Source organism: Equus caballus, chromosome 20 (assembly GCF_041296265.1).
Source record: "Equus caballus isolate H_3958 breed thoroughbred chromosome 20, TB-T2T, whole genome shotgun sequence".
NCBI lineage: Eukaryota > Metazoa > Chordata > Mammalia > Perissodactyla > Equidae > Equus > Equus caballus.
Genome location: NC_091703.1, coordinates 12274951 through 12539259, shown reverse-complemented (window position 1 = coordinate 12539259; position 264309 = coordinate 12274951). Strand labels below are relative to the sequence as shown.

At 40.0% G+C, this 264309-nt stretch overlaps 4 protein-coding genes and 1 long non-coding RNA gene across 8 annotated transcripts; 2 read left to right on the top strand and 3 right to left on the bottom strand.

Moving 5' to 3' along the window:
* Nucleotides 1-9916: 9916 nt before the first annotated feature.
* On the bottom strand, nucleotides 9917-36602 carry SMIM13 (small integral membrane protein 13). The gene is made up of 2 exons (XM_003363740.5): nucleotides 36406-36602; nucleotides 9917-14229 (listed from the first exon to the last, which is right to left on the bottom strand). Exons 1-2 carry the CDS (start codon nucleotides 36479-36481, stop codon nucleotides 14042-14044), a joined length of 264 nt encoding a protein of 87 aa, XP_003363788.1. The 5' UTR covers nucleotides 36482-36602; the 3' UTR covers nucleotides 9917-14041.
* A 32489-nt stretch (nucleotides 36603-69091) lies between these two features.
* On the top strand, nucleotides 69092-129271 carry ELOVL2 (ELOVL fatty acid elongase 2). Of its 4 annotated transcripts, none has more exons than XM_023624457.2 (9): nucleotides 69165-69338; nucleotides 101281-101344; nucleotides 111419-111512; nucleotides 111895-112082; nucleotides 116264-116341; nucleotides 120150-120321; nucleotides 122982-123106; nucleotides 123831-123965; nucleotides 126090-129271. In XM_023624457.2, exons 4-9 carry the CDS (start codon nucleotides 111918-111920, stop codon nucleotides 126213-126215), a joined length of 801 nt encoding a protein of 266 aa, XP_023480225.1. In that variant the 5' UTR covers nucleotides 69165-69338; nucleotides 101281-101344; nucleotides 111419-111512; nucleotides 111895-111917; the 3' UTR covers nucleotides 126216-129271. The 4 variants fall into 4 exon arrangements, with proteins under 4 accessions (XP_023480223.1, XP_023480225.1, XP_023480224.1 ...); XM_070244083.1 differs by lacking the exon at nucleotides 69165-69338 and adding an exon at nucleotides 69650-69898; XM_023624455.2 differs by lacking the exon at nucleotides 111419-111512 and having other exon boundaries at nucleotides 69092-69338.
* An 11165-nt stretch (nucleotides 129272-140436) lies between these two features.
* SYCP2L (synaptonemal complex protein 2 like) lies at nucleotides 140437-238118 on the bottom strand. Its single transcript, XM_023624503.2, is given in 32 exon segments — nucleotides 140437-140997; nucleotides 147479-147541; nucleotides 150034-150092; nucleotides 150188-150287; nucleotides 152062-152153; nucleotides 153033-153139; nucleotides 154171-154272; nucleotides 168333-168402; nucleotides 168636-168709; nucleotides 169744-169872; nucleotides 171639-171692; nucleotides 172303-172453; nucleotides 174510-174558; nucleotides 193807-193888; nucleotides 193991-194048; nucleotides 194924-195018; nucleotides 195511-195601; nucleotides 211991-212133; nucleotides 218343-218403; nucleotides 218503-218595; nucleotides 220251-220296; nucleotides 220870-220922; nucleotides 223007-223149; nucleotides 224027-224061; nucleotides 225917-226005; nucleotides 226117-226202; nucleotides 231555-231579; nucleotides 232000-232104; nucleotides 235213-235332; nucleotides 235418-235555; nucleotides 236722-236790; nucleotides 238110-238118. Coding segments are annotated over 31 exon segments (2553 nt in total). The 3' UTR covers nucleotides 140437-140997; nucleotides 147479-147516.
* A 1376-nt stretch (nucleotides 238119-239494) lies between these two features.
* Nucleotides 239495-251961, bottom strand: LOC138919347 (uncharacterized). The gene is made up of 2 exons (XR_011429495.1): nucleotides 251868-251961; nucleotides 239495-241438 (listed from the first exon to the last, which is right to left on the bottom strand). It is a non-coding gene; the product is annotated as an uncharacterized lncRNA (long non-coding RNA).
* GCM2 (glial cells missing transcription factor 2) lies at nucleotides 241016-247712 on the top strand. Its single transcript, XM_070244082.1, has 5 exons — nucleotides 241016-241105; nucleotides 244809-245061; nucleotides 245188-245300; nucleotides 245708-245833; nucleotides 246777-247712. The coding sequence occupies exons 1-5, from the start codon at nucleotides 241016-241018 to the stop codon at nucleotides 247710-247712; spliced, it is 1518 nt and encodes a 505-aa protein (XP_070100183.1).
* Nucleotides 251962-264309: the final 12348 nt, after the last annotated feature.

Here is a 264309-nt window from a genome sequence, read left to right as displayed (position 1 = left end):
GATGTCCATGGCTGCTTGGGGGCAAGGGCAGAGGCATGTGAAGACCGTGTGACCCACCAGGCCCAGCAAGTTCACTATCTGGCCCTTTTAGGGAAAGTTTGCTGGCCCCTGATCCATCCCAAGGAAATAAAAGCACAAGGCTATTTGTACAAGAATGGTGATTGGAACATTGCTTATATTGGACAACAAAATGAAAGTCCAGTGTTAGAATGTGTTTGAATAAATTATAATATGTCCACACCATGGAATTAGCAAGCAAGTCTTAAAAGCAATGAATTAACATTCTACCACTTGATTTGGAAGGATTTTCATGAAGTATTTTTGAGTGATATATCAAGAAGCATGTCTATGATTCTATTTTTGTCAAACAAGAGGCAAAACCATATGTCATATATATTTTTACATAAAGCTTTAGTCTTACATGACCAAGGCAAAAACATGAGAGAATATACACTGCATTGTTAACATGAGTTATGTAGGGTAGGGAGAGGATGAAGTGAGCAGAGAACTGGAAGAAAGAGTCAAGATAAAAGGAAGAGAAAAAAAGATTACACACACACACACACAAGTACATTTGACAAGGTCATATTTATGTATTTATATAAAAATATAATTGTGTGTATGCATATAAACATAATGAAATGAAAAATTAAATGGAATTCAATTGAAGGGTGAAACCAACTGGATGTAGGTGAAGAGAGAATTAATAAACTGAAAGATAAACATGAAGAAATCCAGTAAAAATTAGCATAGGTAGATAAACAGTTGAAAAATATGAAGGATCCAACATTAGTCTACTCAGAGGCCCAGGAAAGACTAGAGAGAATGGAAGAGAAATAATTTCAAGACAATGACAGAATTTTTCAGAAATAAGAAAGACCTAAGAAGCACCTCAACTCCCAAGCAGCATTAATAAAACAAATCTGCCCCTAGAAACACAGTGACAAAACTGTAGGACAGCAAAGTAACCACTGTGTCTGTTGGGGGAGGTGGGGACAAATAGTTGACAAAGAAATGACTATTTATAGCACTCCTATTTTCTCATCAGCAACAATACAGAACAGAAGACAATGGAATAACAACTTCTAAAACCCTTATCCAGCTCATCTCATGAGGGAGGGCAAGAGAAAGACATGTTGGGACAAAGATGAAAGTGTACCATGTGAAGACCTTTGCCAAACGAATTACTAAAGGATGTACTTCATGAAAAGGAAATTGAAGCCAGAAGGAAGAAGTGGATTGCAAGAAACAATGGAGAGCAAAGAAATCCAGTGTTGGTATAACTAAAGAAGCTTAACTCCTGGAACTAAAATAATAATGATGATGACTAATAATAATTACCTAAAATTAAGGTGGAACAAAAATACTCAACCCCAATAACATGAAAGATGAATAGGATGGAACACTAACTACCTCAAAAGGTCTTGTTCTTGAGGAGGGAACCTTATTGTCTACCTTTAGACTTTGTTGAATAAGCATCCTTGTGTTAAAAAAAAGAAAATCAAAAAGAATATGAATGCCCACCCATGACACTCAGGCTTTTTAGTCGCTGGGCAACAGAAACCAACTGGGGCTGATAAAGCAGGAGGGAGATTTATTAAAGAACATCAAGTAGCTCACAGGATCTCAGGAAGGGCTAGCCCCAAGCTTGAGGGCTGTGTGGGCAGGGCGAATGCCCCCAGTCAGTCTGCAGAGCTGGCCCCGTGCAGACATGCTGCCCATGCAGCCTGCTCCACCCCCATCACAGCATCAGACACACTGCCCCATAACCCTGCCAGAGCTGCCTGGGGAATCAAACCACAGCAGCAAACGCTGCTGACCCACAGCAAGCACTCCCTGGGGCACACTCCTTGGGGCCTCGAGCTCCCACCCTGGGTGACAGCGTGTCACAGGAAAGCTGCATGACAGGTGGGGTGTTTTTTCACTTTTACAGAGAGGCAGGCTCAGCCTCCCAAAGACACACGCAGCCCGGAGCATCCCCAAAGAGATCATCCACTGGACCACTAAAAAAGAAAATTACATATGTGCACCAGAGCACTAAAACAATTTGAATAGGAAGTATAACTTCCTGAAGAGGGAAAGAGGAAATAAAGACGACTCAACCAAGACAATAGAAGGTAGGAAAAGGGAGGGGCAAGTTGTTATTAGTTTCCCAGGGCTGGAGGGACAGAGCACCACAAAACTGAGGGGCTTAAAACAACAGAAATGTATTCTCTCCCAGTCTGGAGGCTGCAAGTCCGAAAGCACAGTGTCGGCAGCCTTGATTCTTTCCTTTTTTGGAGGCTCTGAGGGAGAATCTGTTCCCTGCCTCTCTCTTAGCTTCGGGTGGCTCCTGGGGATCCTCAGCATCCTTCAGCTTATAGATGCATCGCTCCAGTCTCTGCCTCCACCTTCACATGGTGTTGCCTGTGTGACTCTGTGTGTCTGAACTTCCCTCTACTTACAAGGACGCCAGTCATTGGATTAGGGTCCAACTTAATCCACTATGACCTCATCTTAACGTGATTACATCTGCGAAGATCCTATTTATAAAAAAGGCCTCATTCATACGTTCCAGGTGAACAGGAATTTTGAGGGACACTATTCAACCCAGCACAGGGGGTTAAAAAAGGATAGTAATCCCCTGGGGGAAAACATGCTAAAAATGCCGATTCTTATTTCCGACCTCCCGGAGATTCTGATTCAGTGGACTTCAATAAAGAGCCAAGAATCCGCACCAGCAAGCATCCAGCTGATTGTGTGTGTTGAGAACACTGGTTTAGCAGGAAAGACAAACGGGAAGTGCTCTACGAGATACAAACACAAGGCCACAGTAGCACGGGGGCACAGGGAGGGCTGCCGGAAGAGGTGGCTCTTGAGGGGGGAACTGAAGGTGAGAGAAGGTCACCAGGCAAGGTGCTGCCTCAGTAAGGCACGGTGCTCAGCAACACTAAAGGACCGATGGTGCGGGACAGGGAGGAAGGCGGTGAGAGAGGCCAGGGCCCTGGGTTCCTTTCTGTTTGTTTTTTGCTCTGGGGAGGAGGGCTAAGAACTTGTTTTCACATGTAATCATCATTGAGCATGAATTAACTTGACAACACTCAGTGCAAGACTTGTAATGTATTTTGTTTTGAATTGCTTGGTGCCTAAATCAAATTAACTGTGATCTGAATCTATTCACCAGGGTTGGTGAGATATTCAACATGAGTCATTATTGGCAAACACATCTCCCTCCCTAAAAGCCCGAATGGTCCTACACAATCCAGAAAACTTAACACAAGTCTTGGCCTTTCAGTCCCTCGAGGCTGCCTTTGAGACGCTCACATTCGGCCCCTGTGAGATCCAATCACAGCACCACCCCCCCCCCCCCCCCCCCCCACCCCGGGGCCCAACGCGGCCACAGAAAAGCTGGCTGCAGTTTCCAAGGCTGGAGCTTAGCATTCAGATGCCAACTATCTGCAAGCCAGGCCCACCGCAGGCCTGCCATGTCCCTGGGTGCAAGAACAGGGTGCAAGTTTCTGCTTTCAGTCCTTGGGAATCCAACTGCATTCACCATAGACTTTCCCGAAACGTCCCTTCCCTCTCAACCCTTTGCAAGTCCTTCTCCCTCTTGGGCAATCCAGATTTAGAGCCCCAGCGAACCCAAACCCATTGAGTCCCTCTTGAAATGAGGGAAAGCCAGCGCTACAGGACAGCAAGGCTGGTTCTCTATCGGGGGAGTAGGGAGGAAACAAAAGAAAACAAACACCCTGACTTTGTCAACTTAACCTGCCGTGTGCGCTCATATAAATTAGGGCTTCATCTTGTGTTTGCGTTTAGACATGTATTTATTTTCCTTTGTGCTGAGGTGATTTGTATGTCTTCAGTAAAAAAAAGAAACTGTTTCCCTTCTCTCAGCAACAAGGCAGAAGCCCAGGGTCCTGGCACTTACCGTGGCCATGGCCAAGATCCTTTACCTCTTTGAACCTCAATTTCTTTACCTGTAAAGTAAGGATAACATTTTCCTTGCCTTCCTCACACCTCACAAAGCTGTGGGGTGTGAGGAAGGCCATACATGAGAAAAAGATCTCGCAAATCAAAGGCACTATTCAACACCAAGCCGTGCTATTTCCAGTAACATCGCACCAAAGGGAGGGTCTTCTGACTTCCCTAAGCAAACATGTGGGCCTTTGGATCAATCACTCTTTCAGCACTCATTTTCTGAAATTGTCTGATTTCTGGAGTCGTACACTTGGAGTTGAAGTTCAAATGCTATTTGTGACTGCTCCTTTTTCTCTGACTTTAAGCGTTCATCAGCAGGAATCAGAGGGACTATAAATGCTGTCATCTGGCTCACCTCAGCTTTAGATCGAGTGAAAAGATGTCCCTGTGTGGCCAGAACAGCCCTGGTTTATATCTGTCATCCGGGCCCAATGACGAATAATCCACCCTCCCTTCACTCTCAAGTGTTCCAGGTCAATCGCTGATTTACATGCTCACTCTACTGCTGTAGGGAAAGAGCATTAAGTAAAATACCTACGCTGCAAAACAGGATGCCAGATAATTACCAAACCCGTCACCACTCTTAAAGGAACACACCCGTGACAGGAATGGAAGCCACACTCACCTGCTAATTCTTGAAATCTGTCGCCATCTTGTGGTCAAAAGCTGATGTTCTGACAGGATCTTTGGACCTTTTCAGAAGGGATGGAGGAGTAGCAGACACAGAAAACACAAAAAGAATTAGGTGCTCGCAAAATAAGCATCTCATTCATACACACTTTTGTGTTTGCTGATCGAAGAAAAGAGTAACCATTTTCAGGAGAGGCTGATAAGACAGGAAGTAGGCCTCTCTGATCTTAGACTCACATTCTGACTAAAAGATTGAATATATGCAGCTTACAGGTTAGAATATATTGATGTAAGTCCTACCTTATATTGGAACATTAACTAATTAATTCAACATGGTGGGGACGATGGTGTTTAATCAAATAAATGCATCAACAAATGTTTAATTCTTGTCTGTGGTCGCCACTGAAGGAGAAGACCATTCTAATAATGACAAAGGAACTGCCTGGAAAGCGGTGGGGGTGGTGTTCAGAGACACCTCTCTGAGAAAGTGACTCCTGAGCTGCAGTCTTTCGGTAAACACAATCTTTCGGCAGGCATGTCACTGGGCGTCTTCAGGTCTCTTTAACCCTTGTTCTAGGAGCAATGGTAAACCATTCATATGTTATAAGCAAGGAGACAACAAGGTCATATTTGAATTTCAAAAAGATCATTCTGGTGACAACGAGGAGGAGGAACTGGAGAGGGGTTGTAATGGATTTGAGACAACCACCACTGCAGGAATCCACGTGAGCATTGTAACGGTAGGGAACACTCAATATATACCGAGCACTATTCTAAATGCTCTGTGTGTATTCACTCATTTAATCCTTACAAAAACCCTATGAGATAGGTACTATTATTATACCCATTTTACAGATGAAAAATGAGGCACGCAGACGTCCAATTCCAGAGGCCACCCTCGTGAGCAATATACTACACTGCCTACAGAGGGTAATAAGAAAATGGGGAAAAATAAATGGCTTCATGAGCAATTTCAGAAGTAAAATCATCAAGATGATGTGTCGACTATGGGGCCCAAAAGAGGGGTCAAAGATGACACCCAGGTTGTCAACTCTGGCAGCTGTATAGGCACACTGGAAGAACACCAGGTTCGGAGAGGGTTATAAATAGGACCTTGCAGGTGTTGCGTTTGACCAGCGTTTAAGACAACCAAGAAGAGATCCTGAGAAGGCAGCTGGCCCAAGAGACAGGAATGTGGCCCGACTGGTGAAGAGATGGCAGCCGAAGTCACAGATAGGACTGCCTCAGGACACAGCACAGGGTGAGGGAAAAGGGGCTAGGACCTGGCCCTGGGAACTCTGACATTTAATTGCAGGCTTAGGGGTTGGCCAGACAGACAGGAGAATTTTAGTAATTATGCTGCAAAGCTAGGAGAATTCAGCATCATTAAAGCCAAAGGAAAAGAATGTTTCAAGGAGGGGAGGAGCAAGCAGGACAAACACTGTTGGGAGGTCAAAGCTGAGAACTGCAAAATGTCCTTCAGATTTCACGTCAGGGGTCAGAGAGAGAACAAGTTGCAGGAGTCTATAGCGGAAAGGGAAGGGTGGCTGGCGGCTGAGGGAAAAGAGTAGAAGGAGGGCTTTCCTTCTTTCTTTCAAGATAGAATATGCTTAAATGTTGACAAGAATGATCCAGCTGACAGACAATGACTGAATATATACAAGAAATAACTGACAGTGACAATTTGCTGAAAAGGTAGGAGGCAAACAGGATGCAAAGCACAGGAGGAGGTATTGGTTTCAGACAGGCAGAAGGGTCTATAAAGCACCGGGAGGGAATAGACAGAGACTGGTATGAGAGTTCTGTGGAAGGGTACGGAGATTCCACATGAGGCTTCAATGTGTGCTCTGCAAGACGCACAGCACCTGCCTGGCTCGGGAGCACCATCAAGGACAGGCGAGCTGTATCCTGCACATCCACACATTTCTGTCCTCACCAAATCACTTCTGTTCAACCAAAACGGTCCCAAACCTGCTTATTTCAGTTGTCTATGATATTATAATTACATAAATACTACAATGAAATAGTGTAAAATAGGCGGTGCTGTTTCTATGAAAACAGTTGAATGTTTTGGGAAAATTTGATAAAGGCAAGATACTAAAAATCCTGTCCATCTAGGGACAAGTGAGGCAAGTGTAAAAGATGAAAAAAATACAGTAAAAATCTTTGTCTTGCAAGGTTCTGTTGTTGTTCCAATTTTAAGAGACCAAAACTGGAAATCACAGAATGATTAAGTCTGACTCTTCAAAGAAAATGAGATTGAAATCTAGGGGATCTATATTCGGTGAAAAAAGTCTTGGTCTTACTTCAAGATAGTGTAGGATGAATGTATATGTTTTTGTGACTCTCCATTTCAACTTTTTCAATGAACTGGCCAACTCCTGGACCCAGCTGTCATTAAGAAGACTCCTACAGTTGCAAAGGTGAATAAGGAGTAAGGAAAGAAGAATGGGAGGTTAAGTTACAGGTTGCCTACTATGTATTAAAGGGTATGCTAAACAGGAGTTTTTAAAAATTGTCTTCTTACAACAATCCCAGACATTATCATTCGCAGGGAGCAGACCAGGAAACAGGTTGAATCAATTGCCAACTACCAAGTTCTAGCATTTGGGTAGGAACTCAGTTCTCCTGACCTTCATCCTAAGATCCAGATGGGCCGTTTCCACTGGTCTTGCACAGCCCTGGACTTATCCCCAAATTGTCCCCTCAAACACGTTCCAGCAACATCCATCAGCCATCTATCAACAATTCATCTTTTTCCTACACCTCCCATATCTAACCAGTCACCAAACCCTGACAAATCAACTCCCATCAATATCTATTTAATTTGGCCCCACTGCCACAGCCTTGCACAGATTCACGTATCTTTTGCATGGACTACTGCAATAGTTTCCTGTTGCCATTTCTTCATAGTAAGATCTGAGCAACATCATCCTGCAAATACATCACTTAAACACTTGCTCTTCCTTCAAATTCTTTCTTTGTTTTGCTTCCAGCACATTACTTGCTTCCAGCACATTACTTGCTTCCAGGTACATTCTCAGTTATCTTAAGTCTTTCTCAATGTCCTTAGAGGCCTCTTTTTCTTTTAACAGCCTCTTAAATATTGATACTCTTTAGGGGCCACTCCTCGGGTCACTTATTCTAGCCTCTGCCCTGGACCCTATTTTTGCCTACAGCTTCAAATGCATTCACATACTGATCAACTGAGTCTGTGTTTTCAACCATGGCCCTCATTCTATTTTTACAACTGGTTAGTATTTCTGTCCACCAAATGGCCTTTAAGCACCTAAATTCAAATATGCATGCCCGAAACTGGACTCTCAGTTTCCACCTCCCTCCAGCCAACCTCAAAGCTACTCCTTCCATACGCACCCCTCAACATTAGCAATATCAAACAATGTTGAAATCTCTTACACTTCTCCTTCACCTGCCTTCACAAATCCTGTCTCAAGTCCTGTTGATTCTTCATGTCCTCAAACTTCCCAGTCGTCACTTCTTTCCAGAAGCCACTAGCTTTCTATTTTCTTACTTGGACTACAGTGAGAGACACCCTGTCTCCATTGTGTATCCAAATCACTGCTCCTTGCTGCAGTTAGCATCAGCTTTCTTTTTTTTTTTTTGAGGAAGATCAGCCCTGAGCTAACTACTGCCAATCCTCCTCTTTTAGCTGAGGAAGACTGGCCCTGAGCTAACATCCGTGCCCATCTTCCTCTACTTTATACATGGGACGCCTACCACAGCGTGGCTTTTGCCAAGTGGTGCCGTGTCCGCACCCGGGATCCGAACCGGCGAACCCGGGGCCGCCGAGAAGCGAACCGTGCAAACTTAACCGGGCCACCGGGCCAGCCCCAGCATAAGTTTTCCAAGTACTTAGTCCAGATGCCTGCAAGAGTAGCCACTCAACACGTTAAACAAGTGAATCAATGCTCTCCATCACACATGCATGCACTTCAAAGCCTTTGCCATTGCATAACAAGGTTTTGTGACCTAGATCTGTCCTTCTTCTCCAGCTTCAAACCAGTGTCCCCCATCACTCTCTATTCCAGGAATAACCAACTATCTAGTTCTCCAAGCAAGGCATCTTCCCACAACTCTCATTTTGCACATGCTTTCTTCATCTGGAATCCTCTTCTCGTCCTCTACCTGGAAAACTCCTACTCTTCGCTTTAAGATTCCTAGAGAAGCTTTTGCTGTCCTTCCCTCCTCTCCTCCCTCAACCCCCCAACAAAGTTCTCCATAAACTGCATCACTTTTATAACGGAAGTACTTACTGGTGCATAACAATCATATATTGGCCTGTAGAGATGCCAGGGGGTCCACAATGAAGAGAAAGCATTCTCACAGCTCCCCAAGAACATTTCTCTTTCATTTTCAGGAAACTCCTTCCTTTTAAGGACCACTTGACATTCCAGACCTTAAGATCAGTCTTCCAAGTGCCTGACTCGGTCCCCAGATCACGGTCATCTCCATCCCAACTTCAGCCACCATGCAAAAGCAACAGTGGCCACGCCGATAGTTCACGACACCCTAGATTGAATCAAAGTTCTCAGACTCCTCCTTTCCATGGTTGTAATCAGTGTCACTGCTCAGACCTGCTTCACCTCTGAAATCCTAGTCTACCCCAAACTTCACATTCTATCCATTATACACGTCATATCCATTTTATCTTCAATCTCTACCCCTTCTCATTCATCCAATTTATTAGTGCCTTACCTGATCTGACTTCTCTTACAACCCAGCTCAAATCCCAAGGCCAATCTCCAGCAATCTTGAACAACGTTGCCCCTTAGACACTCCTACCTCACAAAGCCTGACCTTGGCACAATCCCCTTTTTCCTACTTTACATTGCTGGCAGCTGAGCACTGCCGAAGAAAAATCAAAACTTGGCCCCCAGCCACTGCAATTAATGGTTTCCTATCTCAAATGGGTTTTCAAGGGCATTCCTCCATCTTTCTACACGGCTTTGGTCAGTTTCCTCACTCAGTCCTCCTGGTGGTTAATACTAACAAAAATGTGAGACATGATCTATGGTAAACAGATTATCAAAACAGTCTTGAGGGCACTGGATACAGTATGAGAAGAAAACAAAAGGCTAACCATGGTAAATGTAATTTAGCTCTAATGCTATACGTCCTCAGGTTCTAAGTCAATTACTTTCACAGCATTAGGAATACTACTGCTATCCTGTGTAAATTCTTATAGATTTTTAGAGTTTGAAAAATAAGGTGAAGGAAGGACTATTGGTAAAAATGGCTTTCAAATCCCTCAGGTCCAAGATACCCTTCATACTTTTTACACTTCATCAACGACACATACACAACGTTTGTTTTCATTTTAATTTATTCTGTGCAGTTTAAAGTGAAAGGTAAAACATCATACAAACCACAGCTTTACAGTACTGACCAGTTTTAAAACAAAAACAGTGAATGATCATTTACACACATTCCTCATCTCTAATTTTACATCTTGTTAGACAAAGGTACTAGTAACACACACAATTCTAACTCCTTATAAGCCTATTTGCCAAGCAGCAAGATTTTAATGCATCATATAGCACAGCACAGGATGTTTCCTGTAAGAAACCACAGCAGCAGTATTTGTGAATGGTTATGCATAGAACTGACTTGGGGGCTAACGATAAACATTGGTTATAAGACAGCAGCACCCACACATTAACAAACAGAAAATGTAACTTTTACCAATATAAGATAAAATGTTATTACTCTTTATGTTTTAAGTTAAAAACTATAGGATACTTTAAAAGCAGACAGTATAAGGTGCTTTAATTCTAGACTCCGTAACAAAATACTATTCCACCAGTTGCTTGAGGGTCTATCACCTTTGAGTGCTGCTCATTGGCTTTTTAAAGTCAACTTGAAACATAAAAGCACTTGAAGTTTACCATCAAAAGCTAGTTACATTGGTTGCATGTTACATTAAAACATACCTTTTAAGAAAAAGTGACTTAAAAAAATACCACACTGTTGACTTAAAATAATTTCAAAAATTGTTGCTCTTAAAAGTAAAAATGAACTACTTTCAAATCTTTCAACACATTTTGGTTTAAAATGCCGTAGTTCGTGAAACCATTGTTTAAAGTACTCTCAACTTTCAGCAAAATAACGGTGTGAAGGTGTTTTTAAACCTAATAACATCTAAAGAAATGGGTCAGCACATGTGTAAATTGGCTATCCACCAAATAACAAAGTATTTATGTTTCCATGATGAAAACAGTACTACTAAATCCATCGGATGAATCTTTTAGTTTGATGAAAATATTAAAAACCTCATTTAACAGTGCCACACAAACATTTAGTGTTTTTGGCATTTAAAATCAGAGCAATGCTACCAATACACTGACACAGGCAATTTTCACAGAAGTTTCAGAGGCAAAAGAGAAAGATCTGGAAATGGTTGGTTGGGAAGGAAACGAAACAACCTACCAGAATCCTCAATTTTAGAATTAATCCTCAAAGGTGGCATACTTGATCACCATTATTGTTTGTGAGCATTCAGACAAGACTAATACTTGTATGTGTTTTTCATGCTCAGGACCTTCTAAACCAAATTAACCACAAGCTAGTCTGTCTCCTACTGAGAAACTGAAAATGCACTTACAACGAAGTTCTGGTAATTTCAGCTACAAAAGCACTAAAACAGGAAAAGAACAGAAACACTATACCACACAGATAATTCTGTGTTAACAACGATTTCTTGTCTTTTTAGTGGCCTCAGAAATATGTACTATGTGGGGGAAGAGGGGTGCAGGGGGGAAAAAAAAGATTTTAAACAAAGGAATTAGTTTGTAGAATTTTCATATTGGCATCAGTGATTTCTTTTGACTCTTAGGATTTAAAACATGGCAGGATGTGAACTATGAATATGCTTTCAGGTATACTTCCCAAGTAAGCTAACCGAAAATTTCTCAAAATTCTATTAAGAAAGACATCCTTGAGGCATAAATATTAATAAATAATACCAACCTGAAGACTTTACATGGATTAATTTGTAGAGACCCTTGGAGAGGTGGGTAGGTTACATCAGCCATCACTCTTTAATACTGACACAATATGGAAGCTCATCAGCTACTTAAAGTTTGTCAGCAACTATTATTATCTAAACCTAAGATATTCACCATAAAGCAGAACCCACAGCTCAAAATGTTAGACTATGAAAGATCTACTTTAAATATCCTCCCAGTATCAAGAAGCCTTTTAATCATTAATTTTTTTTTCTGATGATCATTTTAATATATTTAGCTAGTATGAAGCACTAAAATTAATGCTTGAAACTTGTGTCACTGTTTCGTTAATGCCTACAGTCACATAAAAATAAAAAACTGCATCCAACAAGGAAATGAAGACAGAAAGATTGCGCCCCACTCTCAGCTGCTGGGGTTTTCCCCAGCAAATGCTTAAAATTAAAGTTACATTCTGTAAATTCCCTTTTAGTATATCCAAAGGGCTACAGTGACAGCAGAGGTGTTCATCAGGAATAAAACTTGGGGCAGAACAAGCAAGCTGTTAACAAACAAAACTATCTATCGGCATCAAGTATGAGGTATCAAACACAAAATTACACACCATCATAAAATAGAGGTGATACGCTGTGATGACTAGTTCTTGAGAAAACAGGTTAAAAACATAAAAAGAACTTAGATTAATAAGTTGGCTTTGCAGTTCACTCTTGCACAAAGCAGGTAACACTAAGCAGGAAGGTTCTTTGATCCATCTCTCTTCCCCAGTAAACACACAGCCCAAAGTCCAGTGAAGACAAACACAGGAACCTGGCAAGACTCATTTTACAGTGAAGCAGGCATTTTCAGCCACTCTCTCTTCCTCAATACCCTGCATCTCTGAGGTCTTGTCACGGAATTATTGTTTGTGAAGAAGTAATTTCTCCACCACACACGGCTTGAGCATGAAGTCCTCCCATACAAAGGAGTAACTAATCCTACTCTTCCTAAAGTAGAAGCCAGCACTCAGGTTCCTAAGTTACTACTCTAAGATCCGGAATAAGTTGCCAAAAAGAAATCACAGAGGATAACTATCTTAACAAGAGGCAGAATTAAGTTCCCAATAAATAAGTGCTATCCAAGAAAAAATAAATTTACAAACTACTTTTTATCTAATCTAAGATACCATCAATTGTAGGATGCACCATATGTATCACTAAGAAAAAACACAGGCAATTAAACTACGATGCAATGCTTTTGTATCATGTAGAAGGTTTATATTTATTGAAACAGCTTTTAGAGTCAAACAGATTTTTTACCATATCCATCTTGTGCAAAAGTAAAGAGAGTCTATGAAATAAACTGGTTAAGTTACAACTAGAACTTCAAACTCTGAGACCGACTCTTCGGGACCACTTCCCAGACCACAGCGGCCGAGGTGTGCACTCTTCCACACGACAGCACCCTTGGTGTCGGTGAGAGTGCTGGTGACACAGCATTTCTGGAAAGAGTGCTCCACCGCTGTCTTCCGTTTAACGTCAGCAGGAAGCTTTGGACAAAACGATGTTGGCCGCCTTAATGACAGTCCTGCTCGACGCATGAATCGATCGCACCAGCCTCGTGTTGCTTTGAATTTTGTTTCATCTATTCCAAGCGTTTTGGCAATTTCTCCCGCCTTCAACTGCATCGCCTGGCGTGTGACAGGCAATCCTTTTGCACACGTCTCACTGACAAAATGTAGCACAGCTTCGTCTACCTGTGGGTATCTTCCTTTCTTAGGTCCCGTAAAGCACTTTGTTGTTGCTTTACAAGAAAATATGGAATTTCGGTCATTCCTCCAGCGACGGATATTTGCTTCACTGATATCAAAAGTGCGCCCTGCTGCTCTGTTCCCATGCATTTCTGCATACACAATAACTTTCCGTTTCAATGCTGAATCATAGTGTAATCTTTTTGAAGACATTTTAAATGCCAATTAAAACTGACACATCGGATACCCACAATACAGTGATGACGCTATGACAAGCTGAGAGTTCACACAGGCAGGCTGGATAATCACACCATGACTACTGCCCGGTTGACAGCAATCTCGAGATGCATTCCAATTTCAGACAAGGTAAAATGTGAAAACAAAAACCACAGAAACAAAAAACATACATTATGGAACTAATAAAATACGGTTTTTCAAGCCTATAATATTTACCGGATTCACAGCAGTGCAAGAAAATAAGCCCAGGAGCCAAAGAACAAGCATATAAGTAAAAGCTGGTGAAGCAAAAGATTATCTTTAAGATGAAATTTGCAAATGGTCCAATTTGGTTTTAATTCCCTTTATTTTCATATGGCTTTACATGTAAATCGTTGTTTGAATTGGATTTAAAATCCAAGTGCAAATGTTCCTCAATCTTTTAAGCAAACTGCAAAGCCACGTCCTTAAAGACAGATGCTCCCACCTGCCTTCCATCCTCCACTAGGGCGGGACTGCGGCTGCGTCAGCGGCCTTCTTCAGCAGCTGCCCTCCTTTGGCGAGTGGACCTGATCCTGTGCGGAGACGATGAAGGGTCTTCTTCTGTTTCAGATCCTGAAGGCTCATGATCTCCCTCCTGGGATCCTGTGTCTCCCACCAGTTCCCGCAGAAACTTGAATTTCGACAAAAAGAGGTGCCATACAAAATACCAACCTAAAGAGAGACAAAAACATTGAAGAAAAATCATCACACACAATGTTATCAACTGACAACATTCCAGTTAGTGGGGGGAGGTATACTACAAATAATATACATAATATAAATAAATACATATTTGACCACAAATATATATTTACATTATAAACACTTATTAAGCATTTACTATGGATAAGGCATAAGGATAAACTCTGGGATTATACAGGAATGGCAAAAACAGTTTCTGCCTTTACAAAATTTGCAATCCAAGCCTGGTCCATCCACATTAAAATTCTAATGAGATTATGATACCTAAGTAGAAGTGTTTATTATATTAAAATCAAATTTTTCAGAGCATTTTTCTGGGGAAGAAAGAATATACTATGCTAATATTTACTCAAAGCAACTTTTCTTCAATTAGAATGCTAAAGACACTAAATGGCAAGAATCAACTGCACCACCCTGAGAACTTCTCAGTCAGGATCAAGCTATTCAAAAGTTTCCAGAAATAACAAATTTTCACAGAAAAGTAATAAATTTTCTTCAATTACATGATGAAAGAATAAAGCCAGAGCACCAGTATCTTCAGTTCAAGATTTAAAAAAATACAATATTCTTGGGGGCTGGCCCGATGGCGTAGCAGTTAAGTCCACATGTTCGGCTTCAGCAGCCCAGGCTTCACTGGTTCGGATCCCAGGTGGGGACCTAGACACCACTCATCAAGCCATGCTGTGGCAGGCGTCCCACATATAAAGTGGAGGAAGATGGGCACAGATCTTAGCTCAGGGCCAACTTTCCTCAGCAAAAAGAGGATTGGCAGCAGATGTTAGCTCGGAGCTAATCTCCCTCAAAAAAAAAAAAATACAATATTCTCATGTTAAAGTGATTAAAAAGTTTGAATAACTCTCCTTAAAAAAAAAATTTACTAATCAAGTTTCCATTATTTTTACAAGAAGTTTTACATGTACTAAGTTGTCAATGCCCACAAATAAGGAACGAACAATCAAGGAGTGTACAGGACAAACCTCTGGGCCCATGACTGACTGCTCTGAAACGCTAAGAGCACAAAATAAACAAAATCAACCACTGTAACAAAGGTTCTCACGCTGGCATGTTTTCTTGATGCCTTCTACTTTAAACTCTCTAGTCTCATAGAAAAGCAATGGACCACAGCATATTCTGATGACATTTATGAAAACAAAATCCAATCAGCTTTTCTAACCCCAGCATCACACCATTCCAAGATGAATGGCCACTTTAAGGAAGTTCCTAATTTTATGTGTTTCTTTCTTACAATCTCTGAAAAAAAAAAGATTAACATAAACCCCTTTGTACTAAAAGACTAACTTCAGAGATTTAATCCATTTCTCAGGTTTTTGCTCTCCTTTAAGCTTGAGCACTGAGTGCTCAATGAACCACTTAACTCTGTGAAATAGTACTTTAATGATGTTCCAAATTAGCAAGCTCTCTTTTCACCCAAATTTCTTTGTAAAAACAGGCACAGCAAATTAGTAGAAAGAACGCTGGAGAAGAAGTCAGGGGCCCCAGTTCTGATGGAAGATTCAGAAAGCTATTCTGAGGAAAAAATGAGAAGGGAGCTAAAGGGCTCAGGAGCCTGGCACTGAGTTCAGATTCTGTAAAACGCTCAACTGACACGAGCTGTGGTTGTCCCTGTGCAGTGGAATCTGAGGTGACCTCTATTTTGCTGTTTAATCATCTTTTTTTATTGAGTTACAATTTACCTACCATAAAATTCACCCTTGTAAAGTGTACGATTCAGTGGTTTTTAGCTTATTCACAAGCTTGTGCAACCATCACCATTATCGGACTCCAGAACATTTTCATCCACCCCCAAAGAAACCAGACCCATTAGCAGTCACTTGCCATTTGCTCCTTCCCCCCGCCCCTGGCAACGGCTAAGCTACTTTTCTGTCTCTATGGATTTGTCTATTCTGAAGATTTCATATAAATGGAATCACAATATGTAGTCTGGGTGTGGCTTCTTCCACTTGGCATATATTTTCAAGGTTCATCAGCCATGTTGTTGCATGTATTACTTCATCCCTTTTTAGTGTTGAATAGTAATACTCCATTGTATGGATACATCATATTTTCTTTAACCATTCACGAATTAAAGGACATGTGAGTAGTTTCTACTTTTTGGCTATTATCAAAAACAAGGTTTCCGTTTTTGGGTTGCAATAACCATTTGGGTACAAGTTTTTGCATGGGCATGTTTTCATTTCTCTTGGGTATATATCTAGGAGTTTAATTGCTGAATCAGATAGTAACTTTACACTTTGTCATTTGTGAAATTGCTAAATTGTTTTCCAAAGCAGCTGCACCATTTTATACTCCCACCAGCAATGTATGAGATTCCAATTTCTCTACATCCTCACAAAGACTTCACTGCTCACCATTTTTGTTACAGTCATCCTAGCAGGTGTGAAGTGGCATATCATTGTGGCTTTTATTTGCATCTCCCTAATGACTAAAGATGTTGAAAGTATTTGCATGTGTTTATTGATCATTTGTATATCTTCTCTGGAGAAATGTCTATTCAATTCCTTTGCTCATTTTTTAATCAGTTTGTATGTCTTATTATTGAGTTGTAAAAGTTCTTTACATATTCTTGACACTAGACCCTTTTCAGATATATAATTTGCAAATATTTTCGGCTAGTCTGTGAGTTGTCTTTTTACTGTACTGATAATGTTCCTTGAAGTACAAAAGTTCTTTATTATGATGAAGCCTAATTTATCATTTTTTCTTTGTGAAATCCAATTTATCTATTTTTCTTTGATTTCTTGCACTTTTGGTGTCATAGCTAGGAAACTACTGACTGACCCAAGGTCATCAAGATTTATACCTATGTATTCTTTGAAGAGTTTTAATTTTAGTTCTTACACTTAGGTCTTTGATCCATTTTTACTTAATTTTAATGTGAGAAAGGGGTGAGAATTCATTCTTTTGCATGCGGATATCAAGTTGTTCCAAAATTATTTGTTGAAAAGACTGTTCTTCCCTTCATTAGCCTTGGCACCTTTGTCAAAAGTCAAATGACCATAAATGTCACAGTTTATTTCTGGACTTGCAATTTTATCCCATTGATCTGTATGTCTATCCTTATGCCAGTACCACACCATCTTGATTATAGTAGCTTTGTATTAAGTTTCAAAATAGAGAGTATAAGTCCACCAAATTTGTTGTTTTTTTTCAAGATTGTTTTGGCTATTCTGAGTCTCTTGCATTTCCATGTGAATTTTAGAATTATCTTATCAATTTCTGCCAAAAAAGGCAGAATTTTGATGGGGATTGCACAGAATCTGATGCGGGGATCTATACTGTTTTTTAAATAGTTCTTCGTACTTACCAAATTTTTCCATGATGGACACATATGATTTTGATAATCATGAAAATCAGGAGAAAAACAAGTCAGAAACTGATAAGTAAATCATGAATACACTCTAGATTTCTATGTTTTAAATACTCCAATGCTATTATTAGCCCAAACTAATAAGGCCAGTTGATTTCAACAGATACTAAGGAAGATCACTAACTCTTAGGTTAATTTCGAGAATACAACCTAAAAGTTAAAAGAACTCATTTGCCCAAGGTACTGTGCTAAATAGAGATTATAGAGGTGAATTTACCACCAGGGAAATTATAATCAAGCTCAAAGATCTAGTCTTGACTTCACAAAAGCCAAAGATTCCAAAAGTAGCTACAAGGGATAAAATAACCATACAGAAAAGTAACGATGGTTACTGGAAGTCTTTTGACTGAAAGGAGACTATGCTGAAGGGCTGTCACCACTGGGGTTCCCACCATCAAATACTATAGTGCCTTTGGGATGGTTAAGAAAAGCAAAGTCTCCCAGTACAGAAATCTACAAAATATGGAACTGAGGATAGCTGTAGCAGTCATAAGAGCATTCAGCTAGATCACAAACTCTTTCCCAATTTTAATAAAGAAAAAAAATTTTTTAAATCACTGCCAGCAACCAAACAATGTAAAGGATTCAATGTTAAGTGAAAATTCAGAATGTGGTGGCCAATGAGAGGAACTCCAGAGTTTGGAGCAGCAAGATACAGCCACTACCTCCACACTCACCATTCCCCTCTCGACCCACACCAGCTAGACCACCAGACTTCACATCTCTTTAGTTTTTACCCCTAAATCTAGAGATAAGCAAACTTGAAAAGTATGCTAACTTTTCCCTACTCTGCCTGGGCGTAAGGGATGCGAGGGTTGGCGGTAGAGGGGGAGTTGTGGTTAGTGACACTGCTTCCCACCAAAAGTCAAGAGGTAGAGAATTCCCCTAACAGAGATACGGAGTTCATCTGCTGGGCAGCCAAAAAAGAACAAATATCCACTGTGCTTGGTTTTTTACAATGACGACTGTAATGACAGGGTGGGAATGCAAAGTTAAGAGATAAATTGTAGTGTTGATAAGAACTGCAGGGGTATTCACGAAATTGAGGGAAGTTCAACAAGCTGCTCTCCAAGGAAAATGACTAAGTTCTTACACAGCTGTAATTCTGGGGAGAGAGATGGCAGGAGGAGGCGGACGGGGGATTTCCAGATCGTGATACCTAGGATTGGTAAAATCTCACGCTTCTACAACGGATCGTTTATCAAAGAAGGTTAATAGTCCAAACAAAGGATGACACTAAAAATTCCAGGCAGTTTGATGAGAAAAACAACTATACACAACATATTTATTTTGGAAAAAGAACCATTATTAAAACCCCAATGGGTGTATATCAGGAAAAACATGACTTAGCAAAGAAGAAACTAAGAGAGGTACTATAGTGCCAGATAAAACTGCCAATATCTGGCTATGTTAATTAGATACGGAAATATATAATAGCTAACCTTCTTTTGTTTAACTTTGGGACAGGTACTATGAGGAAATGCTTTGCCCATATCATTTATTGGCTAAATTGTTATTCAATTTAACTGAAGTGTCTACTCACATACTTCTGGTATGTCACACTCCCTGTAGCTGATTAATAGGGCCCTGTCCTATTCAACCAGTTTTTCATTTGTCTGTTTTGCTGAGGAAGACTCACCCTGAGCTAACATCTGTTGCCAATCTTCCTCTTTTTGTTGCTTGAGGAAGATCAGCCCTGAGCCAATACCTGTGCCAATCTTCCTCCACTTATATACATGGGTTGCTGCCAGAGCATGGCTGACAAGTGGTGCAGGTGTGTGCCAGGGATCTGAACCCGTGAACCCCGGCCACCGAAGCGGAGTGTGCCGAACTCAACCACTACACCACGAGGCCAGCCCCCATCCATAGCATTTTGCTTGTACTGATCTTACAATAAATACAAAGTAGAAAGTCATATACATAGTTCATCTCCTCTTATCCTAATAAAGCAGCTTTTAGTTCAAGTAACAAAAACCCTGACTTAGCTTAATCAAAAAGGGGGAATTTGTTATTAGCTTACAGGAATGTCTCATCGAGGGCATGGGAGGAAGCACCCTTACAGGGACTAGAACTAGAAGAAGACTCTTGTGAACTGGTCATTTTCTCAGCATACATACTTGCTTCACTTTCTTCTAGGCTTCTCTTACACATAGCTGCTGCTTCTTCACAGCTTTATATGACTTCTTGGTTCATAGCCTCAAAACAAAGCAGCCTAGAATCTTTGTCCCAACTTGGGTCAAGTGTCAAGCCCCAGGACCAGTGCTTGTTACCTGGGTCAGGCATTGTGAACATGGCTGTCGGGCCACCTCCAAGAGTCAAGGGTGACTTTAGAGATTGGAGGGGGGGGGATGGGATAGCCTGGAGAAAGAACTCCAGTAAAGATGTCTCCTCTACTTTTATTAAGCAATAGCCTCCTGAAGGATGGTCTCCTCTAAAGAAGTCATCCAAACAAACCATCCCTGAGCTGGGCAGGCAATTCTTTTGTTGGATAAAGTCTAACCAAAACCTTCAATCTTCTTGGGAGCTGCCTCGATTCCTTCAACACCTCAACACAATGTGACCTCTGACCAACATCCACAGTGCAAGAGGTCCTCAACCACTTAAGCAGAGGAACTACTTGGGGTAGGGGTAAGGAGGAATCAGATGAGGCTGGGAGTCATATTCTCCCTTTTAGGAAAAAGAAGATATGTAAATATAAGGTAAGTTCAAAAGCATTTATTATCCAACGTAATGGCCCTAGTTAAGATATGTGATTACGACACTGCAGGCATTCAGAAGCAGCAGCACTCAAACCGGTTACTCACCATACTCTGCTAGGGAACATGTAGAAACTACAGACTCCCAATGACTCATCCCAGATATCCCAAATCAATCTCCAAGGATTGTGCTTATTCATTTTTTTAAAGCTCCCTAGATGATTCTGATGCACACACAAGTTTGGAAAAGAGAAATTGAGTGAAGAAGAAACAGGAGTGTTGTCGCAGATCAATTATGGAGATTGGCCAGGGAAAAGGAAAAAGAGATTAGCAATGGAGCACCAGTGGGAAAAGACGGAACAACAGTTGATCAGATCACCTATTTGAGAAGATCCCACTTGAGAAAAAGCAACAAAAGCCTTATTAGTATTTACTAATTGGACAAAGTGAGTATGTAAGAGGGAGCTATAAAGAAACTCCTCTGACATCACTGACCTGGGGCGATGCTGCAGGAGGACAAGAGATGTGTGATGAATGAGGAAATGGATGCTCAGAAGTTGGACATAAAGAATGATTATATCTTTGCTCCAAGTAGAACTGTATTGTGTCTGGTTATCAAAATGATTTAATATAACACTTATGTATTCAGAGTTCGTTCCCTTGTATCCAGTGAACGTAAGAGAAAACAAGTGGAAAGTTATGTAATACAAAATACAGCGTCACACTACCTACTTGTTACTGGTTGTAAGAGAACGTCAGATAGGGGAGTGGAGTGCGTGTTGGGAGGGGCAGAGGCACCACAGAAACAAAGGATAGAATCACCAGTTCAGATTTACAATTCTTGACTTAACATTAGATCAGCTTAATTTAGACTCTGGGCCCTAGTGACCAACTTCTCCCACGTGTGTGTATGTATCTTTGGGGGAAAGCAGGAGAGGAGGACGAATAGCCACCAGACCCCAGGCTACCTCTTACCAAAAGGGCCTTACCCTTGGACCCTGCATGCCTACAGCAAACAGGACCTCTAAACACAAGTGTGGCTCGACAGTCCTCTCACCCAGACCTGCGGGACACACACCAGAAACTCTCTGCCTACCCTTACTCTATAGGGCGTGTGTCTTGTACCCTGTCCAGGGATTTAACAAGAGACATGGGAAGGAGGAAGGAGAGAAGAAAGGAGAGGTGGGGGAAAAGACTGTCCACAATTCCATGCACTTATAATCAGAAATTTGTCTGTTAAAGCAAGTACTGCAGTTTTTCATAGTTTAAAAGGCAAGTCTGTGCCTTGCTGCAGCCTCACGCTGGTGAGCACTCTATGTCAGAAAACTGGCTGGCAACAGAGGGTATGTATTCTGGGATAAGCAAAAGAGCACTTGCTTGTGTGTGCCAATAACCAAGCGTTAGTTGAAAGGATGAATTTCATGAAACACTCTGTACACTGTTTTTCTATGCAAGATAAATGTACTGGCAGCAGAAGGGCAGTGATGCCAGATGAACTTGAGAGATGAAGCATCACCATCAACACACCACAGACCCAGGGGAGAGCTGTAATTATAGAGCTCTCCATTCACAGAGCGCTTTTACATTCAACATCTCATTCAATCCTCCCAATAGCCCTCTGAATTTATTAGAGTAGGAATATTATCCCCATTTTCTAGATAAGAAAATAAAGGTTCAAAGTGACTTACAACCATGGAAGAGGGCGGTTAGGCAAAACAGAACAATGAATTTAAAAGTGTATCAAGTTTCTCAGATTTTCAAAGTATGGCTAAAACACAAAACGGTAATTAGGGAACCAAAATTTGATTTCACTGAGCAAGATCTTTTTAGGTCAAAAGCCCAGGTGCAGTATAACCACAAATTCCTAGCAAATCTTTGTGAAATCATTCCAGCAGAGTTACATCATCTCACCTTCACAAGGTATCTAAGTGGTTAACTAACCAGCTCAGCAGTAATCTCAGTTTGTAGAAAGCTCTTTTCTGTCTTCAATCCTCTTACCTTATTTTCATTTTCCTCTGAAAGCAGCTAAGGCTCCCTTCTAAGATCACATGTCCAAGGCCACAGACACAGGCTCAGCAGAAACAGAGCCACGCTCTTCCAACTGCTTCCACAATGCTCCCTCCACTGCCCAGCCCTTTCAGAACCACATACCAGGCAACACCGGAAGCCAAGCCCCTGGAGAGACCCTTAGTGATCGACACAGGATGGAACCGTAATACCTCCACACACCCAAAACTCTTTTATCCAATAAATGTAAGACATTTTTAAAGCTGCCTTTTAAAACCTCTCCTCTTTCTATTTTCTCCTCCCTTTGGTGATCACAACACTCTCATGCATCCAAATATTACCTCTATTACAAATCATGGCCAAATTTTTCATCCATACCTTCTACTTTTCTTGAACTCCAGAAAGGAATCTCTACCTGGTTGGCTTGAAACACCTTAAAAAAGTACATACAGGGGCCGGCCCCGTGGTGCAGTGGTTAAGTTTGGTGCGCTCTGCCTTCGGTGGCCCGGGTTTGCAGGTTAGGATCCCTGGTATGGACATGCACCACTCATCAGCCATGCTGTGGTGGTGTCCCACATACAGAATAGAGGAAGAATGGCACAGATGTTAGCTCAGGGACAATCTTGCTCAAGCAGGAAAAGAGGAAGATTAGCAACAGATGTTAGCTCAGGGCAAATCTTCCTTAGTAAAAAATAAATAAATAAAAGTATATACATAAAGAGCTCCTTCTTCTGATTGTCATGTTTGTGATGGGTATTCTGTCATCTCCCCATCTCTCTGGTGGAAAAGGTTCCTTTTCGGCACATTGCCTCTCCCCTACTTTACCTCAGTGCTATAGATTCTACCTTAATAACCCACTCCCGTGTGTTTCCTTCTGTACATTCCCAGTGCCACTCTTTATCCAAGATCAAATACTTATTATCTGTCAACTGGATTATCACTATAATCTCCTATCTCAGAGACATGTTGGAGCCACACTGCTTGGTTGAATCCTAACTCAACAACTTAGATGCAACTTGGGCAAGTTAACTTCTATGTGTCTCAGTTTCCTCTTCTATAAAATGGAGATAACAGTACCCACGCTCAAAGAGTCAACGTGGTAATAAAAAGAATACATGTAACATGCTAAAAAGAATGTCTGGCCCATAATAAACACTCATGAGACATTAGCCACTGTTATTATCTCCTAGGCTCTGGTCTCTTCCTTTCTAGGGCAAACTCCACAGACACAAAGTTACTACCACTATTACTGAGAATTTTTAAGCATCATTAATACATGATTTTCCATCATTCTAGTACATTTATCTCTTAAGTATAGTGCTCTCTTGGATGATTTATCTAGCACTTCATGCTCACTTCTATCCCTCACTGTATTTTTGTTTGTTTGTTTTTTGGTGAGGAAGACTGGCCCTGAGCTAACATCTGTTGCCAATCTTCCTCTTCCCTCCCCCCCCCCCAAAGCCCCAGTACATAGTTGTATATCCTAGTTGTAAGTCCTTCTAGTTCTTTTATGTGGGAGATGGCCACAGCATGACTTGATGAGCAGTGTGTAGGTCCATGCCCAGGATCCGAACTGGCGAACCCAGGGCCACCGAAGTGGAGAACACAAACTTAACCACTACAAAACTAGGCTGGCCCCCTTCATTGTATGAATAACTAATTGTCTGTCATCCCCTCAAGAAAGAAGTTTCTTAAGGAAGAGAAATGTATGGTTTATTAATGTTGTCCACTGTGCTCTCTCTTCCTTAGAACAGCATCTGGCAGAGTAGATACTCAAAACAAATCAACCAACCTCCATCCTCTCCCCACCCACCCACACACAAACTACCCATGAATTTAAAGGTTTAATGATTTTCACTAATTAACCCATTTCAGAGCTCTGGTGACGCCCAGTATATAATATAGTAGCTGATAAATGTAACTGCTGGGTGACCTTTCACAAAGATAGTGAACAACCTTATCAACCAAGTTGACCTGACATGTACAGAACATTCCACTCAATAACAGCAGAAAGCACAACATTCTTTTCAAGTGTATACAGAACTTTCACCAAGACAGATCATTAATTAGTCCCATTAAATTTAAGGGTAAACTCTCTTAAATTTTATTACACAAAATACATTTTCTGACCATAACAAAATTAAACTAGAAATTGATTAAGAAAATGATATATGGGAAATAATCAAATATTCAAAATTTAAACAACGCACTTCTACATAATCCATGGTTCAAAGGAGAAATCATAAGAAACTAGAAAGTATTTTGAACTGAGTAACTTTTTTTTAAAAATTCAAAGCAATACCTGGAAAGAAATTTCTATCAATAAATATCTATTTTTTTAAGAATAAGAAAGGTCTAAAATCAATAATCTAAGCTTCTACCGTAAGAAACTAGAAAAAAGTGCAAATTAAGCTCAAAATAAGTAGAATAAAATAAAGATATAAGCATAAAGCAATGAAATAGAATATGGACAAATAATAGAGGGAAAAAAATAATCAATGAAACCAAAGCTGATTCCTTAAAAAGACGATTAAAATTTATAAACCTCTAGCCAGACTGATAATGAAAAAAAGAGAAAGAAGACAAATAACCAATATCAGCAATGAAAGAGAAGACATCACCACAGATCCTACAGATATTAAAAGCATGATATAAACTTTATCCCTGTAAATTATACAATTCAGATTAAATAGACATAGTGCTTAAAAGACACAAACTATCAAAGTTCATTCAATAAGCAACAGTTATCTAGAATAGCCCAGTATCAATCAAAGAATTTGTAGTTAAAAACCCTCCCCAAAAGAAAAGTCCTGGCCCAGATTAACTCTACCCAACCTTTAAGAAAGAGAATATGAATTGTAGCAGACACATTTTCATAATCTCAATGAGTCAAGACTTTACCTTCGTGTGACCTGTTCCCTTGAGTGTGGGCAGAACCTGTGACCTACTTCCAACCAAGAGAATATGGCAAAGGTGATGGGACAGCCACTCCCATTATAAGGTTATGTTATATGGTAAAGGTAAAGGGATTTTGCGGATGTAATTAAAGTCTCAATCAGTTGACTTTGAGTTACTCAAAAGGGAAATTATCCCAGGCGGACCTAACTCAATTTTAAGTGAAAATCTTTAGAAGAGAGACTGAGACCTTCTCCGGTATCAGAGATTCTCATGCTTGAAGAAGCCACCATAAGTCCTACAGTCACGAGAAAGTGAATTCTGCTAACCACCACATGAGCCAGGCCAATACCGCAACTACAGACTTGTGAGATGAGGAGCAAAGGACCCAGCTAAGCCATACCGACTCCTGACTCATAGAAACTGTGAGCTAATAATCACATGTGAAAATGCTAAGTTTGTGGTAATTTGTCACACAGCAATAGCAAACTAATATAGCAATTCTACACAAACTCTTCCAAAAAACAAGAGAGAAAGAATGTTTCCCAACTCATTTGATGAGCTCTGCATGACTCTTAGGGCAAACCAGACAAAGGCATTTAAGAAAACTACAAATACTCCTATGAATGTAAATAGGAAAACCTTAAATATTTGGTAAATCAAATCGTGCAATATATAAAAAAGATAATACAGGAGCTGGCCTGGTGGCGCAGCAGTTAAGTTTGCACATTCTGGTTCGGCGGCCTGGAGTTCACTGGTTCGGATCCCGGGTGTGGACATGGCACTGCTTGGCACACCATGCTGTGGTAGGCATCCCACATATAAAGTAGAGGAAGATGGGCACGGATGTTAGCTCAGGGTCAGCCTTCCTCAGCAGAAAAAGAAGAGGACTGGCAGTAATTAGGTCAGGGCTAATCTTCCTCAAAAAAAAGAAAAAGATAATACATTAAAACAAGAGGGGTTTATTTGAGGAATGTAGAGTTGGTTTAACATTCAAAACTGAATCAATGTAATTCACCATATTAACAAAGAAAAACCACATGATCATCTCAAAAGATACAGAAAAAGCATTTGGGAAAAAATCCATCTATTTCTAATTTTTTTAAAAAATCTCAACAAAGTTGGAAAAGAAGGAAACTTTTCTTCATCAACCTGATAAAGAATATCTACAAAAACCCCACAGCTGACATTATATTCCATGGTAAAAGATTAAATGTCCCTTTTCAAAAGATCAGGAGGAAAGTCTGCTCTCAGCGCTCTCTTCCAACACTGTCCTGGTGGTACAGTGAGGCAAAAACTAAAAGGCATACACACTGGAAAGAACAGGTAAAACAAACTTCATGTGCAGTTAACACGAGCCTCTGGATAGGAAAGCTTATGGAATTCACAAAAAATAAAGTTAATAAGCAAGTTTAAAAGTTTTGCCAAATACACTGTCAATATACAAAAATCATTTGTATTTCTATATATTAGCAGCAAACATAAAAGAATACCATTTACAATAGCATCAAAATATGAAATCTTTACAGTTAAATTTGACAAAATTAGCGCAAGAACTATATGATACATGGAAATATATAAAATGTTGCTGAGAGAAATTAAAGTCCTAAGAAAAAATGGAGAGATACAATATGGTCATGGATCTCAACAGTAAGATGTCAATTCTCTCCACCTTGACCTATGGATTTAATAGATCTATTTTGACAAGCTGATTCTGAAGCTTAAAATGAAATGCAAAGAATCTAAAATAGCCAAAACATTTTGAAAAGAATAACAGTGCATAACCTACACAATTGACATAAGGATAGACATATAGGTCAATGGAACAGAAAAGTCCAGAAATAAACCTATACATATAGTGTCAATTGATTTTCAACAATTGCCTTTTCAACAAATGATGCTAAATCAGTTGGATATCCTTACATAAAAAGAAAAAAGAACCCCAATCCTTAACTCAAACCATACACAAAAATTACCTCAAAGGAGATCACAGACCTATGAGAGTAAAACCTAAACATAAAACTCCTGGAAGAAAACATAGGAGAAAATCTTTGTGACCCTAGGGTAAGAAATGATTTCTTAGGACTCAAACAGCATGAGATATGAAAGAAAAAATTAATAAATGAGACAATCAAAATACAAAACACTTGCTCTTCTAACGATACTTAAAAATGAAAAAGCCAGATATATATTAGAAGAAAATATTTACAAAAAATACATCTTATTGATAAAAGACTGAACCCAAAATACATAGAAAATTGTTACACCTTGGTAATAAAAGACAACGCAATTTTTTTAAATGGCAAAAAATTTGAAGAGACACTTTATCACATGACTGTTGAGAATGCAAAATGTTTGGCAATTTCTTATAAAGTTACCCAAGAGAAATGAAAATATACATTCCCAAGACTTGTAACTGCATGTTAATAACAATAATAATGTTTGTAACAGCCAAAAGCTGGAAACAACTCTAACATCCACCAATAAGTAAATGGATAAACAAATTGTGATACATCCAGATAATCGAATATTATCCATCAATAAAAACAACGAATCACTGACATACACAACACAGATGGATTTCAAAAGCATCATGCTAAATGAAAGAAGTCAAACACAAAGCATGTTGTATGAGTCCGTTTACATAAAATTCTAGAAAAGGCAAAATTATGGTTCTGGAAAGCCATGCTGTTGTCACCAGGGGTTTGAGGACTGACTACAAAAGGACACGAGGGAACTTTCTGGAGTGATGAAAACGTTCTGTGTCCTGATTCTGGTGGTAGTCACACTACTGCATACATTTGCTAAAACTCATCAAATTCTGTAATTTCTGTTCACACTTTTCTGTGATCAACAGATTTTACCTTATTCTATCATCTTTGAAATGTATATTATCCTAAGTAAAAGGATATTAAACTAAGGATAGTTTAAATTTCTAAAACCAGATTTAATCTTTGAAAATCTATTTTTCAAACACCAATTACTTCATATTTATTCATCTGTACCTCAATGTAAGATAGATAAGCAGAAATACAGTCGACCCTCAGTGTTCCCAGATTCCACTGCTTGCAAAGTCACCTACTGGCTAAAATGAGCGAGGCTGAGTGCACTGCTCAAGCCAGAGAGCTAATTAAGTGGCAGTGCTAGTAGTCTTTAAAGCGAGATCAGCCAGGGTCTGACTCTGTCCACTAACTCCCTGACCTTTAAGCACAGCAGGAACCTGGGACTGGGTACTAGACAAGGTCTACAAATTCCAGTCTGCCAGGGTCTGTTGAACTAGAGGGCACAACCAAGCCAACCTCTGGAGAAGGAGGGTCTGCACACCAGACAAATAACTACTTCCCTCTCCTCTGGTAGGCCCACACTGCTATTCTCCTACGACCTAAAGACTTCAAATGTCACATACGCTTTTGACACAGGGGCAGGCAGACAGAAGTGGCGTCACTGTTGCTGGGCCACACTACAATCAGAAGGCCACCACCACTCCCAGTCCCTACTGTTGCTGCCTTAGCTCAAACTTTCATCAACCGTTAAAGCTAACCTCCTAACTGGTTTCCTTGCTTCTAGCCTCCCACTCTCCACACACTGTAGCTAGAGCAGCCTATAAAATTCTAAGTTCCTGCTAAAAACTCTTAGACAGCTCCCCACAGCCCATCAGAAAGCATACACTCTGCGGGTGATGCTATAAATTTAATGCCACCATTTGGATGCCTCCTGTCCCCATCTATAACCTCATCCTAGTCAATTCTTCAAGTGTCTGCTGAACCAGGGGGCACAACCAACCCAACCTCTGGAGAAGGGAGGGTGTGCACACCAGACAAATAACTACTCTCTCCTGTAGGCCCACACGGCTATTCTATTTATCCATTCATTCAAATATTCGTTGAGCACCTACTATGTGCCAAATACCATTGTTACTGCAACATACTTGTCCAATGATAATGAAGAACCAGAGGTAAAAATGAAGCAGAGGAAGCGGACAGGGGGTACGTGTGTATGAGGCTAGTGTCTTACAGAGAGGCTAGGCAAGCCTCACTGACAACTGGAATGACAAAATTGCCATTTACAGAGATGGAGAAGGCTGCAAGATCAAGAATGTGGTTTTAGATAGGCTAAGTTTGGAATGCTCATTATATTCATTGTTTAAGAGATTTTATAACCCTCTCTCCAGGTCCCCTCCCTCCCAGGAGGTCAGGGAGTGGAGCTGAAACTTCCCACTCTCTAATCATATGTTCTGTCTTTTCGGTGACCAGCCTCTACCCTGAAACTATCTAAAGGACCCTCACTAGCACAGACTAAGGCATGATCAAAAGGGGCTTGCTATGAATAACACAAGACGCTCCTGTAACTCAGGAAATTCCAAGGATTTAGGGAGCTCTGTGACAGAGACCAGGGACAAAGACTGAACGTATTTTTTATTATCCTACTGAGATGAACTGAGTGCTTGCTGATTGCTCTTGGAGCCTTGGGCAAAGAAAAAGCTTGTTTCTGTTTGAAAAGAAGATGATAGGGAATGAATATACACATGCGAGTTGATGAATTTCATATAAAAGTACAGCATACCTACACTAGTAAACCTTTTCTTAGACTTCTGCAATCTGTTGTTGAAAGTAATGACTAAGCTGTATCCCCTTCCAGAACTTGTGACTTGGTGGTAGGCCCAGGTTGCAGTTATCTTTCTATCTCAGACCCATGCTTACAAGAGATGCTCAAATATCCAGGGGATGAATGAGTGTATGACAGATGGCCCAATGAGTGAGAAAAAATGAGGAAGGTAAAATAATGCCTAAAGTTTTGGGCCTACACTGAAAACAAGGAGTTGTTTCAGGGAAAGATTCTGAGCCCTATGAAACAACCAGAAAAAGGAGTTAGACTCGTGTACGTGGAACTGGAGCTCAGAAGCCTGGTCTTTCCTACTGGAGTATAAGACCCTCAAGTGCAGACATTACGCTTTACTAATGTTGGGACACCCACAGCCACCACCACAGCACCTGAACATACGAGTTCATTAAGCGTATTTTATTCGGTAATATATGCGTTATCCATCTTGAGAGAACCCTGGTTTGTTCCTGGTAAGTTCTTAGGACTTATTTGTAGTGGAAATTTAACTTAATTTATATTGAGGAATCCTTCTTCATCCCTTCTTCAAATAGAGGAGGGCCTACTGCATGCCAGGCACTAGTCTGGGATCTAGGGATAGAGAACAAAGCAAACGAGGGCCCTGCCTTCACAAAGCTTACACTCTAACTGGGGGAAACAAACACATAAGACAGCTCATTTCCGAAAGGGTGAGAAGTCTGAAAATGAAGGGTCAATGAGACAGGGCAGGTCTCTCTGAGATGACGGTTGATGTGAAATATGAATGAAAGGGAACCAGCCATTTGAAGAACTAAAGGAAAACTGAGGGCAAAGGCCTAGAGGAGAGTACTGGGTTGGCCTGTGGCAGAATGTCGAGAATAGTGGGGAGGAAAAGGGAGAGACGAGTGGGAGGGGGCTACAGCACACAGGCACTTGGAGCCCACAGTGAGAAATCTGGGTTATATTTCAAGGAAAGTGGGAAGCCATTGGAGGACAGGTTTTAAGCAAGTAGTGACATTTTTAAAAGAGTGGTAACTGATCTAGCAGACCAAAGGAAGCAAAAATCTGGATGGCAGGAGAGGGGGATACCAATTGGAGCCAAATTCAGTCAAGAAGTGTGGAAAAGATCAGGACTTGGGATAGGAAGAAGGTGGGGAAGGAAAAAGGATTAGCTGAAAGTCTATTTACAGAACTGTCATGCAGGCAGCTAAGTCTGTAACTCTGACGCAGAAAATGAGAGGATTCATCTCTGGAGAGATGGATACCTACAGAGAACACACCTCCAGACACTAACAACTGGGGACTCCCCTGGGGATGAAGCCAGCCTACTGCCCAGTCACCCTGCCTTGAGCCCAGAGCTGACACTGAGATTCACCATCATCTTTTACTACTCCACCTTTAAACACGAACAGAGAACAGATCACTAGACATTTACAGAAAACCTCCAATCACAAAGAGTCCAAAGCAAACAAGCAAAAAGAAAATACATGGAAGAAACAAAGGCAATGTAGAAACAAGAAAAACACTTCATTAAAAAAACAATAGGGGCTGGCTGGTGGCACAGCGGTTCAGTGCGCATGTTCTGCTTCTCGGTGGCCCGCGGTTCGCCAGTTCGGATCCCGGGTGCGAACATGGCACCACTTGGCAAAAGCCAGGCTGTGGTAGGCACCCCACGTATAAAGTAGAGGAAGATGGGCATGAATGTTAGCTCAGGGCCAGTCTTCCTCAGCAAAAAGAGGAGGATTGGCAGCAGTTAGCTCAGAGCTAAACTTCCTCAAAAAAAAAACAAAAAAACCCAATAAAAACAACTATAACTAATATGCGTATGGAGATAAGATATTACACACATGAAGCAAGAACAGGTACTATATTGGGGCTGGCGTGGTGGTGTGGTGGTTAAGTTTACATGCTCCACTTCAGCAGCCCAGTGTTCATGGGTTCAGATCCCAGGCGTGGACCTACACACCACTCATCAAGTCATGCTGAGGCAACAACCCACATACAAAAAATAGAGGAAGATTGGCACAGATGTTAGCTCAGGAACAATCTTCTTCACCGCCCCCCCTCCCCCAAAAAGTGAACAGGTATTACACAAGAGAAGTCATCATTGAACAAGAAAGCTCTAAACTTAAAAATTGATAGCTGAAATAAAAACATAAGAGATTGAAGATAAACCCAAAACACCAGAAGAAAGGGAGAGGGAAAAGTAAGATAGAAAATAGGAGATAAAAGGAAAAAATTAAAGAATTGGCCCATAAGGTCCAACATCTAACTAACAGACGTTTCAGAAAGAATAAAGAAAATGGAGCAGAGAAAATTGTCAAAGATCTAATAGAAAATTTCCCCAGAAATAAAGAACAAATCTGAACCAAAAGGGCCCAGAAAAATGAAAGAAAGAGAAACATACCAAGGCACATCATTATGATGTTTCAGAACAAGATAAAAAAAACTATCCAGAAGGCATCTAGAAAGAGAAACAAGTCAATTATACGGACAAGGAAATGGAAGGCATCAGATTTCTCAAAATCAAGTCTAGGAAGCTAGAAATCAATGGAGTAATAATTTTTAAATTCTGGAAGAAAATTATTTACAACCTGAAATCTATTCACATTATCAATCAAGTATAAAGGTAGAAAATAAAATAAGACATTTCCAGGCAGGTATTAGCTCAAAGAATTTTTTTCATGCATTCTTTCTTAGAAAGCTACTAGAAAATATGCTCCAGCAAAACAAGAGTGTAAAGTGAGAAAGATGATGACACAAGATCTTGAAAACAGGATTTAGAACTGAGAAAATAAAGGTTAAGCAAAGAATGAAAGCTGCCGAGAAGGAAGCAAGGCTCCAGGACTAGGTGAGGGAGTTGGAGGAAGGGGTCAGGGGAGGCGAGAAATACCTCCTTTCAACACATAATAAATATTACTGATGAGTACGTGTAAGAGATTATGGAATATTGGCAGCGGACCAATTAACAATGTGTACATAGAAAGAAGTAATACTAGATTAAAAAAAAGGCAATTATTAACTTTAAGAAAAATGGAGAACCATATAAGGAAGGACATATGGTCATATTACACTATTTGACCAGCAAGGACTATTTACATAGTCAAAATATAAACCTTGACTACCAAGTCAGCCAAAAAATGATCATTAATGGCATGCAGAGAAAGAAATGAGGATTCTACCATGGTTAATAAATAACGTCTGAAATTGCAAAACCAAGAAACAGCCATGAATATTATTTAGGAATATGGAAGTAAATAACTAGGGGAAACAGTGAAACTGAGGGTTGAAAGGAACTACCTTTTCATGTCTTTTAGTACTAGTGACTTTTGAAACTTTATTTCTTTTGTTAAAAACTTTCAAGAAAATATTGTCTTAATAAAAGAGTCCGGCTAGTATATGAAAAGTGCATTATAAAGAAGGGGGGGAGTGGAAAAACACTAGTCAGGAAACTAACGCAAGCCAAAGATGACAGCGGTGGTGGCTGTGGACATGCAGAAGACGACATACTTCAGATTTTTTAAAAGAGGTAAAACTTAGGAGACTTCAGATAGAGTTGTTATTTGTAAGGGGAGGGGGATGGGGAGTAAGAGGAAGGGCAAAACAAAAGAAACCAAGGACGACACCTACGTCCTTGGCTGCTGGTAACATCTGAGATGGGACGGGGCGTGGGGGGGAGGGGGGACGACGGGACGACGTGGGGTGGGGTGAGGTCAGGACAGACAGGACAGCCACATGGCTGATCTGAGATGGGAATGGAATGGGGCAGGGCAGGCGGACAGGTGGTAGAAATCAAGAGTTCTGTTTTAGCTGTGTTAAGTCTGAGATGCTTCTTACATCTCCAAGTGGGGATCAAGAAAAAAAATTTGCTGCATGAGCCTGGGGTGTAGGACAGAAGTGAGAGCTGGAGATATCAACTTAGTCATTAGTTACAGTTAATATTTACATCTTTAGAACCAGATAAAAATCCATTGAGAGAGAACAAAAGAAATGAGGAAATAAAAATGTAGATCTGTACTATAACATATTTCAGAAATTTCATAGAAAACAGCATGCATCTCATGGCGTAAGGACAAGTACTAATCCATAAAATTTTTATTTCAGAGATAGAGAGATGATAGGTAGATAGGTGTATATATAAACTGATTGATATACGTAATTTATAAACTTACGAATGTACTGGGAATAATGTAAAGTGATTTCCTATTGTGAATTATGATCAAAAAAGTCAAGAAATTCTAGGGGATGAGAAGTCAGGAAAAGATAAAAACTAGCCACTATGGTAGGAAGAACAGCATAAAAGTATAGTGTACAAAAGCCAGGAGAAATGCTTCATGGAAGAAATGCTCACCTGTACAGAATAAGTATGATAAGTTAAGTACAATTAGGACCAATAAGTGGCCATGGACTTGGCAATATGGAGGCCATCTGTTATTGACCTTGACAAGGGCAGCTTCAGTGAATGGCAGGAGCGGAAAACATTATCGAATGACTGAGAGGTGAGAAAGCAGACATGACCAACATAGACAGCAGAAGGAAAACCTCCTGAGGAAGCTGAAATTTGAAAATCAGAATTCACTACATGAAAGAGCCAGTCAGAGTTCTAAACTAAACTGCGCTATGAGGTTCTTGGGGCAGACCCTGTCACAGATTTCTAACTGCAATGTGACCGTATTTGGAGAGAGGGCCATTAAAGAGTTAAGATTAAATGAACTCATAAGGGTGGGGCCCTAATCCAATATGACTGGTATCCTTCTTAGAAAAGATTAAGACACAGACACAGAGGAAAGACCACGTGAAGACACAGGGAGAAGACAGCCATCTATAAGCCAAAGACAGACGCCTCCCAAGAAATCAACCCTGCTGACACCTTGACCTCAAACTTCTAGCCTCCAGACCTGTGAGAAAATGAATTTCTGTTGCTTAATGTCTGTGGTAATGTCGTTTATTAATGGCAGCCCTAGCAAACTAACACAATACCCTTGTTTCTCTCTCAAATCTGGTAGGATCCTTCTCTCTTCTCCCCAAATCCCTAGTCAAACATGAAGCTAGCCCATCATTAGCTCTCCCAACAAAAAAGGGCTTGGATGACCTCTTCATTAGAGCTATTACTTCCTGACCATTCCAATCAAAATAAGGCCTTTTACTTACCACACCTCACCTCTCATTCCACAATGTTTTCTGAAATGAAAGGCAGGGCGCTTTTAGAAAAATAAGTAAAATTAAAGTCAAATCGTTATTGGGAGCTGAGAGAGCAAGTCTGATGTATGTAGCGATCAGGAATTTTGATGCCCCAAAGGCAAGTTTGGCAAATATTCTATCCAAGGTGTTGTATGGTCTGTGTGCCACATCCCCATCTCCAGGCAGCCTGAATCTCCAAATCAGGAAAAAAAAAAAAGCACATGCTTCTCCTTTTTCTCTCCTTCCTCACATCCAAACAAATCACAAAGATCTGGTTTTCCTTACTTCAAGAATCTTAAACATCTACAATTAGCCCTAAATCCTGATATCACAAGCAGGAAATTGAGAAAGGCTTTTCAATCGCTGTATCATCAGAAAAGAAAGGCTGTGTAAGTGAGAAGCTTTAACTCTGACGCCTTAGTAAATCAAGAAAATTAAAAATATAAATATATAAACACAAATGCACGCATATGCACAAGTGCACACATACCTTCTCCAAACTCAGCTGATACTCAGCATTTAGCACATTAATCATGTAAGGAATAAGCCCTACAGTATTTATTTTGAATTCTGGCCAATCCCTGCATCAACCTGAACCCACACTTCAATATCATAATTATAAAAAATTCACTGAATCTGGTTCTAAACACTTCCCAAATTTTCACAATTGCTCAGTCACTCTGCTAAGAGACCTGTGGTTGTCAGTTACTGTGTCTAAGGAAATCGAAAAGATGTAAAATTGCTCTAGTATTACTCTGAGAGAGAGGAGTTTTATGTCCTCTCATTCCACGAGGGAAAAAACCAACAGCAAACAAAAGAGCACCATTATTACAGAACTAAGACTTAGGCTACCTGACCCTGGAAGTTTAACATCGCCGCTGTTTTTAAGTTCTGCCTAGTGTCATATTTCTGTTTGGAATTTAGTTTAAGCCTGAACTCGAAGTAAACAAACAATTTCACGTGCGCTTCAAACCCAACTCTGTCCGTATCGCGGATTCAATGAAGAAAGCGAAACCTCTCATTATCATTAGGGTCAGAACCCGCAAAAAAGAAAAAGGAGTAACCAATCACTTCACCCTCGAATACAGGCCAAGGTTAAAATCTGGGCAAACTGTGATAAGAACGGCAATCAAGGGCGGACGCTGCCGGGGAAGCAGTATCTGGTTCAACCCCGAGTCAGGATGCCCAGCCCTGGATCCTGTTCCTTCCCTCTCCAGCATGCCAGCGGGCCTGTATCAGTCAGGGGTCCATCTCCTCGGAGCCCACTCCTGATGGTGGACAACAGATGACTTTAAGACACCAATCCATCCACGCCTTTTTTTTTTTTTACCAGCCCAAACAAGCAAGTCAGCACCGTGTGTACCGCGGTGTGGAACTGCCCTACGGCGATGCCCCACTCACCGCACACCATCAGCAGCAGGACGATGAGCAGCGTGGCCACGAACACCAGCAGGGTCAGCCCGACGTTGTGCCACATCTTGGGGGGCGGCGGGCGGGCGGCCGCGGCCGGGCGGGCGGCGCGTCCTGGGCTTCAGCGGCGAGCGCCGGGCGCGGCTGGCCCCCGGGCCGGCATGGGCGGCGGGCGCCCCTCGGCAGCGCCCCCAGGGGGCGGGGCGGGGCGGCGCGGGGGCGGGCGCGGCTGCCGGCCCGACCGACCCTCCGTGTCTCCCCGGCCGGCGGGGCGCGAGCTGGCGCGGGTGTCCCTACGCCCTCATCGCTCCGGGGAGCCGCGGACGCGACGCCCGGAGACCCCGGCGGCGGCTGGATGCGCTCCCATGGCGGACGCCGCGCGTTCGTGGATAGGAGAGACGGCGAGCACAGGACCGCGTGGCGGCCACCCGGCCCTCGTCGCCACTCGCCCGAGGGTCCCTCAGCCTCCAAAGACCGTAGAGGTTAACGTCTCCCAGCTGCGCCGCGGCTGCCTCTCGGCCCCAAGCCCTCTCCCCCTGCGGCAGCTCATCACCGAGCGTCCCCACCACTCGCCTCCTCCGCGCGCGGGGCGGCTGGGAGATGGAGTGCAGAGGCAGGTGGAGACTTGAGGAAGCCGCCCTGCAGGGACTACAACTCCCAGAATGCAATGACAATTCAGTTGCTTTGCTTCTCCCTTCCCCGCTCCCCCTCCGCCTTTGATTTTCCTCAACCCACAAGCTCTGTCTGGTTGATGTTCTCGGAACCCGCGCAGTTGTCTACTTCTCGGGGCTGTACCGATGCGCCAGAGTGATTTCCACCTTACTTCACACGGAAAGTCGTGATCGACGAAGCACGAAGAGGGAAGAAAGGGCAGGCAGCTGACTGAAAAACTGGTTGCATGTAAACCCAGCCCCTTTGCTGTAGGCAAAGGCTGGATAAATGGGACTTTTGAGGAATACCCGCGTCCCTGCCAAAGAGACGGGCTAGAGGCGGGAAAACTCCCTTTTTCCCCTGTAACAGATGTTGTTCTGTGTTTTCATGGGTAACGTTTCAGAAATGGTCCGCGGAGGAATTAAGGACATCTGCTTTGCCCTTAAGTCACCTGAATTGTAAAATTAATTCAGCCCCTTCTTTGAGACCACGTGACAGATAACCCACAGCTGAAGATTTTGCTGCACTGGCTTGAGCAAACCTCTGGGAAACAAGACACTCTCTACCTGAAATTAAAACTTCTCAATTTGACCAGATTACATTCATTCATTAAAGAGGTGCCCCCACGAGAGGCGAAGGTAAATGTGTAGCCCACTTTCAGAAAGAACGAGATATAGCCCTCATGTTTTCATGTGACCCTGTGGCTCCCTGCACTACCTTTCCGTTTTTCTGAAATTTACTGCGTCCTGTCTCCAAAAACAAGCAAATAAAATCTAAGCAGCAATTCGTTTGTTTAATAGCTATCTCCTGGCCGTAGCCAGCTGCCCTACTCTGAGCTGTATTCTCTAAGCTGCAATATTGTGAACAAATACTGTATATGAAAATACATTAAGGGATAATGACTTTGCAGATTTAATACAGGGTTCCTTTGAAGAGAGAGTGAACCCAGCTCAATTAAGATATATTTACAGAAAAATCAATTGATGCTTTTTTCATAGATGGTTCAATTCTCTTTCATAAATAAAAGACATTTTATTACAATCCAATTGAGTAATTGAAAACCACACAGAAGAACTGAAAGAATTTATTTTAGAGCTTTTTATCTTCTCTTTCATTCACATATAGTGAATACCTGATAGATGCCAACAACTGTTCTAAGTGCTGGGGATACAGCAGTGAATCAGACCAGCAAAGGTGTTTATGTTCGAGATGCTTATTATAGTTGGAAGATACAGACAATAAGCATACATAGAGAAATCGCATGAACTGCTAATTCCTATAATGAAAGAAAAGCAGGATAGTGTGATAAGGATAGGAATGTTATTTTAGATTAGGAGATCAGGGAAGGCCTACCTGAGAAAGTGACATTTAATCTGAGACCTGAATGAGAAGATGGATCCAGCCATGGAAAAACCTACCAGGAAGAGTGTACCAGGTGCTAGGAGCAGCTAGAGCAAAGGCCACAAATAGCAAACAAATTTAGCCAATCCTCTAAGCGTTTGTAGTGTTTCTCAACCCTGGATGCACATTTTGAATGACCAAGGGAGATTTAAAAACTACAAATGGCCAAACCTCGTACCCATACCAAATGAATCATAATCTGTGGAGGTCCGGCCCAAACGCAGTAGTTTTTTAAACCTCCCAGTGATTCTAATGTGCACCCGTGGTTGAGAACCATTGCTTTCAAGCGGTGGTTCTCAAAGAATGGTCTCAGGACCAGCAGCGTCAGCATCAGCTGGGAACTTGTTAGAAATGCAAGTTCTCAGGCCCTGCCCCAGACCTATTGAATCCTAAACTCTGGAGTAATCCAGGGGAGAGGTGGTGGCTTCGATTAAGGTAGTAATCAACGGAGTCTGTGAAAGGTGAACAGATTTGGGATCTGTTCGGGAAGAAGAATCATCAGGATTAGTTGGTGGCTTAGATGCGGGGACAGGTGAGAAAAAGAAATAAAAAATAATGCCCAGGTTATTAGTCTGAGCTTCCAAGTGAATGGCAGTGCTGTTTCCTGAAATGAGTAAGGCTGCACAACCATCTCCCCAGAATGCTTTAGGAACTCCTATCTCTACAGATGACCCTTAAACCTCCTGTTGAAGGATGTTGTGACAGGGGCAATGTCACACAGCCAGGAACCAAGGTCTCCCAACTCTCAAAAGCCCGAGATCTTTTCCACTAAACCTTGCGCCCATGTGTCTTATAATTTGCTTTATTAGCACAGATCATTCTCATGAGGATAAATCTGTAAGGGATTTTAAGAATAAGGTCTTGAGGTTACTCTTGAGCTACAGTTATTTCTGGAGTCCTGCTACTTACCATTCTCATCCCTGTATAAGTGCTCTGCTCTCTCCTTTCTGACCCCCTCAATCTTACTTACCCAGCAATGTCTGTCCAATTTCCTCCTCAGTAAGTCCTCCCTGATTCCTGTTCACTGGTCTGTCTAGCTCCTCTAAGCCAGTGGTTCTCAGCCTTACCTCTACATTGGAATTATCCAGGAAGCTTTAAAAACAGAGGCCCGGGTTTCACACCAGGCATATTGAAGGGGGGAGGGGGGAAATATAGGTAGTCTCTAATTAATGTCCTCCGGGTCTTGATGAACAGTCAGACTTGATAAACAGTAGTGCAAACTACGTTTAGCAATTAATTATGTACCTACCTCGTGATATTCCTTTAATTGTTTTATAGTATTATTTAGTATGTCATATGTTCTGTATATCTTGTTCCCCAAATCTACTTCTCAGGAAGGAACACTTACCTCTCCTCTGCTGTTTGCCTTCCTAATGGAGGAAGCTCAATTGATAATAATTTATCTGGTCTCTCTACGCTCTTTTATTCGCTCTGTCCCTGGTCGGGGGAGGGGTGACCTTGAATGGGTGCATTTAGGAAAAACAAACCTAGTTTGCTGAGCCTCGGCTCCTCCCACATTCCTCTTGGGTGTGAGCTGCCTTATGCCTCCTCTGTGTAGGCTTTCAGCATAGGGAGGGCCCTCCTAGTTCAGCACTGCGTCAATTTAGGGTTTAATTAACAGGTCTGACTGGCTTTCACGTTATTGTATGTTCTCTGACTTAGTTGTTACTATTAATAAAGGTGATGCTTTGGCCTCCATGTGTCTTACTCCTTTTTTTAATTTCTCAGTTGGGCAACATTATTCATCATTCCCCCTCAGCAATCTCATACTGCTTTTACGATAATTAAGGCAAGGAGCCATGAATTCAGTATTTATGTATTGCCACATAGTAGGCGCTTGTGAGATACTGATTGATCCAAATGTTTATTCTCTAAAGCTTGGCAATAGGCCTGAATTTTAGCAATTTCGTCTCTAAATATTGTAGTAAGAATTATGCTAAGTGTGGGATAGATACAAGGTAACTGAGACAAGATTCCTGCCCTCAAGGAAAACCCAGTCCTACAACAAGTATTTACCAAATACCTACTTTGTGCCAGGCATTGTGCTTGCCAGTAGCAGTACGAAAACAGAGCAATACAAAAACAAATAAAATATGCTCAGTTATGTGAAAGAACCCAAACTGGCTCAGTGTTTTCAACATTGACCCATCTGTGCTTCATGAAATCAATTTAGTGAGTCATGACCAGCGCCTTAAGTAATGGAATGGAATGGAAGAGAATAGAACAGAATAGAATAGAATAGAATAGATCAACGTGTGCTACAAGGAATGAGGGCAAGCACTACTCATGAAACTTCTTTCAGTTTTCTATGTATATGGATGTGTATGTGTGTGTGTGTGGGGGGGTGAATTGAATTGCAATGCAAAATATATTCTTCCTGTGGGTTACAGTTTTTAAAAAGTTGAAGATCCGTAGTTAGCAGGAAGAGCTAGACATGTATATAAGTGACTATATTATTTTTAGATGTATAACATAGAACTTTTACAGATGAGATCAAGGCTTAGGGAACCTGAAAAAATTGATAGTAGGTAATGGATAGAGCTGACATTCAAACCCAGGTCAGTCTGACTTAAAAGAAAATTTTGTTTCCGTTATACTACAAGACTGGGGGTGACATTGAGAAAGTTCTTGAGAAAAGGGGAATATTAACGGAAAAGGCAGGAGCAAAGTCTTGAAGTCATGAAAATGTGTTTTGCGTGTGTATGTAGGGGGTTAGCATCCTTAAGATTCTGTGGAAAAGACACAATTCCTTTCAGATCCAATAAATTCAGAGTAGAGGTGTACTATTGTGGCTGAGAATTCCTTTTCTGTAATTAGACTGTGGGTATGAATTCTGACTTGGTTGAATTACTTCATCTCTCTAAGAGATTAAGCCACTGTCACATTTGTAAACATGGTAACATTTGTAACCATTTTCAAAATAGGCATAGTAATAGTACTTTCTTCATAGAGTTGTTTTGAGAATTTAATGAGAAACTATTAATCTTAGTAACCTAATGTATTCTAATATCATATAATGAGAGCAACTGGGTAATAGGATTGATTTTGTTCAATTCATTTTTGCCTAATTTGGAAAACAATCTGTTAGAGTTTGATCAGAGAAGCAGAACTGCCATATGAGGTATGGAATAAAATTATTATAAGAATTAAAGGTGTGGGGACCTGGAATTGGCCACCCCAAGATATGTCTCTTTGGCATCAGGATTATTTGAGGCTGATTGCTTTTGATAAACTGGGACAGGGAAGGAGGCTCTGAGGAATGGAACTTGTCCTTTGTTAGGACACGTTTACATTTGTAAGGTTAATCTCTATCTGTGAAAGTTGCCTCCCTCTCTGTACCAGGAAGAAGAAAGGAGATGACCTTCTCTCTAAAAACTCTTAATCAATACCAAAGGCAAGGACTTAAATCTGCATTTTATTGTGCTTCTCTGGTAACCTCCTGTAACTGACTTCCCTCCCCCTCCCAAGGTTGGCATTTCTTTAAAGATTAAGCGTCTTTCTTTAGGCTAGGAACCGATTGCGGGGCTCATCTGTGACCCCCCCCCCAGCCCGAGGCAACACACCTGCCACCCCGCGGCGGTCACTGAGACAGCAGACCTATCTGTCGTTTCCATCAAGCGCTGTGCTGACAGAGCGGCCTCGTGACTATTGTAAAAGGGACATTTCAATCACATGTGAAACACCCCGTTTGGGGGTATATAACCACTATGTGCACCCCACTTCTTCGGTGCCCTTTCTTCCTTCGGGAAGAAAGGCCCCGGGCCATGGTTCCTCATAAAGCTTTGTTTAATTTTCTCTTGCTATTCTGTCTCATGTGAATAGTATTCGTTCTCCAGCCAGATGAACCCCCATTTGGGGAGAGGAAATGTCCTCCTCCCCTCCAAAGGCAACTGTGTGACTAGTGGGGCAGCCTACCCCAGCAGTTGCCTCTGGTGTCCAGTGTTGAGTCTCCAGGTGCTACACCTGCAGGTGGGAAGGAAAGTTGGATATGGACCAGCGCAAGGGCAAACCAAGACCAACAAAGACAACTGTTACCCACAAAGACTAACTGGAACCCACATGTGCCTCTGCCCACCTCCACCGTCGATGCCATAGGTGATGTGTAGGAAAAGCAGGCACCCTTCGCTATGGAGCTGCCCACGCACTGAGTCCAGGAGTTGAAGAAACTGGAGGAGGAGATCAGCCAGGAGCTGGAGTGGATTTATTTCCTGGGGCTGCCATGACAAAGCACCACAAACCGGTTGGCTTAAAACAATAGAAATTTGTTCTCTCATGGTTCTGCAAGCTACAAGTCCGAAATCAAGGTGCTAGCAGTGCTGTGCTCCCTCCGAAGGCTCTAGGGGAGAATCTTTTCTAGCTTCTGGTGGTGGCTGGCAATTCTTGGCCTTCCTTGGCCTGCAGCTGCATCACTTCACTCTCTGCCTCCATTTTTACATGGCTTCTCCCCTGTGTGTATCTTTGTGTCTTCATATGGCCTTCTTATAAGGACACCAGTCTTTATAAGACACCACTATTGAATTTAGGGCCTGCCCTGATCTAGTAGGACCTCATCTTAACGTAACTAATTATATTTACAAAGACCCTATTTCCAAATGAGGTAACGTTCTGAGATTCCAGGTGGATGTGAATTTCCGGGGCAGATGGGGAAGGGAGGGGGCAATTCCATTCAACCCTGTACCCCTGTACATGGACGAACTCCGGTTTGGGTGCTTCCCCATGACAATAGGTGGGCTAGCTGCAGATCAGAGATGACATGGCTGGCACCTTCCACCAGCCATTAAAACATTAAAAAAGTAATTAGCAGCTGCTTCATTTCTGTCTCCCAAGTAGCATCCAAAATGTCTCTCTTAGCCAACACTGATCCAGAACCATATAGGAGAGGAAATTCTGGGAAATTCCAGCCTAGCTCAGTTGACATAGTACAGAGTCACTACACAGTGAGAGTCATTGAGGATTTTTTGAGGAAGGAAGTGACTTGATGGAAATGTTTTAAAAATATTGGTCTGACAGCAGAGTGGAGGAGATTTGGGAGTGAGGAAAGATTGGAAACGTTGAGAGATCGTTGGCATCATCTAGGATAATGGTCTCTAAATATTTTTTATTGTGCTTTTGGTAATGGTAGAGTAGATAAATGGGTCCAACTCTCTGGCTGAATACAACTTAGAAATCTGAATTTTAAAAAATCTTAGTGTCAAAGAACTAATAAAATAATGAGAAATAACTGGGCCAAGATTGGAGAGCAGACGGAAATGGAAATCTAGAAACGTGAGCGGGTCCTTTGGGAGCTCTTTTACCCAGGGGAGCATTGGAAGGTCCTGAAGAGGACACTGAGCAGGGTTTCTCACAACTCTAGGGGACTGGGGTGAAGCTGGAGTCCTGGGCTCGGAGCGCTGGGAGACCACCAGGCGGTAGGGCTGAGGACACCCAAGGGCCACAGCGCAGGAGGAAAGGAGAACCCAAAATAGACCTGCAGCCTGGGTCTGCTTTGACTGATCTGGCTGACCCAGAAAATTCCAAATCCTGAAATTGGATTAAGGGAATCCTGGATTACTATGGCTCAGCCCCAAGACCTGGCAGAAGCAAAGCAGCTCAAGATCCTAGGCCTCAAATTATTTCTGCATATAACCTCAAACACAGTTTCCAGCACATACTCAAACCTTTTTTTATTGCTTGCCATTCTTAGTTTTAAAAAAAAATCAGCACACACCTTTCACACGTTTATTTGCTTACAAAGATGAGATAGAGATGAAATAAAATATTTAAATTTTTAAAATTTTATTTTTAATGGCAGGAAGCATTTTTAATATCACTGTTTAGTTTGCTAGGGCTACCGTAACAAAAGGCCACCAGTGGATGGCTTAAAAAGACAGAGAGGTGTTCTCTTACAATTCTGGAGGCTGGAAGCACAAAATCGGGGTGTCTGCAGAGCCGTGCTCCCTCTGAAGCCTCTTCTCTGGGCAGCCCCAGGCATTCCTGGGTTTGTGGCAACATAAATCCAATCTCTGCCTCCTCTTCACATGGCCATCTTCCTTCTGTGCCTCTGCTTTCTCTTCTTATAAGGACGTCAGTCGTTAATTTAACTAATCATATCTGCAATTACCCTATTTCCAAATAAACTCATTTTGAGGTCCTGGAGGCGAGGATGTCAACTTATCTCTTCATGGTGATGCAGGGTCAGTGAGCCGAGTCGTCGAAAGAAAGATTTCTTGGACTCTCAAGGTCTGGCAGTAGTGCTCTTTTATTTAGAGAATAGCATGGAATAGCATGGGGACAGGACCCATGGGCAGGCAGAGCTGGTGCCGGCATGCTGCTGCTGGCATGGGGACAGGAACCATGGGCAGGCAGAGCTGCTGCGTGGGGACAGGACCCACGGGGAGTCAGAGATGCTGCTGGCTTGGGATACTGCTGCTGCTGCTGCAAACATGGGTGGAGAGTAAGGCTAAATTTAAGGCATAGGTATTTGAGTTATCTCTTTACAAGACAAAGGAAAGAATATGTAAAAAAGTTGTTAAAATGACATCAGTGCAGGTGGGGTCTGGCTACTGGGTGGGCCTATAACTTTTAGATAAGAATCAAATCGGATTAAGCAAATGCCAGAAGCCACCACCCTAAATACTGTCTTCAGCTAAAGACAAAGGAGGATGTCGTGGGGGGGGGGGGGGGGGGGGGAGAGGTCAGTTACACGAGGTTGCCAGACAGTAACCAACTTAAATCCTTGCCTTCCCCATTAAGAGTTTCCAGGGATAAGGCCATTCTGCCTTCCTCCTGGTGCAGAGAGGGTGGCATCTTTACAGATGGAGATTTCCCTTACAAATGTAAATGTTTCCCAACAAAGGGCAAGCAAGCTCTGAGGGCAAGCTCCTCAGAGTTGCTTTTATTAAAAGTAAACAGCCCCTTCTCATCTGCAGTTTTAAAAGTAACCAGCCTAGAATAATCCTCATCAATGGGACACAATTCAACCCATGACAATCACCAAATAGTCTTCGCTACTTTGAAAAGGCTTTTGAAAATGATTAATACTTTGAGATTCAGCAGCTCAACGATCTATGTTCAGTTTATCTTAGTACTGAATTTTAATGTTTGTCATAATTCTAAAGATGGCTCAAAAAGATCTGGAGATCCAAATAAAAGAGGGTATCTCTGACTAACTTTCTGAGTTGTGATACATATTTTTTCAATCCCCTCCACTTACCATACAAAGGTTTTTGTTGATATTCAGCTAGTAAATTTCCATCTTTCCGATGTTAATTAGTTGTTCTTGAGCACTAATTTGAAGATGTTTCATTTTTATTGCTTTGATAAATAGGTTAAAAATCCATGAGAACTCTTTGTGTGGAAAATTTTTAAACGTGAGAAAATTCTAGTTCCAAGTTTGTGTGCATATGGGTGACACGGTTGTGTAGTTTTTGACAATTAAGTCAACAACAGTGGACGTGTTTTCAAAATATTCTCTCCATACAGTGCATTTTTTTCAAAACAACTACGTTCTCATTTATTGTTAAGACATCCTCTTTATCTTGCGGAAAGACATTAAATGTGCTTATTTTTCCAAAACCATCTGCTGCATAGTATGCTATACAGAGCCACTCTATCATTGCATTGCAGAAAAGGCCAGCAAACTGTGTTACTTGTCTTGTAGGATGGAGACTGTGACCCTCCACCACCCATGTGCGTCCCCCTCGATGTCGCACTGTGGCTTCAGCTACAGGAAGTGCTGGTGGCACTTGAGGGGTTGCCTGGCACACCCGTTCCTGGCGCAGCCCACCACCAGGGACTGATCCATGCAGGAATATAAAGATCTGGCCCTCTCAGCTGACAAATAAAAATGGCAAGTAATAGGATATATTGGAGTATATGAGGAAGCCATTTTGTGTAAACCTAACTCGGCCTGACCTTGTCTTTCCAAAAGGGCCTGACCGAGGCCATTGAGCATGCATTGTATATCTGCTTTAGAGATTCCCTATGGCAAGAGCAAAGGCCCTTGAGATAAAGGTGCAACTTCCCTCCCCCTCCCAACGTTGGCATTTCCTTAAGGATTAAGCATCTTTCCTTAGGCTAGAAACTGATTGCTGCGCTCACCTGTGACCACCCAGCTCAAGACAATAGACTGACCCACTACCCACTACCTGCTGTGTCCATCAAGTGCTGTGCCAACAGGGCAATTTTGCGACTATTGTGGGAGGGACATTTCAATCATATGTGAAACGTCCTGTTTGGGGGTATATAACCACTCTGCATACCTCACTTCTTTGGTGCCCTTTCTTCCTTCGGGAAGAAAGGCCCCAGGCCATGGTCCTCAGATTTCAGCTCAGAATAAACTCACCCAAATTTTCATTTATAGATTGGTTATGGATTATTTTCGTCGACACAGCCCAACTCAGGACAACTCAGAATGTTATTCTAGCTCCAGAGCTCCCACGGGGTCAGCCAAGGAGTCACTGGCCTGCAGTGCAGCCTGACTTCTCCCTCTGCTCGGTCCTGCTCCCTTCTTCCCCTTCCTTCTACTCAAGTGGGAACCAGGGGTGTGCTCGCATAATCCTCCTGCAGGCTATGTCTCAGAATTTGCTTTCCAGGAACCCAAACTGAGACACTTTCATTTAAAAGGGGGAAAAAAAAAGCATAACTTGCCTTTACAAACTTTGCCAAGAGAAAACCAGAAAACTTCTGTGTGGTACAAAAGGTCTGCCTGGCCATTCTAGTGATGATCCATTATTTTAAAGTCTTGCTTGTACAAAATTAAACCCATTGAAAACAACTCGTAGCAAGGAGACAGCAATGCCTGGGGATACACTGGAAGTGGAACTCCTCCTATGCCCACAGGACATTTCCCAGTGTTCTATTTGATGCCTGACCACGTGACATAAGGACCAAGTGACGGCCCAGTGTCAATCCTTATAGTAAATATTAGGAAAGCTTACTCCTCTCTTACCTTCTAAAACAAAAATACGTACTTTATCACATTTTATTTTTACATCCTCAATGTGTTATATTGCACACTGCACTCATCAGTCACAACAACTGAACGCTGGGTGTGGCAAAGGAAGGGCAGACAGGAACAACACCGTGGAGACAGGACCCATGAGTTGTCTGTGCTGCTGAGGACACAGAAAGAGCCAGCAATAAATTCCAGATTGATAGCCCGAGTGACTCAAGGAAAGTTGGTGCTTCTGAACAGAAGTCTTTGACTTAGAGATAATGTAACATTTGCTGTGCTGGATTTGGAGCATGAGGATTGGACCTGTGGATAAAGATGTTCAGCTGGAAGGGCTCAGTGTGTGTCTGGAGGGAGTGTACGAGAGTGGTCAGGACTCAAGCAGCCATCTGCAAATTTGAGAAAGTGAAAGCTAAAGGAGTGAGGAAAGTAAAAGACAGAGAAGATGACAAGATCAAAGCAATGTTTTTAAAAGATTAAGTCCAAAAAAAAAAAGTAGATTAGGCCTATCAGTGGTGTTGAGGTATGTTGGAAAGATCTTAGATCTTGTAGGGGTTCTGAGCATGTCTGTCCAAAATATGCCACTTTGGTAGGGGTTCTGAGCATGTCTGTCCAAAATATGCCACTTTGGCATATTAATATTTTGAGTTAAAAGCACTTGAGAAACAGCAGATGCAAGACAGACACTCTGAGCCTCCTTTTTCTTCCTGAAAGCAGGAGATAAAACTCCCATGTGAAAGGTGCCCTCCCTGTGCCAGGAGGAAAGAAGACATTCTCATCACCAGAGATGGGGAGCCAAGGCCGAGAGAAATCTGGATGAACAAACCTTGTTAAACTAACCATTATCTTCCTAGTCACGTCTCCATGATTAACTGCCCCAGCCCAAACCCGTGTGTTTTGTCACATGTTCATAATTTACTATTTTTGTCCAACCTTGTATATAATCTTAGACTCTAACTGCTTCTTTGGGTCTTCACTTTTCATGTGAAGGCTCCCACGTACATGAAAAAATTACTAAATAAAATTTGTATGCTTTTCTCTTGTCAATCTGTCTTATGTCAGTTTAATTCTTAGGCCCTGCCGGAGACATAAGAGGGTAGAGGCGAAATTTTACCCCACCTACAAGTCTGGAGGTGATGTAAAAGACGCCGCAGGGATGCAGAGGTGGGCGACTGAAGTCCTAGGCAAGGGCATGGGGAGGGCAGACCGGTAGAAAGGGGAGGATGGGTTCAAGAGAGCTCATTAAGGAGGGCAAGCTTTGTGACTAACAGGAGTGAGGAGCCAGGAAAGGAAAGAGTTCACATTTTCCTTTTAGAGCTTCTTTGGAAAAAATATCTTCATTTCAAATACGCTGTCTCCTACTCTCATTCTGACCTCATGGAAATTCACGTATATCTGAAGCCTTTATGGTTCGAGTCTGAGAACTGGTTTGGTTAGGTTGTAGTTAGGCTCTGAACACACACCAGTTTCCCTATGGCAACTTAAACACCTAACTAGAGTAATAGATTTTTATGTACACAGACAGCAACAACTTGTCACCAGCAAGAAGGCACGCATAGTTGATACTCACTGCTTTTCTTGGTCTAAGTATTCCCACGACAGGAAGAATATTCAGTTTTAGACCATATGTATAAAAGTGTATATTGCAGTTGTTTAGGTTAATTTGTTAGTTTTTTTAAAAGAAAAGGCTAAACAATTTAGAACTTGAAAAGATAGCTGTACTATTATTTTCACAATTTAATAGATTGAACATTTATAACGGATGTTGTCTTCATCCATTCGGGCTGCTATAACAAAAGTACCATAGACTGAGAGGCTTAAAGAACAAACATTTATTTCTGACAGTTCTGGAGGCTGAGAGATCCAAGATCAAGGTGCCAGCAGGTTCAGTGTCTGATGAGGGACTGCTTCCCGGTTTATAAAAGGCCATCTTCTTGCTGTGTCCTCACACGGCAGAAGAAGAAAGAGAGCTCCCTGGGGCCCCTTTTATAAGTGCACAATCCCATTGACGATGGCTTCACCCTTATGACTTAGTTACCTTCCAAAGGCCGCACCTCCTAATACCATCATATCGAGGGTTAATATTTCAACATATGAATTTTGGGGGGACACAAACATTTAGTCCATGAAATATTTCTTTCATTAGTAGGTCAATCTATCTTATTTCTACAGTACCATAACCACTTCCACCTACCAAAAAATCAGGTAACAACAAAGACGGAAATAAAGGGCAGTAAACAAAAAGAAACAACTTCCTAAATCGTGTCATGTTTTCCTCGGTGAAAACATGTTGTACTTGTCTATTATGTTAATTTGTTTAATCTTCACCTCAATTCTATTAGGTAGGAACTATTATTATTACCATTTTGTAGATGAGGAAGCTGAGGAAGCTGAGGCATGAGAGGATAAATGACTAAACCAGTTACATAATTAATAAATGGGAGAGTCAAGATGCAGACCCAGATAGTTAGCCCCGAGTCCATGCTCTTAACCACTCTGCTATTCTGCCTCCTTAAGTGAGAGGTAAGTGGTTACAGGGGAAAAAAAAGTACTCCAGCTTACTCCCATAAAATTCCGAGTACCAAACATGTAGTTATGTTGCAGATTGGGTGAAAAATCAAATAATTGGCGACTATCATATAAATTGCTCCTGGAAGACAAGGCACAGCTTTTCTGCCACCCAGCTTACCCCAGAATCCCACCTTCCAACAGTCCATCTCACACAATGAGAAAGACAAATGCATGATTTAGGAACCTAAATGCAACACAGTCTTAAGACATTTTGTTGATGAATGGTGATCAAAAATAAAAAGAGAGAAAGCCAAAAGGGTCCTCTAGTTCAGATTTTTCAAACTTCAGGCCACCACGCATTTGTGAGTTGTGAAAAGCATTTTTCTAATGGATTACAATAGAATAAAAAATATCAGATTTCCTTTCATAGAGTAAAGGTATTGTCTTATTTACGAAACTTTTATTTATGTACAGGATCACAAACTAAAATGTATTTCTTACTATTAGTTGCAAACAAAAACTTTGATATTTATTGATCTAGTCTGCATCCCCTTCCTGTGAGACTAAGACCAGACCTTCACTCAGCAACGGCTGTCCTGATTTTAAGTGCACCCTTATGAATTCAGGCCTAGCACTTACGACTAGCTTTGACAATTTTCATTGCCCTAAAAACAACTCTGGAGTATATTTAAGACTGTTACTTCACTTTTGGATTCCTTGCCTTGCAATGTCCTATTTTGTTTTCACCTAAAACGGTATCTGTTAAGCTATACGTGATTTGTAGGTGAATACTCCCAAAAAGCAAAGAGTTTTTCCAACAAAACAATTGCAAAAGAACTGGAAAGGACTACTAGAAATCATCCAGCCCCTTGCTGTCTAAAGTGTGGTCCACAGACAGGCAGAATCAGCATCACTGGAAGCAGAACCTCGGGCTCCAGCCCCGTCTACTGAGTGGAAATCTGCAAGATCCCCAGCTGATACTCATGCACTGAGCTCATCCTTAGCCTCCCTACGAGCCAGGACTTTTAGGTATTAGCTGGGGCAACAACATTCACCAACTTAGATTTTATGCAACTTTTCCCTAAACTAGAAAATGGCAAGGGAGAATAGTAAGTACAAGGTACATCTTGTCATATATATGTGTAATATAATATATTATGTATGTTATACATATATAGTTTATATATATATACTGTAATTATTATATAATAATATATTATATACATATATATAATGGTTTTTCTGTGACTATTACAAACTTGTTTTTCCAACTCTGTTTTTTTTTTCTTTTTTTGGTGAGGAAGATTGTCCCTGAGCTAACATCTGTTGCCAATCTTCCTCTCTTTCGTATGTGGGATGCACCACAGCATGGCCTAATGAGCAGTATGTAGGTCTGTGCCTGGGATCCGAACCCGTGAACCCCGGGCTGCTGAAACAGTGTATGAACTTAACCACTATGCCACCAGGCCGACCCCTATTTTTCCAACTCTTAATGTAAATGTATGAGAAAGACACAAGTTGTCTGAAGCAAGACTTTACCTTTATAGATAAGCCTGGTTATTGACGTCCTCATTCTCTGGTCACCTCACTTGCCACTCACACTCTCACCTGCTTGCCTACCTGCTCTAACTCACCTCCCTACTCATTCCCACCTCCCCTCCCTTTCTCTTTCTACTTTCTACCATGTTCTCTCTCAACCCAAGCAAAACATGAGCCCTTTGCCCATTCTACCCTTAGGAGTGCACATCTAAATGTATTTGCGTGTGTGGATGTATTCTTATTAGTTTGTATCTATGCTAGATTTCATGAAATTTATTAGGGAGTATAATGAAATTTCACTTTAAAATGCCTTTGTTTAGTTTAAAAAAATGATCTAGGAAATATGGGGAGGAGGTATAAAGATAAGGAGGATACTGTCTCTCTCATATTTTTAACAATCTCATGGGAGAGAGAAGCGTGAAACGTGTTGTGTAGAAATGCAGATCCTTTGTTATGGAAGGGTAGAGGAAGCAGAAGCAGAATTCATTTTGAGGGACTCAGAGAAAGGTTCCCCAAGGAAGGAGGTGGTTTGGCCTTTTAAGAATGAATGGTATTCTACAGGTGGAGAAAGGAGAGGGGAGGAGAAGAAATGGCATTTCAAGTGAGCCTGGTGGATGTTCCTAGGGAACAATAAGCAATCACAGATAGAAGCTATGGAAGAGTGATATTGAAGAAATAGACAGTGCCTAGTTACGGAGAACTCTAATGTCATGCTCACCAGCCCTGGTGGTCTAGTAGTCAAGATTTGGCACTCTCACCACCACGGCCCAGGTTTGTTTCCTGGTCAGGAAACCACACCACCCGTCTCGGTTGTCATACTGTGGTAGCTGCATGTTGCTGTGATGCTGAAAGCCACACCACTGGTATTTCAAATACCAGCAGGGTCACCTATGGTAGACAGGTTTCAACAGAGCTTCCAGACTAGACAGACTAGAAAGAAAGGCGTGGTCACCCACTGCTGAAAAAACTGGCCATGAAAACCCTGTGAATAGCAGCAGAGCATTGTCTGATATAGAGCCAGAGGTGAGAGGATGGCAAAAGAAGACCGGGCAGGATTCCATTCTACTGTACACAGTGTCACTAGGGGTCAACTAGATGGCACTAACAACAACAATGTCAGGCTCAGCCACTTGGTTTAATCTTAGAGTCGAAGGGAAGCCACTTGTTATATCCAGTTATTCCTTCTCCAAAACCCAGCAGGAGTAATTTTGTTTTGAAACACAGAGCTGATGGCGTCCAGCCTGTAGCATCTACTCTACCTCCCACACCCCCTTTTCCCCAGCTCCCATCGTTCTTAAGTCCAAGAGCACAACTCCCTCCCACGACCCACAAGGCCCCTCATCTGGTCCTGCCTCCCTCTCTCCCCTCTCCCACCCTGGTCTCTTTATGGAACCTTGTTTGTCTTTCACTCCAGGAACCATCCAGGCTCCCCCTCAATGCAGAGTGCCACACTTGTGGCTTTCTGGGTCTGGAATGCTCTTCCCGCCCACCTGCTCTTTAGCTGGTTAGCTCCTATCCCTCAACTTCAGTTCTTCTCAGGTCAGTCGCTGCCTTCTGACTTAGCTGACCTAAGTTAGGTCTCCCTGTTACATATTCACAGAGAATTGTGTCTTTTCAGAGCACATGCCACAGTTCATAATTAAGCACAGCGATCTCTTCATTTACTGAAAGCTGGCTCCCCAGTAAGATTGTAAACTCCCTGAGGGCAGATTTAACATCCGTTTAGCTCAAAATGGAATTCCTGCCCTTAGCTCTGTGCGTGTCACATAGTTTGCTGAATAAATGATTGGGAGTGACATAATTTGTACTGAGATTTGGCACATAACTCAGAAGACATTGTAGAAAGATGGAGGCTGATAAACACGCGTGTGTGAGTGTGGGGGAGGGGTGTTGTGGGGAGAGAGGCATGGTAGGACAGACTTCCAATTTTCACTAGTATATTTTTACATCGTGAATGCGTAAATTATACACACACAAATAATTGCCTGTGTGTCCATATTTCTGTTTCTACAGAATCTGCAGAACACAAATACCATCGGTAGGTGGAGGGTGTGTTAGAAGGGCATTTTTGTAAAGGATAAAGTTCTTTTAGTAGAGAATATAATAATACATTCTCCAGAGCCTGCATTGGAAAACCACAAGTCAAAAAGCTCACATTGGCAGGAATCCCCTACATTTGTCAGAGGTGAACACAATTTCTCCAGCAGAGGGTGCTAAAATATAAATTTGGCACAGTGAAGCCTAGCAAAAGTTTGTTCAGCTGAGGAATAGATTTACCTCTTCTGTCTTGATTGTCAGGTTCTTCTAGCAAACATATCTAAAAATTGGCTAGTCTTGCAGAATATGGGCGTAAGGGGTCTTAAGAACAAAAGTTTTAAAAATGTGAAATTTTTAATAGTCAATTAGATACAAGGGTAATTTCCTCCATGTTGCCTTGTCACTTTGTAAAACTTTGAATGTTCTTGAAAAAAAAAAACTTTTTGTAGGGTGCCATATTATATATTATATATTACATAAGTTACCAGAAGATTGGGAAAGGAACATTTTCAGAAAGCTTGGCAAAATTATCATTAGGCCCTCCAATTTGTAGAGGGTGAGTGTTTCATCACACTAGTCAAGCCAAAAACTTTTCTGAGGTTATCTAAATGCTTAGCTGGAGGCTCATTTGTTGAATCTTCAGATGCTTTTAAGAAACCCTATGTATCAGCCAAGCAAGGCTGGCGGTGCTGTGGTGACAATGTCAGTTTCAGTAACTTCACCAGCAAAGGTTTATGCCTAGCTCGCACTTTATTTCCATCACATAATTGTCTGGGGGCTCTGCCCATGTTGCCATCATGAGGGGCATCAGGTTGACAGAGCAGCCACCACCTTGAAGGTCACCAGACACCATGGCAGAGGGACAGGGAAGCACGGCCTGTCATGCATCAGCTCTCACAGCCTGTCTGGAGGTGGCATCCAATATCTTTGCTCACATTTTCTCAACTAAAGCAAATCACACGGCCACACGTAACTTGTCGAATTCTGGAAATACACTACTATGGTGCATCTGGGAGAAAAATCAGAAATATTTGATGGATAGCCCTAGTAACTACCACATGCTACAAATGTAATAATAATAAAAGTCACTGGAAATAATATAGCAACACTGATTCTGAAGTAATCATTATATCTTCCAAGTAAAGGGCTGGCAGGCTATATTGTCAACTTGACATTCTTCCTTATTTGTGAGAACTGCTGGCATGGGTAATGAAATATTTTGCTTTTGGCCTTTAAATTCATTGTCACATATGATTTGGAGGGTAGGAGTAGATAGTAGATTTACTTCTCGACTTCGGTTTTGCTTCAATTAATGTTAAAACCTATTTTCTTATGTGAGAATACAATACCTGCTGTACGTGTATGGAGATGGGAAGGGGAACAACGAGGCTGGGGAAAAAGGGTCAGGCAGCCACAGGCTAACCTTTTGCGGCTGATAGGTGACAAAATAGGAATGAAAAATTTGCTGCTCAAATTTTTTGCAGCAAAAAAAGTTTTCCCTTTTTGCTTAACTTCATAAAGCCAGAGAAATAGGATTCTCCAAGAAAGATGTAAAATGAAGTAGTCTTTCAAAGTACTGGAAAGAAGAGCTTTGTTTCTTAATGGAACAGACCTAAAAGGAAGCTCAGATGGATCTGCCACTAAGCACAGAGTTCGACCGCCTCCTGCAGTGGTAGCCAGCACTGCTCACCAGGAATAATCCCGGGTTGTAATCAGAGAGCCACAAAACTAGTTATCTCGGGAAGCAAGGCTCTCCTGCCAAGGTGGAGCTGGCAAGTTGCCTGACCTCAACAAAGCCAAAGGATGCTTTAGGTCAGAAGCAGTCTGGTAAGATAAATAGCAGCAGGGGTCACAGGGACCATGGCCACTACTAATCCAAACACAATCCTGAGCTTTTTTAAAGGGATGAGCAAAAAGATAACTGGCAGTCAACATGGATGGTCAATACACCCTTACTATCGCCACCCCAACCTGGATCCTGCCTGGAGAGGCGGTGCAGGCAGGTGAGGAGCCAGCTCCCATCTGCCTATGGTGCAAGTTGCTGAGCTGTGGAGAAAGCTGCAAGGAAAGCTGTGTGCATTTCCACAAAATCAACAGGGGAAACAGAAGCCCCCAATGAACTTCTTCAGAATGTGGTATCATACTTCGATCACATCATCTTCACTCCCCCTCCACCTAAACTTCATTTGCTAATATCCTGCTCATCATTCAACGGCCTTGGAGCTCCCATGTTAACCAAAAGCTTTTTCTAATCCTCCCAAAATAGAATTCTTTTTCTCCCTCTGTTCTGCATCATTTTATCAGCAGCTCTGTGGTAGCACTCACTGCAGTCCACTTCTCATTGCATCGGCTTGTGTATCTATCTGTCTCCCCCGACCCCGACCTCCAGATTGTGAGATTTTGGAAGGAAGTGGTCAAATATTGTTTATCTGCTGATTCTGCCCAGCTCCTACCCAGTTCTGTGTATACAGAAGTTGCTCAATACATGTCTGTTGAATTAGATTGACTACATAGACATTTTATGATGACATTCAACTTCCTTTATTAACCTAAGAAGTATTTCTAACATCCATAAAAGAACCAAGAATAAGAAAGCGCACACTCAGGGTGGTGTTAATTTCTCCTTATGTGTTTTCCCCGGGCAGTACAGACTAGAGGTTAAGAACATGGACTTTGGAATCAGAATGACGTGGTTTTGAATCTCAGCTCTGTTTCTTATTAACTATGTGTTTTCAGGCAAATTACTTCCTCTCTCTAACCCTCAGCTGTCTGTCTATAAAATGGGGCTCCTAATACCTAACTCACTGGCTGGATGTAACGATTAAATGAGATAATATATGCAAAGCACTCGCCACAGTGCCTGCTATTGTTAGCATCATATGCATTATCACAAGCTCTTGTGACTTCAAGCATAGTAATCATAAAAGTTGAAAGGTATATTGTTTAGGGCCGGCTCCGTGGCCGAGTGGTTAAGTTCGCGTGCTCCGCTGTGGCGGCCCAGGGTTCAGATCCTGGGCGCGGACATGGCACTGCTTGTCAGGCCACGTTGAGGCGGCGTCCCACATCCCACAACTAGAAGGACCTGCAACTAAGATATACAACTATGTACAGGGGGGGTTTGGGGAGATAAAGCAGAAAAAAAAAAGATTGGCAACAGTTGTTAGCCCAGGTGTCAATCCTTAAAAAACAAAAAGAAAAAAAAAGAAAAGTATATTGTTTAAAAACAGATGAAAGAGAGAAAGAGAACCTATAGACCAAAAAAGCGTTAAAAGATATATCAACCAGTTGCAATGTAAGGGAACTTACAAAGATCCTGACTGAAACCAACTGAACACTAGTTTTGTTAGTATTAAGGAATTGTTAATTTTTAAAGATGTAATAATGGTATTGCAGTTATAGTTTTTAAAAAGAAGAGTCTTTATCTTTTAGAGACACATCTTGATATATTCACAGATTAAATTTTATAATATCTGGGTTTTCCTTCAAAATAAGCTAGGGTGGGATTAGGGGAAGTGAGCGAGGGTTTAGATGAAACAAAATTGGCTGTCAGTTGACACTTGTTGAAGCTGGGTAATGGCTACATGCCAGTGCCATTCATTTGAAATTTTGGAGTTTTCTATAAATATTCAGCTACCTGAATATAGTTGTCATGAGTCAGTTTTGCCCTGGGAAGCAGAGGAGATGGACAAAATTTCCTGGGGAGTGCTCATGTGATCGGCATCTGTGCGGGAACGAAGGAAGCAAGATGAGGCAGTGGGAGAAGGATTCATTCAATCCTATGGGGTGTCTTGGGGGTGCGATGGGCTTCAGAGTCATCCTGAATTAGGTCAAGGAACTGGGCCTTTCCATCCTCACATGACCAGTCATGGGATATGGGCATAACCTGGACAGAAGAGGAGTGTAACTTTGAGCAAGGCAGCAAGGCTCTCCAGACTAGAGTAAGTCCAGAAACACACTCTTCTGTTCCATCTGGAATCAGCTCGGGTCACTCAAGTGAATTTAGCAGATAGCCGGGCAGGGATGGAAGGCCCAGGAGGGCTTCACTTATATGTCTGGTGCCTGGTGTTCCTCCATGTGGCTCTTTTCTCTTTATATGGTGTCTCATACTTCAGTAGTATGCTTGAGCTTCTTTACATCCAGGAGGCTGGTTTCCTCAAGCAAATGCAGAAGCTGCCAGTCCCCTTATAGGCTAGACTCACAACCGGCAAATGATTACTTCTGCCATTTTCATTGGTCACAGCAAGTCACAGGACCAGCCCAGGTTTATGGGGAGGAAAAATAGATTTCACCTATTAACGTGCTTACAGGGAAAAAAGAAATTGATGGCATTCATTTTTAGATACTTATATACCTCAGGCAAAATATTTAAAATTTCACATAAATATGAGACAAACAAAAACTTGGAACTCATTACCAGAAGACTCATACCACAAGAAAAGATCAAGGAAATTCTATAGGCAGAGGAATACGATGCTAGACAGAAAGTTGGATCTACACAGATCAAAATTTATAATATCTGGAAAGAAGCAAAGATTTCTAGAAATGGTTAAACTGAAAGTAAAATGTAAAAGACATTTTGTCTTTAATTGCTCTGAAAGATAATTGATTAAAGCAAAAATAGTAGCAATGAATTGTAAAATTGTAGAATTATGGTATGTATAAAATAAAAATGTATGCCAACAACAGCACAAAAGATAGAAGCAGGGAATTGGAAATATATGGTCATACGGTTCTTATACCATATGAGAAGCAGCATAATATTATTTGACAGTAGACTGTAATTAATTAAAAATTAGGGCAACCTAAGTATACAGAAGACCTAATACCATGAGCCAACTTGACTTAGCTGACATTGGCTGAAACCACATTCCACCCAACAACAGCAGAATACACATTCTTTTCAAGTACACATGGAACATTCACCAAGATAGGCCACATTCTGAGCTAAATGAATAGATTCATATTCTGAAATGGTTCCAAAAATTTAAAAGAATTGAAACTATACAAAGTATGTTTTCTAACCATAACAGAATTAAACTATAAATCCATAACAAAGAGATATCTGGAAAATACCCAAATCTTAGGAAATGAACAATGACTAAATAACACATGGGTAGAAAGTCCAGAAATAGATCCACACTTATACGGTCAATTGATTTTTGACAAAGGTGCCAACACAACTCAAAAGAAAAAGCAGTCTTTTCAATAAATAGTGTGGGAAAAATTGGAAAACAATTGCAAAAAACAAAAATCTTTGACTCATTCTTTGCACCAAGTATAAAAACTAGCTGAAAGTGAATCACATAGAGCTAACTGTAAAACACAACAAAAATTCTACAAGAAAACATAGGGAGGAATCTTTGTGACCTTGGGAAGGCAAATATTTCTTACATACAACACCAAAAGCAAAATTGATGAAAAAATGATAACTTGGACTTCATGAAAATTAAGAGCTTGTCTTCGAAAGACATTGTTAAGAAAAATAAAGAACAAGCCATAGACTGGAAAAAAAACGTTTGCACCATGCATATCTGATAAAGGACTTATGTCCAGAATGTATGAAGAACTCTCAAAACTCAGGAATAAGAAAACAAACAACCCATTGAAAAATGGGCAAGAGATTTAGAGACTCTTTACTGAAGAAGGGATGCTGGTGGCAAATGCACACATGAAAAGTGCTCAGAAAAACCTGTTGTATGGGTGAATGAATGAGGTTTGGCATTTCTGAAGGTATTTGCTACTTGACTAACTCTTTAGAATTCATTTTGATGATTGTTCTGGTAACCATAACAAGTGAAAATTACTCCAGTGCAAACATAGATATTAAAGTCAGATAAAAATAAGCTGTAAATATCTCTATCTCAGGTCCCTTCTAGTAGAGTGAATAACAAGAAGAAAGTTGGTTATGTTAAGATAAACACAATAAAGTATTTCATAAGGGGAAATACTTATGGTATTTCTTAATAAAAATGATGGTATCATGCAAAGTTCATTTGAGCCAAATAATTTAGTGGGGCCAATTTGATTTGGTCCATGTCCTCGGCTTTCTAAAGATCTGGCTTAATGCCGGGATAAATTTAGACTATTCAGACAAGACTACAAAAATGCCAAGTTCCCATAAAAAGCTTCCTCTCTCAATTAGGCTTTTGATAGATACTCAGTATCAGTGAGTTCAAAATAATAGTACTAAACAGACTACAAACGGACATCCATTAATGACCCCAACAGGGACATGTGTCTGAGAAGACCACCCACCACCACAACTTGGCTATAGCAGAAGTTTCTGCTTTGTTTCAATGCTAACAGTTTACTTTCTCAGCTCTCCTCATTGGCAGAAAGTAGCTAAGAATTAAAAGTTGCTATTCCCTTCTTTTCATGAGGACTTTATTAGATGACCTTCAGAGGCCTCTGAGATTATGTACTTCTCCCTTGGTCTCTATTATTTCATATTTTTAATTTTGATTTGCAACCCATCTTCTGGCAGAATAAAGGATCTTAATTAGTTTCATTGAAACATGTGTGATTTTTCTCTATTTGTTTTTCTTTTTCCTAAAGTAGAGTAAAGGCTATCGACCTGTTCCTCAGCCAGTTCCAAAGGACATCAGTTTGTTTAAAACTGTTTGTTTAAGGAATTCAAAAGGTGGTGAGGCCATTGTATTTATTTGTATGCTCTGAGTGCTATTATGAGAAAGCAGCCTGAAGTTCTAAGAGATAGACTGGCAATGGAATATAGCTTAGTCTGGATGGTAAAATTATGCAGAGTCTGCAGCAGCAGTTCATTTAGAGAGGTCCAAAGCAACGCAGTACTTAGTAGCAGAGTCTGGAGGTGGAGTGAGGGCTGGAGGAGCAGGGTGAGTCCAAAGCTGCATGGTAGAAAGGGCCATCCTCCAAATGTAGGGTCCTTCATGACTACTGTGTATCAGAGTTCCAGAATTTAGTGACTTTGGCTAACCAGAAATGATGGACTAAAATTGTTGCACCAAGAATTCCAGCTATTGCCTTCTAAAGCTATAGACCTCATGTAAAAGAGCAGGTGAGCACAAATTCAAGAGGAAGCATCGCCACGCTTCATTCAATTTCACCTCAGGGAGGGTGATTAGGATAGGGACATAGGAATTGAAGGATGTGTCCTTTCAAGGACAAAAAATAGAGGAAAACGGAAAGGAGCTAAATTTTACTTCTTTTATTGGTCATAAGAAATAAGATATGTGGGGGCTGGCCCCGTGGCCGAGTGGTTAAGTTCGCACGCTCTGCTGCAGGCGGCCCAGTGTTTCGTTGGTTTGAATCCCGGGCGCGGACATGGTACTGCTCACTAAACCACACTGAGGCAGCGTCCCACATATCACAACTAGAAGGACCCACAACGAAGAATATACAACTATGTACCGGGGGACTTTGGGGAGAAAAAGGATAAAATAAAATCTTAAAAAAAAAAAGAAAGAAAGAAGATACGTGGCTGCACACTTGCTAGCTAACCTGATCTCATGCCCTAACGTCTGTAAGTTTCCTAGAAATGAATTTCTAGTTCACCGAATTGCAGTATTATTAGAATTCAACAGGCCCCATGGGCTCTAGTCAGATGGGGTCTCTACTGCTAGTACCATGTTTAACTCCCCTATCAGAAATGTGGAGATAATGCTGGAACCTATGACACAAACTCCTAATGCAACCATCACACTGAACAGATGAAAGCTGGAACCAAGTCTCCCCATGTTTTTGTAAACACCTCAGTGCTGGCATGGTGTAGGCCCTGAAAGAGTTAACGACCACATTTTTTGATGATACTCTTTATATAAATGATATCATTAAATTAGCATTTGTTAGGACTACATTCCCATTAGCTAATAATATACTTTTCAAAGACCTTTGAATCTAATGAGATTCTCATTAGAATGTCACAGAAACTTGAGGTGGCATGAGTCTGTCTTAAATATTAATTGAATGTCTACTATGTGACAGAAACTATAAAGACAGCCAGAATTAACAATTTAAGTCAAACTCTGATGTAAGCTGAAGTATTTGCAGAACGAAATTAATTACAGATTACCTTTAACAGAACTAGTTGTAGAGTGGTGACAGGCTATATCAAGATTATTGTTACATGTACTTTTCTATCCAACTAGTTTAATGAGAGAACCAAATAATATTTTACTCAAAAGATTCTTCATGGTTCATTCTCCTCTGAGTTCTGACCTATTCCCTTGAAAAGAACCAATTACATTAAAGCCTTCTGTTAATTTTTCTTCCTTTTCAGAGCTTATATAAATTTTAAAAAACCTTTGAAAGTCACTCTACTTTCAGATAAAATATGGTAGATGTAAAAAAAACCAAGTTTGACAACAACAGTTAATGTGGCATTGTTGATATTGGCAGTTGCTATTTATTCTTATCTCCATATCTAAATTTTGAACTGTCTCTCTCAATTTTTACATTGCTAGTGAACCAATTCTTCATTTTAAAACTGTCATTTATCCTGTCTTTCCTATAGGAAATTTACCGGGTAACCAAACAGCATATAAGGGGAAGTTTCTGGAAGTATTCTAGCTAACAAATGAAGAAGCAATGATAGAGCTAGAATGTTGCGATTTTGCAGCCCCTAATGAATCACCGGATGTAGGCAGTGAGCATCAGCCGACGCCTAAACATCACTAAAAGAGTGACAATCAGATATTATGCGCCTCCTGATGGAAACCCATACTACCACTTATGAAGTATTCCTGTAAAAAAATTCTAGCCTGAATCCGATCAAGTCTCTAGAGCGAGTCACAGTTATCAATTTACAAAGACACAGAGGTCAGAAGCATGTTAAACTGCACCCTGGGGATGCCATCCAGAAAATCGAGACTGTGGGAAATTCTACCGTACACACAAATTGCAAGACAATAGAAAAAAAAAGAAAAAGAGATGGAGAGGGGAAGTAGAGATTAAAAGAGACAAAAGATGTATGTACCAACTGCAATGTTAAAAAGACCAATTGTGGAAATCTGTACCCTCAATGTCTATAATTAATGACATCAAGAAATTATGATTAACTTTTAAGGCGTTGTAATGATATTGTGATTACATGTGTGGTTTGTTTGTTTTGTTTTTTCTTCTTTTTTACTGAGGAAGATCGCCCTGAGCTAACTTCTGTTGCTAATCTTCCTCTTTTCATATGTGGTCACTGACAGATGAGTGGTGTAGGTCTGCACCCAGAACTAAACCTGGGCCACCGAAGTGGAGTGTGACAAACTTAACCACTAGGTCACCAGGGCTGGCCCTATGTATGTTTTTTTAAAGAATTCTTGTCTTCAGTGATATGTACTGAAATTTTACAGATAAACTATTTACATCTGGGATTTGCTTCAAAATATGAGAATGGGAGAAGCAGGTAGGGATACAGATAAAACAACATTGGGCATGAGTAGATAATTTTTTAAGTTGCAAGATGGATGCATTGGAGTTCATTATTATGTATCTGTCTACTTTTGTAGATGTTTGAAATTTTCCATAATTTAAAAAGAAATTAAATTGCCAGAAGGCTCATACTTCATCAGCTCTTCTGACCTGCAGAAAGTGTCTCTGCGAAGTTTATGAGGGTTCTTAATGTTAGGATTATTCAGAACAGCATAGTGTCGTAGGAAGAGTCCAATGGGCCTCAGATGGAATCTTGCTTTCCCCACTTTCCAACATGCCTGACCACGTGACCCTGAGTACATCACCTAATGTCTTTGGGCCTCAGGTTCCTCATCCATACAATGGTCCCAGAACTGTTGTGGGGGTTAAATGAGCTACTGTCGTAAGTCATTTAGCATGGTTTATGTTAGATATCCAATAGTTACCTGCAAATACCACATTTGAGCTAAAAGAATGATGAGGTTATAAGCTGAGGCTGCCTGCTATGACTTCTAGATTAATTTTAGGATCCCTTTGGTCTGTTTCCCAGATGTTGAAGAAGTTGTTTGGGTTGCAACAATGCACATGGTTGAAACCTGTGTGAAATAAACTCCTGAACCTCATTTGGGTTCCTCGTCTCTATTTCCTCTAGAAGGCTCATTCACCAATATACTGGTGAAATAAAATGTTAACTATTTGGGGCCTGCTGTTCTCTATCCTCACTGAGTATCAATTAGAACAAAGATAATAATGCACTAGCTAATTTTTAATAAAACTATACTCTTCTGGCTACTTTTTTTACTACTCTGTCATCTTAAAACATTCAAATTTCTTACTTTCATTTAGGTGGAATCGACAAAATTTTTGAGTAAAATTTTTTGCTGGCACATACGCTTTTAGTGCTGAATGCCTTTTTTTCTGGATGAGGATAGAAAGAACATGCAAGACAAACCAGTCTGCAGCAAAAAGTCAGGGAGGAGTCTGTGGCACTTTACGGCTTCACGCAGATTTTGCTATTGCCTACCCTCACATTGTTCACATCTCAATAATTTACGATAATGTTGTAAAAATGATTTGTTACAGATCAGCTGTTTCTGACCAAGTTTTTCTATAGGCCAGAAAAATCATAAACTTCAAAATGATTAATTATGAGGCCCTAGTCTCTAGTCCTACCTCTCTCATTCCAGACATGAGCATTTCTGGCAGAGAAGGATGTGTGGCTACACACTCCCTCCCCTTGACAGACACACTCACACTTACACACTTCCAAAGGATCAGGGGAGTCCATGCAATGTGTCCCTCCTTGAGACCTGAATGGTTGGGTCTGAATCAGCACTTTCTCTCTTTCCTCAGCTGATTTCTAGGCTTCAAGTTAGGTGTGGAGTAGGTTTGCAACAAAAATAGGCTGGGGGCTACTGCCTAGGGTTAGTCTCAGAGGGTACACCTGAGAAAGGAACAGCCCCCTAGGGTGTGGGTTGGAAAGGCTATCACAGGTCATCCAGAGGGATTGAGACATCTCACCTTCCTTGTGAAATAGGCTATCCCACTTCATGCTTGTGCTACTTGACATTTATAAAAGAATTTTTTTAAAAGACTATTAAAATGAAATCAATAAATGCCATTTAACTAAAATAGCATATATAAAAACAACAACAAACAAACACATATCAACGGAGATTGGATTGGTGGTTACCATAGGGGAAGAGGGGAGGGCAAAAGGGGTGATTAGGCTCACATGTGAGGGGATGGACTACAATTAGTTTTTGGGTGGGGAACATGATGTAATCCACACAGAATTCGAAATATATTACGATGTACATCTGAAAGCTATGTAATGTTATAATCCCATATTACTGCAATTAATAAATTAAAAAATAGCATATATAAAAGACAAAATGGTAAAGTGAATGAATGCTTCAAAATGAACATAACACAAAGACAAAAGATAAAGTCCAATGGCTGTAAGAGTACAAAGTAACGGCCCCACTAGGGTTTCTTGAACTGGGATGGCTGCAGGTGACCAGCAGACATCATATGAAAATGTCCTGCCAGGACCAGGTTCCCTAGGGCTGAGGTTCTCAAAGGTAGGACCTCAGGGCAGAGGCTAATGGCCATGGTGTGAACAAATGCATGGGTCTCTATCTACAGGAGTGGGCAAGAGGGATGATGGACTTGCAACCAACTACAACCCCTGACTCACGCTTCCAGACATACTGGCCACTTTCCTGTTCCTCAATTTTTCCCAATTTTTCTGTCTTAGGGCATTTTCATTTGCTGTTTTCTCTACCCAGAAAGATCTCCCCTAGATTTTCTCATGGCTTCCTAGCTGGCTTGTTTGGCCATTGAGATCTCAACTCATCCAAGAGATACCTAAGAGATATCATCTGCTGAGATTTTCCTGACCATCCTATCTAAAGTGCCTCTTCCCACCAAGTTACTCTCTATCATAATTTTTTTTCATGACACTTCTCTATCTAAAATTATTTTGTTTACTGTCTTCTTCCTTCCCACCAAAATATAAGCTTCATAAAAGCAAAGGATCTATCTATACAGTTCAAGGTCTTATTCACAACATCTAGATTCTACAGGGATCAGCTCACTTTTTTTGTAAAGGGCCAAACAACAGATACTTGAGGATTTGCAGGCAATACAGTTTCTGTCACAACTACTCAACTCTGCCATTGTAGCTCTAAAGCCACCATAGACAATATGTAAATGCATGGGCATGGTTGTAATCTAATAAAACTTTACTTACAACAACAGGCAGCTGGCCAGATTTGGCCCGTGGCTATGGTTCACCAACCCCTGCTGTAGAACATTGTCCTCAGTAAAGAGTTTTAAGCAAATGTCATGAATCTCTTTTTACCTGGATTGATACAAGGTAATGATTGTCCACTTGTTACTCTAGTCCAACCAAATGAATAATATATACATATAGTGCTCTGTCTTAAATCCTTTGCCTTGATAATACTGAGTAAAAGATGCACAGAATTTGTTGGAGGTAACCCAGTTGTGCCAATGTGACTTTGTCCGGGTTTACTCTTCATCTTATTATTTTTCATTTGTAAATTCATAAGTATAGAGCTCTCTTTACACAAAGGCAGAGTACATGGCCAAGGAAAAGACATGATTTCCAGAGTCTGTTTCTATAATTAGCCTAAAAATACAAATATTCTGGAGAAAAGCAGTAGATTGATTTAAAATCATAATAAATTAGAAGCGAGTATTTTTCTCAGGATAAAATACAAAGATACCAAGTGTCAAAAGAAGGGATGAAGAAGAAGAAAACCACAGAAGAAGACTAGACTCACAGAAGAAAAAGTTTGCCAACTTCATAGTTTTTTTTGAGAAAGATTAGACCTGAGCGAACATCTGCCACCTATCCACCTCTTTCTACTGAGGAAGACTGGCTCTGAGCTAAGATCTGTGCCCACCTTTCTCTATTTTATGTGGGACGCCCACCACAGCGTGGCTTGCCCAGCAGTGTGTAGGTCTGTACCTGGGATCCAGGTTGGTGAGCCCCGGGCCCCTGAAGAGGAACGTGCCAACTTCACTGCTGTGCCAGTGGCCAGCCCCGTCGACCTCATAATTTTGATGAGGGCTGGAAGGCTGGAACTGGAGAGGCAGGAGTGGCACTGAGAACACAGACCCAGGGGTCAAGAGGTCAGGCTTTACAGCTACGACCTACCAGTTGTCGGTTTTCTCTAACTTTTCTGAGATAGACTTTCTTCACCTGTAAAATATAAAATATATATATATGCATAAAAGAGAGAGAGTCTGATCTCTGTTTCTAGGTTTAAGATTCTTAGATTATGCTAATTCCCTCTAGCACACACCCAGGTGAGTACCTAACACATGATTAGGCTACAGTTCTGTTATCGTGGCCCTTTAGCTGATACACACGCTCAAGGCGGGCTTGCCCTACAGCTAAGAAACACAAGCCTTGGTGTAATCCGTACAGCAGAACAAATCATAAAAGGAAGCAGATCTCATAAAGGTATGTCAACAGCGTATTAAAATGCCTTTATTGTGGTGACAAGGAAAGCCATAAAACAGTATTTTGAGGACTAGATAAGATATAGGAGACTTTTTAGGCCTCCTGCCCTTAGGGGTTGATATCTGTTTTTACATAATAAATGTAAAATGATGATTATTAGGCTAAATGGTAGTGGGAAGAATAGAGATAATTCAGGTTAAGAGTTAACCTGGTGTGCTTTGCAAGGTGTAGATGACATCAATGGTACCATTTCTGCCAGCAAACAGCAGAGTGCTTAGAGAGTGGTCGCCACACTTTTTTTCCTTGTTGTTGTTAGAAAAATAGACTAAAGCTTTTCCTGAGTAGATGATGGACGTATGTTCTCCAAATGTGGTCGAAGGGCCATCTGCCTGCATCAGCCTCCCTTGTGATGCTTGTTAAAGTTTGTAGTCCTGTTCTGCGCCTGAGACCACCAGGACAGGTCCCAAGTCTCTGTAGGTGATTAAACCCTCAGGTGCAATTGATACATAATAATATCCGAGAATCACTGTCTAGATTAATGATTCACATTCTACTGCATCAGATTAATGATACAGTGAAATTCCGATCCAGTATTTTTATAGTTCAATATCCAAAGAATGTGGAAGCTATTTTTCTGGCTTTAAAAATATAAAGTAAAACAGGTTAAAAAAATCTGAAAAATGAAGAGAAAATAGAAAAAGAAAAAAAATCATCCCACAATACTGTTATTCAGGGGAAAAACACAATATTTGGTGAATAATTGGGTGAATTTCCTTCCACTCTCTGAATGTCATAATTTGGATCATCACAGATTCTGAAAACTCCTAATAGCAGGGTTTGTTCATCAGTGTACCCCCAGCTCCTACTACATTGCCTGGCATATGAGGCACTCAAACGTTTGTTGAATGAACAAAGTGAATGAATGACTGGACCTGGCATCAAATTATATATTTGGTTTTGGCCCTCCAGACACTTTAAATAAAAATATGCTGGCATTCAACAGAATACCACTTTCTGATTCCCACAGGCATCAGATCAATAACATCAATAACTAGTACTTTTGCGCCATTTTTCTACTGTTTCACTCGTATTGATGTACTCCTAATAACAATATGTAGTGTAAGTGCCATTTTTATCCCCAATTTATAGATCAGGAAACTGGAGCACAGAGAGGTTAGCTAAGTACCCAGGTATCACACAGCCAGTATGAGGCAGGGTTGACTCCTGAGCCCACTGCTAGTGAGATTTTATGAGACTTGGTTAACAAATACCTACCTGTTCATGGTCTTAAGTTCTCTACCTCTTCTAAACAAATATGTGCCTGATGTTTAACACTCCAACTACAGGAAACTCTAAATATTAGGTAATTATAGGACAATTAAGAGTTAGCCCCGGCACCTATGGTTATTCATCCTGTTACTTTACAAAACTGCAAATACGTCTGCATTACTTCAGGTGTGGAGTGCTACATGTACGTTGCAGGTACCCCCACGCACATCCAGATGTGGTGTTCCTGACTCCAATAAACATGCTTACCTTTGCTTGCATTTTAGTGTACCACGTCGGCCACATAAACAAGCAAGCACACATCCTTAATGCTAGAAAAGAGGAAAGGTCATGTAACACAAGTCTACCTTTCCCAACATCTTTCGCTTGGGCGATATAAAATTAAAAGCCCAGGATCTAAGATCCCATACTTTCTGTTCACAATTAAGTGTTAAACTAACACTTGGTGGCATTAACTGAGAAACCCCTGGAATAGAATCCAGTGTTGTGTGAGACAAGGAGTCTCCTTCTCTGACTGATCCGCTCCCCGACCTCATCCCTAAAGGAACCCCACCAATATACACATCCCGCAAACCTGCATGAGCGAGGGCCATCCTCCCTTTAACCTGTGCTTGAAAGCCACGGAGCCCAACTAAGAGCAGGACCATTTTTATCCCCAATTTATAGATCAGGATAAAGGCCCTGGGCCTCTGTAGACCCCTCCTTCCCACAGCTCCCGCAGCTGTCGCAGCATCCAAGGGCAGCCGACTGAAGCCGGCAGAAGGTGGGTCCACACGGGTTCCCCTCCCAACTCGGCCAACCTGGACCCGCCGCGCGCGGCGGGAGCCCGCTGGGCCTGCAAATCGCCGCCCTCCCGGCAGGGGGCGCCGCGGCCGCGCGGGACAAGCCGTGCTCCCAGGAGGGGGCGCGCGAGGCCGCACGGGCTGCCTCCTCGCCTGCCCCGCCCCTCCCCCGCCGGCCGCCTCGCGACACTGCGGGCGAGGCCCCGGCGAGGGGAGGGGGCGGGCGCCCGAAACGGCCACGAGCTCGGAGCGGCGCGAGCCCGAGGGGGCGGGGAGCGCGGGCGTGCGCGCGCCGGGCGTGGGCGTGGGAGTAGTAACGGAGCGGGCCCTCGGGAGCGCGGGGCAGAGGGACGCTGGCTACCCTGGACAGCGCATCGCCGCCCGCCCGCCCGGGTCGCGGCCGTGGATCATGGTGAGTGGGGCCGCGCGCCGCCGTCGCCCTTCCTTTCTCTCCCGACCGTCGCGCTGGGCGGGAACGGGCCGAGCGGGCGGCGGCGCGGGAGCTGCGGGTTCGAGCTCTGGAACCCGCGGCTCTCGGCGGGCTCGGCCGCGCAGGCCCGAGGCCGGGCGGTGAACGTTTGGGCGGGGGGCGCGCGGGCCGGGCCGCGGCCCTCGTCCGGAGCCGCTTTGTCCGGCCCGCGGTCCCGCCCCGGCCCTCGGCGCCCCCGCTCGCGGCCAGACCCCTGTTGCATGCACGCGGCCGGCCGGGCGCTGGCCCTGCCCGACGAAACGGCCCCCTCTGCCCGCGGCGGCCATTCTTCCCGCGCCCACGCTCCGGCCCACCGCCCGCCGGCTCCCGGCTGGGGGGTGGCGTTGCCCCGGCGCGGGACCGACCTGCCTCGGGAAGTGCGGGGTTTGGGGCTCTAACCGTTGACTTCATGCCTCCTCTCCGCCCTGCACCGTGCCCGCCAGCCCGGGGGTGTGTCCGTGTGCTTGCCCGCGCCTCGCTGGGTGTGCAGAGCGGAGTCGGGGGTAGGTTTCCATCTGTACCCCGGGATGGAGGGGCCTTTGATGTGTTCCTTCCAACCACTTCTCTCCAGTTTCCCGGGCCAGTCCCCGACTCTGAATTCATAGCGCTTTGTGCTCGCGTTAAACTCGGATTCTGGAGAGAGAGAGGGGTGTGTATCTGTGTCCCTGTCCGTCTGTCCCCGTCTGATGAACTGCCTGAGAGTTTTGGCAGCAGAGCCTGGTTCTGTGACTACAAAAAGAAAAAGTGTGTCGTGCCAGGCTCAAAGGACCAGTCAGTCCTGGGCAGAATGGGAAGCCCGCGTTTGCGTTGAGTGGTCCATATTTTACCTCTGCTTCTCTCCTCCCTCCCATATGGTTTCCTCTCCACTTCAGGGCTTGTTAAAATATGCTAATCTCCTTTCTTTTCCCCCCTCCAGCTAGCACTAATCAGTCCTAGATTTTGCCCTCTATCCTTTCGGGCACACTCTGTCTACCTGATTATATGTGAAGCCTCTTCTAGCCGCTTTATCCAAAATTCCAGTCTTTCCCACCCTACCCACCGCAGGTCATGTTCCCCCTGACTGCTTTTTTTTTTTTTTTTTTGCTTTCTCTTCAGCATCTAATATTTAACGTACTATTTTATTTATTTACCTTGTTCGTTGAATGTGGTTCCCACCAGAGTGTAAGTTTCAGTAGGGCTGAGATTTTTGTCGTTTTGTTTACTGCTATTTCCAGTACCTACAATAGTGCCTAGCATAGTAGGTACTCAGTAAAGTTTTAAAAAAATTGACCCAATAAAGCAGCACACTTTATGCTGATGTACAAATGGGAAGCAGCAATGCAATTACAGGGATTATCTATCCAACTGACAGTTGTAATGATGAGGATTCCAAGTGAAGTTTCTACTCTTGAACAGGAAGGACTTGATTTGGTGACCCTCAATGATAAGAGTAGAGGTGGCCATCTCCTATGCCTCGGTCAGTCACTTCATGCTCTAGACACCTTGGCACCTGGGTGGACTAGGCATTTTTAGAGCTAACTAGCTTTCTCCTTCACGGTCTGATTCTTTGTTCCAAATTATTATGAATTGTAATGAATAAGGGAACAAGTCCAAGGATATCTCCTTAATTGGATGGAAGAGCTGTGGGAATTAACCTGAAAGAGCCAAAATAAAGGGCAAGCTCTTATAAGCTCTACCCTGTACAATTATGATACTACCTCTATAGATAAGCGTTTTTCAGAAACTTTGGGTCTTCAGAGGAGATATTTTTTATAAATATATCCAAATCAAAGTCATCTCACTTAAGAAAAAAATGAGTCAGGAAGTGGGAAGGGTAGGGGGTTAAATTCATAAGTAAATCAGTGGATCAGTTAGAGACACCTTTTGGATCTACGTCCAACATGAACTGTCTCTTGTGATGTCTCTGCTAATTAGTCTTATTCCAAAACAAATAGTTTGGCTTCGGATTCTCTTTTGTTTTTCTATTTCTGTAGTGTAAATTGATGGCAATCCTTTGTTTTAAACCTGGGAAGTGTTTTTATGATTTCAACCAAATGGCTTGATAAAATTTACATGGGCAAGTTTCTGAAAATGTTGTAATTATAGCCCTCATTGTATAAGTTCAGCGGTTCTGTGATTACTGTCTTGTCCACATAGGTGGTAGAAATTTAAGGTAAAAAGGAAAGAAAGAAGTTTCTATTTGAAATTAAAACCAGCCAACCAAACATAAATGAAAGACACCTCATTCTTTTGATCCCAATTTGTGTTTGTAGGAGATTTTGCTATGTTATGATTCCAGTCAAAGTATCAAGCCATTTTTTCTTTCTGTTGCTTGAAAGTGTTGAATTTTCAAGAAGTACAAAACCCATTTTTAATCCTCTTGGAGAAGCTTAAATTTTGGTTCTTTGACAAAAGGTTGCAATTTAATCCAGCTCCCTTCCAATATTTGAATCATAGTTTGGGAGGTTCAGGTACTTTCATAGTTTGAAAGCGAGTGTTTAAAATTGAAGCGGATGCATAACCAGGGCCTTGCTGTTCAGAGTTGTGCCCATGATCATCTCTGTTGGACAATCGGATGTGTACCATCTAATTTGATGGTTTGGGTTTTTAGGAATAGACATTGATAAAGGGCAAGAATTTGCACTAGAAACTCTCAGGTCCAGCATAGTGAAAATATGCCAACATCAGTAACTTATCATAATTCAAAGTTACAAACTTACACATTTGTATTTTTCCTTAATCAAATTAGGACGTCCTTGGTATATCACTGACTCTGACAATGAACTATTTGAATAAATTGTTAGTTTAAAAATAACCGTTTGAAATCTAACAATTTAATAATTACAGAGGATGGATTGTTCTGGAATTGATGATGTGGCAATTTAGAACTTGCGATCTGGAGTCAGTCATGGGTTTGAATCCCAACACCAGCATTTAACTGTGTGACCTTGGGCAGACTACCTTCTTTAGGCTTCAGTTTTTTCTTTTGTAAAAGAAGACTGTCGTATTGTTTCATAACGTTCTTGGGAGGAACAAATAAGATGATGCACTTAATGTGTCTAGCATGGTGCTTAGAGTGTTCGGTAAATATTAACTATTATAACGGTGTGTGCTCTTCTTTCTCCCACACCCGGCTGTTTCTGGTTGAGATATCTAGAATGATGTCTGTGATTCACCTGAGGTCCCTTGCCCTTATGTGACCCTCATGTGTATCTAGCATTGCTCTATATCAAGTGTCTAGTAGGAGCATAATGCAAGCCACATATGTAATTTTTAATTTTCTAGTAACATTAAAAAGTAAAAAGAGAGAGATGAAATTTTAATAATATTTTTAATCCATGCAAATGTTATTTCAACATGTAATCAATGTAAAAAGATACCAGTGAGATTACATTCTTTTTTTTCATAGGAAATCTTTGAAATCTGTTGTGCGTTTATACTTCCAGCACATTTGGTTCAGGCTAGCCACAATTTCAAGTGCTCAAGAGCCCTGCGTGGTTAGAGGCTGCTGTGTTGGACAGAACAACCCTAGATGATACATGTCCTCCAAGTTTGCCTCTTATCTCCTAGCCCCTTTCCACTCGTGAGAACCTGGCTGCCACCTTAAACCCAGCGTTACCGAGAGGAAGCTCACCTTTCAGACTCCTCTCTGCTCCCTTTTGCTGTTAGTAATTCCACCAGCTCTCAAGTCTACTGTGTCTGAAATCTGATTCTTACTCTTTTTTCTTTTATATTGTTGATTGTATAATATTCTCATATTTTTGCTTGAAAATATCTTTAAATCTCTTCTCTCCAGCCCCATTTCCATGACTTTTCTACAGGTTTCCTCTTTTGCAGTCTCTTTGTTCTTTACTTTTTTACTTGAAGTTCACTATTTCTTCAAGGCCACGATCATCGTTTGCATTTAGTAGCTTGATGTTGGGAGGCTCTGGTCCTGGCCTGTTCCAAAGGTCCCCCTTCTGCTCCTTCCCCGCCCCCTTCCCCTCCCTCCCGCCCTCCCTTCCCACCCTCCCTTCCTACCTCTCTTGAGAAGCAGAGTTCTCTACCTGGGAAGCACTGGGCTCCACATTCTCTCCACTCTTTCATCAGCTCTTTTTCGTGTTGTCATAAATGGTTTCTATTTTATAGCTTATTCCTATGCTTAACACCTTTCCTAAATATCCAAAGAAATATAATTACTTTAATTGACAATCTAATATTAAAATGATCTGCTCAAGAAAAGAAACACAGATAAAGGAAAGAGAAAAATAAACCGTGGGAAGGGAAAATGAAGTTATTCTTTGAGCTTTATCTGCCTTTCAAGAAATATAAGTGGACCTGATTAATAATAATAATAACAACCACCACCACAGCAGTGATGACACCGCACATGTACTCAGTGCTTGCAGGAGACAGAGCGCTTTCCTCTGTGCCTGGTGAACAAAGGCACAGAACAGAAGAAAGGCACTGGACCAGGAGTCAAGAAATCTGGTTCCTGGTCCTGGCTTTACTGTTGACCAGCTTTATTCCCTTGATCAAGTCACTCTGAGACACTGTTTACTCACCTGCAAAATGGGTATTACCTTTTTCACAAGGTTCTTTTGTCAGAATCCCTTAGGGCCTTTATGCTGGCTGTTCCTTCTGGCTGGCTGGCTGGCTCTCCCCCAGAGAGCTGTATGGCTGTCCTCTTTTTTTTTAAAGATTTTATTTTTTTCCTTTTTCTTCCCAAAGCCCCCCAGTACATAGTTGTATATTCTTCATTGTGGGTCCTTCTAGTTGTGGCACGTGGGACGCTGCCTCAGCGTGGTTTGATGAGCGGTGCCATGTCCACGCTCAGGATTCGAACCAACGAAACACTGGGCCGCCTGCAGCAGAGCGCGCAAACGGCCACGGGGCCAGCCCCGTGTATGGCTGTCTTCTTAATACCTCCTTCATTAGACCTACCCTGACCTCTCTGTTTAAAACTGGGAGCTGCCCTGCCGTATTCACACATGCCTGATCCGTGTACACTGCTCTTTTTTCATAGCACGTATAACCTAGCAGTTCACTTATTTAAATAGCACTTGGAACCTTCTAGTAATTTACTTGTTTGTTATTTATGTGATTTTTCTTTGTCCCTTCCTCCCTGAATGCAGCTTCATGAGGACAGACGTTTTTGTCCGCCTTGCTCAGTAATGCATCTCAGGCATCTAGGCTACTGCCTGATGTATGGCAAACACTTGCTGGTGAAGTCAAGGCCACTTCTGCCACCTCCCAGTGCAGTGCTCTTTTCTCTTCACATCCCATTTAACACCCAGAAAGGATGAATTGGGAAAAAACCAAACCAGTTGTCTGAGAGGGAGCATGGGTAGAAGGAGATGAACTTAGGAATCGGACAGACTTGTTTAAATGCACATTCCCAGCCTGGGTGAAGCCAGACCTGGGGAATCAGAATCTCTGAGGGAGGGGCTTTGGAGTCTGCATGCCTGGAATCAGATACACACGGATTTGGAATCCAGTGCTCTAGAGGCTCCAAGGAATGAGGGACTACCTTCCAGCAAAAATGTTTAGTGTGTGCTTCATGAAGGAGTTGGGATCAATGCTGGATCTTGAATAGGTTGGATATGTAGGAAAAGAAAGGCGTGTAGAATCGAGCAGAGCATTCCATTTAGGGGAAATAACTGAGCAAGGACCTGGAAAGCAATAACAGATGTGTTTGAGAAAGACTATACCGTGAGCAACCATGTCTTTGCAGAGCCTGGCTCAGATTAGGTGCTCAGTGTTGAATTTGTGAGGGCTGTAGACCAACAGCATTATGGGATGGATCGAGTCAGATTTTGAAGTTGTCTGAATCTGAAGCTAAGAAGTTTCTTGAATCTGAGGCTAAGAAGCTTCTCCTAAATTTTTACAGGTAGTGGAACACAGGCTTTTGAAATGGAGAGTCAAATGAAAGCAACATTTAGGAAGATTAATCTGGTTTCCATAATATCTAGAGTTGGGAGAGCCTGGATAAGGTTACAAGGGGGCTGAACTAATATGTCAGTTCTTCTCGCTTATTTTCATGCTGTCAGCTTTTGAAAACTTGTCTCTAACCACACTCTCCTGGGTTCAATTCTCTACTCCATTTATGTCAGCTACAAAATAGATATAATAATACTTAGTGAAGAATAAGATAATATATATGAAGTCCCTCATAATATACAAGCTAGGTGATAGTAGATACTGAAAACTGGTGGCTATTACCCACAGACACTTTATCATATTCGTCTTTATAACCCTAACTTTTTTCTCTGCCTGGAATAGGGATATTTTTAAAAACTAACTTATTGATCTACATGTATTTACATTAAAAAAAATCCTTGTATTCCTGTAATAATGGATTTTGGTTTTGACATTCAGGACTTCTTCTGGAGAAAATGAAAATGTGATAAAGATTTCATTCTCTGATTTTTGGTTCTTTTTCTTTAGGCTGCATGAATTCTGTTAATTAGGGAAAAATGAAAAACTAAATTATGTGCTTGTTTCAAAACAATTTTTCTTAGTGAATAGTTCTCACCTGTAGAAGCACTCGTATTGTAGAACGGAATGTATTTTGGAAATTGTGCCATGGATTTGAATCACAGCTTCAGGAAATCCCAGGAGCAATCAGAGTAAATCTCAGCTGTTTGCCCCACCACCTACATCAAATTGCCTGTGTCTTGAGCTTCTTACTAGTGCTGAATCTAATGTTTTAAGCCCTAAAAATCAGTCATATGAGAAAACATTTCTTCCATTCTCTGCCTTTCCCACTGGATCGTCATTATTTCAGTTACTAGAATCATAAATATAGCAGATTATTGGCTTTGTATATTGGGAATAATATAGATTCCCAATAGGAAAGAGAATGTATATATGTACATAGCTTCTTTTCCTACTTTTTTTTTGTCAGCTTGCAAGTAGTGAAAATTGATGAGAAATTTAAGTATATGGGTAAAACTGAAATGAGTTGACAATACAGGACTGACTGTGTGTGATCCAGGAGGGGAGACTGTTAGAAGAGGCTAACATTAGGTGGGAAAAGTGGAAGACACAGTGGACATGTTGAGGGCATCAGTAGACCAGCCTGGCTGGCATGAAGTTGCTGCAAAGACTGGCCCGAGAAAGGCTGGAGGAGTGCTTTGAACCAAACGGAATGGAGTCTCTGGGTTTCTGGTTGAAGTCCATATTGCCCTTCAGTGTAAAATTCTTTCCTGCTCGGTAGACTTATTTTGTCTTGTATGGCTTGATTCCCTATCAATTCATTTTCAAATAAAATAGCATCATTACACCTTTAATTTGTGAGCAACTTTAGAGGAACTTTCCACAACATCCCTAATGATGGCAATCTTATCTTTGTTGATGTTTATAATCTATTTCCCCCTTTTCAAATAAGCTCTGTTAGGGCAAGAATTTTGTATGTCTTGTTTACCACTGTAATTTCAACATTAGAATGGTGCCAGCACAGAAGAAACTCTCAGAGAATACTTGTTGGATGAATGAACAGATGTGTAAAGTAGCTTTCCCGTGTTTGAGGAAACTGAGACTAAGAGAGGTTGTTCTATTGAGTCATACAAGTAGTAAATGGTGGACTGGGGACTCAAACCCGCTTTATACCTATGTCTCTTGTCTTCTACTGCATTGCTTGTTTCATTATACTGACTGCCTTTCCTGATACCAATGGTATTTTCAGTGAGACTGAAAAAACACAAACCATAAAAAGTGACAGATTTGACCATATCAAAATTTAAAATTTTGGGGTGGCAGAAGACACCATAGGCAGGGATTTAAAAAAACCCAACAGGGGCTGGCCCCATGGCCAAGTGGTTGAGTTCGCGCGCTCCGCTGCAGGCAGCCCAGTGTTTCGTTGGTTCAGATCCTGGGCGCGGACGTGGCACTGCTCATCAAATCACGCTGAGGCAGCGTCCCACATGCCACAACTAGAAGGACCCACAACGGAGAATATACAACTATGCACTGGGGGGCTTTGGGGAGAAAACTAAAATCTTTCAAATAAAAAAACCAACAAGCAACAGACTAGAAGATATTTTCTATATTGTTATATAGATTCTATATTTGACTTCTATGAATCAATAAACAAGGCAAGCAACCTATTAGAAACATAGATAAGGTTTATTAACGGGAGCTCACTGCAGAGGAGCCCCGCTCAGCCAATAGACATTTAAAGACAAGCACAACTGCAGTAGTAATAGGAAATGCAAATTAAAACCATCCTATCCGTGCACTTGGCAAAAATTTAATACGCTGACAGTAGCAAGTCCCATAAAATTTTTAGAGTAATATGGTAGTTTTTACTAAAACTAGAAATGTATTCCCCAAACAACAGCAATTCCACAACTAGTTTATTCCCAGAGAAATTCTCCCTTCTGAACATAAGGAGATTTGTAAAAAGCAGCATTGTTTGTAATAGCAGAAAAATGGAAACAACCTTCAATATCCCTCAGTAAGGAAATGGCTAAATAACAATTTGGAATAGTCATATGATGGAATACTGTATAGCAGTTACAGTGAAGGAACTAGATCTCCATGTGTCAACATGAATAGATCAAGCTGCAGAAAGATAAGTATCATTTATATAAATCCTTAAAATGTACAAAACAGTGCTATTTTTGTTGGTGAGTATCTGTGTATAAATATATAAAAACATAGACAGGAAGCCTTGACATCAAATTTATCACAGTAGTTATATCTGGGGAAGGAGCTAGGGACACAGGATTGGGAGCTGTACACAGGGAATGACAGCTTCATCAGTTATATGTCTCAGTTCCCAGAGCATAGTGGGTACTCAATAATTATTGAATTCATTTTAAAAGATTTGAAACAAATATGATACAATTTTAACATATGTGATATATTTATTTGATTATTCTCTACATGTTTTGCCTTTACATTTTTTCCCATGTTAAAAATAGGTTCGGAGTTGGCGTCTGTCTTAGAGTCTCAGGTCAGAGACCTGTAAGTATCGCACATGTAGGACAGAGAGCCACGTGGCAGGAGGCCTTCTATTGTTTCCCTAAACCCTAATCCTTTCTTCTTGGCTGACTGAACCAACATGTGAAAGGCCTTACACGGTCCCACTCGGCATCCGTGCAGTTCTAGAGAACTAAAGGACGTGTAGAAGGGCACGTTTCTCATAGCCAACACCAATTAAAGGAATAAGGCTATCTTCCCATGTGCGAGAAGAGAGAGACTAGCAAATACTGACAACAGCAGCAGCTAGTCTCATTGACTGAGTTCTTACTATGTGCCAGGTGCTGTTATCAGAAGCTTTCCTGTATTCGCGCGTCCTCAGCAACCTGGCAGTTGGTACTGCCATTTCCTTTTTGCAGACAGGGAAACAGAGGCAGGCTGGGGAAAGGAGCATAAAGGAATAAGGAGAGCATTTTTACTCAAATTATACACCATAAATATTTGTGTTTCCTAATGGAAAGTCAGTCATCAGGGGCTTTTGAGCCCTCTGGCCCTGGCGTCCTCTCTCTTGCCCTCCTCTCTAATACCTAATCACCCGGCATCTTTGAGAATAGTTCTGTTGAATATCGCTTGGGTCCCTTTCCGGTGTTAAAATTCAGACTGGAATTTTGTTACTCTCCTTTTTACACCACTGCATTCCCTCTTGTAATTTTTTTAAAAAAGATATCACTGTTGAGACAAGCACTAATTAAAGCAGGGACACTTCTCCGCTATGACTTCACTGCCTTTAGATTTTCCAAGTATGATGGCAGTGGGAGATAGAAGGATGTGACAGTATGCCGCTGAGTTGGGATTTGAAAATGCAGGACACCAAATGAATGATTGTCAAGCTTCTAGTCAGTCTGCAGGCCTGTCATAGATACTTTTACAATATGAAATCCGTTAATCTTCACAACACTGTGAAGTTAGGATTTCTTTTTCATTTTATAGATGGCGAAGACGCTGCTCAGAGATAACATTTTGCCCAAGGTTATGCAGCTACTTAGTGTCAGAACCAAGACTGGAACCCGTGTGTAACTCCCCTTCTTTGCAGTGACCACACTGAGTGATGTGCCTCTTTCTGCTGGAGCGTTCAGTGACCTCCCACACATGCCAGACACAAGACTGGCTAAAAATCATCACCGCCTGCATCGTGGCAAGAGGCCCAGCATTCCTTTAAACAATGGTGGTTCGTCATTTACCAGCTCTGTGAAATTAGGCAACTTCTTTACGTCTCTAAGCCTCACTTCCTGATCTGTCAAGAGAGATAAAAACACCTATCTTGTTAGAATAATTGGGAGAATTAACTGAGATAATAGTATGTAATATGCCCAATGAATACAATGGTACCTAGTAAACACATTCTATTTTCATTTATTATTACTATCATCTGTGGTTTCTGTAATGAAGAAATCAGTGATGTTGGGGGTAATTCTGAAATTAGAAACTCCTTGACATACTCTTTTAAAATGAAAAAAAATGCCACTAAATAAAAGCAAGCTACATGGCAGCTGTAGGTAGGTAGTGAGGGAGAATTTAATCTTTTTCTTTATAAACCAATCAACAAGTAAAAAAGAAAGGAAAAGAAAGCCTATAACCATTGTTACAACTTGGAGGCAGGCAATTTACTCCTCTGCTGGAGCTGGTTACTCTGGACTGAAGCCATCAATCATAGATCAACCTGTTTGTCCACACCTGCTTCTAGCCAACAGTAAAATCTCTTTATAAAGCGACCAAGATAAATAGAAGGTTAAATCAAGCAGTAGCTTACTGGGCAGCTGTAGTAAGGGAGGTGTACAATGTTCTGGAACAAGGACTCATTTTAACCTTCTATGGAGTTAAAATGCTACGTGCCAATCTAAAGCAAAACCAAATCCCCAAATAGGAAAAGACATCCTGTAACCAAAGCAACTTATACATAGCTATAGAGAAACTCTAGAGTTGTCATTTGGTTGATGGAAGAGAAGAGAAGTCCATGTCTGTAGACTGCTCCCCCTGACCCCAAAGTCCAAATTAGACCGTGTTGGAGGAATGATATTAGGGAGAAAGTTTAGCTAGGCACAGGCAAGAGGAATTGGTTATAGCAATAGAAATATGGCTCTCAGAGTAAGAGAGGTAATAATTCTACCAGATTCTGAACTTGTTTACTTCTAAAGGCTGTATAAAAAAGATGTCAACAAACTGGAATAAATCCAGAAGAGAATGCTGAAGTAGGTAAGGGTCTAGAGCTTATGTCATATACGTACATGTATCTGATACCTAGAATATTCAATTAATGCCTGTAGAAGGAGGAAGGAAGGTAAGGAGGCAAGGTCAGACGACAAAGTAGGGGAGAGGGGGAGGGAGTGAAAGAAGGGGAGAAGTTGAATTTACTGAGGCTGTGTGCTAGGAAAGGTGAAGGCTCGGTGTGAAGTGATGCCTATGATCAAATATCTGAAGTCTCATGTGGGGGAAAAAATATTAGTATTGTGTGATTTCAAAGGAGAGAACTAAGATTGATGGGTAACAATTGACTGGAGAAAGATTTTTACCACAAAATAAGAAAGGGCTTTCCAAAACCAAGAAACCTTCAAAACACAGAATGTGCTACCCTGCAAAGTCGTGAAAAGTCTTTCTCTGGAGTTTTTCCAGTAAGGAGGATGAATTTCTATCAGAATTATTGTAGAAAGTAATTATTTCCAGCTTTGGGTGGAAGGTTGAATTAGATGCCCATGATTCTCTGATAGTTATGAGAGCCAATAAGCTGCTCCTTGTTTCATCTGAGGTTTAAAAAAATCACTCGGTGTTTCTCCTATGGTTCTATTCACAACAAACTGTCTGGATCATGCAGAGCTAATTCTCGTGCCTTTATAGTGCTGTGTGATGGGAAAGGAATCCTTATAAATAAACATGTTAATTTTTACATAATACATTTTAAAAGTTATTGTTTTTAAAACACAGAAGGGTGAGTTTGAGAAATGGAGAAGTAGTCACATCAAAACTTTTCAAATATTTTCAAATGTTATTTTACCTAAAGATATTAAATCTCCATGTAAGGAAAGATAGTTCCTTTTAGAGTAAGATAGTTACTCTTAAAAGCATACTTTGTTAGATATAATAATATTAATATTCCATATAGCTGTGTTAAAGTTCATATGAAGAAATCGGGCTACAGTTTATCAACTGACAATAAATCCTGTTAATTCTTCAATTTTTCATATGCTGGATACATATAAAGTTAGAGACTCTTTTGTATGAGTTGAAAGTGTGGCCAAAGATAAAATTTCGTACCATTAATCTAGTGATCATATTGGAATTACACATGAAAAACAACACGCAGGGTATTCTTGTTTTACTGATTCTAAAATGTAGTTGGACATCTTGAGGCATATGTTCCATGAACACTTGTCATTAAATCTTTGTTTCCAGGTAAATGACACTCAGTGGTAGCTAATTCAGTCATCATAAGGAAGGTGGTTTTTTTTTCTATATTATGTAAATGAGGTTCAAGGCTACAAAACTTGTTGGTGCCAGAGTCAAGACAGAACCTGGGTCTCTTAATTCATTTTCCAGTGCTTTCTGCCTCATTATGATGATTACTGACTTTACAGTGAAGCAATAATCTTAACTCAGTGGCTGGATGTATGAGCATTCCCTTTAAGAGATCCCTATGGAATTGGGAAAGCCCATTTTGGTTAAATAGGATTTTTGATTAATGTAAATAACGTTGAGTTCATCCTACATTCTGACATCCTGCTAAGTGCATACAAGCTGCCCTTGTGGGTTTGACATGAATGTGTTTTATTCTAAAAGATTTTATCCTAAGCTAAAATAATCATTGCTGTCATGATGTTAAATAACTGTCTCTGTGAATATACTTAAGTGACTCCTATGTTAGAGAATTCTAGAGACTGAATGAATAGCAAGCTAGAATGAACAATTAGTTGAAAGTCAGACAACTCCTCACTCCAGTCCTTCAAAGGGAAGAGTTAGAGAAAGTGGCAAATGAGAGTGTGTGTGTGTATATATACCATTGTAAGATTTTCTCTTCTGATTGCTTTCAGCTGCCACCTTCGTAATAAGTCTTTTGGTGGATTTAAGAACCCTATACTAATGAGACAATGGACATGAAGAAAATACTAATAGACAGCTTTCATTTTCCCACAATTCCTAGTTTGTCTAGTGAAACAAAAGTGGCTTTCTATTTAAGACTCAGTTTCTTGGTGGCTGTTCCAGAGATCTGTAGTAGAACACTTCATCTCCAAGTCCAGGATTAATGTATAAGAGTTGGCTTGTCCCCCTGTTACAGCCAAGAAGGATCACAAAGGATTTCCTACCACATGCTGCCCAACTCTGTCTTTGCAGCCCAGCACTGCATTATCTTGACCCTTCTGCCCACCTTCCTACTGGCTACAGGAGTCATTTACATTTTCAACCCTTGGGCTGTTTTAAAGCTACACAAATGAGTTGGCCAGACTTTCTCCTTTAAAAAACAAACAAACTCATAGTCTAACATCTCCTTCTTTCACTTTTCTAATACAGTCATGTGTCACTTAATGATGGGGATACGTTCTAAATGCGTCATTAGGCAGTCCCATCCTTGCGCAAACATCACAGAGAGTACTGAAGGGGAACACAATTTACCACCCAAGTATGTCTCTTTAACATGAGGTTTATTTTAGGCTGATTATTTTTAAGAAACAAGGGACTCAGAAAATTTTTCCTGTCACCTCCCCCTTAACTGCTACAAGAATTCAGATTTAAAAACATGTCTCAGGAAGCAAGCTATCACCGTAGCATCACGTGAATTAGTGGTAGGCAGCGAGGAAGCTAGAAAAGCCTGTTTGTTGGGCTTCCCTCTGTGCTCTTCTGTTTCTGTGTGGCCAAACACTTGTTTTCCAAAATGTTTGCTCCTTTTCACTTCCTGTGAAGTGCCTGCCTTCTCTTTGAAGTTCCTGACTCTCCCCAGCCCCAACATCTTCTTTTGTCTTTAGCTGAGGGTGGTATTTAAGGTGAGGGCTTCAGTCATTTTGATGAGTTACTTGGTTTTCTTGGGTTTCTCCCCTGTGTACATGTTATTAAACTTTTGTTTGTTTTTCTCCTGTTAATCTGTCTCATGTCAATTTAATTTTTGGACCAGCCAGAAGAACCTAAGACTAGAGGAAAATTTCTTCCTCCCCTATAGTACTTACACAAACCTAGATGGTATAGTCTACTACACACCTAGGCCATATAGTACCACTGATCTTATAGGACCACTGTTGTATATGTGGTCCGTCATTGACCGAAACATTGCTGTGTGGTGCATGAGTGTGTATCTATATCCAACACACATTTTCATACAATCAGAACAGGAAACTTTCTTTAAGTCTTTATTTTTCTCAAGACTAATTTTGGTCACAATTTGAGAAACAGCTAGAACCACTAATCAATTGAGATCACTAGTGAAGTGGAAGCCATACTCTCATAACTGTTGCAATTGCTACTTCCACTGTATCTTTCTGAAAACATGTCTGCATCAAATATCTTCTTAAAGAAAACTTGGGAATCTTTCTCAACCACTCATTCCCCTGCTGAGAGTCACTACTCATTAGTGAACACCACCCAACCGTGACATTAGTGTTATTGAATTCATCCTTTCTCTTGTAGAGTTTGGGAGGGAAGACACTATAAATCTTTTATAACTGCATTAGCTATATATTAATTAACAGTCTCTATAATGATACAATTCTAAACTATATTTAAAAAGAAAAATCAAATAATGTTTGAGTGCTGAAAGGCTAAAACTAGGTGAAGACTTTAGCCAAGAGAATACTTTTAAAATGATAAGATCATGAAAATAACAATTAGAAAATAACTTTGCTCATTTTTCTTTATTTTATAGAAGTCAGCTAGTTTCTAATAGACAAAGGGATAGATTGATGCTCGTACTTTTTAAGGAAAATTTAGTAATATTCAATTAAATTATTTATATGACTTAATATGGTTGTGCTTCTCTAACTCCATTTTAACTTTTGATACATTTATAATTGTTTCAAATGGGAATTTATTCACTTTAAAGCATTTCGTCTACCTTATTACAAGTTACACTGAAGATAAGCATTCAGAAGAAGACCTTGTGGGGCTGGCCCCATGGCTGAGTGGTTAAGTTTGCATGCTCTGATTCAGTGGCCCAGGGTTTCGCAGGTTCAGATCCTGGGTGCGGGCATGGCACCACTCATCAAGCCATGCTGAGGTGGCATCCCATATAGCACAACCAGAAGGACCTACAGCTAGAATATATAACTGTACTGGGGGGCTTTGGGGAGAAGAAGGTAAAAATAAAAAGGGATTGGTAACAGATGTTAGCTCAGGCGCCAATCTTTAAAAAAAAAAAAGGCCTTGCTTGCATGCAGTTAAACTGAAAAATCGTTGAATGAATGAAATGACTGGAGTAACCAATTTACCAAACAGAAATTGCTCAGTGTTAATTTAAAGGGCTGCAGATTTCAGTTCTGTCTGCCCAGTTCATTTCCTACATACTGCAGATACTGGCACTGTATATGAAGCTAAAAATATTTTAATTTAGTTATTTCCTTTATTATGTTTTATCTTATTTCCAATAATAGCTTCAAAACTTTTACATAGGCAAAGCACAGGATGGCCGTCTGGTGGGAAGCAGGGATGGAGGGTGGGGAGTAGAGGGAAGGGCTTGCAGCCTCTGTTGTTAGGCACTTTAAAGACAGTTGAGAAAACACACTAGAAAATACTTTCTACTATCCATTGCATAGAAATGCTTTATCGATAAGAAAAAGGATAGTAATATTCCATAAAAGTGCTCATTTAACAGGATTCAAAACAACAGCTCAAGAAGAACCCAGAGAGAAGATTGTGTGACACAGTGCTAATAAAAAAATGGGAGTTAGAGACTTACATTTACATAATTTTCTTTATTTCGACACACTATGTTGGCAAAGGCAATGGGTTTAGCCACACATGGTATATAATTGTAGTAAATCACTTTGTCTTCTGCCTCTTATCACCTGTAAAGTAGGTAATACTTGTCACCTCTTTCTCCTCTCCCTCCACAGAGAGGTCTGCCTTTGTCCATCAGCCCAATGTTTTGGGAGACCACAATGATTGAACGTGGATGAATGAATGAATGAAGATGATATCCCAGAAGGTGCTCAAAATAACATGAGATTCAAATATCTAAAATTCATTCATAAGACTCTAACCATCATAAAGGTCAATAGGGTGTCCTTCCATTTATTTTACACACAGCTCAGGCTGCATTTTGGCTTCTAATGACTTATTTTCCTATTAGAACCGGCTGATGATGCTCAGTTTGATTTGACATTATCAGGATTAAAGTGCTAAGGGAAGAGTATGATTTTCCTCTGCCTCTTAGAAAAGACTTTACGCAAAGAAGTGTGGCTCAGGTGTCACTGTGGTGATAATACACTGCCAAACAAACAAGTATGTGACAGGGGTTTCATTCAGTAGGCAAAGGATCTGGATTGCTCAGTAAATCCCCATATTGGTTGATTTTATAGCTCGAAAGAAGGAAAATATGAAACAGTCTCTCCCGGTGACTCACAGATTGTCTCTTGCTCGGTATTAGCGGTAAAAGAACACATCTTTTGACTTTACCGTAAATATACTGAAATACTGTAGATATTTTTAGAATTTATAGAAATAATATAGGTATGATTATTGCTTTAAAAATTATAAATAAAATCTGGTCCACGTTTTTCCCGATAACTCATTAAAAGCTTTCTTTTGTTTTTCTGTTCAAAGGATACCACTTGTACATGCAGAATAGCCGACCTGCTTCCCCTCTGGTCAGCACTTGATAAGCAGAGCACATCCAAACAGAATCTCCTTTCATCGCTGTTGTTAAATGTGAATGAGCTTTATTCTTCCCCATGTCCCCAGATTCAGAAACTGGTGCAGTTCCAAGGTGTCCTGAATGCAGCTATCTGGCCTTGGAGTAAATCTCCAAGGAGTTTTGTATTCACTCACTACTTCCTGTGGAAGTGGAGGTTGTAATAATCATGACAAATATCTCGAATCGCAACCTTAGCAGCAGCATTAGCTTTTTTCGTGCCTCGTATATTCAATATTGAATCACCGAATGACTTTATTTTCTAGTTGTGAAATTGAAGCTCTTTCTTTTTCTGTATAGCAGATTTCATTTTATTCACTTGAAATTAAGGCAAGTTATTTAATATCTTTTAATGAGGCCAGAATGTTATGAAAGAAATATTTATTTGGATTTTATTTCCATACTCTTGGAGAGAATGCCATAATTTGCAAAATGACTAGAAAGAAACTCTTATTATTATATTCATTGTGAAGAATATGTATTTGTTTAGTAAAATTTCAGTTTCCTTACACTTGGTAAATTTCTGTGTAACCAGTGAGTTAATTCACAAATCATTTTAGCCTTGTGAATATGTTTTAAAAGTGTTTAAAAATCTATTTTTGAGTCTTAATAAATAAGATTATACTTATCTTCTATCTGTTTACCAAAGACAGATCTCTGCTCCAGAGATACACACTTAAGCAATAGCTCACGACACTTTATCTATAATTTATGTCTCACCAGTTCCTTCCCCAGCTCCTCACAAATCACCTGCACTGGCCTCCACCCTCAGCGTATACCCGTACCCACTTTTCTCAGGTGTTCTCACAGGGAATGTTCGTGAATAGTTCTGGTCAGTTATTTCATGACATCTGTGGGGATAGGCCTCTTGCTCAGACTCCCTTCTGCTGGGTAAGGCTGGTGCTGCCACGTCTACTGAGCGTCCACCCCTGCGTCTGTGGAGAGCTGATTGCCTGCCGAGCACTGCTGCTTGGCAGAGGTCCCTCTCACTCACACAAAGTGTCCCGTGCTCTGCTGGGCACTGGTGCTGATGCGGAGGAGCCCTGCAGCTGCCAGACTCTGTGCAGTGTTCTGTGGGAAAGCTGAGGAGTATTCCTGTCTCTCCTTTGCTGTTCTGTGTGGGAGAGCTTGCAAAGCTCTCCTCTCTTGCAACCCCAATATTCTTGTGTAAATTCAAGTACATGCCGTTCTGCTTTCATCACTGCCTTCTCCCTGGGACCCGCAGGGGACTGAGCCATGAAGAATCCTAAGGAACAGACTCTTTACTTAACATTGCTTTACTCCTCTCACATCCAAAGCTTTGTTACTGAGATAGTTGTGTCAGAGTCTGACCACTGCATCATTGCACCTCCTTAGGGTGGGTTCCCTCTCAGGATGTAGCGCGGGCTCTTGTGCAAAGTGGACTGGCCCACCAGTTTGCAGAGGATTCTGAAGCCAAGAGCTAAGCCAGAAGCACCATCCCAAATGTATAGATCTAGCAGGTGGCCGAATGCATACATGCCCTATAGCATGCTAGAAAACTATTTAAAATACATATTGAAATAAGTAATTTTAAAACATTGGTAATTTATCTCTTAAAAATCTAAAACAAAAAAAGATATTTTAAGCGTTTTACTAGTTGGTTTCCACTGAGTCATGGGTCTTTTTACAATTTTGGAGTTACTGCTGTCTCAATGTCCCTCTGCTTTAAAATACAGTGACACTTTACCAAGCTCTTTCAGTAGCTCATTCTCTCCTCCTCCTCCCCAGCACGCTGCACTTGCTGTGTGTATGCTCATACATGCGTAATCCTGGTAACTCTCTGAACATGTCAAGGAGGAGTGTTGTCAAAGGAGAAAGAGGTCAAAAGTGGACCCTTGAAGCTTGCTAGCCATAGTCCTGGTATGAGTTTGGCAGACTCATTCATTTATTACTAAATGCATTCCACAAATGCTTCTTGAGTGCCTTGTGTGTGTGTCCCAGGCCCAAAGGATCTTAACTAGTGTGGGAGAAGGAGAGCGGTCGGGGAAAACCAGAAGACAATGAGGAGTCATCCAGGCAAAAGGGGGAACACATGCAGAGGCATGGGAGAGAGCGTTGATGCACTGGGGGAGCCACAGGGAATTGGATGTGCCCTCAGCAGAGTGCATATAGGCATCTGCAAGAAGAGGAGGCATAGGCAAGTGAGTAGACCTCATTGAATTTTGGCCTGGTCAGCCAATGCACTTAGTAACAATTATTTTATTTTTTAAAAATTCCTCAGATTTTATGCTAAACAGAATGCAAATTCTTCCTACAACATCCTGTTGGACGCCAAGGAATGAAGGTTAAAATGCGTAGTACACATGTCTGGACTACCTTAGTGTGTGCGGTCCACTGGTAAGGTGGACTTTCCTTCCCCTGAGCTCTGTACTGTATTATTTGCATTGTATTAAAATATTGATGATAATAACAGTAGCAACCCTTGTAATTATAAAAATAATGGAATTGTCGCTAGACAAAGCTTGCTTTGGGGTTTGACTTTTATATAATTTTAACAGACTAGGGGAAAAATACTGTTTTTACTTTTAATGAAATTGTAATCTGCCCAGTATTCTGAAGAAAGACTACAAACCCACTGAGGGAAGCCCTGTGTGGGTTTATTTGTTTTGATTAAAGAAAAATCCTTAGTGTGGGAATGGGTCATTCTTCCTGCGGACACCTTATTCCGGGGGTGTGTGCTAGTGGATAAAGCAGAGTGGAGTAACTGAAGAGTTGACCCTTCTTGTACCCTTCTGTGAGCATCTCTGAAAGACCTATGGAGAACTAGAGTAGACAGCTGCTGGTGTTCCTGATCTTTTGAAGATAGTTGGATTTTGATAGCTTAGAGTATGTAACACGAGATTCAAGATTTAACCAAACACTTCCTGCTAATTACTGTTGAGGGTTGGGCTCATTACCATTTTTTTCAGATTTATTGAGATATAATTAACATATAACATTGTGTAAGTTTAAGGTGTACAACATGTTGATTTGATAGACTTATATATTGTAAAATGATTACCACCATAGCACTAGCTAATATCTCCATCCCATCACGTAATTACCATTCCTTTTTTTGTGGTGAGAATGTTTATCTACTCTCTTAGCAACTTTCAAGTATATATAATACAGTGTTGTGAACTGTATACACAATTCTGCGTATTAGGTCCCCAGAACTTGTTAATCTTCTAACTGGAAGTTTGTACTCTTTGACCAGTATCTCCTCATTTCCCCTAACCCCTGGTCACCACCACTCTACTCTTCTGTTTCCATGACTTCGACTTTTTTAGATTCCACATGTTTGTCTTTCTCTCTCTGACTTGTTTCACTTAGCATAAGGCCCTCAAGGTTCATCCAAGTTGTTGTAAACAGCAGCATTTCCTTCTTTTTTTATGACAGAATAATATTCCATTAAATGTATACACACACTACACTTTCTTTATCCTTTCATCTGTTGATGGACACTTAGGGTGTATCCATGTCTTGGCTGTTGTGAATGATGCTGCAGTGAACATGGAGGTGCAGATAGCTCTTCAAGATGGTGATTTCATTTCCTTCGAAATATATACCCAGAAATGGAATTGCTGGATCATTTCATACACATTTTAAAGTAAGTTTATCAAATTACTTAAGAAGTTCACTGAAATGTTGATAGGGATTGTATTAAATAGATTAACTTGAAGAGCATTGACATCTTTAAAATATTAAATCATCCTACACAAGATTTATATGATTTATTTCATTGTCTCTGTCCTTTCTAGAGTTCTAAAGTTTTCTGTGTAAAGGGCTTATGAGTTGTTGGTTAGTTCCTAGATATTTATAGTTTTGTTACTATTGGTTTTTACTTGGTTATTGCTAAAGTAGAGAGAGTCTGTTAGTTTTTAGTCCTATGTCTGGCAACCTTGCTGAATTCTTACTAGGTTTAATAGTTTATTTGTTGATTCTCTTGGCTGTTGTAAGTAGATGATTCTATCATTTGCAAATAGTGATAGATTATCTCTTTCCTTCCAATACCTGTGTCTTTCGTTTTTCATTCTTCCTAGCACTGGCCAGTATCTTCAGTATATATTAGACATAGTAGTGAAAGTCTGCATCTTTGTCTTATTTCCAATTTTATAGAGAATGCACCTGAAGTTTCTCCATTAAATAAAATGTTTGTCGTCAATTTTTAGTATGTAATCTTTGCCAAGTTAAAGTTTCCTTCTATTCAGAATTTGCTCTGAGTTTTTTAAAATGAGGTATAACATTATATTATTTCAGGTGTACAACGTAATGATTTGATATTTGTATATATTGCGAAATGATAACCACAATGTCTAGTTCACATCTATAACCACACATAGTTAAAAATTTTTTTTCTTGTGATAAGGACTTTTAAGATTTATTCTCTTAGCAACTTTCAAATATACAGTACAGTATTATTAACTATAGTCGTCATGCTGTATATGACATCCCCAGGACTGACTTAATTTATAACTGGAAGTTTGTACCTTTTTTGACCCCCTTCACCCATTTTGCCCACCCACCACCCCAACCTCTGGCAAACACCAATCTATTCTCTGTGTCTATGTGTTCATTTTTTGTTTTGTTTTTTAGATTCCACATATCGGTAAGACCAAGTCTTTCTCTGACTTATTTCACAATGCCCTCAAGGTCTATCCATGTTGTTGCAAATGGCAAGATTTCTTTCTTTTTTAGCTGAATAATATTTCATTATTTATATCTATCTCTCTCTCTCTCTCTGTATATATATATGTATACCTCTATGTATATCTATCATACATTTTCTTTATCCATTCATGCATGGACGGACGCTTAGTTTGCTTCCAGTCTTGGCTATTGTAAATAATGCTACAATGAACATGAAGGTGCATAGACCTTTTCAAGTTAGTGTTTTTGTTTCCTTTGGAAAAATACCCAGAATGAAATTTCTGGATCATTTGGTAGTTCTGTTTTTAAGTTTTTGAGGAAACTCCACACTGTTTTCCATAGTGGCCGTACCAATTTACAATCCCACCAATAGCGCACAAGGGTTCCCATTTCTCTACATCCTCACCAACACTTGTTATCTCTTGTATTTTTGATAATAGCCATTCTAACAGGTGTGAGGTGATATCTCATTATGGTTTTGATTTGCATTTCCCTGATGATTAGTGATGTTGAGCTCCTTTTCATGTACCTATTGGCCATCTGTATCTCTTCTTTGCAAAAATGTCTATTCAGATCTTCTGCCCGTTTTTTAGTTGGATTGTTTTTTTGCTATTGAATTGTATAAGTTCTTTATTTTGTAGATTAACCCCTTATCAGATATGTGATTTGCAGGTATTTTCTCCTATTCTGTAGGTTGCCTTTTTGTTCTGTTGATGGTTTCCTTTGCTGTGCAGAAGCTTTTTAGTTTGATGTAGTCCCACTTGTGCTCTTTGCTTTTGTTGCCTTTGCTTTTGGTAACAAATCCATAAAATCATCAGCAAGACCAATGTCAAGAAGCTTTTACCCTGTGTTTTCTTCTAGGACTTTTGTGGTTTCAGGCCTTACGTCTAAGCCTTTAATTCAGTTTGAAGGGTCCAGTTTCATGCCTCTGCATGTGGCTGTCCAGTTTCCCACTACCATTTATTGAAGAGACTGTCCTTTCCCAATTAAGTATTCTTGGCTTCCTTGTTAAATATTAGTTGACTTTTTATGCCAGAGTTTATTTCTGAGCTCTTGATTTTGTTCCATTGACTTATGTGTCTATTATTATGCCAGTACTGTACTGTTTTGATTACTATAACTTTGTAGTGTAGATTGAAATCAGGAAGTGCGATGCCTCCAACTTTGTGCTTCTTTCTCAGGAGTGCTTGGCTATTTAGGATTTTGTGGTTCCATGTAAGTTTTAGGGTTGTTTTTTTCTTTTTCTTTGAAAAATGCCATTGGAATTTTGAAAGGGATTACATTGAATCCATAGATGATTTTTGGTAGTATGGACATTTTAACAATATTACTTCTTCTCATCCTTGAGCATGAGATGTCTATTTGTTTGTGTCTTCAATTTCTTTTATCAGTGTCTTGTGGTTTTCAGTGTACAGATCTTTTACCTCTTTCATTAAATTTATTCCTAAGTATTCCTAACTTTTTTCTGAGTTAGTCTAGCTAAAGGATTGCCAATTTTGTTTATCTTTTCAAAAAATGAGCTTTGGGCTGATTGTTATAATCACTAATCTGTGTGTATCAACAGAAAATAATTTTAAAAATTTGATAAAAATTTAAGTACTTGTCACATACTTAGTCAAGTATTTCTCAAATAGGGTCATGCTTTTAGTCATTTTATATGATGTCATCTAGTTCATCTCACCTTTTATTTTAGATAAATGAGAAGAAACCAACCTATTGAGAATTGTGATTTGTTTAAGACTTATGAAGCAAATTGCACAACTTTCCTCGATTAGTCATTCCATTAACAGTATTTCCTTTAATTTTTAGTTGTAATATTTTAATTATACAACATATTGACAGTGGTTTATTATTGAAAACTAAAACATTAGACATCCCCCACTACTCCCTACCCTCTCCCTCATGGCCTCATCTAACCCTGATTATCTCCTCAAAGCCCCATCTCTAAATACCATCACATTGGGGGTTAGGGCAGCGAAAGCTGAATTTTGGGGGACACAAACATTCCTTCCATAACACCCAACCTGTGCAGCTTCTTTTTGTTAGTAATTTGACTAAATATGCTAAAATTTTAAAACATACTAAACCTAAAGGGAAAACAAATGTATAGTTAGGAATTTGGATAATCTTATCAGAGTGCAAAGGTGGGGCTGAAATGAAGAAGATAAATTCAAAAGGGATAAAAGTTTAAAATTCCATTTAAATAGAAAAAAAATCAGTTGTGTAAGTATAGGATGGGTAAGGCTTGAATATGACAGCCGTGAACATGAAAAGTATCTAGTGATGTTTTTGACAAGCACTAACTGATACAGTATGCAAATGCAATCGTATGATACTTTAATAGAAATATAATACCCTGATCAAGAGAGGCCACCAGTCTTTTTGCGCTCTTCCCTGAGTAGGCCACTTTCAGAATACTGTATTCAGGTACAGCAGATATAAGGGAAAATACAAGCTAACCAGTGATTACATTTCTGTTTAGAGCAATGTGGATACTGTTTAAGTGGGCTTGTGTAGACAGTTAATTACTAAAATGCCTGTGAAATGAATGGTGATGTAATTAGTATATAGCAAGTTTGAATTTCATGGAGAAGAATATGTAATAAAATGCTTGGTATCTTTGTAGAAAGTAAGCAAGACTGTGGTATTTTTTAATAATAAAAGCACATCAAAACATTAACACCCTGATTATAATCCAAACAGATTTCAGGAGACCCTGATCTAAATTATTGCTACTCAAAGTGAGGTTTGTGGACCAAGTAGCCTTGACATCACCTGAGAACTTGGTAGAAATTCCGACTCTCAGGCCCCATCCTAGAACAATGGAATGAACACTTGCACTTTAACTAGATCCTCAAGTGATTTGTATGATTAAGTTTAAGAACATGAAAACTTCTAAACTTTTAAGTGTGTTCAATGAAAGCTTTAAAAAGCTATAAAGATGATGTCCCCAAACTTCTTTTATATCTTCTTAAAGTGTGATGCAATACTTTGGGTAAAGTAGTAAGAAAAATGAAGGATGATGCAATAGTGATGGCTTATTTGACTATTGCATTGTCCTTCTAGGCAATTCCATCATTCTTACGTTTTCATATATTTTTCTTTTTTAGCATAAATTGAAATGATTGATGAATATTAGTGAGGTAATTACTAGGTTGATTAAATAGCAAAATGTTTTAAGATATCAAAAAATAGCATCACTAAGATTCCATAGTGTATCTTAGATTTATAAAGGATCCACTGGACTCATGTTAATTGCAAGACAGGATGAGTTTTCTACTTTAAAAATATATAAACAGTTTTTTCTTTGTTCTTTGGAAGAATGAAACTTCTAAAAAAGAAACTCAAAAAATAAAATTGGGTCCAGTAGACCCTGATGATATACTGAGTGTTTAGTGTTAGGGATCTTTCAAAATATATGGGAAACCAGATCACATATATGAAAATATAGATAGGAATGCAAAACAATATGAAATAAGTATCAAATGAGTACTGTGAAGGTTTAAAATAACAAGAGTCTCATTGATCCATACAATAAATATTAAGTGCCTGTTATATACCAGGTGTTATTTTTGGAATTGGGGATAAAATGGCCCATTGGAGTTTATGTTTTAGTGCAAGACCCAGACAACAATCAGATTAACTAGCCAGTGAAAGTTTGTATAATGGTAAGTGTTTTAAAGAAAAAATAGAGCAGGTAGGAGGATGGAGAGTGATTCTGCACCACAAACCAGAAAGCCACAAGACAGCTGCTTTCCTCCTCTTTTGTAATTAGGCCCATGAGAGATGGATCAGGGAAACATGTAAGGAGTTGTCATCTGACCAGACACTGAATAAAGTGAGATAGAGAGCCATGTAGGGGAAGTGGAACATAACAAACAACAGTGCAGTAATATTTTCTGTTCTAAAAAAGATCTTTCATCTCCTTAATTGAGTGAAACTGTCCTACAGTTCAGGGTAACCCAGGATGCAAATAAAATCAGCCCATATTTTGTTTGTTAACTTAGTGTGCTGAGATGTCCTGCAGCACAGGAAATAAGAGCATGAGCTCTGCGGAGTCCGTTCTCTGCTGTCCCAGCTCTGAAACCTTTCAGTCTGAAGGTATAAAAAACAGTGGTTAATTGTTACTGAACTTAGTTCAAGTTTCACACAACAGTGCCACTCTTGAGCTCTAAGTCTCAATTTCCACATCTGTAAATTGGGGAAAATACCCAGCTTGCAAAGCTATTGTAAAAATCATAGATAATATACATCAAATGCCTGGCATATATTAATTGTTTGATAAATGGGAACTATTATTATTCACCATTATAGTTAGTTCATTTTGTAGGGGCAGAAAATGTTTCCCTTCTTCCTTTCTAGGTTCCTTGGCTGGCGTAATAATCACATTGACATAAGAGATTAACAGGAGAAAAACAATTTTAATTTTGTATGTATGGGAGCCTCATAAAAATATGAGACTCAAAGAAGTGACCAAAGCAGGCTGATTTTATACCTTTTGGACAAGGAAACAACAAATTTCCGAAGAATTGACAAGATAGAGGGTTGGGGCTTGGAATGGTAAATGAGTGAAGAAGGAACAAGGTTTGTTTATCCAGCCTTCTTGGCCCTAAATTTTCCATCTCTGGTGATAAGGATGCCTGCTGCTCTCCTGCTTCAGGGAAGGTAGCTTTCACATTGAAGATGTATTTCCTGCTTTCAGAAAGACAGTCAGAGTGTCCTTCCTGCACCAGCTGTTTCTTAAGTAACTTTAATTCAAAATAATCAGTATGCCAGAGTGGCATATTGGGGTGGCATATTCTGCTCTCCTTTGATCCATATCTATCATAAGATGTAGTAGCCAAATATAAATGTTCCTACGGATTCTTCAATACCTGGCTTAGTTTCATTCTTGTGAAAATTACTCCAGAGATACATAATAACAATTTAGAGTTCCCATAAATGAACAAGAATTCCCTACCTATTCCCTACCCTCAGCTTCTCTTTGTTGCTCCCTCCAGAGTACTCAGTGCGAGATGGAGATGTTGAGTGGGTAGGCCTCTCAAAGGCAGTTTAGGGGAATCAGTGTAAAATATGCATGAGTACACATTGTGTGAAGTCAGCTGCATGAAAACCAGATAATTTTATATGTCCACTTTTTGCCATCCTCTAAACCTTCTAGTTGCGTTCACACATGTGAACATGTTTAGACTCTTCAAATACGTGAGAGACTGGGTGGTAACAATCCCTGAGGGGTCTGCCAAAAGAGTTTTCGGCATTTGACAACCATCCTGAACCCTGGAAACAACATAGAGGACTCACTGTGTGATGGTACCCAGCCTATGTCCCCTGCCCATGAGGCAGGTTACGATCTCCTTGTCTCTCATTCTGTACAACTCAGCCTGGACCCTGAGCTTCCTGGGGATCTTTCAGAGTTGTGTCTGGTTAGTCTGAACTATGGTATATTCCTGAGCTGGTCAGATGCCATTTCCTGATCTGCTGCTGTTGGACACTTCAGATTTAGTTTTCTCTGAAATATGCAAAAAAAAAAAGGAAAGTAAGGATTTGGATACTGTGTCTTCTTCCAAACTTAACAGTCAGCTGCGTGACCTTAACCGCTTTTGCTCAGTTTAAAAAGCAATGAGGAAGGGAGTTGGTGGTAGGCAATAACTATTCTGATTGAATAAGCGTCTTTAAAGCGCTCTATAAAACTGTATCAACAAAATAGGACAAATACCAAGATCTTGAATCACTGGATTTTTATATAACATAATGCCCATGGTAAATACTAAAAACCACAAAATGTCTAAAAAATAAAGGAAAGAATGTAAAGAAGAAGGAATGAGTGAAAAAAGGAGGAAAGAGAAGAAGCAGGGGAAGAAAGCGAGGAGGAAGAAAAGGTGGAAAGAGGGAAGTAAAGGGAGGAAGGAAGGAAAGACACGAATAAAAGGCAAGAAAGGGAACAAGATAAGTACTGGACCAGAGAAAGGAGAAGAAGGGAAGAAGAAAAGGAAGAAGAAAAATGGAATCTAGAATCCTATCATTTATCGATCAGAGAAGGCATGGGCAGAGTTTTTGTGGTGGGGTTTATTTCTGCCTCACTTCCTGTCTTGGCCTCTATAGAATGGCCCTTAGTCATGGTGATAGTGATTCTGATCGCAAGACTGCCTTTGCTTTAGAAAATGTGAGCTATCCAGGTGTTCAGGATGAGGCCATCCCCACAGTGATCACAGAGGTCATACTTTCAGGAACAGACCAGGAAATGGCTTCCCATTTGAGATGTTTATGGTTTATGTGGAGCTCCAACTGATGCAGTTAGGGCTGGGTGGGAGTCCCAATCAGCATCATGGTGGCAAAACCCTAGGTGTGCCCTTCGTGGGTCTCCTGTTTCCCAAGTACTCTCAGAAAATGGTAGCTGAGGCGGGAGTGCATGGTGATCCCATCCACCAGCACTGGGAATTGTATGTCACATGGCCACTCATCTTTCTAGAACAAGTCAATCCAGTGAGTCTGCCTCAGATGGGTCACCCTCACCTGCGAGTGGTCATCCTGCTGGCAGTAGAACAAGGAAGAGGTGAGGATGGCAGTTCCAGTGGACGTGATGAGGTGGTGGAGGCTAGCTTGCTCTGGGGTGCTCTGAGTTATGGTTCTTTGATTAGATAGATCTGTATGTGGTGCACTCGATTCCTTCTGTAAATGCTATTTTCCATATGGAATCGCTTCCCTTTGGCATGAAGAACATCTTGAGCGTACCTTGTAGTGCAGTTCTGCTGGCTACAAATTCTCTCACTTATGCATACATGAAAATGTCCTTATTTCAACCCTCATTTTTGACGGATGTTCTGCATATTTTGAAGGCTATTTAGAGGATATCTCCATCCCTGCAACCCCCAAGCAACCACTGATTTGCTGTCACGTAGATAAATTCATATTTTCTAGAATTTCATCTAAGTGGAAACATAGAGTGTGTGCTCTTTTTTTTGGTCTAGTATCTTTAACACAGCATAATAATTTTGAGATCCATCCGTGTTGTGTGTGTGTCAGTTGTTCACTCCTTTATGTTGCTGAGTAGGGTTTCATTGTAGGACTACACTACAATTTGTCCATTCACCTGTTGATGGACATTTGGGACATTTCCATTTTTTAACTCCTACAAATAAAGCTGCCATGAATATTTGTGTACAAGTCATTGCATGGATATATGCTTTATTTTCTCTTGGGTAAGTACCTACAAGTGGCATTCAGGATCATATGGGGGGAGAATGTTTATGTTTTTACCAAACAGCCAGCTGCTTCCCGATGTGTTTATACCATTTACATTCTCACCAGCTGTGGTAAGTGATCAGGGATACACAATTAAATAAGGCCCTACTTCCAATCTTTCCATCCTTCAGCTATTGCTAAACACAGTCACAAATTGAACTCAAAGTTGCAGAACATGGACTTTCTGTTGTGGGCAAGGAGAAATCACTGAAGTTGTTCTGGAAGTGGGCTCAGAGTTGTTTGGCAGAGAGTTCTGTGGCCCGGAGAGTTTGGAGCTTAGTCTGGAGAAGGGAAGCTGTGGCCATGGCTAGGCGCTTCCCCTGGCTCAGAAGATTTTTTTCTAGAGGAAAAAAAAAAATCTTTGCCCACGTGGAGGGCTATAGCCAAAGAATGACCAGAGTGGGGCCTCTGAAGTGTGGAGTTCCGGACAGCACCCCTCTTGCCAAGGTTCAAGGGCAATACTATTCCCCTCCTTCCTAACCTGTCCGAATTCTAAACATCTTTAAAAACTCATCTTCAGTCCTCAATCCTACGATATCTTCCATCATTGTGCCTGTTCTGTGATCTCCTTCCTCTCAATTGTTTGCTATTTGCCTTTGTCTGTATTTCTTATTTTCTCAATTTGTCTACAAGCTTTTTTGTCAACCACTCTATCCCTTTTTTTTCATATGTCTGACAAAGAATTATATACGTAATAGCTGTTCAAAAATGCTGGTTGAATGAATGAAGGGTAGTTGGTTGTTGGTTTTTCTTAACTCTTAGGCTCTGGTGTTAGTCATGAGAAATTGTCCAGCATACTTTTACAGTTACACGTATAGAACCTAGTACACAGCTGTTAAGTCCTTGCCCAGGCTCTGGTCTGTCATCCTTTGCTAAGCGTTCATTCTTAGTTGACTAACGCTACTCAAACTCTGTGCTTACACTTAACGTTTTACTAATCCAGGCTAAATCTTAGTTTGTTCTTCTGATCTCATCTCATCGTTGTCTTTTTAGACTATATCCTTAGTAACTATATTAAATAACCCAAAAATAAAGAGAGAATTTTTTCCAGGCTTCTGATTTTCCTTAGCATTGGCTTTATTTCTGTCTGTCATATAAGTCACTAGAAACCCTGGCCTTAGACGTCTCCCAAATGAGTTGTGCCTCGATGTATTTGTATATGCTGACCGTTCCTGAAATCCTTGCTCTTTCCTTCTCCATCTAGATGATGTCCTGGTCTTTCAAAAGTCAGTGACAGCAGCATCTCTTCCTGGAAGCCTTCTTTTTTTAAGACATGCAAACTGAATGTCCTTCCTCTGTGTTCTTACAGCACATCTCTGTAAACTTCCCTCATCATATTTAAGGCGCTGGTACTGTCATTAGTGACTGAATTGTCTGTTGTCCTGTGTGAGGATGAGGACCATGTCTCATTGGGCTTTGTGTTTCAGCACCTCATGTGGTGCTGGCACATCATAATGCTCAGATAATCGGTTAATGAATCAGTAAATTAATGACTGAAATAACAGAACGTCCCTTGTTATTCATCTCTTTCATTCTCTGCTCTCTTGTCGTATCTCCCCCTCTCTTTTCTTCTGTTTCTACTTTTCTTCCACTGTGACTAAATTTCTGCAAGATGATAGAAATACTACAAGCTTTATGACCTTTAGTTAGAGTTTTCTTAGCTCTATAGATGTTGGAAAATGGATTTTGAACCTTAGCAAACAAACTGAAATGGTTTAAACATTTGCAGTGGATGTGGCAATGAAGGAAAGATTTCACTGGTATTTGCTGTGAGGCTGATGCATCAGTGAGGTTAACTTGCTTTGCTCCAGAATGAGAGGCCTCTGGACAGATATGCCCTGTTCAAATGGCAACACAAATCATATTTGGTCACACTGTGCTGTTGGGTAACTGACCTTTCTCAAATCTGGAGGTCTCCCAAAATGTCCTTCAAGGAAACCAAAGATAAAAAACCCTGTTTAAAAACTTCCAAGCTTGGTTTAACCCAGATACTTTTTACAGAAATATTATGAAATAATAAAGTTCCTAACACACTGGCCAGCAGTAGCAGGTGCACATAAATGTTAGTCTCTAATTCCCGTCCCCCTTCCCAAGCTACCGAAGTTCTGAAAGACCTAAGTTTCCTTGAAATTTTCTCAGGATCAGAATCACGGATAAGTAATAGGTCCAAATGGGATGTACCAATCACCAAACGTGTAGATCTTTTCAGATGCCGGTAAATTAATTCTCCTCTTTGGCACTTACACTTTCTTTGAGAATGAGATACTTTTGGTGTCTTGACTGCACTCCAGCTATTGACTATAGAGAAAATTCTCTGTGAACTTCCTTCCTGAAGGCCGTCATACTCAACTCACAAATAGTCAGGGACCAACCCAGTGGTGCAAAATCCTCATCAAAGATACCTGTCCTAGGACAATTGGGTCGTGCTCTGTCTTTTCCTCCCTTTGCTTGAGGAGGTGCCAGACCTTTGTGGCATGGGTAGGGCACACCGTTACAGGTATTTTGAGCAGTGTAAGAGTAGACCAGCATGAATAGGAGCTAAGTCGAGGGAGCAGCCAATTTATTCACTGTAAGATTCTTAGCAGAAATTCTCCAGTCCCAACCTGAATCCAGTTAAAGTGGCAGTAACCAATGTGTGTACCCAAGTGACACGATTTACTGTAATAGTAAGTACATGTTACTGTACATTAAAAACATTTTGAAAGCAAATAGAACATAAAGTAATAGAAAAAATACCTGTAGTGCTTAATTTCCTTACTTGAAAAACAAGTCCTCTTTAAAGCTTTAAATTCAGCTCTGTGAAATAAATTCAGCTGAAATTTCATTTAGTAACTACATTATATCCTGTGAGTATAGACTCCCTGTTGCTTGCACACAACTCCTCTTAGTTGTAACAATGGAAGTTGCTTATGGAACAGCATATGCCTCTAAGCATTGTAGAGGGAAATGGAGTTAGGGTAATAACTCTTCAGTGTGTAAGTCTACCAAGACTGTTTTCCAGGCCTCCTCTTGCCTAAGCAAATGCAAGAGGAATTGTTTCCTTCAAGATCCTTACCAGCTTGTGAAAGGTGAGGCTGCACTTACTGGTCCACTTAAGTCTTTGTGGTCAAAAGTCCCCGAAGCTAGGACCCCTGGAGATTCTGTCAACTACACCTTGTCAGTAGCAGGGTGTTTTGAGAGTTCCCCAAAAAACCCTACTTAAATCATTTTTTTTAATCTTTTCAGGAGCATCTAAAAGCCTTTGATGATGAAATTAATGCTTTTTTGGACAATATGTTTGGACCTCGAGGTGAGTAAGCTTCTTGAGAACTTAACGTGGAAAAAACACAATTTAGTTATAGAAGAGGAGTCTGTCTCTTCTGGTGTCTTAAAATAGTATGATAACTAACATTTAGAGACTTCCTCCCCTCTGATACCCTGTCCCAGACATCCAGAAGATCCCGTTTCTCCTGCTCAGCCTCTCCTGAGATTAAAGCTCTGGGAGCAGGAAGCAGGAGCAGGACCCAGTGCCATGCTTTCCTCTGGGGTCTCTGGTTCCTAGAGCAGGTTGTAGCTTTCCTTCTAAACTAGGCTGCTGCTTTCTCTTCCCCTCTCCGCCACCCATTCGCCTTCCACCTTCCTCACAAGCACAGTCATGTGCCTGTGTGCATATGCCCTCATGTGTCTCAATTCTGTTTAAAGATTTGTGAGCTTTCTCTGCCCAGGGCCATTCAGTTGAACTTCTAAGGTCTGGGTCCTTCTGAGCCCCTCATCAGCCCTCTGTCACAGTCACTTAAGCACTGCAGTGACCTCCTAGCTAGGCTCCTTCCTCCACACTTGCCCACTTCCAGTCATCCATAAAGTATCAGCTGGCATAATATTTCAAAAGCCTAAATCATATTTGTGGTACTCTAGCTTAAAACTCACCAATGCCATCAATCCCAGTGCCCTTGGGATAGAAACCAAACTTCTAATCATGGCTACACACCCCTGTGTGTCCACCCCCAGCTACCTCTCCAACAACTAGTGCCATGCTCCCTCGCCCACTTTGGCAGAGCCATGCTAGACATGCTTTACTTCCTCAAAGAAGTGAAATGCCTTTGGATGCCGCCTTCGCCCTGGAATCCCTTCACCCTGTCTCCTACCCACCTCCAGTGTAGTCAGCCCTTCTCATGCTTCACTGCTTCCCGGCAAGGATGGTAGGGAAGTTTTCCCTCGGAAGTACGCCCCTCATTATTCTCGAGTTCAACCTCTGTTTCTTTCCTTCAGCTACTTTATTGTTATTAAAAACCCTTTCTCCCGTGAGGCCAGGAGTCATGACTGTTACCTCCAAGGCTTATTACAGTTCTAGGAACATATTAGGCGCTATATAGTTGCAAATAAATAAATTCTAAACAACATGTTTCCTTTTACTTGAGCCTTGCTGGTTGACAAAGCTGTGGAAAATGTACAAGTTTTTGGGTAGGGGGAGGAGGGAAATAAGGAGGCTTACCTGTTTCTCAAAATCTTTAAACAGAATCACTTAGGGATTATTTAGGCCACTCTCCAGTTTCTTTACGGGCTCCATAAACTTCTCCAAGAGTGACTGTTTATATAGTTTTAAAATAATGGTACTCTATGATTGTATAGAGCTTTTAAAAAAATACTTTCACATAGTCTTTGATTTTGTTTTTTTTCCATTTTATCCTTGTGATGATCTTGTGGGGCAGGCAGGTGGGCTATCTGCATCTCGTGACCCACTGTATCTGATGCGTTCTCTGCCTCGCAGTTCTAGTGGGTGATGTGGAGGGCAGGGCCCTCTAACTTAGGCATGCAGGACTTCTTGGTGACTGTGGCTTTCCATTTGATCCTTCCGCTAGAGGGTTAAACAATGTTGTCTCCAAGCCATTCTCACTGAACTTTGCCATCAGTGAGGTCACCGGGGTCTGGAATTATGCAGCAATGGGATCAATTAAAGATAGAATTGCAGTTGTTTACTCAGCATGGGTCATTTCTGTGGAAGTTTCCTTTGGGGGAGGGAGAGTGTAGGATTGACAGTTGACAGCCAGATCAGGTGACCTGCACAATGACGGGGAGCCTAGCATGCAGGCCATCAAGAATCCCTTGCCCCCTCCCAAAAGTGTCACAAACTTAAGTTGACTGGCAGGCCGTCAAGTACACTTCTAGGTGTCCCCTAGTCTTTTCTGATTTTACCTTCATCATATTAGTACCATCAAGAGATATTGTTCTGGGCAAATACCTGACACAGATGCAGAGCTAAGTCCCAAAGATAATAAATGCCATTGCAAGTATTTGTTCTTATCTTTTCGTTGGGAAAATTATGATTCTCTTTAACAGCTGCAGCAAACATTTACAGGGCTGTGAGAAAAGAAAACGAAAAACTTCAGGTGCCATATTAGTTTTGCAATATGTGCTTCACTCAATGTGCCAATCGATATGTATTTAATGACTCTTTCCTCTCACCTCAGCAATAAGTGGATATAAAATATAAGTGAGACAGAGTAGATAGGTAAGACCTGGATCCTTGGCTCATGGAGCATGTACTGTGCTTGGAGAGGTAAAGCTAACACTCTGAAACAATTGGAAAGCAATGAAGTAAACCACGCACATTCATTTCCTACGGCTGTCGGAACAAGTACCACAAACTGAGTGGCTTAAGACGACAGAAATTGAGTCCTTCACAGTTTTGGAGGCAAGAAGTCTGAAATCAAGGTGTTGATGGTGCTGTGTTCCCTCTGAGGTTCTGGGGAAGAATCTGTTTCATGCCTCTCTCCTAGCTTTTGGGCGTTGCCAGTAATCTTTGACATTCTTTGGCTTGTAGATGCATCACTCCGGTCTCTGCCTCCATCTTCACAGAGTGTTGTCCTCCTTGTGTCCCTGTATCCAAATCTCCCCTTCCTCTGAGGACACCAGTCCCTGGTTAGGGCCCACCAAATCCCATATGACCTCATCTTAACTTGGTTATACTTGCAAAGACCCTATTTCCAAATAAGGTCACAATCACAGATACCGGGAGTTAGAACTGAACACATCTTTTGGGCGACACAGTTCAACCCTAACACCATAACAGGAGCTACAGTAGCAGTTTTTTTCTTTTATTATTATTATTTTTTTTATTGAGTTATTGATAGGTTACAATCTTGTGAAATTTCAATTGTACATTAATGTTTGTCAGTCATGTTGTAGGTGCACCACTTCACCCTTTGTGCCCACCCCCCACCCCACCTTTCCCCTGGTATCCACTAAACTGTTCTTGGTCCATAGTTTTAAATTCCTCATATGAGTGGAGTCATACACAGATTATCTTTCTCTCGCTGGCTTATTTCACTTAACATAATTCTCTCAAGGTCCATCCATGTTATTGCAAATGGAATGATTTTGTTCTGTTTTGCAGCTGAGTAGTATTCCATTGTATATATATACCACATCTTCTTTATCCATTCGTCTGTTGATGGGCACTTAGGTTGCTTCCACGTCTTGGCTATTGTAAACAGTGCTGCAATAAACATTGGGGTGCACAGGACTTTTGGGATTGCTGACTTCAGGCTCTTTGGATAAATACCCAGTAGTGGGATGGCTGGATCGTATGGTAGTTCTATTTTTAGTTTTTGAGGAATCTCCATACTGTTTTCCATAGTGGCTGCACCAGTTTGCATTCCCACCAGCAGTGTATGAGGGTTCCTTTTTCTCCGCAACCTCTCCAACATTTGTTGCTATTAGTTTTAGATATTTTTGTCATTCTAACGGGTGTCAGGTGATATCTTAGTGTAGTTTTGATTTGCATTTCCCTGATGATCAGCGATGATGAGCATCTTTTCATGTGCCTGTTGGCCATCAGTATATCTTCTTTGGAGAAATGTCTGTTCATGTCTCCAGCCCATTTTTTCATTGGGTTGTTTGATGTTTTGTGGTTGAGTTGCAAGAGTTCTTTATATATTAAGGATATTAAGCCTTTGTCAGATATATGACTTGCAAATATTTTTTCCCAGTTAGTGGGTTGTTTTTTTGTTTCAATCCTGTTTTCATTTGCCTTGAAGAAGCTCTTTAATCTGATGAGGTCCCATTTGTTTATTCTTTCTATTGTTTCCCTTCTCTGAGAAGGCATGGTGTCCGAAAAGATCCTTTTAATACTGAAGTCAAAGAGTGTACTGCCTACGTTTTCTTCCAGAAGCCTTATGGTTTCAGGTCTCACCTTTAGGTCTTTGATCCATTTTGAGTTTATTTTGGTGAATGGTGAAAAAGAATGGTCAATTTTCATTCTTTTACATGTGGCTTTCCAGTTTTCCCAGCACCATTTGTTGAAAAGACTTTCTTTTCTCCATTGTATGCCCTCAGCTCCTTTGTCAAAGATAAGCTGTCCACAGATGTGTGGTCTTATTTCTGGGCTTTCAATTCTGTTCCATTGATCTGTGCACCTGTTTTTGTACCAGTACTATGCTGTTTTGATTACTGTAGCTTTGTAGTATGTTTTGAAGTCAGGGATTGTGATGCCTCCCGTTTTGTTCTTTTTTCTCAGGATTGCTTTAGAAATTTGGGGTCTTTTGTTGCCCCATATGAATTTTAGGATTCTTTGTTCTAATTCTGTAAAGAATGTCATTGGGATTCTGATTGGGATGGCATTGAATCTGTAGATTGCTTTAGGTAGAACGAACATTTTAACTATGTTTATTCTTCCAATCCATGTACATGGAATGTCTTTCCATCTCCTTATGTCGTCATCCAATTCTCTCAGAAAGGCCTTGTAATTTTCATTATATAGGTCCTTCACTTCCTTAGTTAAATTTACCCCAAGGTATTTTATTCTTTTTGTTGCGATTGTGAATGGTATTGTATTCTTGAGTTCTTTTTCTGTTGGTTCATTACTGGAGTATAGAAATGATACTGATTTATGCAAATTGATTTTATACCCTGCAACTTTGCTGTAGTTGTTGATTACTTCTAACAGTTTTCCAATGGATTCTTTGGGGTTTTCTATATATAAGATCATGTCGTCTGCAAACAGCGAGAGTTTCACTTCTTCCCTCCCTATTTGGATTCCTTTTATTCCTTTTTCTTGCCTGATTGCTCTGGCCAGGACCTCCAGTACTATGTTAAATAAGAGTGGTGATAGAGGGCATCCTTGTCTCGTTCCTGTTTTCAGGGGGATGGGGTTCAGTTTTTGCCCATTGAGTATGATGTTGGCTATGGGGTTGTCGTATATGGCCTTTATTATGTTGAGGTAGTTTCCTTCTATGCCCATTTTGTTCAGAGTTTTTATCATAAATGGCTGTTGGATCTTGTCAAATGCCTTCTCTGCATCTATTGAGATGATCATGTGGTTTTTATTCCTCAGTTTGTTGATGTGGTGCATCACGTTGATTGATTTGCGGATGTTGAACCATCCCTGTGTCCCTGGTATGAATCCCACCTGATCCTGATGTATGATTCTTTTGATGAATTGCTGAATTCTGGTTGCCAAAATTTTGTTTAGAATTTTTGCATCTATGTTCATCAGTGATATTGGCCTGTAGTTCTCTTTTTTCCTGGTGTCCTTGTCAGGTTTTGGTATCAGCGTGATGTTGGCCTCATAGAATGTGTTAGGAAGTGTTCCATCTTCCCTAATTTTTTGGAATAGCTTGAAAAGGATGGGTATTAAATCCTCTCTGAAAGTTTGGTAGAATTCCCCAGGAAAGCCATCTGGTCCTGGGGTTTTATTCTTTGGGATGTTTTTGATTGCTGTTTCAATCTCTTTCCTTGTGATTGGTCTGTTCAAATTTTCTGCCTCTTCTTGAGTGAGCTTTGGGAGACTGTAGGAGTCCAAGAATTTATCCATTTCCTCTAGGTTATCCATTCTGTTGGCATATAGTTTTTTGTAGTATTCTCTTATAATCTGTTGTATTTCTGCAGAGTCTGTTGTTATTTCTCCTCGCTCATTTCTGATTTTGTTTATTTGAGCTTTCTCCCTTTTTTTCTTTGTAAGTCTGGCTAGTGGTTTGTCAATTTTATTTATCTTCTCAAAAAACCAGCTCTTTGTCTCATTGATCCTTTCTACTGCCTTTTTCATTTCAATAGTATTTATTTCTGCTCTGATTTTTATTATTTCTCTCCTTCTGCTGACTTTGGGCTTCATTTGTTTTTTTTTCTCTAGTTCAGTTAGGTGTGCTTTAAGGTTGCTTATTTGGGATTTTTCTTGTTTGTTAAGATGTGCCTGTATTGTGATGAATTTTCCTCTTAATACAGCTTTTGCTGTATCCCATATGAGTTGGTATGGCATGCTATCATTTTCATTTGTTTCCAGGTATTTTTTTATTTCTTCTTTAATTTCTTCAATGATCCATTGCTTGTTCAGTAGTGTGTTGTTTAGTCTCCACATCTTTGTGCCTTTCTCAGCTTTTTTCTTGTAATTAATTTCTAGCCTTATAGCACTATGATCTGAGAAGATGCTTGTTATTATTTCAATTTTTTTAAATTTGTAGAGGCTTGCCTTGTTTCCCAACATATGGTCTATCCTAGAGAATGTTCCATGTGCACTTGAGAAGAATGTGTATTCAGCTCCTTCAGGGTGGAGTGATCTATATATGTCTATTAAGTCCAATTGTTTTAGTTTTTCATTCAGCTCCACTATTTCCTTGTTGATTTTCTGTCTGGATGATCTGTCCATTGATGTGAGTGGGGTGTTGAGGTCCCCTACTATTATTGTGTTGTTTTTAACATCTTCCTTTAGGTCTGTTAATAGTTGCTTTATGAATCTTGGTGCTCCTGTGTTGGGTGCATAGATATTTATAAGCGTTATTTCTTCTTGATGAAGTGTCCCTTTGATCATTATATATTGTCCCTCTGTGTCTCTCTTCACCTGTCTTATTTTGAAATCCACTTGGTCTGATATGAGAATTGCAACACCTGCCTTTTTTTCCTTGCTATTTGCTTGAAGTATTGTCCTCCACCCCTTCACCCTGAGTCTGTGTTTGTCCTTGGGGCTGAGGTGTGTTTCCTGGAGGCAACAAATTGTTGGATCTTGTTCTTTAATCCATTTTGCCACTCTGTGTCTTTTTATTGGAGAGTTCAATCCATTCACATTGAGAGTGATTATTGATGCATGTGGACTTAATGCTGTCAATCTGTCGCTCATTATCTTGTTTTCCTGTGTTTCTTTTCCTGTGTGCTTTAGACTATCCATTTAATACTGCAATTTCTTATGCTGGGTTTCTTAGATTTTTCTTCATCTATGATTTGTGACTCTGTTCTGTACTTTATTTTAGTGTCTACCTTGAAGTTTGTATTTAGAATCTCGTGTATAATATAGTCTATTCTCTGGTGGTCTCTTACTTACTCGACCAATACTGATTTAGACCCTTTGCTCTTCCCCTCCTAAATAATTATTTTCATTTTTTATTCCAACTCGTCTTATTAATTTGTAGTTAGAGTGCTAAGATCGTCCTTGTTTTGGTAGTTTCCTTATTTTTACCCTAATGCTATAGTTGAATATTTGCTATCCTGTTCTGGTTCTATCCATCGGTCTCCCTAGTCTGTGGCTTGTGTCCCCTTTCTCCCTTTTTTCTTTTTTCAAGTATGAGAGCCTTCTTGAGGATTTCTTGTAATGGAGGGCTTTTAGTTACAAATTCCCTTAACTTTTGTTTGTCTGGAAAAGATTTAATTTCTCCCTCATATCTGAAGGAAATTCTTGCTGGATAGAGTATTCTTGGCTGAAGGTTTTTATCCTTTAAAGCTTTGAATATATCACTCCATTCTCTCCTAGCTTGTAGGGTTTCTGTAGAGAAATCCGCTGACAGTCTGATAGGGGCTCCTTTATAGGTTATTCTCTTTTTTTTCCTTACTTCCCTGAGTATTCTTTCCTTATCATTCCTATTTGCCAACTTTACTATTATGTGCCTTGTGGTGAGTCTTTTTACATTGACAAATCTAGGAGATCTAAAACCCTCCTCTACACACATTTCTCCGTTGATCCCTAGATTTGGGAAGTTCTCTTCAATAATTTCATTAAGTACACTTTCTGCTCTATTTTCCTTTTCCATATTCTCGGGAATTCCTATGATCCTTATGTTCTTACTCCTCATTGAATCCATTATCTCTCGGAGATTTTCCTCATTTTTTTTAATTCTTAGTTCTCTTTCTTCCTCTGTCTGGCATCATTCAGCCTGTCTGTCCTCGATTATGCTGATTTGCTCCTCTATATTGTCTACACGGGCATTCAGGGAATCCATATTCTGTTTTATCTGGTCCATTGTGTTTTTCATCTCAAGTAATTCTGTTTGATTCTTCTTTATGATTTCAATCTCTTTTGTGAAGTAACTCCAGAACTTGGCTTGTTTCTCTTTCTCTCTACCTCATTGAGTTTTTTGATTATAGCTGCTCTGAATTCATTATCACTTAGTTTACCTAATTCCAAGTCCTCAGGACTTAATTCTGTGTTTTTATTGTTTTCCTTCTGGCCTGGGGCTTTTATAAATTGCTGGATGTTAGAGGAGTGGTTTTTTTGAATGGTGGTAGAATTCAGTTGCAGTTACAGCCTGTCGCCACTAGATGGGGGTCGAGAGCGGCGTGTTAGCTCTCCGCCTTGGGGCAAGATGGCTGCGCCCACTGGCTTTTCTGGGGGGCAAGGGCTGTTACTCACACACGCTGGTCTGGGTTCAGATCAGTTCTGTTCTCTGGTCTCCCAAGGCCCTTGATTTATAGGGTCCCCGTGGACGGAATCTCCCCCCCCCCCCCCCCCCCCCCCCCCGCCCCATCAGCGGGTCTCCACTGAATCAGCGGCAGGAGTCCTGGATGATCCCCCGGTCGCGCGGCCCCTCCCCCGCTCCTTCCCCACCCGCACCGCAGCGATCGCAGACTCTAGGGGAGGGAGCGATGTTCTCTCCTACCGTTCCAGCGCCTCCGAAGGTGTAAAGCTAGGTTTATGATCTCCGCCTTCTTGGTATTGTAGGTCTCTAACGAGCTGGCATTATGTTTATTCTCTGAAATTCAGTTCTTCCAATCTTTTGCTGTATTTTGGAGGGGAGAGAATCCCGGGTCAGCTCACGCCGCCATTTTGCTCCGCCCCTTCCTACGGTAGCAGTTTAATGCAAGTTATTTGACTTTTTCACCTCTGTGGCTCAATTTTTCTCAACCATAAACTGCAGATAGTACTTTTACCTATAATAAAACTGTCCCCTTGACTGTGGTGATGGCATCACGAGTGTTTGCATATGTCCAAACTCATCAAATTGTACACATTAAATATATGCAGTTCTTTGTATATCAGTCATATACCTCAATAAAGCTGTTAAAAAGTAATATCACCTACATAATAAGATTGCTTTGAGAATTAAATAGGTTAACACGTGAAAGGCTTTAGAAGAGTGTCTGGCACAGATAAGTGCTCAGTAAGTGTGAGTTATAATGATAGTGTTATAGCCATAGTAACAAGTAAATTATAAAATAATAATCATTATTTTGTAATGCAGACGAGGAGCTGTAGTTACAAAAGAACAGGAGGAAGTGGCTGCCGCCCTCTGCAGGCAGGACTTTATCTGGGCCCTAGAGGAGTAGGAGGATTTAGATGTGGAGACGAACATTTGGAAGCGGCAGAGAGCACAGACTTGTATGGCACGTGATTACCAGCTAGCTATAGAAAGCTGATATCTGTTAGTCCCATGAATGCTGAGAAGGGCACCTTTCTTATCTTTATCACAAATGAGAGTTTACAGAATAAGTGATGGGACAGTTAGAGCTTGAGAAGGCACTTTGCTCGTAGAAGTGGAACTGTCTGTCGGGCAGGGTGGTTTAAAGAGAGGCTGGGGATCAACGGAGTAGAGTAGAGAAGAAAGAGGGACTGGACTGTGGGAGAACCAGAGAGATCAAGAAAAGAGCATTATCTGCTGGAGAAACCAGCTCCTTTCACCTCTATTTATGGAGATTAAGAAGCAGCATGCAATTTTTTATAATTCTGGGCCAAATCATTTTCTTTCTTTAAACAACAACAAAAAGAGCAGAGTAGAGAACAAAAATTATTTTGTGCCTACAGTTATTTTCAGGTATTACTAATTGTATTATAGATCTATTATGTGTGTTTTACTTAGGTTTTTACATTTTCACTCTCCAGTGTAAGGCACACTTGATGTGTCCAGGTTCTTGCCTCCTGGCTGTTTGTACTTCTAGTCCATGGTCAAGTTTGGGTCCTTGGTTTTATTTTCTGCTCTCAGTTCTGAATCATCAGCTCTAAGGCTTTGCCTTCATCATCTTCAACTTCCCGCACTTGCCGTTCTGTAATCCCATTGCGGTGTTTGGATCTGCTGAACTCTAAACCTATTCCTGGTTTAATGCACAAAGATCATAAGCAAATGCTGGGGAGGGTGGGTTTCAGCAATTAGAATTCAGTGTCAATGTCCCTTCTCTCCTGCCTACTCAGATCTCCTCCACGGGAAGCAGCAGCAGGTCTAATGGGCTGGGAGTCAGATGTGAATTGAAATCCTGACTCTGCTGCCGATGTTGTCTGGCATTTTGTAAGTTACTAAAGCTTTCTGAGCTGTTTTTTCATCCATAAAATGGCCTAAGAGTACTTACTTCATATTTTTGGGTTAGGGTAAATACACATAAAAACTGTTCCAAAGTAGACGTTCAAGAACCGTTACTTCCCACCTTTATCACTTTTCTGTGTCACACAGTGTTCTGCTTAATTCCTGTTTGCTCCATGAAACCTTCCTTTACTATTCCAGCCCCACTGGTTTCTTCTTCTGAACCATAACCCAAATCCAGCTTACTTAATGCTGTGTCATGGTGTTCCCTGATGTATTTGGTATGTACAGATGAAACATATGTGAAATATCTTATAACTAAACAGAAATGTTACTCTTCAGGATTCTCACTGTTTGTGTTTCTTTTCAGATTCTCGAGTCAGAGGATGGTTCATGTTGGACTCTTACCTTCCTACCTTTTTCCTTACTGTCATATATCTGCTTTCAATATGGCTGGGTAACAAATATATGAAGAACAGGCCTGCTCTTTCCCTCAGAGGTATTCTCACCTCGTATAATCTCGGAATCACACTTCTCTCCCTATATATGCTGGTAGAGGTAAGTATTTATGTAGCTAAAGCTGGAGTCCGGTAACTGAGTGATTTCTAGAAGCAGTTAAATCTAGCATACCGGAACTATCCAACGTTGCTATCGATACTGTTCTTTAAGATCTCAAGAACTTGTTCCAGCATTTGATATTCCTTCCCAAAGTCCTAGAAGTCTTTGTTTCTAACTTGGATTTTTCTTATTCCAATTGAGGGCTATTTCTTTAGTCCTTAGTCTTTCATTATAATTTAAAATCATAATTTAGATCTGAAAGGGCCTTTAAAGAACATGTTGTAATTTTATCCTTTTTCAGGTTATGATACTGAGGCTTAGAAAAGTTATATGATTTGCCTGAGAATAGACAGCTATTGTGTAACAGAGTCCTTTTTTAAATTAAATAGCGAATGAAGTTAGTCTGACTGAAATACAAATACATAGTCCCTTCCAGAATACTCCCGCATCTTTGGACACTGACAGTGGCATAGCTGTTCTCAGCACTAATTCTGGAGGCTGAGTTGACATCCCAGCTCAGCTCTAGCTGCCCTCGTGCACTCCCCATTCCTGTGTCAGGTGCCAAACCCAAGAAATTTTACAAGAAAAAGAACAAGTAATGATTCCCCTGCCCATCCAACCAAAGGTTAGTTTACCAAAATACAAGGGGAGATCTAAAAGGGTTAATAAAGCTGCTCTAGCGAGCAGCCCCAGAAAGAAAAAGAGAACAAAACATAACAAAATCTTTTTTAGGGAAAAGTTAGGATAAAATCATTCATGTAAGTTATAAATGTCTGATGACAGGGCAGGGATAGTTCCCTTCCTGGTGCCCTTGAATTCTCAAAGAAAATAAATCCTTGCCTAAAATATAGGTCCTCTCACTGATAGAATTTAATCTGTGCATTAGTCTAATATGCACCATTCTAATAATTGTTAATAACCATTACCTTAAACGATTGTAATGAAAGTCTAATAATGGAATTTTAGGCATCAGAGCACAGAAGATGGAATCTGGGGTCAGGAAAAGAATGCTCACAACTTGGAAATCATATCACACAGGTGCTCACTAATTTACCTGCCTCTGAAAGGGGAATTTTTATTTTAGGTTCTCTACCAGGTGAATTTTAGTTCCCTAGATGAGCTTGCAAGATGGTAATTCATGGGGTTAGTGTCTCTTTATCACAAAGGGAAAGGTACTCTTCCCCAAATTGTTTTCAGAAGTGGCAGCTGCGTCAGGAGGGCCAGCCTGAAGGTCTGACTCCGTTGGAAGCTCCAATCCCTGCTGGAAGCTGGGGGGTAGTGTCGGAAGACCCAAACTCAAGTGTCAGCTCTGTCACTTTCTCTGTAGTTTTAGAGGAGTTACTTAGACTCTCTGAACCTTAGGCAACTTATCTGTAACAAGAAGATGTGCTATTTGTCCTACTTAACTCACGAGTGAGTTGTAAGGGTTTATCAGTCTGTTTCGCCAGCTTCCAGTGAGTCCCTTCTAGGTGTGTGAACTGCACTGAGCCCAGGGGATGCCAAGGTGGGTAAGACATGGTTTCTGTACTTGAAGAGCTCACAGACCAGCACAAGGAGGACTTAGTAAATGTGAAAAGGCTTGGTAAGTTTTAAAGTGAGTATCAGTCACCATCAACAGGAACAAGAACAACAGTTTAGTATTTGAACAACCAAGTAAATGGTTTCTGTGTTTTTTAGGGAGAACATGTGCACCGAGCTCATTCCTGCAACGAATTGTGTCTGTTTCTCTTCTCACACTTTTATGTCTCTTGATTCAAAATCACTATGGTTGATTGCCTCCCAGTCTCCCCTGGTTGTAAGCTTTCAGGTCAGGCATCAGGTTTTTTCTCTGACTCTTTTGGGGTATGCTTAATAGACACTAGTCGAGTGACAGGTTGATTTAACCTTGCTACCCTGTTATGCCCCGGCCAGATGTTTGCTTAGGCCAGGAAGTTACTGCTAAACTTATTAACGTTCTTTCAACAAATACGTATTGATTTCTTACACTGTTTCAGATTCTATTCTAGATTCCACAACAAAGCCTTTGCCCTAGTGTGATAAAGAGTGATGGGCTGGTGGTGGGGCAGGAATGCCTCTCTGAGGAGGTGATGTTTGAGCTGAGACTGAATGATGAAAATAAGCCAGGAAATAAAGATCTGGGGAGAGCATGTTGATGCAGAAGGAGCAGCAAGTGTAAAGGCCTTGGGGCAGAAACAAGCTTGGGGTGTTCAAGGACCATAAAAGGAAGCCATGTAGGTGGGACCCAGTGGACAGAGGAGAGAAGGATTCAAGATGAGGTGGAGAGGTGGCAGATGACATAGAGCCTTGTCAGGGATTTGGCTTTTATTCTAAGTATAACAGAAAGCCATTGTGGAGGATTTTAATGAGGGGAGTGATATGATTTCCCTTTTAAAATAGATTATTCTGGCTGCTGCATGGAAAGTGTACTATGAGAGTGAGTTGGGGGCAAGAATGGAAGCAAAGAGTCCAGTTAGGAGACGAGTGCAGAACTAGAGTCAGCAGATGCTGGAGGCCTGGATTAAGGTGGTGGAGATGGGGAGAAGCCAGTGGATTCTAGACATATTTTGGAGTGAGTTAGCCCACAACTCCTTAAGGCTAATCCTGTTTGACAGCCTGGTTTCCTTTTCTTCAGTACATAGGTTGGATGGCTCCTGTACACCAGCGCAGCTAGGGGATTAGGAATGGTCCAGGGGGCGGCCGATAGAGCCTCCAGTATTAAGATAGGCTGCTTAGTTCTACTACTTAGTTATTAAGTTGTCAAGTGCTTCTGCCCAGGTGCCACAGGTGTGGGGGACAGCCTGGATAAACCTGACTAAAGAAGGAAATGTCATGGGGTAATAGAGAATACGGCCTATCCTCTCCCACTACTTTATTGTCAGTAAACAAAGTAGAGACTAGAGCCCCTTACTACAAAACTACAGCCTGACCATAGAGCTTTTCAGTTAATCTTTCTGCAGAAAGTTAAACAGCTTTCTTATTTTGCAAAATGCACCAACATACAAATTTTCATATACTTTTAGGTTTTCCTAGATCCCCTCTAGCCTATCAGTGGTTCCCACTTGGGAACCAGGCACATAAAGCTCTGGGGAGGGTGGGGGATAACCTGATTTGTAATAGACCCTATCAGGAGAATTCAGTCTGTCTTACTTTCACTAGATTCCTTTTCATGACAATCTATAATTATCCTGATGTTAACTGGAAGGTGCTTTTGTTGGAAGGACAGAGAGGTGGTAAGTCAGGATGGTGGAGAAAAGACTCACCGAAGTTCTAAAGCATCCTAAATGTTTTGAGTAGTTCATCTCTTTAATGTCCAGTTCATTAACATCCCATCCCTCCCTGCTCTGCACATGTATTTTAACCATTCTATACCTTTATGCATTTCTGATAAGCAACAGAAAATAGGCTCTTGCATATAGTATAATACCTTATGTAAATCAAATCCAAATGCCTTATATTCTAGAATTTTAAGTTTCTTCAGTAATAGTGGGAAAGAAAGGAGAAAACTTCTTTTGTGGAATTTTCTACAAAGAATGAAAAAGCTCATTTTCTTATGATGTTGTGGAAAGAACACTAGACAAGGAAGTAGAAGGTCTGAATTCCAGTTATTGCTCTACCACTTTCCAGCCATATAAGCTTGAGCAAGTCATTAACTCATCATATATGTATTGAGCGCTTTCTGTGTGTCAGGCATCGGGCAAGGAACTGTAGATACAAAGATGAGCAAAAGAGGAGGCATAGATTTTATGGAGCTTTTTGTTTTTTGTGCATAATGGAGAATATAGACATTAATCAATTATAATCACACAAATGATTGATTACCATGTAGCATAAACAGAATGAAGAAAACAGTTTAAGAACCTTTCTGAGCCCTGGCTTTCATATCTGTAAAATGGTAAATATGTACCTCATAATATAATTGATGATAAAATAAGATAAATATTGATATATAAGCCAATATAAAGGGTAGAAATATATTAATTAAGGAATATAACCATTGATAGCAGTTTGACAGCAAGAATTAAATCCTTTGATAATGTGTGTTTGAGGACAGGATCGAGTCAAACTCCAATTCTTGGAGATTTCTACTTAAACCTTGAGTAGATGCCAGTCGGAAACATGAATGGCAAATTCCGTTTTGTCCAGGCTCTTGTGTTGATTTCCCCTTCCTGTTTCTCTGGCAGCTTGTTCTCTCCAGTTGGGAAGGAGGCTACAACTTACAGTGTCAGGATCTTGCCAGTGCGGGCGAAGCTGATATCCGGGTGAGTCCTGAGAAGTAAACCAGCTATCTGCAACCATTTCTCACTGAGGGGAGAGAAGGCTTTCCCCTTCCAGATATGAGGGTGGGGGCTGAGATTAGAGAAGAAAGGGACTCCTGTTCTCATAGAAATGCTTGGTCACAAAGATGTTTTCCAAATGTCCAACTATGGGGACTGGCTGAGTACACCATGGCATGTCCACGTAATGGTTCCCTTTGCAACATGGAGTGAGGACGACCCCTACACTGGGGCAGAATGATCTCCAGGACATGTCTAAGTGAAAAAAAGCAGCCTGCAGGCCACGTTCATGGTATAGCAGCTTTTGTGCAAGAAATGATATGAATATATGTGTGTGTGTATTTGCTTGTGTTTTTAAAAGAAACATCTGCAGAATAAACCAAAAGCTAAGAAAATGTTTTGTTTCCTTTTAGGGGAGGAAACAGGATAGAGGGGATAGGGATGGAAGCCAGACTTCTCTGGATGTGCTTTGTATGTTTGGTTTTTGACTCATTAAGTGTTAGAAAACAAAATTAAATTTAAACAGAAAGTAACGCAGCCTCCCCCCAAAAAACATGGAAATAAACTAATATAAATGAATCTACCCATATATTAAGTTGGTGACATAACCATCTAAAGAATGATTATTTCAAGTGACTTTAAAATACAGTGTTTTGACTGGACATCCCTGGTGAGATATATCTTAACAGTATTCAGTAATTTTTTGTTTGCTATTACTAATAAAAATATTGTATTGCTTTTTTGAGACTTATAGGTACACTGAAGGATAAAGTAAGTATATAATAATATCGTTACAACTAATATTTGAAACAGAGAAGAAAAGAGATACCAATAAAAAAGTTAAACTAAAACCCAGTAATCATAGACTCAAATAGGAAATATCAGAATTAACTTTATTCTTTATAAAACCAAAACATGTTTTTTAGCTGTGTACAGAAAAGCCCTTGTTTATGACAACCAGTACAACGAGCAATGAAGTGTGCTCTCTAAATATAATTTTTCAGCAGAAGGGATTAGGATTCTTAGAGAATTGGCCAGTTCCTGGTTTGGGGTGGGAAATGTACGTAAGAAGAATCTAGGACATCTTGTGACAGAAAGTAAGGAAGCTGTCCAAGACTGCTAGGGTAATGACAAAAAGATAGGAGCCACCTTGAAGAGACTTCTACTGCTAAGGATGGGACAGTCTGAGTATCAAAAAGATAACTGACCGGAGTGGATTGAAACATTTTAAATTTATTAAAAACCATGAGTTTAAAATGATCCAAAGAAAAGCCCTCATTGTTACCTTTTGAAGGTTGCTAGAACACCGGCTCATTCTAGAAAACAAATTAAAGGGAAAGAATTAAACATTTATCTTGGCTTTTATATGTGAATTTCCAAAAAGATAAAGAGGAAGAGTTCTTCTCTATAGAAGAGAAAAATGTATAAGTAACAAGAGAATTAGAAAATCAGTGTTTTGCAGCTCCTAGTGAAGTAATGGACCCAGACAGCAGTCATCTGTAAATGGTAAAACTATTGGGTGAAAGTGATGGAAACTTCATAAGGATTGAATTAGGCTGTCAACACCTGGACTCACTGATTGTCTGAATGTCAGTGGAATAGCCAGAGATTATGTGCCCCTTGATGTGAGGCGATAGGAAGTACACAGAGCAACCCATGAAGTACTCTTGCCAAAAACCTTAAACCTGAATCCAGCCAAGCCTCTATATCCCATTGCTAGTTACAGAAAATGTGGGCGATGGAGAAACAAGTTAGATAACACTAGGAAGAAACACTCATCCAAATCCATGATGTTAGGCAAAAATTGATCTGGTTTTTTTTTGCTGAGAAAGATTGGCCCTGAGCTAACATCTGTTGCCAATCTTCCTTTATTTTGTGTGTGGGACGCTGCCACAGCATGGCTTGATGAGCAGTGTGCAGGTCCACACCTGGAATCTGAACCCATGAACCCCAGGCCACCAAAGTGGAGCATGTGAACTTTACTATGCCTTCGGGCCAGCCCCTTGATCTTGATCTGTTTTTTTTTTTTTAAGAGATAAGAGACATGAAAGAAAAAGGAGGAACAAGGAAAGGGAACTATTACTGAGGAGGAGAGACTGAAGAACCACGTCAGACAGATGCAAGCTGGCCCTTGTTTGCATCCTCATTTAGACAAATCAATTCTAAAAAGACATTTTTGAAAAAGGGAGATTTGAACATGGACTAGGCTATTAGAAGATATTAAGGAAACATTAATTTTATCAGATAAGATAATGTCATGGTGGTTATGTTAAAACAAAACAAAGTCTCCCCATCTTTTAGAAGGCTTTATAGATAAAATGACATTTTGGATCTGCTTATAATGCTACACTTGCACCCAAAAAAGTGGTGGGAAATAGAATTGATTCAGCAATTGGGGTCATATTGAAAATTTTGAAGTTCAGTGGTAGATACCAGTGGGTTTGTCATACTGATTCTCCCTGCATTTGTGTTTAAAAATTTCTGTAATAAAAAACAGATTATTAATAAGAGAGATGGTAGAAACCTTTTAATTAAAATCTTTAGGATAAACATTTTAAAACACCTACAAAGCAATAATACAAAACAGTAAGCACCTGTTTTATTTCTAATATATTGTCATGGACCAGTGCACTTGGGGATATCACACAGTTCTCTAGAGGTCATTGTATTTATTTCTGGTTTAATATTTTCGAAGGTTATTACTCCCTCAAACATTAAGATGGATGCTACCACACATTATGGTTATCTTCTTGGGAAGTAGGCAGTAGGGCGTGATAGTCTAATTTCAAAGTTCCTGTTATACTGTCTCCTCGTGTGTTTAACTGTTAGCACCTTTAACTACGGCGCTTCCTGTCGATGAGACTGTGTAAGGGACTAGGAGGGGCAGGAAGTGGTGATCGTGGCCTGCTGCTGTCGGTGAGGAGGGGAGCATCTCGATTTTTAGTCTTTTCTTGGAAGAGACATGAGAGAAGTAGTCGTAGACTGCTCTGGGTAGTATGATATTCCAGATGAAACATCTGTGCATCAGAGGCATAGAGAACAGTGAGATCTACTATCACAAACAGGAGTGCTCTCCTGTTGAGTGCTAGGCACTGAGCAACGGGGAACAAGACAGTCTCTGCCTGCAAGTGACTTACCGTCTATCGGAAAAGATAGATTCATAACACTAACTACCCTTTGTTATGGTTATTGATAATAGAGGCAGGAAGTAGTTTGGGAATACAAACGAAGAAACAGTTGATTCAGCCTGAGGAAAGCAAGGAGAGGACTAGGTAGAGTCCCAGGGAGAAGGGGGCGTTTACGAGGAGTGTTAATAAAGGGTGACTAGGTACATGCCAGCCACTAGGGAGGAAGGGGAGTTGGATGCAGGGAGAGGAGTATTAAGAGGCACGGAGCAGAGAGGGCAGCGGGGCTCCAGGGGGAGCCAACAGCCCACTTTAATAGCATGCAGGATGCCTTGGGGTGTGCTTGGAGGGGGAGGTGGAAAGAGCAGCCAGCGTAAGCCGGGGAAGATCCTGTGTCAGCCTAGGAATCATGGACTTGGTTCTGTAAGTGCAGAGGAGTAACTTGATCAGATATGTATTTTGGAAAATTAATTCATGTTCAGTAGAGTGGGGTGGATTGCTGGGAATAAGAGGAAACGAGGCAAAGACGCCAGGTAAGATGCTTCTTCAACAGTTTGAGAGAGAAATGCCCGCTCGTGAAGCACGGCGACACGCAGCGTGCTGAGAGGGGCAGCACGGGAGCGTTGCTTTGCTCACCTTTCCTCCTTCCCATTGGAAAATTCCTATAGGTGGCCAAGGTGCTGTGGTGGTACTACTTCTCCAAATTAATAGAGTTCCTGGACACAATTTTCTTTGTTTTGCGGAAAAAAACCAGTCAGATTACTTTTCTTCATGTATACCATCATGCCTCGATGTTCAACATCTGGTGGTGTGTTCTGAACTGGATACCTTGTGGACAAAGTAAGTTATTGTTACATTTTCCAAGTTTTCCGTTCTGTGTAATGGATCTTGTGAGACCTCGAGTAAGTCTTGTGCTGAGCGTTGCGTGCTGCTCAGGAGGGCGGGCAGGGGGGCCAGGCGTAGCCTGCTTTGTCACAGGGGGAAGCACGGGGTGGCCAGGGGCCATTTAGTTTCTGATACTGGCAAAATCTGAGTGTTACCCTAAATTTTTAAAATATTTGCTTTTCCATGCACCAAATGTCCCCTGGCCAGAAGCACATACCCCAGCTAGAGCAGGTTTACTCCAAATCCTGAGGCTATAGAAGTAAATATAACATCTTCCACAATCACCACTTGGCTGTGGTATAGATTGAGTCATTTAAACTTTTAGGGCTTGTTTTTCCATTCTGAAAAATTAAAGTCACATCACTGTGACACACCAAAACGGTGGCTTTCAATTTTTTTTTACTGAGAACTACAATAAGAAATACATTTAATATCACAGCTCAATGCACTCATCCATATCTATGTATTTTGTATGAAACAAATTTCATAAACAATATTTACCCTGGCTCTGTGTGAAGTATTTTTTTAAAAATTCTATTTCACTTTTTTAAAAAGCTGATGACAACTCTCTTTACATTGATTTCACAATTCACTAATGGGTCTGTTATGACCTGCAGTTTGAGAAACACTGAGCTAGAGAAAACAGTATTTTTCTATTCAATATTGTCTTGTACCCAAGAATTTAAAAATATTCTATGAAAAATCAGAACAGGTAAAACTTAAGTCAAAATGATTTGTCCTAGGATTTAGGATCTTGTAGAGATGATATTTTTTAAAAACTCCAAGGATGTTTAGAATACGTCAGTGACTGTGAAGATGCAAATTTAAGCTACAGTGTGGAGAAGGAAATTGCCAGGGATGCAGGGGGCCGGAAGAGATGCTTTTCACACGTCTCTTGGACAGAATCTAGTTTCTTGAGTTTAGTTATTAAGACTATAATAGCCTTATGCTGTAATCAGTATACAGACTATAATCAACACCATAGTCAACACCAAAGGACAGTTATCAAGTTTAAGTATTTTTTGTGATTGTCAAGCGATTCATTACAAATCACTAAGCACCTAAAGGTCAGTCTCAAATAATCTCTATGTAAAGACATAGAATTCCTGAGAGTAAAATACAGTGTGTGACAATTTCTACTCAACATAGATTATAAAAATTATATGCTGCAACTACTCATTTTTCATTAAGTGATGGAAATGAAAACTCAGGTGGGTAAAGAAATATCACTAATATTGTGCTACCTGGTACTCTGAAACTACATTTGGATTTTCATGTAAATTCAAGTTCCTTAACAAGTTATCCCAGCCAGTGTTTGTTAAGAACTTACTAGATGGGGGTGGTATTGTTCCTTTTGTTCTTATTCATTGATCTGCATTTATCTAATGGACCTCTAATCTGGGATTGAGAAACCAGGCTAGGGAATTGAAATGGATTCATTAAGCAGCATATGTGCAGTGCCTCTTAGTTTATATAGTATTACATCACCTCAGCTAATCCCTGCACAACCTTAAGAGGTAATTATTATTATACCCATTTCCAGATGAGGAAATCAAAATTTATAGTCAAAGTGACATCCAAGGGGACATAGCGAATAAGGGGTCCTCTAGCTCCACAGTCTCTTCTAGCGCAGGACTGACAGCTCACAGACCAGCCATCTGGATCCCAAGCCAACACATAGTGTTCACTTTGTGCCGGGCCTTGTTCTAGGCACTTTACATATATTGATTGATTTAATCCTCACAACAGCCAGTTCCCTGTTTCCAACAAATGATCCATCTCTGACATCTCCCCTCTTGCAGCTAAATCTTTTTCACCCTTAGTTGACCCAACACAGATCTTAGCCCTTTCTCCTTGGTTTCCTGAAACACCATCTGCCCGTGTTGGTGGCAGTCATAGAGAAGATTTTGTGAAGATGATGTCAGAGGATGGGGGAATGCTGCAGCTCAGCTTAGCACAGCAAATGTCCTAAAACTGTATTTCAGCTGTTCCTCGTCCTAAAAGTCCATGAGATGGTCCAGCCACTGGGAAGGGCTCACTGCCTAGTCTCTCCTCAGTCTCAGCCTTTTCTCATCCTGCTGGACCTTCTCTCTCCTCTGTATTCTCTCACCTTCCCCAGATCTCTGGTTTCCTAGGTCCCTTTTGAGTGGATTTTATTAATTAAAGAGCAACGAATTTTCCTAGACTCTTTAGCACCCTTTTCAGCCACGTACTGAAGCCTCTCTTTCCACAATCAAAAGGGCTCATCAAAGGTTTAGCTAAAGCAAAGACACTTCTCTCTCAAATTCTGCCACGGCTTTAAGCTAACATTTCTTTTTCTCCCTGATTAGCTGATAGTAATGACAGTTAAAGAGACAGTAAAGCCTTTGCAAATCAGGAATTCCCTGTGTGGTTGGCGCTCTGACTGAAAAGCTCTCCCCAGTTGGTCCTTCTGTCTAGGTGGCTTTTGCTGCATCCTGGAGTAAAGGCACGATAATCTGGGCAAAGTTTTAGTGTGAATTTTGTTAGCACCATATTGGTTATTCATCTTCAATTATGCACAGGAAGAATCTCACTTGACGAAGAATGAACAATGCTACTTTCTAGAAGAGAATTGTTATCCTCTCATTCTACAGGTTTCTTTGGACCCACACTGAACAGTTTTATCCACATTCTCATGTACTCCTACTATGGGCTGTCTGTGTTTCCGTCTATGCACAAGTACCTTTGGTGGAAGAAATATCTCACGCAGGCTCAGCTGGTATGTCCTCCCTTCTTTCAGCTCGTCTCCATGTGAAGCGCCCAAACATTCTCATGGGTGAGGGAAAGGAAACAGGAACTTGTCTTCTTAGAAGTCAGGGGCTTTTCTAAGTGTGATGAGGCTGCCTATTTTTCTCTAAAAACGGCCTTTTAAGAGTGAAACCTTGTGTTAAAACATTCTTTGTGTATGCAATTCAATTAGTTTATTCCATGCTTTCAAATGTAGATATACTCTAAAGGTAATGTCTCTGTTAAGTCATTTTTATCTAAATAATTTCAACTGCTACTTTTCTATGAGAAAATTAATGGGCAATTATATATACGTACTAATATAATTTCAAATAAAGTTTCTGGACAGGCTAGTGGGCTGCTTCAGCATTTTCACGTTTGTTTTATTCCTGCAAAATTTAGGGAGTAAGAGTACAGTCATGTGTCACTTAACAACGAGGATCCGTTCTGAGAAATGTGTCATTCGGTGAATTCATCATTGTGTGAACATCATAGATTGTACTTAGGTAAACCTGGATGGAATAGCCTGTTCCACATGTAGGCTGTATGGTGCAAACCTTATGGGACCACCATGTCATATGCCGTCTGTCCTTGACTGAAATGCTATTATACAGTGCATGATTGTAGTTGGTTTCTAAATGGATAGAACTTCAGAGGGGTTTTTACATGGCTCGGGCTGAGTCCCTCACCACGATGCCCTTTCCACCCCCTTCCAGGTGCAGTTTGTGCTCACCATTACGCATACCATGAGTGCTGTCGTGAAACCGTGTGGCTTCCCCTTCGGCTGTCTCATCTTCCAGTCTTCGTACATGCTTACATTAGTCATCCTATTCTTAAATTTTTATGTTCAGGTAAGTTAAATGTAAATATTCAGCATTAAAACAATAGATTGTGCACTTTTGCATTATATATGTTTAATTTTATATTAAACATATATAGCAGCACAGGCTTGTTGATAAATTCAATTGCTAGAGGTGCACAAAGTAAAACATGAACCTTGCATTCCTAACTCCTCTCCCCAAGTCCTTCTGCTGCTTGAAGGACACTACTGCGAATGGTGCATGGGCATTCTAGTAAACCCTTCTCAAGGCCTGAATGTAAAGTTCTAACAGCAATATTATGCATTTGTATCATGTATTTGCACCATGTGACCGAAGCTTGACGTCTGAAAATTAAACACTGTGTATCGTAAGACAGATCCAGGAAATATATGTGAATGGAGAAAAATGTGGGCTAAATGAATTTAATACTAAAAAATTGTTTCCATATCAGCCACTGTGATGTTGTAGACTCACTGTTTATTTGGAGAAAATTATTTTAAGGCAAACCAGTGTGTAAAGGTCACCTTGACTTTTTCTGAAGTGTCATTTTCTTTTTAACTAACAATTTAAGATTTTTAATTTTTTTTCCTTTTTCTCCCCAAAGCCCCCCGGTACATAGTTGTATATTCTTAGTTGTGGGTCCTTCTAGTTATGGCATGTGGGACGCTGCCTCAGCGTGGTTTGATGAGCAGTGCCATGTCCGCGCCCAGGATTCGAACCAACGAAACACTGGGCCGCCTGCAGCAGAGCGCGCGAACTTAACCACTCGGCCACGGGGCCAGCCCCTTAACTAACAATTTAAATGGAAGAGCGCTTCAAATGCAATTTCAAAGCAACTCCGTTATGCAGAACTGATGAAAGCAGAGCAGAGCACAGGCCACAGGTGGTTGGAGATTTTAAAGTGCTCTCCTTTGTGGGCTGGGGAAACAAAGCTTCAGGAAAACAAGAACACACATTTATATTCAAAACAGTGCTTTTGAAATTGTATTCAACTGTATTTTCTTCTTCTTCTGACAAACAAGTGCTTTCTGATTTTCCAGTGTGCGCTTGTTGAAAGTCAGCCCATAGCAGTTTTGTACGAAGCACAGCTGTGGGAACGGAACTTCTGACAGCTTTTCAGCTCTTGTGTTTCTGAAGTTGGACTGGCGAGGCTTTGTGTTTTGTGAGATAAAAGTTTCCTTTGAGATTTCTAAAGAAATAACCATTGATAGAACCAAACAAAGCCACACACACACATACACACAAAAGCAAAAGGTTAAGGGAAAGCTCAGGGAGCCGTTTTGGTGCATGGGGCTGAAACGGGAAGAGAAGTGTGTGGCCTGGCAGCGGGGCGCTCAACAGCTATAACCTGCTGTGGGTTCAGACTGAGCACTAGTCCATTACGGCTAAGCACAGACTTTCAGTCTTGACCCTTGTTAATATGACTGCCTAACACACAAAAACGGTGAAAATGAGATGAGATGAGGTATTTTGTCAGTGTAGGAAGGATGTGCAAAAACTAAGGCAGAGTCCCAGGTACTAGTACTTTTCAAGTAACAGCACTTTTCACTTGAATTGTATTTTAAAAAAATTATATCTTTAAATAAGTCCTGGGAATGTCATGTACCACGTGGCAACTCTAGTTAATCATACTGTAGTGGCTATTTGAAAGTTGCTAAGAGAGTCGATCTTAAAGGTTCTCATCACGAGAAGGAAAATTGTGTAACTGCGTACGGTGACGGTTCTTAACTAGACTTACTGCGTGATTGTTTCCGAAATACACACACCTCGAAGCATTGCGCTGCACACCTGGAAATAATAGCATGTATATCAATTACACCTCAATTTTAAAAAGCGCAAAAAATTATATCCTTTCCAGGTAAACAAGTAATGCAGAATAATTTTAATGCCAATCCCATAATACAAAACAGTAACGTACTGTAGATAAGGTGAAAGAAACCTTTCATTAGAATTCATGCATTTATCTTGTTTTTACCTTATTTTTATTTTCAACTAGAAGCTTAAAAATTGTCATACTGCAAACAAGAATTCTTATTAGAAAGTCCAGCATCTAACAAAGTCATGCCCTGTTTTAGACTATATGCCACCTTAGAGACAAGGTCTTGTTAAAGAATCCTTTTTTCTTTTTCTCTTCCAAATGTACACATCTAACAGACATACCGAAAAAAGCCAGTGAAGAAAGACATGGAGGATCCACCTGCAGGGAAAGAAGTGAAGAATGGTTTTTCCAAAGCCTACTTGACCGCAGCGAACGGAGTGATCGGCAAGAAGGCACAGTAACGTCGAGGGGCAGACAAAGCATACATAATAGCCTAACAGATTCGCTTGTTTTAAAGCAAAGACTGAATTCAAAGTTATATATGTTTTGACATAAACTAATTTCTTTTGAGTTTATAAATCATTTGTACCCAAATGTGTTAATATATTGCTGTTAGGTTAATCTGTTAACGGAATGCTTCCATCAGCATTGAGGTGAGGCTGAGCTCTGTAGACCTCAGAATCGGTGCCACTTCTCATCCTCCCCTCTCGGTGGGACTGAACCCCTCCCCAGAAACGTCCTCGTAACGCCTTATACACAGACAAAGCCGGGAGACAGGGAACAGTGTTCTTCACAGCAAGTCTGCAAATAAAAAGTTAGGGTTTTGTTCAGATTAAAATGTTTAAAACAAAATGTTAATTGTCTTCTAAATACAGGGTATGTTCTAATCTATATTAAGCAATAATTGTCAGTGCATAAAGTAATCAGCCCATTTGTTCCTTTAAGAATCAACCCCAGGAAATATTGACATGGGATCATAAATGGGAAATCCAGCAACTTTTCTCTCTTAAGTTAGAGTCTGTCAAATTCCCACAACTGCTCTTAATTCTCAACTTAATGATATGGTAATGAAATTTGTATTGTTTTTTATTTTGAAGATTCGTTTTTTTAGGAAGAAAAAAAATATTCTGTCAAACCCTCATAGCTCAGGGGCTTTGGGTAGGAGTTCTCCGTTTTAATTTGGTGTCCTTAATTATTCACATATTCATGCCTACCTCTCCTGTTAAGTTCCCCTGGGTTAGGATATAGACAGACACAACGCTCAGTATTACAAGCAGGATCTAAATCTGGATGCCCATTTCCTTTCTGAACAGGAACTCAAGCCCAGTCTTCCCTTTTCCTTAGAATGATATATCCCTGGAATATTTATAAATCAGAATTAACAGAGCAACGGGGGCGCAAAATAGACATTGAATTTGTCAACTATTTCTCGTGAGCCTATTTGTGAATATTCTCCCCAAATACCGGCTATCACTTTGCAGGTCAAGTTTTTGAAAGTAGGAAGAAAAAGATGGAGGACTATGGAAAGATCCCAGCAGTGAGCCATGGCTGGTAACGAGCCACGGCTGGTAACGAGCCACGGTGAAAAGTCGTTTGGCAAACCCAGCACGTCCTTCCCCCGCTGGGGTACTGCGATCTCTGCTGAGACCCCAGCACAAGAGCAAAGGAAGGTGTTAATGAATATTGTCTTTCTCCCTCAGTGGAGGACTGTTATTTACTATTAAACTGTACCAAGAATGGAAACTATTTTCTGAAGATTTGATACCCTATAAAATTGTTATTTCTACCTGATAAAACAAGACTTGCCAATTTTGACACTTTATTCTTTCCTACCTTTTTAAAATAAGTTTTTAGGTCTTAACATTGACATCAAATGCTTAAGTGCCGGAAAGGCGCTTTCACATTGCCCCAACACATTACGGTCCATTTGGGGCACCGTTCTGTCCTTTTTTTTTTTTGCCATTTTTTTTCCCTGAGCTCTTTTTTCCCTGAGCTTTTAAATTATTTTTCCTGTTTTTTTTTTTTTTAAAAAAACACTGACTTTTGTACTGACATTGTACTGACTCTGCTAACTTCTCTTTCCTGTCAACTCCCCTCTCAGGATTCTGGCCCCTTTCCAAAAGGTGAGCGATCCTAGTCTAGCCCTCCTGGTGACTGTGCTGTGTCCTCTGACGTCCCCTTCCCTGCCAGCTGCTCCATCTCCATTGCACAGACATCTTCTGTCTGATGCCCACTTGCTCTTGGATTGATTCCTCTAGTTTTCTAAAACTGATTTGCTCTAGGGTGCTTAACCCCCACTTCCATCCCATTACAACTGTGTGTTGTGAGGACTGTCTCCCAGAAACTCACTGTAAAATAAGGGCTAGCTTGGAGTCTCACTGTTGTTGCTCCTCTATGACAGAACACAAGCTGGGCTAAGGAGAAGCCCCTTTGGAGCAACTGGACTCCAGTTCAGTTTTAGGTCTCAAACATGGGCTAAAATCTGTTATCCTAGTTGGTTCCAGGTAAAAATGAGACTCGGACATCCCTGGTCCTTCACTGTATTCAGCTTATTCTTAATTGTCAGTGGGGCACTCCAGTCTCGCCACTCGGCAGCACTGCTGCGGTTCTGGATGCCCTCCTGGGCTTCATGTCTGCGAGCAGCCAGGGATGCCATCATTCAGAGTGACAGGGTCACGCAGCTCTAAGTCAAGGCAGCTTGAAACTTCTCAGATCAAAGGGGAAAACTCGGGTAGTTTACACTGTCAAGCTCAGTTTAGTTAGAGGTTCCAGGATGCTTATTTCCAATTTGGTCTTTAATTCTAGAGGAGCTTAATAAAACACTTATAGCCTTAAACCATTCAAGGGCTGGTAAAAATACACAGAACTATCTTAGCCACAATATTTGAATCAAGTGAATATTTTAAGCTGTCATTAAGTGTTGCAACTTTAAAAAAACAAAATGTTTACTTTGTGATTTTCCTAAAACAAACTCTAGAAAAAAAAATGTGTATAATCTGTTATGGCAAATGTTTTTTCCCAAATAAATGTCCTCTTACTCATAGGAATGAAAACACTTAAATGAATATTGTAAGCATATCTGTTAATAATTCCCACAATTTTTTAAACTAACAAAATAATAGAATATTTACTTAATAGAATTAAACAAATTTTCAACCCATCAAAATTATATATTAAACTGTTTAGGCATATCGGGGGATAAAGACCTCCCCACCCCCATCAGAAAGGGATTTCTTATTTTTAAGGCAAAATGGTATTTACTGTGATGGGCAGAACAGCACTTTGTGTGTAAGAGAACATTCTAGTTCTTTCCAATATCATTTTATGCTGTTCCTGGGGGCTTATTTGGAAAATAAGGATATCACTTTTTTGGTTTTCCTTTGAAAGAACTTACATCTTAAGAACATGGTATCATGACTGGGGTGGCGAGGGAGGCAGGGAAAGCCATTTTTCTTTGTAGATAAAAAGCATTCTGTGTGATTGTTGTATAATAAATTGATTTTTACACTAAAGTAAAGCAGGTTGTGATTTTTCTTATTTGTTTTAGAGAAGTTAAAATGTGTGCCTGCAAGGTATTCCAAATGACCTATTACTCAGGAATTTTTTTAAACAATAAAATGATATTTTAGCAATTAATTTTAGATGTTTAATTATTCCTTCATTTCACTAAGCAATGGGCTTTTATGTAACATGATTACCTTTACATAGTATGCTTATACCAAGTTAAACTATTCAGAAAATGGTCATTCAAGAAAAAATGAAGACCGATTCAATAAGCAGAGGCTATAAAGGTTATAACAGGTAATGAATTGCTGTCTAGACTGACACGGGAGGGACACACATTGGTCGAGGAGACATCAGGTGCAAACATCACGTGGTGCCAGAAGCCAAGGACCCCACCTTGCAGAGCGCCCAGACAGGCAGGGGCTGCAGCCACCCAGGACGGGCATGCGAGCCGGGACTTGACCATGGTGAAGCCTGGGAGACTCAAGTCGTGGTCTTGGGGCCGGATCCGAGGGTCACTGTGTCAGTGTAGAGTTTTGAATGGGACGTTGAGAACCAGACACAGGTGCAAAGGAAAGCTACGCAAGACGTGCTCAAAGTCTGCTTAGGGAGCTGCTTAAATTCCTGGATAGTAACGGGGCAGGGGCAGGCTAGACTAAGGAGGGGCAGGAGCCGGGAGGGAACTGGACAGGAAGACACGGGGAATGAGAGGCTGGCACTGAAGACGCAAAACTTCATTCACTCTCTGGATGGGAGCTAGAGTTTGAGGGGGAAAGTGGGCATTTTAAAGAGCCTCCTGTTACCTACTGGGTTTTCATTATTTTAAACAGCAGGTAGAACCAGTTCATTAAAACTTTGTGCTTAAAAATGAAAGATAAGGGGGCCGCCCCATGGCAGAGTGGTTAAGTTCACACACTTTGCTTCAGCGGCCTGGGCTTTGCCAGTTTGGATCCTGGGCGTGGACCTACACACCACTCATCAAGCCATGCTGTGGTGGCATCTCACATGGAAGAACTGAAATGACTTGCAAGTAAGACATACAACTATGTGTTGGGGGGCTTTGGGGAGGGAAAAAAAAGAGGAAGATTGGCAACAGATGTTAGCTCAGGGCCAATCTTCCTCACCAAAAAAAAAAAAAAAAAAAGATAAATCCTGTCCCTATGGCAAGGCCTAATAACTGCTGTTGCAAATTAAAAGCTGCTTATACATGATAAATGTTCTACTAAATGAATTTCTTAGTTACTTTACATAAAGAAAATTTCAGTGTATGTTTTTATTACAGCAGGCTTTCTTCGAAATCAAATTACATTCACATATTTAAAGAAGAGTTCCACTCCAGGGCACGCAGAGAAACAATCACTCTTACAAGACTAACTACAGTCACCTAAAATAGCCCTTGACCTTCAGTAAAAGATGACTTTCAATCATGGGGGAAAGAAGAGGAAACACTATTGATTTGTAGGTCATTTTTCTGCCTTAAACTGTGCTGAGGGAATATTATGACGACACCAAAAGGACAAGGCAATCAAATTCATACCGTCCTTGAGCAATTTGTAAATGCAGTCATGGCTCTTAGGAGCAACCCACTGGGAGCCCATTAGGACCGTGTCTGAGGCCAAATCACATGTGGCAGCCTGGGTGGCTCTGCGTCCTTGGTGCTCTACCTTCGCGTCCGCACGCACCCCACCCAGCCTGCAAGCTTGAGACGGGCCTCTGCTCTCGTATCTGCCACAGTCACCATCACTCATCCTTTTACATTTTGCCTATTAACCTAGCTGACCCCCAAAGGGGTTTGAATCTGTGACTCCTGAGCATTGAACAACAAAAGGAAAAAATCGTGCACAGTTTTGCCTAGACCGACGTCACATACTTAGAGGGAAATGAATGTAACAGTCCTGTTGGCTGTGGCCCTAGTAACAAAAATAGAAGGTGCAGATTCCTCTGAAAGATTTAAGAACTCTACCTAAGATAGTCCATGTGGAACTCGCCTTTATTTTTTGAAAGCTGGTTTAGTCCTATGGGCTTCGACAAACTCTGGAAACAGTAGTGAAGTTCAACTGCAAAAGTCATCAAGTCTACCTTGCCCAGTGGTATGTATTATGCTCGAGACACAGATGTGACCCAGATGAATGCTCTGCCGTTGGAGTTCCCAGTCTGGTGTAGTCGATGGAGAAACATTTCGTTATAAAAGAAGTATCGAAACCAGCTTACCAAGAAAAGTTCCCTGAAGGAGGCAATGGCTGAGCTTAGTTTTGAGGGGTGAGGAATTCTCCATATAGAGAAGGAGGGAACTTTGTCCAAGGAGATTCCAGAGGTTACACACCTGGGATTCTTAGGGGAGTCACCATTCCTCAAGCAAGTCTTTCTCGGGAGCCAGGCGTTGCCCCAGGCTTGGAATCAAAGGGTGAAGGAAACAAAGTCTCTGCTCTCACGCTCACGTTAGGGGACACCTCCTGCAGGGAGAACAGGCAGCTGTCACATTCTGTAGGAAGGGGCTGTGTATACCAACTGCTAAACGTGTCAGGAGTCACCGTCACCCCTCATTTACATGGGGGACTGAATGTGAACACTGAGACCACTGTTTATTACTGATTCAGGTCACGCCACCATTCTACTAGTCCCGGCTTGAGAAAAATGACAAAAACAATTAAAATGACATGACTGTGTGTGAATCATTATACTTTGAAGTATATTTCTTTTCTCCTTGTGATAACAAAAGGACTATCACACTGTGTGTTGGGTCCAATCTGAGAAGCAGAACCACTAGGAGACATCCACATATATCCATAACGGGATTTGACCTTACACAGTTGTGGGAGTGACTGAGCCGCAGTCGGGGAGGGAGGACGCGTGTAGCGTGGGGAAGACCAAGAGCAAGCTAGAACCACGGCATGAGCTGGAGCCCGTGAGGACGGGGGCTGTCTGACAGTCTCGTTGCCTCAGATCTTGGCGATGAGGGTGTCCTGCAGAAGCCAGGGCCTGTGTCATAGAGCTATAATGCACACACCAGGCCAGGAGGAGGAGTGACAGAGGATCAGGGAAGGTGGAGCAGCTGCAGGCCCAGCGTCTGCCTCACAGCATCGACCTGAGTCCACAGATGGGCAATGACGCATGTGCACCGCAACACGGCAGGCCCACTACTCTGCCCTCCAGATCGCCCACCGGACTCTCCGTGGCCCACTCTCACCAGAGACATACAGGAGCAGAGTCAGCCGGGCCAAGTCGACACGTTACGAAGCCACCATATCCCGTGATAACAATCCAACACACCTGGGCCACATAAAGAAAGAAATCCAGTGACCCAGTGGAAAACCTGAAAGGCAAACACCTAGCTTACCCGAATTCTCAGTAATAGAAGCTCCAGCCAACAGTAACCAGGCTTCTGGAACCCAGGCTGCGTTTGTTTCTCCATTGTCTGGTCAGTAATAATGACCATCTCATAAACAGGAGAATCAAACCATTCAATGACCAGAAAAGTAAGAGCCGGACCAAGTACAGCTGGGCCTCCCACTCAATAAATCCCAGTGCATGTGGAAACAAGCTTTCCAGCTACCCTTAACCTAACGCAAAGCTGAGTTTTTTCATCTTGGAGATTTATCACTTTACTTACACATACTAGTTTTCTAAAAAGCATCAAAATTCTGAACTCAGTGACACTTGTTGTCCATATATTCTCACCACTCTGACACCCCTCCCCGCCCTTCCTCACACACACACACACACACACACACACGCATGCACATCATGCTTCTTTCCTTAGGCTTCTGGGAAAGGTCTCAGCTACACTGGCTTTGAGACACAGGGTTTGACAAACTCTGTATTAGTTGGGGTTCTCAGGAGAAACAGAACCAATAGGAGATATATATATATAGAGAGAGAGACAGAGAGAGAGTGATTTTCAGCAATTGGCTCACGCAGTTGGCTCAGCTCCAGTGGGAGCTGGCAAGTGTGGAATCTGTAGGACAGGCCAGCAGACTGGAAAATCGGGCAGGAGTTGATGGTGCAGCCTTGAGCCTGAAACCTGCAGGGCAGCCCAATAGGCTGGAAACTCAGGCAGGGTCCTATGCTGCAATCTTGAGACAGAACTGCTGCTTCTTCAGGCAACTTCAGGAAAACTCAGTCTTTGCTCTTAAGGCCTTCAACTGATTGCATTCAACCCGCATTTTGGAAGGTAATCTGCTTTACTCTAAGTCTACTGATTTAAATGTTAATCACATCTAAAAAATAGCTTCACACAATATCTAGGCTGGTGTTTAACCAAACAACTTGGCCCCAGAGCCGAGCCAAACTGACACACAAGATTGACCATCACATGCTCCCTTGGTAAAATGACCAAGAACTCAGGGCCTATTCCTACCTTTCTTGACTTCATCGACACTGGAAAGGGTTAACAGCCTCTCTCTCAAAATTCTCTTGTCCTTTGGTTTCTGACAACGTGAAGGAGCCCATCCCTGAGATTGCTAAGATTTCTGCTAAGGCACAAAGGTGAACAAGGCTTGAGGAGCACACGGGGATCAGGCCACAGACGTGTAAGCCAACCATTACCACACTGTGAGCTGTGTGTGAAGTCAGAGATGAGCAAGGTCACTAAGCAAGCCCAGAGGAGGGGCTGGTTAACTGGACCTGGGGCAGGAGGTGGGGAGGACCTCATGTAAGGAAACAGAACTGGAGCCGGGCCCGGAAGCACATTTAGGGGCTCACTAGAGGGAGAATCGGGTGAAGACTGTTTCCAGCAGAAGCAGCAATAATAGTTGTGGAGAGGCATGATGACAATGCTGTCACAGCACATTCTAGAAACTTCTAGTAGTAAAGAGGAGGCTTCAGTATAGGGCAAGAAGTAGAATATGAGGCTGAACACGTGCAGCCTTGAGAGCCACACTAACAGGGAGCCATCACAGTTTCAGAATGGGAATGGTGGGCTAGACGGGCATCGTGGGCAGATCATTTGTGGTTACTGGGCAAAGAAGAGCTGGGAGAAGCCAGGGGCAGAGGCACCGTTGCGGCATTTTCCCCAGAGAATTAGGGAAAAATCTAGGCTAGATCACAGAGGAGATTTTACTGGGAGATGCCACACAACTTTGAAGGGGGAAAGAGTCAAACACTGATTCTGAGCTTACGGACAGGAGTGGACGGGAATGCCATGAATTCAGCAGGAGAGGCCGTGGACTGGGACGGGCCAGGGCCAGCAGAGGAGCAGACCTAGATGCAGACACCTTCAGTTTGAGGTGTGTGCACAACACCCACTTGGTGCTTGTCTAGTGGGCAGGTGCAAATGCACTGGGGCTCAGGAAGCTGTTGGTGCGTGGAAGAAGATGGGGAGACAAGAAAGCAAAGAGAAAGGCAGCATTTCCCAGAGAATTAACCAGAAACAGGGCTGAGAAAGCAGCCAGGGAAAGAGGAGAAAGTGATGTCCCAGAAGCCAAGGAAAGACAACATTTACACAAATGCTGCAAGGAGGTCAGGTGGGCAACTATGGAAAAAGGTCTTCGTTTTGGTCAGTGGGAGGCAGTCAGCAAATTGCAGGGGGCTTTACAATGAATGAGAACCAAAAATAACCCAAACACATCACATGAACATAATGTCTAAAACTGGGGATATGAAGGAACAGCTACAGCAGTTGCTAAAAGGGAGAGCTAAGCTGAGAGTGTGTGTGTGTGTGTGTGTGTGTGTGTGTGTGTTGAACAGCTGAAGGGCAAGTCTGAATGCACCTGCAGGGGAAGGGTACGCATCAGGCAGCCAGGCCCCTCCCTCAGCTGGGCAAGTGATGCTTTGGGTCCCTTTGTTTCTACAGGAAAAATACTCAGAATGGACTTCACTGCTCAATCACTGTATCGTCATCTATGGCCTCGAACAACTCACACCCTGAAAGCAGCTCACTGGAGCCCTGAACCTTGGAAAGAATGGGCCTCACTCCTTCCTTGTCACAGAAGGGTGGGGAAGGATGCAAAGAGCTGGGAGGCCTTCATGCCGTTGGCTTCCGTGTAAAAGTACAAAAGCCAGGACACAACCTGCTGGGGAAGGAAGGTGAGGATAGAAGAAAATCCTGGGAAGAGCCACTGCGGAGGATGGACGGTTAGAGCACAGAGGAAAGTCGGAAATGACCAACGAGGCTGAGGCCACAGGGTGGTAACAGAGTTCGCTGGGGGGTTCGGGGCTCTCCCCAATAAGAGGGAGTCCAAAAGGAGGAGAGCAGTGGTCCAGAGCTGGGCAGAGACCTGCAGTGGTGGGACAAAGTCAACAGGGTCCGGGTGAGGAGAGCTGTGGCGCTGTTGCTCCTCAGCTCGCTGAATCAGCTCCCCCGTGGCGCGCAGCCCTCTGTCCTCCTCCACGTGACCCACAAGAGCCCCTCCACGCCCACGTCCCGCCACCCCACCCACTCTTCTCACTCAACCTGGCAGAGCGTCATCAAGCTGTTTTCCATGTTTCTTTGCATAACTATTTGTCCCTTCCGTCTGCTGGCTCCTTGAGGGCAGGGACAATATCATCATTGAACCCTTGGTGCCATGCACAGTGCCTGGCACACAGTCCAGGCTCGGGAAGGATTCGCTGAATAAGACGTGTTCGACAAATACTTTTTGGGGGATATTTTCAAAGAGATGTCCCCCAATATCTCAAGCTGGTGGTTTTTGCAACTTACACGCACCCATCCTCAAAATTAGCTCCTACACCTGCCCTGACCTGTCCCACGTGTCCCCTCCTTTCCTTCCAGAACCTCTATCCTAGCGCAGGCCTTTACTGCAGTTGCGTCCTCCTGGTAAACTGAGCTCCGTCTTCACACTGCTACTAGTAATCCTCCGAAACCGCCTTGTGCTCAGTCCGCACGAAGTCTTCAGTGGCTCTTTCTTACCTGTGGGATAAAGTCCTTCTAATCAAGCCAGGAAAGGCACTTCAGTTCAGGCCAAGCCAAATTTAATTTCTGCGAATACTCCATAGTACTATGGCCTTGAACAAATGCTGCATTTTTCTGTCTCCGTTCCTTTATTCATGTTAGTCTCTCTTTGCTAACCATAGAAAAACCCTCCCCATCCTTAAAGATCTATCTCAAATGGCACTTCTCCTCCAGGAAGCCATTCCTGATAGCCCCCCAACAAAATGACCTCTCCCTCCTCACAACTCTGATGGTGCTCAGTTTACATGTCATTTATGGCACTTGTCATACACAGCTTTGAGATTTTTCAGTTACCTGGATGTCTTTAGACTAAGTTCTTCCTAGCTAAGATCACCTCTTAGGCAACCTATCATTCACCCCATGAGCTAACTCAAGGCTTGGAGAGAACAATGCTCAGATATAAGTTTACTAGTTACTGGAAGTCATATACATTTTTTTTTTAAGGTATACTTTTTCCTTTTTTTTTTGTGAGGAAGATTGGCCCTGAGCTAACATCTGTTGCCAATCTTCCTCATTTTTTTTTTCTCCTCCACAAAGCCCCAGTACATAGTTGTATATCCTGGTTGTAGGTTACTCTAGTTTTTCTATATGGGACACTGCCACAGCATGACTTGAGGAGCCATGCTAGGTTTTCACCCAGGATCCAAACTGGTGAATCCTGGGCTACCAAAGAAGAGTGTGTGAACTTAATCACTCGGCCACGGGGCCGGCCCCCACATACATTCTTGAAATGTCCTTCAATGCAGACAGTCAGTGTAATGGTTCTGAAATCCATACAACTCCAGGTCACCAGAAATTGTGAGCCTTAAACTGGAATATGTAAATTAAATGAGGTTAATTAAATCTTTTGGACATAAAAAATAAGTGCTCTTATACTCTATAAAGCTTACAACAACATACCAAAACACAGCTCATTAAAAAATTCTAAAGAAAAGATGACGACAAATTGGGTTTGTAAACATCTGTTTCAGGCAGATTAAACTATTAATAAATAAGCTACACAATTCAGGCCTACCTCAACAAAGAAGAAAAATCCCAAATAGACAACCTAAAATCGCACCTAAAGGTACTGGAAAAAGAACAACAAACAAAGCCCAAAATCAGCAGAAGCAAGGAAATAATAAAAATCACAGCAGAAATAAACGAAATAGAGACTAAAAAAATAGAAAAAATTAATGAAACCAAGAGCTGGTTCTTTGAAAAGATAAACAAAATTGACAAACCCTTAGCTAGACTCACCAAGAAAAAAAGAGAGAAGGCTCAAATAAAATAAAATCAGAAATGAAAGAGGAGAGATTACAATGGACACCTCAGAAATACAAAAGATAATAAGACAATACTATGAAAAGCTATACGCCAACAAATTGGATAATCTAGAAGAAATGGATAAATTCTTAGAAACATACAACCTTCCAAAACTGGACCAAGAAGATGTAGAAAATTTGAATAGACCGATCGCCAGTAAGGAGATCGAAACAGCAATCAAAAACCTCCCAAAAAATAAAAGTCCAGGATCAGATGGCTTCCCTGGTGGATTCTACCAAACATTCAAAGAAGACTTAATACCTATCCTTCTCAAAGTCTTCCAAAAAATTGAAGAGGAGGGGAGGCTTCTTAACTCCTTCTATGAAGCAAACATTATCCTGATACCAAAACCAGACAAAGACAACACAAAAAAAGAAAATTACAGGCCAATATCATTGATGAACATCGATGCAAAAATCTTCAACAAAATACTAGCAAATTGAATACAACAACACATTAATCATGATCAAGTGGGTTTCATTCCAGGGATGCAGGGATGGTTCAACATCTGCAAATCTATCAACATGATACACCACATTAACAAAATGAAGAATAAAAATCACATGATCATCTCAATAGATGCAGAGAAAGCATTTGACAAGATACAGCATCCATTTATGATAAAAACTCTAAATAAAATGGGTATAGAAGGAAAATACCTCAACATAATAAAGGGCGTATATGACAAACCCACAGCAAATATCATTCTCAATGGAGAAAAACTGAAAGCTATCCTTCTAAGAACAGGAACCAGACAAGGATGCCCACTGTCACCACTCTTATTTAACATAGTATTGGAAGTCCTAGCCAGAGCAATCAGGCAAGAAAAAGAAATAAAAGGGATCCACATTGGAAAAGAAGAAGTGAAACTGTCACTCTTTGCAGATGACATGATTTTATATCTAGAAAACCCTAAAGAGTCCACTAAAAAACTTGTAGAAATAATAAAGGAATACAGTCAAGCTGCAGGATACAAAATCAATGTACAAAAATCGGTTGCATTTCTATACACTAACAACGAAGTAGCAGAAAGAGAAATTAAGAATACAATCCCATGTACAATGGCAACAAAAAGAATAAAATACCTAGGAATAAACTTAACCAAAGAGGTGAAAGATCTGTACACTGAAAACTATAAAACATTGTTGAAAGAAATCGAAGAAGACACAAAGAAATGGAAAGATATTCCGTGCTCTTGGATTAGAAGAATTAACATTGTTAAAATGTCCATACTTCCTAAAGCAATCTATAGATTCAATGCAATCCCTATCAAAGTTCCAACAATGTTTTTCACAGAAGTAGAACAAATAATCCTAAAATTTATATGGAACAACAAAAGACCCCAAATAGCCAAAGGATTCCTGAAAAAAAAGAACAAAGCTGGAGGTATCACACTCGCTGATTTCAAAATATACTACAAAGCCATAGTAACCCAAACAGCATGGTACTGGCACAAAAACAGACACACAGATCAATGGAACAAAATTGAGAGCCCAGAAGTACACCCACATGTTTATGGACAGCTAATATTCGACAAGGGAGCCAAGAGCATAAGATGGAGAAAGGAGAGTCTCTTCAATAAATGGTGTTGGGAAAACTGGACAGCCACATGCAAAAGAATGAAAGTAGATCATTCCCTTACACCATGCACAAAAATCAACTCAAAATGGATTAAAGACTTGAATGTAAGACCCGAAACTATGAGACTTCTAGAAGAAAACATAGGCAGTACACTCTATGACATTGGTCTGAGCAGCATATTTTCAAGTCCCATGTCTGACCGGGCAAAAGAAACAAAAGAAAAAATGAACAAATGGGACTACATCAAACTAAAAACCTTCTGCACAGCAAAGGAAACCATTAACAAAACAAAAAGACAAGCTAACAATTGGGAGAAGATATTTGCAAACTATATATCAGATAAGGGGTTAATATCCAAAATATACAAAGAACTCATACAGCTCAACAACAAAAAAAACAACAATCCAATTAGAAAATGTGCAAAAGACCTGAACAGAGATTTCTCCAAAGAAGATATACGGATGGCCAACAGGCATATGAAAAGATGCTCAACATCATTAGCTATCAGGGAAATGCAAATCAAAACTACAATGAGGTATCACCTCACTCCGGTCAGAATGGCTATAATTAACAAGACAGGAAACGACAAATGTTGGAGAGGGTGTAGAGAGAAGGGAACCCTTGTTCACTGCTGGTTGCAGTGCAAACTGGTGCAGCCACTATGGAAAGCAGTATGGAGTTTCCTCAGAAAATTAAGGATAGATCTACCATATGATCCAGCTGTTCCACTGCTGGGTATTTATCCAAAGAACTTGAAAACACAAAGGCATAAAGATACTTGCACCCCTATGTTCATTGCGGCATTATACACAATAGCCAAGACATGGAAGCAACCTAGGTGCCCATCAAGGGATGAATGGATAAAGAAGATGTGGTATTTATACACGATGGACTACTACTCAGCCATAAGAAATGAAATCCGGCCATTTGTGACAACATGGATGGACCTTGAGGGTATTATGCTGAGTGAAATAAGTCAGAGGGAGAAAGTCAAATACCATATGCTCTCACTCATAAGTAGAAGATAAAAACGACAAAAAAAAAGACCAAACACATAGCATTGGAGATTGGACTGGTGGTTACCTTTGGGGAAGGGGGGAAGGGGGAGGGCAAAAGGGGTGATTAGGCTCACATGTGAGGGGATGCACTATAATTAGTGTTCGGGTGGTGAACACGATGTAATGTATACAGAATTCGAAATATGATGTACATCCAAAAAAAAAATAAATTAAAAAAAAATAAATAAGCTATATTATGTAACTTACACTGTTACATTATATAATGAATAAACTGTTTTTGGTCAAGGCTATAACTGTACTTAACCAATCATAAATTTACTTTGTAGATGGCCTTAAATTGCATAGGTTTCATTTTTCTCAAATAAATTCAAGCGCTCAACTGTATTCACAACTTGCTGTGCTCAGACTTTATTAGAGCATTTAGTAATTATCACATGATGAATAGTTCTCCTCTGCTAAAGCTGGAGGATTTGTTAAGGTGCCAGAGAAACTAGAAATGTTTGCAGATCAAATGAAATAATAACTATCTCAAAATACAACACCATTTTCATCTGAGCTATTTTCATCACATTCAAATTAAATTCTCCCTCCAAAAGATACACTAAGTAGTATGTATACAGATGCCAAGGTGGTTTTTTTTTCACATAACTTAAAGACACTTGTCAAATAAAAATCAATTTTACTTTTAAAACCATTAAAAAGAAAAAAGCAACACTACTCCAAGTTGCTAAAGTCCCTTAACTTCCCATTTTCTGACCAAATTTTAATGCAAAGGGTTAACTTTTGTGAACAAATGGATAAGAACACAACTGCAAACTAACAACATCTTCTGTTCCAACTCTGCAGCTCTCAGGGACTCCATCCTGAGTGAGCAAAATGCATGAGCACAGAGCACCGGTGCACCGCTTGTGTGGCCGAGCCATCTTCATCCTCAGGCAGCTCAGACTGGTGGGAAGGGAAAAGAGGAGGAGTTAGTCGAGCCTGAACTATGCCCCTCTCGGTCCCTCAGAACTCAGGGAACCAATATATGAATATCACTCCTTTTTATCAACTCAGACGTCCAGTGAAGTTGCATCTCACGTGGCCACTGGGACCTAAAGTCAGTGCACTGAATGAAAACTGGCTCGAATCTAAACCACCCTCACAAACCTCTTAAACACGAGCCACTCTGAAGACATACATGCCATGTCCCAACAGTCTAACACAGTAGTTTATTTTTTCCTCCAATGTTGGAGAAAAGACAGCTATTTCTTGGGTGGAGTACCAGAGGAAGTGGCTGGGCTGGCTTTTGGGGACATGCTGTGTGAAAAATGCATGACATTAATAACCAGACTGGCATTCAGCCCAATTCAATGCTCATAAAACAATGGGTAGGTAGGGGCTGGTATCAACGCAGGAAAAGATTCTCCCACTCTAATGCAAACACTGGGGCGCATGCTCATTGAGAAGAACGGCAGACAGAATCACCCGGGCCATTTAAGTTATTTCTCTATTTTTTCTGTGTTCAGCACATGTAATTGCATTCAGGCATGATAGACATCACTAGTAACCTACCCAGCATCTATTCTCCCCTTCTTCCTTATTGACAGAACCCCACTTTTGGGAGCACAGTAGCATGCTCAAATTCTTGCCACCCCAGTTCCCCTTGTAACTAGGGAGGGCCGTGTGACTCAGTTATGGGCGGTAAGATGGAGACAAAAGTCTATTGGTTTGGGCTTCACGAAAACTGTTTCCCTAATTTAAAAAAGGAAGAGAAATAGATTCTACTGGCATACATCTTTTACCTTTTATTTATGCCCTCTTTTCCGCCTGGAGCGTAGAAGAGATGCCTAGAAGTAGAGCAGACAGTCTGTGGCTATAAATCTCAAAGCTACAGGGAGGATGGCAGAGCAAGAGGCTAAAAGAACCCGTGTCCCTAATGACCGCTCCAAGCTGCTGCTCCAGCCCTGGATAACCTTCCTCGGGCTGCTGCTTATGGAAGATAAATCAAACCCTTGTTTGGCTTAGCTGCCTGAGTCTGATTTCTGTTACATGTGACCAACTGTAACATGTACATTTAATTCACATTTGATCCAATTATCCATTAGGGCTGGGAATTACTCTAATATTCTTAGCCCAGATTAGTCTTTTTTCCATATCCTCTTTTAGTACTATTTTGATTTGGAGATTTGTTGTTATTTTTGTTTCCCCAAAAGAAAATAGTAACTTTTTCCTGATAAGGAAAGTCACTCAAGATATATATAGAAGGGTGTTCACTAAAGATTTATTTGTAATAGTACGTTAAAATAGTCTGGATGTTTATCAACAGGGAATTGAATGTGTAAGTTCTAGCATGCCCATAACCTAAAGTATTGTGCGGTTATTAAACAACGTAAGCAGATCCTTATTATTGACTTACAAAGGAATCCTACTTTTCTTGTTGAGAGAACAAAGCAAGAACAATATATGTAATATTTAGTATATCATTTATGTTACTTAAAAATACACATACGTATATTTATGCAGACAGATGTATGCATTTTCTATAAGCATAGACAAAATGTCTGGAAGAATATACCAAACTGTAAAGAGACAGTTATCTCTGGATCATAGAGAGAAGGGAGGGTTAGGGAGAGGGGACAAATTTAACTCTCTATAAATATTATGCTAAAAGTACAGAACAGCCTAAGATAGACAGTAAATTCACTAAAATGTCACCACACAGAAATAACCACAGTTGACATTTGATGAATATCTTCTAGAATCTAGACCTCTTACTATGTATACTTGGACATACATACACACCAACTTGCATCTTCTGTGACACCTCCCCGTCCTTGTTATCTCATTGGACAACTCTTCCTCATCAACATGTTGGAGCAGCCCAAGAATTCTGTCCTGGCATGTCTTCTCTCTATACTTAGTCCCTAAGTCAACTCAGTCAGTCTCATGCTGAGCCCTCTGCCATGAGTTTCAGTCTTGAGTCTCCAGTGCTCACTTGAGAACTCCATTCAGATGTTGAAATCAAAAATCAAATGTATGTCCCAAATCAAACTTTTAATATCTATCCACATCCGCCGTCTTCCCCTACCAACGAAACTGGACCTTTCTCAATCTTCACTATCTCCTTAAATGACACCAATTTCCACCTAGCTGCTCAAGCCCCAAATCTGGAAGTTATCCTTAATCCTACTGTTTCCCCACCTGCCTGATATAATCCACCATATAATCAGCAACCCTTCCAACTCCATCCCCACTACCCACATCCTCCCATTCCACAGCCCAACACACACACACACACACACACACACACACACACACACAACCTGGAGAAGAGTCCTTTACTATTGCCTCTTTCACCGCAATTAGACTAAAATCCAATCTCCTCACCATGGCTGGTAAGACCCTAGATGACCACACCACCATACGCCATCCTTCTAACCTCATCATATGCTACTCCACCCTCACTCCTTTTGTTTGGCTCTCTATGAATTTCTACAACATACTAAGTGGCTTATAGCCTCAGACATCTGTCTTCGACATTCCCTCCGAAATGCTCTTCCCCCATTCTCCCCACCACTGGCTCCATCTCACCCGTCAAGTTTTAGCTCAAATGTCACTTCCTTTGAAAGGTTTGATTTTGACCCTCCTCCTTCCACACTATGAGTCTCTCCTTCATCACACTTTCTCCTTCTTAGTACTTACCACTAAGATGAATTCTTATCTGTTTACTTGTTTACCATCTGTTTATCCTACTAGAATGTACACTCTGTAAGGTCCAGGACCTCCTGGGTATTGTTCTACTCCCAGCATCTAAGACAGCACTTGGCAGCTAACAGACTCAACAGTTCATTGAGTGAATGAACATATACATCCCCATCTAATATTCAAAACAAACGGGATCATGTTATATATGCTGCTTTGCAACAAGTTTTTACTTTTTACTATTAAATGTCTTCCCAAGTCAATTAGTATAATCTAAATCACTCTTTTTAATGGCTACATGGGATATCATATAGATGTATCAATCTATTTAACCAAACACTAGCTGGGCAATCAGGCACTTTCCAGTATCTCCCCCTTAGAATTGTTTGTAATGCATATCATTGTACATATCTTTGCACAGTCCTATTTTATCTTTAAGATAATCTCCTAGAAGTGGAATTGCCAGGTCAAAAATCACAAAGTACAATTTTGGACATGGAAGGAGTTTTAAAAAAATCACCCACTTCATTTATTCTCAAATAAAATAAAACAAAACACATGTTCTTAAAAAATAATTACTATATTCTTTGAGGTAAATGGAATTGCATTCTTATAAAAATGTATTTGGACATGGTCCGCTTAGGGAATTTAATTCAGACCTCTAGATTGAAGAAAACCTCAGAGTTGGTATCTGTGTAAAAAGCCCCATTATTAAATGCTGTGAGAATGAACAAAAGAGTATTCAAAGAATCCAACTGGGTGGGATGGTGGCTGTCCCTAGAGTGACTGGGTCCAAGAACAGAGGAGTTGGTGGTTGTTCTGCACATTCCTTATTTATTTACTCTGTGGGCCTCACCACTCTGCCACAAAGTTCATGGAATGGTAGACCCACGAGCTACTGGGCCATCCAGGGAAGCATTAGGGTTCACAGTGATAATTCCATAAACTCCTTCTTTAAAAATCTCTGAGTCAATCCCACCCGGTCTCAAATCCCTCTTTGCCTTAGTAATCACCAAAAAGACAGCTGTTATTGTCCGCATTCTCGCCTAATGCTGGTTATACGTCTCCTCTTCTGCCCCAGTCAACTACCCTTCGCCAACCAAGGGCTTCCTCTCCAGCCCCTACAACTCAGTCTGTCAGCAACAAACTCCCTGATATCCTCAGCCTCTTCTTGGAAGAAAATATCTCCGTGCCTCCTTCTTTTAACTAAAATGTGGCTGACTTCCTAGGGCACCACCTGTCCTTACACCCTCTCTCAATTGAACACTTTTTCTCTGCTATCCCTTTACTTCATGGTCAGGTGGAGGAGCAGGGATTCTCTTTGCTCCCCACTGCCACACGCAGATCATTACTCCCTCTCCTGTAGAAACTTCCCTGCTGACATTTACGCCATCCGTCCGAACTGTGCATCCATCAACTTTATGGCTCCTCTGTTCACCCAGCCCTGGTTCCTGTCAGCCTTGGTAGTCACTGAAACACTGTCAGGAGACACCTATCTTCATGTTCGGGCTTCTCAGTTCTCCAACTCTCACCTCCCACAGCATTTTCTTCAATTTCACCACAGCCATGCACTCTCAGACTTCTTCGTCAACACAGACTTCCCACCTCTGAAATCTTGATTTTCAACATTCCACTTTCTGACCTCACCTTCCTGGCTTTTCCAAGCTACTTGCTTTCCTACCTCCACTGTCACAACTTTTGACCCCACAGAGACTGTCAATCCTTTAACTTCATGTTACAGACTGAATGTTTGTGTCCCCCCAAAACCTCACATGCTGAAACTCTACCCACCCTCCATGTGATGGTATCAAGAAGTAGAGCCTTTGGGAAGTAATTAGGATTAAATGAGATCATGAGAGTGGAGCCCACATGAATGGGATGAGCGCCCTTATCATAGAGAGCTTGCTTCCTCTGCTCTGCTCTTCATCATGTGAGAATTGACACCTCTATGTTATTGAAGCTCCCCATCCATTGGTCTTTATTTTGGTAATAATGCACCTAGAGTTTCTTCTTTAAGCATAATACTGACCTTTGACTGAGATTTATCCTACTAAAGAATATCTAGTTATTACTATTTTACTAGGTTTTATAAAAATTCAAAAAACAGATGTAGAATTCTTTTCAAATGCTTTTTGAAATACATGGAGAGAATCATAATGATTTTTCTCCTACATCTGTTAGCAATTAATGCACTATTAGATTCCCTAATATCAAACCATCTTTGTATTCCTGGAATAAATCTCACTTCGTCATGACATACTATTCCTTTAATAAGCTGCTAAATTATGTTTGCCAATATTTTACTTAGAATTTTGCCTTTGTTAAGTGAGATTGTTCTATGGTTCTCTGTGCAATTTTTGTTGGGTTTTGGTATTGCAACGCAAGATTCATAAACACAACTTGGAATTTTTATTCTTCTTCTATATGCTGGAATAGTACTAAAGTTACCCTTTAGTCCTAGTTAGTCAAGACCACTCAAGTTATCCTTCTTTAAAGGACAAGTAGAATTCCTCTGTGATGTAATCTGGGTCTATACTTGCTTGTATGATAGTTCTTAATCAACTTTCTCTATTTCTTCTATGAATATTTGCCTAAGTTTTCCCATCTATTCAAGAATCCATTTCATTAAACTGTGTTTTCCTGGAAAATTGTCCATTATTCCAGGTTCTCATCAAAACTTGGATGTCATAGACATTTGAAGGTTAGAATGTTAACAATGAACTCTAGTTTCTTCTTGACCCACACATTCTCTCACCCCAAATCTTCCCTATTCTCTACTTGGCAACACCATCCACCTAGTTGCTAAAAGACACAAACCCAGGAGTCCCCTTATTTCTCCTTCCTTCACCTATGGCTTCCATCTGTCTGTAAGTTATTAATTCTAGCTCCAGAACGTATCTGGAGTCTCTCCCTTTCTCGCCATCTGCAAAGCCCTCCAGTCGAGCCTTCCTCGTCTATTCTTCACTTCTCCAATCAGTTCTCAACAGAGCAGTTAGAATTACTGTTTTGCAATATAAATCAGATTATATTACCCTCACCCCCAATGCCTTTGCTCAAAACCCATGCATATTTTCCTTCACTCTTAGTATGAAATTCAAACTCCTCAACGTGGTCAATGAGGCTTTACCTCAGTGAGAGTCGGCCATGCTGCCAACTTCATTTCAGGTAACTGTTCCCCTTACACCACTGTGATCCAAGAACTTTGATTCCTCAACGATGTCAGGTTCTTCCCTGCCCCATCCTATTGCTTTAAACTGTTCACAAGTCTCGTACCTCCCTGTTCTTGAAACCCCATCCTAAATGTTACTTCCTCAGACAGACCTTTGATGACCACCCTATCTGAAACTGACACTTCGTACCATTGCTCTCTGCCAAAGCACCTTGTTAGCATCCCTCAAAGCACTCAGTAAACTTGTGATTATTTTATTTGCTTACTTGTCTTTTTTTGTCTTCCTTAAAGGAATTTATTCTTAATGGGGGCAGGAACATCTCTGTGTGTTAACCTTTGTATCTCCATCTTTAGCCTAGTGCTTGATGCAGAGCAAGCCTTAATTATAAATATTTACTGACTGAATGAATGACCCGGATCCAAAAGGATAATTTCTAGGATGGGAGATATTATGAAAGAGGAGGAAACTCAGTGGAAAAGACGCAATATAGACAAAGTGTAAGAGCATTTTTTAGTGCTTGCTTCCCCTACTCCAGTTCACATCGACTGAACAAAGCAAACCTTTGTACGTACCCCAGGAATGCGATAATAAAACTGGGCTTTGGTTTTCCTCATGAAGGCTGAATGGGATTAAGCCTGGAAGAAATTGGTCCATTGCATTATATTCACATTAGGCAATTTAAAAATAAGAATACTTGTATACGTACATACATATACCATAAAGTTATTTCATAGATCATTACTGGATGTTAGCCAAGAAGGTCAATGGCCAATTCAGGATATCAACATAAGAGATTAACATTTTCACTTGATTCTAGTTTATGCATTGTCTCTGTCAATATCATTAGCCCACAACACATGTAGACGTATTTCATGACTACAACTCAAAGCATTGAATCGCTACTCTCTGTAGCACTATGCTAGGGGCTGAAACAATATAGTCTGAGGGATGTCCTTCTCATCGCCCCAGAAAAATATGTAAAGTCATCATCGATGTGCAAACACGACAAAAGGAGAGACACTGGGTCTCAACCAGATCCAGATACTGGATCTCAACCAAGCTAATTAACCTAATTCTCACAAGCACTTCAAGCACTTTGCCCAGAGCTGGCGCCCAGGAAGCACCCAGTGTGAGCTGAGAGCATCACCATCATCTCTCACCTGCAGGCCACACAGTGGTTTCCTCAGGTGTTTGGAAGAGAGGAGACCAAATGCAAAACGCTGAGGGATATATGTTTAGAAGCAATTTGCATTCTTTTTTTCTTTTTCCCTCCCCAAAGCCCCAGTACATAGTTGTAGGTCTTTCTAGTTCTGCTATGTGGGACGTCGCTTCAGCATGGCTTGAGGAGCAGTGCTAGGTTCACGCCCAGGATCCGAACTGAGAACCCCAGGCCACCAAAGCAGAGCACACGAATTTAACCACTGGGCCACAGGGCCAGCCCCTGCAACTTGCATTCTTTGAGGTATTCTAAATTCACACAGTGGCCTGTTCTCAAGGGAGATGAACGCAAATAATAATTAATATTCTACAATATAATCTGTATGAACTGAAGAGACAGTTGTCTAAAAGCTGGGGTTTAGTCAAAATAAGTGAATTCTCCAGGTTTCAGAAGACCAGTGAGTATAACCTCTAATGCTTACTACAGCACTGCTTTATATCAGCAGTTCTCAAAGTGTGAACCTTTGGGACCCCTAAGTGACCCCTTTCCTTGGGGACCCCTAAGAAAACTAAGCTTCAAAGGTTCTGTGAGGTTAAAACTATTTTGGTAATAATAGTAATATCCTAAGACATTATTTGTCTTTTTCATTCTTACTCTTTCACAAATATATAGCGGAGTTTTCCAGAGGCTGTGTGGCATGTGATATCCCAACTGACTGAATTCAGAAGTGGCTATGAGAATGCAGCTGTCTTCTGTTAAGTCAGATATTAAAGAGATTTACAAAAGAATAAAACAATGCTACTCTTCTCACATATTCCTTGTTTTGAAAAGTCTGGTTATTTTTTCATAAAAATATTATTTGTAACAATATGTAAAGGTTTATTTCCGTTATTTTTAAGTAAATATATTTTTTAAATCTCAGTCTCAATTTTTAACATGGAAAATATTCAGATATGACTCATAAAGCAAAAGCTCTTTGAGGAGCCTCAATAAATTTCCAAACCGTTAAGAGATCCGAATTCCGAGAAGTTTGAGAACCGTTTACATTCAACCATGGGCATTCAGTGAAGAGGTTTTAAAGGACACCAAGTTTAATCATGGACAATGGCACATGGAGGGAGATGTGTTTATGAAAGAATTTTGAAAATCAATAGCTCATACTGTCATTATTTTTTATCGCGTTAACTGGAGTAACAGAAGGATGGATAACTCGTATTTTAAAACTTTTTGTTGTTTGAAATATCTAGTGTGATCAGAATTAAATCCTTCCTAAAATGATTTGACTTAGATTTCTGTGATAGAAGCTGATTCTCAACAGGTGGATAAAGCTTTGCTATTACACATTTATATAGGAATTCCTTTTGATTGCTCAAGCAGAAAGCAAACACTAGAATTTCTCCCAGGGCAGAAGCAGAGGCACGAAGGGCCCCACTCTCCATCTCCCCACTCCCCACACTCCAGAGAGCGGGACGATGTTCCAAATGGACAGAAGCAGCAGCCTCAGAGTGTACTGAGTGATCACCGTGCGAGCAATGCGTAGCAGGATAAACCCAATTGTTGTTTAAAAATATGTATATGTATTTAAAATATATATATATATGGACTATATCCTATCAAGAACACGATTCAGTATATAACTGCAAATCAACTATACTCAGAAATCTCAATATTTTCCTCAAAATCTACTCATTTTAATTTTTAAAATATTTTTTAAAAATAAAACAATTTGGATCAAAAGCACTGAAGTTTGGATGATCCTGTCTGTTTTTCTCAAAAGGTACACTTCTAGATTGATATCATAAGCCACACTCTACGCTCAGGGAGTGCCACAGAACTGGCTGTTTTGAAAAGATGTAGCTATTTAGCTACTTTGGCAAAGTTTTACCAAAATCAACTACCCATATTCCAGCCAAAGCATTACCTCATACTTCAACTAAGATACTTCTAGAAAGAATCTTAAAAAAATACCTCAACACTTGCAGATCACAGAATGATTTCAGATCGTCAGACTGTTTCCTACAAAATTCCTAAAACGGAACAAAAGATTTAAGTAGTTAGCAGTTATTCTACCCTGGCATTCTATCCTAAGTCACTGAGAATGTTACAAACAAAAAGAACTTACCAGAACGTCCTTCTCAAGGTGTTTCAGATCCTGAATAGCCTCCTCAAGGTTGCTCAGCTCTTGAAGAACAAAAGTGCGAAACTGCTCTAGTTTATTCAGTCTGATAAACATATAAGCAACAAATTTTACTGGGTCTGCCTGGATGCGACAAAAGACACTCTCTTATCGCAAGAGTACTTCATATTCTTCTCTATACATTTCTTCTTTTAAGAATACACATCTCTCTTCTCATCTCTTCCCCTCCTGCCTGCCCACCCTCACCCCTAGAAACTTAACTATGCAAACTTTGATTTCGCCTTTCACCAGAAGCCCGGAGGAAGCTGGTATTTCAAAATCATACTTAGCAGAGCGAAGCAGAGATGACTCCAGGAAAGAAGACACTGAAGCCAGACCTGGGCCAGAAGCCACTACACCAACCACGGCTCCCCACTGCTCCCTGCCTTCCGCTGACCCTGAAGCTGAAATTGGCTAATGAACTCTTTTTCCACCTAAACGTTTTAGTCCTGAAATTTCTAACAGTTGCTATTCTGTATCTAACCACCATAGAGACTGCTTATTTGTCTGCTTGCTTATCATCTGTCTTTTCCATTAGGCTGGAAGTCCCCTGAAGGCAAGAAGCTCCGAGACCTTCTTCACACTGCTCTCCCCTACTTAGCACAGGACTTGTACCCAGCGCTGCCCAGTGTCCACTTGCTGAATGAAAAGATGGATGAATGTATGCCCTCTGAAAGATAATGGGCATTCCACAAGTCCAAAGTCCTTCACGGGTTTGTTTTGAGAGTCAAATGACATTGCGTGCATAAAAGTTTGAAAAAAATTATAAATTTCTGTTCACATGATATATTATGCCCTAAGAAACTTTCTTCTTCTGTTAAGCAAACTGACCTGCCATCGTCTTCTTCCCGCCTTCATTTACAGGCCATTCTCTCCCACAAGATCAATCTCTATACTCATCTTCCTTACACTATTCAAAGCTTTGTTTCCAAAACCTCACTCCAGAAGAACTTCCATTGGAATCGCTCTCAATTACCCGTGATCACTACAGAAACCCATCTCTCCACTCTCCTTTCCCACCCTTCACATCTCTCTCAAATCCTGGCTCCTTTGTACTTCTTGCTACATGGTCACAGGGGTGCGTGTGCATGGATGTGTAGCATTTTTTTTATTGTGGCAACATACACATAAGATTTATCCTTTTACCTATTTTTAAGTGTACAACTTAGTGGCATTAAGTTTATTCACAATGTTATGCAACGTTCCCTGCCATCCATTTCTAGAATTTTTCCAGCATCCCAAACAGAAACGCTATACTGATTAAATATCAGCTTCCCATTTCCCACTCCCTCGACCCCTGGTAAACCTCTAGTCTATGTCCCACCTCTATGAATTTGCCTATTCTAGGAACCTCATATAAGTAGAATCATATAATACTTGTCCTTTTATATCTAGCTTATTCCACATACCATGACGTCCTCAAAGTTCATCTATGTTGTAGCACGTATCAGAATTTCACTGGATGATATCCCAATATCATTTATATACCACATATGTATACACCACATATCATTTATGCAGTATTTCTTTAATATAGATATATAGATATATCCATGCTTGCCCTGTCTTCACATTGGGACTATGAATTTTTTAAGGGTAGTATTTTAGGATCATAACAATGGTAGACCATGAAGAGGCTTAAGGAGGGCATTTAGTTCAATCACTCATTGTATGAGTGAAGAACCAGAACTCTGGAAGGGTTAAGCGATGTATGAAACCTCACATGTGCTCAGGCTTCAACTCCTCGCGGCCCCAGCCCAGTGGTCATGAGACAAACAGTGCTTGTGAGCTTCCATGAACTTGTTTTGAAACCCACTTACCTGCACTGATGTATCTGGTTTAAAAGTTTCATTAGGCAATCCGGTGCTTGCTTTACATTTTTTGAATGAAGTAGACTCCTTCTGTACCTTAACTAAACCATAACAACAACAAAATAATCACATTAAACATAACTCCATAAATCGAGTGCAGACCTTGTATTAAAAAAATGCTGCCAGCATGCAATATTCATAGCAAACATTATCACTAGAGAACTGTGATGAGGCCCTATGCCACACACTGGCATGTATTATCTCAGGTTTAGTACTAGTGAAGAACAATAAGCTAAAATAGGAAAACTTACATCCATGCAATCAATATACAGACTGAATATCACAAACAAGTTTCCATTATAAATTCGCTTCCATTAGTGTTGCAGAAAATAAGATCAGATTTTGGAGATCTTCCAAGTTAGTTAAATGAATGTATGTTAGGGTAAAATACTTTTCTCAATAAGTAACTCATTACGGATTTATAAACAATAGGACAAAAAAAGGAGAGGATTGAAATAGTTCCAAGGTTTATTTTGTAGACGAGGTTTGGGGACAGCCTGTATGTGCAGTGTCTCAGATCTGCCACTACTCAACTGACCACCTCCATCTTTGTCCATTTTGTCTTATCTACACGGTCGCTTCTCCCCCTTCCTCCTTGTTTATCACTGTGACCTGATCATTGCTCCCTGGTAGTTCAATTGTTTGAGAATCCTATCAACGAAACCAAACCACAAGTCTGATTTCCATATAGATCCATCTGGTCCCACTGTAGCAAATCGACACTGAATAGCTGTATGATAAATACAAACTACGATTCGCAAAGGCACTAAAATCAGTGACCACAGCTAAGACAAATATACTTCCCCAGAGACTCAGAAGCACCTTCACATACGAAGGATAACAATGGTACTAATGAATAATACGAGCTTGTTACTTTAAACTCATAACAAGCTAGCTTTTCATTCTCAGTAGACCATTACCTCGTACTGTCTTTTCAGTTCTCTAGTGAAGTTTTCAAAGGTTGTGATAATGGAAGAATCATTCAAGTTCTCTAGCACAACTTCTAGGGATGGAGTAGAAATGCCTTCTGAACAACAAAAACAGAACATTAAGTAAAACTAACAAAGTGCTTGAAGTCGATGTGCCGAGTCCATCATCTGCCCAGGGGATGGAGACTCAGAAGCACACATATGATCCATGGAAGCCCCATCGGCTGCCTGGCTGTGACTGCAGCATGGCTGAGTCTGGCCATGACTGACCAGGCCAGCTTGAGCCAAGGGTCCTCGTGGCAGGTGCTTTATGCTGCGTCCCATCAAACCTCACTCTCTGGCAAGTGCTCATTCCATCCAAAACTTTCCAGGACTTTAAATCAGAGCAGCTGACATTTGTCTAAGAAGCAGGCTGAGGTGTTGTAAGAGACTTCAAGGAGGACACAATGGGTAGGGCATGTCTATGGTGGCACAACTAGCATAAGAGCTTCCGGGTGCCAGAAGTTTTATGCTTTCTGGCTCCATTCTAAGGGATTTGCATGTATAAACTCATGTAATCCTCACAAAACCTGTGTGCGGTAGGCACTATTTTTGTCCACACTTAGGGAAATCACATAACTTGTGCAAGCTAAAACCAACAGTTCCAGAACTGGAACCAGGCCGACCGGCTCTTAACCACCACCCTCTACCATCTCTGGGCTTCCAAATTTGCCTTCTTGGAACCTTCTGTTTCAAAACACAGTGGGTCACTCATCCAGAAGGCCAACCCCACATAGGCAGATATTTCAAATCATTCTCCTTCATTGGTATAGAGTGGATATTTCTAACATGAAAATGTAGTTAATAACTATCAACTAAAGCAGAGACTTATAAGAACCCTTAGACTCTGACACTTGCCATAAAGAGTTAAGATGCAGAAATCAGAATGCCAGAAGGAGATGGTGCTTGCTTTTATCTATAATTTGCGCAAAAATTTACTTGTCTCCAAGAAGACAAAATGCTTAGTCTTTAGGTCTGTATCGACTATGATCTTAAAACTATAACTCTCCTGTAATTCACACTGGTACTCTCAGTGCTTACACATTTGTCACACTCTTGCTTGAATGGCTGGCTGGGTGCATAATGTTACCTGCCAAGTCTGCTTCTTCTGTCACTGAGGAAAGGGAGCCTGGAACATCATCTTCTTCCAATTTTGACTGTTTCCACTTAGCAAAACTATCATCTGATATGTCTAAAGGCAGACACAGCACATTAATAACCACACACACGTTCCTTTTGTCCCAAATTTATCTTGTCCTCTTGTCACCAGTTAATATCTAACCTTGATCAGCAGCAAATGAAACTTGTTCCCTGCCTGTTGCCAATTACATATCATTTGGCACGTTGACTAAGAACAGCACAAGTATCAAAGCACTAAGTCTCTGAAAGAGGACACACGGGAACAGGCATCCCTTTGACGAGCTCTGTAACAGTTAGGAACGCTCTGCTTAGCATGGTACAGACGGATTCCGAACGAAAAGCAGCAATGGGAGGCATCAAAAACACTTCCAGGGCTCCAGGATGAATGGCAAGGTAGCAAGGTTTCCCAGCAGACGAGCCTTTGGAAGCTCATGGATCACCTGGTGGAGTGCGCCATCTGCTGGTGACACTGGAGCTTCTGTGCTGTACTGAGGGCTACCTCATAAATGAGGTCTGCTTGGCTTCTCCCTAGCCCAGGTGACTTTGAGAGCCTCAGCTTACGAGATTTAAATACAGGCCCTCTTCCCAATTTGGCATTTACTAAATATTTTCTATTGTGATATTCACTTTCACCCCAAACATGTCCTTGCCCCATCTGGCACCCAGTCTCATCAATGGCACCACCATTGTCAATCGAGCACTAGCATTAGGCTCAACTCCTGCTTTTCTTCACCATCCACTTCTCTTCCATCATCAAGGCCTGAGGTCCTGCCTACAGAATGAACCCACACCTCTTTCTGCTTTCCCACACCGTGACCCTGTCCAAGGCCACCTCCTTGGAGGATCTCATCAGTCCCGTATCTTCAACTGTCACCTCCCAAATCTCTCTCTTGCCTGAGCTTTCTTAAGTGGCAAACTTGTGTTTCCAACTGCCTACTCAATGTCTCCATCTCAAAACCTACTCTTTGCTTTTCCTCCCCACCCAAACCACTCTTTCTTCCCCACCATACACAGCTTAGCCATGAAGCCATCTCACTTTTCACCCTCTCCTCACATATCTAGCTAGTCACTGTTGATTTTCCCTCTGAAAGTTCTGGAAGCCAATTTCATTAATTCACTCAATGAATATTTGATGTTACTACATGTGAGGAGCTGTACAATATGGTTGGCAGACAGCGGAGAAGCAGAGGCAAGTTTCTCAGCTCCTCTACCCTGGTCTCCTTGTGGTTTCTCAGACACCCCAGGCACATGCTCACCTCAAGCCCTTTGCACTTGCTGTTACTCTGCCTTGAATCTTCCCCCCATATATCTGCACTACGCTTTCCTCTGGCCATCCAACCTAACATTTCAATACTATTCTCATTTTAAATCCCCTTCCTTGATAAATTTTTTCCCAGCCTTTATCACAATATAACATACTACATGTTTTACTTTTATTGTGTATTATCTGTCTCCCCTACTAGAAGGGAAGCCCCAGCGAGGGCAGGCATTTTGTTTGTTTTGTTCACTAGAACATCCAGCACTAGAAAAGAGCCTGGACTGTAGGAGACATTCAATAGACATTCATTGAATGAATGCTGCAGAATATCCAAGCTCCCCTGAAACAGGACACTTTACATCCAGAAAAAGAACCTTGTAAAATAAATAAGAATTTATTCTAATTATCTTACATGAGCAGTGAGGGTAGAGATAGAAGCATATCAAAAACTTTAGGGACCCAAATACCTACTACATTAACAGACAAATAGAAATAATCAACTTAACATTTTAAGATCTGCTTAAATTACCTTTTGGGAGGAATGGTAAATACAATAATTTTTAGAAATAGCGCCATAGTAAGAAACACCAATCATAAACTTCAAGTGACAAAAGGAAAAGAAAGAGAATTTTGCTGTTAGAATTATGCAAAATACAGAATAGTTAGTGTTAAAATAGCTCATGCTCTGTGGTAAAATAGAGGATACATTTTTAAGAAAAATAAATAACCTAGGCTTAAATGTCAACTTAGATTATTTTCTATTAAAGGGGGAAAAAAGGAAACAGCAAAACAAGAAAGGTAAAACAAGAGAGCTAATAAATACCTAACTGAGAGAAAAGGATGATTCCAAAGCAGGAAGGACTGAATTAATACTACCAGCTATATAGATCAAATGGTCACGCATGAATGGCGATCTTCACGGGACACCCTAGCTAGTTTGCTAGAACAGAATTTTCATAAACTGAAAGCTTCACTAGAGGGATCACATTCCCACTCTGCAGAACTTGGAAAAGAAAGAGCAAATATCCAGCCTCTCCGTAATGAAAATAAGAAAAGCATAAGAAATACTCTCAACTTGGAGAGTTACCTTGCAGGAGCCACTACGTCTTTCTTCTCATTGCTCTCAGATTTAGGTGTGTGCACTTGTTGGAAATTTCGGATAGCTATTTTCTAGGGGATTGCATTGTTTCAAGAGTAAAAGATTTTTAAAAATCAAGGAAAGAGTCCAGGTACAGCTACATCCTTCTCTTCCAGCATCAAAACAGCCAGCACTCATGCTTAAATCTCACATGGTGTCTATACTCAGTCTGGGTGCAAAGAAGCCACTTAGAAAGGATTTCGGCTAGCCCCACCTGGGCATTGAAGAACAACTATTACATTTCTTTCCTTCCTGCTTGTTCTGCCCCTTCTCGATTTGTTTTGTTTTGTGACAACATATTTTAGCAACAGCTCAAAACATGGCCTTGAATTTGAATTTATCATGTCCACGCACCACCTATGTTAAATGAGCATCTGCTGACACAGACAATAATTACACTCAGGGGAGACAGGAATCCAGGAACACTGTAAATAACGTGGTTACCCTTGAATGAGTCGCTTGGAATTTGTGAATCTACTAACAAGGGACTGTGCAGATGGACCACTTCAGGGACATGGAAATAATTTGGCAAACAGAACCCTTTTTGAGGGGACAATCTTGTAAAGTCCTTTACCTGTAACAAAGGAATGGCTCTCCAGAGAGCACAGGCTACTCTAGAGGAACTGGTGCCTCATAAAGGCTGCAATTCCTCAGTGAGGCAGTTGGCGCAGTTTTGTTTCCATGGTAACTGTAGCCCATTTTAACCAGCACTTTTCAATATTCTCATAAAGGGATTAAAACTACCTACACAAAACACCTCAAAAATGAACACAAACTGTAAATACACTGTGGGTGAAACTAAAGCAATCTCATACCATGCTACTCCATTTGTTTGTTGGTAGCTGGTGGGGGGGAGGCTGCTCTTGCTTCTGAATACAGCTTTCCTGATTTCCATGAAAATTAAAGACTTTTGCAATCCAAGGAGCTTCTGAACTTATTCTGGGTAGCCTTTTGGGCACAGGTTTTAGTGAACATAGTTTGGTATCCATATTGCATTTATTTATTCATACTTCTGATAAAATGATTTTTAATGCTACACAGAACCAAATCTATGGTTAATAGCTAAGTTCCTCTAAGTTAAGGGACTTCTGAAATCTTACTCTGAAGTGACACCCGGTGGCCTAGAATGACAAAGGCCAACAGCCTTCAATGGGCAAGACTTCACCAAAAAATCCCCATAATGTTTATGGCACTTTCCCAATGCCAATTCTTTTGTTTATTCTGCCAATGTTTACTATGCTGAGAATATGAAAAATTAAAGACACTCTTCACTGGTAAGTTTCTCAGTCTGATGAGAACTACTAAAATATCTTTTGTAAGGATTAATGCATTTTAAAATGTGCATGTCAATTGATAATAAATATTTATTTGTATAAACGATTATTCAAATATGGAATTATGCTGAGGTTCATCATTAAATGCTAGGATTTTCTAAGTTCCTTATTCTGGTCCCTAGCAAATATTTATTGAATGCTTTTTAAAAAAAATTATTCAGGAAAATAATATGTGAACAAAATGAGAAGTTTAAAAGAGAGATAGAAATTAAGAGAGAACTAAACAGAAATTCTTGAGCCAAAGAACACAATGAATGAAATGAAAAATGCAATAGAGAGTATCAACGACAGACTTAATCAAGCAGAAGAAAGAATCTATGATGTCAAAGACCGATCATTTACAAAGGAAAAAAGAATGAAAAAGAGTAAAGACAGCCTATGTGAATCATAGGATACCACTAACGGAAACAACCTATGCATACTTGGAATCCCAGAAGGAGAAAAAAGAGAAAGGAGCAGAAATCTTGCTTAAAGAAATAATGACTGAGAATTTCCCAAATCTGGAGAGATTTGACATCCTAGTTTATGCAGACCATAAGTCCTCAAAAAGTTTCACCCAAAAAGGTCTTCTCCAAGACACATTATAAGAAAACTGTCTAAAATCAAAGACAAAGAGGGAATCTTAAAAGCAGCAAGAGGAAAAAAAATGCTCACATACAAGGAAACCCTCATAAGGCTACCAGCAGGTTTCTCAGCAGAAACCTTGCAGGCCAGGAAAGAGTGAGATGATATGCAGACAGTGCTGAAAGAGAAAAAACTGCCAACTAAGAATCATTTACCTGGCAAAGCTGTCCTTCAGAAATGAAGGACAGATAAAGATTTTCCCAGACAAAAGCTGAGGGAGTTCATCACCACGATGTCTGCCTAACAAGAAAAGCTGAAAGGAGTTCCTTGAGATGAATGAAGGCTAATCGGTAACATGAAAACATAAGAAAATATAAAACATACTGGTAAAGGTAAGTACACCAAATTCGGAATACTCTAACACTATAATATAGAGACGTGTTAATCACTTAACTCTAATATAAAGATTAAAGGAGGAAAATATTTTAAAATATTATAGCCATAATAATTTGTTAATGGATACATAATGTAAAAAGAGGTAAATTGTGACATCAAAAACATAAAATGTGGAGGGAGGGAGAGGCAAAGGGTAAAGGCTTTGCATGCAGTAGAACTTAAGCTGTTTCCGCTTAAAATAGACTATTATATCTCTAATGCTTTATGTAAGCCTTATAGTAACCACTAAGCAAAAATCTACAGTAGATACATAAAAGATAAAGAAGACGGAATCAAACATACCACTATGGAAAATCATCAGTCTACAAAAGAAGACAGCAAGAGAAGAAGAAATGAACAAAGGAACTATAAAATAGCCAGAAAACAATTAATAAGATGGCATTAGTAAGTCTTTATCTATCAATAATTACTTTGAATGCAAATGGATTAAATTCTCCAATCAAAAGGCATCGAGTGGCTGAAGGGATTTAAAAAATAAAAGACCTAACTATATGCTGCCTATAAGAGACTCACTTCAACTTTAGGACACAAATAGGTTCAAAGGGAAGACATAGAAAAAGATATTTCATGCAAATGGCAAGCAAAAGAGAGTAGAGGTAGCTATACTTATATCACACAAAATAGACTTTGAGTCAAAAACTGTTTAAAAGACAAAGAAGGTCGTTATATAATGATAAGAAAGTCAATTCATCCAGAGAATATAGCAATTGTAAATATATATGCACCCAACATCAGACCACCTAAATATATTAAACAAACGTTAACGGACTTGAAGGAAGAAATAGACAGAAATACAGTAATAGTAGTGTACTTCAATACCCCACTTCCAACAATGAATAGATCGTTCAGGCAGAAAATCAATAAGGAAACATTGGACTTAAACTATACTTTATAGCAAAAGGACAAAACAGACATATACAGAACATTCCATCCTACAGCAGCAGAATACATATTCTTCTAAAGTACACACAGAACATTCTCCAGAATAGATCATATGGTAGGTTACAAAACAAATCTTGGCAAATTTAAGAAGCATGAAATTATACCACGTATCTTTTTCCTAATACTACAGTATGAAACTAGAAATCAATAACAGGAGGAAAACAAATGTGTGGAAATTAGCACACTCCTGAACAAACAATAGGTCAAAGAAATCGAAAGGAAAATTTAAAAAAATCTTGAAACAAATGAAAATGAAAACATACCAAAATTTATGGGATTGAGCAAAAGCAGTTCTAAGAGGGAAGTTTATAGTGATAAATGCCTACATTGAGAAAAAAGAAAGATTTCAAGGAAACAACCTAACTATGCACCTTAAAGAAAAAAGACCAAACTAAGCCCAAACTTAGCAGAAGGAAGGAGAGATCAGAGTGGAAACAAATGAATTGGAAACCAGAAAATAATAGAATTGACAAAACTTCAGCTTAACTAACTAAACAACAACAAAAAAAGACGACTCAAACGCAATCAGAAATGAGAGAGGAGACATTAAAACTGATACCACAGAAATACAAAGGATCATAAGAAACAGTTATACACTAACAAATTCGAAAAACTAGAAAAAGTGCATAAATTCCTAGAAACATAGAACCTACCAAGACTGAATCATGAAGAAATAAAATATCTGAACAAATAAAGAACAAGTAAGGAGATTCAATTAGTAACCAAAAGCCTCCCAACACAGAAAAGCCCAGGCCCAGATGGTTTCACTGGTGAGTTCTACCAAAGATTTAAAGAATTAACGCCAATCTTGTCAAGCTCTATCAAAAAATTGAATAGGAGGAAGCACTCTCAAACTCATTTTACAAGTCCAGTATCACCCTGATACCAAAGCCAGACAAGGAAAATACAGGAAAAAAAAAAGCTACAGGCCAATATCCCTGATGAATACAGACACAAAAATTCTAAACAAAATACAAGCAAACAGAATCCAACAGCACATTTAAAGGATCATACACCATGATCAAGTGGGATTTATACTCAGGAAGCAAGAATTGGTCAACATATGCAGATCAATGTTATATACCACAATAACAGATCAAAAGATAAAAATCATATAATCATCTCAATAGAAAAAGCATTTGACAAAACACAACATCCCTTTCATGATAAAAACTCTTGACATATTGGGTATAGAGGGAACATATAATAAATACCATAAACGACAACCTCATAGCTAACTTCATACTCAAGGGTGAAAGGTTGAAAGCTCTTCCCCTAAGATCAGAAACAAGACCAAAGTGCCCACTCTCACTGGTCCTATTCAACATAGTACCGAGAGTCCCAGCCAGAGCAATTAGGCAAGAAAAATAAATAAAAGGAATCCAAATAGGAAAGGAATACATAAAATTATCTCTGTTTGCAGAAGATATGATCTTATATATAGAAAATCCTAAAAACTCTACCAAAAAACTCTCAGAATAAATAAACTCAGTAAAGTTAAAGGATACAAAATCAACATACAAAAATCAGCCACGTTTCAATACACTAACAAACTGTCTGAGAAAGAAGCAAAACAGCCCTGTTTATAATATCAAAAACAGTAAAATACTGGTCATGTCAGCATCATGGCAGCATGAGTCATTTCGTTTTTCTCTCCCCTTTGATTTACAACTAACTTGACATCCATAACCAAACAAAAGTTCCTCTGCACAGTACACCAGGACACCCAGAGATCCACGCACCCGTGCATGCAAAAATGGTTGGAGAGGATCTCAGAGGAAGCTGTGGATCCATGGAAGTCATGAGTTTGCCCCACTTGCTGCCATTGCTGACAAAGGTAATGTGGGGAGTTCAAACCTGGGTGGACACTCAAGGGAGATAATTCTTGGAGGCCTAGCCTGCCTGACAAGAGAACTTGGCTAGCCATTGGAATGAGATAGAGATGAGTTTGGAGGCAGAGGAAAGGGAGGAATGAGCTGAGGTGGCCCCACTCACCAGAGCTGCCACTGCCACTGCCACTGCTCAGAGTGGCAGAAAAGGGAGGTGGAAAGTGAATGTGGTGAGTGATAACTGCCTAGCCGTGCATCTGGAAAGACACAATTCTGTACACAACACGTGGATTTCTGAAGAGGGACCTCCTTGACTGGGAGGAGGGAGAGGAAAAGAAAGAAGGCAAAGATCATTGAAGGAACATGTTTTCTGCTGTCTACTCTGAGATTTTAGAGGAGGTCCACCCATGGACCTCTGGGACTCCCGCACTGGAGGATCCCCCTACTGGGCTGCAGGCACCCCCAAAAGCCCCAAGTGCTAAGCCCACACCTCCCCCTACTCTGTCACCAGCTTTTTTCACATGTGTGCTCCCAAGTGTAGAGGTGAGAGTTAGCACCAGTAAGAGAAACCAACTCTTGCGCTACAGTGCCACCTTCTGAAAAACAAAAGAAAGGCTTCTAATTGCCAGCCTGGAGAACTGTTAGAACCAAGCTAAACAAACTACACTACGAAGTTAATTGTAATAAAAGTAGTATGGTTCTGGCACAAAAATAGACACATGGACCAAGTGAACAGAAGAGAGAGCCCCAAATTAAGTCCTGCATATATGGTCAACTTATATTCAACAAGGGAGCAAACAATACCTAATGTGGGAAGGATGGTCTCTTCAACAAATGGTGCTGGGAAAACCGGATAAACACATGCAGAACAATGAAATTAGAACCTTATCTTACTCCATAGACAAAAATTAACTTAAAATGGATCAAAGACTTAAAACATAACATTGACACTATAAACTTCTACAAGAAAATGTAGGAAAGAAGCTCCTTAACATTGGTCTTGGCAATCATTTTTTGGGTAAGATGCAAAAAGCATAAATAACAAAAGCAGAAATCAGCAAGTGGGACTACATCAAACTTAAAAGCTTCTGCACAGCATAAGAAACAACTAACAAAATGAAAAGGCAAGCTATAGAACGGAAGAAAAATTTTGCAAACCATCTATCAGATAAGGGGTTAATACCCAAAATGTATAAAGAACTCAAACAACTCAACCAACAACAACAAATCCAATGAAAAAGTGGGCAGAAGAACTAAATAGACATTTTTCCAAAGAGGACACTCAAATGGCTAACAGGTCATTTCATGGGAAAAGATGCTCAACATCACTAATCACCAGGGAAATGCAAATCAAAACCACAATGAGAGATTACTGCACCCCTATTAGAATGGCTATTGTCAAGAAACGGTAACAAGTGTTGGTGAGGAGGTGAAGAAAAGGGAACACTTGCCCACAGTTGGTAGGAATGTAAATGGGTGAAGCCAGTATGAAAACTGCTGAGTGAAATAAGAAACGAGATATAATACCATTTACATAAGTGAAAACTACACACATTTACTTTTTTTTAATATTTTACAAGAACACATGTAAACAAAAGCTGAATATTAAATACATTACAGAGTAAGGGAAATGGGGAGATGTTGGTCAAATGTGCAAACTTCCAGTCATAAGATTAATAAGCTCTGGAGATATAATGTACAGCATAGTAATTATAGCTAACAACATTGTAGTATATACTTGAAAGCTGTTAAGAGAGTAGATCTTAAATGTTCTCGCCAAAAAAAGAAATGGTACTTAAGTGATGTAATGAAGGTGTTAGCTAAAGCTATGGTGGTAACCATTCTGTAATATATAAGTGTATCAAATCAACAAGTTGTACATCTTAATTTTATACAATCTTATACATCAATTACACCTCAATAAACGTGAGGGGAAAATCCATGGAAGCAGAGGGAAAAAGTCTCCCCAGGTATATCAAAATAAATAAACAAACATATTACGATCTTTACCTACTACATGGAGAGATATGACACTGGGGAATATGAACAAAAGAGAGGAAGCAAGGAATCCTTTGAACACTCCAACAAGAAGTTCAATTCACTTAGAAGGAAAAATGGTCAACCCTAGAAGGCAGTGGAACATCACAAAGTCCTTAAAAAATGAGTAAGTCAAGAATTTATACCCAATCAAGCTAAGTTAAAAATTCCAACCAAATATTTTTGAAAAGAAAACAAACCATATGGTGAAATAATTTTTAAAACCTTTAAAAGGCAACATCACACACAATAATGACATATCAAGAAAAATGGATTTAACTCACCTATTCAAAGAAAAATCTTTATATTAGATCATACAGCAAAACACAATACTATACTATATACAAAAAAAATGCCTGAAACAAAATTATACAGGTTGAAAATAAAATCATGGACAAGTTTGTCTGGCAAATGCAAACAAAAAGAAAGCAAGAGTTGCAAATATAGATGAAGTAGAATTCTGGCAAAAGAGCATTAAACTAACAAAGAACAACAAAAGGGTAAAGAAGCAAATCACTTCATTTTAGGCTTCAGAGAAGTATCATAAATAATTTCTAAGGAAATGAGAAGCTGCAAATAAATAGATAAATAATCATTAAGCACATAAGGAAACAATGCACCATGAGCAAGTGGCAGAAGAATCAGACAGCAGAAAGGTATTCACAAAAATTTTAGCTACTGGAATCCTCAGACACACGTTAAAAACACCTACTCTTTTCAAAGAAATAAAATCAAGCTTAAACATAGCTTCAGGGAAGAGGGCACTGTGTAAAACGACCTAGCAGATCTGTAAACACCAAACAATTTCTAGAAATAAAAAATATAATAATAAACATTCAATGATAGACTCAATAGCAGATCAGATATAGGTGAAGAGGCAAATTAAATTATCCAGCAGGCAAATAGAGAAAGAAGTGGAAAAATGTGAGAGTAGTTAAGAGGCACAGAAAATAGAATGTGACAGGATATTACATATCTAATTAGAGTTCAAGAAGAATGAGCCAGAAGCAATATTTGGGGAGATAATGGCTGAGGCTTTTCTAGAACTGAGGAAAGACATTATGTCACATATTCAAGATGCCCTAACAAATGCCAAGAAGAACAAAATGAAAAGACGACCACACTGAAATAAATTTTAATCAGTGGAAAATTACCAAAGATAAATAGAAATCATCCTATAAGTATTCAGAGGGAGGGAAAAAGGGCCAAATTATCTACAAAAAGTGACTGTTAGATTGACAGCAGAATTTTCATCAGCAAGAATAGAAAACAGAAGGCAGTGGAACAATTTCCTTGATGTACTGATAAATTCTGCCCATCTATATTCTACATCCAGCGATAATTCATTCAAGAATAAGGGTGAAACAGGCATTTTCATACAAGCAAAAATTGAGGATATTCCCACCAGCAGGCCCTCACCAAAGATGTGCTTTAGGCAGGAAGAAAGAGGTCTCACATAGACAGTGTGAGACACAAGAAGAATGTAAGCAAAGTGGTAAAAATTTGGGGATGTAAAAGTGAAAATGACTACATAAATAATATTTTAACTTTTAAAATAAAATAAAGAACACCACCACATAATGTGGTTGGGGTAGGCTAACGGAATTCAGGAGTCTTAAGGTCCTGTATAATCTGGCAGGAAAATAATGTTATTGATTAAAGTTAGACTTTGAAAAGCCATGCATGTTATTATTTCTAGGTTAACCAGTAAGTGAAAAGAAATAGAGTACATAACTACAAATGACTGGGGGGAAATGGAATGAGAAAAAAGTGCTTATGCAAAACTTTAAAAATAAGAGAAAGAAAAAATGGTTGGGTCACACACAAAGTACAAAATAAACTGGTAGACATATTCCAAATATAGGAATAATTACATTAAATGTAAATGGACTAAATGTTCCACTCAAAAGACAAATCCTATGATACAAGGTGTGGGGGAGTCCAAATATAGGCTGTTTACAAGTGATATGTATAAAATTAAAATATATATGTTAAACATAAAAGGATGGAGAAAATTATACCATGCAAATTCTAAACAAAAGAAATAACAGACTTCAAGATAAAAACATTACTGGAGATACAGGGGTCACTTCATAACGATGAAAGTTTCAATATACCATAAGGATAACTATGTTACATTTAGAAGCACCTGAGGACACTTTTATTTTATATAAAGAAAAACTGAACAGAACTTGCCTGTGACTGGCAAGTCCATGATCATAACGAAAGGTTTTCACACACTATGCTCAACAATTGATAGAGTAAGTAGACTGAAAAAAAGTAGTAAGAATATAAAATATTTGAAGACCATAGTTAAGAAAAGTGATATAACGGATAGGCATATATATAGACACTGCACCCAATAATTGTGGAGCATACTCTTTTAACCACAAATCAACCTTCAAGAAATTTGACATGTACTGGGCCATAAAGTACATCTCAAAACTTCAAAGGATGTAAAGATACAGACCAAGTTCTCTAGCCACAATGGAATCAAACTAGAAAATAACAAAAAGACAGCTAGAAAAATCCCATACCATTGAGAATTAAGAAATACATTTCTAAGTAACCTTTGGTCAAAGAAGAAATCAAAATAAAAAATATTTTAAAATAATAACAAATATGATATATTACAATGTGTGGGATTCACCTACAGAAATGCTTAGAGAGAAATGTATATAGCATTAAATGAATAATAATATAGGAAATAATATATGAGAATATCTTTGACTTTTTGGTAGGGAAGAATTTCTTATTATTAAAAAGTAATAACCATAGAGAAAAGATTGATAAATTAGAATTCATTAAAATTAAAAACTTTTATTCATCAAAAAAGTGGTCAGAAAGACATGCAGAGAGAGCATCATACACAGAGAGAAGTACAAACCACAAAGAGGAAGAAGATATTTACCAGACATATAACCAAGTCCAGAACAGATGACAAACTCCTAAATACTGATATAAAAAGACAATTCTATAGACAAATAGGAAAGACATTTTAAACACTACACAAAAGAGGAAATTCTGGCTAATAAACATAAAATGATGCTTAACCTTAATCAGTGATATTCACATTAAAACCAATATATACGTCCACCCACTCACACATGTCAAAATTGTAAAATACTGAGCATTGGTGAGGATGTGGAGCAACAAAACACTCATACACATCAGGTAGGAAAGTAAATTGATACAAGCATATTGGAAAAAATAGTTTGGCACATCTGAAACTATTAAAGATATATATATTCTATGGCCCAGCAATTCTACTCCTAAAAATATACCTAGAGAATATTTTTCACATATGCCCCAGGAGAAATGTACCTCATTCTTCACAGTGGTATTATTTATAACAACCAAAACTGCAAATAATCCAAATATCCCACGGCACTACAATGGACAAATTATGGTATATTCATATAACCGAATGCTATATTGTGATGAAAATGAATATACATGACCGGCATGCATCAGCATAAATAGATCTTAGAAATGATTCTGAGCAAAAGAAGCAGGCCACACAAGATATATACAACAGGATGCCATTTGTTTAAATTTCAAATCAAATCAAACTAAACTACATATTATTGAGGGATGCATACAAAGAAAGTAAAATTATAAAAAGCAACAGGATTTTCACAAAAGCCAGGCTAGTCATTACCTCTGTGAGAGATGGAGGGAACTAACAAGGTCTGATTCATGTGGAAGGATTCTAAGCCAATGAAACTTTCTAGTTCTCTCTCTGAGTTGTGGTTACATATGTGTTCACCTTATAATCATTCTTTGAACTGTACATGTTTTAAATTCTCTTCAGAATGTATAATATTTTTCACAAAGTAAAAGTGAAAAATTAAAAGCAGTAGAATCGAACACAAAATCAAGATCAACAGTTCGCTGTGAAGCGGGATGCAGGGTGCTGAGATGGGTTTGGCCGGGAACAGACCAGGTTTCAAAACAGTAATGGTTGGTGGTTTGCAAATGTTTGTTATGTTGATATACCAAGTATCCTGCACATAATTTATAACTATTTGAATCTTCCTGATACTTAATTTAAAACATAGAGAAAAAATAAGCAGTTCAGAAACATCCCAAAGAGTGGTCAGGTGCCACACTAATTCACAACACTGTGAACTGGCCTGGAAACCTTTATACCACTGATACATGAGAAAATGAATTCAGAAGTTGTAATAACTTAGCCACACAACTTTTTGGAACATTGCTAATACAACGCAAGTGACCTGCCTACGTGGGGATGGTACCCCCACTGAGCCCTCCTGTGAGCCCAAGAGGAGGTGTGCTGGTTGATGGGATGTTGGTCCCAGGCTGAATGCTTCTCACCACGAGACACCATTGTTCCTGAGTGAAGGCCTCTGCTTCTCCCCTTGACCTTCACGCACATTTGGAGCTGGTAAGCAGACCACACTGCTCTCTCCAGAGCCTGGCCACAATCACTTTGTAAAGCTGTTTTATTTGCTGCAATTTGAATAACAGCCCCGTCTACCAAAATCAGATCAATTTTGCTTTATTCCGCAAAAGAGTTTAGTGTTGTCTTACCTCTGTCTTCCAAGTTTTGCAGTTTATGTTTGAAGCTAGTACTTTTCATCAATGACTCTTGGTTCACAGTCTTAAAAACAAAATAAACACACCGCAAATACATAAGAAATAAGAAACTACCCACAGCTAGAAGGACCTGCAACTAAAATATACAACTATGTACAGGGCGGGTTTGGGGAGATAAAGCAGAAAAAAGAAACTAGTGCTGCTACATTATCCCTTAAGAAGAAATAACCCAGGACATTTTGCAAGTATGCTATTAATTTTTGAAAACCAGATGAATAACCAACAATTAAATAGTACCTTAGATACATTTTCTTCAACTCCTGAGTGCTCCAAGGAAGAGAGATTGCTCAGTGGGTGGGGACTTTGAAGTTCTGAGTGTTAGAGAGAACAGTTTCAAAGGAATAAACACACTAAGGAGCAACTTTAGGCAATAACATTGCACTATTACTCTCTATATTAAATCTCACCATCAGAAAAAATGGGACAGTTCTAAATTAAAAAAATTTTGTATCTTTCAGGGGATTTATGGGCATTAGGTTTGTAGATCTGTAAATAAAAGGAATAACCAGCTACCTCAACTAGATCAGCATCTTTAGTAGCTGCCCATCTGGCCCCAAATACATGGGTGAGGATTCTACCACCTCGCCTTGCGATCCTTCTCTTTCTCTCTCTCGGACCCACTCCTTTGTTTCCTCTTACTCTCTAATGCTATATTTTCCTTTCTCTTCTTTTCTGCCTGCGGCAGCCAAGCTAACAGGTTGTCAGTCGCATGCTTACTAAGCGCCATTGTATGCCTGGAGATGTGCTAAGCTGCAGAGTAACAGTGAAGAACAAAACAAACTCCCTACTCTCGTAAATTTAAAGGATGCAAATAGTTTGAATAAAATACAGTGGGGGTTAAGATAAACCTTATAGGTGAATGGTTGGTAAATTCTGACCCATCAGGCCAAATCAGGTCAGCCACCTGGTTTTATAAATAAAGTTTTATGGAAACACAGCCACGCCTGTAGGTTTACATCTTGTCAGTGGCTGATTTTGAGCTGTGACTGCCGAGGTGAATATTTGCAACAGAAGCCATATGGACCAAAAGGCAAAAAATGCTTTTATCTGGTTCTTTATAGAAAATATTTATCAACCCCTGCTATAAGTCACCATTTGAGTTTTATTGCTTCTTTAAAAGAGGAAAAATACCAGCGATTCTTATGCACAAGCTGGTCTCAAATGTTAAAGCACAATTAAGATACAATATCCTGTATCTTTTGCCAATGAGGACATTAAAGGGAAGGGCAATCATATCTTTACACTTTCTTCAACAGATATTAAAAGAAAAATGTTTTGTTTATTTCCAACTATCTTTCCCCAAACATAATTTTTTTCTATGTAAACTTAACAGAAAATCAGGTACCTGTTTTCTGGGCAGAATCTTCAGGAGTTAAAAAGACAGAACTACCCTGAAATTTTTTTCCAGAAACTTTTGGAGGTGTGGCATTATTTTGCCTGGAGGTATTTTTCTATAAAGGTGATAGAAGTTTAGCTTAAAATAGAGTACTTTTTAAAAGTGTTAAACATTCACAACCACTCAAAACAAATTATCAAAGAACTCTAAGACATCGCCAATACCCTTTAATAGAATTTAAGTATTAGATTTACTCCATTTGAAAATAAACGCTAAGAACATAAGATCTAAGAGTTGGAAGTACATTAGGTCATACATCAGTTGATACCTCTCAATCAAAGTTGTCAAAGTGTGGTCCCAGACCAGAGCATCACAACACGTCGGGGCCTGGTGGAAATGCAAATTCTCAAGCCCCACCTGTGATCCACTCAATCAGAAACTCTGGGACAGGACCCAGAAACCTGCATGTTAACAAGCCACCCTGATCATTCTGATGATCACTAAAATCTGAGAGCCATTGCCCTCGATCAGGAGTCAGCAAACCATAGCTCACTGCCTCTTCTTGTAAATAAAATTTCATTGGAACATGACACAACCATTCGTTTAGGTATTGTCCAAGGCTGCTTGCGTGCTACAATGGCAGAGTTGAATAGTCGCCACAGAACCCATACGGCTCCCAGAGTCTGAAACATTTACTCCCTGGCCCTCTACAGGAAAAGTTTGCTGACCCCTGCTCTAAATTATTCTCTTATACTCCAACACAGAGAAGTGAATTTTGAATACCAATATTTGTACCAAGTCAGGAATGTCCTCACTGAAAATCAGCATAGACTTCTTGTCGGTTGTACAGCTTAAATTCATGGATTCTCAAAGCTTTGATGTTTCTTTGGGCTTATTTAAACCGAAAGCTATATTTACTAAAAACTGTTCTTTTGGCTTATTTCTAACTGATAATTCGTTATTTCAACAAATATTTAGGTACTTACTCTAGCCCACAGGTGTAATCTGTAAACTATTTCTGTCATTACAGAACATGAGAGCTCCTTAGAGTCACAGGGGGCAACAATCCCCAGGCTGACGGAAGGAGGCAGGTCAGGGGCAGATAACTAGCTATGACCGGAGCACCAACCGCGTGCTATTTCTGCACAGGCAGGCAGGGTGCCGTTCATGCCCTCAGAATCCCGGCAGCCTCTCCCTTGGAAAACTCGTATATACTTGGCACTACACGCTAGTGTGTATGTGTGCAAATATATTTAATACATACACACACATAAATATATATCATTTGACAGAGAACAAAAGCCAGCTGCCGAAAGAGGTAATTCAGCTAATATCAGGCAAAACCAGGCTTTGAATTGGTCTAGAGGACACCGGTGTCCGTATTCTTAACTTCTTTGCTATAAAACAAGGACAACTGAAGGCAATTAGGAAACTTGGGGAGTTTATTCAACATGTATATAAGCCTGAAGGCATTTCAGCCACTTGCAAAATAAAAATTTAAATGTTTAGATGACTGAAAGCTTTGAAAGTAGTAAGTCAACAAACCGAAACTAAGGGAGGATTAAACCAACAAGCCAACTTTAAAATGGAAATTTAGAAGCACAGATATTTGCAGGAAATAAGAATAGCCCAGATTTTAAGCGCTGCTCATAATAAGTCTTTCAGCGACATTTGGGAACAGTGAAGAAAGATCTTAAATCTTTACCCAAGGTTTACTTTACTAAATGTTTGGGAGTTCTTGCAGTTTTATTGACAGTTGTTTTCATGTCAGTAACCCAGTGGTTTGTTATTCTCATATTCCTGAAACAAGTTTTTTTGAGAATTGAATGCAGTTTAACCCTAAACAGATTGACCTGTGTCATGTTAATGCCACAAGGGCACATGGCAGCCCAGATAAAATATACTCACTTCGTCTTTCTCACGGTCACTGCCACTACTGGGAGGGAAGAGTGGCAAGACTAAAATGAAAGGAAACAAGCATACAATGGATAAGTTTATGTATGAGAAATACAAAAATTCATTTCCCCCTCTCCCAGTTACACACGTCCACGCCAGAAGCAATTCCCACTTCCTATAGCTTGCTCCAATATCTAGCTCTTAAGATCCCTTTCTAATTATTCACCTTGTTCCTCACCACCCAGCATGAACTCTCTGCTCTAGACCCTGTCCCTGAACGCTGTCTTCGCATCCTCAGCCTGTCCTTGTAGTTTTACCTAACCTAGAATGCTTCCCCTTCTCCACAGCTCTTCAAATCCTATTCTTTTCCCAAGGATCAGCTCCAGTCCCACCCACCTCTTCCTTCAAGCTTTTTCTAATGATTCCAGCTCACGTCAGATTCCTCTTATCTGAACTCCTATTCCATTTATCTACACCTCAGAATGAACAATTTTTGGTCAATTCCATATTCTGTTGTACTGTTTCACACATGTACATTTTGCCTTTCCAGTGTAATGGTAGCCAAGGAGGATCACATGATCATATATTTATTACCCTCTCCCATCATGTACTGAAAAATACCTGCTGATTTATTTGAAAAGTGACTTGAAAGAAGACATATACCAAACTTACTTTTTACCCTACTTCTGATTCTTGTCTTTTTTCTACCAGAATATGGTTTTAGGGATTTTCTTTTCTGGTCATTTGTCCAAGGCAGCTCACTGGTACTGGTGCTTGAATCTGGATTACTCTCTGAGAAGAGGTGTTTCCTGTAATCAAGCTTCTACAACACAGGTGATGAACGACAACTATTAAAGACATGTTAGTGCTATTTATGTACAATTAAACGTATTATAAAGTTAGACAAAAGAAAAGTAACTCCTTCTCCTAGAAGACTGGGCTGTCTTATATAATAAAAAGGCACAGAAGCACAGAGGGAGCAGGAAAAGGAAAAATGGATTATTTCTTTACTGCTGTTGTAAAGGATGACAAAATCCTCTCTAATCAAATACTTGCAACTGAAAAGATACTACGGTCACTGTTCAAAAGCTGATGCACCTGAATATTGTCTTGACAATATAACTTCAAAAAACTAACCCAAACGACAAAAAATATATATATAAAAATAATTTTTGCAAAGACATGCTTGTCTAGATCTTAGAGGAATCAAAATAAAACAAGAGGGTCATTTCTATTTAAACCTTAAAGCATTCTGAACTTGAGCCTGGACTTTAAAGGGTAGAGATTCAGGGCGAGTGTAATCCATCCTGGTGGATCATTCATCTATACTTTGATATTTATACATCTAAAAACTTTTTGCTTTTGGATTCGTTTCTACAAATGCTTTGACAAATAAATGTTTACGCTGGATTTTTATATGGAGTGTCTTTCAATAAAAAAGCATACTCTCTTCAAGCCCTGTCTGTTGTACCCTTCCAGGGCACTCAGTCCTTAAGCCACCATGCCTCCGGAGGGGCGCCACCATTAGGCCGGTAACAATTCATCCTTTCAGGCGCGGGAGGAGTCTTATGAATCCAAACCGATTAAGTGGTGACAGTATCTAATATAGTGTTCTCAGATATGAAATGCACCGGCTGGAGGACACCCCCTGGGCCTAGAACGGTGAAGTACAGAATTAGCTCCCGAGGCCATTGCTACGTCAGGATAAGAACCAGGGTCACCTTTATTTATGATAGTACAACTCATAACGTTTAAGGTGGGTGATGGAGAGCTACCTATTTTTCAAATGAATTCATTTTTAAAGACCCAATTACTCCTACTTTAAAATGCTTAGCAGTTCAACATTTTGTAGAGAAGGTCATTGTTAAAAGGAACCTTGTGAGCCAGGCCTATTTGCATCTTACTCGTAACGGGTTGGGGCTACCACCACATTTGTTTCAGAGTTCTTCAGCCCAGTGACTTGTAAAGAGCAAGCCTTACTTCATTTAATGCTCCCAATTAAAAGACCAGCCATCAAGGCCTTCCCAGTTTCTTGATTTTATATAAAAAGGTGTTGAAAGTTATTTACAGAAATGAAAGAATCTAGAGCAGTGGTTCTTAAATTTGGCTACATGTAAGAATCATCAAGACGAGGCTTTTAAGAAAATCCCCATGCCTGGACACTACTCCGGATCAATTAAGTCAGAATCTTTGGGGAAGGGACCCAAGCTTCAGTAGTTTCTTCAGCTCCCCATGTGATTCCAGTTGGAGGACCAGGCAGCTGAGAGGGAGGACCATTGTGAAGAGAAAGCCAGGAGCCTTAACTCATTTGTTTGAAGCCCATGATCTCAATTTTAGAAAAAGTGTTCATTTAATATTCTTAAAGAGATTTTGTTTTTTAATACGCTGACCATAGGCTTAGAGCATGGTGCTTCCCAAAGCAAGAGCTACACTACAGAGGTGCGATTTTGTGCACAGGAACAAAACCGTGTCAACGACTCAGTGAAAAAATACTGGTTCGATTCAGTAACACTTCTGATTCTATTCAGGATAAATCTTAGGTGCTGGTAGGTCTTTAGCACTCTCTTCTGCTTACTAATCCTTTTTAACAAAGCAAGACCAGGCTTTAGGCTCAAAACCTAATACAAGTAAAAGGATAGCTCGATATGATAACTTTGCTATTTTCTGTTGTATTTTTGGGAGGCTCACCTACTAACGTGCTACAACTGATGTAGATTTTCCATTTGAAAGTGAAATAATTCCTTTTAAAATAAGTTCAAGATAAGTTTAGTTAAGAAAAATAGAGATAAAGAGCAGAGTGATGAAAAAATTTGAAGAAGGTAGACAAATAACAAAATTTAGGAAGTATTGCCCCCCAACAATAAAAGTTACCCCATTACCGACATCCTTGTTTCCTGCTTTCCGTCATCCTCAAAAGCAGACTCTTCCCTAAAATAAAACATATCGAATTAACAGGACTGTCCCACCGTCACCTTCTCCTCCCCACACTTCACAACCCTAACTCTCTTTCCCTTCTGATCGTGAGCCCAGCACATGGGAAGAAACTTGTGTTGAGCCCTTCTCTGTCAGTCACACAAGGAAGAGGAGGGCAGGGTGCAGTCAGCAAGCTGTGGCCCTGCTGCCGACAGTGTTTCCCATCTGGCTCTACCTTAGAATCAACTGGGGTGCTGAAAAAGCAAGCTTTTCTTAATGATAAGTGACGCTGAGCATCTTTTCATGCACCTGTTGGCCATTTGTATGTCTTCTTTGGAGAAATGTCTATTCAAATCCTTCCCCCATTTTTTCAATCAAATAATTTTTTTGCTATTGAGTTGCTGGGGTTCCTTATATATTTTGGATATTAACCCCTTATCAGATATATAGTCTGCTATTATCAAAAAAACCAAAGTGTTGGTGAAGATATGAAGAAATTGGAACACTCGCACATTGTTCATGGGAATGTAAAATGGTATAGCCACTATGGAAAACAGTATGAAGTTTCCTCAAAAAATTAAAAATAGAACTACCATATGATCTAGCAATTCCACTTCTGGGTATATATCTAATAGATTGAAATCAGGATCTCAAAGAGGTATCTTCACTCTCACGTCCACTGCAGCATTATTCACAATAGCCAAGATATGGAAACAATCTGTGTGTCCATTGATGGATGAATGGATAAAGAAAATTCAGTATACACAGACAATGGAATACTAGCCTCAGCGTGGCTTGATGAGTGGTGCCATGTCCACACCCAGGATCTGAACCAGCAAAACCCTGGGCCACCGAAGTGGAACAAGCAAAACACAGGGGCCAGCCCTGTGGCCGAGTGATTCAGCTCCCATGCTCCACTTTGGTGGAACCTAACCACCTGGCCACAGGGCCAGCCCCTCATGTTGTGTTCTCATCACAATAAAAAAAGTTAATGCACCCTCATTTCCAAGAAACCATTGATCTACTTTCTATCTCTATAGATTGGTTTGCATTTTCTAGTATTTTATATAAATAGAATCATACAATATGTAGTACTCTTTTGGTTTTGGTCTGGCTTCTTTCACTTGGCATGATTACTTTGAGATTCATTCATGTTGTGTTTATTGAGCACTAATTCCTTTTTATTTTTTTTTTAAGAATTGCATAGAACTTTCTTATTGCTTATCACATATTCTACTGTTTTTTTTTTTTTTTTTGAGGAAGATCAGCCCTTAACTAACTGCTGCCAATCCTCCTCTTTCTGCTGAGAAAGATTGGCCCTCAGCTAACATCCGTGCCCATCTTCTTCTGCTTTATATGTGGGACGCCTACCACAGCATGTCTTGCCAAGCAGTGCCATGTCTGCACACGGGATCCGAATCAGTGACCCCTGGGGTACCAAAGCGGAACATGTGCACTGAACCGTTACACCACCCGGCCAACCCCTTTTTATTTCTAAGTAGTATTCCATTGTATGGATATAACAAAATTTATTTACCCATTCATCTATTGATGGACATTTGGGTTGTTTCTTGTTTGGGGCTGTTATAAATAAAGCTGCTGTAAACATTCATATAGGTGTAATGGTTAAGTTCAGGCACTCTGCTTCCACGGCCTGGGGCTGGGGTTCATGGGTTTGGATCCTGGGTGCGGACCTACACACTGCTCACCAAGCCATTCAGTGGCAGCATCCCACATACAAAATAGAGCGAGACTGGCAAAAATGTTAGCTCAGGGACAATATTCCTCAAGCAAAAAAAGAAGATGTTAGTGCAGGGCCACTCTTCCTCACCAAAAAAAAATTCATGTACATGCCTTTGAGTGACATATGCTCTCTTGAGTAAACATAGAAATAGCTGGCCCAAAGGATAGGTGTATATTTAACATTTTAAGAAACTACCAGAGTTCCAGTAGCTCCACATCCTCATCAACACTTGCTATAGTCAGTCTTTTTAATTTGAGCCATCCTAATACATGCGTAGTAATATTTCAATATGGTTTTAATTTACATTTCCCTAATAGCTAATAATGTTGGGCGACTTTTCATGTGCTTATCTGTCATCTATGTATCTTCCTTGGTGAAGTAGCTATTCAAATTTTTTGCCTATATTTTTATTAGGTTCTATTTTTATTATTGAATTTTGAGAGTACTTAATATATTTTGGGTACAAGTCCTTTACCAGATAGACGCATCTACAAATATTTTCTGCAAGCTGGTCCTTTCAGTCCCCTAACAGTGTTTTCTGAAGAGTAGAAGTTTTTAATATTAATTAACCCCAATTTATCAATTTGTTCTATTATTTGTTCTTTTATGATTGGTTTTACACCAAATTATGCTTTTGGTGTCATATCTAAGAAACTTTTGCCTAACTCAAGGTCACAAATATTTTTTCTTATGTTTTCTTTCAAATAGGTTTTACATTTATGTCTATGATCCATTTTTAGTTAATTGTTTTAATATGGTGGAAGGTAAAGATCATTTATCTTCTCGCATATATGGATATTCAGTTGTTCTAGCACCATTTGTTAAAAAAAAAAAACCACTTATCCTTTCTGCACTGAATTGTCTTTGCATTTTTGTCACAGACCAGTTGTCCATATGTGTGTAGGTCTATTTCTGGACTTCCTAGTCAGTTCCACTTATTCATCTGTCTTTATGCCAATACCATACTCTCTTGATCACTGTAGCTTTATAGTAAGTCTTGAAAACAGGCAGCGTGTTAGCCCTGCCACTTTGTGTTTCCTTTTGAAATTTGTTTTGCCAAATTTCTACCTAAAATTTAGAAATAGCTTGCTAATTTCTTTTAAAAACCCAACCAAACAAAAAACAAATAAACCAAACACTCTGCTGGATTTGAATTGGGTTCATATTGAATTTATAGATTAATTTGAGAAGAACTGGCATCTTAACGATATTGAGTCTTCCACTGCATGAAACACAGTATCTCTCACCGTTTAGATTTTCCTTAATTTCTCTCAGAAAAGTTCTGTAGTTTTCAGTATAGGGGTCTTACAAACTTTTTGTGAAATTAATCCTTAAGTATATCATATTTTTAATACTATTATAAATGGTATTGCTTTTTAAAATTTCTGATTGTTGCTAGTATAAAGAAATTTGGTTTTTGTATATTAATCTTGTTTCCTTCAATTTTTTTAAATTTATTCATTAGTTCTCTAATAAGCACATTCAACAAAGTTGCAGGCTACAAAATGAACACACAAAAATCAGTTGTGTTTCTATACACTAACAATGAACAATATGGAAAGAAAATTAAGGAAACAATTCACTTACAATAGCTTCAAAAAGAATAAAATACTCAGGAATAATCTTAAGGAGGTGAAAGACTTATACACTGAAAAATACAAAAGACTGCTGGGAGAAATTAAGAAGACACCACTAATTGGAAAGATATCCTGTTTTCAGGGATTAGAAGATTTAACATTGTTAAGATACCAACACTACCCAAAGCAAGCTACAGATTCAATACAATCCCTATCAAAACCCCCAATGTCTTTTACAGAAACAGAAAAACCTATCCTAAAATTCATATGGAATCCCAAGGGGCTTCAAAAAGCCAAAAAATCTTGAAGAAGAACAAAGTTGGAGATCTCATACTTCCTGATATCATAACTTATGACAAAGCTACAGTAATCCAAAGAGCGTGGTGCTGGCATACAGACAGACATACAGACCAATAGAACAGAATAGAACACAGAGCCCAGAAATAAGCCCTCTTACATATGGTCAAATAATTTTTAACAAAAGTGTCAAGACCATTCAATGGGGAAAAGGACACTCTTTTCAACAAATGGTGTTGAGAAAACTGGATATTTACATCCGAAAGAATCAAGTTGGACCCTTACCTTACATGATACACACAAATTGTCAAAGTGAATCAAAGACCTAAATATAAGAGTTAAAATTATAAAATTCTTAGGGGAAAATTTTCATGACATTGGATTTGGTAATGATTTCTTGAATATGACACCAAAAGCACAGCCAACAAAAGAAAAAAATAGATAAATTGGACTTCATCAAATTAAAAACTGTGCATCAAAGGACACAACAGAGTGAAAAGGCAAGCCATAGAACGGGAGAAAATATTTGCAAGTCATGTATTTGATAAGAGGTTAATATCCAAAATCTATAAAGAACTTCTATAACTCAAGAACAAAAGGACTGTATTCAAATATTGGCAAAGGAATTGAATAGACATTTCTCCACAGAAGATATACAAATGGCCAATAAGCACACAAAAAAATGCTCAACATCACTAATCATTAGGGAAATACAAATCAAAACCACAATGGGATACCATCTCACACCCATTAGCATGATCACCATCAAAAAAACTGTGTTAGCAAGGACGTGGAGAAATTAGAATCCTTGTGCACTGTTGGTGAGACTGTGAAATGATACAGTTGCTATGGAAAATGGTATGGCAGTTCCACAAAAAATTAAAACTAGAACTACCATATGATCTAGTTCCATTTCTGGGTATATACACAAAAGAACTGAAAGCAGGGATTCAAACAAATATTTCTACACCCATGTTCACAGCAGTGTTATTTGCAATAGCCAAAGGTGAAAGCAACCCAAGTGTCCATCAATGAATGGACAAAATGTGTATATACATACAATGGAAATACCATTCTTAAAAAGGAAGAAAAGTCTGACACAAGCTACAGCATGGATGAATCTTGAGGACATTATGCTAAATGAAGTAAATCGGACACAAAAGGATAAGTGCTGTATGATTCCATTTATATGATGTACCTATAGTAGTCAAATTCATAGAGATAGAAAAAGCAGAATGCTGGTTGCCAGGCATTAGGGGAAGGGGAAATGAGGAGTTATTGTTTAATGGGTACAAGGTTTGCAAGAAGAAGAGAGTTCTTGGAACAGACTGGTGGGGATGGTTGCACAACAATGCAAATACACTTAATGCCATTGAACTGTATAATTTAAAATGGTTAAGATAGCAAAAAATTATGTTATGTGTATTTTACAACTTTTCAAAAAAATTAAACATTTAAAAATTTACTTATTAGCTCTAGTAGCCTTTTTGTGGATTCTGCTGAATTTTCTACTTAGACGATCATATCACATACAAATGTAGTTTTCTTTTCCCTTTCTGATCTGAATGCTTTTTCTTTCTTTTTCTTCCCATATTGCACTGGCTAAAACCTCCAGTATGCTGTGAAATAGAAGTAGTGGAACAGATATCGTTACCTCACACTTGATCTTAGGAAAAAGCATTCAGTCTTTCACCATTAAGGACGCTGTTAGCAGTAGATTTTCACAGATGCCCTGCAATAAATCGAGGCAGTTCCCTTTCATACCTAGGTTCTTGAGCATTTGTAACCAGGAATCGATGATGGATTTTGTACAACACTTTTTCTGTGTCAACTAGGATCACGTTTTTATTTTTGTTAACATAATGAATTACACTGATATTTTTGCTATTAAATCAACCTTGCAGTCCTGGGATAATTACTCCTTTTATATTGTTGTATGTGATTTGCTAAAACTTTGTTAAATTTTTTTATATCCATTTTCTTGAGGGCTATAGGCCTGTAGTTGTCTTATGTCTCTACCCAGTTTTGATGTTGGGATAATGCTGGTCTCACAGCATCAGTTCATTAAGTATTTTCTCCTCTTCGATTTTCTGGAAGATTTGTGTAGCACTGGTGTTATTTCTTCCTAACATGTTTGGTAGAATTTACCAGTGCAGCCATCTGGGCCTGGAGCTTTCTGTGTGGGAAGGTTTTTAACTACAAATTCCATTTCTTTGAAAGATATTGGTCTATTCGTGTTATCTATTTTTTCTTGAGTATGTTTTGATAGTCTGTTTCTTTCAGAGAATTTCCCCATTTCACTGAAGGTGTCTTTTTTTGGCATAAAGTTATTCCTACCATTCCCCTATTGACCCTTTAATATTTGTAGAATCTGTAGTGATGTCACCTCTCTCATTCCTAATATTGGTAAGTTCTGCTTTTCTTACTAATCACTCTGTCTAGAGGTTTATCAATTATATTTATCTTCTAAAAGAACCAGGTTTTGTTTTAATTTTCTCTATTTTTTAAATGTTTTCCATTTCAATAATTTCTACTGTGATATTATTTCTTTTTCTCTGTTTACTTTAGGTTTCATTTGCTCTTTTTGCCCCCTTAGTTTCTTAAAGTAGAGATGAATTCATTGATTTAGATCCTTTCTTCTTTTCTAATATAGATATTTGGTGCTACAAATTTCCCTCCAAGCATTGCTTTCCTCTATCTCACAAATTTCCACATTTTGTATTGTCATTTTTACTAAGTTACAAATTTGTCCTGCCTTTTCCTTTGATTTGTTTGACAAAGACTATTTAGAAATGTGATATTTAGTTTCACAATATTTGAGGATTTTCCAGATGTCTCTTGATATCTAATTTAATTCTATTGTAATCAGAGAACACACATTGTATGACTTATTTTAAATTTACTGGGACTGATTTTGTGACCCAGAATATGATCTATCTTAGCAAATATTTCATGTGCACTTAATAAGAAAGTATATCCTGCTGTTGTTGCATGGAGGGTTCTATCAATGTCATTTAGGTCAAGTTGGTTGATAGCACTGAAGTATTTTAAGTTCTTACTGATTTTCTCTACTTAGGATGTTCAGTATTTCCTCTAGCTTTTTGGACATATGGAATATAGTCATAATACCTGTCTTAATGTACTTTTGTGCTAATTCTAATATACCCATGTCAATTTTTTGCCAGTTTTGACTAATTTTTCTCATTATAGGTCATATTTTCCTGTTTTCTTTTACTGTCTAATAATTTTTATTGAATGTCAGATATTGTGAAATTTTACCTTGTTAGATGCTAAATAGATACTTTAATATTCCTATAAATATTTTTGAAGTTTGTTACTTGGAAACTGTTTGATTCTCTCAGTTCTTGCTTTCTAGAATTGTCTAAAGTATCTTAAGAGTGTTTAATTCCAGACTAATTATTCCTCATCACTGAGGCAAAACCCTTGCTGAGTACTCTACTCAATACTCCACAAATTATGACATCTTCCAGCCCAGCTGGCGAGAACAGTCACTGCCCCTGGCCCTGTGTGAGGTCTGAATACTCTGCCCTCTGATCCTTTCAGGTGGTTCTGCGCCCAGCCTCGTAGTTTCCTTATTGCGTGGACTGATCAGCGTACACTGTGGAATGCGGAGGTCTCCAGAGCTCCTCTGTGTGAAGTTTCTGGGACTCTCCCCAGCACACTCCAGCTACCTTGGTCTCCCCAGACTTTTAGCCTCATCTCCTCATCTCCGGAAGACCATCAGCCTCTGCCAGGGCTCCTCCTTGGTAACTCTTAATGCAGGAAGCATGGGCAATCATAGTGCTCATGTCTCTCAGGGATCACTGTCGTCCTTTGTTGCCTGATGTCCAATATTTTGAAAACCACTATTTCATTTTTTTTCCTGGTTTTTAATATGGTTGCTGTTACTCCACCCAGGCCAAAAGCAGACATCCTCAGAAAATTACGGACCTCATTTTACAGATGAGGAATATGACACCATCACAAGAAAAAAGAATCAATTCAAAAAACGTCAATGCTCACATGCTACAATATGGACAAATGCTGAAGACATCATGCTAAGTGATATAAACCAGACACAAAGGACAAATGTCATGTGGTTCCACTTATACAAGGGCCTAGAATGGGCAAAGTTATAGAGACAGAAAGTAGAACGGTGGTTGCCAGGGGCTGGGGAAGGAAGGAATGGGGAGTTGTTTAATGGGGACAGAGTTTCAGCTGGGGAAGACACAAAAGCTCAGGACATGGAGCATTGTGAGGATTGCATAACAATGCAAATGTACTTAATGCCACAGAACTGTACACTTGAAAATGGTTAGGATGGTAAATTTTACATTATGTAAAGAAGCCATGCTTTTACTAAATGTTAGTATGTATGTGTGTGTGTGTATAGTCTGGATTTAAAAGCAGTTATTGTTTTATTCCAACATGAAAGAACTAAGAGCTCTAAGCAGTATCCAAGATGTCTTTGCAACAATGGTATTTGAATATCCCCTTTCAATTTAAGTACCCTTTTGCAGACAAAGAAACAGAGACCCAGAGAGGAACAGATTACTCCAGTCAGGGATCCTTAACTCAGAGTCTGTGGTGGTTTTGTTACATTTTCTAGGGGAAATACGTACCCTCCAGAAGTCTAAGACCTATCCTTCTGCTCTAGGTGGAAATATTATGTAGGACAACAAGCATGCAGCCCTTTCTGGAAGATGAATCTGGACTTCCAGGAGCAGCAGCAACAACATTCTGTGCTCCCCAGAATGAGGAGGATTCTCAGACTGAAGCCAGAATGAGGAATCCTCTCGCTGCTACATGGAGACCAGCTGCAGGTCACTGGGAGGAGCTTGGTTTGGGCAGGAGGACAGCAGGGGTGCCTTAGAGAAGCATACTTCCAAAGCATGCTGCCAAGCCCCTGCCTGCTCCCTGCTTCTGGGGCAGGCATGAGAGGAAGAACTGAAGTCAGAAGAAACTGGAGTGCCCTGAGGATCTCAAAGACAAGAATTGGAAACTGAACGCCTGGACTGTGAGGTGGGATGGGGAGAAGCGCAGGGGTAGGGCAGCTAGAATTTCTCTTCTAGTTGACAGACATCCACAGAAAAATGAACAGGGAGCTCAGAGACGGTATAAAAACACTAAATTTTATTTCCGGGATCGTGGCCTGACAGAAACATAGGCTCTATTCCAGGCTTCAGGTGAGCTCTAATTCATCTTTTGAGATCCAGAAAGAACAAAAGTCTCAGTGGGACAGAGTGCCTTAAAGTGACACCATAAAAGGAGAAATAGAGCTGTCAGATATTATTAACCATTAAAGCCCCAAAATAACATATGTGGACACAAAGAAACACAAGGAAAGCTATCTAGCAGTTTAAAGAAGAAAAATCATGCTGGGGGAGGTAGAGCCACAAAAATAGATAAAAATTAATGATGGAAATAAAGGAAATTAGACGCACAAAGGAAAATGTAATCCCATAGGTGGGAGCCCCTGCCCAGTATGTCTACGGCAGACATGTCTCCAGCCTAAAAGCCACGGTTCTGGCAGAGGAATGAAGAAACAGCCCATACCAATATTAGCTCTGTTTGTTCATTCGTGTATCCATCCATCAATAGAGTTATATTACTGAACCTAACAGAGCAAAAAAACAGGAGAGGTGCAATGTGGTTGTAGGAATAGACACTATTGGGCCTGGAGGAAGACAAGAAACCACGTTTTCTTGCGTCATATCATGAAATTGGCCAACAGCAAGAAAGTACTGAGTTAGGAACTTTAAGTATCTATGTCTATTTAGAATCTTTATCTGACATGTTTGGGATTTGCTTTCACAATGACATCTCTCAGGAACAATGAGGGCAATAAATCCTTTGGATTTAGATCTGACCAACAAATGGAAATGGAGGTGATGAAAATCTTGAGAGAAGAGGATCTTATCACTTAGGCTCTTTTTTTGTTAATAACCAACAAAGAAAAGCGTTTGGGCAAAGTAGTAGTAGCAGTAGCAGTAGTAATAGTAGTAGCAACGCTATTAGTAATAAGAATAGTGATAGTAGCTAACATTTCCTGAGTTCTCCTTATATACAAGGCACTGTTCTAAGCCCTCTACATGTCTTCATTCTTTTAATTGTCACAATCCTATGAGGCAGGTATTATTATCACTATTTTACAGATGAGGCAATTAAAGTAAAGAGAAGAAGAGTAACTTCCCCAAGATTACCCAGCAGGGATTTGAACCTACTTAGCTAGCCTGGTTCCTGGGTTCAGGCTCTTAGCCTGTATTTGTTCACTGTGCTAAGTTCAATTCCTTCTGGAGCTCATAATCTTCCCATTTTACAGACAAGAAAACTGAACTCACAAGTATTAATCAACGTGTACAACTAAGTAAGGAGTAAAACCAGGATTTGAATGCAAATCCAATTCTAAAGCACAGATTTCAGTACCATATTACATTCTATACCTAAACGCTAAAATTTAAGAAGTCAGTTTTCAAAAAGATAAGAGAAAATAGAGTAAAAAGGAAAATGATTTAAGGATGGGAAGTGCTAGCAGTCTTATGTTATTCTGAAGAAAAACAAAAGGAGGAGTCATCTAAAGAGATAGACAGAGGCGCGTCAAGTGGTAAACCAGATGGTTCGGTCTTTGATCCTATTTCATTCAAACTTATCAACATCTTGAATAAAACTCTAAAAGGCCAGCCTATGATACTTCCAAATAAGAGCCTGAGAGAAAGCTAATGAGGAGATGGCAGAATCAAAATTCAAAGGGCAGGTTGAAGAAAAAAAAACCAGAAGGTGAATTTGCATATTGGCAGATAAAATCCTATACAGTGGGACTAGTCCCGTAGCCAAGTGGTTAAGTTTGCACGCTCTACTTCAGCAGCCCAGGGTTTCACCAGTTCAGATCCTGGGCACAGACCTAGCACCACTCATCAAGTCAAGCCGAGGTGGTATCCCACATAGCAGAGCCAGAAAGATCTACAACTAGAAAATACAACTATGTACTGGCTGACTTTGGGGAGAAGAAGAAGAAAAAAAAAAAAGATTGGCAATGGATGTTAGCGCATGTACCAATCTTTCAGGAAGAAAAAATCCTTTAGAGTGCAATTTTAGTTGGCATAAATAGAATGGCAGAACCTAAAAGCAAGGAAATTAACAGCCATATGCTCTAACCAAGACTAATGGGTTCAGTAGTGTGGACCATATATTAAAAGGAATATTATCAAATTCAAGTGCAAAGATGATGCCTAAGACATCTAAATACCATGTCGCTTTAGTTTCTATCTCTAACCCAGATCTTTCCCCTAAGCTCCCAACCATGGCTAACATATAACCTAGCTCCTAGAATCAACACTTATAAATCATCTTCCTAAAACCTAATCTTTCTTGTATTACCCAATTATCCAGTTAGCCAAGCCAACAACCTTTGGAGTTTTCATAGTCTCCACTTTCTCCCTTACTCCACAATATCCGCTCAATCTTCCAGAAAATCCATCCTTCCTCCAGAGCCTTTCCTGAACAGTTACCATTCTCTCTTGCCTGGATACCTTCCACAGTCATTAACCATTAATTCCTGTCTTTTGCTCTATATCCAACCCCTCCAATTTATTCCCTATATTAGGGATTTTAAACTACAGTTTCTCTAAACTACAAGTCATGACCAATTAGCAAAGCAAATTTAGTAACTGTTAATAGAATTAGACCTTACACTAGAATTTATAAAAAATTATTGTACATAGTAAAGTAAGGTATTTTTGTGTGAAATTTTGTTTCAAACATGTACATATTCACGTGTGTGAGTATGTGTGCTGAGTCATAATTTAAATGTATTTCTGACTGTGAGTCTCATTCAAACAATTTAAGAATAATCAGTTTTCACTGATCAGAAAACTCCATAAATTACAATTAAAGGCTACTCTGGTCCCACCTAGCAAGTTTGAAAGCAAGTTTCAAAAGGATCAAACTGTTTTAAAATAATTAAAAAGTTTAAGAAGTTACTGGAATACAAAAATATTCAACAAGGTAAAAATTCACAAATTCTGGCATCAATCAAAAACTGCCAGGCACATAAGAAAGCATATAACCAGCAGTGAGGAGCAAAATCAATCAAGTGAAAACAACCTAAAAATGGCACAGGTGATATAACTAGCAGACAAGGACTTTAAAATAGTTACTATAACTCTAGCCCAGGAAGTCAAGAAGGTTGAGGAAAGCTTGACCCTGTTAAGAAGAGGCATTAAAAAAGAACTTCTAGAGATGAAAAATACAGTATTTAAGATCACTAGTACACTAGATGGGGTGAATAATAGTTAGATACTGTAAAAAAAAAAATCAGTAAACTTGAATACACAGCAAGAGGAACTATCTAAATGAATCACAAAAATATGAACAAATCATAGATGAGCTGAGTGACTTCAAGCAGCCTAATATGTGTATAACTAGAAACCCTGAAGGAGAGGAAAAAGGGGGTAAGACTTAAATACTTGAAGAAATAACATCTGAAATTTTTCTACATTTGTAAAATCTACAAACAAACATATTTAAGAAGCCCAACAACTCCAAAGTACAAGAATCATTAAAAAACTACACCAAGGCACAACATGATCAAATTGCTTAAAATTATCTATAAAGACAAAATCTGAACAGCACTCTAAGGAAAAAAGATTACACAGATACCTCATTTTATCATGCTTTGCTTTATTGCGCTTCACAGATATTGCATTTTTTTTTACAAGGTCCTCCACCAGCAGAAAGATTATGACTCACTGAAGGCTCAGATGATGATTAGCATTTTTTAGCAATAAAGTATTTTTTAATTAAGTTATGTACATTTTTTTCTTTAGACGTAATGCTATGGCACACCTTATATTGTAGTGTAAACATAATTTTTACATGCACTGGGAAACCAAAAAACTCATGTGACTCACTTTACTGTGATATTTGCTTTACTGCAGTGGTCTGGAACCAAACTTGCAATATCTCTCATATATGCCTGAGTATATATAAAGAAACAAAGATAAGAAAGACAGCAGACCTCATCAAAAATGGTCAAATGAATCCTAAAATTCATATGGGGCAACAAAAGACCCCGAATTTCTAAAGCAATCCTGAGAAAAAAGAACAAAACGGGAGGCATCACAATCCCTGACTTCAAAACATACTACAAAGCTACAGTAATCAAAACAGTATGGTACTGGTACAAAAACAGGTGCACAGATCAAAGGAACAGAATTGAAAGCCCAGAAATAAAACCACACATCTGTGGACAGCTTATCTTTGACAAAGGAGCTGAGGGCATACAATGGAGAAAAGAAAGACTTTTCAACAAATGGTGCTGGGAAAACTGGAAAGCCACATGTAAAAGAATGAAAATTGACCATTCTTTTTCACCATTCACCAAAATAAAATCAAAATGGATCAAAGAGCTAAAGGTGAGACCTGAAACCATAAGGCTTCTGGAAGAAAACGTAGGCAGTACACTCTTTGACATCAGTATCAAAAGGATCTTTTCGGACACCATGCCTTCTCAGAGAAGGGAAACAATAGAAAGAATAAACAAATGGGACCTCATCAGATTAAAGAGCTTCTTCAAGGCAAATGAAAACAGGATTGAAACAAAAAAACAACCCACTAACTGGGAAAAAAATATTTGCAAGTCATATATCTGACAAAGGCTTAATATCCTTAATATATAAAGAACTCTCGCAACTCAACCACAAAACATCAAACAACCCAATCAAAAAATGGGCTGGAGACATGAACAGACATTTCTCCAAAGAAGATATACTGATGGCCAATAGGCACATGAAAAGATGCTCATCATCGCTGATCATCAGGGAAATGCAAGTCAAAACTACACTAAGATATCACCTGACACCCGTTAGAATGACAAAAATATCTAAAACTAATAGCAACAAATGTTGGAGAGGTTGCGGAGAAAAAGGAACCCTCATACACTGCTGGTGGGAATGCAAACTGGTGCAGCCACTATGGAAAACAGTATGGAGATTCCTCAAAAAATTAAAAATAGAACTACCATACGATCCAGCCATCCCACTACTGGGTATTTATCCAAAGAGCCTGAAGTCAGCAATCCCAAAAGTCCTATGCACCCCAATGTTTATTGCAGCACTGTTTACAACAGCCAAGACGTGGAAGCAACCTAAGTGTCCAGCAGCAGACGAATGGATAAAGAAGATGTGGTATATATATACAATGGAATACTACTCAGCTGCAAAACAGAACAAAATCATTCCATTTGCAATAACATGGATGGACCTTGAGGGAATTATGTTAAGTGAAATAAGCCAGCGAGAGAGAGATAATCTGTGTATGACTCCACTCATATGAGGAATTTAAAATTATGGACTAAGAACAGTTTAGTGGATACCAGGGGAAAGGTGGGGTGGGGGGTGGGCACAAAGGGTGAAGTGGTGCACCTACAACATGACTGACAAACATTAATGTACAATTGAAATTTCACAAGATTGTAACCTATCAATAACTCAATTAAAAAAAATGGTCAAATGAAAAAGACAATGGAGCAACATCTTTAATGTACTGAAAGATAAAAAGCTATTAGCCTAGAATTCTACACCCAGTGAAAATATCTTTCAAAAATAAAGTTGAAACAGATTTTATCAGATATACGAAAGTTGAAAGAAATTAATCACCAGAAGATCTACACAGGAAGAAATAAGAAAGTCCTTCAAGCAAAGGAAAATGATACCAGATGGAAATTTCTGTCTATGCAAAGGAATGAACAATAATGGAAATGTTAAATATGTGGTGAAATATAAAGTGATTTTTCTTATTTTAAAAATATCCTTAAATGTTAATAGATTATTTAAAACAAAGCTAATAAAATGAGGAGTTTATAAGATATGTAGAAGTAAACTTCATGACAAAAGTAGCACAAAACTGGGAGAGGGAAATGGAAGTACAGTGTTGTAAGGATGTATATGTGAAGTGGTGTAATGTTACCCGAAGATTAAGGATGGTAAATTAACAATGTATATATAAACCACAGAGTAACCACTAAAAAGACAAACGAAAAAAGAGAGAAAATGGAACCATAAAAAAATACTTAATTTATCCAAAATAAGTCAGAATAAGGAAAAGTGGAACAGAAAACTACAAGACAAATAGAAAAAAATAGCAAGGTAATATAATAAACGCAACCAAATCCATAATCATATAAGTGGCTTAAATACCCCAATTAAAGGGCAGAGATTGCCATACTGTATTAGAAAGGAAAACACAACTACATGCTGCCTACAACAAACCAACTTTAAACATACAGATCCAAAAAGATTAAAAGTAAAAGGACGGAAAAAGATATGCCAAAAAGAAAGCTCAAGTAGCTATACTAATTTCACACAAAGTAGGTTTCAGACAAAGAATACTGCCAAAGGTAAAGACGGACATTTCCTAATGATAAAGGGTCAATCCATCTAGAAAATATCACAGTCCTAAGTGGTTATACAACCAATAAGAGAGTTTTAAATACATGTAGCAATAACAAAAGAACTAAAAGAGAAATAGATAAATCCATAAGAATTATAATCAGATATTTCAATACTCCTCTCAATAAGTAATAGAGTAAAAAACTGACAGAATAAGTAAACAAAAAAATTAGGAAGGACATAGAAGACTTTAACAACACTGTCAACCATCTTGACATAATTCCCATTGATGCAACACTCCACTCAACAGCAGAAGAATACACATTCTTTGCAAAGGCACATGGGACGTTTACCAAGATAGATATATTCTGGACCATAAAACATTTTAAATAAATTTGAATGAAATAAAATCATGTAATGTAGGTTTCCTAACCATAACAGAATTAAATTAATAATTGCTTAGAAAAATATCTCCAGGAAATCCCCAAATATTTGGAAACTAAATAACATACTTCTAAATAAGCCACGGGTCAAGAAGAAATCAAAATAAAAATGAAAATGCATTTTGAAATGAAGGAAAATCACACATCAAAATTTGGGAGATACAACAAAAGTAATGCTTATAATGATATTTCTAGAACTGAACCCTTATATTAGAAAAGAAAAATAATTGCAGATCAATAACCTCAGCTTTGACCTTAAGCAATTAGAAAACTAGAAAAAGCATATTAAACCCAAGTAAGCAGAAAAATAGAAATAAAATTCAGAGCATAAATCAAAGAAGCAGAAAACAGAAAACTAAAGAACATAAATCAATGAAACCAAAACTGGTTCTTTGAGAAGAGGAACAAAACTGATACACCTCTAGCTAGAGTGTTCAGGAACAGAAGAGAAGACAAATTAACAACATTGGGAATGACAACGGAGAATCACTAAAGAATCTCATGATATAGAGTAAAACTTCTTAACATAAGTTTAGCAAACTGAATCTAATAATATATAAGAAAGACAATACAGGGGCTGGCCCAGTGGTGCAGCAGTTAAGTTTGCTCATTCCACTTCAGCAGCCCAGCATTTGCCATTTGGGATCCCAGGCACAAACCTACGCACCACTTACCAAACCATGCTGTGGCAGGTGTCCCACATATAAATAGAGGAGGATGGGCACGGATGTTAGCCCAGGGCTTATCTTCCTCAGCAAAACAAGGGAGGATTGGTGGTTCAGGCCTAATCTTCCTCAAAAAAAAAAAAAAAAGATAGACAGACAATACAGCACAACCAAGTTGAGTTTATCCCAGGAATGCAAGGTTGGTTTAACATTCCAAAATCAGTCAATGTAATTCAACATATTGACTAAGAAAGAAAAGTCCTATGATGATCTCAATAGATGCAGAATGAGCATGACAAAAATGCAGTATCAATTTCTGATAAAAACTCTCAGAAGATTTGGAATAGAAGAGAACGCTTTCAACCTGATTAAGGACAGCTACATAAAATCCACTGCTAACAGTATATTTAGTGGTGAAAGACAATGCTTTCCCCAAAAGGTGAAGGAAAAGGCAAAGATGTCTGCTCTCACCAGTTCTATTAAACACTATACTGTAGGCTTTAGCTAGAGCAATAAGGGAGAAAAGTGAATAAAGGTCACCTATATCTGAAAGGAAGAAGTAAACTGTCTTTATTTGTAGATGAAATTATTTTCTACATAGAAAATCCCATGGAATCTACAAAAAGAAATTAAATGAATTGAGCAAGGTTGCAGGATATAAGAACAATATACAAAAATAAAGTGCATTTAGATAGAACCGGAAATTGAAATTTTTAAGAATTATTCATGATAGCAAAGAATATGAAATACATACAGATAAATTTATCAAAATATGTGCAAGATTTACACATTGAAAACTACAAAACATTACTGAGAGGAATTAAAAAAGCCATAAATAAAGGAAGAGATATACCAGGTGTATGAGACAAGGAAACATCATTATGATGTCAATTCTTCCCAGATTGATCCATAAATTCAGTACAATTCCAGTCAAAGTCCCAGAAGACATTTTTGTAAAGGTGATTCTAAAATATGTAAGGAAATGCAAAGGACCTGATATAGTCAAAACAACTTTGGGAAAAAAAATTGAAGACTAACACTACCTCATTTCAAAATGAGATACAATAGTTAATATAGTAAAGCTACAGTAATTCACATAGTATGCAAGACAAATAGATCAATGGAACAGAGTACAGAGTCCAGAAACAAATCTACAGGTGTATGGTCAACTGATTTTTCAACAAATATTCCAAGGAAATTCATAGAGAAAAGCATAATTGTTTCAGTAAACGATCTAGAACTATTGGACAGCCATAGGAAATAAAGAAATAAGGGAGAGGGCAAAGGGAGGGAAGAAAGAAAGAGAAAGAACCTCAACCTATACTTCACACAATATCCAAAAGTTAACGTAAAATGGCTCATAAGTTGAAATAAGATCCAAAACTATAACTGTGTTTCTAGAAGAATACATAGGAAAAAATACTATTGTTCTTGTGTTTGCCTAAGACTTCTCTTTTTTTTGTTAAGCTCACCACCTGAGCTAACTGTTGCCAATTTTTTTTTTCTGCTTTTTCTCCCCAAATCCCCCCAGTACATAGTTGTATATTATAGTTATGGGTCCTTCTAGTTGTAGTATGTGGGACGTTGCCTCAACATGGCCTAATGAGTGGTGCTATGTCCACACCCGGGATCCGAACCAGTGAAACCCTGGGCTACTGAAGCGGAGCGCATGAACTTAACCACTCAGCCACGGGGCTGGCTCCTGCCTAAGACTTCTTAAGTATGTCACAAAAAAGCATAAAGAGTAAAAAGAAACACGTAAATTGGGCTTTATAAAAATTAAAAGCTTTTGCTCTTTCAAAAACACTGTTATAAAAATTAAAAGGTAAGCCACAGACAGGAAGAAATTACATGCAAAACATACACCTGATAAAGGACTTATATGTAGAATAAATTAAAAAACTCCTATAACTCAATAATAAGAAAACCTAATTTTTAAAAAAATGGGTAAAATATTTGAAGATATTTTACCCAAGATGATACATATATATGGAAAATAAACACATGAAAAGATGCTCAACACCATCAGTCATTAGGGAAATGCAAATTAAGCACACAATGAAATACCACTACATTTCCACTGGAATGGCTAAGACGAAAAAGACTGACATGCCTATCTCATTGACAAGAGTGTCTAGCAATTAGAACTGTCAGAGACTGCTGGTGGGAACGTAAAATGCTACAACCACTTTGGAAAACATCTGGGCAGTTTTTTAAAAAGTTAAACATAAGCCAACTATCATCCAACCATTCTATTCCTATGTATTTATCCATGAGAAAAGAAAACACATGTCCATACAAATTCTTACACATTAATCCTAAGGACATTACTTGTAACAACAAAAACCTAGAAACAACTCAAGTGTCCATCAACAGGTGAATGGATAAACAAATTGTGGTATACCCATACAATGGAACACTACTCAGTGATATAAAAGAATGAACTGTTGTTACACACAAAATGGATGAACCTCAAAATAATTACACTGAGTGAAAGAAGCTAGAAAAAAGGAGAGTACATACATTTGATTCCACTTATATAAGATTTTTAAAACTATAAACTCATCTATAGTGGCAGAAAGCAGATCAGTGATTTCCAGGGCTGAGGGTGTGAACAAAGAAGGCAGAAGAGAGAGATTTCAAAGGAGCAGAAGAAAATTCCTGGAGATGATGGATATGGTCATTATCTTGATTGTGGTGATAGTTCCTGGATGTAGACATATGTCAAAACTCACCAAATTTATAGTTTAAATATGTACAATTGATTTTATTTCAAGTATACCTTAACAAAGTTGTAAAAAAAAAAAAAAAATCACATGTCCTATGACCCATTCTTCAGAGGCCTACATAAAAACATGGCAAATAAATTAATGCCAAGTGATATATGTTTTCCGGCTGGGGATATTCAGTGTTTCACTGCAGAGAAATACATTGCTGAAGGTAACACTGGGGGTATAATGGTAGAGACCCATAGGTCAGAACATTCCAGTCCTGCTCAAATCATTCTACAGAAAACTGCACACAATGCTCTCTCCTTGTCTGGGGCATAGCCAGGCGCAGGAAAGGGGGACAATCTAGACAGTTAAATTGTACATTAACTATCACATTAACAGCAGTCTACATGGTTTATTAGTTTTGAAAATCACTTACCTAGATTTGTCATTTAATTTAGAAGCCTGAATTTTTACTGAAGCTTCTTGTAAATCTGAAGAATTCTCAAGTTCTGAAGCAACTTTTGATCATGAAAATTAAAAACGAAAATTGTTGAGTATCTCAAGTAAACATTTAAATACACCACTCAATCTTATGTATGATAGATTTTTAAAAATCTGACCTTTTTCTGTATCATCCAGTTTCGATTTTTCATGTGAATGACTAGGTGTACTTGTTTGCTGCAAAAAATACATACACATTAAATTATGGTGACTTTGAAATTCTTTTGGAGCCCTTTACACCTCCAAAGAAAAGCGTTTCCATTGAGTACTAAGATACCAGGCTCTCTGTTCATTAGACTTGGCTCCAAATGACTAATGGCTGTTCCAAAAAATTGATATCCACCCTCAGGAGAAGATTTGCCACTACCAAAGACAAGAAGAGCATCTCAAAATTATTAAAAGAAATATCAAAAGACGACTTACAAAAATGTCTTCAACAGCATCAGAATTGTTGGGATGAACACACAACTTCTAAAGGAGACAATCTGAAGGATAATCTTTGGTGTATTTGTTTAAAAAAATCATGACACTACCATAACACTTCTGTATAACGTGTACTGGTAGTCAAACGTAAAACTATGACAAATAGACTGAATACCTATATACGCCAAGCAGTGTGTTAGGTGCTTTATGTAAATTATGTTTTTAACCCTAAGAGGACTACACTGTGAACCAGCTATTACTTCCATTTTATAGATGAGAACCCTCAGGCTCAGTGAAGCTAAGTAATTAGCCTAAGTTCCCACAGTTAGTAAGTGAAAACCACGTCTGACTTCAAACATCAGACTCCTTTCCCTACATCCCAGTCTCCATATCCAAATGAGAGAATGAGGCAGAGCCAGCCAAGACACACATTCCATGGGAGAGCCAAGTTGAGTGAAAGGAGAGAACAAATAAACACGGCAGGCAAAAATAATCTAAAGGAGCATATGGTTAAAAAACCAGAGATTATGGCCAGGAGAAAATGGACAACAAGCCAGGAAAAGCAGCTTCCACCTGTCAGCATCCTGGTGGACACAGTTGGAATCTTGTCCTAAGCTTTCCATACTCACAGCAGGCTCAGACTGGTTAAAGGGCAGAGTTATTAGGCAGCGGTCATCTCCAGCACTTGTTAACTCTGCCAGCTTGGTAGATTCTTCTGCTTGGTCTGCACATGTTAAGAAAAGAGTATTAAAAAATAACAATAACCATGCATAACGCTGGTCATACCCTCCAATTTCTCTCCATGGGATGCATGCTGTTGGTACATCACCATCTTTTGGTAAGAGCTGGTAATCAGGTCCTGCCTCAAATCTTATTTTGTAAATCTATGGGCACTTTGGAAAACAGCCTTTGGGTGGAACTCATAAGAGATATATAATCCATGCAGGGCCAGCTTTGTGGGTGGACAGGCCCCTCCACAATCCCATCTTCTTGCCTCCCACCATCCCATCATTTTTTCTCCTTTGTGATTTCCAGTTGACCCCAAGAAAGACTGTATCAGTAGGGAAAATAATTCAAGGCTTCATTAGCAGCTTTTATTTCTCCAAAGGTACAATAACACATTAGTTACTCTTATGTGACCAGAGGTTTTCAGTGATCTCTCCCAAGATTTTATCACTGCTTCTACAGAGTAAAAAAATTTTATTTCCAAATATACCTGTCTCTCTTTTGTCGCTGCTGGGAAATTCAATGTCGTCTTTCGCAAATTCACCAAAATGTTCTGAGAATTTTGTCTGGTCAGGCAACATCTGAAATGGAAGTCAAAAGCCATATAACTTTTAAAAGCAAAAATCTTTTTTAAAAATTTAATATTAATAGACCTAAAGAGAGAAATAGACAACAATACAATAATAGTAGGGGAATTTAATACTCCACTTACAGCAATGGATAGATCACTGAGACAGAAAATCAATAAGGAAACATCAGCCTTAAATGACACATTAGACCAGATGATCTTAACAGATATACACAGAATATTCCACTGAAAAGCAACAAAATATACATTCTTCTCATGTGCACATGGAACATTCTCCAGGATAGATCATATGTTTGGCTACAACATGAGTCTTAATAAATTTAAGACTGAAATTAAATCAAACATCTTTTCCAACCACAGTGGTATGAAACTAGAAATCTGTTACAAGAAGAAAAGTGGAAAATCACAAACATGTGTAGATTAAATAACACGCTTCTGAACAACCAGTGGGCCAAAGAATAAATTAAAAGAGAAATTTAAAAGATATCTTTGGAAAAATGAAAGTGGAAATACAACATACCAAAACTTATGAGATGCAGCAAAAGCAGCTCTAAGAGGGAAGTTCATAGTGATAAATGCCTACATTAAGAAACAAGAAAGATCTCAAATAAACAACCTAATCTTACACCTCAAGGAACTAAAAAAAGAACAAATGAAGTCAAAGGTAGTAGATGGAAGGAAATAAAGACCATAGTGGAAATAAATGAAATAGAGACTAAAAAGACAATAGAAAAGATCCGTGAAACTAAGAGCTTGTTCCATCAAAAGATAAACAAAATTGACAAACCTTTAGCTAGACTCACCAAGACAAAAAGAGAAAAGGCTCAAATAAATAAAATTACAAAAGGAGACAATACAGCTGATATCACACAAATTCAAAGGATCATAAGAAACTACCACAAACATTTAAATGTCAAATATTTGACAATCTAGAAAACATGGGTAAGTTCCTAGAAACATACAACCTACCAAGACTGAATCAAAAGAAATAAAAAATCTGAACAGACTGATTACTAGTAAGGAGACTGAATGAGTACAGGCATACCTCATTTTATTGCACTTTGCTTTCCTGCACTTGGCAAATACTGCTTTTCTTTAAAATTCTTTTTTATTGCACTAACAGCAGCTTATAATATTACATAAATTTCAGGTGTACAACATTATATTCCAATTTATGTGTAGATTACAACATGTTCACCACCCAAAGACCAATTACAATTCATCACCACACACATGTCTAATCACTCCTTTTGCCCTCCTCCTTCCCGTCTTCTCCTCTGGTAACAACCAATCCAATCTCTGTTGCTATGTGTTTGTTTGTTGTTGTTTTTATCTTCTACTTATGAGTGAGATCATATGGTATTTGACTTTCTCCCTATGACTTATTTCACCTAGCATAATACCCTCAAGCTCCCTCCATGTTGTCACTAAAGACTGAATTTCATCATTTCTTATGGCTGAAGAGTATTCCACTGTGTATATATACCACATCTTCTTTATCCATTCCTCCCTGGATGGGTACCTATGTTGCTTACAAGTCTTGGCTATTGTGAATAATGCTGCAGTGAACAAAGGGGTGCAATATCTTTACACATTTGTGTTTTCATGTTCTCTGGATAAATACCCAACAGTAGAATAGCTGGATCATATGGCAGTTCTATTTTTAACTTTTTGAGGAACTTCCATAGCGTTTTCCATAGCGGTTGCACCAGTTTGCACTCCCACCAGCAAGGGATGAGTGTTCCCTTCTCTCCACATCCTCTCCAACACTTATTATTTCCTGTCATCTTAATTATAGCCATTCTGGCAGCAGTAAGGTCATATCTCATTATAGTTTTGATTTGCATTTCCCTCATAGTGGTGTTGAACATCTTTTCAACACCTGTTGGCCATCTGTATATCTTTTTGGGAGTAATGTCTGTTTAGATCTTTTGCACATTTTTTAATTGAGTTGTTAGGGGTCTTTTTTGGTTGAGATGTATGAGTTCTTTATATATTTTGGATATTAACCCCTTATCTGATATATGGTTTGCAAATATCTTCTCTCAATTGTTAGGTTGCCTTTTCATTTTGTTGATGGTTTCCTTTGCTGTGCAGAAGCTTTTTAGTTTGATGTAGTCCCACTTGTTTATTTTTTCTATTGTTTCCCTTGCCCAGTCAGACACAGTACTTGAAAATATGCTGCTGAGACCGATGTCGAAGAATGTACTGCCTATGCTTTCTTCTAGAAGTTTCATGGTTTCAGGTCTTACATTCAAGTATTTAATCCATTTTGAGTTAATTTTTGTGTATAGTGTAAGATAGTGGTCTAGTTTCATTCTTTTACATGTGGCTGTCCAGTTTTCTCAACACATTTACTGACTAGACTTTCCTTTCTCCATTGCATATTCTTGGCTCCCTTGTTGAAAATTAGCTGTCCATAGATGTGTGGGTTTATTTACGGGATCTCAATTCTGTTCCATTGATCAATGTGTCTATTTTTGTGCCAGTGCCATACTGTGTTGGTTACTATAGCTTTGTAGTATATTTTGAGATGAGGGAGTGTGACATCGCCAGCTTTGTTCTTTTTTCTCAGGATTCCTTTGGCTATTTGGGGTCTTTTGTTGTTCCATATAAATTTTAGGGTTCTTTGTTCTATTTCTGTGAAAGATGTTGTTGGAACTTTGATAGGGATTGCATTGAATCTATAGATTGCTTTAGGAAGTATGGACATTTTAACGATGTTAATTCTTCCAATCCAAGAGAACAGAATACCTTTCCATTACTTTGTGCCTTCTTCAGTTTCTTTCAACAATGTGTTATAGTTTTCAGTGTACAGATCTTTCACCTCTTTGGTGAGGTTTATTCCTAGATATTGTATTCTTTTTGTTGCAACTGTTAATGGGATTGTACTCTTAATTTCTCTTTCTGCTACTTCATTGTTGGTGTATATAAACACAATTGATTTTTGTATGTTGATTTTGCATCCTGCAACTTGACCATCTTGATTGTTTCTAAAAGTTTTGAAGTGGGTTCTTTAGGGTTTTCTATATATAAAATCATGTCATCTGCAAATAGTAACAGTTTTATTTCTTTCTTTCCAATGTGGATCCCTTTTATTTCTTTTTCTTGCTTGACTGCTCTGGCTAAGACTTCTAATACTATGTTAAACAAGAGTGGTGAAAGTGGGCATCCTTGTCTGGTTCCTGTTCTTAGGCAGATAGCTTTCAGTTTTTCTCCATTGAGAATGATATTAGTTGTGAGTTTGCCATTATGGCCTTTATTATGTTGAGGTACTTTCCTTCTATACCCATTTTCTTCAGAGTTTTCATCATAAATGGATGCTGTAGCTCATCAAATGCTTTCTCTGCATCTATTGAGATACAATCATGTGATTTTTATTCTTCATTTTGTTAATGTGGTATATCACATTGATTGATCTGTGGCAACTCTGTTTACAGCAAGTCTATTGGCATCATTTTTCCAACAGCATTTGCTCACCTGGTGTCCCTCTGTCACAATTTGGTATTTCTTGTAATATTTCAAACATTCTCATTATATTTGTTATGGTGATTTGTGATCAGTGGTCTTTGAAGTTACTATTGTAATTGTTTTGGGGTACCACAACCTGTGCCACAATCTGTATGGTGAACTTAATCAATAAATGTTGTGTGTGTTCTGACTGTCCCATTGACCAGCCGTCCCCATCGCTCTTCCTCTGCTCAGGCCTCCCTATTACCCAAGACACAACAATATTGAAATTAGGCCAACTAATAACCTTACAATTGTCTCCAAGGTCCAACGAAAGGAAGAGTTCTACGTCTCACTTTAAATCAAAAGCTAAAAATGCTTAAGCTTAGTGAGGAAGGCATGTCAAAAGCTGAGACAGGCCAAAAGGTAGCCCTCTTGGCCAAAGAGTTAGCAAGTTGTAAACGCAAAGGAAACATTCTAGAAGGAAATCAAAAATGCTACTCCAGTGAATACATTAATGATAGAAAATTGAAACAGCCTTATTGGTGATATGGAGAAAGTTTTAGTGGTCTGGATAGAAGACCAAACCAGCCGCAACATTCCCTTAAGCCAAATCCTAATCCAGAGTCAGGCCCTAACTCTCTTCAAGTCTATGAAGACTGAGAGAGGTGAGGAAGCTGCAGAAGAAAAGTCCGAAGCTAGCAGAGGTTGGTTCATGAGGTTTAAGGAGACAAGCTGTCTCCATAACATAAAAGTGCAGGATGAAGCAGCAAGTGCTCATGTAGAAGCTGTGGCAAGTTCTCCAGAAGATGTAGCTAAAATAATCCATGAAGGTGGCTACACGAAACAACAGATTTTCAATGCAGATGAAACAGCCTTATATTGAAAGATGCCATCCTGGACTTCATACCCAGAGAGAAGTCAAAGCCTGGCTTCAAAGAACAGCTGACTCTTTTGTTAGGGGCTAACGCAGCTGGTGACTTTAAGTTGAAGCCATTGCTCATTTACCATTCTGAAAATCCTAGGCCCTTAAGAATTATGCTAAATCTACTCTGCCTGTGCTCTATAAATGGAACAACAAGGCCTGGATTGTAGACAGCACATCTATCTACAACACTGTTTACTGAATATTTTAAGACCACTGTTGAAACCTACTGCTAAGAAAAAAAGATCCCTTTCAAAATATTACTGCTCTTTGACAATATACCTGGTCACTCAAGAGCTCTGATAGAGATGTACAATGAGATTAATGTTGTTTTCATGACTGCTAACACGACATCCAATCTGCAGGCCATAGATCAAGGAGTAATTTCAACTTTTAAGTCTTATTATTTGAGAAATACATTTCATAAGGCTAAGGCTACCACAGATGGTGATTCTTCTGATGGATCTGGGCAAAATAAACTGAAAACTATCTGGGAAGAATTCATGATTCTAGATGCCATTAAGAACATTCATGATTCATGGAAAGAGGTCAAAATATCAACATCAACAGGAGTTTATAAGAAGTTGATTCCCACCCTCATGGATGACTTTGACAGGTTCAAGACTTCAATGGAGTACTACAGATGTGGTGGAAATAGCAAGAGGACTAGAACTATAAGTGGAGCCTGAAGATGTGACTGAATTGCTGCAATCTCATGATAAAACTTTAACAGATGAGGAGTTACTTCTTACGGATGAGCAAAGAAAACGATTTCTTGAGATGGATTCTACTCCAGGTAAAGATGCTGTGAAGATTGTTGAAATGACAACAAAGAATTTAGAATATTACATAAACTTAGTTGATAAAGCAGCAGCAGGGTTTGAGAGGACTGACTCCAATTTTGAAAGAAATTCTACTGTCGGTAAAATGCTATCAAACAGCATCGCATGCTACAGAGAAATTGTTCATGAAAGGAAGAGTCAATCAATGTGGCAAACTTCACTGTTGTCTTATTTTAAGAAATTGCCACAGCCACCCCAACTTTCATCAACCACCACCCTGATCAGTCAGCAGCCATCAACACTGAAGCAAGACCATCCACCAGCAAAAAAGATTATGACTCACAGAAGGCTCAGATGACGGTCAGCATTTTTTAGCAATAAAGTAGTTAAGGTATGTACATTGTCTTTTTAGACATAATTCTATTGGAAACCTAATAGACTATAGTGTAAACATAACTTTTATATGCACTGGGAAACCAAAAAATTCATGTTACTTGCTTTTTGTGATATTCACTTTATTGTGGTAATCTGGAACTCAATCCACAATATCTGCAAGGTATGCCTGTAATCAAAAACCTCCAAACAAACAATAGTCCAGGCCTAGGGAGCTTCACTAGTGAATTCTACCAAACATTCAAAGAAGAATTAATACCAATCCTTATCAATCTCTTCCAAAAAATACAAGAGAACACTTCAAGACTCATTTATGAGGCCAGCATTACCCTGATATCATAACAAGACAAGGATGCCACAAGAAAAGAAAATGACATGCCAATATCCCTGGTGAACATAGACAGGAAAATCTTCAACAAAATATTAGGAAACTCAATTCAACAATATATTAAAAGGATCATACACCATGATCAAGTGGATTTATTCTGGGAGGCAAGAATGGTTCAACACCTGCAAATCAATCAATGTAATACAGCATATTAACAAAATGAAGAATAAAAATCATATGATCATCTCAACAGATGCAGAAAAGCATTTGACAATATTCAACATCCATTTTTGATTAAAGACTCTCAACAAACTAGTTATAGAGGAAAGGTACCTCAAAATAATAAAGGCCATGTATGACAAGCCCACAGGTAATACCATACGCTCTGGTAAAAAATTGAAAGCTTTTCCGCTAAGATCAGAAACAAGTCAAGAATACCAACTCTCACCATTTCATTTGACATAGTATTGGAAGTCCCAGCAAGAGCAATTACACAAGGCAAAGAAATAAGTCATCATTAGAAACGAAGAGATAAAACTGATACTAGTTGAATGACATTATAGTATATATAGAAAACCCTAAATACTCCACCAAAAAGCTGTTAGAATAGACAAATTCAGTAAAATTGCAGGATGCAAAATCAATATACAAAAATCTGTTGCATTTCTATACACTAATTACAAGTCATCAGGAAGAGAAATTAAGAAAATAATCCCATTACACTAGCATCAAAAAGAATAAAATACCTAGGAATAAACTTAACCAAGGAGGTAAAAGACCTGTACACTGAACACTATAAGACATTGATGAAAGAAACTGAAGAAAACATAAATAAATGGAATGATACTTTGTACTCATGAATTGGAAGAGTTAATATTATTAACATTGCATACTGCCAAAGCAATCTACAGATTTGATGCAATCCCTACGAAAATTCCAGTGGCATTTTTCACAGAGACAGAACAAACAATCCTAAAATTTGTGTGGAACCATAGAAGACCCTGAATAGCCAAAGCAATCCTGAGAAAGAAGAACAAAGCTGGAAGCATCAGGCTCCCTGATTTCAAACTATATTACAAAGCTATAGTAATCAAAACAGTACAATACCAGCATAAAAACAGACACATAGATCAATGGAACAGAACAGAGAGCTCAGAAATAAACCCATGCATATATGGTCAATTAATTTAGGACAAAGGAGCCAAGAATATGAAATGGATAAAGAACAGTTTCTTCAATAAATGGATAAATGGTATTTGGAAAAGTGGACAGCCACATGCAAAAGAATGAAACTGAAACACCATATCTTACACCATACACAAATATTAAACCAAAATGGATAAAGACTTGAACATAAGACCTGAAACCACAAAACTCCTAGAAGAAAACAGAGGCAGTAAGCTTCTTGACATCAGTATTGGCAAGGACTTTTTGGATCTGACTCCAAAAGCGAAGGCAACAAAAACAAAAATAAACATAGGGACTACATCAAACTAAATAGCTTCTACACAGCAAAGAAAATCATCAACAAAATGAAAAGGCAACCTACTGAATGGCAGATAACATTTGCAAACCATATATCTGATAAGGAGTTAATATCCAAAATACATAAAGAATTAATACAACTCAACAGCAAATAAACAACCCAATTAAAAAAATAGGCATAAGATCTGAATAGACATTTTTACAAAGACAACATATAGATGGCCAAAGGTATAGGAAGAGTCTCACCACCACTAATCATCAAGGAAATGCAAATCAAAACCACAGTGAGATATTGCCTCACACCTGTTAGAATGGTTATTACCCAAAAGACAAGAAATAACAAGTCTTGGTGAGGATATGCAGAAAAAATCTTTGTGCGTTGTCGGTGAGAACATAAATTTGTGCAGCCATTATGGAAAACATTATGGAGGTTCCTCAAAAAACTAAAAATAGAAATACCATACAGTCCAGCAATTCCACTTCTGGGTATTTATCCAAAGAAAATGAAAACGCTAATTCAAAAAGATATATGCACTCTCATGTTCACTGCAGCATTATTTACAACAGCCAAGACATGGAAACAACTTAAGTGTCCATCACTGGATGAATGGATAAAGGAAATGTGGTGCATGTATATTTATAGTGCGATATTATTCAGTCATACAAAAATAATGAAATCTTTCCATTTGCAACAACAGGGATGGACCTTATTAAGGGCATATGGTAAGTGAAATAAGTCAGATAGAGAAAGACAAATAGTGTGATCTCACTGTATGTGGAATCTAAAAAGACAAAAAACAAAAAAAACACCAAGCTCATAGATACAGAGAACAGAATGGCGGTTGCCAAAGGTGAGGGGGTGGGGGTGGGGCAAAATGGTTGAAGAGGGTCAAAATGTACAAACTTCCAGTTATAAAATCAATAGTCATGGGGATGTAATGTACCGCAGGGTGACCATAGTAACAATAATGTATTACATATTTGAAAGTTGCTAAGAGAGTAGATCTTAAAAGTTCTCATCACGACAAAAAAATTTTAACTATGTATGATGACAGACATTAACTAGACTCATTGTGGTGGCCATTTTGCAACAGATACAAATATCGAATCATTACGTTGTGCACCTGAAACTAATATGTTATATGTCAATTATACCTCAAAGAATTTAATGAAAAACACAAAAAATCTTTAAGAAAAACTTATAGCTCACAACGCTGTACATTGATAAATTAGAAGTTAGTCTTCAGTTCGTCCTGTTTCGAAGGATCGTTTTACTGTTTCTGGCTTCTCTACTCCCCTGCTTCCTACAAGATCAGCTTGGGCTGACCATCTCTCTTCTCTCAGCCACTCCACCTGGGTGTCTTCACAGCTTCTTCTTCCTCTGACCCAAGACTAGCCCCTGTTAACTTCTAACCCCTCCTTCACTACTCCCTGCATCTCTGCTTCACTCAGGGATTGACTTCAGGATGTGTCTGTAGTTAGTTCCCAACTGTAGGCTCTCTCCAATCCCACCTGTTTCTCACAGGGCCTCATGGCCCAGGAAGTGTGACTTAATCACATGCAAACCCTAATTCTTCCCCAAAACATTTTATTCATTTTGTGGAATGTGGAAATACATGCAATTCTGATGTTTTTCATGAGTAAAGGCAAATCTATACTGTCAGTCCAACTTATACATAATATGATGGAGGAGGTGTTTTTCATGAAGTGATTGATTCTAACAACTTATTTCTCATCCTCATGCATAAAATGGCCTTTTCATGGCTGAGTCTTTGGAAACTATATTTTCAGAGCACTTTAGCATGTATAAAATGTCTTCACATACAACTCAAAGCCAAAAGGAAGCCAGCTCAAGACTTCCTTCCTCAGTTCTCTAACATTTTAACTCAGCCCCTACTGGCCATTACCACAGTGTTTTATGTCTTCTCACAAACTTCTTTGCCCTGTCTACTGTATGTGATAGAGAAAGGCTTCTTGCTTTTGCGTATAAATAGGAAATATTATAGTTATCAAGATGGAGACCATAGCAGTCTAGACAAGGCTTGGACCATTTCCACAAGATAAGACCAGTAGACAGAACTGTGGAAAAATTTGCTAAGAAACTCTATTCCTAGTGATTCCCTTCATCTTCAAGGAGCTGAGAGAGAAGGAAGTCCACAGCAAGTACCCTCAGGACTTCAGGAAGAATCTGATGAGGAGGTGGTGTTAGCCTAGAAAATTTTTCAACTGTTCAAAATAAATGGAATAAAGCATTTCGTGGCACAAGGAGGATTTATATCCTATGTAGTCAAGACAATGATTTATGAAAATAAAGAACTGGGATTAGAAACCAGAGCTCTCAACTCTTATTACATGGTATCCAAAAGATCAAGCCTTCTGTTTGATCCAATGTTCACATCAAAACCCAACAAAAATTTCCAGTTCAAGGTAGCGATGTAGGAAGATTATGAGCTCACCTCCTCCCACAGACACACCAAGTCTACAGCTACATATAGTACAATTTCCTCTGAAAAAAACCCCAAAATCTAGCTGAGAGGCTCCTACACATTAAGTGAACAAGAAAATACCCACATCAATGAGAGGTTGAGACACAATCTCATGATAAACCCCACTACTGGCATGGTGACCCACAACTTGGAGGGAACTCAAAACCCTGAGCTTCTCTCTGAGAAGCTAAGGGTTTCAACCTCACATATGGCACCTCCAACTCTTAAGACTCACACCTGAGAGAGCAGCCCCCAGAACACCTAGCATTGAAAGCCATCAGGGCTTGAATCCATGAGACCCACAAGGCTATAGTGAATTGAGAAACAATTCTTAAAGGGCTGGCACACATGGTCTCACCCATCTGGCCCAGTGTGGAGCCAATCAACTGAAAAGCACCCAGCCTTTCTGTGAAGGAGGCTTATCTTAAAGCATCTGCCTGAGGGGCAGGCATCTAATTTAACACACATCTAGGGGCTTCCTGCGATTCTTTCTGGGGTGGAGGCCGCTAGGACCATCTTTGTACTCTCCCACCACCTTGATCCAGCTTACCAGTATCTCCTGGAAAGGAGCTTGTACCCTTGTCCTGCACCCTAATTTTTGTGGCTGCCACTCAGGAGACACCTCAAGATTGCCTGACTCTGGTGGCCAGTGGGGCTTACACTCACAGGTCCCAGAGGACTAGAACCAATGGAGAAGAGTTCTTAACCTGCTACCAGCCCCAAGGCACAGCAGAGAGGCCACAGACTGAGGTTCCCAGTCTTTCTGTGAAAGAGGCCTACTAGCTTATATTCATAGTTGCTGCTGGAGAGGCAGGCTTCCAAGTAAACACACATCTAAGGGCCAACTGTAAACCTCTCCAGAGACCTCAGAAGGCACGTGCTATCTTCATACTCTGTCTGCTGTGCCCAAGAGCACCAATATCTCCCAGAGAAAAGCTTGTACTCACATCCGGTGCCTCATTTCTACATCTGGTTCCCAGTTTTTATGGCTGCTGCCCAGGAAATGTCCCTTGATTGCCTGGTTCTGGTAGCTAGCATGGCTTGTGCTCCTGTGTCCTATAGAACTGTAAAAACTGGAGAGACAATTCTTGGCCAGCTACCACCCCAAGGCACAGCATAGACAGCAGACTAAAACACATCCCAGTCTTTCTGTGAAAAAGGCCTGTTTGCTTATCCGAGAGCTTTGGCCCAAAGGGCAGGCTTTTGGTTGACACAAGTCTAGAGGCTACCACGGCACTCTCAAGGACAGAGACCAGTGGATGCCATCTTTGCACTCTCCCTCTGCCACAATACAGCTTGTGGGTATCCCTCAGAAAGGATGTTGTGCCATCATTTGGTGCCCCAATTTTTGTGGCTGCTGCCCAGGGAACACCTCTAGATCACCTGGCTCTGGTGGCCAGCAAGGCTTGTGCTTGCAGTCCCACAGGATTCTACATATTTACATACTTTAAAAGCTGCTGCCTGAGGGTCTGCCTTCCAACCAGCCTAAATCGAGGCACTGAGATCCTCTCTTTTTGGACACTGATAGGTTTTGGGACACCCTCAACTACTGGGAGCCACTAAAAATAAAATAGGCTGCTTGGACAACCACAAAGGTTTCAGAGACAACCAAGAGCTTGGGCAGGGTTGAATGACAAGGTTTGTATGCTCACAAAGCCACTCCTTCAGACTGGGAGAGGTGGCTGTTGTATTTAATGCATAGAAACAAACAGAGAGAGTCAAGGAAAATGAAGAAACACAGAAATATGTTCCAAATGTAAGAACAAGATAAAACTTCAGAAAAAGACCTTAATGAAAAAGAGATAAGTGATTTACCTGATAAAGAGTTCAAAATAACGGCCATAAAGATACCCACTGAATTTGGGAGAAGAATAGATGAACATAATGAGAACTTCAACAAAGAGAGAGAAAATAATCAAACAGAAGTCACAGAACTGAAGAATACAATAACTGAACTGAAAAATACACCAAGGGGTTTCAACAGCACACTAGATGAAGCAGAAGAAAGGATAAGTGAACTCAAAGACAGGGCAGGGAACTCACCCCATCAGAGCAGCAAAAAGAAAGAAAGAATGAAAAACAGTGAGGATAGCTTAAGGGACTTATGAGACAACATCAAGTGGACCCACATTCACATTATAAGGGGTCCCTGAAGGAGAAGAGGGAGAGAAAGAGGCAGAAACCTTACTTGAAGAAATAATGTCTGAAAACTTCCATAACCCGAGGAAGGAAATACACATTCCAATCCAGGAATCTCAGGGAGTTCCAAAAAAGGTGAATCCAAGGCAATCCACACCAAGACACATTATAATTAGCGTCAAAAGTTAAAGACAAGGAGAGAATCTTAAAAGCAGTGAAAGAAACACTTGTTACATACAAGACAACCCCCATAAGACTACCAGCAGTTTTCTCAGCAGAAACTTTGCAGGCAGAAAAACTTCCAATCAAGAACACTCAACCCAGCAAAGCTGTCAGTTCAGAATTGAAGGAGAGAGAGATTTTCCAGGGAAGCAAAAGCTAAAGGAGTTCATCACTACTAGACCATCCTTACGAGAAATGTTAAAGGGATTTCTTTAAGCTGAAATGAAGGGTGCTGATTAGTACAGGAAAGCATACGAAAGTATAAATCTCACTGGTAAGGGTAAAAATGCAGTAAAATTCAGAATAATCTAATGCTGTAAAGGTGGTAGGTTAATCACTTAGGAAGTTATTAGGCAGGTTAAAAGACAAAATTAGTAAAAAAAAAAAAAAAAAAACTATGCATCTTTGTTAAGGAATACACAAGATAAAAAGATGTAAATTGTGACATCAAAAACACAAAAGGTGCAGGGGAAGAAAAATTTAGAGCTTTAGAATGCAATCAAATTGTTATCAACTTAAAACAGACTTACAAGCAGAAGTTGTTTTATGCAAGACTCACGCTAATCAGAAAGCAAAAACCTATAGTAGATACAAAAAAGATAAAGAGAGAGGAATCTAAGTATACCACTATGGAAAATCATCAAATCACACAGGCAGAGAGCAAGAGAAGAAGGAAGAGAAGAATTACAAAACAGCTAGAAAATAAATAACAAAATGGTAATAAGTGTATACCTATCAATAATTAGTTTAAACGTAAATGGATTCAATTCTATAATCAAAAGACATAGAGTGGATGAATATTTTTTTTTTAAAAAAGTAAACAAGATCCATCTATATGCTGCCTACAAGAGATTCACTTCAGATGTAAGGACATAAACAGACTGAAATTGAAGGGATGGGAAAGATGATCCATGCAATGGAAACCAAAGAAAGTGGAGGTAGCTATACTTATATCAGACAAAACAGACTTTACGACAATGTAATAAGAGACAAAGAAGATTATCATATAATGCTAAAGGGGTTAATCCAACAAGAGGACAGAAAATGTGTAAATATTTATGTACCTAATGTAGGAGCACCTAAATATATAAGGCAAATATTAACAGACCTAAAGGGAGAAGTAAACAGCAATACAAGCTCACACGGAACATTCTCCAGGATAGATCATATGTTAGGCCACAACATAACTCTTAACGAATTTAAGAAGTTGAGTGATATCAACTATCTTTTACAACCACAATGGAATAAAACCAGTAATCAATTACAAGAAGAAAAGTGGAAAATTCACAAATATGTGGAGATTAAACAACATGCTTTGGAACAACCAATGGACCAAAGAAGAAATCAAAAGAAAAATCAAAAAATACCTTGAGACAAACAAAAATGGGAATACAACATACCAACTTATGGGATACAGCAAAAGCAGTTCCAAAGGGGAAGTTCATAGCAATAAATGCCTGTATCAAAAAACGAAAAAATATTTCAAATAAACTAACTTTTCACCACAAAAACTAGACAAAGAAAGATAAATGAAAAGTTTCTAGACAGAATGAAATAAAGATCAGAGCGGAAGTAAAGGATATAGAGACTAAAAAGAAAATAGAAAAGATTAAACTAAGAGCTAGTTTTTTGAAAAGATAAACAAAATTGACAAAGCTTTAGCTAGACCTACCAGGAAAAGGAGAGAGGTCTCAAATAAATAAAATTAGAAATAAAAGAGGAGACATTATAACTGATACCACACAAAGGATCAAAAGAAATTACTATGAAAAACTATACATCAACAAACTGGACAATGTAGAAGAAATGGATAAATTCCTAAAACATACAAACTATCAAGACTGAATTATCAGGAAATTAGAAAGTCAGAGCAGACCAATTACTAGTAAGGAGACTGAATCAGTAATCAAAAACCTCCCAATAAATAAAAGTCAGCTTCATTGATGAATTCTACCAAACATTCAAAAAAGTAGTAATACCAATACTTTTCAATCTCTTCCAAAAAATAGAAGAGGGCGCAACATTTCCAAACTCATTTTATGAGGCCAGCACCCCCCGGATACAAAAACCAGACAAAGATGCCACAAGAAAAGAAAATGACATGCCAATATCCCTGATGAACATAGATATGAAAACTCTCAACAAAACATTAGTAAACTCAATTCAACAATACATTAAAAGGATCCTACACCATGAACAAGTGGGATTTATTCCTGGGATGCAGGAACACTTCAACATCTGCAAATCAATCAATGTGACAGACCACATTAACAAAATGAAGAATAAAAATCATATGATCATCTCAATAGATACAGAAAAAGCATTTAACAATACTCAACATCCATTTTTGATAATAGTTTGATTTTGATAAATTATTTTTATAAAATAATCCAATTTTGATAATCCATTTTTGGGGATATAGGGAACACATCTCAACATAATAAAGGTCATATATGACAAGCCCACAGCTAACATCACAGTCAATAATGAAAAACTGAAAGCTTTCTAAGATCAGAAACAAGACAAGGTTGCACACTTCATCACTTTTATTTAACATATTATTGGACGTTTTAGCCAGAGCAATTACACAAGGCAAAGAAATAAAAGTCATCATCAGAAACGAAGAGGTAAAATTGTTACTAGTTGCATAACGTGATACTATATATAGAAAATCCTAAAGATGCCACCAAAAAACTGTTAGAACTAATAGACAAAATCAGTAAAATTGCAGGATGCAAAATCAACATACAGAAATCAGCTGCATTTTTATATATTAATAACACTATCAGGAAGAGAAATTTGAAAAACAATCTCATTACAATTGCATCAAAAAGAATAAATACCTAGGAATAAATTTAACCAAGGAGGTAAAATACCTGTACACTGAAAACTGTAAGACATCGATGAAAGAAATGGATCGGAAGAATTAACATTGTTAAAATGTCCATACAATTGAAAGCAACCTACAGATTCAATGCAATTCCTACCAAAATTCCAATGGCATTCTTCACAGAAATGAAAACAAACAATCCTGAATTTTGTATGGAACTACAAAAGACTTCAAATAGCCAAAGCAATCTTGAGAAAGAAGAACAAAGCTAGAGGCATGATGCTCCCCGATTTCAAACTACGCTATAAATTTAGAGCAATCCAAACAGTATGGTATCAGCATTAAAAATAGGCACACAGACCAATGGAAGTGAACAGAGAGCCCAGAAATAAACCCATGCATATATGGTCAATTCTTTTACGACAAAGGAGCCAAGAATATACAATCAGAAAAGGATTTTATTAAATAATAAATGGTGCTGGAAAAACCGGACAATCATATGCAGAAGAACGAAACTGGACCACTATCTTACATCATATACAAAAATCAACTCAAAACGGATGAAAGACTTGAATGTAAGACCTGAAACCATAAAACTCCTAGAGGAAAACAGGCAGTAAGCTCCCTGACATCAGTCTTGGCAACGATTTTTGGAACGACACCAAAAGCAAAAGATCAAAAGCAAAAATAACAGCGACTACATGCAACTAAATAACTTCTGTGCAGCAAAGGAAACTATCAACAAAGTGAAAAGGCAATCTACCAAATGGGAGAAAATATCTGCAAATCGTGTACCTGCAGCCACTATGGAAAACAGAATGGAGGGTCCTCAAAAAGTTAAAAATAGAACTGCCAACAATCCAGCAATACCACTTGTGGATATTTATGCAAAGAAAATGAAAACACTAATTCAAAAAGATACATGCACCCCTATGTTCATTGCAGCAATATTATTCACAATGGCCAAGATATGGAAGGAATATAAGTGTCTATGAGTAGATCAACAGATAAAGAAGATGTTGTAAAATAAATAAGCTATGAGGATGTAACATACAGCATATTGACTATAGTTAATATACTGCATTGCATATTTGAAAGTTCCTAAGAGTAAATTAGAAGTTCTCATGACAAGAAAAAAAATTATTATGGTGATGGCAGTTAACTAAACTTACTATGGTAATCATTTTGCAATATATACAAATAGTGAATTATTATGTTATACGTCTGAAACCAATATGTTATATGTCAATTATATCTCAATTTTAAAAGCCCAACATGGAAATTTGAGACATGAAAATATAATAAAACAGTTAAATAATCAAAAAGAGTTAAAACCACTACCTGTTTGTCTTCTCCTAATGCTTTAATGGAAGCTTCTGATATGTCGAATTGCAAATCAAAATGGATTTCTATTTTCATTACTTCTTTGTTTCTGATATTAATAGGCTTCAGGTTAATGACGAGCATCTTCATCCTCTCGGTTTCTAGCAAAACATAAAGTACACCAATGCTGACCAACACGCTAAAAAGTTGTATTTAAAAATTTTATAATTTTAAATCATTGAACTTGGATTTTACAACTGTCCAGATTTTTCTACAATGAGAAGTTGAAAAGAAGTAATATTAAAGTTACTTCTAAATTATTTTTATTAGATGCACGTGTTTTTATAGACACGTCCACACAATATGATTAAGTGGTCAATCGTGCAGAAATAGGAAGTAACTTAGCATAGCAATGGAGGTGGATTGAATTTTAGAACACAAAACTACTTTTTAAAGAGCATTTTGTGAATACAAAGCTATCATCTGCAACCGTATTTTACTACCCAATATATTACATACAACATTCATCCTCTCTCTCAGATCTCACTCATTTCTAAAATTAAAATTCACTATTCCAAATATGCAAAATGGAATAATCTGCCTTCACTTGAATAAACTCTGCTTAAAGGGGAGAAATGGAAACCTCCTTGAGGGAGGTGTTTCTCAGACAACAGTCTCCTTGGGGCCCCTTCCAGGGCATCAGCCCTCTACTGACAAATAAAAATTGGTTTTAGAAGAGAAAATAGCTTAAACCAAAATTCAAAGGGAGTCCAAGAAAAACCCAGAGTGAGTACAAGCTGAGTTGGAAGCAGCAGGAGAGAAGAGAATAAAGTCGATAAAAGAGCAGGCAAAGCGAACAGTCACAAATCGATGAGAACGGAAAGAGGGAAAAAGAATGAGACACACCTGGGTCCAAATCTGTGGCTACTGAGTACTTGAAATATGGCTAGTACAAATCAAGATGTGCCATAAACATGAAATGCACATCATTTCGTGAAGATATTACAAAAAAGAGAAGGTAAAATATCTCATCAATTTTTTTACAATAATTACATGTTAATATTTTGAATATACGGGGTTAAACTCATGTTATTAAAATTAGTCCACTTTTAACGTGGCTACTAGAAAATGTTTAACTGAATATGTGGCTCACATTATATTTCTATAGGTAGTGGTGGCTAAAGCAAATCTCTGCAATCCCCCAAAATACTGATCTTCTGGGACATTTAGTCACTGCAAGGAAAGTCTCTGAAAGCTTGCAAGAAAAGTAATTTAAACAACATCTGAAAAAGTAAATAGCTAGTTGGGCTGTGGGCTGCAATGCAAACACACTGTCATGCATTGCAAAATGCTGTTTCAGTCAACAGTGGACCACAGATATGATAGTGGTCCCATAAGATTAGTACCGTAAAGCCTAGGAGTGTAGTAAGCTGTACCATTGTGTAAGTATATCACTGACTAACTGCCCTGGGTAACTCAAAGGAGGTTTTGGAAGCACTGCCATCAACCAATCCAAACCCCATCACAAGAGTGATGCCTGCACAGATGGGCCAAGAAGTGCCCAAGAGCTTACCTCTGCATTTTTTTTTTTTTTTGGCTGAGGAAGATTTGCCATGAGCTATCATCTGTTGCCAATCATCTTCTTTTTGCTTGAGTACGATTCACCCTGAGCTAACATCTGCGTCAGTCTTCCTCTATTTTGAATGTGAGTTGCTCCCTCAGTACAGTGGCCGATGAGTGGTGTAGGTGTACACCTGGGAACTGAACCCAGGTTGCTGAAGCAGAGCACACTGAACTTAACCACTAGGCCACGGCACTGGCCCCTACCTTTGCTTTATTTTAATGTTAAGATCTCCACCCCAGGAGGAGCTTAGGCCTTATTACCATAACATGCGATGCATGTGGAAGCATGTTTTCCAACTAGGCCTGCGCAAGTGAATACCCTCCTCTCCCTTTTGAATATTCATTCTCAATCTAAAATAAAATGCCCCAGGTTCTCTTGCTCAGGGAGCCACGGCTTTAGAAGGGTTCCCTGTGATCTCCGTATTTGCTGCAAATAAATTTTACTTTGGGTGACAGCTACTTCTGGTGAAGGCTTTGATTTCAACTCACCAAGAAGCAGACCCACTTTGGTTCAGTAACAAGTGCAACCTATGATGTCACACAATGACAAAATCACGTAATGATGCCTTTATCAGAACATATCCCCAGTACATGACTACATAGGTCAGAAGAAATGCCTGAGGGTTGCACCAAGCACTCAACACGCTAATAAAACATTGCCAACTCCTGGGCAAGGAGAGCTTTGCATACAAAACTAGTCTTACTTGTAGAGTTTGCTAAACAATCTTCAGTTTCTTTGGCTATAAAAATAGAAAGTAACATCTACTTCCTCTAGATACTGTGAGGAACTTTATAAATTATAAAGTGTCATGGAAATGTGATATATTAATGAAGTATAGAATATTAATTTGGCAAGTTGGTTCTTAAAAACTGCTACAGTAGCAAAGTTTGGAGTTCAGGAACTTAAATTACGAAAGGCAATGCGCTAAGAGTACCAGTCAGAAAATCCATGGAAGTCCTTCTAAAATATTGACTTAGAGTAAATGCCAATGATATTTTATGTATCTTAAATTAATAGTAACAGGTAATCACTATAAAAATTGAGTACTTTTAATTTATACTTATGATTACATTTAGTTTACATTTCTAGTGAGATGTTTATAAACCCCTTTCTTTTACTACAGATGAGAGATAATTCCAATGCAACGTACACCATCTTTCCAATTCTGTGACTATGTAACTGCTATCTCTTGCCATATGTGACAATGAGAAATATATATTCAGCCTCTTCCCAGGTTCCTGACAGAGTTCCTAAAACCCTTCTAATTTCCTGAGTGCTAAGGGTGCTAAGAGCATCTTTTCTTCTACTAATATTTGGGTTTTGACCCCCGTTCCTGACATAAGAGCTTCTAAGACCCTTGGACTCCCCAGAGTAATGAGTGTCTTTTGTACGCTAACGAGAAGACTGTGGCTGGAGGCCCCTAGATAGCTTCAGGATGGGAGCTGGCCCCAGAAAGACTAAGGCAGGAAGTAGAGGGTTGGAACTTTCAGCTCCACCCCTCAACCTCCAGGGAGGGGAAGGGGCTGGAGATTGAGTTAATAATCCATCATGCCTATGTGACACAGCCTCCATAAAAATCCCTAAACTAGGGTTTGGAGAGCTTCCAGGTTGATGAACACATCCTTGTGTCAGGCGGGTGGTGTGCTCCAATTTCACAGGGACATAAGCTCCTGTGCTCGGGACCCTTCTGGATCTTGCTCTGTGTACCTCTTCATCTGGCTGTTCATCTGTATCCTTTAAAAATATCCATTAAAATAAACTGGTAACTTGTAAGTGTTTCCCTGAGTTCTGTGAGCCACTCTCACAAATTATCAAACCTGACAAGAAGGTTGTGAGAACCCCGGATTTGTAGCTGGTTGGTCAGACGTACAAGTGGCAACCCGGGACTTGGGATAACTGTCTGAAGTGGGGGCAGTGTTGTGGGCCTGAACCCTCAACCTGTGGAGTCTGCACCAACTCCAGGCCGTTACTGTCAGAATTGCTTAATGTGAGGGAAAATTCCACACATTTGGTGTCAGAAGTGTTGTGAGCAAAGGAAACAAGTTTTCTTTTACCATCTCTCCCAGTTCTTTCAATTCCCAGCCTCCTCAGATGTCAATAGGTATAGTTCCAAAATCCAGGCTCACTTCTCTGTCTTCCCTTCGTTCTCCCCGAGCTTCACTGCGAAAGTCTCTCTTCCTCTCCTGCCACCTGCTCTACTGCTTAATCTGTCCCTCTCCCAAATCTCCCTCTTTTTCTAACTATCCAACAGGAGAAATTCAAAATTCCTGCACCCCAGAACAACTTCTCGCAAGCAACTGAAAAAACTACATACAGAAGATTGTGAAAGATTTTGAAATGGGCCAAAAAATTACTGGGTGCCTGTCTAGGAGCCCCTTCTGGGTTATCTGCACTTTTCATTGTCTTTGAGCTATTTTACAAATCTGTAAGTTGCAGAAAACTAATGATAAAGAAAATGAATCTTCTCCATAGAAATTCAAATGAATTGTGTTTGTGGAATGCAATTGTCTAGTCTTCAATCTATCTGTAAATTCATTTCAGCATGGCTTATACATGTGTGGCTTTTTGAATTCTCCTTTGAACTGGTTATTATATCTTACTGATTTCCTTGTTAATTAATGAATTAAACAATCAACTCACATTTAGTGTTTGTGTGAGGGTCATGATTTCACCTTTTCAAAAATTATCCTTTAACAGAACGCTGAAATTAACTTATGTACATAAGAAATTCTGTCACTGACTGGTCGCCCTGAGCAACTCAAGGATGGGTTTGGAAGCATTTAACTGTTTTTCCAGATTGGTTTTTTCCATTTGTTATGTTAAGGAGGTGCCAACCTCCCAACCTCCACCAACAAGCTCCCTGAACCAGACCAAGCCTCCCCACAGAAGCTACGCCTGTGACCTTTGCCTTGTTGTTAATGCTAAGATCTCTCCAGGAGGAGTTTAGGCCTTATCACCATAACCTGCAGTGTATGTGGAAGCATGTTCTCCAACTGAGCCAGCGCAAACGAATACCCACCTCTCCCTTTTGAATATTCATTCCCCATCTGAAATAAATGTCCCTGCTTCCCTTTCTTCAGGGACACCATGACTTTGGAAATGATTCCTCATTTCTCCTATTTTCTGCGAATATACTTTACTTAGTGAGACAACTGCTTCTGACGTAGAGTCTGATTTAACTCGCCAGGAGGTGATCCTACTTTGGTTTCAGTAACAATTCCAGCTGGGGAAACTCAGGGCTGAAGAAGTATTACCTTATCCTAAGTGGTCCCACAGGAGGATCCTCAGTTCGAATTCAAGGCTAAGAAGGATTTGTTTTCCCCAGGATGTGTATGATAAGAATCGTGTTATGGATCATGTTTCACTTTTCACCCTGGCTTTCAGGAAGCTCAGCACCAAATTAGAATCCCCATGGTGGCATTTTAGATTAGCCTTCATGATAGACATTTTTATTCTTGTCTGTGGTTCCAATTTTCCACTTTTATGATTTTGGTATAAATATGCAAGCTGACCTAAATCCTTTGTGGAAAGAAGTGAAGTATAATATTCATATAATTACATAATATTTAGCTTTAAATCTTCAGTAAACCCAGTTACTTAAAAATGTTGTGTAAACTGAGTTACTTTCAAAAACATCCCTTTATTTTTTAAAGACCCAGTTGAGGAATCCTGATTGAGTATGGTTGTAGCTGAAAAGCTCAACTGAACTAACCAGTTACTTGTATCCACCCAGAAAAGATCACTCTGATTTCATGCCCCTCAAACTCTGTCTATACCAAGCTGGAAAAAAAAGGTGAGTGATAGAGGTTTAAGATGGAGGAATCAGAGGGATGATATTTAAATAGAGCTGGTACATACCCACATAAACTCATTGATTATTACTATAAATCTGTGGGAGACAGAGGGCAGGTACTATCACCATTTTTTTAAGTTGTGGTACAAAACATAACATTTACGGTGTTAACCATTTTTAAGCGGACAGTTCAGTAGTGTCAAATATATTTACATCGTTATACAACAGCTCTCCAGAACTTTCTCATCTTGCAAATCTGAAACTCTGTACCCATTAAACAACAATTCCCCATTTTCCCCTCCCCACAGGCTCTGGTAATCACCATTCTACTTTCTGTCTCTATTTGGATACCTCATATAAGTGGAATCGTACAGTATTTGTCTTTTGTGACTAGATTATTTCACTTAGCATAATGTCCTCAAGGTTCACCCATGATGTAGCATGTGTCAGAATTTCTTTCCTTTTTAAAGCTGAATAATATTCCACTGTATGTGCATACCACATTTTGTTATCTACCCATCCATCAGTGCACACTTCAGTTGCTTCCACCTCTTGGCTATTGTGAATAATGCTGCAATGAACATGGATGTTCTCTCTTTAAATCTTTCTCCAAGTCCTGCTTTCAATTCTTCTGGATATGTATATCCAGAAGTGAAAGTGCTAGATCATATGATAACTCTACTTTTAATTTTTATGAGGAACTAAACCATTTTTACAATGAGAAAACCAGGCAAGTAACTGAACCCCAAAGTCACAAAGCAGAGGAATCACCAGTCCAGCACCCTTGCATCCTGGTCCTGAGCACCGCGCTCCTTCCACCACACTACACTGCCTCCCTTCTATCTCAAGGCATGATCAAAGTCTGCTCTAGAATTGACTAAACATATACCACAACCACAAACAGAAATGATACTCAGAACTAAATGTGGGGTAGTTTAGGATTACCGTCTTACCTATTATGCTGAAATTAATCACTGCTTCCTTCGAAAGTATAATTGAGTCCCACAGAGCGCTCTTGGAAAACAATAAGCGAAACTGATGAGCACATAACACATACGTGCATACGAACAATCGCTAAGCTCTTAAGCTTAAACATGAATCAAACGTGATTACCTCAGTATTGTCTATATAAAAAGTTACACTCTGACTTCCTAGGTTGAAATCAATCCAAAATTTCTCTAATTTTTCATCTGCTGGTTTTTTCATCTGTAAGATACAATTTCAACATAAATTATACACATAAGTATCATGTTAAGAGGTCAGATGAAAGTTATTCCATTAAAAACAGAACTCCTGCTTTTCCCAGAATAAGACTACCCTAATGTTATAGGGTCTCTCAGTATTGCCTTGTTCATTTCTGCAAAACAAGAGGAAGGTCTCAATCTTATAAAACTAAGCTATTTCTAGAAAAAAAAGACCTTGCTATCCTTAGCTATTTAAGAGATGTTCAAATGTGTCAGATGACTCTATCTACACAAACTTTGTTTTTCTGGTGAGAATCACAGAGAAAACAGTTCTATGTTGAAGAAATAACAATCTATACTGTATATGGATACCTGTAGTGAAGGAGGTATTATAAAATATAAGTGGTGATTTGCCATCTAACTTACTATCTGTTAGAACAGAGCTAAGAGTTGAAGATTTCAAGTTACTTTCATTTTAATTGATTATTATAAATATATGCTTATAGTTACAAAAAGAGAAAGAGTCAAACAGTATGGTGTTTAAAAAACAGTAAATATCTCTTTCTCTGCCTCCCAACTTCCCACAGGAATTTTTCCATAGGTACCATCAATAATGCTTTTGTTTCCTCCTAGATGTATTATAGACATTTATCAAGAAGTACATATAAAAAATTTTTAGTCCTCAATAATGGAGAAAACACTAGACTTACTATTCTACCATCTGCTTTTCCAATAAATAGTATTTTATGGACATCCTTCCACCATACATGCCTACTTTTTAATAGCTATAGAGTTGAATGAAGGTTTTAACCCACAATGCATGTTACTGGAAGCCAGTGTAAGGGCCCTGATTGAGCTGATGGAAGTTCAGAAGTCCTCGAAAGTAGAGCCAAGCAGCAATCAGACTCCTCAGACAACCAGAAGGAAAAATAGACAGAACTGAGATACAGGAATCAAGCCATCCAAATCAGTTCTAGAGAGAAGGAACTTGTAGTGTAGTCATGAGTTGAAGGTTCAGCTCACAGAGGCCAAGAAGGATGCTCTGAATCCAAAACAAAGAAATGGTTAATTAGGACATTCTGAAGACAGATCCAGGAAACCCCAACAGAGTGAAGGTTCAGAGGCCTCTGAAGGTTTTACCCAAAAGTTGACATGCTATAAGGTTGGGGCACTTTTATAGAAAGAATTTTGTTCCTCTAAAAACAAAAGAAGGGAATGAAAAGAGGTGGCTCAATTTTGGACCTTAAAATACAAGGTAGAATGATCTATAGAAAGGAGAGTGGTCCCACTTGTTGCGGATAGAGTAGGAACCATCCACTGTATACAAAGAAGCATAATCGCCCTTTTCCCTCTGTATCTGGGTATGAATAACGTTACCCATTAATAGAGCAAAATAAGGCAAGGTTCCTGTAATTCATGAACACAGTATAAACCCTAAAATCCCTTTATCTACTAGCAACAGTAGGACCCCTAAACTTACTGGTAATGCATCCCAGTTATGGTATGAGAGAAGACAGGAGAAAGGGACAAGAAGCTTCCAAGTTGGGGCCTCTAGGAAATCTAAGCTTCCTTTTTTAAAAAGCCCTTCTGAGTAGCAAGGGCAGTTTATCCTAAGTAAACCTAACTACGGATTTCATTATATCCCACCCTCACGGACCCCAAGAGAGACAAACATACCTCATTCCCATCAGCAAAAGCAGCCATACATGGAAACGAATAGACCCTGCAAAACACCTCACAATTAAAAAGTAAAATAAAATATGGATGGACCCCAAACACAACCTACAGATGTTCTACAAGCAAGCATGTGGAACTAGGGTACGCCATTATGTCTCTTTGTACAAAGTATGGAAGGGGATTTCAAACCTGCGAATGAAGATTATAACTAGATTTCAAATCTCCATCCCAATGAAAAGAATGAAGTTAGCAAATACTTTCTCATCAAGGACTCAACTGTCTATAGTACGCCTATCCCAAGTGACCTCAAGTCTATCAGAAATCACTCTTCATAAAATCTCCCCAGAGGACACAATGTTAGAAATATTGCAAACCATAAATAAATATGCTAAAAGACTGATAGAGATAATTTTTAAACACACACAAATGAATCACTGGGTAGAATGTGTCTAATCTTCTGAGATTTCTATTCAATGAACAACTCAGTAATGCTCAGTAAATTATGCATCCTATATTCTCTCCTAAAATAACTAAAACAGATCCTATACGTATATTTTTAGTATTAGACATTTTCAGAATACAATTAGCCAATACAATAATTCTCAGAGAAACATCTTACCTTCTTTGGTCACCAAGTCTGTTGTTTAGATGATTGAGAAATTGTCTACTGTCCTTCAAAGCAAATAATGCAAACATTTTAATAAAAAGTCAAATATCTTAGTTAAATGCTCCCCTTACCAGCATGTAGAGACCAGTGATTGCTTCTAAATTTCCAGGATCCAGTAAAATCTCAAGGCTTCACAAGGATTCATTATTGTATGTTAACTAAAACAATATTTTGTGTCACAAAGAGGAGGCTCCAGACATATGTTCTAGCACGAATCCCCCAGCCAGGAGATTTTCAGCTGAGAAATGCTTAAGTCTCCAAAAGTGATACGTAAAATCATGTTTCACTGGGTTGGAAGAGTAAGCAAGAGAAATCCATATTACTGATAACCTAGATCACAATATTTGACTAGCCCATTGGGCGTCCATCTCCTAACATCTGCCCAGAACAACACAATCACAAACTCATAAAACTCATCAACTTTGGGCTTATCCAGCTGTATTATCCACGGCCAATTCCTTATCTGTAATTCTCTATCCTACTCCTTCTTGGGTTCTCTCCCTTGGTATATGTCCTGAGAATAAAGCATATTTTTAGGGTTCTCGTAACCAACAGCTATTAGGAAAGTAAATTTGTTGCCTGCAAAATTCTAAAGCCAAAGAGACACTGATCCAGGCTTCTGTTCCTTTTGTTATCAAGGGCTGATTACTGGAATCAGTCCTCACATCAGAGTCTATATTCAGCACTAAACAGACAACAGTAAATGCAAACTTCATCTAAAAGCAGTTCAGTTAAGAAGCTGACGGCTCTGGGGTAGGGAGGATGATTTGAAAAACAAGATAATTACTTTTCTCCTATTTTCACCAAATTTCCCTGCAGATGAGGAAATGACACAGGAGAAAGAAAACTAACATCTGAGTGCCCATAACATCCCAGATACTTTCAGTTTCTCTCACTTAATTCTCCAAATTTTTTATTATAATTTTGGTGAAGAAGATTGGCCCTGAGCTAATATCTCTTGCCAATCTTTTCTTGCTTGAGGAAGACTGGCCCTGAGCTAACATATGTGCCAATCTTCCTCTATTTTGTATGTAGGATGCCACCTCAGCATGGCTTGATGAGCGGTGTGTAGGTCTGCGCCCGGGATCCAAACCCACGAACCCCTGGCCACCGAAGCAGAGCGTGCAAACTTAATGACGACATCACTGGGCCAGACCCTAATTCTCCAAATTCTGAGGTGGGTTTTATTCCCATTTTACAGATGAGGACACCAGGGCTTTGTAAGTCAACTGCCTTGCCAAAATGCATACATCATGTCGGTCAGGGAGGTGGGACTCAAACCTGGGGCTCACCATCTTTCCATTTAGACCAAACTGAATCCTGGCTACCGCAGATCTGGCAACAGACTCAAAGTCAAATACAGTATATTTACTAACATATTTAAAGGTTCGGATTTAATAAAATCCTAGCTTCATAGCAGTTTTGACCAGAAAGTCTTTGTTCAACATGAGCACTGTCGTTAAGGATTTTACCTTTTCCCAAGTGTCTAACCCTCATTTTAAGAACTTTTTCAAAGAGGAAGAACATTTTAGCTATTTTAGGATGAAGGTGGGTATGCAATAAAGCCATAAGCTATCTTCGTGCTGCTTGAGGACACAATCACAATCACAGTGAGCCCAGATCGCATGGAAGACACTGGAAATTACTGTCCCTTCAAACTGTGGTGGCTGGCTCACAGCACAGCCACCTCATAACACTCCTCGGCCACTAGAGCGTACCATCCCATCATCACCCCGGCTGCTCCCTGCAAGGCTGAAATGTACTTTCTTTTCTTCTCCAACTCTTCCCACCCTTCAATGGTTGTTGACAATTGCTCCCCCTCCCATGACATTTTCTCTGACTGGATCCATCAAATTTACATACAGGTAACTTCTAAGTTACCTATAAAGTCCTATCTGTAACCCCATATTTGACCAACAAATCTTCTGTTCATATTGTCCTCAATTGCTTCAAATATGTGGGAAACAGGAAGTTTAAGAATGGCAACTTAATCACATTTAAGAAAAAATTCCTCTCCAACACAGGAAAGTACTGAGAGGTTGCTTAATAAGTACGGATTACATGGAATTTTGATGACTAGGAATCTCACCGTCTCAAATTCTCGATCCTTAATTTCTTTGAAAGCTTCAGCAATGACATCATCTTCAAACCACTGATGGACAAGGTCAACCCTTGACTTCTTCGTTGTCAGTCTACACAACGCTTCAGAGAGAGCAACCTGCTGGTCATAATCTAGAGATGAATAATTAGATAGACATGAATAATTCTGGGCACAAAGCAAAAGAAAAAATGAGTTCAAAACTAACACTTGTTCTAAGAAATTCCATCTTAGAAGACTAGCATTGTGTCTTATAAGCAGTAAGATGTGTCCCAGAGTAATGATGTTCATTTAAATTCAATATTTGAGAAATATTAGGAGAAAATCTAAATAGGTCAGCATATAACAGTTTTTTAAAAAATAAGTATTTCTGCATTTTATGTTTTAGATATATTAAAGCATTCATCAAAAGTAGTCCAAACAGCCTTTAAAAAATATTTCCACTGCAAAGATTAAATTCCAAGATAAACTGTGGTATTTCACAGCATATAAACAAAACTACATATATTAACGTGTTTAAATCTCAAGTAATTTTAAAGGTAAAATGCAAGTTGCAACTGGATGTGTACAATAGGATGAAATTTATAGAATACGTTTAAAATTGCAAAACAGTATTACATGTCACTTACGAAGACAGAGAAAAAGTAGAAAAATATACTTAGGAATGAAAAAAAAATCGAAGTCAAGGATTCCCTCTACCAATGGAAAGGGGATGGGATCAAGGACATGGACACAGAGGTTTTACTTGCAACTCTGATTTATTTTCAAAAAGATTGAAAGCAAATATGGCAAAATATAAAATTTGACTAAGCTGGTTGGCAAATGAGTATTCATTAATTATTCTGTATTGTTTTCAGCATGCTAAAATCTCTCATAATAAATTAAAAATAAAATCCTAATTCCTATTTTCAACTTGGCCATAATTAATTCCCCATACTTCCAACATGCTCATAAAACCCCCATGTCCAATATTTAATATTCTAATACCGAAAAATTTTAAACACTTCTTACCACCCACAGTCAAGATTGTCCTTGCAAGATCCTTCCTGAAACATTTAGGTAAATTACGTTTTACTGAAATGAACATGAACAGTCAAAACTATATTATTTTGGCATTAAAATTTAAAACCAAGATGTGTATGTTTGAAATTATTTATTTGAAATTCAGCATCAGAATTTCCTCCATGTCAAGAATAAATTTTTATGGAAAAATTTTCTCAAGTTTATATATTAATGACTTAAGTGTCCTTTTATTTTTGTTTAAGAAACTAGAGCTACTATATATTCTAAGATTCTATTTCTCTTTCTGTAAAGTGAATGCAATTTGCTGATCTCTGAGGATTCATGATATGCTAAGATTGTGGAATTTTATAATCACCTTACCAGCTGTGAGGTTGTGTGTCCTTTTTTTTTTTTTTTTTTTACATAGTTTGACATCTGGAAGAAATGATAAGGGGTGCTGTGGCTCTCTCCTATGAGCTTTTTGAACGGATTTCAAAAACTGATTAAGTTACAGACATAATGAGATTAAGTTCTCACATTATTGTAGCTAACAGACTCCCTTATTGTATCAGCATTTAACTGAAATTGTTACATGACAAGTGTGATGTTGATTTTAACGTCTAAAGTAACCCCCATTCGAAAGAACAGATTTGTTAAGAAATCTTGTGATTCAGTTTCTCATAGTAAGCAGATTAATTTGTTACTATTAAATTGAAGGCTTAAAACATCACAACTAAGAGTTCTGCCTTATTTTATGCTTGCAGATTTTGCATCTGACTTGAAATCCAGAATATTCCAGACTTTCTAGAACATACAAACAGTAAGATAAGACCATAGGATTGGTTTGCAAATTTAGGAGAAAACATCAGGTCAGCTGCTCTCCAAGTCTACATACACCGCTAACAGTAATGGCTGCACTAACATATTCAATAAATATTTTTGGGGAAAAATCCAGTGGAAAAACCGTATCCTGCAAAGACTAGTTCAATGGACAAATATGCTAGCAATGAGCTCCAGGCTCAGAGACCACCTCTTTCAGGCCTACACTATCTCAAACTCGGTAGCCTTTCTCTCATCAGTCATGGCAGCATATCACACGGATGACGGTCTGTCCCCGTGAGGTCATCGATGCTGGTTAGTGGTTAGAACACAGTCACATATTTAGGTTCAAATTTCAAGACAGGGTGCTGGTTTTTCTCTTTCCATGGTCACACATGACAACCTTACCTCCAAATTTCAATGACCCCAGAACTACATAGTTGTGTCCAGGTCACCATAAAACAAAAAAAGCCATCACTTGAAAAGCAGTACAAACTCCGTGCTCTATTGGTATAGCTAACAGTGGGTAACCTTGGAGCATTTGCTCTCTACTAGGTAATGTGCTAATCACTTTCAATGGACTGCTTGATTCAACCTGTATAATAACTCAGTCAGGTACTGTTGGCTGCATTTCACACGTGAGCAAACTCAGGTAGGTACAGTGAGGTTAAGACCGTGCTCTAAATGATGCAAGTAGCTTAAGTGGCAAAACCAGGATTTGAAGCCGAGTAGTCTGGCTCCAGGGTCCGTACCCTTGACATTCTCCCATGAGTTACTAATTTAGTTCACACTCGCAGTGAAAAAATAACCTATAGCCTGAGAAAGCATTTCACCTCACAAATGTGATTTTAAAAAAGAAGAAAACCACATACTACTAAAAAAGAGGTTAGCAGAGTCTAGCTTTTTTCCTCAGTCCTTCTTCACGGCTTGACAAAGTGCCTGATCCATAGTAGGTGCACAAAGTATTTACTGAAGGAGGGAAGGAAGTAATCAGGCCTAAGGAGAACAAAGATTGAGATCGTACAGTCTGGAAAGGTTTTACCCTCACATCCTCACATAATCGAGTACAAGATCACTTACATAAGAAGACACGGGCCTTCTGACAAGGAGAGTTGTTTTCTCTCTTCCCGAGGCACAGCCTGCAAAATGAAGTTCAAAGTCTTCAAAGCCTTTTTGGAGTCAGAGAGGCATTCATGAGGAAGAAACAAAACAGAGACCTATGCACAACTTTCTCCAAGGTTCCAGAGCAACTGTTATCTGTTTTGTTATTTGCACCTTACCTCCCGTTGAATCAAATGATTTACAGTCTTTTCTGTCACCAGAGATCCTAAGGGAAATATGAAGGAATCCAGCATCTGAATTTTCCCTGAAAGTATAATTTTAAAAGAATCAAATTGATGCTCAAAAGAATAAGGAAATGACTGCTACACAGCCGGACGAGGCAAAGACTGAAAAAGCCAGGGCAGCAGTGAACATTGCAGAAATTATATATCTGGACAAGGGACAAATGAGAGCCTGCTTCAAGTTCTAGATACCTCAGGCCACACAGACCCGCACTGCATAGATACCACTGAGGAAATCAGCAGCAGCATATGCAGGCGTGGCTGTATGTGACGATCAATCTCAAGCAAAGCTTCTTTTTTGTCCAGACTGAGCAACTGCAAAGGACAGCTCCTACACACAGTTTTCCATAGTTTCTATGAGTTTCTTACAATTGCGTATTTTATAAAAATAAAATTTTAGGGGCTGGCCACGTGGCGCAGCAGTTAAGTGCACACATTCCACTTCAGTGGCCCGGGGTTCGCCGGTTCAGATCCCAGGTGCGGATATGGCACCACTCAGCAAGTCATGCTGTGGCAGGCGTCCCACATATAAAGTAGAGGAAGATGGGCACGGATGTTAGCTCAGGGCCAGTCTTCCTCAGCAAAAAGAGGAGGATTGGCAGCAGATGTTAGCTCAGGGCTGATCTTCCTCAAAAAATAAAAAAATAATAAAAAATAAATAAATAAAATTGTTAGGGGCCGGCCCCATGGCCAAGTGGTTAAGTTCAAGTGCTCCACTTCAGTGGCCCACAGTTTCACCGGTTCAGATCCTGGGCACAGACATGGCATTGCTCATCAGGCCATGCTGAGGTGGCATCCCACATGCCACAACTAGAAAGACCCACAACTAAAATATACAACTAGGTGCTGGGGGGATTTGGGGAGAAAAAGCAAAAAAAAAAAAAAAGGAAGAAGATTGGCAACAGTTAGCTCAGGTGCCAATCTTTAAAAACAAACTAAAGAATAAAAATTTTATAAGGTCTTATGCTAACAGAAGCAGGAATTTTCTTAATAAAGTTTGGGTCTTTATTAAATAGCATAATCATAGAAACTTCAACAGCTGCATATATGTCAGTACATAGTAAAAAACAAGGTACGTGGTAGTACTTTATGCTTATTAAACAATAAACTATCCTTTATGACTTCATTTATGCATGTTAAGATATGAAATGCCAGTGGTAGTGTACACTGCAAAAACTCATGAGGAGGTCCTGGCACTACTTTGATAGGTTCAGATGTGCAGTTTTGATATGCAAGTTTTTAAATCACATATTACATACTTTTTAACCCTCATATAACTCATGCAATTGTAGGAACCCAAACCAGGAAGTAGAAATAAAAAACACCCCTCTTCAGCCCAAAAAGCCATACTTATACTGCAGATGATCTCTGGAAACCAGAAATTTGACTAGGGGCTGTACCAACAACTTGCCTGCCAGCTTAAAACTTAAGAGAAAGAGTCTAACAGGGTCCAGGTGTTCCACATGGAAGCAGGGGACCCTAGAGACACTTACATACCCTGTTAATTAGCAAACAGATGACATTCAATCTTTTCTTTAAAGAGCAGTAAAGAAAAACTAACAAATACAACCCTATGAAAAAAGAGAGGAGTATTGTAAGTCAAGAGGTAGCAGAAAAGTGACTTTTAAGAAATGCTTACTTCAAGAAACTTAAACATTTAGGAATCTGCTTGTCTCAAAGTTCAAAAGAACATAAATTCTATGAAACAAAAATTAGATTTCCAAGAGAATGCAACAGTCTAAGATGAACATAGAGAACAGAGAAATAAAAGAAATACATAATATGAAAATCAAAGCCATTCTAGATACTTCAATCTGAGGGAATTTAATACAGGGAATTAGTCATAAATACATCGGTGGCCACTACTACCCCACTTCCTCCCCAGGAAGTCACAGGAAGGAAGTGGTATTACCAGATCTGAGGAATCAAGGTCACCTGACAAAATGGACAACCACAAATAGGCCTGAGCCACAGGGACTGTGCAGTCACTCTCAGAGATGGTACCTCAGCAGAAGGAAGGGGGAGAAATGTCTTCTCTGCTCCCTCCTACCTCCAATTTCCTGCCATTGGCTAAACCTAGCAGGAAGCCAGTTGCTAAGAAAGCCTAGGGAAGAAAGTTCTCTGCATTACAAAGTAGAGAGAGAGAGAGAGAGAGCGTGGAATGAATCTGAGAGCAGAGGCAGATCACCACCCACAGGTTTCAAGGAAGCAAAGATGTAAGAGCAGAATTGAAGTCTGTACTGGAGGCAATGAGAACAGAATTATTTAAAGCGATGGCTTCCAAGAAAGACTTAAAAACTCTCAAAATGCACAGGAAAAAATGAGTGAGAGAAAGATGCATATGAAGACCATAAAGATGCAATGGATGCATAATAGATAAACTCTTTCTATGCTGTTCTCTTTGTAAGATTAACTATAATGGACTTTTTGGTGCATTGCATTCATGCTTTTTTCCCCGCTTCTCTGTTATGTAGCAGTCATGCTATTGGGTGGGGCTGGCTAGCTCCAGGGGTGGACCCTGATTGGCTTAAAACATGCAGGGGCATCCCATTCATCTTTCCATAATGATTGGTTCATTTAGGGGAGGCATCCAATCAGAGCAAAGCTAGGGCTTTTGTATGATCATTGTGGAAAGCAAACATTTCACCCCGAGATGTGAACCAGGAAGCACAAAGCTCTGTTGCTGCCGCCATCTTGGAATCATCAAGGGAGACCAACTTGCGAGTGAAGACAAGTCTGAGGAAGGCAGCACTGAAAGAATTAGAGAGCACGGAGCATGGTTGTGACCAAAGAGCTCCTGAAACTTTCTGTCCCTGGACTTTTTAGTTTGTTGAGCCAATAAGTCATCTTTATCATTTTAGCCTGTTTGAAGTAGATATTCTGTTACATATGCCAAAAACACTTTAACTCAGTGGTTTTCAACTAGAGATGATTTTTGCCCCTGTCCCCCTATTCCCCACTCCCTACCCCAGGGAGCAGTTAGCAATGTCTGGAGATGTTTCTGGTTGTCACAACTGGGGAAGTGGGAGGGACTATATTGGCGTACAGTAACCAGAAGCTACGAGTGCTGCTAGACATCCCATAATGTACAGCACAGCCCCCTAAAACAAAGATTTATCCGTCAATAATGCCATAGTTGAACAACCCTGCTCTAACTGACAAAATTATCAAAGAAAAAAATTTCCTGAGCTGAATTAAGGTTTGATTTCAAAATAGCGCTTCAAAAACCACATAAAACAAACGCGTTTGCACATGTTCACGACAACATTAGAAGACAATGAAACAGAGTAAAGTGAGAGTTACATTGCATAAAAGCCACAAAGACATTCTTAAATGATAAAAAGTTCTGACCATGTCCCAGCCTCATACTCTAATAACGCTCTTGAAAATAGATTATAGCAGATGGAGATGAAGCAGAATAAAGGACGCAAGAATGAGGACATTGTGGTATAAACAGGTTGGTAGCGAGCCCTAAATAAATGTTGTAAATAAGACTACAACACAAGCCAAACAGCAAATTTATTTACAAAGATACGTAACAGGGCCCTAAAATTTACCCAGATTAAAGAAGTCGGGGTAGAAGATAGAGGAGGAATAAAAACATGCCTATCCTTGTCCTATATAAAGAAGAAATAGGTGCTGCCATTTTCATGTTGATCATTAAATTAAGAGTAACTAGCAGTAGAATAAAACTAGGACATGAGCCATTCAAATCACTACAAAGGAGGAAATTGTGAAAGAAAATCAAATCCACCCAGCAAAGCACAAAGCAAAAGAATCCTACAAATGGAAAACACATACAGTAAGATGGCAAATCTTGGCCTAAAAAGGAGGAATAATTCTATCAGTGGCAGGAGGATGTGGGAAGGAGGTCAGAGAAAACATCCTTGCACTTGAGAGAGAGAGGTTAAACTTCAGCTCTGTAGAGCCTGGACTTATCAACACCCGTGCAAAACGACTGTCAGAGGCCACATGTGAAAACTTGACACTTGCAAAGAGGCCAGTGCCCCCGAGGTGGTCAGAGTGGGCTCCAAGCATAAGTCGTCATTGCTATGAGCTAAATTCTGCCCCCCGCCCCCCAGATAAATATGTTGACGCCCTAACCTCCCTGTGATGGTACTTGAAATGGGCTCCTTTGGGGAGGTAAGCAGCGTTAGATAAGGTCATGAGGGAGGGGTCTTCATGATGAGATTAGTGCCGTTATAGGACAAGACCCTAGAGAGCTGGCTCCCTCTCCGTCATGTGAGGACACCGGGAGAAGGGAGCCATCTGCAAGTCAGAGAGCTCTCACCAGAACCCCACGTGCTGGCACCCTGGTCTCAGACTTCCAGCCTCCAGGACTGTGAGGAAGTAAATTTCCGTTGTTTAAGCCGCCCAGCCCATGGTATTTTGTGATGGCAGCCCGAGCCAATAGAGTCATCTGGAGCAGCGTTTCCTCCACGCCGAGCAATGGAGTTATTACAAGGATTATGCGAATCTGTACATGCACCAAACAACAACTGTGGACTGATTAGATCTCTCCCATATGTAATTTTTTTCAAATACGCAGTGTATATATACAGTTGTAACTAATAAAAGACAAGCTTATTTTTAAATGTTACAAAATTCAAAGTAATTTTTACTACTAACCGATTTTAGATACAGTAGCCATCACTTAGGAAGTTCATAAAAAATTGACTTGAAAGTATTTGGATCTGCTGGCTTAGATTATGGGGACCTTTTTCACAAATCAGCTAAGCACCAGGCATTCTTAAGCTTCCAGTACTGAATTTCCTCAGTTACAAGATACCATCCATTGTAGAATGTAGTGTTACTTTAATAACAGCGTTTCAAAAGAAAAATTAAAAGATGGACAATAGAGGACATACTCACTTTAAGATGGCCCCAATTACAGAAATGTTCAAATATTGTAAGTGAATCTTTGAACTTACGGTTTCATAATTCAAAATGTTGAATTACCTTTAACTTGAGCTAAACTGAACAAAATCATCGCTCTAACCTCCTAATTTTCTAAAATTTTACCCTTTACACTCTTAAAAAACAGAGATAGGCATCTGAATCAGCTCCAAGTTAAATCAGTAGTAGCTAAACTTTTGCTGGTTTGGAATGACAAAAGTGGCTCCATTTCTGGATGGAGCCAAGTAGCCAAATGGTGACAGTACCAGCTAAACAAAAATGCCCCTCAGGCACACCGGGACACACTTTACAACAAAGTTCATCTCAGCATCACAATGTGACTATCATAAGATGGTCGATAAATCCAAATGTAATATTTAAACCCACTTCACTTCTATATATCATTTAGATAAATATTCTTTTCTCCATACCTATTAATGAAATGTAAATAGCCAATTAGTAGTAAATAATGCACTTACCTTTACTACTCCTCGTGGAAATAATCTAATAAACAGAAAGAAAAAGGAAAGCTTGTATTATCTTTAAAAAACACTATAAACTATAACATCAATGCATTAATGATGATAGTTCTCTAACAGGCAGGCTTTGACTTTAAATACAGTAGAAAAACATTTTTAGAGAAATCCTATTTGACCTGCAATCACTTTATTAAAATCAGCATATCACCCTCAATCATGTGAATGATATATTTGTATGTATGAAAATAAATCACTTCATTTTTCTATAACATTGATTACGTATATTAACGTTTGCTTCTATTTCACATAATATACTAATAATAAAATATGAGAGTCTTTTAGTAAAACCCACATCTGAGAAAAACACAAGTTTTATAAATAACTCAAAGATTCCTGCAAATTACCAATGGTATCCGCTCCGTGGAGCGTCCACCCCCATCCTTACCAACGCCGTGTCAAAGAAGTCTTCTGTAACATTAACCAGGGATGTGTCGGAGGCTAGATCTGCCATGGTCAGAAATCCTGTTGTTCTTTCAAACCAGGAAACCATGTAGACAAGAGAAGAAACGCTAATGGATACCAGTATGACTGAGTAACTACAGCCTATTTGATAAAATTTGTCAGGCTAATTCTTTCACTAGAGCAGAATAATTTTAAAGACCTTTTTTGTTCCATAACATTTCAATTAAGCCTGGCCATCTAGAACACCCCAGGATGGAATGACACTGCTACAGAGTTGCAATAAGTAAGTTCTCAGATACCAGCAAGAATTGGAGAGTTGGCCAGGATCAATGCCAGAAAGCCATATAAGGCGGTTAGTGAGTGAGGCTTAAGAGATAAATGAGCCTCCCCAACGCAGGAGGTCTCGTCCTGCGGGAAGCTGTAGAAAACGGGCTATCAAAGGAGATGCAGAGTTTGGAAAGTGCTCCACAAGTCTGCGCAGTACCGTAAATACACCTCAGGCCTGGCTACCTTTCTTTTGCCAAAAGCTTCTAGCTAACTGGAGACTTTTTTTGCATAGGAACATATATCCAAGTTCACATTAAGTTGCTAGGGTTGTTATGATTTAGAATAAACTTTTATAAACCCTCGTAGAATGTATTTATTCAATAAAGTGAAGGCCACCTTTGGACCACTTTTGCTGACACTGGTTACTCTTACAAAAAGAAAAAATCCTTCATGCATAGTTAGAAATCATCAGTTGAACACAAAATTAGTAAGATGAGTGTGTGATGAACAACTCGGACAGAAGTGAGGCCTTGGAAACTTCGTCCACTTTAGAGCTAAGAACCCAAGGCACCAGCTCAAGACCATGGACAAACCAATGAGATCTCGCCCTTGGCTGCACATTAGGAAAACCTGGGGAGTTCTGAACCGCCCCGATGCCTGGGACTCATCGCAGAGCCAGGAAATCAGAATCTCTGATGGGAACCCTGGTAGGGCTTGTTAAAGCTGATTCTAATGTACGACAAGGCTTGAGAGCTATGTTCCAATAACATTTCTTTTATCTCAAATCAGACAAATATTTGCATTAGACTGAATCACGCGCCTCCTGAAGCAAACTTTTCTCCAACAGCCCGAGGGAAGAAACGTCCCTCTATACAGCAGAACTCACTGCGAAGGAAGTATTTTCTCCCTGCCTACGTTCATGCTCAATTCTATGCTTTTAGATGCATTTTTGTCCCCATTCCATTTATCCCCCCAAATCCTATCCCCCTCCCAGCCCACCAAAATATATTGGTTGAGTGTAAATATAGACAAGTGGGGGAAATGCCACATTATGTGATCAAGATGTGGAGTAGGAAGTCACTCTCTGAACCCATTTATGTGCAAGGATCATACATGGTCTGCCCTCACAGCTGTGTCATTACCAGAAGCCAGATGAAATATTTATAGATGCAATAGCTACTATTCATTAAGCATATGGTATAGGACAAGCTGCTTAATCCCACAGGACTAAATATATTCCTTCCTATAGGAAAACGTTATTTTATTGAACTGACTTCCCAGCACACTGTGTTGAGTCTGCAAACACAATTGGCTTTAAAAGCATGGAGTCTAGTATCCCATTCACTTTGATAATATCTATCTGTTCTCCTTGGCCAAAACCTACATGAAATAATACTACACGCTTTAGAATGTGTCTAAATGATGGTTATAAGTGTTTTGTCATCAACTAGAATTCCAATGGAATATGGAAATTTGATCTGACACTTTAAACCTTGAGAGGGTATTCTTAAATCTAAAGAGGAAATTCAGCTTGGGGGAGACCCCAATTCATCCCCCTCAAAAATAAGCTTAAGGTGCCCCTGGGACATCCTGCCCCATTTCTTTTGCAGTTTTATCTGTTCTCTGCATGAATAAGTATATCAGGGAGTTAGGTGAGGCTAAATGCCAAATGAAATATATACAGTTTGCATAAGGACAGTCCTTAGACCTCCCATGCAAACACTTTTAAAGTCCCTGAGAGGGACTTCATAAATAACTGACAGCTTCCCTCATTTTTGTCCCTGTTTCCAACTTAGGACCAACTAGAGAAAGCCAAATATGCACCCCTAGCCAATTAGATAAGATACCCCACTTCTAGCTGGCCCACCTACAGCTGCCCCCAGGCCAGCAGCCTCCCTGCCCGAAGCCTTCCCCGTTTCCACTCCTCTGCCTGCCTTTGAGTCTCTGCCAAAACTCAAGTGATGGTAGCTGGCTCCTTTGCTATAGCAAGTGCTGAATAAATAGCCTTTGCCTGTTAAAAAGATAAAATAGGAGCCGGCCCGGTAGCGCAGCGGTTAAGTGCGCACATTCCGCTTCAGCGGCCCCGGGTTCGCTGGTTCAGATCCCAGGTGCAGACACAGCACAGCTTGGCACACCATGCTGTGGTAGGCAGAGACGCATCTCCTTGACCCAACCTGGTCTTAATAAACTTCAGGTATTGGGGGGTAAATCAAAGATTTTATTACCAGCCAGATCACCCTTCTGCCCCTCTACCTCCCCCGATCTGCTCACCAATAAGTAAATCGTCTCAGGGCTGCAAAAATCTCATCATGAAAAGAGGAGAATGGAGGCAAGAGATTTTGCAAACTCTGCTTTGCTTCCAGATGCCATTATAAAGGCACTCATGATGTTACCTTCTGGTTAATTAAAAAGCAGAAGAGAACTTCATACCTGGGGTATGACTTAGAATAAGCAAAAAATGTTTTTCCTGTTTGTTTTTTCAGATTTGACTGGGATTTAGAAAGTTGGAAAAGTGAGCTGTAGCAAGGGGAAGTATTTGATAATTTATCTAGATCCAAACTTGTTAATAAAGTCTATTAAAATAGTTATAGAGCCGTTGTTGGGGGAGGGGAGTGTGGCATAGTCTACTCCCCTCTCATCCTATATTTCCAAGTCAAATTCACTAAAATAATAAAAACACGTTGTTACTGCATTGGCTCGTCACGTGGAGAAGCGGGCTGGATCTCACTCACTCCTGTACACTCCCAGAGTGCCCTGCCCAGCACGGACATCAGGAAACACGTGTAACTTAATTTTTGATTGGACATAGGCAACAAGCATTGGAGCCAATTTCTTTTCAAGTTTGATTTCAAAGGAACAGAATGTCAGATTTAATTAGCCAGTTCCTTAAGTTACTCAAAGCGACACAAAATCAAAACCTGACACTTATCTTTGGGATCAGTCTCTGTTGGACTAGCAGAGGCTCATCTTCTCTGAGGCCATCTATGAGGAAGCGCTGAATACATTTCAGCAACAGTGAAACATTCCGAAACTCATTTTTATCCAGTTCCTAGGTATTAGACCATACTAAGTTAAAAGGCTTACAAATAATTACACATTGCTATCCTGGTCACAAAGCAAAACCATTTACTTGCCTTGCTTATTGATCTGTCAAGACGGTATAACAGAAGATGATTATATTTTTGAGGAATGTGGTGCTCTCTCTGTTGAAAATACTCTTCTATTTTTTGAAATCCTTTATCATGGAAAGCATCAGTAATAAGCGATTGAAGCTGGAAAGTTGATAGTTCGCAAATTACTTTTTTCCCCAAGGGCATTTATTTCATAACAACATTTCTAACTATCATTATCAATAATAATTTGGTGTGGAAATAATAGATGGTAAATACAGAATAGAGAGTTATATCTTGAAGTAAATAATCACGGAGCCAATTGAGCTGGTTGGCTTAAGAGAGTAGTTCGCAAAACGTGGTTCCTGGACCACGAGCAGCATAGGCATCACCTGGGGGCTTGTTAGGACTCAAACTCTGGTGGGTGGGGCCCTTCAGGTGATTCTGATGCTAAAGTTCAAGAACCTCTGACTTCAGGAAAACTACACTGGAATTACAGATATCTGTGGGTAAAGAGACTATCCTCAGTAATGTTAGAATTTCTAATACACTAGAAAATTCTAAGCCTATTATCACTCATTAAGTGACATACATGATCATCATAGATGGAAGAAAATGCATTCACCACTAATAATTACGGATAGAAGTTAATACGCAAATTGCCATGAGTTTGCATTCTCATGCAATTTAATGACTGAAATTGATCTTTTCTGCCTGAACATTAGGCAAGACATACTTCTAAGTATGTACACTTGAATGACAGACATTTCCCTAAATATCTATATGATAAAAGATACGATTTTTTGGTTTAAAAATATCCAGTCCAATCCTACAGGCTAAATTACAATATACAATATTATTTTAATAGAGGTATTTGCCTGTATACAGCCCAAAGTTCCACTTAGTACTGACTTAAGTGGGGAGACAGCATTTGAAATTACTCCATTTAAACAGAGCATTTTCCTCGTCGAGTCACCACACAGTGAGCCTATTTGTGCCAAGTGTGGTAAGTGTTCTGCAGACCACCTCCTTTAACCCTGGCCACCACCATGAGAGGTTAGCGTCTTTATCTGGAGATGATCCCGGCAAGGTGGCTGGGAAAGGGTAAGAACTGGCGTAAGATCACTCACAATCTGAGTCACACTCAGATGCTCTTGACTCAGAAGCTCACGCTGCTGCCTGGCTTCTCTAGACTCAGAATAAATCCAAACCCTCTGCCTTGGTCTGCAGTGGAGGAACAATTGTCCTGATCACCCGGGGAACTCACAACTTGAAACAGTACACACACACACACACACACACACACACAGAATAAACTCCGTCTTTACGTAGAAAGCATCCACGGCCATTCCACTCCCATCGTCTTCCTTAGCAGACTGCAAAGGACCTTCCTTTTCCTGTGCACAGTGAAAAGATGTTTTTAAAAAAATTTTTATTTCAAAGAAATCTATTTCAAGTTTTAGAAATAAAGGTTCATATTGTTTTCCTGAACAAATAGTTTTTGTTTGCTCATGGCATGGATTACAGGTCTAAGAAGGTACTACTTTGAAAAAAACCAAAATTTTATCCAACCTTCTTTAGCGCTGTGACAAATTATCAGAAGCAGCAAAGATCATTGTAACAAACACACAAAATAGACAATTTTAAACTGCATAGTGATGACTATAAAATGGAAAGGAAGCTTTTAACTAATGAACCGTTTTCAGAATGAAAGCTTGTAAAATAAAGTTTTAAAAAATGTCCTTCAAGCCCAGTCATGATTTTAAGCTTTATATTTCTGACGTATACGAATTTTAAATGTGACGCCAGGACTGACACTGAAACTTCAAGGATCAACAACCACCAGAAGATAATTTGCAAAAAAATTAGTGGATTGTTACACATTTTCTTCAAAAGTGACCCCTAAGTATACCATTCTGGTTTTCACAACACATTATGCTATGTTAACAGCCTCTCATCTGCTCACTTCACCCCAACAATTTAATTGAAAAGTATAATACACAAAAAATATTCTTAAAAAATTTCTTCTAAAGCGTTTAAAAAAAAAATCTAGCTTGGACTAACAGTTCCACGTCTACAAGTACTTGACTAAAATCCTTGACTGTCAGCATATTTTACAGTATTATCATTATTTATAGATACGAAAAAATATGGTGAATTCAAAGACCCAAATTCAGACTTATTTTTTTTCACCAGAAGCGTATTCAGTTAAACGAATGCTGAAAAGCAGCAGCACTGGCGGTGCCAATCCGATACTCCCCGACCCCGGGGCCGCGGGCGTCTTAAGGTTCATCCCTCGCCGCGCGGTCAGCAGATGTCCCAGCGCTCAGGACCGTAGATCTGGGCCCAGGTGGGTTAACGTCAACGCACTTTGTAGAAGCAAGGGGGGAAACAGTCCGCGCAACTTGAAAAGAACTTTCTCGTTGCCTTCTAGCATTAACGCTCCAGTGTTCCCTTCCTGAGCGCTTTATTAGCAAGGACCAGAGGTTTCTATCCTGCCTTGTTACGTCGCTGAAAGCTGCCAATAAACTCCAAGCAAACCTAAGGAGGTTGAAGCACCCATAAGGGCCTCCGAAGGGCTGTTCCCTCGGCTGCCGGGGGGACTGTAGCCGCGTCCAGCCTCTAGTGGTACACGCGAGAATGAGCGCCCACGGACAGTGCCCCACTAGAACGGTGGCAGGGAGGCCACCCTGCCCACCCTCCGGGGGTCACTCACCGCCTGCATGCCGAGGCTCCCGGCCGGATGCCGTGCACCCGCGCCCAGGGCGCGCCACGCACTGCGCCGCGCTCAGCCTCCTGCAGTTGGGCCGCCGAGGCCCGGGCGGGCTGGGATGCACCGCGCCGAGGGCCCGGGCAGCCCGCGGCTCCGGGATTCCGATCTTCGCCGGGAACTCTAATTGATGAACCCGCCCCTAAAATCGACTAGAATACTGTGTGTGAGACGCAAGGTTCACTTGCAAGTAACTAGCAATCGTGGTCTGGAAACCCGGGCGCACGCCCACACACCTTAAGAGAAAGCGTTTACCAGAAGGGTGTGAGCAACTTCGTTTAAACCTTCTTTAGATGCGAAATTGGAAACTGACAGGCGTCCCCTTTGCGGAAGTTGGCAGTTTTCTCTCCACCTTTAACAGCTTGTCCAGCTGTTTTGGATCCATCGATATTGGTATAAACTGAATCTGAACTTCCCCCGTAGAAACCAGATTGGTACCTGAAATTGTGACTTTTATTCCTGATATCACCAAAGAAGGTTTTTTTTTTTAATGCCTTGATATACTTCGTCAAAACAAAACAAAACAAAACAAAAAGCAAAGAAATATCATCCAGTTTGCTTGTTTTTTGCCCACTTCCTTTAACCGGACAAGAACGTGTACTAAAGGACGGTCTTGGGCCGCCCGATATGTTGTCACTGTTGTGTGAACACTGTGGCAAAAATAATTTTGACTGGAGTTTTCATAACCAACCAACAAACAAAACGACCCCTCAAATCCAAACATAGCTTGTGTAAAAATCAACTTGTATTATAATTAGATGTGACGGACATTTCGTGTCATGTCGTTTACAGAAGTTATTTGTTTGCATCGAAGCAAAATATAATCTACCCAGAATCTCTGCTGGTCCGCACAGGACTGTGCGCCAGTACCTCCAAAATGATCCTTATTTCAAAGTTCCTCGTAACCATTTCCTGGCAAATATGATGCAAATATACCTACGTAAATGTATCTAATCTAAACCTAGTCAATTCAAAGCCTTCTTCCGTTGCTTTTGAATTAAGGGGCTTTTACATAAGTATAGTAGTCAAGAAGAGCCAGCTGTGAATACTGAGTGTTGTGAATCAGCGCAAACGTTAGTGCAGCGGTCAATCGAAGGATAATGACAATAATCAAAATACAGTTTAAATACATTTTATTTTAGAATATAAGAATATAAAATAAATAGTATGATAAAATATAATAAAATTAAAGTTTTCTTACTATTAGATAACTTTATAATCAATTATTTTCAGACATTTGGGGGAAAATATGTCTTTCCAAACTAGATGGTTGTTAATGCATTCAAATTTTCAGGAGAAGTTAAAGCTATAATAAACAACAAACCCGCTGATTTATTTTTATTTTGTTGCGTTTCCACTTTAATTAGCTTCTTTCACTCATGTGTCTTACCCAGACATAACTTCAGGAGGACTTGGGATACATATCCTAATTCTTCTCAAACTAAATACGGTGGAGATTCTACATATTTCTTCAGACACCAGAATCCATTTAGAAAAACGTATATGATTAATTTGGCTTTAACATTAAAAAACCGTACTTATGTATATTGTTGAATGGTAAGCAATGTCTAGGAACATCCCAAAATTACGGAGACAAGATATATTCTAACAAGATTTACAATAAGACCAGAAATTAATTTCTATGCATTCTCAGAGGTGATTTTAAATTATTTTTGAAGTTATATTAAAACATTTCAAAATATACATTATCTTAAACTATCGCAATTAACGAAATATCGATTTGTAAAAACGAAAATAGAGCGTCATAATTTTAACGTTTGGAAATCAAAAGCAACTGAATGACAGGAGTTGCCAGGCCCTCGGGCAGTGGGTGAATCCTCTGAGAGTCTGGGGATGAAACCGGGAGGGGAAGGGTGGACGCGTCTCGCCATTTCCTCCCAGACCTTGGTGGCAACCATGTGAAAGGGACTTTAATCGGAAACCCTGAGCCGCAAATCTCATTTCCTGCCTCCCCCTTCCCCTCCCCCTTGCTCATCTCCCCCATTTCTCCGAGTTCACTTTCCCAGACTCTCTTCCCACTGGGCAGCTCTCTCCGCAGCCCCCGGGAGCATGCGTGCGCCTTTGGCATCTCCTTGGACGTCACTCCCGTCCCCTACCCCACAAAAAACAAAAAAGAACGAGCACAGACTCCCGGACACGCACGACAGCTACAGCAGGAGCCCGGGAGTAGAGGCCCCGAGCGGGCTGGCCCCGAGCTAGGTGGCGTGGGCGCAGGTACTCAGAGTGGCGCCCGCGGCGGCCCAGGATCCTAGGGAAGGTCCCGCTCTGTGCGGGAATTGAGTGTTAGCTCTCAGGGCGCTCTGCAGGAAGGCCCCGGTCTCAAAAGCCTCCTAATCCGAAACTGCATGGCGCCATAAAAAGAATAACAATTTTTTTTCAACTAGAATGAGACATTCCAACTTCCCCAACCCCACCTTCGCCCCCTTCACATCTTGTCTTCAGTTTCCCGTCACCCCAAGGGCTCAGATCAAGCTTCCCCTCCGTTCCTAGTTCTTTCGGAGAGGCGGTGACCGGCCTAGCTGATGGCAGGAGCGTGGGAGCCGGCGCGGGAGCGAGGGAAGGCGGGGCGGGTACGTGTGTCTTTATAAAAGTGCGGGTGCTGCGCTGCGAGGTGACCTGTCAGCACCGCGCCCGGGAAGCGGGGCTCCGCCGGGGTCCTCACCCTTGCCCGCCGCTTATGGATTTCTAAATAAGTTCTCCTTCTGTCTCTCTCGCTCTCTCTCCACTTTCTTTATAAAGAGGGGGGAAAATCACCTTGCGCACCTCTAGGTTTGTTTTTTTTCTTCTGTCTTTCAGGATTCTTGGCGGAGAGCCCGAGCGAGGTGGCGCAGATGCCGGCGGAAGCGGGGCGCAGGGCGGACTGTGTGTGCTCCTACGGGATGAAGCTCAGTTGGGACATCAACGACCCGCAGATGCCTCAGGTGCGTGAAACCGGTGTGCGCGCGCGTGGCGCTGTCCACCCAAAGAAGCGGGATGGCATTCAAGCCCTTGCAGAGACTGTGGACAGACCTCCTCCCCCCTATCTCTGAGAGCCCTCAAATGTAAAGGGACTCTACAAATGGCAGGGTTGGCTTAGAGATTTGTCTTCTCCCAGCTCTTTCCTTGCACTGGTCTGAAAACAGCCAACAGCTGCAGGAACTGTCAATCAGGCTCCGGGTTCCCAGTCGTCAGGCGGGAGCAGGACGCCTCGTCCCTCACTCTCCTTTAACCAAGGTCGAAATCCGGTGATTCTCTCCTTCTCCATTCGTTGAAACCTGTGAGAAAGGTAGAGGGAGAATTTCTGAATGTAGATACCTCGGCTTCTCACGCAGCGAAGCTGTGAGATAGGACTGTAAATCGCGGTCACCTGAATCTTAAACAAATAGCACAACTTGGGCAGTTTATTCAAACGCCCGCAGCTGCCCAGATGAAGTCGGCTCCTGGGAAGCTCCATAGTCCTGCTAACCAGAACTTACGCGCCCAGAGAGGCTCTGGAATCTGGATTTTGGATGTAACTTCTGAACTTACTTCTCTAGTGACAAGGAAATTGATGTGCTTTGAGGATGAATTTGTGTTTTGGTTTTTTTGGTGAGGAAGATTGGTCCTGAGCTAACATCTGTTGCCAATCTTCCTCTTTTTGCTGAGGAAGATTGTCGCTGAGCTAACATCTGTGCCAATCTTCCTCTATTTTATGTGTGGGATGCCACCACAGTGTGGCTTGATGAGTGGTGTGTAGGTCCGTGCCTAGGATCAAACCACAAACCCCAGGCGGCTGAAGCAGAGCACAGGAACTTAACCACTAAGGCACCAGGCCAGCCCCTGTTTGGTTTTGTTCTAATGGAACAAAGCGGTTTGGTGCCAAGTCCAGGGAATGAATTGGGCCGTTATGTTTGGTCATACTGGTTTGGGGCCAAAAACTGAGGCATGTCGTTAAAGTCCTGGGTATAGGTGGTGGCAGAGTGGGAGTGGCCTCCCAACCTTTGCAAAGGTGGGCTTCTGGTATCATTGTGGCGGGGGGATGAGACCTGGCATTTATTCAGCATCTACCATGTGCCATATAGATGCCAGACAGATAGCAGCAGTTCACTAGCAAGGTTGTGTGGCCGCTCGAGGAGACCATTTTTTAAATGGATGTTTTTGTAGTAAGTTTCTTTTGTTTAAGGTCTGCCTACTTTAGAGTCACACTGTATCATTTTTGTGAAAGTGCACCACAGTACAGCAAGGACAACTCCTCACTGAATTCTGTCCGCATAAATTGTCACAGGAAAAAACCCAAATCTTGCATTTTAGAAAAGAGACACATCTAAATAATGGAAAGATGGCTCCTTTCAAGCATTTTCTAGACTTCCTAAGCAAACGTGAATTATTTTTCCTTTGGGAGACTGGTTCTGAAGCAGGGAGCATGTGACATCTCAAGAGGCAGGGGCACTGGGATACAGAAGGAGAAGCCGGGGGAACATGGGCTCCTCGTCCTCTCTGGCTTGACTGTCGGAGAAAAGCTGAGCTGGCTGTTTGACCTTGAGACGGTTCCTGGACGTGCCTTCGTCTCAGGCCGCCCACCTGTCATCAAGTGGGGGAACTAGATAACAATCTTAAACTCTCAGCCAGTTCTACTGTCGTGTTCAGTGTGGGCATGCTCATTTGAGTGTGTGTGTGTCTGTGCTCGCATGTGCCAACACATGAGAGCAAGTGAAGCCTGCTCCTGGAGTCCTCCATGCTTGATTTGATTTAAAAATACCGTCTCTGTGGCTTCATTTTTAGTGTCACTCCTTTAGTAGTTGATATGTGACATGGGGGCCTAGTCTGTACCTTTACAGGGGAGCGTGAAAGGAATACTGTCTTCTGGAAAACTCTCTATTTGTTACTAAAGTTCTTAAATTGAACTGTTCACTTTAAAAACAAAGATATTTGCATTTGGTGTAAACTTAGAGTTGATAGTACATTATTGTATATTTCATTTGTGACTTACCTTGTCAATGTATTAGTTTGTCCATTATAATATTTCAAGAAAAGACGAGTAATGCCTATTAGTAGTAATAATGATTTTAACAATATTCCTATGGTTTTGGAAACAAAATTGCCCATTTACCTATTACTGTTAGAATGTACAGTACTAATGATGTACACAAGTCTGAATTGTCCAACTGAGAATATTTTTATATTGAATTTTCCTAGGGTGGTGGGAGGGGGAGAAAGTGCAAATGGCTTATTATTGTGAAAATACTCTTCTGAGCCTCTCTTCCCATAAAGCCATTGGGGCCTGCCACCCCAGAGCCTCTGTCTATATCATAGTCACTGTAGAAGGTTATCTAACTTCCACTTCCGTGTCTAGTAAATAAGAGTAAGGATGCCCATCATGCAAGGATGTTGTGAGGATGACAGACACTGCATAATGTGGCTTTGTGGGCCCCACTGTCTCTGTCCCCAGTACTGAATTCTGTATTGTAGTGTGAAAACAGCCCTGGACAATACATAGACAAAAGCACATGGCCATGCCCCAATACAACTTAATATATGGATACTGAAATTTGAATTTTATATAATTTTCAGGTGTCACAAAATATAATTCTTTTGATTTTTTTCCCCAACCATTAAAAAATACGAAAAATCCTTCTTAGCTTAGGGGCTGTACTAAAACAAGTGGCAGGCTGGATCTGGCCCACAGTTCCTAGTTGCTCAAGGCCTGCCCTAGAGAGTACCGGGTAAAGAGTACGCGCTCGCTAGAGGGTAATTTTATATTAAATTTACGTACAAGAAAGACATTGCAGTATAAATAGCGCATAATGTGGACACAGACCTCCAGATGTGAGTAGTAAAGCAGTGCTCACTATTTTAGATGGAAGTCGTCCTTTCCGCCACGTGGCTCCTTGCTGGGGAGAACGACAATCCACGTTGCTCTGAGGTGAGGTCTGGTGCCCAGCAGTCTGCACTCAATGCTCCGTTGACCTTGATGGGCAGGCCCTGCGTTGCGATGCCCTTGTAAACTTGGAAAGCTAAGATGGGAGGAGTGAGGGCAGCTGTTCTTGCCTCTGATATTGCTCTGGGTATCACTGCTGATGTGACCAACAGGTTTGGGATAGAGCCAAGAGCATTTGAAGAAAAAGCACTGAATTGATGAAAAGATCTTTCCAGCCTCAGTCGCATCTTGGGGATAGAGGTTTCCCATCACTTTTTGCCCTGGCACTTGGCTACTTAATTTGAAAATGTTTTCAACGTTTAAACATGGTGGTAAGGAGAACAGGCCTGGAGTCAAACTGCTAGGGCTCAAATCCTATAGCCAGGTCTTACCAGCTGTGTGACCTTGGGCAATTCCATAAACCTCTCTGGCCTCCATTTTCTATTTGGTAAAATGGGATGAGGATAGTACTTATTGTCTGTGTGAGTTATGAAGTATAGGTGAATTGATACGTAGACAGCATTTAGAAGATAAGCATCATAAATACATCAATTATTAGCCAGTTATCAGAAAGGCTGTACACTGACAGGATGAGGGTCACTTTGTGACAACGTAGGTTCTGAGTTTTACATTTCTGCATCTAAAAAGAACCGATTTTTGTTCTAACGTGTTTGGGGAAAATTAAAAGCGTGCTGTGTTGGATTTGTGCTTGATAACCTTGACCAACCATCCTTTTGTGCACTTTCCAGGAGCCAGCCCACTTTGACCACTTCTGCGAGTGGCCGGATGGCTACGTGCGCTTCATCTATAGCAGCGACGAGAAGAAGGCGCAGCGCCACCTGAGTGGATGGGCCATGCGCAACACCAACAACCACAACGGCCACATCCTCAAGAAGTCGTGCCTGGGCGTGGTGGTGTGTGCGCGGGCCTGCATGCTGCCCGACGGCTCCCGCCTGCAGCTGCGGCCGGCCATCTGCGACAAGGCGCGGCTGAAGCAGCAGAGTGAGCGCGCGCGTGGGTGTGGGCGCCTGGTGGATGGCCTTGCAGCCATGAGTTCCCTATTCCCAGTGAATTTCCCCTTTCTGGGGTCGGGGTTGTTATTAATATTTCTCCCCTCTGGCTTTGCAGAGAAAGCATGCCCCAACTGTCATTCTGCTTTGGAACTGATTCCCTGTCGAGGGCACAGCGGGTACCCTGTGACCAACTTCTGGCGGCTTGAGGGCAATGCCATATTTTTCCAGGTAGGTGGGAGGACACCACAGTTTGTAATGATATTTTCATCCCTCGTAGGGACCAAACCACCTGCCACGTGCCTTAGGAACTCTGGACCAAACCAAATACAGCGCTGTTGGCCAGAAATAGATGCGGGGGCTCCCAGGGCCTTCCCAGGCTCCTAGGAATTAGCTACCTACCATGTGCTTTAAGGGCGGGAGAGGGAACCCAGTTACAGTGAGTGTTGTTTTCATATGGTGAGAGGACTGTCAGGTAATCTTTTAAGATGTCTATTATCGATGATATATTTTTATTTCAAGAATTTTTTCCCGTGTCATTTTCCCAAAAGACTTGGGAAAAGCATAATCAGTTTTGCCCAACATTGCCAGCTGCCTTCAGAGGAACACATATGTGATTCATTTCCTTGTTAATACAGGCTAAGGGAGTTCACGATCACCCAAGACCAGAGAGTAAATCAGAGACGGAAGCTAGAAGAAGTGCCCTCAAGAGACAAATGGCCTCTTTTTACCAACCTCAGAAAAAGAGAATTCGAGAACTGGAGGTAATGGGGAGCTGACATTACACTGTGGTCTGTGTTCATTTTCATCACAAAATACACTGATAATTGTGTGAAATGTGAATGTCATCCACTAATTAGAAATGCTTGATTTTATGTGAAAATTATATATCTCTAACAAATGTCATTGAATCAACATTTTGCATAAGTTTTCTAATCTCTTCTTAAAAAAAAGCAAACTGTCTCTACAGTCAATGATATAGAGAGGATGTGGGCTGACATCCTAATACAAAGGCAATTATCCAATGGTCATAAAGAAAGAAATACGTGTGTAGCAACGGTGAGTTAAGGGTGCATCCGGAGAGGGTCCTTTACACTATTTACACAGAACAGAAAATATTTCTTTGGGCAACTTGATCCAGTTTGGCTTTCCAACCAAAGTATGCCAAGCAGGCAGAGTGTTAGTCTGCGAATAAGAGAAATTCACATTGTTTGAGCACTCTCTATATGTCAGGCGCATGGGGTCTGAGTTTCACACTTGAAATGGTCACAAAAGCCTTAAGAGGAGGTTACTACCATTGAGACCCATTTTGAAATGGGAATCTGAGGCTCAGAGAGGTTAAGTAACTTGTTCAATTCATGAGGGATAGTCAGGATTTGAACCCAAGCCTGTGTCAGGCTCCTGAGTCTCTGCTATTATGAACATACTACTGGAGGGAAAAGGACCATCTGCCACTCAGACACACCCTTCCTGGCCAGTGTGAGCCCTCCTCATTTGGCAGCATGGAATTTGTGCCTAAGCAAGTTCAAGCTATGCAACGCGCATACCACATGCCCAAATCATGTACCTGAGCAGCATGGTGCCCATAACACAGAACCCACCAATGGGGAGCTTGTTTTTGTTTGGTTGGTTGGCTACTGTTACAGGTGAGGGGGCCCATGCAACTTTCATTTTTATTTACAAATAAAAATTTGCCTCATTTTTTAGGCAGGAGTGAATCCAAACAACAGTGGACATTTCAACAGCATACCTCCCCTGGAAAATCCAGAAGAGTTTGATATGATTACTGACACTGGTTTCCCTGCTCCAGGGCAGCCTGGCTTTTCCTTTCCAAACTCTGATGCTTACAAAGCCACTTGTGACCTCACCACCTTTCAAGGAGACATAATGCCACCCTTACAGAAACATCCAAAGCCAAGAATCTATTTGCCTAGGCCACCCTGCAGCTATGAATTGGCAGGCCCTGGTTCCACAAATTCGAGCCCATATGCCACCCTTTATAAAGATTCCAGCAGTATCCCTACTGACACAGACTGGGTTCACCTGAATGCATTACATTATAATGTCAACTCATACAGCAACTTCGAGAGGAGCTTTGATTTCACCAGTAAACAACATGGCTGGAAACCAGCTCTTGGAAAACCTGGCCTTGGAGAGAGGACTGACCATGGACAGTTCCTGGCCGTGGCCGCTCGCCCTTGTTATAACCCGGAGCTCCCCTGCAGGTACCTCACATCTCCCCCACCAGGTGCTCCAGCCCTGCAGACCGTGATCACCACCACCACCAAAGTGTCCTACCAGGCCTACCAGCCCCCTGCTCTGAAATACTGTGACAGCGTGCGGGAAGTTAGCCTTTCGAGCTGTAACTATGCTTCTGAAAACCCCCCAATGTCCATCTACCCAGAAGCCCTGGACCTTCCAGCTGCAGTCACCAGGGCAACCTCTCCAGCAGGGCCAGTGCCTTTGAAAATTCCAGGAGATTGCAGGGCCATCAGACCCACTTTGGCTTTTCCTCAAGAGTCAGCTCCCTCCAGGACAGACGGAGCAGAGACTTGGGAAGCGTGTCCGTCTGGACTGGGGTCCACAATCAGTTATTCAGATGCGGGTAGTCCATTCTTTAGCTATGACAATGACGACTTTTGAACAACAGTCCTGGGTGCAACGTAATATTGATGTCCATGCAGGCAGTGAAACATGAATTGGCAGCTGTCTCTTGATGAGTTGGGAGATTTATCTCGTATGCACAGAAATACTCATATAACAAATAGTAAAAATGAGGAAAGTATGGCTTGGAAATTTTTCGATAGTATAAGGAAATTTCGCACAGCATTTTAACGGACACTGCAGCACATAGAATTAGGTCTGGAATGTGACTGTCCCAAATGAACAAATAAATAAACTGGAGACCATGAAGGCTCATGAGCTAAGTCCATTTAGCTTGTCAGCTCGAGAAGAAGTCAAGAATCCTGGTTCTCATTCTAACCTTTTCCCACTAGACCATATTAGGGAGTTTCACAGATTTTTATTTGGCTCTTAGAAATTATCAAAATAGCTTCAGGAAGAAATCTTTACATTCTTATCTCCTGAGTCATTTCATAAGATTTTAATTTAGGATTTACAGCTTGTTAAAATAGCTTCAGGAAGTAATTTTGATCATTTTATATCCAAAGCATATCATCTACAGCTTTTTAAAAAATCTACAATATTGCAATAATAAAATACAATTGTTTTTAAGAGAATTTTGTTTTCCAGTATCAGCTGAATACCTTTTCTTAACATTGGTGAATGTTTTCCTAACAGAGACAGCCTTAGGATGATGATATGTATATAATGGATTATTATTGTACTAAAATATATTTTTTCTGATTAAATTTCAAAATTAGAATTGAAATGTTTTATTCAAATATAGCTTTACTGTTCCTTTGTCACTCCTCATAAAGGTAATTGATAATGTTGATCAATTGAATGCAATAAAGACATTTTACAGTAATGTAGCTGATGCTGGAGTTATTTCAAAACAGAAATAGGAAAAAAATGCTGTTCTTATTATGACTTGGGAAACAGCTGTGATAACAGATTAAAACATGTTAGTTTATTTAACAGTTTTGTATTTTATTTTAGGACTATTTGCTATACTAATAAGAGAAAGCCTCTTCAAAATATTGCATGCGCACAGACACATACACTTTGCACAGCTCCCGATACTAAGTGAAAATATTCAGTTTTCAAATAAAAATAAACTACACGAATTTGAGAATGAAAGGGGAGAAGTATTATCCTCAAATTTGCATAGAATACCCAATTTGCAGTAAGTCAGAGGCCACTTTGAATCACACAGTGTTCTGTATCACTCACCGGATTCACAGAGCCCTAATACACTGATGTAATAAATACATGCAGGACTGGCCACAAGATTAAATAAATATGAGTACATTCCTATGATTCCCTTGCCAGCTTTTTCTCAAGGGAAAGGATGCCTTGTACTCTTATGGACTACTTGTTTTTTAGACTTCCACTGCCAAAGCGCACAGCTTCTAATAATATCCAACATTACATAGCAATTACCTGGGCCAAAAGCTGTTCTAGGTCAGGAACACCTGTTAATGTATGCAACCCTTGTGGCAGTGCTCTGAACTACTGAGAGAGAGGAAAGGCCACGGGAGGGGGCAGAGCTGGACTGGAGTTCAGGTCATTGCCAGGGTCTGTGCTCTTCACCACCATGTCACATTGGCTTTGATTGTATTCAGTTATCAATGAAATTCCCTTTGTACTTAACAAGTGTTGTACTTGGCATGGAGTAGCAAGGAGTTTTATTACTTGTAAGTATTTATATCTCACCATGGGATCCAAGGGATCCTTGCAGGACAGGTGGGAAGGGCAGGGATAGGAGTGAACAGACTCCCATAAAAACATTTTATGTTCATAGTCACAGATTTATTTTAATGTGTAAGAGGGGAAGATAAAAATAACATCAAACCTGTGATTTCACGTTGTTTTTGCCTAGACAAAGCAAAATAGGTTTTTGTTTTATTGTTTTAAAGCAAGACAATTTAAGGAAAACTATTAAGCAAATAATAGTACAGATGTTGCAAGGAAATGCCAAAAATCATCAAAATGGTTGAGGACCACGGAATAATGAGACACACTGCCCTAGAGCAAGGGGCCAGGGCGCTGATGCGAAGTGGCTCAGCTGGAAAGGGTAAATGGTGATGACAGCAAGACTGCATAAAGCAGAAGATGAGGGGGAAAACCGGCTCAGCCGTGACTTGGGGCATCCACAGATCGAACCACAGTACTGAGGAATCTAGACAGAGGGCGGCACTCAGGAGCCCGGCTGTGGGAGTCGATCCCAGGAGAGGTGGGTGAAGTGTTGGCCGGGGCTCCCAGCTAGCCCCTCCTCTAAGGAGCCAGGTTGTAGGGTGGGGTGGCTATGTAGCACAGATCAGTTCTTGCAAATTGGGCCAACTGAGGAAGGCAAGTGAGGCTTAGACTCTGCATCACCTCTAGGGCCTCTGAAAAACTGATCTATTAGGGAGCAAAAGAGTTTTGTGGAAAGTGAGTGAAAGTGGGAAACTTACAAGGGCTTAGCACTCATATTTATTGTATGAAATATTAATTATGACTACTAGTTATTAATAACTATTTATTACTAATTTAAAGCTTTCAAATGTGGGAAGTGTGAGAGCTGCCAAAGCTTCTGACATACTTTGTTCTGATCAGCTCGTGAACTGGAACGAGTCCAAGCCTGCAGCTGGACCCACGACTACATCAGATGCTAAGAGCAGAGGAGAAAGCAAAGGAGGTGAGGCCAGGCTGATAGCTGACACCTTTGATCAAGACATATGTCCCCATTTAGACTTACCCAGTGCCGAGGGGCACTAAACAGAAACCCAACTTACTGGCCTCTAACCCTTCCTTCGTCTTCCTGGACAGTGATGGCCTTGGAGGACACTTGATAGACTTACCTGGAAGAATCTCACCTCTGACAGTTTCAATGGAACATTTGTCAGAAAGGCTAATGGGCTTCTTTTCACAATTTAAGGGTCTTATTGAACACTATTAACTAATGATCTGCGAGACATTGCCCTAAGAAAACCGTTGCGAATAGAATTCACAACTGACAATAATTTGAAAAATGGTCTCTCACTGCCTCCATCCTTCTACAGTTCACAACCTCCCTCTACACATTAGAATCACCTGGGGAGCTTTAGAAATCCTAGGATCAAGGATGCACCTCTGACCAATTATATCAGAGCCTCTAGGGGTGAGACCCAGCCATCAGTAAATGTTAAGGCTTCCCAGGTGATTCCGATCTTTGGGATAAGTAGTCCCAGAAAGCTGAGAGCAATGTGGTCTCGTGGAGGCTTGAAAGAGAGACAGTATTCTTAGTGTAATTAATCTCTATTATCTCTAACCTTCTCCTGGATGCCGTTGTTCTGTTCATTTAATGAAAAAGGGAAGGAGTTGGCAGGAGCCAAGTCATCTACTTGTTGCTACTTAAAGTACAAATTAAAAATTGGGTTTTGAAAGCAACAAAATTAGATACAATACGCTGCCTACAAGTCAAATCATGAGCTCTTTCATTCATTCAACAAATATTTACTGAGCTCCACTATGGATTAATGATGTGCTGGTATTGGATATACAGAGGTGAGTTAAATAGAAGTCTCTGCCCTTGTGGAGCTAACAGGCTGGTGGGCTACACAGACAATAAAGAGGTCAGCAGACACTGTGATTAGAGACGGGAAAAGCCGTAAAGGGGAAAACAGGTGCTGAGATAGGGAATAAGGAAATAGAAGTGAACCTGTTTGGATAAAGTGGTTATGGAAGAGCTCCCTGTAGTACAGAGTTAAGAACTGAAGGATGAGAAAAGGTTAGCCAGGTGGAACAGCCAGGGAAGAGATTGCAGATGGAGGAACAGCAAGTGCAAAGGCTCTGCATGCGGTCCCAGAAGGGCTAGTGCATAGTGCAAGAGGAAACACGGTGTAAATGGGTTGGAATGGGAAGCAGAGTCTAGAGTCTTGAAGTCCAAGACAAGGCATTAGATTTTATTCCAGGAGCAGTTTCAAATCACTGAAGAATTGTAAACAGAAAAGTGATATGGTCCAACTCATGTTTTGAGAAGATCATTTTGAAACAATGTAGATAATGGCTTGAAGCTGCTTCAAGAAGCCCGGAGATGACTGCAAGCCATCCAGGTAAGAAATGATGATGGTTTGAATTAAACAGTAGCAGGGGAGATAGAAGGAAGTGGACAGATTCAAAATGCAATTTGGAGGTAGAGTCAGTAGAACTTACCTTTGGATGTGGGATAGTAAGGAAGAGCGAAAATCCAGAACAACTCAGTTTCTAGCTTCAACAAATTGAGTGGCTGGTGGAGCCATTCTCTGAAATAGTGGCAGCCAAAAAGAACAGTTATGATCAATTAATGCTTGCAAGTCATCCAAGTTAATCAGATGGCTATAACCCTAGAACTCTGTGGAGAGATCTGAGCTATAGATAAAAACCAAGAAATCCTAAGCAAGCCAAGAATAGCTCACCTGGTAAGGTAGCCTGGAGTTGTGCTATCCAATGTGGTAGCCACTGTCCATATGTGGCAGTATAAATTAATTAAACATAATTAAATATTCAGTTCCTCAGTCACACTAGCCACGTTTCCTCATTAGCTACGTGTAACTAATGACTGCCGTGTTTGATTAGTGCATATATAGAACATTTCCATCCTCGCAGAAATTTCTATTGATCAGTGTTGGCGTAGAGGGAGAAGAAAGAGGAACCTGGTATGGAGCCATGAGGAATTTCCAAATGGAATTAGAGGAGCAGGGTCTGACAGAGGAGTTCAGAATTAGCTGTCAGATAGGTAGAAAACCAGGATGGGGGGGAGGGGTCACAGAAGCCAAAACTCTGTCAAGAGGCGGAGGGAGGCCAACATCACCGAATGATGCTGAGAAGTTAAGAGGAGGGCAGGAAAGTGTCCGTTGAATCCGGCAACATGGAAAAAGTTAATGACCGTGACAAAAGCCATTTCCATGGTGTGATGGGCTCTCTGAGGCAGACTGGAGTGGGCTAAGAGCCAGTGAGACACGAGGGGTTGGAAGCAGCATAATTACTCTATGATTAAACTAAAGTTGATTTCAAACTGTAAATAAAAGTCTATATGCTTGGTTAAAAACACTATCAAGAGCTTCAGATTTCCTCCAGTGACACTTGTCTTGGCAATAGGGTTGCCAGTTAGCAAATAAATAAACAGGACGCCCATTAAATTTGAACTAAGATAAACAACAAGCAAATTTTTAGTATAAGTATATCCCAAATACTGCATGGACATACAAAAATTACTTATTATTATATGAAATTCAAATTTAACTGAGTGTCCTGTATTTTATCTGGCACTCCTGCTTGGTGAGAATATTAGAATTTAATTTCATTCTTATTCAAAATATGGTAAATGACATTTGATAAACTAAGATAAATGTCTAAAAATGTCTTTAGGTAAAACAATTTGGTTGCTGGACTTTTATGAGGAGATATTTATTTTAATTGGATATAGTCTACTTAATGGGAGAGAATATATTTTTATCATCCTTTAAAGCATAAACATCATGCTTAATAAAACAAAAGTTAATTAAAACCTCAAAAACTTAGCAAAGATTTTAAAAAGCCTAGAATCATTCTTCAACATTTCTATTTACAAACCACACTGAACAGACAACCAGAGTTCGTACCACTAGGCTCTTCGGCTGATAATCACCCTGTTTGTTCATATTTCCACGCTACTTGGTTAAAGCAAAAGAATTTTCCTCATGTCCTACATCATAATGTAATCCTACATTAATGGATCTTCCATTGATCAGCCCATTAGAGCTGGGTCTTCTGATCCTCTCTAAGACAGCTGAGCTACCCACATAACATTGTGTTTGGTAGTCTGATGAATCTTTTTAAATATGAGGCATTCTGGGGCTGTGGCGTGGTGAGAAGAGGTTGAAGAAGCCCCTCGGTGACCCCAGCCACCTGAGGCTCTCCCCGCTGATGTACCAGAAGGGCACTACTGAGTATAAGTGCCACCTGGCTGCCTGTGGAGGCCTCCGCCTGTGGAAAATAAACATTCTCTTTTCTGGTGCTTCTCCAGGGCGAGGTTTTAAAAGCCGCAATTGAAACAGCTTTCTGCCTGGAGATGAGCTGTTTAATAGACCATATTGCTGATCCAGCTTTCCACAAACCACCTGAATTCCTTCTCCTAACCACCCTGAGCACTATGCTTTCAAAGACCTTTTCTGACTGTTGCCGAGATGTAGCAATAAAACCCCTTAATTCCAGTGTACCCAGAACTGCGACACCAGAAAGGGATGTACGGGAGTCATCTGTTCTGGTGTCTGTCTTCAGCTCAAGTGCTCCTGTGGGCTTCTGAACAGAAGCACATCCATTTCTGCTTTGGGTGTTACCATCCTTATTGCAAGAATAGGACAGTCATCACAGAAGTCTCTAACAGGGGCATGTGAAACCTTATGTTTTGGTTTTACGATTAAAAAGAAAAATCCAAGCTTACTTCAGAGACTGTATCTGCAAAAATGACTGAAAAAAATCATGACATTTTCAACAGAATATATTCATTCACCAGCTATATGAGAAGTGCTCAGTATAGGAATTATGCAGAGAAATATAAAACGTGGTCTCGGCCTTCCAAAAATTTCTTGCAAGCAAGAGAAATAAGACTTGCTGAATAGTGTGTTCAGTGGCAGTTAAGGCTACATTATCGCATGCATTATAACATTTTATAAACTAAAAAGTGATGTTTCTAAGAATCTTTCCTTGCTGATTTTAGAGTTGTTGAAAATGTTAAAACTGTGAATGTGGAATTTCTCTCCACAGCTAGAAGAGCTGGGCAGAGGAAACTTCTGCCAAGAAAAGTGCAGGGGGAAGTCAGTACAATTCAACCAGAGAGGCACAGAGGGGGAAGATGAGCAACACTCTTGTGAATATTTTCTTCATCATCAACCTTTTCTTATTAAAATATTTTCCTCATTAGTATTTTTTATTAAGATGTTCTTCAAAAATCTTTATGTATACATTCTTCAAATCACTCCATAAGTAATTTTTTCATAAAATATTCTTTATGGAAACATTCTTCATGAACATGAATATATCCAATGACCGTATCCATTAATATATTCTTGATTATGAATATTTTAATATATTCATAAGAATATACTTAAAATAGTGAATATAACATTGTTTCTATTTTTAAAGAACCTATTTTTGAAGATAGACATTAAATATGTTCCTATTTGTGATCATTTATTCAAGCAAATATTTGAGCTCCCGTGATGTGCTGGGCACTGTTCTAGATCCTGTCTGTAAAGAGAGACGACAGGCATGGTCCTTGCTCCCATGCAGCTTACATTCTGTGTCAGCAATATGTTCTCAATAAAGGGGAAAATGTTATGTATATTTTTATAACTAAGAAATATGAGGGAAGAATATAATTTAATGCCCTCATTTTCCCCATCTCTGCTGGTCAATGCTCCCTGTCTTTCCTTCAGCAAAAAATACCCTTTCTGACCAACTCCATCACAGCAGTGGACATTAAAGGCAGGGACAAACTGAATATTCCTCAAGATGCTGTTAGGAACACAAAAGGAAAACTGACCTACCAAAATTTTGCAAAAATCCTCAAAACTTAACAAAAAACACTCCATCCTATCCAGTAGTTATTGCTGTAAACTTTATAATTTGTCTTAAATAAAAGCAAATTCAGAGAACTGGCTGTTTGGGAAACTGGCTTCCAGTGGATGTCCTTCGTGAAGGCATTCACTCCCTGCCATTCTGCTGTCTTACACTGCACATGCAGTGGGTACCACATCCACTGGGTCACACCACCCCCTGCTGAAGCTGAGACACTTGAGACCTTGTGCTGCAAAAAGGTGGAGGGGGGAAAAGAGGGGAGAACACTAAAGACTGCCAGCGTCCACTCTGGAAGTCGAGGCCAGCCTCTCCACCATCCTGGGTTGGACTTGGTTAGGGGGATCTCAGCCTGCTGCTTGTGTGCCAACATCGTACACAGCTCCCCTAAAACAGTTCTCCTCTGCTTCCAAATGAGCGAGATGAGCCTGGAGCATCTTGTAGGACTAGAAAGTAAGGCAACACTGAACAAACAGACAAACCCAACAACAAAAAACCCCACAATGATGGAATCGTGTCAAAAGAGCACAGGAATCAAACAAAAGAGCTCCCCATGGCCATAGCTGGAAAAATTTGAGAAAAAAAATAGTATTGGATTATAACCCAAAGTACAAAAAAAAATCCGAGTCCATCTGGATATAAATGCATAATTAAATAAATAAGTAAACAAACAAATGGGAGAGAATAGATAAATTTCCCGTGCAAAATAATTCTGAAAAATTTATGCAGACACTTCACCCTCAAGGAGATGGAGCATAACTCCCACTCTTTAAGCGTAGGCTGTGCGTAGTGACTCTCTTCCAAAGAGTACTGTATGAAGGGGGGAAAAGGAGTCACTTTACAGTGGAGAAACCTGATAAGCACTGCTTCAGCCAGGTGATCAAGGTCAGCATCCACAGCGATAAGTCATGTTGACAGAATGTACCCTTGATATGGTGTGATAAAAATGGCGCTTCTCCTCTGTGTTTTACCTCACCCTGTAAAAAACAGAATCCCAGTCTAATCACGAGGAAAACAACAGATGAGTCCCAGTTGAGTGATTAGTCTATGCCAGGCACTATGCTGAATACTTTCCATATATGATCCAATTTTATCCTCTGTCAAAAGATGTGGCAGCCACTCCATGTTTGAAACAAAAGGCTGAAATTCTCGCTAAACAAGAGAGAGCTGTGCTTGTAAGCTACAGTGTCTCTGAGCACAGCAGAAAGTGCACTTACATAGGGTTTGGGCAAACGTGGACTGAGGGACCGATGCATTTTCAGAACTGGAGGTATTAGGGATGGGTCGATAGCTCTGGAAACGCAGTTATTCCAGTAAGACAGTTGTTCACTGGCTGACCTTCGGGAGGATGGTCCTTTAGGGAGGCTGTTACTAGTTGGCTGTTTTTAAGAAGTGTGAGCTGTCACCGACCGGTTGGCTTCCCGGTTACCATGGGAAGTTGTCGTTGATATTAGGATGCGTTTAAATCTGGTTCTGGCGATTACTCGTTGCTAAAGCCAAAGAACAACTGGTTCTTTCCTTTTTATTCTCACCTCACAAAACGCTATGATGTGGTTACTGTTATTATCCTCATCTAGAGATTTCCAGAAACCGATATTAAAAGAAGTTAAGTAGCTTAAGTCACAGAATTGTGAGATAGAGGCTTAAATCTGGCTCTCTATATCCAAGGCTGTGTTCTTAAGCACTAAGTCATCCTGGGGCTGGGAAAAGATGGGAATGATATTGCCCCACCTTGCGCTCATCACCCCTTGAGTATATTAGGTGAGGTATTAGTGACATGGAACATATTAAGAAAACGGTAAGGAGGAGGATGGGAAAATGAAAAAATTCTGTTGTTTAATGTATTAGTCATGGTTCTCCAGAAAAACACCAATAGGATATTCTCTAGATGAGGATTATTTATTGATTTATTTTATAAGGAGAGGGATTTTAAGGAATTGGCTCATGCAATTGTGGGGCCAGGCAAGTGAGAAATCTGTAGGGCAGGCCCACAGGCTGGAAATTCGGGCAAGAGTTGATGTTTCCATCTTGAGTGCAAATTCCCCGGGGCAGCAGGCTGGAAACTCAGAAGGGTTTCTATGTTGCAGTTTTGAGGCAGAATTGCTTCTTCTTCAGGAAACTTTAGTGGGTCCTCTTAAGGCCTTCAACTGTTTGGGTGAGGCCCCTCCATGTGATAGAGGGTAATCTGCTTTACTCGAAGTCTACTGATTTAAATGTTAATCATATCTATAAATACCTTCACAGAAACATCTAGAATAATGTTTGACCAAACAACTGGGGACCAAACCCTAGCCAAATTACCCCATAAAATTAACCATCACACTTGATAAAGATGGATTGGAGGGACCAGGGATATTTAGTTAGAAGAAAAGACTCAGATGGGACATGATAAAGTCTAGAAATATTGAGATGTCACCTTGTGCGGAGATGGGATTAAGTAGGATAGTGTGGAGTTTAGGGGCGTGGTCTTCAGACAAAACTGAAAATAGTGAGCATGAGAAGGGATGCTGTCAGCCCTCACACAGCTGTTTAGTGGGGGCTGAGATTTGAACCCAGCACTTGTGAGCACCGTGAAGATGGGGTGGAGAGCTGCTTTGTGATGGTGTGAGAGCTGCAGTCCCTTCCCCTCAGGGTACCTGAAATCTCTGCCTCTTATTCAGGGACAAAGGTTCTGAATTACTCGAAGACTTGTCCAGGAACCTAGGAAATATGTGCTTTAAAGTCTGAAATTATCGAGTGAAGGCGGGCCAGAAAACAAGATGTAGTCTAGAAATTTGCTTGGAAGCAACTCGTTGAAGGTACAGAGGAAAAGACTGGAGAAAAACGCATTGGATTAAGCAAAAGCATTTTGTTTAGAGCCTTTTCCCCGGGCCTTGGAATCCGTGAATCAAGCTAAGCACTCTGAAAATGGGACTCGGCACATCCTTAGAAGGAAGGTACGAGGTGAGACTCCAACGTTTCCTATGTCAATTTCCATCACACCTTCTGTTTTGTATTCTTTCGTGATTCATACAGGACAAAAGTCCAGTTCAAACTCACAAACAGCCTATCCATAAAACACAGCTTAGAATACTCACACTGAAGTTTTGATTTATTTTGACAAAATTTATGTAGCATAATTTAAGTTTAGACAAGATTATGCATTAAAAAACTAAAGCGTATTTTATATGGAGAAGAAAAGAGAACTAACAATAAGCAAAGTTGGCATATCTAAGACTTTTTGTCTCCTCCTCAGCGTGGTAAACTTACCATAGTGACCTGTAATTCTTACTCTGCTTCTAGCTATTTGGCAGCTAAGGACATTCTTCTGCATGCTGCACTGCTGGTGGAAAATATCGAAGAGATGCCCATGACTGTCAGCTATGGCCGTAAGACCCCGGAGATTCAGTTCTCTGATGAGAAATCGCTTTGAGTCTGTGAAACGTTACACCAGGCATCTGCTGAATTTGAAGGGAGTAGCAAGTGGTGACAGAATAACCAGTTGTCAGTGATCTGTATCAGTTGTGCAAATGCCAGAAAAATAATTTCAAGGTGATTTCCCAGGTATTTGTAATAGATCATAAATCAAAAAAGGCTACTGGCTAGTAACATCCTGCATTCCACCTTGAATTTCTAGAGTAGTCCTTGGATTGCAAATATAAACGTTCTCAAAAATATAAATATGACTACTTTAACAATCCAGCAATGAATGGACAAATATAATTTGAACTCCCACAATTACCTCTTACTCTTTAAATGTTCTCCAAGGGAAGCTCTAAATTAAATGATAAGTCAATTTTAAAATGTAGAAATGGAGTAAGGGATGAATTCTCCATTTTTTTTTATCAGACATTTGCAGCATTAGGCTATCCCACTACACTGTAGGATTCAGTAGACGGCAGAAATATTTGTGAAGTAGGAATACTTTCTAAAAGTCTCCTCCACAGCTTTTTTGGCCCCTAAATAATTCTGGCACCATAATCCATCAGAGTCTATTCTCCACACCCACTCAATTGGCTGTGGAATCATAAATGCTTCATGTTAGGTAATGCGGAAACTCCCAGGAAGGAGTCTGTATCAGTCATAGTTCTCCAGAGAAACAGAAGCAATTATATACATACACACACACACAAACATGTATAACATATACGTGTGTATATATGTTTATGTATATATAAAAACGTACATACATACACATAAATTTAAAGAGATTTATCTTAAGGAATTGCCTCACATGATTTGTAGGGACTGGCAAGTCTGAAATCCATAAAGCAGGCTGGCAGGCTGGAAACTCAGCAAGATGTATGCTGCAATTTTCAGGCAGAATTCCTTCTTTCCAGAGAAACCTCAGTTTTTGCTCTTAAGTCCTTCAACTGATTGGATAAAACCCACTCACATTATGGAGGGTAATCTACTTAAAGTCAACTGATTGTAAATGTTAATCACATCCACAAACTACCTTCATAGCACACCCGGGTGAGTGTTTGACCAAACAGCTGGGCAACAGAGCCTAGACACGTGGATGCATACATTTGAACCATCACAGGGTCATTGGCCAAGGGCCCTCTGACATCTACCTACCCTTGCCATGCTGACTGCCTGGAATGCCTTTCCCTGAGCTATAACATGGCTGGTTCTTCTGGTCATTTAGTCTTACCTCAAATGTTATCTTCACAGGGGCTTTCTCTGACCATCCCACCTATTCTTGCCCCATTCCCTTTCCACCCACTTTCTCTCCATCACAGTGCTCTGTTTCATTTTCTTCATGGAAATTTCATTTTCTTTGTGGAAATTATATATTTTTTTTTGCTTTCTCTGCCCCACTAGAATATAAGTTCTATTACAGCAGGTCTATAACTATCTCATTCATCACTTGCTCACATCAAAACAGTACCTGGCTTATAGTAGGGCTTTCAATAGATATTCGTACAATTAATTAATAGATCAAATAAGGCAAGTAGCTCATTCTATTGTTAAATAACTCAAATGATGAGAAATTTATCACAATGTTGCTTGAGTTAAGCTGAAATCACCCCTGTATGAGAAGCTATCCATTTGTCCTAAATTTATCTTCTGGACCACACAAGATAATTCTGCTCCTCATTCTGTATCTCTAAGCATTTGAATACAGTGTTCTTGTCTCCTATTAATCATTTCTCGTCCAGGCTAAATGCCTTCAACACCTCGTATATTATGGTTTCCAGAATCTACCCTAACTTGTTTGTATCCTATTGAAAGATTTCCATTGTAACGTGAGCCTGCTAGAGTGCAACACATTTTTCTGGGTGTGCTGTGATCAGCACAAGTAGCAAGACTACCACTTCCAAGACTTGAACATTATAACTCTATTAATTCAATCTCACAGATAATTATCTTTTCTAGGAGTCATAGCACACTCCTAAGCACACATAAATGCACATGTCTATGGGGACTAGTCATTTGCTGAACATCTGTTTGTGCTGAACAGAGTGCCTTATGGGATTAAAAAGTATATGTATCTGTCTCAAGAAGTTTATAATCCAAGAAGGAAAAAACTATTACACATAATCACAATTTTCAGAGTTGGAAGAAACTTTAAATGGCATCTAGTCTTATCTTCTCACTTTATAGAAAATGCAGTGGGGCCCCAGGGTATCTAGTGATGAAAGGATAATGAACAAGACAGAACAGGGTGTAACTGAGTGATCAATCATGTGGTGCGGACAATAAGAGCAGTGAAAGAAATTCAGGGCAAGAAGAAAATCAGTGAACTTAGTTGCTGGTGAGGACTCCACAGAAGAAGTAGGCCTGGGCCTCGTGGTGTGGAGAGAATTTTGCAGCTGGAGAACAGAGACGGTGTTCAGGAAAAGTGAACGCTTGAGGGGGCACCTTACAAGACAGAGCATCGTATGTGCTTGAGAGAAACTCACCAGAATAATTAGTATTTATATAATACCAATATGTTATATAACATAATTAATAAAATAATAAAAATACACTTTTTAAATGTAAAAAATTACAGTTTTACAGAAAAACTACAGACCAAGGAAAGCCATTATCAGACACCAGATAATATGAGCTACATTTTATGGATAATTCTAATGTAAGTATCAAGAATATGCTGTGCGTAGTAATTATTAACCATACATCAAAAAAGGCATATATCGCTGTGCTATTTATAAAATATTTTTCTTCTAAAGCCCTAAAAGTACTAGTGCCTAGCAATGGTCCAATGAGCATGGCAGAAAAGTATCAGCGTTTAAAAAAGAAGACACTGGTTCACAGAAAGGAATTCTGGGTTCTCTAAGTTTTCTTCTGACTCTGTTCTCTATATTTGTCATAACGCAATCTGAAGAAAGGAAGGAAGGACGAGAAAAATCCTATCACTAAAATTCTGTATTACTAAAGATGGTGGTTGCACAGCATTGTGAATGTATTAAATACCACTGAATTGTTCACTTTAAAATGATTAATTCTTATTACATAAATCTCACCTCAATTAAAAAAAAACTGTATTACTAGTTCAGAGGAAGTCTTATAATAATATAGAAATAGTGACACCTAAAAATTCTCCTTTTATTGGTTTATAAAAACAACATCCGCATTTGCTCTTCGGATTCAGATGATTGTCTCGAGCTTGGGGTGTGACAGTGTAGAGCCATGGAAATATCTCTGAATCCAGAATCAGAAATCTTCTATAAAGAAAAGAAAGGTTATTCTGTGAAATTGACTATGTGCCTTAGCTTAAGTCATGTAATCACCCTGAACGTACCTTCCTCGTCAGTAAAATGGAGATAGAATTGAGGGAGGATCACCTATGGCAATAGGTACAAAAGTGCTTTGTGTTATTCATTCAACAAATACGTTTGGAGCTTCTACTGTGTGCTAGACACTGTCTAGGCGCTGGAGACAGAGCAGAGAACAACCAACTTAAATCCCTGCCCTCACCGAGTTTACATTCTGGTCCTGGATATGGACAATACACAGAATCTCGATAAGAAAACATATAGGATGGCATATAATGATGAGTACCAAGGAAGAAAATGGAGCAAATGAGCGGAATTGGAAAGCTTACATTGGGAGGAGGTGTAAGTTTAGATAGAGAGTCCAGGGAACGCCTCACTAATAATGAGTAAAAATCTGAAGAAAATTCGAAAGCTGGCCATATGGATATATGGCGTAAGAGCTTTCCAGGCAGAGGGAACAGCCAGCATGTTTGGAACTGCCAGTTTGCTGTAGCCAGCAAAGGAGAGAGTAGTAGAGGTAAAGTAGGGCCTTGTAGGTCTTAGGAAGAACTGTGCCTTTTATTTGGAGTGACACAGGAAAACACAGGGGGGTTTTGAGCAGAGGGTTTTGGTCTGACGTGTGTTTTGACAGAATCACTCTGGCTGATGTGTTGGGAGGAGACTGAGGAGGGGAAGGGTGGAAGCAGGAGGTAGTTAAAAGTCTGCTGCAATAATGCAGTGAGAGATGATGGCGGCTTGGACCCCGTTGTGGGCAGCAGGGTTGGTGACACGTGGTCAAGTTCAGGACATGTTACAAAGGTAAAGGCTATGAGTTTTGTTAATGTGGAGAATAAGAGAGAGAAGATTCAAGGATGACACACCAAATATTTGATTTGAGCAGCTGAAATCATGGAGTTGCCATTGGCTGAGATGGGAAGGCTGAGGGAGGAGCACTTTGGGGAAGTGGGGGAAGGAGAGGGTATTAGGAGCCCAGTTTTGAGCATCTTAAGTTCAAACTACCAGATTTCTAAGTGAAGTGTTGAGTAGGCAATTGGACATATGTCTGGATTTCAGAATGGAGATACAAACGTGGGAATCATCAACATGTAATAATACTTGGCATTCATAGATTGTAAAATACTATCCAAATATAAAGTATTTTACTCATGAATACAACAATTACTCATGAATATAACACAGCAACAATCATTGGCCCACTAACTCCTCTGTTTGGAAGACCAAAGATACTTTTTAAAAGATGTTTTTAGTAGAACGCATTTTTTTTTTTTGAAAATAGGGCTTATGCAAGTCTTAAGTTTTTCTTGTTCTACTTCTCAAGTATTTTATTGCTGATCTTAAATACTAAGAAGTTCAGAGCTTCCCAATTGATTTTAGGCTTACAAAGTGTCAACAAATGGAAGTTCTGAGAAAGCCATGTAATGACATCTTCTTCAAGAATGCTTATCTTCCTAGAAACTGAAAAGCTCGAATGTGACATTCACAGTCTCAAAGGAGCATGAAGCTGCTAGGTCAGCCATCGTCTTGATGGTAATCACGTACTGAAGGATATACTGCCAATCTTTGATAAGAAATATGCTGGTAGTTTAAAAATATACACACTTTTGAACTCTACATCCTGTTAGGAGAATTGAAAGAAATCTCTACTGATATTTTACCACTGAAAAATTGATTATTTGAGAATGAAACAATTTATGGAAAACAGAGGATAAGGGTGTACGGGGGGATTCCCAATAATTTATATTAAGCCACTGAAAACCTTGGTGTTACGTTGAAGATCAGAATACATAGTTTGCCATTTTGCTGTTACATATCTACATGTTAATCCATAAAAATAGAAATATTTGGGGTCATAAAATACAATATTGCTCTAAAATATTTGGAGTACCAATACTTAAAAGTAAATTGTTTAATTTCTGGTTCTGGAAATGGTAGAATGGCTTATATTGGACTAACTCTCCTTCAGGTAACAATTATAAATTCTGGACAAATATAAAGTTTAACTACTTGAAGGCCCTGGAAAAATTACCAAAGTTAGGTAGATATTGAAGGGGATTTGACTCTTGAGAAAAGGGAAGCGCATTGGCTGTGGTTCATGTTAATACAGCTTCTCTCCTGAGAGCCCCAGTGCACACGACATGGAGCAGCTGGAACTGGAACATAATTGCGTAATGCTTTTGGCTTGTCAGAGGATGGAGTCTGGGGCTGCCAAAGCAGCTGGAAATTGAGGGTGGAGTCTTGGAAAAGAGGAAGTCCCAAATCTATGTATAAACTCACTTAAAATTCTTGCCTGACCCTGAACTGTGCTTGCATAGACAAGACTCCAAGTAAACCAATGTAAAACAGCAGCTGGAAAGCCA

Coding starts and splice junctions, on each gene's coding strand:
- ELOVL2 (XM_023624455.2), top strand. Junction 120,322..122,981: donor CTGGATACCTTGTGGACAAA/GTAAGTTATTGT, acceptor CTCATTCTACAG/GTTTCTTTGGACCCACACTG. Junction 123,966..126,089: donor TCTTAAATTTTTATGTTCAG/GTAAGTTAAATG, acceptor CACATCTAACAG/ACATACCGAAAAAAGCCAGT.
- SMIM13 (XM_003363740.5), bottom strand. CDS start 36,481: ATGTGGCACAACGTCGGGCTGACCCTGCTGGTGTTCGTGGCCACGCTG. Junction 14,230..36,405: donor CCTGCTGCTGATGGTGTGCG/GTGAGTGGGGCA, acceptor GTCTCTCTTTAG/GTTGGTATTTTGTATGGCAC.
- GCM2 (XM_070244082.1), top strand. CDS start 241,016: ATGCCGGCGGAAGCGGGGCGCAGGGCGGACTGTGTGTGCTCCTACGGG. Junction 245,062..245,187: donor GGCGCGGCTGAAGCAGCAGA/GTGAGCGCGCGC, acceptor CTGGCTTTGCAG/AGAAAGCATGCCCCAACTGT. Junction 245,301..245,707: donor GCAATGCCATATTTTTCCAG/GTAGGTGGGAGG, acceptor TTGTTAATACAG/GCTAAGGGAGTTCACGATCA.